The sequence below is a fragment of the Panthera tigris genome, chromosome E3, assembly GCF_018350195.1.
Source record: "Panthera tigris isolate Pti1 chromosome E3, P.tigris_Pti1_mat1.1, whole genome shotgun sequence".
NCBI classification, from domain to species: domain Eukaryota; kingdom Metazoa; phylum Chordata; class Mammalia; order Carnivora; family Felidae; genus Panthera; species Panthera tigris.
Genome location: NC_056675.1, coordinates 23,740,847 through 23,990,743, shown reverse-complemented (window position 1 = coordinate 23,990,743; position 249,897 = coordinate 23,740,847). Strand labels below are relative to the sequence as shown.

Sequence of the window (249,897 nt, the reverse complement as noted above, 5' to 3'; positions counted from 1 at the left end):
AGTATGTCCAGTTATTGTATAACCACCTTACAAAGGAGAGACTCCTCATGGTGCACAGCAGAGACGGCATGACCGCAGAGACGGCATGACCACAGAGAAGTTAAGGGTCTCAGGGCTCAGTGGGCAGTCATAGCCTGAAACACACTGACAAAGGGAAATGAGTTAAACACTGAATTCAAATAGGAAAGTAAACTTAAGGAATTTAGGAAAGAATTGTTAAAAACAAAAAAATCCGCTATAAGAATTAAAGATAGACCAACATGAAGGAAAATGGCATGAGCCTTACAACTGGTTGGAAAGACCCTCCCCCACTCATGCTCTGTCCCTCTCTATGTAAAAAATAAACATTAAAAATTAAAAAAAAAAGGGGGGGGTTGGCGTCTGGGTGGCTCAGTCAGTTGAGCATCCGATCAGGTCATGATCTCACGGTCTGAGTTCGAGCCCCGTGTCAGGCTCTGTGCTGACAGCTTGGAGCCTGCTTCGGATTCTGTGTCTCCCTTTCTGCCCCTCCCCTGCTCATGCTCTTGCTCTATCAAAAATAAACATTAAAAAAACTTTTTTTTAAACTGATTGGAAAGAAAATGACAGACCAATTATTAGAGAAGAACAGGTCCAGGAATTTCCATGGTTGAACTATTCTCACATCTTTATGACAAGCACAAGGGTTAAACTTAAGCATGTAACAAGCCTCCAAATCCAGAAGCAGTGGTTTAAAATTTGACAAAGAGAGGCGCCTGGGTGGCTCAGTCGCTTTAACATCTGACTAATGCTCAGGGCATGATCTCACGGTAAATTGGAGCCCCACGTTGGGCTCTGTGCTGACAGCCTGGAGCCTGCTTCAGATTCTCTCTGCCTCTCCCCTGCTTATGCTCTCTCACAGAAATAAACTTAAAAAAAAATAATAAAACCTGACAGAGCATGCTATGAATACAAATCTTAAGTAGTAGATTGCACTGGCATGTTAAAGAAAAAGCTACCCTGGGGTGCCTTGGTAGCTTAGTTGGTTGAGCGTCCGACTCGATGTCAGCTCAGGTCATGATCTTGCAGTTTGAGAGCTTGAGCCCCATGTCAGGCTGTGGGCTGATAGCATGGAGCCTGCTTAGAATTCGGTTTCCCTCTATCAAGATTACACACACACACACACACACACACACACACACACCCAGGGCGCCTCGGTGGCTCAGTCCATTAAGTGTCCGACTTTGGCTCAGGTCATATCTTGCAGTTTGTGAATTCGAGCCCCGCATTGGGCGCTCTGTGATAACAGCTCAGAGCCTGGAGCCTGCGTCAGAGTCTGTGTCTCCCCCTCTCTCTGCCCCTCCCATGCTCATGCTCTGTCTCTAATAAATGTTAAAAAAAAAATTTTTTTTAATACCCTAAGGTGCCTTGCAAAGAGGATACTGGGAATAACTACTGTCACAGACATGCAAGGGTGGTATCAGGGCATCAACACTGCAGCTCATACTATAAACAGGCCAAAAGGGAAGGAGGAACAATTCCTCTCAGGGATCAAGATCTATTTCATTCCAGATATAATAAGTTCTTAAAGTAAGAGTAGATGGATTCTCATTAGCCTCAAATAGTAAAAAGTTAACATCATGCTAAATCAAACATTGGACATGCACCTTAGGATTGAGATGTATGTTTACTCACCATAATTATTTCATATCCTGGGTACACTTCTTAGAGCAGTTAGACAAAGATTAAATTAAAAATTACACAAATTAGTTTCCTTTGTCTAGCAAAGAAGTTAGACAAAAATAAAGGAGCCAAGACATTTTTTTCCAACACATCAACAGAATCAACTAAAAGCTGCTCTCAATAAGCATTCAAAATAGCTGGAATCAATAGATTTCCTACATGCAACTATAGTCAGAAAATGTAACAGAAGATCTTACATTCAGGAGGTGAAACTTCTGAAATCTGTAAGACCTAAACTGTAAAAATATGAAAACTGAGAAACAAAGACCACTGGAATAAATGGGAAAGCATGAACCCATGTTCTGGATCAAAGTCTGTGTCAGTCTGTACTTAAGTAATTTTTCAGCCTAATTTCAATAACCATTTATCCCCAAGAACCAGACGAGCCAACTTTAAAGTTCTTATTGCAAAAATCATGCAAGAACAACAAAAAGAAACCAGCGAAATTCTGAGGGAGCAATGAGGGCAATACTCCCTTACCAGTCAGGAAAATATCAAGCTAGATAGTAATTAAAAACCGCCACAGGTGCACAAGAACCAGATCCTACAACAGAAATAGGTTCCAATGCATGTAGAGATTTAGTACTGATTCAGGTGATTTTAAGCGATGGGGAATAGATGAAGTTTAGGAAGATTCTGGAAAGATGGTGATGTGATGTAGCTATTTTTTAGAAGTTTATGTATTTATTTTTGAGAGAGACAGAGACAGCATTAGCAGGGGAGGGGCAGAGAGAGAGGGAGAGGGAGCATCCCAAGCAGGCTCCACGCCATCAGCACAGAGCCCAATGTGGGGCTCGATCCCATGAAACTGAGGTCATGACCTGAGCCAAAACCAAGAGTCAGACACTCATCCAACTGAGGCACCTAGGTGCCCCTGATGTATTTTAGAATCCCAGAGTCTAAAGGCTTGCAACTTCCAGGGAGAATAAGGACTGTCAATGGCACACAATTTTGGCAATTTTGGCTCTTAGCACAGTAGCTGCTGCTACTAGTAGTAATAGTAGTTGCTACTCCACCACGAGCCACATTCATGGAGAAGCTCACGGCAGCTTGTAGGAACCTGGCGGGCAAAAAGATCCTGTTCAAATGCCAGGAATCTGTGATCTGATTGCCGCTTCTACCAAAGGTGGGCAGCTGCTGTTGTACCTCCCCTCATGGTTGCAAGCCTCTACAGCTGGGGGTGAAGTGACTGCCAGGGGATTTTTAAAGGGCCGGAAGGCTCCCTGTCCCCCTCATTCTTCACTTTTTCCCCTTCGTGAGCCAGACATTAAACACTAGGATATTCAAAAAATGATTGTTTACATAGAGAAAATTAGAAAGTGACCATGCATGCCCAGGGAAAGGCTCACGAGAGACCTGAGAAGCCCTGAAGTTTACACCTCAGGCCGATCCTCAGCAGACACAGCCTGCAGCAATCTAAGGAACAGACACAATAACCAAGAAAACCAGCAAACCCTGGGAAAAAAGGGAGAATCTGATTCCCAGAGTTATTATTAGATTCAAGTGTCCAGTGTTCAAAAAACCACAAGGCATACAAAACCAGGAAAATACAGGGCGAAGGAAAAAATAAATCAACATAAATTGTCCCTGAAAGACCCAGTGGCAGGTACAGCAGACAAAGACTTTAAGACAACTGTGTTTTAAAGACATTCAAAAGAACTACAGGATGTAGAGAAAGTCAAGAAAATGTGTGAACAAAATGGAAATAATAAAAAGAGACCTAAAGAAAAAAAAATTGGGGCACAGAATTGCACAGAAAAACACAGTAATGGAAATGAAAATTTCATGAGAGGGATTCAAAGGCAGATTTGAGCAGGCGGAAGAAAGAATCAGCAAACTTGAAGATGATGGAAATTATCCAGTCTGAGAAACAGAAAGAAAGAAAAACTGAAGAAAAGTGAGCACAATCTAAGGGACCTGTGTGACACCATTAAAAAGACCAATATACACATTGTGGGAGTCCCAGGAGAGAGAAAGAAGTGGAGAATATATGAAGAAATAATGGCTGAAAACTTGTCAAACTTGATAAAAGGCATGTAGATAAACATTCAAGAAGCTCAATAAACTCCAAATAAGAAAAACTCAGACCCACGGAAACACATTATAATCAAGTTTTCAGAAGCCAAAGAGAATCCTGAAAGCCTCAGAAAAGCAAATTATCACATACAGGGGGTGAGGAGGGTTCCTCAATAAGATAATCAAAAGACTTCTCATTAGAACTTTGGAGGCCAGAAAACAGTGAGCCAATATATTCAAAGTGCTTCAACAACAGCAACAACGGTCAACCAAGAACCTTATATCCAGCAACACTGTCTTTCAAAAGTGAAGAAGTTACAATGTTCCTAGGTAACAAAAGCTGACAGTTCACGATCACTAGACATGTCCTGCAAGGTGAAACATGAAGAGACTAGACAATAGCTTGAAGCCATACTGAGAAACAAAGATTTCAATAAAAGTAAGTAAATATATGGACAACTATAAAAGCCAGTACAACTATAACAGTGTTTTGTAATAGTGTTTTTGTTTTCTACATGATTCAAGAGACTAATACATTTGGGGTGCCTGGCTGGCTTAGCCAGTAAAGCATGTGACTTGATCTTGGCGTTGTGAGTGCAGGCCCTACACTGGACATAGAGCTTAAGAGAGAGAGAGAGAGAGAGAGAGAGAGAGAGAGAGAGAGACACTAATACATTTAAAGAAAAACTATTTGTGTAAAGGTAGTATTACTGTAATTTTGATTTATAACTCCAAATTTTGTCTTCTATGTAACTTAAAAGATTAATGCATTAAAAAAAACACAGTAGAGTTTATGTTTTGGGGTACACAATAAAGAGGTAGCTTTGTGACATCAATAACCAAAAGCGATGGGGGTGGGGCTGTAAAGACAGATATTTTGGGGGGTTTTTTTGTTATTGAAGTTAAGCTGGTATAAATTCAAATTAGTGTTATAACTTTAGGATGTTAAATGTAATCCCTAAGCTAACCATGAAGAAAACAACTGTAGAATATACACAAAAGGAAATGAGAAAGGAATTTAAACATCTCATTACAATAAAAAAATAAACTAAACACAAAAGAAGACAGGAATTCAGGAAATGAAGGACAAAAAAGCTGTAAGGCATGTAGAAAACAGCACAATAAATTTCCTCCTTTTCAAAATTACTTTAAATGTAAATGGATTTAACTCCATTCAAAAGGCAGAGATCAGCAGAATAAATAAAACATGATCCAACACAGATGGACCTAGAGGGTATTATACAACTAGAGAAAGACAAATATCATGATTCCACTCATATATAGAATTTAAGAAACAAATGAACAAAGAAACAAACATATCAGACTCAAATACAGACAACAAATTAATGGTTGCCAGAGCAGAGTGTGGGGAGAGGATGGGTGAAATAGATAAAGGGGACTAAAAATACACTTATCTTGAGCAAAAAGTTATGGAATTGTTGAATCATCATATTGTACATCTGAAACTAATAACACTGTATGTTAATTATACATCAATTAAACCGCACACACGATTCAACTAGATGCTGTCTACAAGAGACTCACTTGAGTTCCAAAGACACAAACAGGTTGAAATTAGAAGGATCCAAAAAAAAAAAAAAAAAAAAAAAAAAGATATTCCAGGGAAATTGGGAGACTTGAATACCCCAATCACAATAACGGACAGGACAACCAGACAGAAGATAACTAAGGAAATATAGGATTCAACACAGTAAGCAAATCTAGCAGATGTATAAGCAACACTCTACACAACAGAATACACATTCTTCTCAAATGCCGATAGGGCATTTTCAAGGAGAGACCATAAGCCACAAATTAGTTTCAACAGATTTTAAAAGATATCATACAAAGTATCTTCCTTGATTACAACACGATGAATTTAAAAATCAGTAACAAAAAATTGGAAAAGTCACAAAATTGAGAAAATTAAACAACATTTTAAACCACCAATCAATCAGAGAGATCAAAGGGAAATTAGAAAATACTTAAGAGATGAATGAAAATGAAAGCACAATATGCCAAAACTTATGGAACACAGCCAAAGTGGTACTAAGGGGGAAATTTAGGGCTATAAATGCTCACATTAAAAAACAAGGTGGGGTTCCTGGGTGCCTAGTTAGTTGCGCATCCAACTCTTCCCAGTTCAGATCACGATCTCGCAGTTGTGGGGTCAAGCCCTGCATTGGGCTCTGCACTGGGCAAGGAGTCTGCTTGAGATTCTCCCTCTCCTTCGTCTCTACCCTTGCTTGTGTGTGCGCACGCGCTCTAAAACACAAACAAAACAGTAAGAAAAAGGGCATCTGCCTGGTTCAGTTGGTGGAGCATGCAACTCTTCATCTTGGGGTTGTAGGTTTGAGTCCCAAACTGGGTGAGCGATTACTTGAAAAAAATAAAGTCTTTGGGCCCCTGGGTGGTTCAGCTGGTTAAGCGTCTTTGTCTCAGGTCATGTCATCACAGTTCATGGGCTTGAGCCCTGCATTGGGGTCTGTGCTGACAGCTCAGAGCCTGGAGCCTGCTTTGGATTCTGGGTCTCCCTCTCTCTCTGTCTGCTCCCCCCATGCCCTGCTCATGCTCTCTGAAAAATAAACATTTGAAAAATAAAAAATAAAGTCTCAGGGCACCTGGGTGGCTTCGTCTGTTAAGCATCTGACTTAAGCTCAGGTCATGATTTTGGGGTGAGTCTGAGCCTTGAATCAGGCTCTGCACTGACAGTGTGGGGCCTGCTTGGGATTCTCTCTCCCCCTCTGTCCCTGTCCTGCTCACTCTCTCTCAAAATAAATAAACTTTTTAAAAGTCTTTAAAAAAAAAACAAACAAGAAAAATATTAAATCTACAACCTAATTTTACAACTAAAGAAACTATAAAAGGTACTAAACCCAAAGTGAATGGGTTGGAATGGAATAATAAAGATTGAGAGATCAATGAAATAGAGAATATAAAAACAATAGAGAAAAGTCAACGAAACCAAAAGTTGTTCTTTGAGAAGATCAAAAAACTGAAAAACCTTTAGCTAGATAGACTAAAAAAGAGGGAGAAGACTCAAATTATTAAAATCAGAAATGAAAGTGGAGATTCTACAGAAATAAAAAGGACTAGGGCGCCTGGGTGACTCAGTCCTTAAGCATCTGACTTCGGCTAAGGTCATGATTTCATGGTTCGTGAGTTTGAGTCTCACACTGGGTGATCCTGACCCTCACATCAGGTGAGCACAAGCCCTGCTTCGGCTAAACCCCGCTTCTGTCTCTTCTCTCCCTCCCTCTCTCTGCCCCTTGTGGGATTCTCTCTCTCTCTCTGCCCCTCACTCACTTGCACCCTCTCTCAAAAAAATAAAAAGGACTTTAAGAGAATTGTATGGTTACAGGCATTGAATAATATATAGAATTGTCCAATCAATATGTTTACACCACTATATTGGGGGACCTGGTTGGCTCAGTTGATGGAGTATGCAACTTTTGATCTTGGGGATGTGGGTTCAAGACCCACATTGGGTGTAGAGATTACTCAAAAAAATTTTTTTAAATAAAATTTTTAAAATAACTTAAAACCACTATAGACATTGCTGAGAGAGAGAGAGAACTATGAACAATTGTATGCCAACAAAGTAGATAACCTAGATGAAAAGGACAAATTCCTACAAACACAAAACCTACCAAGACTCAATCACAAAGAAAATCTGAATAGACCTATAAATACTAATGCATTGAATCAGTAATGAAAAAAAACTCTCCCAACACAGAACAGCCTGATGGCTTCACTGGTGAACAAAATACCAGCAAACAGAATTCAAGAGCACATTAAAACGATTATACATCCTGATCAACTGGGGTTTATTCTAGGAATGCAAGGAAAGATCAACATATAAAAATTGATCAACACAATATGCTACATTAACAGAATGATGGAAGAAAAAACTCACGATCATCTCAAATGATTCAGAGAAAGTATATGGCAAAATACACCTTTTCAGGATTAAAAATAAAAAAACCAAACACTCAACAAACTAGGAAGATAACTATAATATAAAAAAAGCCATATATGAAAAAACCACAATGGGTAGTTGGGTGGCTCAGTGGGTTAAGTGTCCAACTTCAGCTCAGGTCATGATCTCACGGTTCATGGATTCAAGCTCTGCATCAGGCTCTGTACTGACAGCTCAGAGTCTGGAGCCTGCTTCAGATTCTGTGTGTCCCACTCCTGTTCTGTCCTGTCTGCCCCTGCCCTGTTCGCTGTCTCTCAGAATAATAAACATTTAAAATTTTTAAAAATAAACAGTAAAAAATAAAAAGAAAAAGCCACAGTGAACCTCATACTCAATATTGAAAAACTGAAAGCATTTACTCAAAGATCAGGAACTAGGCAAGTATGCCTGCTTTAACCACTTCTAATTTAACAGTACTGAAAGTTCTAGCCAAAGCAATTAGGCAAGAAAAACAGAGAAGTCACTAGGATTGGAAAGGAAGAAGTAAAATTAGCTTTTTGCAGATGATATGATCTTATATGTAAAAAACTCTAAAGATTCCACAAAAACACTGTCTGAATAAATGAATTCAGCAAAGTAGCCAGATACAAAGTCAACACACAAAAATTAGTTGCATTTCTATACACTAACAATGAACAATCCAGAAAGGAAATTAAAAACCAATTCCATTTAAAATGGCATCAAGGTGGGGCACCGGGGTGGCTCAATTGGTTAAGTGTCTGATTCTTGGTTTCAGCTCAGGTAATGGTCTCACAGTGCATGGGTTTGAGCTCTGCATTGGGCTCTGTGCTGTCTGTCAGTGCAGAACATTCTTGGGATTCTTACTCTCCCTCTTTTTTAAAATGGATAAACTTAAAATAAGAATAAATTTAAAAAGATTAAACAGCATTGGGCTTACTGCTGTCAACAACTAGTCTGCTTCAGATCTCCCAAACCCCTTTTTCTCTACACCTCCCTCACTTGCACTCCAAAATAAACATAAAAACAAAAAAACAAAAAAACAAAAAAAACTATCCTAAAATTCATATGGAATCTCAAGGGATACTGAATAGCCAAAACAATCTCAAAAAAAAAAAAAAAGAAAAGAAAAAACTGGAGGACTCATACTTCCTGACTTCAACACTTACTACAAAGCTATAGTAATCAACAGTGGTACTAGCATAGAGAGACACATAGACCAACGGAATACAGAGAGCCCAGAAACAAACCCTCACATATATAGTCAAATGATTTTTGACAATGTTCCAAGACTGTTCAATGGGGAAAGGACAATCTACTTAGCAAATGGTGCTGGAAAACTAGATATCCACATGCTAAAGAATGATGCTGGACCCTTCAATAACACCATATTGCAAAAGCTTCTTAACATGAGGTTAGGCAGTGATCTCTTAGTATGACACTGGAGGTATAGGTAAAAAAAGGGAAAAACAAACTGAACTTCATGAAAATTTTTAAATGTTATGCATCAAAAGACAATGGACACCTAGCTAGCTTAGTGGGAACAGCATGTGACTCTTGATCTCAAGGTCGTGAGTTCAAACCCCATGTTGGTTGTAGAGATTACTAAAAAAATAGTAATAAACTTAAAAAAAAAAAAAAAGACACTATCAACAGAGTAAAAAGGCAACCCAAGAATGGGAGAAAATATTTCCAAATCATATGGTCTGTATATATATATATATATATATATATATATATATATGAACTCAAGAGAAAAAATATCTTCAAAAGTGGGCCAAGGAAGGGCCCCTGGGTGGCTCAGTCGGTTGAGCGGCCGACTTCGGCTCAGGTCATGATCTCGCGGTCCGTGAGTTCGAGCCCCGCGTCGGGCTCTGTGCTGACAGCTCGGAGCCTGGAGCCTGTTTCGGATTCTGTGTCTCCCTCTCTCTGACCCTCCCCCGTTCATGCTCTGTCTCTGTCTCAAAAATAAATAAACATTAAAAAAGATTAAAAAAAAAAAAAAAGTGGGCCAAGGATTTGAACATTTATCCAAAGAAAATCTCCAAACGGCCAAGTGCATCAAAAGTTGTATCGCTAATCCTTAGAGAAGTGCAAATCAAAAGTACAAGGTACCACCTCACACCCATCAGGATGGCTACTATCACAAAACCAGAAAGCACATTTTGGCGAGGACATGGAGAACCTGGAATCCCGGTGCACTGTGGTGGGAAAATCTGGTGCAGCCACTGTGGAAAACAGTATGAAGGCTCCTCAAAACATTAAAAAACAGCAATTCCACTTCCAGTTACAGACCCAAAAGAATTGAAAGCAGGATCTCAAAGAGATATCTGCACACACACGTTCATAGCAGCATTAATCACAATAGCTAAAACATGGGAGCAACCGAAAGTGTCCACTGATGTGGCATACACATACAGATAAAAAAATGTGGCATATACATACAGAACAGTATTCAGCCTTAAAAAGGAAATTTAATACGCTACAACATGGATGAAACTTTAGGTCATCATACTAAGTGAAGTAAGCCACTCACAAAAAGACAAATTCTGTAGGATTCCACTTACATGAGATACTTAAATCACAAAGGCAGAAAAGTATAATGGTAGTTGTCACGAACCAAGGAGAGAATGGGGAGTTATTATTAAATTGGCCTAGTTTCATGTTTAAAAATCAAAAGAGTTATGGGGATGAATTGTAGTGACAGTTGCATAAGAATGTGAACGTATTTAATACCACTTAACTATACACTTCAAAATGGTTAAGATAACTATTATATGTGTATTTTTTACAATTTAAAAAAAGAAAAATAAATGAAGTTCAGATGGATCAAACACCTGTCAAACACAAAAAGGAAAAGTATTACAAGATTAACATAACCACATAAAAATTTTGCTTGACAAAATGCCAATAACAAGGTAAAATTAAGACAAACAAAAGATTTGTGATTTCTAATTGCCAAGTGAATTTTCTAAATGCTAGAGCTCTTAAATAAGAAACACAGGCAAAAGACAACATAAATGGCTTAACAGCTCACAAAATATTCAACCTTAATAAGTGAAATTTAAACTACAAGGAAACCTCACTTTTCTTCCATTAGTTTGGCAAAGGTCAAAAAGTTTACTGGCACAAGTGTGAGCAACGAGGCATCCTCCTGTATTGGGGAGCAAGGTTCAGTAAACTTCTGCAAGATGGTAAGAGCAAAATGTCCTCTTTTACCTCACTCCTAATGATTTACCTTCTAGATTCAAAAACGTCCAAAGATACAGGGATTACTTAAATGAATTCTCATATATACATAGATAGGATATATATGTGATATGATGGGTGTATATGTGCATATGTACACATCAGTGCACCAGCCAGAGGCCAGTTTGTCGTGGGATTTCCCGAGGAGCTTAAACAAAACTGGATTGTAACACGGACACCAGCAGCCTTCTCGTTTCCTCGCTGTCCACATTGGTTAAACATACATATGGAGTTTATCTATGTCCATAGATGTAATACTACAGTACTATCATAAAGAATGTAAATGGTCAGATAAATGTTTCAAAGATACATGGTTCAGTGAAAACGGAAGCTACAGTGAAGGTTTATAGTATACTCTTTTGTTTAGAAATAGGGAGTGATATAAACATACATAACAACATGTGCACAGAACATTTTGGAAGAATATACAAGAAACTGGTAACTAGTTGATCCTGGGGAGAGGAGTTGGGAGGTCAGGACAACAAGATGACTTACTTCACAAACTGTGCTGTCTCAAAAGAGGATTTTACCCCTTTTTAAATAATCCAAAAGCAAAATTCAGATTCAGGGCTCACTTTAGTTTTTAAATATTGTAAGTCTTTCCTAGGATTGAATAATCAAATGTTTTGAGTCAAATGCTATTAATTCAGAACCAGGTCTGACATTTCTAAACTTGTGATTATATAAAGTATATACATTTGAAAATATTTCTCAATCATATAGTAATTCTAATGAAGACATTAACATAAGAATCCCAAAGAATAGGGAATAGAAATTTAAAAAATCATTATCAAATCTCCGAGATATCTGTTGGAAGAAAAAAATGGAACCGTTGGTTAGAACATTAAAATGGTTTCAGCTTAAAATAAGCAAGTGATCCATTTGTTCATTTTCACAGGTAGTTTTATTTGGTTTTTAGAAAAAATATATACAGTAAGTGGAACTTCAGTTCTCTTAAATAGTTTTAAATTAAAAGTATGCAAAGTGAGAGGATGAGAAGATTCCCAAAGAACAATACTGTTTAATAAAGTAGCAAATGGGAATTTCTGCAGCAAGTCAAAAACATTTATAGGAACGACAGGAACTGAACAAGGGCAGCCTGTAGCTGTCAGCTTAGCCAGCTTGGACAACACAGTGAGGGATTTGATCTTGCTTTTTTAGTCTGACTTTAAGAATGATTTACATATTTGCCTATGCTAACCACTATAGCTTTGAGTAAAAACATCTGAAGGTGGGGGTGGGGGCCCTCCAGGGCCTATGCTCATAAGCTAGCAAGATGGTAACAGCAAAGGTCAAACCAGAGCTTGCCTTTCAGTTTGGTATCAGTTGGATTTAGACATATTATGATTCCTTGTCAGTCACAGCTCAACTGGTAGCAGACGTAACCAAACTCAAGGCTTGGAGTATTTTTTAATGCCATTGATTTTGGGTTAGACCCTGCTTTCTCCTGGACATTCTTCTTAACGAGTTCACAGTATACAACAGTGTTTATGAAGCCATTTCAGGTTGGCAGCCATCTGACTCCTACACAGTTTTGAGAAGCGAGGAGGCAGTAGGAGTCGCCTTAGTTTTGTTTCAACTCTGCCCTTTTCCCCAGTATACTATACACTCTCTATATACTACATATATAGGGACTCCAGGCCTACTTCTCTAGGAACACACATCTATCCCTCCAATGGTTCTGGGGCTTTTCAAGGAATCACAACACAAATCAGTGCGCCAGCCAGAGGCCAGGTTGTCACGGGATTTCCTGAGGAGCTTAAACGGAACCGGGTTATAGAACTGACACCAGCAGCCACCTTCGTTCCCTGCTGTTGGCTGCTTAGTAAGCAAAACAGCGAGGCAAACGTCATGAGCCACGTGGCCATGGGGTTTACAGACAACGGTCGGAGTGGGAGACAGAGGTGAAAGGAAACGAGCCAATTAGTAGTAGAGCTGGAGGTTGAATTAGGAATGAGAGGAGAGAGATCGGTATTTTGTTCTCTGTTCATCTATTTCTTGCTTTGTTTTCTTGATGCAACTAAAGATCTCTTTAAAAAGCGCCTTGTATTCCGGAGGTGTTGTGGTGGTGGGGGAACTGACGGGCTCTGGGGTGACAGAGGCTGGTTCCCAGCCGCTGGGGCCCAGCTCAGGCTGGGCGTTGGTCCCCACCAGGTCTTTGGCGAGAGCTCTGGGGGTCTGCACAGCCTTGTGGGACAGGGAGTCCTCTCCCTGCTGGCACTTCTTCAGCAACTCCTCATACTTCACCTTCAGGGCGCTGTACTGAGTGTCCACCTCATGCAGAAGGGAGACGCCCCTCTGCTTCACAGCCCTGGCCCTCCGGATGCAGGTCTCCTCGTGGCCCCTCACGATGTCCCCCCCGGCCAAGCTGCTCAGCACCGTCTCACTGCTGCTGCGCTTAAGGGGCCTTCTGTGTGCTTCTGGCAAAGGCAGGAACAGCTCCTCCAGCAGGCTCTGGCTGTGTTCTCTGAAAGGGGTGAACAGAGAGTCCGGCACCAGCTTCTCGACGCCATTCACGAAAGGATGCTCCGACTGCAGCATCTGCCGCATCTCGGCCACCTCGGCCTCCAACTCCAGCGCCCGAGCGCGGTAGGCATCCGTGGCTCCCAGCTGCCGTTCCAGTTCACTGTTCTCCTTCAGCACAAGCCCATATTCCTCCTCCATCGTCACCCGCTTCTGCCGCTCCAGGCTCAGCTGGGCCTGCAGCATCGTCACTGTTTTCTTCAAGTGCTCATTTTCTTCCTCATCGGGGCTTTGCTGACTTTGTAAGGAAGTGATCTTCTCGGCAAACACATGATCATACACAAAGTGTCTAGGAGAAAAATGTTGAAAGAATATATTATGTAGGTTGACTGGGAATGAAAAGAGATTGATTTTTTTTTTCCAACTAAGTATTTTTCAGGAACTCTGATGGTTATCTTTTATTTATTTATTTATTTATTTATTTATTTATTTATTTATTTTGCCTATTCCGTACTAGGGCAGTGGCTAACACGAAATTATGTAAGGCTGGCAAATAAACACATGTAAGAAAACATAATTTTTGTGACTATTTTTTTTTTTAACCATTAAAAGTACTTCAGAACACCTATTCTCAAAGCCCAGCAGTATGATGGATACCTTTCAAGGAAATTAGAATGGCCCCGTGGTTCTCGACTTTGGCTGTGCATCGGAATCATCTGGATAGTTTTTTACCTGCACCTAGAGATTTTAATTTAGGCCTAAGGGCCTCATTGTCATTGCAGTTTGAAAAACTCCAAAGTGATTTGATGAAGGGTCAAGGTTGAAAACTACCAAAATGCAGAAGCTGGTCTCTCTCCTGCGTAGACTCCTGGGCAACTTGTAACTGGGTTTATCTTTGTGATGATTGTATCTGCCCCTCCTTGAGAGTGAAAGTGTGAGGGCAGGAGCAATGGTGTCTATTTTGCTCACCACTCATGTCTGGCAGAGCACCTGCCATACAATAGGTGCTCAAGAAATAAATAGTCCTTAAAGATTCAGTCTCTTAACTCTAAATTATAAAGGCATTTCTGTAGGCAAAAAACTTGTTTTATTGACATTTCAATTTTTTGCACCCTAATGTGAGGTACAGCCCCTAAATCTGTAGTCTATCACAAGTACTGCAACTTAATTTACATGAAGACTTAACACATGAAAAGCACTGAAGTGAGCACTCCCAAGACTTCCAAAAATAAGCTTTTGCAGAATTACCAAGACTCAAGAACTCTATCCATCGTATGTTTAAGTTAAGTGGTTTTGTTCAAACCACTGGTGGTCTAATAACCAAGTGGCATTTCTTAAAAGGGTACTTTTAATCTACTGGGATCCAGTATGTGTCCCTGACATGAGACGTCCCCCTGCTCATAAATGCCAAAGAAAGGCAGGCTCCTACTGGCGGAGGTCGTAGAGTTCCTTCAGACACGAGAATCTGGGTGCTGATTTCTCTTGGTCACACTTCTCCTGGCTCTTTCTTCCTTGGCCAGATGACTTCAACTCCTCCACTTGGCTCTGGAGGTGGTCAATGTTGGTTTGTAGGCATTCGATGGTTTCAGTCAGACTGTGAGGAACAGATAGAAGCCATTTGCTGCTGTCATATTAAATTAAGGGCATAAGCAGTGAGGAGAGATTAGTCGCCAGCCACTCAAACTGGGTTTTCTTAATTGGAAAGGACTTCTACTTAATCTCTATTCTCCGTAAAGAATTAAGTTAAACCATACCCCGTGTTGACCCAAACCCTCTATGTGCAAGTTCTATTCTAGTTTATACTAAATGACTTACCCTAGGGCTTCGTCAATGGATTCTAGAAAATTTACCTCAGAATCTTTTGCTGTGAGGCCTTGCTGTCCGCAACTAGCTTTTGATTGGTTTCTTCCAGTTCCCGTGCTGTTATATCTAATTGCTCATAAACTTTTGCATGTTGCTCATTCATCTGCCGTAGGAGCTCCACCTGCTTGGTCAGATACTGTAAGAGAAGATGATTGTGACCAGGTGACACACTAGGCAGATAAAGCACCTGCAGCGTCCCAACACCGATTCTCCGATTCGCTAACACCAACCGGGTAGCCTACAATTCAATTCTGATGCTACCTTCCTGTAGTGACCCCACAGGTTAGGAAGGACTCAGTCCCATGAAACTGCCCCACTTCAGACACCAGTTGCAAGGCTCAGAGACCACCTGTGCTTCTTTCTGACAAACTAGCTATAAATATGAGGGTTTCCATGACCTCCCCTCAGGTTCAGTAATTCACTACAACTCACAGAACTCAGGAAATCGCTGTATTTACACTGACTGCTTTAAAGGAGAACAACTCAGGAAGAGCACATGGGAGAGATGCATAGGGCAAAGTATGGGAGTGCAGAGTGGTGCTTCTACGCCCTCTTCAGACACATCGCCCTCCCAGCACATCGATGGGCTCTGGTTTCACGGTTTTCCTGAAGCTTCACTGCATAGGCATGATTGATTAAATCACTGGCATTGGCGACCGAACTCAATCTTCAGCCCCAGTCCCCTCCCCAGAGGGTGGGGGTTGGACTGATGGTTCTAACCCTCTAATAACATAGGTGTGTTCCTTCTGGCAACCAGTTCCCATCCTATCACTCAGGAAATTCCAAGGGTTTTAGAAGCTCTGTGCCAGGAACTGGAGATAAAGATCAAATCTATGATTTTTATTATGCCACAATACTACAGGTTCGTTTTATGAAAAAAACTTTAAATCCCAATTAAAGTACCTATCTAAGAGGAAATAAACATAGGCCATCCTTTATATGTTTACTTCCCCTAATGCTTACCAACATCCTATGTATCACATAAGGCTGATCTATGCTTACAAAGCACAATACATACATAAAATTAAGATTCAACACGAAAATCTATAGGGAGCCTGATAATCCCACAAGAGAAAAGTATGGAACACATGATCAATGTTTAAGCAAAAAGACCATGTATTTTTTCTCTCTTTAGAGAACGTTAGATGATTTTTTGCTTGGAAAAAAATCAAATTTTCTTCTCTAAATGAGCTATCCTGGACCAAAAAATAGGGAAAATAACACTGATTTAAGCAGAAAGAGATATTTAGCTTACTAGGATTCAAAGACTCTTGTTATTTTTAATGCTGTGAGAAAAGTTATCACCACAATCCTCCTCACTCATAAAAAAATTACCAGATTATTTATTCTGGTACAGCTAAGACTGCTTTCTTTTTTTTTTTTTTTTTTTTTTTTTAATTTTTTCAACGTTTTTTATTTATTTTTGGGACAGAGAGAGACAGAACAGAGCATGAACGGGGGAGGGTCAGAGAGAGAGGAGACACAGAATTGGAAACAGGCTCCAGGCTCCGAGCCATCAGCCCAGAGCCTGACGCGGGGCTCGAACTCACGGACCGCGAGATCGTGACCTGGCTGAAGTCGGACGCTTAACCGACTGCGCCACCCAGGCGCCCCTAAGACTGCTTTCTAAATGGACCTTAAAAACACTTTTCTTGGGCTTTTTATACAACTATACAGTTGATGCTTGAACACCACAGGGGTTTCGGGCATCGACCCCCAGACAGTTGAAAATCCGTGTATAACTTCTGACTTCTCCCAAACTTTAATAGCCTGTTGACAGAAGCCTTACTGACAACAGTTGATTAACACACATATTTTGTCTGTTATATATACTATCTACTATATTCTTACAATGAAGTTAGAGAAAATGTAAAGAAAATCATAAGAGAAAATACTTTTACAGTATTGTTCTGTATTTATAAAAAAAAAATTCTTGTGTAAATGGACCAATGCAGTTCAAACCTGTGTTGTCAAGGGTCAACTGTACAAATGTATTTGCAGAGCTAATAGATTTCCTTCAAAGAACATGCTCAACGATTTTCAATGGGCTCTTTAAATGACCATGTGGCAAAGTTGAGAAACAAAGCATAAATGACCTTTTTATTTTTTAATTTAATTGTTTATTTTTGAGAGAGTGTGCGCGAGAGCACGCAGAGGAGGGGCAGAGAGAGAGAGGGAGACACAGAATCTGAAGCAGGCTCCAGGCTCTCAGCTGTCAGCACAGGGCCTGAAATGGGGCTCGAACTCATGAACTGGGAGATCATGATCTGAGAGGAACGCAGATGCTTAACTGACTGAGCCACCCTGGTGCCCCTATGTGACCTTTTTATATCTAATTCTATAACTTGGTAGCAAGGTGTTGAGAAAACACTTAACTCTCCTAACTTCAACTTTCTCATCTGAAACTCTTGGGGCCAAAAATGTTTTAGAAAATTATTTAAATTTTAGAACAACATGGCACACACACCATACGCTTTATAGCATCCTCAGTGAGGTATGGGCAGCACCCTATAATTGAACATTAATATTTTAAACTTTTTTTAAAGTTTATTTACTTATTTTGAAAGACGGAGAGAGTGCAAATGGGGGAGGAGCAGAGAGAGGGGGAGGGAGAGAGAGAATCCCAAGCAGGCTCCTATGCAGGGCTAGAACTCCCAAACCACCATGACCTGAGCCACCTAGGCAGGCACCCCTTGAGCATTAATATTTCTGCATCAAAAAGTATGAATAAGGATCATAAAACAGCCTCACAGCAGTTTAGTTCAGAGTTTGCTGCCAAATGAATCTGCTGTAAACTTAAGAAAAAAATCTTATTTTACAGAGCCTTTTGGGTTTGGAATTGAAAATAAGGAACTGTGGATCGGTTACTAACCTATCTTGTAGGGCTTGAAGTATTAAATAAGGTAAGTGAGCACAGAGCAGTCCCTGTAAAAGCTTCTGTTTATTCTTCATTCCCTCCACCCCCACCAGCTTCTCCAGGAGTCGGCCCTTAACCCTGCCCTCTGGCTGGCAATGTCCTAGTAGGTCCCGTCAATGAAGGGAAGGTGTTCAATCTCTTAGGAACAAAGGTTTAGAACACAGGAATACATACAATAGCTAAAGAAATTTTGCAAGCCGCTTTTATATCAAGTAGAGGCCTTAAGTATTCTTTGGGAGGATTCACAACAACCTGAAAAAAAGGTAACACATAGACCAGACACTGAGTATTAATTTACAATAGGAGCGGTCTCTGCCCGGTGACTAGAATATTCACATCCTCTGTAGGACACATCTGCTTTATAATTTTTTCAATTCTCACAGAAATCTTGTGGTGGGCATTGGATGAGCGAAGAGCCTGGTGGGAGGCTGCCATAGCTAAAAGCATAGGCTCTGGGGTCAGAATTTGAAGTTACACTTTACCACTTCTAACCAGGTGACCTTTGGCAAGTAGCTTAATTCTTCTAAGGTGAGATTTCCTCATCACCTACCTCACAAGGGTTGCTCTAAGATTAAAAAGAATGTGAAGGGTTTGGCATGGTATCTGGCATATGGTACAACTGCTCGATAAAAGGTATTCTCATCTCTACCTACAGTTATCGTTTTCAAACTTTACATGTGTTAAGATTCATCTGGGGGATTAAACTATAGGAACCTGGGCCCCTTTCCCCTAAAATTTTGAGTCAGTGAGACTGGGGTAGAGCCAGCATTCTGCATTTTTAGCAAAAACCCCAGGTGATATTAGTAGGAGTGGTCCATGGATCACACTTACTAGAGGAATGTTGTTCTTTGACATGGAAAATCCTGGAGGTCTCCCCCTCCCCTAACCTAATGTCTCTTTCTCTTGGGTCCAGGAGGCATCAGCATTCACTTAGATCAACAGTGATTCTTAAGCTTACTGTTTACCACTTCCCTTCTTAGGACTTGGTTTAGTTGGAGCGCTCCACAAAGATGAAGCTGTATTAAACTGCTGCAGCAGCATTTTTTACCATACTTCCGGGAAATAATGTACGAGGTGTTTTCACCTTGAGTGCTGCTTCCTAAATTCTTAGTCCACCCAAGTACTGACTCTTTGCAGATGGCTAATTTTATCTACCTTTAAAAAGCTTTTATTATGGATAATTTCAAACATATAAATGCAGAAAAATGGTTTAATGAGGCTCCATCTATCCATCATCCACTTTCAACAGTTATCAGTCTTGTCACACCTCTACTTTTCTACTCTCATCTCCAATCATTTTAAGCAAATCCAAGACAGCCTTTTTTTTTTTTTTTTTTTTTTTAAGCTTATTTCTTTTGAGAAAAAGAGAGGGAGAGAGAATCCCAAGCAGGCTCTGCACTGTCAGCACAGAGCCTGACACTGGGCTCGATCCCACGAAACACGAGACCATGAACTGAGCTGCAATCCAGTCAGACGCTTATCCCACTGAGCCACACAGGCACCCCACACATCCAAGACATCTTAATTGAGGTATACAGATTCATGTATTTCTAAGAGAACCATTTTAACTACAATTTAACCATACCTAAATACCCCAATAATCCTTTACTATCAACTATTTATGTTTCAGTATTAATATTTTCCCAACTGTCTCTTAAATGGTTTTTCCAGTTTCACCGGGAAGCTACTGATTCTTCCTTATTTCACACATTTACCTTAAAAATGCAGAGTTGCCTTACTCTAAGCAAGCTCCCCCTTCCTTTAAGGATGTGTTTTTCCTGCTGGCTCCATCTAATCCAGCAGTTCTTAACATGGGGTCCTCACACAGAATTGAGAGGGTCTGTGAACTTGGATGAAAGAGAAGTTACGTGTTCATTTTCTCTAACTTCTAACTGAAATTTAGCATTCCCTTTGATTTTGAATGGAGGCAGCAAGCCATCAGTAGTATGACAGGGCACCTAGGACTTCATCACCAATAGAAATCACAGACATTTTCATATCATGTCAGAGAGGCTGCAGAAATCTTGATTCATTGGTAACACTCATCACTATTTGAAATTACAGTTTTTAGTCTGACATTAGATCCTAGTATTTTTTTTAATTTTTTTTTTTACATGTATTTATTTTTAAGAAACAGAGTGAGACAAAGAGTAGGGGAGGGGCAGAGAGAGAAGGAGACACAGAATCTGAAGCAGGCTCCAGGCTCTGAGCAAGCGGTCAGCACAGAGCCTAATGCGGGGCTCGAACCCACGAACTGTGAGATCATGACCTGAGCCAAAGTCGGACGCTCAACCGACTGAGCCACCCAGGCGCCCCTAGATCCTAGTATTTAATGTATTAATAAAGAAACTTATTACTACATCACACATTCATTTTTTCAATGTTTTGATAGGCATTTCAATCTAACAGATTCCCTTTGTAACTCTATGTATTTTAAGAGGATCATCACACAGACCTCACTAGACAGCCAAAGGGACCTATGCCATAAATTTTTTATTTTCTTCTGTTTTAGAGAGAGAGGTCAAGTGGGGGAGAGGGACAGAGGGAGAGAGAGAATCTTAAGCAGGCTCCATGCTCAGCATTGAGTATGGCACAAATTTAGGTCTCTGTTCAAACGTAACCTCTTCAGCAGCCTTTCCAAACCACCCCCTCGAAAGCAGCCCCCTTCCAAAGGCACCCTATTAATTTCCCTCAAAACAGTGTAATAATAAACACCCAAATTGCATAGTTGTTAGTGTCCAGTCTTTCTAACCCTCCTTGAAAAGGAAAGCCTCTTCTGTATACCTAGTTCATTCAGCACAATTCCTGACACACAGTAGGGACTAAAAATACATTGGCTAAATGTCAATTAATTTCTTTCTTTCTTTCTTTCTCTTCCTTCCTTTTCTCTTTCTTTCTTTCAAGTAGGCTCTACTCTTACTGTGGGGCTTGAACTCAAGACCCTGAGATCAATAGTCACATGCTCTACCAACTGAGCCAGCCAAGTGCCCCTAAACAGCAATTTCTAGACTTCTGGACAACAGCTTATTGTGCTCTCTACACAACTAGGGCCACTCAAATGTTGAGACACTTAACTGAAAGATTTTGAGAAGGGTCTTGGGTAAAGCCCTCTTGGGAAAAGGCCCTGTTAGCCACTAATTCTCTCCTCTCTAGCTCCATTTATAGATGTTTCTAATTTATTCCCATGGCAAGAATACCTTCCAGTAATCTGAAAGACCTTTATAATTCCTACCAGCTATTATGTGGGCCCCAAGCTGTTGACCCCTTTTAAAGATATAATGTTCAAATTAGAGTTGTGGTCAACATAAAGGAAACAAGTAAATACGCAAATAAGTACAAACAGGCTAGGGCGGTCCCCCTTTATCCACTGGGGATACACATTCAAAGACCCCCAGCAGATGCCTAAACCATGTTTAGTACTAAACCCTAAATATACGACCGTTTTTTCCCTATACATCCATGCATACCTATGATGAAGTTTAATTTAAATTTGGCATAGTGAGAAATTAACAGTAACTAATAATAAAATAGAAAAATTATAACTATATACTGTAATAGAAGTTATACGAATGTGGTCTCAAAATATCTCATAGTCGTGTACCACCTTCTCGTGATGATGGGAGGTGATAAAATGCCCACAAGAGGACGCAGGAGGTGTGACACAGCTGTTGGGCTAATAGTGACCTTCTGACCATCCATCAGGAAGAGGATCATCTGCTTCTGGACAGGGCCTAACCACAATAACTGAAACTACAGACAGTAAAACCACACACTGGGGGGTGCAGAAGACTAGCATGCTAAAAAAAAAAAAAAGCTACCATAAGTCCCCCTCATTTGATATATCAACCTGTAATAAAAACACAATGAGACCATTTACAAAGAGCTTGTGATGTTTTGGTCTTAGAGGATTTGGCTTTAAGAACAATCTAAAGAATGGCAGGGAGCTTGTTTTCACATGGTAGGAGTTTAATCTTATTATTATTAAATCAAAACTAATCAGAGAAGCCCTTTACTTCCCCCAAGAACCCTGTAACAGATTACCTAACAAAGAAGTCTGAACTAACTTGGTCAGCAACTTAAAAGAAAAATTAATAGATCTCTCAGCAAGTTCTCATATAGGGCTAGAGAATCCAGACTCCATTTATGTAGAGCATAACGCTTTATGCTTGGCCTCTCAAGTTTCAAATTAGTTTTATCAAATTTTTTCTCAATCTAGAAGGAAACAGGTTAGCTCATTTTCTAACCTTCATTTAAAGGCACAGGTATGCTACTAATGTTCTGGTTTTCTCCATCCAGAATCTTTGATACACAACCTCAAGTAAATTTGATGGGACTGCCAAGATCCCCATATTCAAGTGGCAAAAACTGCTCACGTACAAAAGTATCTGCCATATTAAACCGTGGAAAGGGAGACATTTAAGCAAAACATTGGGAGGGGAACATGAAAGTAGCAAAATCACAGGCAAAAATGTTCATTTTATAGGCAAAAGTATAAACATTTAAGTTCTGTGAGTTATCACATGCCTGTCTTGGAATTTACATAGAAGGTCACCTTGACTGTGAGTACAAGATTCAGGTTATGCACAAAAGCTATAAAACAGGTCACCTTACAACTGAGGCAACCCTTTAAAAAAGAAAGGCCAGCAGAATTATATTAACACCTATTTGCAATTGTAGCACCCCGACCTAGAATGCAGGGAAAGACCAACAACCCCAACTAAAAATGCATAAGGAATGGAATGGAAATTTGGCTTTTTTGGGATTATCCTTATACTAAGGATTACAGCCCAAATCCTCTGAATTTAGAATCAAAATGACCTTCTACAATACTGAAGAAAGATTTCTTATTACCTTTGAAAAACCTCTTTTCCCTGATTAAAATATTTTATTTCCCCTGTAGGAAATTTAAGTTGGAAAAAAAGGGCATGAATATGAAAATAAAAACCATTTATAATATAATCTATTAAAAGCTTGGCTTGTTTTTAAGATCAATTTTCCAGTAATTGAAAAGGATTTATTTTTTTTTTCTGAATTAAGATTCTTTCATTACTAAAATTCTTAAAACACGGATAAACTGTGCAACAATTTCTACATCCAAAATAAAAGCAAACACTTACATAATCTCATCCCCTCAGAACAAGTCTGTACCAATGTAGTACAAGCATTCTTATCACCAAGACACAGTGGAGCAAACCGGACCTGAGAAGTAATTCACATGCCTCAAGTCTCTAGCTATTTGCCATAGAATTGAGGGCTTAAACCTCAATCTTCTAAAGGCTGAAGCCAGAGCTCCTTCCATCTTCTTAAAAAAATCTCCAGAGGTGGAAACCCACAGCTTAGGAATCATCAGAAGTGGATTGCAAACTGTTTATCTGTCCTCTCTTAAGATACTGATTTCAACACGCGTTTATCGATGATCTATCATGGATAAACACAGCAACAGCAAAGGGAAACAAACAGGTGTGGGGAGGAGGGACTGAAACAAATCAGTCAATATAATATACAGAATATTGGTAAATGTAGTAAAGGAAGCATAAAATGCTTTAAAATTTCTAAGGAAGACATAACCTCTTGATGAAAGAAGGGATGCCTTGAAGGCCAGACCTTTGAGTGGGAGTGACAAGTCCTGTCACTGTTGGGAATCATGCAGATTTCCAAGCAGAGAGGCAACAAAACACAAGGCTGTAGGCTTGCTTACGTGTTTGTAGGAATCTTGAAGAGAATCCAATTGTGTCTGAGGGTGTCAGATCTCATTACTCTCTGAAGTACTCTCTCCTCCCCTCATCCAGGAGAGAAAAACTTACTGTGCAGATCAACACTGAATACAAGTGACACAGGCTGCAGGCATCTCTGAAGCCAATCATTACTTTCAATAGTTTAATATTTTTTCTTTTTTACAATTAATAACCATCTCTAAAAGAATACCGATCAATTTCTACTAGGATTATTTGAAACCCGCCGAGTATTTGAGAGCACATTTGTAGTTCTACTTTCAAAATACCCTTTGACAGTTTCTTAGTTGTCTATTTCTATAATGTCTATAATGAGTCCAGTTTGGGGGATTTTATCCTAGTATTATTACCAGTTCTGCAATATTGTTTATCCACTTTAAGTAGTTTGTACCAGTACTATTTTTATGGATTGTCTCATTTCAAATTTTTCTGGGGGTAGAGTAAAGGCTGACTTTCTGGTTTTCAATTACACCTTTTACTAACTTCAAAAAATGATCATGTATTACTTTTCTAATCAGGAAAACTCCCAATAAACATTCTGAAAAGTTAGCTTAAAACTTGTACAAGTGGGGGGCACCTGGGTGGCTCAGTTGGTTGAGCATCCGACTCTTGATTTCGGCTCAGGTCATGATCTCACGGTTCAGGGTTCTAGCCCCACGCTGGGCTCTGTGCTGACAGTGCAGAGCCTGCTTCGGGTTCTTTCTCTCCCTCTCTCTTTACCCCTCCCCTGCTTACTCTTTTCTGCTCTCTCTCAATAATAAAACAAACAAACTAAATAAATTTAAAAAATAAACAACAAACAAACTAAAAAATATTAAGAAAAAAAAGTGTCCAAGTGGGGGGCACCCAGGTAGCTCAGTTGTTTGAGCACCCAACTCTTGATTTTGGCATAGGTCATGATCTCATCGTTCATGAGATCGAGCCCCACAATGAGCATGGAGCTTGCTTAATATTCTCTCTCACTTTCTCCCTTCCTCTCCCTCAGCCCCTCTTCCCGGCTAACGGTCTCTAAAAAAAGAAAAAACAAAACGCTAAAAAATTAAAAAAACAAAAAACCTATACAAGCCGTAAAGTTCAAACAGGCTAATCTAGGCGTTAGAATGCCGGTTAGTGGCAGTGACAACTGGTAGAGCTGATAATGTTCTCATTTCTTATCTGGGTGTTGACTGTATTAATATGTTTACTTTATGAAAACTCATTGAACTATATATTTAGGATCTGTGTTTTCTGCATGTGTATTTCAATAAAAAGTTTACTTAAAAGAGAAAAAGAAACTGATAGAAGGTTTTAATTAAGGAAAGAGCCCTTATAAAGTTTAGGGGGTTCCTAAAGGTTACAACGATAAGAGGCACATAATTCCCTTTTAGTAGGGAATTAGGCTCTTTGGTTGCCCACTTACTTTTATAAGAACATCAAGCCTTCCTTGTTTTAGACTCTTGCAAGTCTATGTTGTGATTTGTAAGTCCGCACAGGAGCAGATGTGAACTGAGCAGGCAACAAGGCCAGTTTGTGGGGGTCCTCTCACTGCTAACTGGGCTTAACCAGCACTGCCATTTCATCCCATTTTGTCCCATCCCCATTGACTTTCATAAAGTGATTTACAAAAAGAAAGAAGAAAGCCAAGTGCAATGGCAGAGAAGTAATCTATGACAGTGTTGTTCTCAGCCAAAACACAGCTTTGGATAAAGAGTAAAATGTTGAAAGCTACAATTCTTGGATCTAAGAACCAGGGGACTGCATGCTCTATTATGGAAACAAGAGATTCATGAAAACATTTCTGGAATACTCCAGGCTAAATTTATTTGAATAGTTTATACATGTATTTAATTTCATATTTATTTAACCATTAAGATGTGAACTGAGTATGAGTAGTTCATTTCCATTATGCTTTGCAACATCTTATAGAAAACAATAGATGGTATAGAGTGTTACTTATAGATTTGGAGAATCTTAAAGATCTGTGGATTTTTTTTTTCAGAATGTTAACAATCCGTCTTAATATTCCTCAATACAACAGGGAAAAAAAGGTAGAAAATAAGTAACTTAGATCATAAAGCAATTGTGTTTGTGATCTCCTACAGTGGTAGCAAATAGGCATCATTCTCTTAGTATGCAAATAATACCCTTTTTTCATCTATACTTGGGAGATATTCTAAAATAAGTAGCAGTTATAGAATTCAGTTACAATGATTTACAGGTGCTTTTCATAGAAAACATCAATACAGTGTATTAAGAAAATGCTTCTACACAAATACTAATAGACATATCTCACAGTATATGATAGTCTTCATAGACTACTTCATAGACTACCCTAGGACATCTTCTGATGAGTTGTAAAGCAAAGTCTACAACACAAAGCAAGTACGAATTTCTTGAGCACGTACAACATTTGGCTAGTTTTAACAGTTTTAAAAAATTTATTCTGGTATTTCTGGAGGGCACCTGGGTGGCTCAGTCAATTAAGCACCCAACTCTTGGTTTTGGATCAGGTCATAATCTCACAGTTCATGGGATCAAGCCCTGAGTCAGATTCTGTGCTGTTAGATTCTCTCTGGGATTCTCTCTGTCTGTCCTTCCCCCACTCACATGCACATGCTCCCTCTCTTTCTCTCAAAATAAATAAACTTTCAAAAAAATGCCTGGTTTTTCTGCATTTTTAGGTTTCTGACAAACTGTACAGTAATTACATCTAATTTTGGGTATGGCATGTTCTACACTCTTCTGATACAGAAAAGCGCTAAAAGTGGCAGCTGGTGACTTTAATATCATTACAAGATACACCTTCCTAGAACGATAAAAGTGTATTTCCCACATAGCCAATCACATTATTGGCTATATTCATAAATCCTGATGAAGAGGCAGATCGACTGTATATACACATCTTAATTATGGCTACTACGTAAAAATAAGAATACTGAGATTATGAATTTGCCTTAGTTTTGATGGTAGATTTATTTGTATTAAAAAATTGAAGTTTGTGTAATTTTGATTGCTTAGAAGTCAAGGACTATATATAATTCTACTTCTTTGAGTTTCTAGAACCTGGTTCAGTATATAATTAGACTCAGTAAGTTCTGATCACGGTTGGTTTTTTTAGAATATTTACTTGTTTATTGAGAGAGAGAGCACACTTGTGAGCAAGTGTGCAAAAGTTGGGGAGGGGCGGGAGGGGGAGAATGAATCTCAAGCAGGGTCCTCGCTATCAGCACAGGGCCTGTGGTGGGGCTTGATCTCATGAACCTGTGAGATCATGACTGGAACTGAAATCAGAAGTCAGATACTTAACCAACTGAACTACCCAGGCGCCCGTGATCACTGTTCTAAGGTCTTTTACACTCACACTAGAGTGCTGGTTTTAATGTACCAATTTGAAGAGAAGGAATTGTAATTTAAGTGCAAAGCTTTTTTGGGTGGGCATACGGGGGGGGGGGGGTTGGAGCATGGAGAAAAGTATTCTAATCAGACAACTGTCAGGTTAATATCCAAAATTATCATCTTTACAGTCACATGGCTTACACATAACTGGGCTACTAGAGTGGGACCATTTATAAGACAGCACCTTGCATTTTTAAAGCCTTAATCTAGTATATTTCATTTTAGCTTGTTCAACTAAAGGAAAAAGTACTCTTTTAATTTTAAAAAATCTATTGGGGCGCCTGGGTGGCTCAGTCGGTTAAGCGTCTGACTTCAGCTCAGGTCACAATCTCGCGGTCCGTGAGTTCGAGCCCCGCGTCGGGCTCTGGGCTGATGGCTCGGAGCCTGTAGCCTGCTTCCGATTCTGTGTCTCCCTCTCTCTCTGTCCCTCCCCCGTTCATGCTCTGTCTCTCTCTGTCTCAAAAATAAATAAAACATTTAAAAAAAAAATTTTTTTAAAAATCTACTAAAAATGTAAATAAATTAAGGTCATAGCAGAGAGAAAGAAATATCTATTTTATGGTTAATTTTTTTAAGTAAACTCCACCCACAACATGGGGTTCAAACTTAAGACCCTGAAATCAAGAGTCACATGCTCTACTGACTGAACCAGTCAGGTGTCCCTGATTAATTCTTTGAATGGCACAAGAAGGTTGTTTTGTTTTGTTTTAAGTTTACTTATTTATTTTGAGAGAGAAAGAGAGATTGCAAGTGAGTGAGCACGAGCAGGGGAGGGGCAGAGAGAGAGGCAGAGAGAGAGAATCCCAAGCAGGCTCCACGCTGAGCACGGAGCTTGACTTAGGGCTGGGATCTTACAAAGGTCAGATCATGACCTTAGCCGAAATCAAGAGTCAGATGCTTAATTGACTAAGCCACCCAGGCACTCCTGAATGGCATAAGAAGTTTAAACATATTATGAAATCAGGTAATATGATTTAAAATTTTTTCCATCTAAACCCAAATTTAGGATGGAGTTTGGCAGTGGTTAGGAGAGGGGATGTAACCAAGGAGGGAGCCTCAACAATGTGGGTATTTTTACTTCAGCTGGGTGGTGGGTACACAGCTGTTAACTGTATTATTCTTATACCTCTTGGCATATCTGGAATATTGCATAATTCATTTTTTAAAAGAAAAAAGTAAAAAATGAAGTATAATATGGACAACTTTATTGTGCTTCACATACTGGTAAATACTGGACCATTTACTTCTAATACACTTCACCAAGGGTGAAGAGAGAAATTTCTTTCATCAGACTTCTATGTTGGGAAAGCATAAAGAAAATAGAAATCAACCTCCCCACCCTCTCCAATAGTTCTTTGAAAGTGCAGAACATGATTGGTACAGTAACAGCAATAAGCCATACCTCAAAGCGTAACTCTCTTAATGAGTAAATTACCTCAATTTCCTGTAACTGCTCCTGATTGGTTGTGTACATCTGCTGAAGAGAATCCTCCAACTCTGTGTTCCGATCCAGTAATGTCTTCCCAAGTTCAGCAGCAAGTTGGAGATCTAGCACAACAAGTCAACAAGCACAATAAAGCAAATGATCACACTTCAACCTTGTATATAACCCAGTGCTTAAAATAAGAATGAATCAAGGGGCACCTGGGTGGCTCAGGTCATGATCTCATGGTCTGGGAGTTTGGGCCCCACGTCGAGCTCTCCACTGACAGCTCAGAACCTCGAGTCTGTTTTGGATTTTGTGTCTCCCCCTCTATCTCTGCCCCTCCCCAACTTGTGCTCTCTCTTGCTCTCAAAAATAAATAAAACAGGGGCGCCTGGGTGGCTCAGTCGGTTAAGTGGCCGACTTCAGCTCAGGTCATGATCTCACGGTCTGTGAGTTCGAGCCCTGCATCGGGCTCTGTGCTGACAGCTCAGAGCCTGGAGCCTGTTTCAGATTCTGTGTCTCCCTCTCTCTGACCTACCCCCGTTCATGCTCTGTCTCTCTCTGTCTCAAAAATAAATAAACGTTAAAAAAAATTTTTTTTAATAAATAAAACATTAAAAAAAAATTTTTTTTAAGAATGAATCAGGACCTAACCCAACACAAAGTTTCAGTCAGATCCCAATGGAAGGAAAAATGGCACAGAGAGAAACCAGAGTTCTACTTAAAATTCAGTTGAACTGGGTTCCTCTACCCAGTAATGTATACTGTTATATACCTTACTTGTAAGATGGAGATGTATTTATTCATTCAGAAATGATCATTCATCACAGTGACCTCTAACATAATTATTTGCTCATGGACTGGACTTATTCATATCATCATTGTCTACTCTCTTCTAGAAGATCTTTATGCCAAAGTACAGGCAGATCTTTCCATAGTTTCTAGAGTTCCCATGAAATCTGGCTGTTGTGAATCTGTCAAAGTATGTATTACAGATCCTGAACTCCTAAGGAGACTAAAATTAAGTCAAAAAAGGGAAAAACTGGGGTGTCTCGGTGGCTCAGTCAGTTAAGCATTGGACACTTGATTTTGGCTCAGGTCATCATGGTCTCAAGGTTTGTGGATTTGAACCCTGCACTGTCACTGTGGAGCCTGCTTGGGATTCTCTCTCTCCCTCTGCCCCTCCCTCCCCCTCTCTCTCTCAAAATAAACTTAAAAAAAAAAAATCAGTAATAATACCTGCTCCAGGTCTCTCATTTTTTTCTACTTCTCTTCATGTCTTTCTCCAAGATGAGCACATCAGATAAGCAATACAGTGAGTTTTTAAGGTAATTACATGTCCATAGCTTATACTTTGACTTAACACAAACCATATTTCTATTTTAATTTTTTTAATGTTTTATTATTTATTTTAGAGAAAGAGCTAGAGAGACAGAGCATGAGTGGGGGAGGGGCAGAGAGAGAAGGAGACACAGAATCCAAAGCAGGCTCCAGACTTTGAACTGTCAGCACAGAGCCTGATGTGGGGCTCGAGCTTACGAACTGTGAGATCAAGACATGAGCGCAAGTCAGACACTTAACCAGCTGAGCCACCCGGGAGCCCTACCATATTTCTATTTTAAGCCTAATTTTCCAACTCTCTCTCTTCTTAGGCATATATGTACCTAAGAACAAGGTTTGTTTGTATTATACACAATACCCGAAACAAAAATTTAATGATACTAAAATGGACAATAGTTCTAATATAAGTAACTGAAACACCTATCTGCATAGTAACTTTCATGGGAGGTCCTTCAATATAGTGAGAAATGCACTGAACTGAGTACGAAGGTCTGAGGTCCAGTTCTGACTACCATTTACCAGGTTAACTCTTTCAATATAGTGACTTTAAAGGTCCCTACACTTAGTATTCTTGTGTAGAGAGATGATGGTCCTATCAGTGTAAGATTATAAAAACCAAATGAAATAATATATAAGGAAGTACTTCAGAAACTAAGCTGCATACAAAATCAAAGTATTATTAGTATGCATTGATTCACAAATTAATGTTTTTATTGCTAGGCACTATGCCAAGTTTTGGCTACAGAATGGTGAATAAGATGGATGAAGTTCCTGTTATCCTGACATTCCAAGAGATGAATGGGAAAAGTCAGACAGTAAATAAGTAAATAAATTTGCCAAATGTGATAAACACTTTTCATTCATACATGCATGCATACCCTCATTAATACCGGACGCTGTTCTGGACATTAGGAATAGAAGAATGAACTTAGCTAAAAAATTCCCTGCCCTCATGAAGCTTCTTTCTGTTGGGAGAAACAGCATGATAAAATATAAAACAGATAGAAGTGCTGGGGCGCCTGGGTGGCTCAGTCGGTTAAGCGTCCGACTTCGGCTCAGGTCATGATCTCGCGGTCCGTGAGTTCGAGCCCCGCGTCGGGCTCTGTGCTGACCGCTCAGAGCCTGGAGCCTGTTCCGGATTCTGTGTCTCCCTCTCTCTCTGACCCTCTCCCGTTCATGCTGTCTCTGTCTCAATAATAAATAAACGTTAAAAAAAGATTAAAAAAAAAGATAGCAGTAAGTGCTAAAGAGAAAAAATGTATCGAGTTAGGGGGATGTGAAGAATGTGGATGTGGGAGGCTGAAATTTATGAACACGCGACCAGGGTGACATTAGAATTAAGATGTGGGGGCACCTAGGCAGCTCAATCGGTTGAGTGTCCAACTTCGGCTCAGGTTTTGGAGTTAGAGCCCCGTATCGGGTTCTGTGCTGACAGCTGGGAGCCTGGAGCTGCTTCGGATCCTCTGTCCCCCCATCTCTCTGCCCCTCGCCCACTTGCACTTGCTCTTTCAAAATAACTATTAAAAAAACAAAAAGGACTCAGGTGTGAAGGAACTGAATAAATGACCCACCTAGATCAATCTAGAGGGCCACCATTCCACGTAGAGAGAAAACAAGTCCAAAGGCTCTGGGAGGAAGTGTAATTGGAGCTAATGAGGCTGACGCGAAGTGCACATAAGGGGCAAGAGGGTGACAAGTCAGAGGGGCTCCAAGGTTGCCGGGCCAGCTGGTATAGGACCACACGAAGAAGGTCAGGATTTTGGCTTTTACTCTGAGTAAAATGGAACCCAGTGAAGGCTTGTGACAGGATGAGTGGCTGCTGTGTGAACAGACTGAAGAGATAAAGAAGGAAGCAGGGTGACAGGAGGATACTGCAATCGTCTCGGTAAGAGACGGTGGTGGCTTGGACCACAGTGGAGGAGACGAAGACAGGGGTAGGAATCCAGATATGGTTTAAAGTGGAGCTAAAAAGATCTGTCAACCAACTGAATGTGATGTGTGAGAAAAAAAATAGATTTGGTGATAACGAATAAAGGATCTATTTTAGAAAGAGGTCACAAGAAAAGTCTGAGGGGATATTTTAGCTGAGGCTTGAAGAGTGAGGAGTAAGAAAGTGAGACAGGCACTTCAACAAGAAAGAAGCTGGCAGAGTCTGCAACCTGACAAGAAGCCAGTGTGATAGAAGCGGGAGAGGGAGAGCGGGAAGAGATGAAGCTGGACCGTAGGCAGAGCATACGAGAGCTTATAGCCCATGTAGAGACAGTTTAAATTTCACTCTAAGTATGATGGAAACTCACTTTACTTAATGTCAGAAAATATTATGAAAACAATATTCATGATGAAAACAGGGAACCTCACTACATATGCTTTTTAATTTTTAGGGGCACCTGGATAGCTCAGTCGGTTAAGCATCTGACTCAGGTCATGGATCTCATGGTCATGAGATCGAACCCCACGTTGGGGTCCGTGCTGGGTGTGGAGCCTGCTTGAGATTCTCTCTCACCCTGCCTCTGTCCCTCTGGTGCGCGCTCTCTCTCTACAAAACAAACAAAAACCTTTAAAAACTTGACTTTTAGAGGTTGACAAGTTTTTATGTTTAGTCATTACCATCGACATTAAAACTTAACCTAAAGTGGTAAAAGAAAAGCAATTAATTTTTGTTATGTGGTACTGTCCACTCGAGTGCATAATTAGTATTCTACTTGATTAGTTTTTCCTCATTAGGAAAAAACAAAGTAGCAAAACCTCCCAGACACCACTCCAGCTCATTTTAAAACATCTTACACCCATTTATAATAAAGTAGTATATATGTTGGCAGATAGGTGTTAAAATACATTTTCTCATGATTTAAATATTAAAAAGCCTATTAATGAACTTAAGACTTCAGATAACAAGTCCATGAAATAACATCTTCTATTCGTAAGGCACAGAACTTTACGAACAGCTCAAAGCACTTAAGAGATATTAATCTTTCTATCTTTTCAAGGTATTTAGCCCAGATTTTCAAATGAAACAACCTGAAGCACAAAGATGCTACCTGACTGACCAAATCTACATGGTGAGTCACCGCACAACAACTACTGTCAACAGCTTCTAACTTCGCTTACATCATACTCCACATCTTTATACTAGGAGGCCCACACACCTCTTTGTTTCGGGTGGAGAGTAAATTTCCCTCTATGAGGTACTTAATCTTTTCACTTGTTTTTATAGATGGTGATGAGAAGCCAGAGTTGAGCTACTTGGCTTTTACTGCCTGTTCTGTGAGTGAAATCACATACAACTCCAGGCAAGTTAATATCTTGTTTTCACTAAATGCAGAAGGAACTATGTACCGCTGGCAGAGGCTTTGTATTCATAGGGTGTGTAATGTGTGTACACAGCCCTCCCCCACCCACCCCCCACCAAGAAGCCACCATGCTTATCAAAGACAAAGCATATAAACATTACCTAGACATTACTTAAATCTCTCCTGGCCTGTTGTAAGGTGGAAATTCCTCACTGGGAAGGACCAGAGACTCATCAAAGGTGTTCTTAACTAGCGATCAAAACCTGAGCCAAAACCTCCTCCAGAATCAAGGCTAACTTGTGGCCATCTTCAACTACTTTCATTCACTTATGAAACTACCTGCTACTTAATACGCAGCCAGGAGCAGCTTTTCTCCTCCTGCTGCTGCAGAAGAAAGAGATGTCAAGCACAGCACGCTTCCAGTAAACAGCAAGCAGAAAATAATTTGAGACTTGCCCTTATCTCAATCCTTATTTCCAGTTAAACAAAGCCCCAACCTGGTTCGGTAACCTGAAGTCTCAATCTCCTAAATATTGCATAGATGTTTAGGATAGAATTCCGGCAAAAACAAGTCTCAACTACAAGTAAGTGTCTGCGAAGTCACACGGCATAATAGGATATTACTTCATCTGTTGGTTTAAAGACAAGGGTCTTTTTTTGGTCTTAAAAAAAATTCATTTCCTGTTGTGTAGCATCTGGCTTCCATAACCATAAGAAGCCAAAAGCTGGCAGGAAGCCCAAGAAGCATTTCTAAATAATTAGTGGGGGCAATGGGAGAATGTTCAATGTCCTTATATTTTAAAGTAAGACACAAAATGATACAATATCATTTTGAAGCTTCATGCACCTGATCATCTCTAGTTTACGATAAGGATTTTCATTAAGAGATGGTCTTTTCTAAATCCTATTGAACTTACTGAGCTGATCTAGGCAGCCACTAAAAATACCACACACTGGGGCACCTGGGTGGCTCAGTCGGTTGAATATCTGACATCAGCTCAGGTCATGAACTCATGGCTCACAGTTTCGAGCCCTGTGTCAGGCTCTGTGCTGACAGCTCAGAGCCTGGAGCCAGCTTCTGATTCTGTGTCTGCCTGCCTCTCTCTCCCTCTCTCTCTCTCTCTCTCTCTCTGCCCCTCACCTGCTGGTGCTCTGTCTCTGTCTCTGTCTCTCTCAAAAATAAATAAGACATCAAAAATAATAAATAAAAATACCACACATTTCCTGCAGGCTTGAGAATTACAACCTATCAGTATCTTCATATGTTTAATATTTTCACTAATCAATCTTTGTACATGATAACCATCTATTTTAACAGATAAACTGTAAGGTTTAAACCGGTACTCTACTCAGCCCTATGCCTTAAGCAAAACTACCTCTGGCAGCTGAGTGATTTTTTTTTTAAAGGCTCTTTCTTCCAAAATTCTGAAACCTTTAAATTCCACTGCTATTTTATTTTTAATTGACTTCAGTTTTTCATGAACCATGAGGACAACATATTCCCATGTTAGCTGAAGACTGCAGCAGTAATTCAACAACATTAAGGCTGAAAGCTTTTCCTATTACAAAATCAGATGCGTCATTGGGTGATGCTTCTGTGTAACTCCTGTTGCCAACGTTACTATAATTGGGAAAGCAAAAAAGCCTGAATATAAACATCAAGAAAAATGATGGTGCCAGTTTTAATGACCCTTCAACAATGATTCAGCAAATTAGTTGTGCACTTGGAAAACGTACTCATCATGAAAAGAAGCAGAAGTCTAAGGATTCCTTTAAACTAAGATTTCATTTGCTGATCCATATAGTAGAAACTTGAAGTGTTATTCTAAGCTTGCACAGCTCACCAAATGACAATTATAATAGCAGTTGGACTGAAAGAAAACTTAGTCTCTGAAGTCTTTCCACCTTGTTCTCAGGCACACATTTCAAAGCAAGCACCATCATTACCTGCACAGAAGGCTCCTGCTGTCCCAGAAAGGATCTTACCCATAGAGATCACTGTCAGTATTCTTACTGTGCCAACTCAGCTTGCTGACAAAAGACAGTCTCTTTATCAAAGTGTTCTGAAAAAGCAAAGGTTTTCTCCTTCTGCCTGCACAAGCTTTACATGTTTCTAACAAGGTATAAATGGTGGACCAGAGCCTTCTGAGATTAGAATTTTTCGGCAATTTTAATTTAAAAAAGAATGCCCCACCAAACTTTGATATGGTTGATCTACTTAAATAATACTTCTATTACTAAAGGAAACAAATGTGTAGTTTAATGACTTTGAGAACAGGATCTTAAAAAGTTGTTTTAGGAGATCTCTCCAAACAAGGCTTGCTCAGTAAAGTTAATAATGAGGATGTTGGGGCGCCTGGGTGACTCTGTCAGTTAAGCGTCTGACTTCAGCTCAGGTCACGATCTCACGGTCCGTGAGTTCGAGCCCCGCATCGGGCTCTGGGCCGATGGCTCAGAGCCTGGAGCCTGCTTCCGATTCTGTGTCTCCCTCTCTCTCTGCCTCTCCCCTGTTCATGCTCTGTCTCTCTCTGTCTCAAAAATAAATAAACGTTAAAAAAAAATTAAAAAAAATAAATAAATAATGAGGATGTTAAAAAAATAAACAAATGCCCGCACTTGATAAAAATCCCACTAGATGTGTTTATCGATCTGTTCAACAGGACAGACTTGCTCCCAAACTGTATTTAGCAGCAAATATCTACTAAGGGCCTACCATGCACCAGGCACTGTAGCTGGGCACACACCAGGAGGCAACATCTCCAGGCTTCTCTAGTAAACAGATTCCTACACTGTCAACTCCAAGGGTAGGATTTTATCTATCCTATCTTGTGGATAGGCACTGTGGCCCCAGTGCCTAGATGAATACCTGGCACAGAGTAGATAATAAATTTTTCAGAAATTAACACACTTAAAAATTCATTAGAAGTTTAGGTGTTCTTTAATATATAATTTTTAAAAACTGGGACAGGGGCTCCTGGGTGGCTCAGTCGGTTGGTTAAGTGTCCGACTTCGGCTCAGGTCATGATCTCAGTTGATGGGTTTGAGCCCCAGCTCTGTGTCAGCACAGAGCCTGGAGCCTGCTTCAGATTCTGTATCTCCCTCTCTGCCCCTCCTTTGCTCATGCTCGGTCTCTGTCTCTCAAAAATAAATAAAAATGTTAAAAAAAATTTTTTTAATGAAAACTGGGACAAAGCTATTCTTTCATTCACAGTGCAGACGTTATTCTTTTACAGGCCTATTCGGTAAGTTATGACTTTTGCAATTTCACACCTATTCCTACCCCCACACACTTGGTTATGACATACGGGGTTGTCAAAGTCCACTGTAATAACAGATGTGAAAGTCTTCTGAAAAGCAGAGAACAAATTCCAAATGCAAACTGACATTAAGGAGGTTTAGACCTGTGCTCATTAAGGTTTCATTAAACTTGAACATCTGATGACTTTGTTTTGGTTAGAGGTTAAAGAGTTCCACATGTAACCCCAACATGTTACATTTGCTTCCTGTAGATTTAAGTATTACAACTTAAATCTGCTCTTAACAACTTCCCACAGGGTGTAAAGTGTAGTGTGGACAAAAGCACCTGATGGAAGAGAGACATGAAAGCAGTTTGAGAGCCTCAGTTCACCAAATATTAAAACTGAGCCTCTATTTTGTGATCAGTGTTATGCTAGATTTTTTAATAAGGGCCTATACAGATCTATGCTTGCTAAATAAAAATATTTAGCTTCGATTATACAAACTGCTTAAGGTATTGTAGGGAAATGTTGCAATGGTGCAGTATTTGACTCATTAATCCTACAGAAAGTATCAAACTAGGCCATCAATCCTTATGGGGAATTCTGAAAACGGGTTTGTTAAAATGTAAGACAAATTTGCCTTGTGGATATTGGGAACATGATGGCAAATCATGCACTATAGCCACTGAATAGCTTGGACTATGTAAGTGAGCTTGTGAACCACTTTGGTTCAAGTGACTGTCCACGAAACACTTAAAAAAAAAAAGAAAAGAAAAAGAAAGAACAAAACCACCTCCCCTCTCAAAAGAGTTGCTTGTCATGTTTTCCTTTCTTGTTTTCCTTTTCTAAGTACAAGCTACTCAAGCCTACACCCTTCCCCACCTCCACCCCAAGTTCAATGATTAGCATGAACAAGTATCACCGCCATTTAATATTCAACTAAATGAGATGTTAATTTGCAGTGACGTTTTAGAGCTGAGAAAGTTGATTTGCACAGAATTGCAGAAACCGAAGATGCCTGGATAAAATTCCTAAGGAGTATTCGGTGTGCTGGTTAAAAAGTTTGCTCTGAAGTTCGGAGTGGAATCCTATCTCCCCCAGTAACAGTATCCATAGCTTGATGGGAAGACTAAATGGGCATCAGTGTTAAAAATCCACAAAAAGCGTTCCCCAATTGCAAATGCCCTCTATTAATATGCCAAAAAGGGTGGGGGCACTGTCTCCAAACTGAAGGCTGCTTTAACATTTTTCTTTGAGACATCTTCAGCAAGAAATCCGAGGCAGGCCCAGATCTGAAAGCCTGTATGCAACTAAAAAACTAGATGCCAACTAGGAGAAGTGGCAGAGGCAGAAGTGCCTCAAGTCATTTTCACTTGGCATCTGGTGTACGATGCATTAGCAAAAAAAAGTTTTTCAACCTTCTGACACCCAACTTAAGCTGTAAGCCGGTGATAAAGGAGAGATAAGGTCTGGGCAGTAGCTAGGACTCCTCGTTGTGAGTGTATGGGTTCAAAAATGCTTGCCCCCACGCTTGACTTGGGGGAGGTCACTTGGCGGTTTAGCTTCGCTTTCCTCATCTGGGAAATGGGGACAAGAGAAGCTGCTCTCCAAGTAAGGTGTCGGGCGAATGAAATGGGAGGGCCCGGCACCGTTCCCGCCCCCCAGCACTGCTACCCCCAACACCTGCAGCAGCTCCCACCGGGCGTGGGCCGGGGGTCCCCCTGGAGGTGCGGAGGCCGCGAGCCGGCAAGGGGCAACCGGAGCTTCCAGGTAACGCGAGGAGGATTCAACCGCTAACCGGGGAGGCGGTCCCAGCAGTGCCCGGCGCAGTTAGCACCCCACACGCAGGGACGGTGAGGGTCACTGCGCAGAAGCGGCCTCCCGGCGGGCTGGGCACCCTCCCGGTCCCCACGCCAGGTGAGCGCCGGGCATTCCCGCACCTGACGTCCGCCAGCCGCCCAGGGAAACCAACTTTTTAACGGTTTCGCACCCGGGAGCCTCCCCGTCCAGGCCGCCCGCCCGGGGAGCGACCGCGCCCTCACCTTGCTGGAGGTCCCGGTGGTCGTACCACGGCTCTTCCTCCTTCATCTCAAACTCCTCCACCAGGTTTTCCGCCAGCATCTCGGCCGGCTCCTCCGGGGGCAGCGGCCCCCGCCGCCGCCGTCCCGCCGCAGCCGCTGCCCCGGGCGCTCCGCCGGCCCCTCCGCCCTCAGCCAGAGCCGCCTTCGGGCGGGACACGCCGCCGCCCCGGCTCCGCGGCGCCGCCTGACCGGAGCCGTTCCCCGCCGCCGACGCGGGGCGGCCCGCAGCGCACGCCGCGGACCGGCTTCCCGACTCTACTCGTGCCGCCCAACTGCCCCAACGGCCGGCGCCCAGGCGCGAACGCCCGGGACGGAGCCCTGAGCCGGCTCCTCACGCCGCAGCCGGGCCCAACGTGGCACTTTGGCAGAACCCTCCCCGGCCGGGGCCACGATTCAAACCCCCGGCGGCTCCTCGGCCAATCGCGAGCGGGCCGCTGGCCGAGCGGCAGTGACGTCGTCCAATCCTGTCTCACCGTTGTCCCGCGGGTCGCCCGGTCTCGCGGGCAGGCAGCCAATGGCGACTCCGGAAGAAACAAAGAAGGCGGGGGAAAGGCGAAGGGGTGCGGCCGAGGACCCCGCCCTCCCTTCTGCTTAGGGTCGTGCCTGGGCCAGTGTTTCGGGTGCTGGTTGTGGAGGTGGCGACATCAGCGGCGCTTGTGGCGGGTGTCCAGGCGGTCAGTTAGCCAGTGGATAGGCTGCGTGGGCTTGAGAGGCGGGAGTCCGGCCTCAGAGCAGTGGGCGGTTGTCGTGGGGGCGCCCTTCGTGCAAGCGGAGGCGCGAAGGGTGCCGGGAGCCCGAGGTCCGCTGCCCGGCTGGCCCTTGTGGCCTTTTGACTCTCAGATTTGCTCTTCTTGATCTGGGGAAATTAAGGGTCGGTCGACAGCTGTTAGCTGTCTTCTCCTTGATTAGCTGAACTCTCACCTTCAACCCGCTGAGAGTTGTACTTAACTTCCCCTGAAACAGAGGGCCCCGGATCCACTTGAGTATCTGGGGCAGAAAAGGGGTGCGCTTGAAGGTATCTCCTTAAAAAAAAAAGTTACAAGCACTTTCGTATACGACTTTCAAAAGATTCATAGACCGCCAGTTAAGCACCCGGGGTCATGACATTGCACCTGGAGGGAAATGCAGCCCTAGCACCTGATGGCCAGCAAGGCAGTGAACTTCGTTCTCCACAGAGTTAAGTGACACTGTTGCTCCTGGGGTGCGGCTTTTACCAGCATCGTGCAGGCAAAACCCAGAAACTCCTACATAGGGCGACAGACCAGAAGGTCAATGTTCTCGACCCTGATGTAAAGGTAAAGATAACAACTGATAGAAGACAGCAGTGCTCTCTCTTATAGTAGAATGCCAACCAATAAATGCAGAAGGAATAATGGTGTTAGAAAGTAATAAAAGAGGAATGGTAAACTCACAAACCCTTCTCTTCTGAATCCAGATATACTAAAAGGCAAAATGTTACTGATTACTTTTATTGCTAGGTTAAAAAAAGAAGAAATTTAGGTTACCTGAAAGCCTTTACTGCCCTAATTGTCAAAATTCGGGTAGAGATAGAGCCCAGAGCCAAAAGAAAATAATTTAAAGCCAACTATCTTAATCTAAAAGTAAGTCACTACAAATAGAGCTCTTTGGAAAGAGATGATTGGATTTAGGATTTGCTGACTGTGGTTTGTGGAAGCTGAGGGCTAGAATCAGGCATCTGACCTTCAAGGGACTCATCTTCCATAGTCACTGATCCGCAAGATTGAAAGTGCTAGCTTTTTTCTCCATGTCAAATAACTCATTTGACTCCATATAAAATTGGACAGTGTATTGAAACGTTCTTTCACATTCTCCTTCAAAAACAAAAAACAAAGAGAAAGATATGGAGAATTAAAGTTACTGATAATTTAAAATGGCAAAAAAAACAAAACAAAAACCCCAAACCCACAACAGACTGTCTTTGGGATTAGTGGGTTCTTTCTAAGAAAACCTTTTGGGGAAACTTTTTTTTCCCCCTGGGAAATCTTGCACAAAAATTGCAATGAAAAAGAGATGTTAGCTTTCACTGTTTGAAGCCATGATTTGGAGGGGTCTCCATCATTCTCATACAGTCTACTTAGTCAAAACATAGAAGCAATCATGAACACCTCTTCAGTTGCATTAATATTACTTGGTTTAGTAGTAGGTTAGTGAATAACAACCCAGGTTGATTCTAAAAGGAGGGTTTTGGGTTTTCATTTAATTATTAATGGGTATATCATACACCCCCCTATTTTGCCACTTAAACTCTTCTGTATAAAACGTTTTGTGCTAAAGAAGAACCAGTGTCAGAAGTCTTTTGTCGCTGCTCAGAAAGATATAATATTCTTCTTTGTGTTTTGTTGCTATAGTAAAGTCAGGTAAGGAGAGTTTTTAGAGAGTAGTGTTGGCTTTAAAAAAAATTCTAAGTGATTTTCAGTTTGATACTTACTGAAACAAGTATTTACTATGATGAAAATAGTCTAAAGCAAAACATTGATAGTTCCTTTTGCAAATGAAAATAAGAGCGATTTTACTTCCTTCTGTCAGTATACATAAACAAAGAGGGCTCACTTCGGCAGCACGTAGACTAGAATTGGAACGATACAGAGATTACCATATAGAAACAAAGAGACGTTCAGGTTATAAGACTTTTTCATAATGTTATTAAAACCTTATATTCACACGTTTCAGACAGGATGGGTGCTTAACTCGAAATCTTTTTAAAAAATTTTAACTCAGCGAGTTTATGACCCTTTGCAAAATTCTCAGTTTATAAATACCCACCTTCTGACTTAATGATAGATCAGCGTAGAATGCGTGGCAGGCTTCTTGTTTCGGCATGCCTGAAATAAAACTAAGAAAAAGAAGAGTGCCTACATTTTGGTGGGCTAAATTTGTATCTTGGCTTTTGGTTCAACTGACTGCCTTGTTTTGGCCTTGAATCTTCATTCTCACTTAGGCCAAAAGTAACTCCCTAGAGTGGGGTCTTCACCAGTAGTTCCCAGTTTTTTCAAATCCGAAAATTGTGTTTAAAGCCAAAAATGTTGGCTGACCTCCGCGTAATAGTACTTGTACTTTTCAAGTGTTTGAGCACTGCATAATGACAACAACAAAAAAATTCAGGTGGAATCGTTATAGCAGAAACATTTAAAGAATACTAGTGCACATATGAGCAAAATATTCTTTATTCAGTCTATAGACAATGCTTGGTCTGCATATGGGTTTAATAACCCCTTAAAAATTTTTTTTTACATTCATTTATTTTTGAGAGACAGAGAGAGAGAGAGTGAGCACAAGTTGGGGAGGGGCAGAGAGACAGAAGGAGACACAGAATCCAAAGCAGGCTCCAGGCTCTGAGCTGTCAGCACAGAGCCTGACATGGGGCTCAAACCCACAAACCGTGAGATCATGACCTGAGCCGAAGTCAGACACCCAACCAACTGAGCCACCCAGGGGCTTCAATAACCCCTTTTAATTGTAGGCCCCTACTTCCCATAGAATCACAATCATTCTTGGATCTACCCAATGCAAAATGAAGCTCAGAGACTTAGATATTTTGGTCATTTGAACCCTGCTTCTAGCTTGCCCTCTCCTTCCCTAAGAGATTGGACAATATAGACTGCAGTGTCTGCTTAATTCCCGAGGATTATATAAGCAAATAACATCTCTTGAGTTATCTGAATATTTGTCTGTTTTGTGATTCAGTAAGATTGTGGAGACCTGGCCAAATATTCCAGTAAGAGAGGGATAAAACACAAAAATCATGGCATTGTCTTAAATTATAGTCAGGATTAAAAGATGGATCTGTACTTACCTCTTGCTTGGTTAACCTTTTCCTATTTTCCCGTTGGATAAATCAAGTCATTGAAAGGGTAAGACAATAGGCCAGATTTAAGAGGAGTATCTACATTAGAGCAAAGACCAGAATGTGTTCTTTTTTTTTTAATTTTTTTTTTTTACATTTATTTATTTTTGAGAGACAGAGTGAGACAAAGTGAGGGTGGGGGAGGGACAGAGAGAGAGGGAGACACAGAATCCGAAGCAGGTTCTAGGCTGTCAGCACAGAGCCCACGCGGGGCTTGAACCCACAAACCGTGAGATCATGACCTGAGCCGGAGTCAGACCCTCAACCGACTGAGCCACGCAGGCACCCCCGGAATGTGTTATTTCTATAGCCATCTTAGATATGTCCTTTGGGCCAAAGTTATATAGTCTGTCAGGAGAAGACCAAGCATAAATATTCCAATGCAAGTCTGTAACCACTGAATGGTCAGCTTTATATTAAGATGAAGGGTTCTATTCCTTCTGACTTTAGCTAAAGGATGTCACCTCATCATTCCTTTTCTGTTGCACTCTCCCAAGTAGGGAGGATAATAATGACATAAACACATCCCTCTGGCCTCCAATTAAGCATACCCAAACTCATGGATAAATCTCACTTGGATAACTTGGAAGAGTTCATAAAAATACATTCATTGGCATGAGCCTGGCTGGCTCAATTGGAGGAGCATGTGACTCTTGATCTTGGGGTCACAGGTTCAAGCCATATATATATATATATATATATATATATATATATATATATATGAATATATATTCATTCAATATATATTGTGCATATATGTATATATTGTACTGAATATATATTGTGTATATATATTGTACTCAGTATATATATTGTGTGTATATATATATATATATATTGAAGTAGAGTCACACTCTATGCAAATTAGGGTTCCTGTCAACTTCTCAAAAAAGGTTGAGTGAATGGATAAGAAAGTTAAGTGTTAAATCTGATGACATATGCACAGCTAGTGGTTTGGGATTCTTAATTAAAATTAAGCTAGTGTTCAGAGGAATTTTGCCACCCATCAGCTATTATATGCAAATAGTGGATTTTAACCATTATCCTTTTTTTTTTTTTTTTAACAAAAGGAGGAAGAATTCCTTTGCGTGGAAAATGACGCTTTTAAGTATCAAACCCATTGCTTGGGCATATGCTATGATAACATTAGGGATTGAAATGCTAAATTCTGTCTTCAGTTTCTACTATGTGAAGCTGTTTTTACATCTGTACAAGATTTCAGAAGTGGCTTTTTACCAAGCCCAGGTGAGATGGAGCCCTTATTATCTGTTCACCTAGGACAGTTTCTCTTTCCCCATAGTTATATGTTATTGTAATTTTCCAAAGAGCTAATTCTTCACACAGCTGGAAGAGTTTTTAAGAAAACGTTATCCATGTCCAAGATCCTCTGCTTGAGGGCAAAGAAATTATTAACAGATTGCCACTTAAAACCTTAAAGCTTTAGAGTTTAAAGGGTAAGCTTTGGTTATTTGGAAAATTCACTTATACGGGACAATTAGAATTATTATTAAGACATTCTGTCTTGAAAAGGTCCATGGTAATCACAAATTATGCTGTAACTCATTACCAATTATGTGGTCAGAGTGGATAAAGTTAATGGCCTTAAAAACCTTTATATTTTATAATGTTACTCCTTTATTACCAACAACAACATACTTGACTTAATTAGTATTTTTGGCATTTTGCAATGGCAAACATTGGTATTTTAACTTTTCCTAATGAAATTATGTAAAACTATGCCATGTTATATATACGAGCCATCATTCCCTGCTGAGGCATGGCCCTGAGTGCCTTATGGGGAAGCAGTCTAACATAATGATTGAAAGCACAGATTCTGGGGTCATCTGCCTTGGCTCAGCCCCTGGCTCTGTTGTTTATCAGGTAAGCAAATTGATTAACTTCTCTGGCCATCAGTTTCTTCATTGTAAAGTAGGGATAATAATAACAGTACCTGCTTCATAGGATTATTTTAAGGATTTAATGAATTAATTCATGTAAGTGTTTGTACAATGCCTAAATACAAAGTGAATGCACATTGGCTTTTGGAGTAGCATGAGCTGTTATTATTATTGATACTATAGGATATATGCCCCCTGCTGGTCCTGAAAGCAGTGAGGGTTTTGAGTGTGTGTGGTGGTGGTTTTGGTTTTTGTTTTTGTTTGTTTTGCTTTGTTTTTTTTTTGTTTTCTGTTTTTTATGGATAGTTTTGGTTACTTTACATTAAATAAAAATTCAGGAGTCATTTTCATCAGGATAAATCACACTAAAATAATCCCTGTGTTTGTTTGTTTGTTTTTTCTCCTAGATGATTTTAATGATCTGGAATGCTCTTAATGACCTGACTGGGTATTTTCACAACTCTCAGGCTGGCTGCTGTTCCGGTCGTCATAGTTCTGTGTTGTATGGTGCCCCTTTGTATTCGATAGCCTTCCTGCTTCCTTGGTTCCCTTGGAAATACTATCACGAAGGTGACTGGCTGAGTGGACTTCATCTGGTGGTATCGCTATGTGCTTTTGATAGCACGCTTACCTTTGTTCAGCAAGCCCAGTGTATGCTGTTTGCAGAGATTTTCACTAGACATGAAAGTCGGCTTCAGCTTATTAAAATCAACCAAGTGGCATCACTAGTAGGATCCACCAGCATCCTCTTTGGTGGCCTCATCTCTGATAACATGGAAATTTTCTTCAATTTTCAGGCCTTTGCTGTGCTCATTGCCATTCTTGCCACTGCCAGCCTTTACACTGGCATGTACCACATGAGTCACTTTGGACCGAAAAGAAGCCCCGAGGAAAACCTCTTCTCCGAAAGTGAACAGGATCTCCCCTGGACCTCCATCGTCTCATTGATGAGACAGCTCTTGACCCAGAAAAACTTTTGCCTTTTTCTGGTAATGAGTTTCTTCCAAGTCTTCCATTTAACTTTCTTCAAAAACTTCATGATGATCTTTGCAGATAATCTCATTCCCGAGGACGTTCTTCCTTCTTTCCTAAGGAGCATCATGTATGGGGCAGGCTTTATTTGCCCACAGGTATGTGATGATTCTTCCTTTATCTTCCTACGGGGATTAGAGGTCTCTCACCTGACTGAGGAAATTAAAAGCCTGATTATATCAGTAGTTTGACAAAATGATGCACATAAGAGACCCAAAGAGAATATAGTCAATGATACTGCAATAATGTATGGTGGCAGATGGTAGCTACTCTTGCACTGAGCATAGTATAACATACAGACTTGTCCAATCACCTGTAACTAGTGTAACATTGTGTGTCAAACGTACTTCAATAAAAAAGAGACCCAAAGATTCAGAGCCCCAGATATTATGTTTCAGTAGAAGCATAATGGAAATAAGAAGTGAAAGGAAAAAAGAAAAGCGAACCCAATGAGAGCTGAGTAACATGATAATTGAAACATCCTAGTTTTTGAATTTTGTTCTTCTGAACTTTCTCACTTAAACCTTAGCAGAGATATGGAGGGAAATAAAATGGCAGTTTTGCTTTACCGAGGCAGTTAACGTTACTGCAACCATTATAAGGAAGAAAGTTACTTGATCAAGAATTCTTGGGGCTCCTGGGTGGCTCAGTTGGTTCAGTGTCCGACTTTTGATTTTGGCTCTGGTCATAATCCCAGGATCATGGGATCAAGCCCCACGTGGAGCTCTGCGTTGGGCTCTGCGTTTTGCATGGAGTCTGCTTGCCATTCTCTCTCTCTCCCTCTGTCCCACCCACTCTCCAGCTCACACTGTCTCTCTCCCTCTCTAAAATAATTTTTTTTTATTTTAAAAAGAATTCTTGAAGCCAGGTTTCAAAACACTTGGCTAAAAGACTGAGTCCTAGAATTTCAAAGCATTATTAAAATTCCATGCTCATGACCATTACTGGAAAAGGTACGTCCTCCTTCAAAAAATAAACCAGCCTGCTGTTTGTTTGGTTTTTTTTTACAGCATTTAGAGAGTTGATGAATCATATTGTTTTCTTTCACCTAAATATGTCACCCCAAAATATGACTTAATGTAGCCTATGATTCCTATTTTCATAATTAAATAAGTAAAATTCATTATTTAGAGAATAAGTCATTCTAGATAGATGAGTTTTTACTGTTTACACGTTTATCTGGCTTCAAAAATATTTAAACCATGTTAGATAGAAATAGTTCTAAAATATTTTAAGTGTTGACATTCTTCTTTATGCAGACTTTACAGAATGCAATTTGTCTTTTCCACCATTAGCTCCAGGCCTTTGTCATAGTTTGGTTCCTGTATACATCATAATAATGGAAAGTCACATTGGGTGCTTACCATGTGCCATGAACTATGCCAAGCACCTTGTATACATTACCTCACAACCCCTTCAAAGGAAAGACTCTTCTTATCCTTACAGATGAGAAAAGGGATGTTCAGAGGCATCTGCTTTTAGAGTTGTGCATGTTTAGATTCTCTCTCTAAAATGTACTGTGTTTACATGGTTTACTTAGCAGAGTATACCAAATAGAGTATCATTTTTGGCTTATCAGAATAGTCCCTGGTACTGGGTATGTACATTGAAATGATGCTATTCCTTCAGGACAGTCTGACGTTTGTCTAACTGTTTGCTCCCATGTTCAATGACCTAGGATGGGGAGCTGTTTGGGTTCCTATCTCTGCTTTATCAGATTCTAAAATACATAAAATATTATATATATATATATATATATATATATATATATATATATATATCTTCCCACTTTTAATCATGTACTTGCCTATAGTATCTCCTCAAAGTAGAAAAAAGTTTGTTAAACTCTTATGTTAAAAATAAAAAGAGTTGGGGTACCTGGGTGGCTCAGCCGGTTAAATGTCCGACTTCAGCTCAGGTCACGATCTCGTGGTGCATGAGTTCAAGCCCCTCATCTGGCTCTGTGCTGCCTGACAGCTCAGAGCCTGGAGCCTGCTTCAGATTCTGTGTCTCCCTCTCTCTCTCTGTCCTTCCTCTGCTCGTGCTCTGCCTCTCTCTCTCAAAAATGAATAAATGTTAAAAAAAAATTTTTTTAATAAAAAAATAAAAAGAGTAGAGAGGTGCCTGGGTGGCTCAGCTGGTTAAGCGTCCCACTTTGGCTCAGGTCATGATCTCACAGCTTGTAGGTTCGAGCCCCAAGTCATGCTCTGTGCTGACAGATAGGAACCTAGAGCCTACTTCAGATTCTGTCTCCCCCCTCTCGCTCTGCCCCTCCCCAGCTTGTGCTCTGTCTTTCTCTCTCAAAAATAAATAAACATTAAAAAATAGAAAACAAACAAACAAATTTAAAGAGTAGATATGGGGTGCCTGGGTGGCTCAGTTGGTTGAGCATCTTACTCTTGATTTCAGCTCAAGTCATGATTCCCAGGTCATGGGATCAAGCCCGGTGTCAGGCTCTGTGCGGAGTGGAGCCTGCTTAAGATTTGTTCTCTCACTCTGCTCCTCTTCCCATCTCATGCTCTCTCTCTCTCTCTCTCTCCCTATCTCTCAAAATAAAAATAGGAGCGCCTGAGCGGCTCAGTCAGTTGAGTGTCCAGCTCTCGATTTAAGCTAGGGTCATGATCCCAGGGTCATGGGATTGAGCCCCGCATTGGGCTCTGCACTGAAGCCTGCTTTGGATTCTCTCTTTCTCTCTCTCTCTCTCCCCCTCTCCCTCCCTCTCGCCCTCTGTCCCCTCCCCTCCTTCTAAAATTAAAAAAAAAAAAGTTTAAAGATTGTTTTGACTATTCTGGGTACCTTGCAAATCCATATGAATTTTATTACTTTTTTTTCTAATTTTTATTTAAATTATGGTTAGTTAACATGTAGTGTAATATTGTTTTCAGGAGTAGAATTTAGTGATTTATCACTGATATATTAATATCCAGTGTTCACACAAGTGCCCTCCTTAATATCCATCACTCATTTAGCCTACCCCCCACCCTCCTCCCTCCATCAATTCTCAGTTCTCTATCATAAAGAGTCTCTTACAGTTTCTCTCTCTTTTTTCTCTTTTCCCCCCTTCCCCTGTGTTCATTTGTTTTGTTTCTTAAATTCCACATGAGTGAAATCATATGATAGTTGTCTTTCTCTGCCTTAGTTCACTTAGCATAATACACTCTGGCTCCATCCATGTCGTTGCAAATGGCAAGATTTCATTCCGTTTAATGGCTGACTAATATTCAATTACATATAGGTATACACACACACACACACACACACACATACATACACACCACATCTTCTTTATCCATTCATCAGTAAATGGGCATTTAGGCTCTTTCCATAGTTTGGCTATTGTTGGTAAATGCTGCTGTAAACATTGGGGTAGATGTACCCCTCTGAATCTGTATTTTTGTATCCTTTCGGTAAATACCGAGTAGTGCAATTGCTGAGTCGTAGGGTAGTTCTATCTTTAACTTTTTGAGGAATCTCCATACTGTTTTCCAGAGTGGCTGCAACAGTTTGCATTCCCACCAATAGTGTAAGAGGATTTTCCTTTCTCCACACTCTCACCAACACTTGTTGTTGCCTGAGTTGTTAATTTTAGCCATTCTGACAGGTGTGAGGTGGTATCTCATGAGGTTTTGATGTGCATTTCCCTGATGATGAGTGATGCTGAACATCTTTTCATGTGTCTGTTAGCTATCTGGATGTCTTCTTTAGAAAAGTGTCTCTTTGTGTTCTGCCCATTTCCTTAACAGGGTTGTTTTTTGGGTGTTGAATTTCATAAATTCCTTATATATTTTGGATAAATTATATATTTATCAGATATGTCGTTTGCAAATATCTTCTCCTGTTCCACAGGCTGCCTTTTAGCTTTTTTTTTTTTTTTTTTTATTGTTTCCTTCACTGTGCAGAAGCTTTTATCTTGATGAAGTCCCAATAGTTCATTTTTGCTTTTGTTTCCCTTGCCTCTGGTGACATGTCTAGTAAGAAGTTTCTCCAGCTGAGGTCAAAGAGGTTGCTGCCTGTTTTATCCTCTAGGATTTTGATGGTTTCTTGTCTCACATTTAGGTCTTTCATCCATTTTGAATTTATTTTTGTGTGTGGTATAAGAAAGTGGTAGAGTTTCATTCTGCATGTTGCTGTCCAGTTTTCCCAACACCATTTGTTGAAGAGACTGTCTTTTTTCCATTGGATATTCTTTTCTGCTTTGTGAAAGATTAGTTGATCATATAGTTGTGGGCCCTTATCTGGGTTCCATTGATCTATGTGTCTGTTTTTGTGCCAGTACCATACTTTCTTGATGACTACAGCTTTGTAATACAGCTTGGAGTCCTGCATCATGATGCCTCCAGCTTTCCTTTTCTCTTCAGGATTGCTTTGGCTATTCAGGGTCTTTTGGAGTCCATGTGAATGTTAGAATCAGCCTGTCAGTTTCTACAAAGAAGACAGATTGGATGCTGATAGAGATTGCACTGAATCTGTAGATCAGTTTGGGTAGTATTGCTATCTTAGCAATGTTAAATCTTCTGACACATAGAGTATTTTCCATCTATTTCAATCTTTTAAAATTTCTTTCAACAATGTTTTGTAGCTTTCAGAGGATGCATTTTCCCCTTCCTTGTTAAAGTTATTCCTAAATATTTAGATAGATTTTTAGTGAAGACTTGAGGGGCTCTTTCAGAACAAAGTACATGAGCTTTATTAAGTGCATGGATTTAGTGGCTTTATTCTGGTGATTCCCATAAATGTTTTTTGTTTCCTCTTAGCTCATAGACATGTTCTGGGTAGAGATTGGCAGGTGGTTGAATTCTGATGGAATGAAGGGCTACTATGCTTCTGAGAAAACCATAACAACTTTTTTCTTTATTTTTTTTTAACAAAAGTAATACATATTTGCTGTAAAGATTCATACACTATTGAAACATCCATGAATTTTTTGTATGCTGCTTTTTAACTTTAATAAGTTATGGAAATTTCCATGTCATATATAAATCTACTTTTTAAAAATAGCTGTGTTAGGGTAAATTACATCAGTGTTCTGTAATTGAACCACCAGATCATGACCTGAGCCAAAGTTGGACGCTCAACCAACTGAGCCACCCAGGTGCCCCGTGTGTTTTAACTTTTAAAAACACTGCTAAAATAGGGGCTCCTGGGTGGCTCAGTCAGTTAAGCATCTGACTCTTGATCTAAGCTCAGGTCTTGATCTCAGGGTTGTGAGTTCGAGCCCTGCATTGGGCTCTGCACTGGGCATGAAGCCTGCCTTAAAAAAAAATAATAATAATAAAATAAAAACACTGGGGTGCCTGGCTGGCTCAGTTAGAAGAGTGTGGGACTCTTGATCTCCACTTAAGTTTGAGCCCCATATTGGGTGTAGAGATCACTTAAATAAAACTTAAAAAAAAAAAACTTTCCAGAAAAAAAATGTTTAAAAAACATAAAAACACTGCTGAAGTGTTTTCCAGATTACATTCCCACCAGTAGTGTAAAAGTGTTCCAGTTGTTCAACATTCTTGCCGATGTTTATGATCAGTCTTTTTAGTTTTAGTCATACTAGTGTGTGTGTAATAGTATTTTATTATGGTTTTGATTTACATTTTCCTAATGACTACTAATGATATTATTAGTGCATCTTTTCATCTTTTCATGTGCCATCCATTTGGCTTTTTGGTGAATTCAGGTGGTTCAGATCTTTTGCCCATTTAAAAATTTTTTTTCAATGTTTATTTCTGAGAGAGAGAGAAAAAGACAACTCAGGTGAGGGACAGAGAGAGAGGGAGACAGAGCATCCAAAACAGGCTCCGCACTGACAGCAGCGAGCCCGACGCAGGGCTTCAACTCACGAACAGTGAAATCATGGCTTGAGCTGAAGTCAGACGCTTAACTGACTGGAGCCACCCAGGCACCCTGCCTATGTTTTAATCAAGCTGTTTGTTATCATATTACTGAATTATATGAGTTCTTTATATACTCTAGATACAAGTCTTTTGTTGGATGTCTGTTCAGCAAGTATTTTCTCCTAGTCTCTCTTGGCTATCAAAGTTTAAACTATTTATTGAAGTATAGCTGACACACAGTGTTACATTGGTTTCAGGTGTACAACGTAGTGATTGGACAAGTCTATTCTGTATGTTATGCTCTGCTCACCGCAAGTGTGGCTACCATCTGCCACGACACAATGCTATCACAGTACCATTGACTATATTCTCTATGCTGCACCTTTTATACCCATGACTTCTTCATCTTGGCTATTACATTTTAAGAGAACATGGTCAAAAGATTTCCACAATCTTTTTTCTCAAACCCTCAACACTAACATGAATTTCTGTTGATCTTAACAAAAAAAAATCATTAGAAAGTGGAAGCCCAAAATTGCTTTAAGTGCATTCCTAATTTCCAGACAAGTGACACTCACATAAATTATTGGAATAAAAAGAAAAAAAAATGATAGCTTATTTGTTATTTTTGGCTAAGTCACTTTAACTGTTGGGTATAGTCATGAAGGATAAACACCATGTTTTCATTTTCTCAGGCTGTCTTTTCAGAGGCCTTCTTTTGGAGGAGTTGTGTAAGTGAAAGGAGAAAAGCATGAACAAAGTGCTCATTCTAACAACTGTTTTTTTTTAAATATAAAATTTATTGTCAAATTGGTTTCCATACAACACCCGGCGCTCATCCCAACAGGTGCCCTCCTCAATACCCCTCACCCACCCTCCCCTCCCTCCCACCCCCCATCAACCCTCAGTTTATTCTCAGTTGTTTTTTTTTTTAACGTTTATTTATTTTTGAGACAGAGAGAGACAGAGCATGAACAGGGGAGGGTCAGAGAGAGAGGGAGACACAGAATCTGAAACAGGCTCCAGGCTCTGAGCTGTCAGCACAGAGCCCGACGCGGGGCCCTAACTCACAGACCGTGAGATCATGACCTGAGCCGAAGTCGGACGCTTAACCAACCAAGCCACCCAGGCGCCCCTATTCTCAGTTTTTAAGAGTCTTTCTGGTTTGACTCTCTCCCTCTCTCTTTTTTTTCCCCCTTCCTCTCCCCCATGGTCTTCAGTTAAGTTTCTCACGATACACATAAGAGTGAAAATATATGGTATCTGTCTTTCTCTGTATGACTTATTTCACTTAGCATAACACTCTCCAGTTCCATCTACATTGCTACAAAAGGCCGTATTTCATTCTTTCTCATTGCCAAGTAGTATTCCTTTCTAATAACTGTTTTAATAGGTCTGTGACAGGGTGTCTGGGTGGCTCAGTCAGTTGAGTGTTCGACTCGATTTTGGCTCAGGTCAGATTTCAGGGTCATGGGATTGAGCCCTGAGTCAGGCTCCACGCTGAGCGTGGATCCTGCTTAAGATTCTTTCTCTCTCTCCCTCTGCCCCTCTCCCCTGCTCGTGCTCTCTCTCTCTCTCTCTCTAAAATAGTAATTGTAATAATAATTATTATATTTATTATTAATAAATAATAACTATAATTATATTTATCATCATCATTACTATTATAACAACAACAACAACAACAACAACAACAACAGGTCTGAGATCTTCCACATCCCACTCCTATCAGAGAGGCAGGATAGTAAATGGGTTAAGTGCATAGAGTCTGCCAGAGGGGAGTCTCACTCCCCTCTTACTAGCTGTGTGAGCCTGGGCAAGTTACTCAACAGTTCTGTGTCTCAGTTTCCTCATCTGTAAAATTAGAATAAAAATAGTGCCTAACTAATAGAATAATTATGAGGATTAAATGAATCAAAATACACAAAGTACTTAAAATGGTTCCCGGCACAAACTAAACACTCTAGAAATGTTAGCTCTTATTATTAAGACTCCATGCAGCAAATATTTATTCAGTTTTCACCGTAAGCACACACTGACCTTATCTGTTTTGATTTGGGCTTCTTTGGCACAGGTTGCCAACATTCATGCTGAGATTCACTGTTCACAAACTCCTACTCAATAAACATGAATGGAGAGCCAAAATCCTCAGTTTGTGAACACTTTATTTTAATAAATGAAAAAGTGGTATCTTTCATCATTTTTATCATTGGCTCATATCTTTTTATATATTGGACATCATCATAATAACTAACAATTGAGTACCTTATATGTTGAGTGTGTGCTATAGATGAGAGAGTCAGAGACAGAACGAGAGACAGTGGGAGGTAGAGACACACAGAGAGAGTGTCAGTTGGATGAAATGCTCCTTAGGTAAAGTAACTTGTCCTTGGCCACACAACTGGCACAGTGGCACAGCTGGAATTCAAACCGAGGGACATCTGATTTCAAAATCTTGCACTTTCTACTCTGCCACATATTCCTTACGTTATCATTAATTTCTTGTATTTTATGTTTATGTGTTAGAGGGTGAGAACAAGAAGCTTCATTTCAATATGTAGAAATATTATTCAATATTGTTTATTGAAATTATCGAAATATTATTGAAATATTGAAATTATTGAATATTATCATTATGTGGAGAAATATAATGATATTATACTGCTGGGGTGTTCTATGTACTCACTCTTACAGAACTCTAAGAAATGCCATGGATCACATCAGTCCCTGAGCCATTGTTTTTAATATCCAGAAAAGGAGTTCTTGTTCCTTGAAAGTAGAGAAGTAAGCCAAAATGTTAGGGGAAAGAACCCTTTTGTTTATTACAGCACATTTGCATTCTATTTGCATCACTCAGAATTCTCTTGTAATTGTAATGTATGTACATTTAGTTAATGAAAACTTTTCAGGGCTAAACAATGTACTTTTTAATTGAAGACAAAGAGTATCTTCTAATCTTTGTTAATGTAATATGTATATTTAGCAAAAACTTTTCACTCTAGAACAATGAACTTCTTCACTGATAGCATGAAATGCACAGAAAAAATGTAAGTCTGAGCCCTCAACATGAATCTATTAGAATTATAAAATTTGTAAGATAAGACAGGAAACAAAATCCAAAGAAATGTGGATAGAATCATAAACTTGATTTTAGTATAAAAAGTACATTTCAGATATATTACAGTAAGAATAGTGAAATGTATAGTCACTTATTCAATAAATATTTGTTTTACCTACTGTGTGCTAGGTGAATTCTGGGCTTTAACCCTAAATTTTGTTTTAATTAATTAATTAATTTAATGTTTATTTAGTTTTGAGAGAGAGACAGAGACAGAGAGTGAACAGGGGAGGGGCAGAGAGAGAAGGAGACACAGAATCTGAAGCAGGCTCCAGGCTCTGAGCTGTTAGCACAGAGCCCAATATGGGGCTTGAACTCGTGAACTATGAGATCATGACCTGGACACTTAACCGACGGAGTCACCCAGGTGCCCCAACCCCAAATTTTGAAATCTGGATTTATAGTAGATTTTAATTGCACCTTTCACATCACCATAAAGCAATGCTGACTGTTTCTAAGCAATGGATTCTTTCATATGGTTGGTTTTGGTAAAATTTCTTCATAATAGTGTGAAAATAAAAATGTAGGAAACCATTTCCTGGTTTGTTCATTTTAAAGGAAATAATAGCTGTTTCTTTGTTATTATGGAATATTACTATCCTTAGTCAATTTTCAACGGATATACATGGGTCACAACATTTCTAGCCACAATAGACAGTATTACTTGTGTGTTTCAGCTGCTATTATAGTTCAGAAGCAAATGTGTTTTCTGCTGAGCACATTTATTTTGTCGCCAGCAAGAGCAAGCATAATTAATGGTGGTCCATCTTAATACGATGTCACTTTGTTTCCTTTTCAGTGCCTTGTACTTATCAGTCAGTCCTGGCTGAAGAAGTTTGGTTACTATAAAATTATCTTAATTTCTTTCTACCTAGAAGGAACAGCCTCCATTTTCATGTCACTTCTTGGACAGCAATACTATTACCTTTTGGCTCTTTATCTCACTATTATCATGTAAGTAAATCCAAATGCCAGTCCCAAAATTACACTAGGTCTTGCCATTCACACTTTCAAGCAGTGAAACATTTTTTATCTGAACTGTGTTGAATATTCATTTCTAGGCAATCATTGTACCTTTCTGGCAAACTGAATGTTCAGTTTCTTTTTTGGAGAGATTTCATACATTAGATTTTGTAGTAAAGTTATGTTCCTCTTTTTAACCTATTAAAGTGCATCATTTAGTAAATGTTGCTGCCAAATAAAGATTTGACCCCATGGGGCGCCTGGGTGGCTCAGTTGGTTAAGTGTCTAACTCTTGATTTTGGCTCAGGTCAGGATCTCTTGGTTGTGAGATTGAGCCTGCATTGGGCTCCTCAGTGGGTACGGAGCCTGCTTAGGATTCACTCTCCCTCTCCCTCTGCTCCTTCCCCGCTTGCTCTCTCCCTCTTTGCCTGTTGTTCTTTGCCTTTGTCCCCCATCTTGGAAAACAGCTCTACCATCTGTCTAGATGTCCAAGTCAGAGACTTTGTCTTTGTCTTCTCTTTCTTCTCTGTCACCTGTGTCCAATAGGCTACCAGTTATTAGTCCTGATATGTCCTGAATCCATCCCTTCTCTGCTTCCATTAGCTCAGGTCCTCATCATCTCTCACATGGAGTAGTATCTGGCCTCCCATATGGTTCCCTTGTCTCTAGTCTCCAGTCCTCCCAACACCTTCGTCCACATTGTTCCTACAGTAACATGTCATTCCTTAATGATCTTAAGTAGCTTCTTACTACTTTTAAGATTTATATCATAAAATGATGACATATGAGGTCATTTGTTATATAGTCTCTGCTTACTTCTTCATCCTCATATCACTCTTCTAGTTCTTCTGTACTCCACACCAAACAGGAATACTTTGTAGTGTAGGCACCTCATATCTAACATGTAGCATTCTGTGTCTGGAAAGCTCTTCACCATTTCTTGCCTGGCTCTTTCCTGGTGTTTCTTTTCTTTTTTTGTTTAAATGTATTTATTTTGAGAGAGAGAGAGAGAGAGAGAGAGAGAATGAATGAATGAATGAACGAACAGGGGAGGGTGAGAGAGAGGCAGAGAGAAAATCCCAAATCCCAAGCAGGCTCTGCGATGTCAGCATGGATATCAATGCGGGGCTCAGTTTCACGAACCGTGAAATCATGACCTGAGCCGAAATCAATAGTTGATCACTTAATCAACTAAGCCACCCACGTGCCCCATGATGATTTTCTTATTAACACTTTGTTTTCTCTAGCTTACTTTATATAATACATAGAATATACAAAATATATGTTAATCAACTGTTTATGCTATCAGTAAAGCTTCTGGTCAACAGTAGGCTATTAGTAGTTAAATTTGAGGGGAGGCATAAGGTATATGTGAATTTCCCACTGCCCGGGGGGTCAGCACCCCGAACCTCTGTGTTAATCAAGAGTCAACTGTACATTATTTCATTTTTCCTTCTTATAAACAAAATTTCAACTTTCATTTGATGTTTGGTTTTTTAAAAGAAAATCTGTGCCTCCTAGTTACATGTGTATTTTATATGTATATTTTAAAATCGTTTCTAGGGTAATTGTGCAAGCTTCTTTCTGTTTGTTTAACCTGCCACTAGCTGACATGGTGGATGCAGATTTACTGAAGTTCAATCGGCAGTAAGTACATTTATTCAAATATCAGCCGTAACAATATCACATGGAGGCAGGACCTGTAAGAGTCTGCCTTTTATATTTCCACTACAAATCATCTATCTAAGAAATGATCATAAGAGCATCACTGGGAATTAGAGAGCAGAACATAATAGGATATTCATAATTGTTTGCCCTGGGCAACTTTTCCCTGTTTCTGAAAGGGCATCATAATTTTTTATACAGCAGGTTCACACAGCCAATGCTATGACAGGATTAGATCTCCAAAACCAAAGTGAAATCTCAGATAGCTTTATGTTCTACGTATTGCAGTACGCCTTATTACACTGGATGTCGAAGGCAAAATGACCTTTTCTCTGTGACATTGCAAGAATTAAAATTAATGATTAAAAATCTTATCTTTTTTTTTTACTTGAAAAAATATAAGGGGCTGCTGATGAGAGGTTTTGTTCTTTGGTGTGGTTATAAGCTTTTTACATCAGCTATAATATTCACTTGATTGGTAAATGTTTTCTTATCTGTGCCCTATTTTACAGATTAGAGAGGAATACCCGTGTTATTTTAACACAGGTATATCCTTTTTTAAAATATTTATTTTGAGAGAGAGAGAGAGCATGTATGTGCATGTGTGCATATGTGCAAACGTGGGAGAGGTAGAGAAAGAGGGAGAGAGAGAATCCCAAGTAGGCTTCAGGCTCATTGCAGACCCCAATGCGGGGCTTGATCTCACAACCAAGAGATCACGACCTGAGCTGATCTCAAGAGTCTGATGCTTAACCAACTGAGCCACCCAGGTGCCCCACAGGTACATTCTTTATTAGCTCTGTAGAAACACTTAGACTACATGGCCTCTTTTTTTTTTTTTTTTTTTTTTAAATGAAATCTATACTGCGAAAAGCCTTGCCAATCAAACTGCTTGATGTCTTCTTTATATAATTCCTCTTCTGTTTCAGGGTTTTGTTGCTAGGTTATGTTTGAAGGATAAGCAAGATGGTGAGCTCCTTACAGTGCAGGACCGTTCTCCTTTTGTGTCTCTAGTGTCTAGAAAAGTGACTGGCTCAAACCACTCTTTTTAATTGAGTAATTTAAGGGGTGCCTGCGTGGCTCAGTTGGTTAAGTGTCTAACTTCGGTTCAGATCACGATCTCACAGTTTGAATTTGAGCCCCCAGTTGGGCTCTGTGCTGACAGCTCAGAGTTTGTTGCCTGGAGCCTCCTTTGGATTCTGTCTTCCTCTCTCTCTGCCCCTCCCCGACTCATGCTCTGTCTCTGTCTCTCTCTGTCTCTCAAAAATAAACATTAAAAAAGTGAATGAGTAATTTAAAAAGAAGAGGGGTGCCTGGCTGGCTCACTTGGTTGGGCATCTGACTTTGGCTCAGGTCATGATCTCACAGCTCATGAGTTTGAGCCCTGCGTCAGGCTCTGTGATGACAGCTCAGAGCCTGGAGCCTGCCTCGGATTCTGTGTCTCCCTCTCTCTCTCTCCCCTTCCTCCGCTCATGCTCTGTCTCTCTGTCTAAACATTTAAAAAAAATTTTTTTTTAAAGAAGAAACCTCAGTAAACATCTTACAACTCTCAAATTCTTTTTGAATGAAACTGGATACAAGTAAATAAAATGTCTCAAATAGAAAGGAAAAGGCACTAACATTTACCACATTCCAAGGTGTGCAAACATTATATGGCTTTTGCTCGTTCAGGTCTCACACCAGCCTTGTGTGGTAGATACTACTCACTCCATAAATATGTGTTGCTTGCCTGCTATTGTGTCAGGCACTGTGGTAAATACTGGAGATACGATATAGGAGGCCTTGTAACAGAGTCCCTCTAAAACATACTTTTCTCTTTTTTTTTTATTTTTAATTTTTTAAGTAATCTCTGTACCCAACGTGGGGCTCAGACTCACAACCCTGAGGTCAAGAGTCACATGTTCCACAGACTGAGCCTGCCAGGCTCTCCTAAAACATACTCTCTTATGCATATGGCATGCTGTATGCTCCTGACCAGTGGCTACCCTGGGGGATACCTGTGCTTCTCTGCTGGCATAAGTTGTATCCTTACCAGGAGTTAGTACTTTTTATTTCAGATCTGTTAATGTCAGCTGCAATGGTTATTTTAATGACAACATTTACAGGGCACCTGGGTGGCTCAGTTGGGCTCTGCACTGGCATGGAGCCCGGTTGGGATTCTGTCTCTCTCTCTACCCCTCCCCAACTCGTGCTGTCTCTGTCTCTCTCTAAATAAATAAACAAACTTAAAAAAAGTACTTAGGAACTGTAAGGGTGAGATGAAAGTTGTTTCTGTGAAAACTAAGTTGAATGCTTTATAAAGATCTGACAAAGGTAAGGTATAAAAAAATATTATCAGATCTGATGCAATGAGAACTATAAATGTTTTGGGGGAAATTCATAAAAGCCTAAAGCTATTGTGTACTCAGATTGCCTTATAAATAACTGTAGTTCTCTCTATAACTGACAGTAGAAACTGTAGATCATGTAATAAGGATACTGTCCTCGCGAGAATGATGGCATAGCACTTCCACCCGTGGGCCCATACTCAAAGGAAAAGCCCAAAGGAAAGATTGATGAACGAGTACATTTCACTTAAAACAGAATGGTTAATGTCTCTTCTTCTAAATAGGATTGTTTTGGGGGCACCTGGGTGGCTCAGTCAGTTGAGCGCCTGACTCTTGATTTTGGCTCACGTTATGGTCCCAGGGTCATGGTATCAAACCCCACATCAGGCTCCACACTGAGTGTGGAGTCTGCTTGGGATTCTCACTCTCCCTCTGCCCCTCTCCACTATGCACACGTGCTGTCTCTCTCTAAAAACTAAAAAAAGAAATAATAAAAAATAAATAAAAAGGATTGCTCTGCTCTAGCCAACTGTCCTCCGGGTCATGTCAGATAAGAACTTAATACAATGAGCCAAAATAGATGTAGCCTTCACCCTTTGTGGCAGTGACAGCCTAGTGGGGGAGACAGACAGCAACTGTATTATAGTATTATATCATACAATCAGAAGTACCCTCATTTTCAGGAAACTAAGACTCTTGAGGGGTCAGCTTGCCCAAGGTAATAAAACCAGCAGATTAAAGAACTAGAAGTGAAACCCAAGTTCTTCCTGTCAAATCAGACTTCCTCCAGTTCTCTGGCCTCATCTTTCTTCCCTGTCTTTTTTTCTTTCTCCTCCTCTCAATTTTCTTGCTTTTTCTTCTCTTTCTCCTTCTTGGAGAGGTTTCCACCGATAGTTGAAATATGACAAGATTTCACTTTATTCAGTCAATGCACTGGATTTTTAGGTTTATTTTATGTGACATAACTTAGTTATCAAAAATGATATGGCAGGATTCTCACTTAGAGCTCATTTGAGTAATCCTTAATGAAATCTGGGCTGAGAAACTTAGGTGTGAATCCCAGTTCTACTACTTACTAGCTGTGTGACTGTGGACAAGTTAATCTATTCTCCCATCTCTAAAACAGGAGTGACAATGTCTTTCTCATAGGATTGTTGTGGAGTTTACAGGTTTGCATTTTTTTTAAGTAGGGCCACGCCCAATGTGGGGCTTAAACTCAGGACTCTGAGCTCAAGAGTCACATGCTCTACCAACAGAGCCAGCCAGGTGCCGCTATGGTGGGATTTAAATGACTTACCACAGGGGCGCCTGGGTGTCTCAGTCAGTTAAATGTCCAACTCTTGATTCCAAATCAGGTCACGATCTCATGGTTCACAGGTTCAAACCCTGTGTCGGGCTCTGCACTGTCATGACAGTGCAGAGCCTGCTTGGGATTCTTTCTCTCTCCCTCTTTCTCTGCCCTCCCCAACTCGAGCTCGCTCTCTCTTTCAAAATAAATAAATAAACTTTAAAAATTAAGAAAAAATGACTTAACAGCACAGGGCACATATAGCTCTCATTATTGAGCATGTAAGAGTCTAGCTGTGTCTCCTCTTTGATCCATTTCTTCACTGAAAGAGTTTGGTTCTCTAAGTTTATAACCACTATGACTAAGAGGTTAATATTCTATAACTACTATATATTTCTATTGTCTAGTTACAGTCAAGGAGGACTTAACTGACAAAAAGTTCCTTGATTTCTGTGTGATACAGACCCATGCTATCTTTGTCTGTTTCAGGTCACCCCTTTCCTCAATGGTTTTTGGCATCAATGCTTTGTTTACCAAACCTGCTCAGTCTTTAGCTCCCATGATGATACTCTCTAAGCTAAAACAGTATGGATATGGAAACGCAGATAAAAGGTAGAGTAAAAATGCCTTTGAAATAATGTAAAGGAAATATTAAAGCAAACTCAGCCTTTTATATTGATTACTAGGCAATTATCTTGGACTTTGGATATTATTAGTTATTAATTCATAGATTTTGAGTAAGCTATAGTAAAGAGTATTAATATCAAAGGAATTTTCATAGGAGTATCTTTAAGGGTGTTCTTTATACTACAAATATCTATATAATCCACACTAAGCTACATATTGATTGCTTTTATCTAAGTCATTCATTCATTTATTATTTCATTGCACAAATGTTTCTGAGGGCCTCCCAGGCTTAAAGGTGCTGGGGTCTGGGCATCTGAGTGGCTCAGTCAGTTGAGTGTCCAACTCTTGATTTCTGCTCAGGTCATAATCCCATGGTTGTGGGATCGAGCCCTGCATTGGGCTCTGTGCTGAGCTTGGATCCTGCTTAAGATTCTCCCCTCCCCTCTCCTCTCCTCTCCATTCCTCTCCTCTCCTCCTCTCCCCCCGCCCTTGCCTGTCCCCCCCATCATAAACCACACACACACACACACACACACAAAACCAGGGTGCTGCAGATACAAGATGAATAAGGAGCCTCTAAGGAGCCCCACAGATTGTAAAACACTGTGATAAGGGCTCTACTGGAAGCATAAAATGGGGCACTGTGGTAATACAGATAAGAAATTCCTACTTTGTTTGGTCTGCCCGGGGCAGGGGGCACCTCAGAGAAAAGGGGGTTCCTGAGCTGAGTTTTGGATGCTAAGTTGGATTTCCCCTCCTGAACATTAAAGAACATCATTCCAGGCAGATAAAACAGCATGGCAAATGTCTGGAAGCATGAGAGAACTCTTAATAAGCTATGCATTTATTCACTCAACAAACGTCGTTGAGAGTCTACCATGTTCTAGGTTCTGTGATAGGGCAGCAAACAGCAGTGAACAAAACAACAGAAATCTCTTCCCTCCTAGAACTTAAGTTCTAAGTGGGAGGCAGGTAGACAAAAAATTAAATAAAATACTTATTATGTTAGTTGGCAATAAGTTCTTTGGTGAAAAATGAAAGAAGGGGAATGAGAAGAGTTGGGGAAAGCTGCATTTTTAATTAGTGTGATGGGGAAGGCCCCAGGAGGTGACATTTGAATAAATGCAGGGAGGTGGGAGGGCACCATGGCAGCTCTCTGGGGCAAGAGTGGTCCTGGCAGAAAACACAGCAAGTGCAGAAGAATGGAGAGGTACCATGCCTGGCTTTCTAGATCTCACAAGGAAGCTGGTGTGGCTGGAGCAGAGTAAGCGAGAGGAGGTCAGGTCTAGTAGGTCCTTAGAGCCCTGCTTTGTTACTTTGGTTTCACTATGACATTTCTGGTGGTGGTGAGGCAGTGGAGGATTGATTTATTTTTTATTTATTTGCTTTATTTTTTAGAGAAGTTTTAGGATCACAAGAAAATTGAACAGGAAGTACAGAGTTCCTGTATATTCTCTGCCCTCCACTAGGTACAGCCTTCCCTATATCAACAGAGTGTTACACTGGTTATAATCAACGAACCTACATAGATACATCATTATCACCCAAAGTCCATAGTTTACATTAGGGTTTGCTCTTGGTGTTGTACATTCTGTGGGTTTGGATGAACATGTAATGACATGTATCCACCATTACAGTATCATAAAGAATAGATTTGCTGCCCTAAAAATCCTCTGTGCTCTACCTTTTCATCCTACTCTCTCCCCTAAACCCAACAACCTGTGATCTTTTTACTGTCTCCATGATTTGCCTTTCTCAGAATGTCAGATAGTTGGAATCATATAGTATGTAGCCTTTTCAGATAGATTAAATTTTAGTAATATGCATTTAGGTTTCCTCCATGTCTTTTCATGGCTTAGCACTGATTCCATTGTCTGGATGTACACCTCATTTATCTATTCACTTACTGAAAGACATATTGGTTGCTTCCAAGTTTTGGCAATTATGAATAGAGCTGTTATAAACACCCATATGCAGTTTTTTGTGTGTATATAAGCTTTCAATTCCTTTGGGTAAATACCAAGTAGCACAATTGCTGAATTGTGTGATAAGAGTATGTTTAGTGTTGTAAGAAACAGCCAAACTGTTTTTGAAAGAGGCTGTACCATTTTGAATTCCCATCAGCAAAGAAATAAAGAGTTCTTGTTGCTCCACATCCTTATCAGCATTTGGTATTGTCAGTGTTTTGGACTTTAGCCATTTTAACAGGTGTGTATCTCATTTTAATTTGCAGTTTCCTAATGACTTATGATGCGGAACATGTTTTCATATCCTCATTTGCCATTTGCATGTCTTTGGTGAGGTGTCTGTTCAGGTCTTTTGCCCATTTTTTAATCAGGCTGTTCATTTTCTTATTATTGAATTTTAGGATTTCTTTTTTTTTTTTTTTTTTTTTTTACATTTATTTATTTTTGAGAGATACAGAGCACAAGTAGGGGAGGGGTAGAGAGAGAGAGAAAGAGACACAGAATCCGAAGCAGGCTCCAGGCTCCAAGCTGTCAGCACAGAGCCCGACATGGGGCTCAAACTCACGAACCGTGAGAGCATGACCTAGCTGAAGTTGGATGCTTAACCGACGGAGCCACCCAGGCGCCTCTAGTTTTAGTATTTCTTTGCATATTATGGATAACAATCCTTTATCAGATATGCCTTTTGCAAATATTTTCTCTCAGTCTGTGGCCTCCCTTCTCATTCTCTTGACAATGTCTTTGGCAGAGCAGAAGTTTTTAATTTTAATGAAGTCCAATTTATCAATTACTTCTTTCATAGGTTTTGCCTTTCATGTTGTATCTGAAAAGTCATCACTATACCCAAATCACCCAGATTTTCTCTTGTGTTATCTTCTAGGAATTGTATAGTTCTGCACTTTACATTTAGTTCTGTGATCTGTTGTGAGTTAATTTTTATAAAGGTGCAAGGTCTAGATTCGTTTTACACAGGTAGATATCCAGTTGTTCCAGCCATTTGTTGAAAAGACTACTTTTTTCTGTATTGTATTACCTTTGCACCTTTGTCAAAGATCAGTTGATTATATTTATGTGGATCTATTTCTGGCCTCTCTGTTGCATTGCATTGATCTATTTGTTACTTTGCCAATACCATACTATCTTGATTGTTGTAGCTTTATAGGAAGTCTTAATGTCAGGTTATGTTGGCCCACTGACTTATATGGAAAGGCTATTGCCTTTCCATATAAATTTTGGAATCAGTTTGTTGATAACCACAAAATAACCTTCTGGGATTTTGATTGGCATTGAGTTAAATCTATAGATCAAGTTAGGAAAAACTGACATTTTGACAATATTGAGTCTTCTTATCCATGAACATGGAATATTTTTCCATTTCTTTAGTTAATTTTCTATTTTTCACCAGATTTTTGTAGTTTTCTTCATAGAGATCTTTTACATATTTTGTTATATTTATACTTAAATTCTTCATTTTGTATTGTTTGTTTATTTCAGAGAGAGAGAGAGAGAGAGAGAGAGCACACATGTGAGTGTGAGCAGGGGAGAGGCAGAAGGAGAGAGGGAGAGAATCTTTTTATTTTTTAAAATGTTTTTATTTATTTTTGAGACAGAGAGAGACAGAGTATGAGCAGGGGAGGGGCAGAGAGAGAGGGAGACACAGAATCCGAAGCAGGCTCCAGGCTCTGAGCTGTCAGAGCCCGATGCAGGGCTCGAACTCACAGACCGCGAGATAGTGACATGAGCTGAAGTCAGACACCCAACTGACTGAGCCACCCAGGCGCCCCAAGGGGGAGAGAATCTTAAGCAGGCTTCATGTCTAGTATGGAGCCCGACGTGAGGCTTGATCTCACGAACCATGAGATTATAACCTAAGCTGAAATCAAGAGTCATGCACTTTACTGAACGACTCAGAGCCCCTAAAGTCTTTATGCTAATGTAAATGTAAATGCTAATGTAAATAGTGTTATGTTTTTATTTCCAATTTCCACTTGTTTACCACTGATACATAGGAAAGCCATTGACTTTTGTATATTAACCTTATATCCTGCAACCTGGCTATAATTGCTTATTAGTTCCAGGAAGTTTTTGTTGTTGATTCTTTTGGATTTTCTATTCTACATAGCCAAGGATTTTATTTTATTTTATTTTTGAAACATATTTTTTATTTTTTTATTAAAATATTTTTAATGTTTACTTATTATTTGAGAGAGAGAGAGAGAGAGAGAGCGCACGCCCGCACACGCACAAGTCAAGGAGGGGATGAGAGAAGGAAACATAGAATCTGAAGCAGACTTCAGGCTTCAAGCTGTTAGCACAGAGCCCAACGTGGGGCTCCAACTCACAAACTGTGACATCATGACCTGAGCCAAATTTGGAGGCTTAACTGACTGAGCCACCCAAGAGCCCCAAAACATATTTTTTAAAGTTTATTTATTTATTTTGAGAGAGAGAGACTGTGTGCACATGTGTGCATGTGTGCAAGTGAGGGAGGGGCAGACAGAGAGAGAGAGAGAAAATCCCAAGCAGACTTCATGCTGTCAGTGCAGAGCCTGATGTGGGGCTTGATCCCATCACCGCTGGATCATGCATGACCTGAGCCCAAATCAAGAGTTGGATGCTCAACTGACAGAGCCATCCAGGGACCCCCAAGGATTTTTTTTAATGTTTACTTATTTTTTTAAGAGAGAGAGAGAGAGAGAGAGAGCAAGCCAAGGAGGGTCAGAGAGAGAAGGAGAGAGAAATCCAAAGCAGGCTCTGCACTGTCAGTGCACAGCCCAAGGTGGAGCTGAAGTCACGAACTGTGAGATCATGACCTGAACCAAAACCAAGAGTCAGATGCTTAACTGACTGAGCCACCCAGGCATCCATAGGATTTATTTTTTAAAGTTTTTCTTATAGGGGCGTCTGGGTGCCTCAGTCAGTTGAATGTCCGACTTTGGCTCAGGACATGATCTCACGGTTCATGAGTTTAAACCCCACATTGGGCTCTGTGCTGACAGCTTGGAGCCTAGAGCCTGCTTCAGATTCTGTGTCTCCTTCTCTCTCTGCCCCTCCCCCACTCATGTTCTGCCTGTCTGTCTCTCTCTCTCTCAAAAATAAATAAACATTAAAAAAAAGTATTAAAGTTTTTCTTACACCCCCCCCCATTTTATTATGAACATTTTCATTTTCAAATATACAAAAAAAGTTGAAAAAGATGTATAGGGAAGATTCATATATTCACCAGCTAGATTCAACTATTTGTTTGTACCTATATTTGTTTTATCACGTATATTTTTTAAAAGTTTTATTTATTTATTTTGAGAGAAAGAGAGCAAGGGAGGGGCAGAGAGAGAGGGAGAGAGAATCCCAAGCAAGGCTTTGTGCTGCCAGCACAGAGCCTAACATGGAGCTCAATCCCCTGAACCATGAGATCCTGACCTAAGCTGAAATCAAGAATCGGCCACTCAACCGACTGAGCCACTCAGGTGCCCCCTCACAACTTTTTATTATGAAAAATTTCAAACGCACAAAAAAGTTAAAAAAAAAAAACATACAGAGAAAATCCATACACCCACTCCTTAGATTCAACAGTTGTTAACATTTTGTCGTATCAGCTTTATCTGTATCTATTGCATGTGTGTGTTTTGTTCTCTGACTATTTTAAGGTTTAGTTGAAGATAGTGGCACTTCGTACATCTTATAATTTATATATCTCTTCTAGTTTAGTATATATCTCTTAGAAATAAAAGCATTCTGACTGGAGAGTTTTGATCTGAGTAACAACCTAAACAGCATCCCTCTGGCTACTGTGTTGAAAATAGGTTGGATGGGGGAAAGGAGAAAGACATGGAAACCTGTATTCCGTAACATATGGTATGTCACGCTGATGGCAGCTGGAGGGAGGTGAGGCTGGAAAGGAAATCAGGGGCTGACTAAAGGATCTGTATGCTAGATTTAGATGTTCTTAATCTTATACTTCTGGGTTTCCCAAATATTATGACTTTTTTTGTCTTTTGTTGTATGATTACTCTCTGTACTATTATTTGCTAAATATTTTTCTTCAATTATGAACATAAAAAAATCTTACATGCCTTAAACAAATTAGACACAAAATAATTCATTTCATGGGTTTCATTCTTTGCTAACACAAAACACTTAACCATTAGAATAAAAAGAACAATTGTGTAACATCTGAAAATTGTCATATGTACTACCAGGAAAACAGATGCTGTCCTTTGAGAAAGACTGCTATAGATAAAGGAAATCATTGGAAGTTTTTAAGCTGGGACAGACATAATCTGAATTTTGTTGAGAAGATTCTGGCAGTTGTATAAAACAAGGATTCGAGAGGGACAAAAATGAAAACTTTGTTACTTGTTGCCTATTGTGTACCAAGTGCTTTGGATACAAAAGTAAATGAAACAGGTTGCTGCCACTAAGGAGCCTACAATCTAGTCAGGGAGACATGAGGATAATTTCAGGCCAGAGTGGTAGTTACTATAGTTAGAAGTATATACAAGATATAATGGTGACTAAAAGGTGGGTATGATCGACACTGCCTTGGAAACCAAGTCCAGGAAGGTAGCACAGAGGAAAAGCTGCTTCAGCTGGGTTTCAATGGAGGTGTTAATAGTGTAAACAGAGATTGGAGGTAGCGAGGGAAGAGTAATGGTACGTGCAAAGCACGGACGTGTAAAATGACAGGGTATTCGTTCAACAAACATTTACCAAACACTGTAAATCAGGTTCTATATAAGCCCTAAAGCACAAAAAGACGAAAGATGAAGCCCCCTCCCTGAATAAGCTCAACGTCAATTACAGTGAAAATCACAAGGCTACGTGTTAGGTATTATTGATTGATGTAAGTATGCTGTGTGAGTACACCTAGCTAAGCATGCAATTCAGACTGGGTAGCGAAGAAGCGATCTGTCAGATGAATTTTGACAATGTAAAAGGAGTCTGCAAGTACAGAGAGGCATGAGATCATGTGACACGGCTGGAGGACCCGCAAAGAGTTTAGAAAGGCTTGAGAAGTGTGGATTTGATCTTAAAAGGAATGAAATATTATTATTATTAAGCCAAGGAGTCATAATATCAGATTTGCTTTTGAAAACATCACCCTGAAGTGTACATAATGGTTCGAAGGGAGGTTAGCAGAATTGCAAAGAACAGTTTGAAGGCCAATGAACTGCTTTTATATGAGAAATGCTGGTGTGGGCCTGGACTAAAGCAATGTAACATGGAAGGCAAGGAAGAGATTGACATGAAAGGGATTGAGGAATTAGAATTGGGGCGCCTGGGTGGCTCAGTCGGTTAAGCAGCCGACTTCGGCTCAGGTCATGATCTCACGGTCAGTGAGTTCGAGCCCCACGTCGGGCTCTGTGCTGACAGCTCAGAGCCTGGAGCCTGCTTCGGATTCTGTGTCTCCCTCTCTCTGACCCTCCCCCGTTCATGCTCTGTCTCTCTCTGTCTCAAAAATAAATAAACGTTAAAAAAAAAAATAATAGAATCAACAGCACTTGGTGACACTTGTTATAGAGGCATGACTCACAACTGGGTGATTATGTGTTGAGAAATGAGTTGAGTATACACAGGAATTGAATGTGGACTGTTCTGGATGGCATTTCTTCTATAGAATTTGAAGGAACTCTCTCTTAATCTCTGCTTCTACATCTACTAAGTGAATGTTTTCCACCTGCACTGGGGAAGTTGCTTGAAATCCAGGTTAACATCAAAAGTCTCAAGCAATGTTGTGGAAGAAAACCATGGTGGTTGAAAGGGAAGAGGAACAGAATCTGGGGTAGAAAGAACTCAAAGTTCAGTTGTTGATAGATGTAAGAGCAATGCAGGAAGAAGGGGTGCATTTAACCTGTCTCTAAATTTTCCTTGAGAATAGAGGCCCTAAAGTAATGTTCCTCCACCTTGTTGAACATTAGAATCACTTCAGGCTTAAAAAAGTTCTAATGTCCAGGCCATACCCTAGACCTGTTAAATCGGAATCTCTGGGGGTGAGGTCCAGGCATCAGTTTATTTATTTATTTATTTATTTATTTATTTATTTATTAAATTTTAAAAAATGTTTATTTTTGAGAGAGAGACAGAGAGACAGAGTGCAAGCGGGGGAGGGACAGAGAGAGAGGGAGACACAGAATCCGAAGCAGGCTGCAGGCTCTGAGCTGTTAGCACAGAGCCCGAAATGGGGCTTGAACTCACCATCCATGAGATCATGACCTGAGCCGAAGTTGGACACTTAACTGACTGAGCCACCCAGGTGCCCCCATCAGTATTTTTTAAAGCTCACTAGCTTATTCTATTGGGCAGCCAATGTGGAGAACCTAGAGATTTACTTCCTTGGAAACAGAGGCTCTAGAGACTAATTCTTGTCGATTTGGGCATAGATACATTGACAATCAGACACGCTGGCAGCTAGTCTCATGGTCCAGTAAGCATTTTTAGAGATATAAACTTATTTAGGGCACTTAAAGATCATTTATCTTTGTGTGATAACTTAACATTTGGCATCTGGTGGCCTTACGCAGCTAATGCTAATCTGAAAGTGTCTGACTGAAGTCCAGAGGCCAACTGCACACTGAACAGGATATGGTTAGGTGATCAGAAAGTGCTTGGAGATTCACGTAGGATGAATTTAGCAAATGTCTATTTGAAATAAATTTCATGCTTGTAAGGGAGTTTTCTAATACCTGATTAATATTTTACTGTTACAATATGCAGAACTGTATGGTTCAAGGGTATTATTCTCGCCCCTGCCATTTTTGAAAGATGGTCTGTGATTTCTTGATATAGTTAGAGAAATGTTGGTTCTAAGGGGCATGTTATTTCATCAAGTTTGATAGATCTATTTTCTTCTTATTGACCTATGGATATACTACTCAGTAGCCTGTAAGTATAATGATCAGTTTATTGTTAATGGAGATTCATAAATGGGGTACTTGGGCAAGAAAACCAATGTGTAATATCTCCTAATTATAGGGTATAAGGTACTTCATGTGATAATATTAGAAACTGATTCTCTTATTTTATGCATGTAGCTTCTATTAAAAGTGCAACAAAGTCCACACTTTTCACAAAAAAGTGACAATGAAATTATAGTATATTATAGAAAACAACGGCTATTCCTTCTATTTGGCCAGTTAAGCATGCTTTGCATTCTTTTGTCTGCAAACATTTGTGGAGTATCTACTAGGTGTTAGCACTGAGCTGGGACCTGAGATACAGAGTTGTAAGGCATGATGCTTTCTGCCCTTGGGAACTCACATGGCATTAGTGCAGGAGGCAGACCAGAAGGTGTGGTACAACGAGTTAAGTCCAAGGTTGAGATAAGCCCAGAGTGCGAGAGGAACACCAGCTGGGCACTCGGCTGCTTATTACAGGACACAGAGCACAGCACTGACTCCGTGTGGTAGCACTGTCTTACAGCCCTGGCCCAATTCTTGCTGCTTGAGAAGACATTCTGGAATGGAAAGATGCATTTCCCCAGTAGTCCAAATCTGCCAGTTTATTTGTTGAGTTACACTGTCATCTGTGGATACTCTGCCAGAAACCAAAACAAAATCCATTACTTAAAAAATAGTCTTCTAGATCACTCTGCTACATAGCCATATGTTGAAAAATTGTTTTAAATTTATGTTTATTTGTTTTTGAGAGAGAGAGAGAGAGGGAGAGAGAGAGAGAGAGAGAGAGACAGAGTGCAAGTGGGGAAGGGGCAGAGACAGAGAGGGAGACACAGAACCTGAAGCAGGCTCCAGGTTGCTGACAGCACAGAAGCAGATGCAGGGCTTGAACTCAGGACCACAAGATCATGACCTGAGCTGCAGTCCGATAAATGACTGAGCCACCCAGGTGCCCCTAACCAAGTATGTTTTTAAATACTGTAAGTGCAGCTTTCCCTTTGCTTCTCTTTTGTCTGAAGGCCTCATAATACTTCAAAAATTACACTTACAATAAAAGTTTAGAAAGTGGTTTTTCTCTCAATGACATAGTAAACAATACTGTCTTAAACTCCAGCAAAGGAGCAGATCGGAAAATGAATTGCTTCAGAGTGAATAAAAAGTAACCTCAAGGCTTTGTCTTTTAAACAATGAAAATATTCTTAGTGTTTAATTTTTTGTAGCTAATCATTAAAATCAGTTTTAAAGCTGTTTTTGGAAAACAAGTGCTTTCTGTAGTGATTTACTACAGCAACAGCCTGGAAATTTCCAGGCAAGGACTCTCTTCTGCTTGTTTAATGAATTCTGTTTCACATTAGGACAAAATTGGTGGGTTTATTCAGTATTAAAGATTAGGTTACCTAGACTAGAAATGAGCTAGTCTTATGTATTATACTTGGTGCTGGTGGATTTTGTTCTTTCAAGCTGTCAATTCAATAAGCATGCTGTTGATTCTGAAATACTTATTGTAAATTCCTTGATTAATGTCTTTTTCTAAAGTTTTATTTATTCTGAGCGAGGGGAGGGGCAGAGAGAGAGGGAGAGAGACAGAATCCCAAGCAGGCCCTGCACTGTGAGTGTAGAGCCCGATGAGGGGCTTGAACTCATAAACCATGAGATCATGACCTGAGCCAAAGTTGGACGCTTAACTGACTGAGCCACCGAGGTGCCCCTTTTTGATTAATGTTTTTACATATTCTTGACCTAGTAAGTCATTGAAGCATAGTGCCTTGAATAGGAAACACAAACAACCATTTCTCTGAAAAGTGCATATAGCTTTCTATAACGATCCCTGGAAGAGCAAGAAACAGTAGTTAGGACACTCCATGTATTCAGAGCCTCAAACTGTAAGATAGGACTTCCCCTCCCATATCACTGGGAAGATAAGATTAAAAACGTATAGGGGCGCCTAGGTGGCTCAGTCGGTTGAGCGTCTGACTTCGGCTCGGGTCATGGTCTCACGGCTTGTGAGGTCAAGCCCCACGACAGGCTCTGTTTTGACAGCTCGGAGCCTGGAGCCTGCTTCTGCGTCTCCCTCCCTCTCTGCTCCTCCCCTGCTCACATGCTCTCTCTCAAAAATAAAGATTAAAAAAAAATTGTTTTTTAATGTATACAAAATAGGGGTGCCTGGGTGGCTCAGTTGGTTAAGTGTCCGACTTCAGCTCAGGTTGTGATCTCACGGTTTGTGGGTTTGAGCCCCACGTCAGGCTCTGTGCTGACAGCTCGGAGTCTGGAACCTGCTTCGATTCTGTGTCTCCCTCTCTCTCTGCCCCTTCCCCTGCTCACTCTCCATCTCTCTCTCTCTCTCTCTCTCTCTCTCTCTCTCCCTCTCCCCAAAAATAAACATTAAAAATTTTTAAAATGTATATAAAATATTATAGCTGCAAAGAAGTGTGTACATATAAGCATATACATTTGTTGAGATTGCTAGAATTTGGGATAATCACTTTTTAACAATGTTCCATGCTAAGTCCATTTGCCAAGTATCATGAACATGAGCACTTGTAACATTCTAAATGAAGAGCATTTGGCCCAAAAGATTATGATTTTAGCTAAATCAGTTTCCTAATGATGTGTCCGAAATGGGGCTGTAATGGGAGATTTTGTTGAGGAAACTCTATCCACAAGTTCACAGGACAATGATAATATATATCCTGTGTTTTACCACCACAGAATTATCAACGATTTTGATTTCTTTCCCACTGCCTGCTTCTTTTACTCTGTATATGAGTTATAATGTTGCCATTTGCAACAATATGGGTGGAACTCGAATGTATTATGCGAAGGGACATAAGTCAGTCAGAGAAAGACAAATATCATAGGATTGCATTCATATGTGGAATTTAAAAAACAAAGCAGATGAACATAGGGGAAGGGAATGAAAAATAAAATAAGATAAAAACAGAGAAGGATGCAAACCATAAAAGACTTAAATATAGTGAACAAACTGAGGGTTGCTGTACGAGAAGTGGGGGGATGGGCTAAATGGGTGATGGGTATTAAGGCACTTGTGATGAGCACGGGGTTTTATATGTAAGTGATGAATCACTGGATTCTAGTCCTGAAATAACACTACACTATATGTTAACTAACTTGAATTTAAGTTAAAAAAAAAAAAAAAAAGAGTTATGTTCCATTGCAAAGGGACCACCTGAGGACAAGATTATGTCCAAAAGAGGAGATAATCAACTTCAGGGTTTTTTTGTTTGTTTGCTTGTTTTTTGTTTCTTGTTTTTTTCCAATAAATATATACTGCTGATTTTTCCTAGTCTTTTTTTTTAATGTTTATTTATTTTTGAGAAAGAGAGAGGGTGGGGGCATGCATGCAAGCGGGGGGAGAAGCAGAGAGAGGGGACAGAGGATCTCAAGTGGGCTCTGCACTGACAGCACTGAACCCGAAGTGGGGCTCAAACTCATGAACTGTGAGATCATGATGTGAGCCGAAGTCAGATGCTCAACCAACTGAGCCACCCAGGTGCCCCTCTAGTTAGTCTTTATAGGTGGAAACATTAACAATAACCCCCGGTGCCTGGGGGCTCAGTCGGTTAAGCATCTGGCTCTTGGTTTCAGCTCAGGTCATGATCTCATGGTTCTTGAGTTCAAGCCCCACGTTGGGCTCTATGCTGACAGTGGAGAGCCTGCTTGGGATTCTCTATCTCTTCCTCTGTCCCTGCCCCTCCCTCTCTCTCTCAAAATAAAAAATAAACTTAAAAATAAAAACCCAAAAAACAATAGCCCCAACCTCTGGCAAAGAAGTGTAGAGATTTAGACCCTTACCATTCCACATTGGCAATGTGATCATATTAAGGTGTTAGTGTTCTTGACATTTGTTATAGGCCATTGCCTTTCATTCAGACCTTATGAATTCATTTCCACAGAAAGTGTATGACTTTATTCTTTAAAAATGTTTTCTTCTTCTAAACTCATATTATAAATTCCATTTTCTCCTGGAGAGATTTTTAGTTCAGATTGAGATAAGCCCAGCTCCAAGCTGTGGAACTCTGGGAAATTTTGGTTTTAATTTTTTAAAGTTTATTTATTTATTTTGAGAAAGAGAGCGAGCAGGGGAGGTGCAGAGAGAGAGAATTCCAAGCAAGCTCCATGCTGATAGCACGGAGCCCAATGAGGGCTTGAATTCATGAACCGTGGGATCATGACCTGAGCTGAAAGCAAGAGTTGGGTGCTTAATTGGCTGAGCCACCTAGGCACCCCGAACTTTGGGCAATTTAGTTAACCTAGGTAAGCCTTAGTATCTTCAGGGTTATTGTGAAAATTTGTAGCAGTGACAAGTGTCAAACAGGGCCAGGCACATATAAGCCTGCAATACATGAGATGCCATCATTATTCTTACAACGGTCTCATCAGGCTGACCCTAGAAAGGAGAAGTTCCCTTTCTAGAGGTAGCAAAGAGGGACTCAAAATTTGAGGGACTCAAATTTTCCCATCCCTAATTCAAAAGTATCTGTACTGGCACAAAACAATATTATTGTTTAGCAGGTGTAAGCTAAGACAAGAAAATGAAGAAAAAGACACCAAACAGCAATATTTTAGAATGTTATAACCCACAGGTGGGTACTTCTTTTGAAAGCAGAACATTATGAGAGCATATGAGGTGCAAAAATTTTTCCATAAGTAAGAGGTGCAATTGCTGTTATTATAAAGTAACATTAAAGATATTTTTTGCCTCCACTATAATATATATACATTTTGTTGATGGTAAGGATCGGTGTTGATTTACTCTATAGGGCAAGCACCTCAAACAGTAAGTGTGCAATAAATATTTATTAAGTGAACAAAACTATAAGCAAGGCTTAGGAATTATTTTTCTACCAGAGATTCATTCAAAAATGTAAAGGTTGGAATTGACATTCTGAAAGCATAAAAGCCTAACTGTCAATAGATCCAATCATATCCAGGTAGAGTGAACATAATGTGAAAGAGGAAAAGAAATTCTCTAAATCCTGGGCATCTTTTCCAGATTAGAATAACATTTTAAGAGAAAGAGAAGAAATCTTAAAAAAGGAGCAGAAAGACCAGAGAGACTTTTGAAGAGCATCAAATAATTCAATCAAGTGGTAGGGAAATGACCTTTGCTCTGGCCCCTGGAAACATTAACATGGTTGCAGCTTCAGTAATAACAATGTTCTTGCCTGCAAGAACTCGGTCTTAAACCACAACATGGTAGTTCTCAGCTTGCTTTACTCATCCTGTTCATCCCCCTGCCTTTCCTTGAACTTTCAGCCTAAGGCTCTCTCTCTGCAGTATTGTTGGCGTGCTCACAATTTGCCTCTGCAGATTACCACAGGTGTTCCCCATGCCCTCACTCACTATGAAAAAAAGAGAAAAAGACAGTTCTGTCCTGGAAAGCGAATATCTCCCAGAGGGAACCCTTGGAAGCTGGAATCCAATTTCTTGATGTTTCCGAAACTGGAATCTGTTATAACTAGAAAATGCCGGAAGATGATAGGCTCCTGCTGCTAACCAAACACTCAGATAAGACGCACAGAAAGAGCCTCGGCCAAGCAGAAACCAGTCTTTTCATAAAACACTGGGCTTCTGAGCACACATTGTAGTAATTCCGTGACTAGCAGCTCACGGTCATGGCTCTGTGGTTCTTTTCCCCTTTAAAGGTCTTGATTAGGCCAATTCCTTTCTTCTTTGTGTTTGAGAAATGTGCGATTGAGGCTGCTTCACACTGGAACTTGGGTTTCCATTACCTCTTTGGCATCTCGTACCCATTGTCGGTCCAGTTCTCTCATCTGGTCTTGTGGTTCCAATCAGTGAACCAAGGCGGTGAGAGAAGCATCATGCTTGTGTGCACCTACGTCTTGTTCAAAAGTACCAACCATGACTTTGTCTACCCATTCTTGAAATCTGTGCTCAGCTGTTTCAAACTTCCTGTGTCCTTGTTAGTAATAGCCAAATAGAAATCACTGAATCTTTCCCGATAATGGTTAGAGGTTGCCAATTTATGGTAATTTGGACATATGTGCCAATGGGAAAGGTACATCATTCAAGTCACTTTGGCTGTAAGTGACAGAAACCGAGTGCAGGCTAGCTTACATTAAAAAAAACTTGCCAGCTCCTGTAACTGAAGTCAGGCAGAGGTGGATCTGGGTAGCTGAACAGGTGATGATAGGAACCTGTTTCTCTGACTTTCCTTCTGTATTGAGTCCAGTCTTTTACCACATGGCTGCAAGATAACTCCAAGCTTACTTGGGCCCAACAACCTAAGATCCTAAAGGAAACACTTAACATTTGTCCCATTAGCCCAGCAGAAGTCCCCCAGTGGACCTTGAAAAGCTTTATGAGTCACATGCCCATCCCTGAGTCAGTAGTTGTAGCCTGAGGTTGGAGTTCTCAGACTAGGTCTGGGCATGTACTTGATCTTGGGGTTGGGAGTTGGGCAGTCAGATGGGGAAGGAAGAGCAGGGAGGATTTTTCTTAAAGGAAAGAATGCAGGGAAGATACAACACCACATGACCCCAAATGAGTTTTTTCCATAGATAGTTTGTGTGGAGCAGAAGTGACATCATGTATCAGTGGCACCCTTGGTGCCTCTGTTACTTCCAGAGGCTATAGTAGATACGTGTTGATGGCCCAGCCTGTGACCCAAGCCTCTGTGTTTGTCTCAGAGCCCAGAAACTAGCAGCACAAGAGCAATGGGTTTGGTAGGTCATTACCAATCACTTCTTGGACCAAGCAGGACCTGAGATGAAGGGTGGTCTTGTGGAGCACTGATCGGGAGGTGTGGCCATTCCTAACAAATGCAGTCCAGTCCAGAGCACCAAGGACATTCCCAGCTATGGCTTTTGGAGGAGGAGGTAGTGATAGTTGGAGGTTTTGCACATGATTCTAGGTGTAGGCCTTCTAGCTAATGCCTACTTACCCTTCAGATCTCAGCTCAAATACTGCTCCCCAGGGGAGCCTCCTCTGGACTCCACTTGCCAAGAGTAGGCCAGCCCCTCTGGCTATGTGCTGCCATCTAATACCTTGTATTTTTCCATCACAGCACTTAATGGAGTGATCTTTTAAATAATTTTTTTAATATTTATTTTTGAGAGAGAGAGAGGTGAAGCATGAGAGGGGAAGGGGCAGAGAGAGAAGGAGACACAGAATCCGAAGCAGGCTCCAGGCTCTGAGCTGTCAGCACAGAGCCCAACGCGGGGCTCGAACTCACGGACCTCGAGATCATGACCTGAGCCGAAGTTGGACGCTTAGCCGACTGAGCCACCCAGGCGCCCCCTTAATGCAGTGATCCTAGTCACCATATGTAAATCACTCTTATCTGTGATTGCTTGATTAAGATCTGGCTTCTGCACCAAGAGGTGAGCTCCTTGAGGGTGGCAACTCTGTCAGTTTTGCCTGCCATTGAATACCCAGTACTTGGTCCAGTGCCAACACATTTAATAATCACACAGTGCCTTTTTTTTTTTTTTTTTTTTTTAGGATGAATGAATGATACCTAGTTTCTGGGAATAGCAGCTGATTTTAGTATGAAAATGTAACAAACTGCCTCTTCTTCTTCCTAAACTATCAGATATTTTTGATCTTTTCTGTTAGTTCCTCACTTGGCTGAGGGGATGAGGTGATATTTTAGATAGCCTAGGTGACCAGAAAGAAGCTGAAGACTGGATAATCAGTCCCCAAATAATCAGGAGCCCTCTTTTAATGTATGTGACTTAAATGAAGGAAAAAAAAAAAAAAAGATCTACCAGGAGCATAATGAAGAACCACAGGGACCTGGGAGCTTAGTGTAAGTTCTTGGAAGAAAACCAGGACCTGCTACTCCTGAATATAACTATTAACTGTAGTTTCTTTTTGTAACCTCTAGTTGTGTTGAATGGAAGTAAGTTTAGTGATAAAAATGAATGCCAAATTCCCACCACTTTGTTTAAAACACGTTGGAGGGTAATTTCAAGACCGAAGCATCATGAGCATGTACGTGTGCCTCACCTCCACCCTCTGTCTTCCCATGTACTGTGAATGATCCTTCAAGATAAGCTGTATGACTTCCCATCAGACATTAGCATCACCCATTTACATGTCAGCCTCCTCTGGTATGGGCAACTGGAAGGTAGGGATTATTCAATTATTTGGGACAAAAATCCAGATTATTTGATAAAATTTCTATTACTTTTTGAAAGCAAAACTTTTCTGAAGGCTTTTGTTATATATCTTTGAATTAAGAAGAGATATCGCTAGAGAAGCTAATTATGTTTTAAATCTTTTTTTTTCCCTAGTACAATTTTCGATCTTCATGATGCTATGTTTAATTTGATTTGCCTGTTCCCCCTGGGCATTGCAGTAATTCAGATTCTGGTTTGGAGTCCATTCTCAATGAGGAACAAGACAGACTACACGGGCTCTTTAAGGCCAATGCTTGGCTAGCATGGGATTCAAACAAATCTTCAGTTGTTTATTCTTACAGAGATTACATTCTACCAGAAGGCAAAACTGTATTTTATAACCCCTAATTTGTTTAGAAAACAAAACAGATGAAACAAATACAACATGTTTTAGGGCGTTTTGACTACCATAATAAACTAATAAGAAAGTTAAATATGAGTTCAGGCCTCTCTGTTGGCTGTTTCCAAGTGGTCTTGTGGCCTGGTCGCAACTGTTATTCTTCACCCTTGAACTGCTATGTGATTTCCTTCAGTTTCCAGAGTCCGCCTGATTATGCATGCCACTTTCCTTCATTTTTATTTTATTATTATTTTTTTAAGTAGGCATCATGCCCAGCGTGGAGCCCAAGGCGGGGCTTTACCTCATGACCCTGAGATCAAGATCTGAGCTGAGATCAAGAGTTAGATGCTTAACTGACTGGGCTGCCCAGTCTCCCCCTACTTCCTTTTATTTTAAGCCTCATACTGATGCTTCAACAGATTATATCAGTGAAGACTTTTTTTTTTTTTTCCTTTTCATTAAGTAATGCTGCATCACCATCATCTGTAGATTACCCTGTGACTGATAGTGGTCACATTTGGTAGATTCCAGGGCCAATATAAGAGAACCCATATAACCCAGATTTATGTGGCTGGCTTGGTCATAGAACTTTTGGTTATGAAGGAATAGGAATTCAACTTCAGCTGTCTTAAATAAAGAGAGGTTCCTTGTAAGGATACAGTAGGGAAATTCATAGGCATTGCAGACAGGGAATAAAATAGAGTTGAATCATACAAGGACTGGAGTGAGAAAGACAGGGCCTGAGGTAGCTTTCTCTGCCTCTGACATCTTTATTTCATGGTTCTCTCTCTCTCAAACACACATACTCTCAACTGAGCACCAGACCTTTCAGATCAGTTGCTCATCTTCATCTAACTGACTCAGACTCTGTGTGCCTATTATATTCTCTCTCTCTCTTTTATTTATTATTTTTAATGTTTATTTGTGACAGAGAAAGAGATACAGAGCATGAGCAGGGAAGGGGCAGAGAGACAGGGAGACATAAGATCTGAAGCAGGCTCCAAGCCCCGAGCTGTCAGTGCACAGCCCGACACGGAGCTTGAACCCATGAACTGTGAGATCATGACCTGAGCCAAAGTCGGATGCTTAACCAACTGAGCCACCTAGGTGCCTCCCTCTCTCTCTCTCTCTTTTTAAAGTTTTATTTATTTATTTATTTATTTATTTATTTATTTATAAGTAATTTCTATGTCCAATGTGGGGCTCAAACTCACAACACTGAGATCAAGAGTTGCATACTCTTCTGACTGAGCCAGCCTGTTAGATTCTCCTACCCAAAATGGTCATTGCTCAGCATGACACATTGTTTACAGTGGTGAACTGAAAATACTTAACAACTGGCTCTCTGAAAAAAAAATGTATGCATATATATGCATATATAACTTTATTATATATTTTATTGATAAAAAGGATGTATAGCATATGACTTAAAAATAATAATAATACCTACTCTTTATTGTAAATTTCATACACCTATAATGTCAGTGTGACTTGTTATTTCTTAAAAATTCCACTCATAAGGTTTTATAATTCATAGCAATAATCATGAAATCAAGACTACGAATAAATGCTTGATTAGTATTCAATTCAACAAAGAAGTCACTTATGTCATAGGCCAAGGAGTATAGTTACAATCTAAATGTTACTTTACATTTTTGTTTATAATAACCAGTAAGAAACAATAAAGACATACTTCAGAACTTTACTCAGTCATTAATGATGTGAGTAACTTCTCTGATTAACTGAATGATAATTTTGAATACTGGAAAGAATATGTCCTCAATTCCCTGTGTTTTCACAGTGTCACAGATATAGAGATGACAGTTTGGAGTTTCAGCTGCATGGTTAACATTTTCTTTATTACTTTCTTAAGTCTAGACCAGAGGTTGGCACACTTCTTTTGGCCTATGAACCAAATCCAACATGTGGTCTCTTTTTATACTGAGATCTAAGAATAATTTTGTATTTTGAAAGGCTTGTCAAACAAATAATTGTTGTGTGACAGGAACTGTATGTGACTCAGAAGACAAAAATATTATCTGGCTCTTTATAGAAAAAGTTTGCCAACCCCTGGTCTAGACAATCAACAAAACAAAACAATACTATATACTGATTTCCATGGCATAAATACATCCACTATAGCTAATTTCAGGCTATAAATGTGATATTACTGAACACAGATTTAGGGGGAGAGATGATCAGTATCATGCCATTATAAAATTAAAAAACAAAACACATAATCGTAACACCATATGCACATATTGTATCACCATACAGATATGGCAGGTACTAATAACATTAAAAGCATAAATAACAGTAAAATGTGGCAACTAGAAAGTAATGTTTTGAGTACTTATCACTTTTGTTTTTAATATCATTTAATCATAAACTGAAGTATATTAATTTTTAACAATTTCTGTGTTTAAATTTTTTTCAATGTGTATTTATTTTTGAGAGAGAGACAGAGTGTGAGTAGGGGAGGGGCAGAGAGAGAGGGAGACACAGAATCCGAAGCAGGCTCAGGCTCTGACCTGTCAGCACAGAGCCCAACATGGGGCTCACACCAAGAACTGTGAGATCATGACCTGAGCCAAAGTCGGACACTTAACTGACCAAGCCACCAAAGCAACCCCTCCCCCCCCCGCTTTTTATTTATTTTTTTAACAATTGCTGTGTTTAAAACCCAGCCTGAGAAATTCCTGAAAAGTTGATAATGGCTTTTACCAGCCAGGATGAGCAGGCTCCAGCCTACCACGGGGTGTACATCATAACAGTACTCAATGGGTTGCCACTACTTGGTCTGTTGGTGGGTATGTTCAGTAAGAATTGGAAGCAGTGTAGGTAGAGTAGACCTGATTCATATTCTGAGTTCTCTGATCCAAGCCAGGGTGTTGCAGTAAGAGAATACAAAATGGTGTATTTCCTACATTTTTTTCATTTTGCTTTTCCTGAAATCAGCAAAGTTCTTTCCAAGCCTGGAGATAAGGACAACTAGGGATGGGGATATGACTGTATTACCTTTCAGAACGGTCTATGAATCATAAATCCACACTCAATCCTGAAGGGAGAGCTAAAGGTGGTAAAGAAGTTTGAACTTGCGCAAACTTTAATGTTTATTTTTGAGAGAGAGAGACACACACACAGAATCCAAAGCAGGTTCCAGGCTCTGAGCTGACAACACAGAGCCCAATGTGGAGCTCGAACCCATGAACCATGAGATCATGATCTGAGCTGAAGTCAAACACTCAACCGGCTGAGCCACCCAGGCACCCTAAACTTGTGCAAACTTTAATATGCAGAGTGTCCCATGAGGAAAGAGTCAGTGAACTTGAAGATATATCAGTAGAAATTACTCAAGCTGAAACACAAAGAGAGTGAGAATCAAAAAGAATAGAGCACCCAAGAGACTTGAGACAATATATAATAGTCAAATGTACATTTTAATGGAATCCTTCCCACCCCAAAAGAGAACAGAACAGGTTAGAAAAAATATTTGAAAAGACGATAGCCAAGAATTTTCAAAAAAATAATGAAAGACATCAAACCCAGAAGTTCAAGATCCAAGTAGCTCAGAGAACCAGGAAAATACCACGATAAATATTGAAAACCCCATCAAACATACAAAACAAAAAACACCTAGACACATCATATTCAAACTGATGAGAGCCAAAGATAAAGATAAACCACTGAAGGTAGCCCAAGATATAAGATACATTACATAGAGAGGAACAAAAATAAGATGAGCAGCACACTCTTCACCATAAATAATGGAAGACAGAAGGCAATGTAATGACATCTTTAAAATGTGAAAGAAAAAAATTGTCAACCTAAATTTTTATACACAATGCAAATATCTTTAAAAATTAAGTGAGGGTTGCCTGGGTGACTCAGTCAGTTAGGCTTCTGACTCGGTTTTGGCTCAGGTCATGATCTCACGGTTCGTGGGAGCCTGCATCAGGCTCTGCGTGGACAGCATTGAGCCTGCTTGGGATTCTGTCTCTCCTCTCTGCCCCCCAAAATAAATAACATTTTAAAAAGTAAGTGAAATAAAGACTTCAGACAAACAAAAGGCTGAAAGTTTCATTACCAGCAGATGTGCATTACATGAAGTGTTCAGGAAGTTACCAGATAGAAACTTGGGTCTAAACCAAGGAATAAACATCTCTAGAAATGGTTAAAATGGAGGTAAATACAAAAGACTTTTTTCTTATTTTGTAATCATTTTAAAATTTTTATTTATTTTTTTATTTTCAGAGAAAGAGAGTGTGAGAGAGGGGTGGAGGGAGAGAGAATCTCAAGCAGCCTCCATACTCAACACAGAGCCTGATGAACGGCTCAGTCCCACAACCCAGGGATCACAACCTGAGCCAAAATCAAGAGTTGGACACTCAACTGACTGAGCCACCCAGGTGCCCCTTATTTTTAATCACTTTATCATTTATTAAAATTTTTAAAATGTTTTATTTATTTTTGAGAGAGAGATAGAGCATAAGTGGGGAGGGGCAGAGAAAGAGGGAGACACAGAATCTGAAGCAGACTCCAGGCTCTGAACTGTCAGCACAGAATCCAATGTGGGGCTCAAAGCCAAGAAGCCTGCGATCATGACCTGAGCCAAAGTCAGACACTTAACTGACTGAGCCACCCAGGCTAAATCACTTTAAAAGGTGACTAAGGATCACTCATACATTGCTGGTGAAAATGTCAAGTGGTACCGCCACTCTATAAGACATTTGGCAGTTTCTTATAAAACTAAACATGCAATTATAATGCAACATAGCAATTGCGCTTTGGAGCATTTATCCCAGAGAAATGAAAATTTACATTTACACAATTCCTTCAACAGATTAATGGTTAAACAAACTGTGATACATAGAAACCATGGAATACTACTTAGCAATAAAAGTTAAACTACTGACACACACATCAACTTGGATGATTTTCCAGGGAATTATACTGAATGAAAAAACCCAATCACAGAAGGTTACATACCATATGATTCCATTTATGTAACATTCGTGGAAATGAAAAAATTTTAGAAATGGAGAGCAGATTAATGGTAGTCAGAGGTTTAAGATGGGAGTGGGAAGTGATAAGGATGATCATAGTTATCAAAGGGCAACACATGGGGTGCCTGGGTAGCTCAGTCAGTTAAGCATTTAACTCTTGATTTTGGCTTAGGTCATGATCTCACAGTTCGTGAGGTCAAGCCCTGTGTTGGGCTCTGTGCGGACAGTGGGGAGCCTGTTTGGGATTCTCTCTCCCTCTCTGTCTGCCTGTCCCCTGCTCATGCCCTCTCTCTCTCAAACTAAATAAACATTATAATAAATAAATAAAAGGGCAACACAAGCAATCCTTGTGGCAATGAAATTGTTCCGTATCTTGACTATGGTGTTGGACAGATGAACGTACATGTGATAAAACTGTATGGAACTGAACACACGCACACACACACAAGTAAAACTATCTAAAAGATTAGTGGAATGTTAACAGTGCCAAAATCCTCGTTGTGATATGCGCTATCTAATTTGTAAGATGTTACCATTAGGATAAACTGGGTAAAGATTACATGGGATAATTCTGCACTATTTCTTACTACAGCATGTGAATCCACAATTATCTCAATAAAATTTTCTTTTTTTTAATTTTAAAAAAAAAATTTTTTTTTCAACGTTTTTTATTTATTTTTGGGACAGAGAGAGACAGAGCATGAATGGGGGAGGGTCAGAGAGAGAGGGAGACACAGAATCGGAAACAGGCTCCAGGCTCCGAGCCATCAGCCCAGAGCCCGACGCGGGGCTCGAACTCACGGACCGCGAGATCGTGACCTGGCTGAAGTCGGACGCTTAACCGACTGCGCCACCCAGGCGCCCCTCAATAAAATTTTCAATAAAAGATAATTGACTATCTAAAGTAAAAAGAGCAGCACTGTATTTGGGAATTACAGTACATGCAAAAATAAAATATAGGACAACAATAATATAAAAGATTAGAGGGAACAATTTGTCATATATTGTTAAAAGGTTCTTACACCATATGGAAGAAGTATATTATTATTTTAAGGTAGGATGTGATTAATTTTAGATGTATATTATAAACTTTAGACCAACCATTAAATATATATATATTAAAAAAAATTTTTTTAATGTTTATTTACTTTTGAGAGAGAGAGAGACAGAGTACGAGTAGGGGAGGGGCAGAGAGAGAGGAAGACACGGAATCTGAAGCTCCAGGCTCTGAGCTGTCAGAACAGAGCCCAAGATGGGGCTTGAACTCACAGACTGCAAGATCATGACCTGAGCTGAAGTTGGATGCTCAACGAACTGAACTATCCAGGCGCCCCATAAATATATATATATTTAAACTGAGGCATGAATAATAAGCCTATAGTGGAAATAGCATAATAAAAATTAATCATCCTAAAAGCAGGCAGAAAAAGCGGAAAGAGGGCCAAGAATGGAACAGAGAAAACAACTGACTAGATGTTAATCAATATTACATTAAATACAAATGGTCGAAATATACCAATTAAAAAACAGAAATTATTGATTGGATTAAAAACAAAACAAGATCCAACTACATGATATATACCAAAAAATCCGCTTCCAATATGAAGACACAGGTATGTTTAAAGACGAAGGACCAAAAAATATAACATGTAAGCAGTAATCCAAGGAAAGTTGGAATGGCCATGTTAACATTTAAGTCAACTTCAAAAGAAGGAATATTACCAGGGATAAAGAGAGAGCTTACATAGTAATAAATGGATCAACTTACCAATAAAATGTAATAATCCTAAATATGTATGTACTTAATAATGGAGCTTCAAAATGCATGAAGCAAGTGGTGGCTCAGTTGGTTGAGCGTCCGACTTCAGCTCAGGTCATGATCTTGCAGTTTGTGATTTCAAGCCCCACACTGGGCTCTGTGCTGACAGCTGGGAGCCTGGAGCCTGCATTATATTCTGTGTCTCCCTCTCTCTCTGCCCCTCCCCTGTTTGTGCTCTGTCTCTGTCTCTCAAAAATGAATAAATGTAAAAAAAAAAAAATTAAATGCATGAAGCAAAAAACTAATAGAAGTGAATGGAGAAATAAACAAATCCATAATTTTATAATTTTTTAAATAATATTTTTAAAGTAAACTCTACCCCCAATATGGGGCTCAAATTCACAACTCTAAAAACAAGAGTTGCATGCTCTATCAATTGAGCCAGCCAGATGCCCCCAAAATCCACAATTTTAGGTGGGAATTCACTTCTTAGTAATCAATAGGGCATTTAGAAGGAAAATCAATAAAGATACAGAAGTGAACAATACCATCAAGAAACTTGACCTAGTTGTCATTTATAGAACAGCTTGCCCAACAACAGCAGAATACACGTTCTTTTCAAGTGCAAATGAAATATTTAGCAAGTTAGAACATCTGGGCAGTAAAAGAAGTAATGGGGTGCCTGGGTGGCTCAGCTGGTTAAGTGTCCGACTTCGGCTCAGGTCATGATCTCAAGGCTGAGTTCAAGCCCCTCGTCAGGCTCTGTGCTGACAGCTCAGAGCCTGGAGCCTGCTTCAGATTCTGTGTCTCTGTCTTTCTCTGCCCCTCCCCTATTCACACACTCTGTCTCTCTCTCTCAAAAATAAATAAACAATAAAAAAAATTAAAAAAGAAATAACACATATGAAAGAAGTCATATAAAGTATGTCTTCTGATTATAATGGTATATTCAATTAGAAACCAATAACCTACCTGGGAAATCCCCCCCAAATCTGGAAGTTAAAAACACACTTTTAAATAACTCATGGATTAAAGAAAAAGTCAGCAAGGAAACTGGAACATATTTTGAATTGAACAAAAATGAAAACATGATACAGTATATCAAAATTTGTGGAATGCAATGAGAGCAGTGCCTAGAAGGAAGTCTGTGGCATTAAATGAATATGTATATATATTATACATATGTGCCTATATATTATATATAAATAAAAGAAGGGTCTGAAATTAATAATCTATGTTTCCACCTTAGGAAACAAACAAACAAACAAACAAACAAAAAAGAGCAAATTAAACCCAAATCAGGCAGGAGGAAATAATAAACATCAGAAATCAATAAAATTGAAAACAGATGCCTGTTTGGCTATCACCAAAAAGATTAGAGATAAAAAATGCTGGTGAAGATGTGGAGAAAAGGGATCCCTGTGGACTCTTGATGGCAATGTGAACTGGTGCAACCACTGTGGAAAACAGCATGGAGGTTCCTCAAAAATTTGAAGATAGAACAACCACATGATTCAGCAATTCTACTTCTGGGACTACATCTGAAGGAAAAGAAAACACTATGTTGAGATATCTGTACCTCCATATTCACTGCAGTATTCTTTACAATAGCCAAGACAGGGAAAACAATCTAAATGTCCATAGACAGATGAATAGATAAAGTTTTGGTATATATACATGCAATGGAATTTAGCCATAAAAAGAAGGAAATCTTACCATTTGTGACAACACAGATGGATCTTGAGGGCATTATGCTAAGTGAACTAAAACAGGGAAAGAGAAATACTATATGCTCTCACTTATATGTGGAATCTAACAAACAAAAAACCAACGACCAAAAAAACAACAAAAAAACCCCAGAAACTCACAGAAAAACAAAACAAAACAAAATAAAACTCACAGAAAAAGAGAAGATTTGTGGTTTCCAGAGGCAGGGGTGGGAAAGGAGGAATTGGAGGAAGGTGGTCAAAAGGCACAACCTTCTAGTTATAAGTAGTTATAAATAAGTACTCAGGATGTAATGTACAACATGATGATTGTAGTTAACACTGCTGTAGGGTATATTTGAAAGCTGTTAAGAGTAAATCCTAAGAGTTCTTACACAAGGAAAAACACATTTTCTTTCTTTTTTTTCTTTTTGTATCTATATGAGGTGATGGATGTTAACTAATTGTGATGATCATTTCATAATATATGTAAGTCAAGTCGTTATGCTGTATACCTTAAACTTACACAATGCTGTATGTTGATTATATCTCAGTAAAACTGAAAGAAAAAGAGGGATGCCTGGGTGGCTCAGTCCATTAAGCGTCCAACTCTTGATTTCGGCTCAGGTCATGATCTCACAGTTCATGGGATCGAGTCCTTCGTGGGGCTCTGCGCTGATAGTGTGGAACCTGCTTGGGATTCTCTCTCTCCCTCTCACTCTGCCCCTCCCTCACTTGTGTTGTGCACGTACGCTCTCTCTCTCTCTCTCCCAAAATAAACTTAAACCAAAACTAAAAGAAAGAGGTATCTGCACTCCCATGATCGTTGCAGCATTAGTCACAATATCCAAGTATGGAAACAACCTAAGTGTTCGTTGATGGATGAATGGATAAAGATGTGATATAGATACAGAGATTATTCAGCCATAAAAAAGAAGGAAGTCTCATCATTTGCACCAACGTGGATGAACCTGGAGGACATTATGCTACGTGAAGTAAGCCAGAACAGAAAGACAAATACTGGTATGGTTTCACTTATAAATGGAAGCTGAAAACATTGAGCCAGAGAACAATGGTTGCCATGGCATGAGGGTGTGGAAGTAGAGAGATGTTGGTCCAAAGGCACAATATTTCAGTTATAATAAATTCTGGGAATCTAATGTAAAAAATGGTGACTATAGTTAATAACACTATATTATACACTTGAAATTTGCTAAGAGAGTAGCTCTTAAGTGTTCTCACCACATATGCACACAAAGGTACCTATGTGAGGTGATGGATGTGTTAATGAACTTAATTATTATAATTATTTCATAATTTATATGTATATTAAATCATCCAATTGTACACCTTTAAAAAATCATGTTGTACAATCTACATATACACAATTTTTACTTGTCAATGATACCTCATTAAGTCTGGGGAAAAAAAATTAACTCCTGATCTTTGAAAGACATTGTTAATAAATGAAAAGGTAAGCCACAGTCTGGGAGAAAATATTTGCAAAATCCATATTTGATAAAAGACTTGCATGTAGAGTATTTTAAAAAGACTCTCAACCAATTAAAAGATAAGAAACAACCCAATAAAAAAGGGGCAAATGTTTGAACAGACATTCCACCAAAGAAGAGCTACAGATGGAAAGTAAGTACATGAAAAGATCTTTAACATTATTGGTTATCAGGAAAAGGCAAATTAAAACCACAGTGAAGGAGTGGCTCAGTCAATTAAGTGAACAACTCTTGATTTCCGACCAGGTCATGATCTCACAGTTCATGAAATCAAGCCCTGTATCAGATTCTGTGCTGATAGCGTGGAGCTTGGGAGCTTGGGATTCTCTCTCTCTCCTTCTCTCTCTCTGCCCCTCCCCTGCTCATGTTCTCTCTCTCTCTCAAAATAAATAAATAAACATTAAAAGAAAAATAAAACCACAGTGAAATACCACTACATAACTATTGGACTGGCTAAAATAAAAACTGACAATACCATGTGCTGACAAGATTGTGGAGCACCTAGAACTCTCATACAGTCCTGGAAGAATTAAAATGGCACAGCTGCTTTAGAAATCAGTTTTGACAGCTTATTAAAAAAGTTAAATAGACATAGAATCTGACATAGAATCCAGAAATCCCATTGCTAGCTATTTGCTCAAGAGAACCAAAAACTGTGTTCACACAAAACATGTACACAGTTGTTTATGGCAGTTTAGTCATGATCACATACATAAAAAAAACTGGAAGTGACTCAAATGTCCTTCAGCTGGTTAACAGGGAAACAGATTGTGGTACATCCATATCATGGAATGACATATGTCAGTAAGAAGACAGATTTACTGATACATCAGCATGAATGAATGCCAAGTGCACAATGCTGAGTGGAAGAGAAGCCAGACTCAAAAGATTACCTAACTGTATGATTCCATTTAAATCATATTCTGGAAAGGGTAAAACTTTCAGGGGAGCAAACACATTAGTGGTTGGCAGAATCTAAGATGGGGAGAGAGGTTGACTACAAGGGACACACGGAATTTTTTTAAGGAATGGAAATAGTCTGTATTTTGATTGTGGGTATTGGTCACAACCCTTGTATGCATTTGTCAAAACTCAAACTGTATACTATACAGGGTGAATTACTGGACTTAAAAAATATTTATAGACCACAGAAATTGTCTTCATTTTATTCCTGGAAGATTGTTTTGAAGTGATTACACAAGTGACATTTGACTTGCTATTCAGAAAGTCAAATGGTTATCTCAACACTTTTAGGGTATCTCAACACTTTAAAAATAATTACCTCATTAACAATGTCATGACTATTGAATAGTGTTTTATTAACACTCTTTATTAAAGTACATATTGCTTCTGGGGCACCTGGGTGGCTCAGTGGCTGAAGCACCCGACTTTGGCTCAGGTCATGATCTCACAGTTTGTGAGTTCGAGCCCTGTGTCAGGCTCTCTGATGTCAGCCCAGAGCCTGCTTCAGATGCTCTGCCTCCCTCCTTCTCTGCCCAACCCCCACTAGCTTTCTTGCTCTCTCAAAAAAACAAATACACATTAAAAAAAAAGAACATAGCGCTTCTGCTAAGGACCTCTTCCCCGCCTTCTTCCTGTGAACCATATTAAAAATTTCTGATTTACAGCAAGATTCTGAATCAGTACACCTCGAATGACCCAGGAACCTGCAGTGTAACTAACACCACCTGGGATTCTGATGCTCCTGGGCTGAGGATGGCTAAAACACTAGGAGGCAGTAGAGCATTGTGTGAAGAATGTGGGTTCTGAAATCAGACCGCCTGCTTTAAAATCCTGCCTCAACCACTCATTGGCTGTGCAATAGAAGCTTTATGTGCCTTGGTTTCTTCCTCTGTAAAAAAAAAAAAAAAAGAAAGAAAGAAAGAAAGAAAGAAAGAAAGAAAGAAAGAAAGAAAGAAAGAAAGAAAGAAAGAAAAGAAAAGAAAAAAGAAAGAAGGAAAGAAAAGAAATAAATAACAATAGTATCAACCTTCTTAGATTGTACTGAGGATTAAAAGAGATGACACGGGAATGTAGGTGGCTTAGTTGGTTAAGCATCTGACTTGGGCTCAGTCACGATCTCATGGTCCATGAGTTCCACCCGTGTCAGGCTCTGTGCTGACAGCTCAGCTGGAGCTTGCTTCCAATTCTGTGTCGCCCTCTCTCTCACTGCCCCTTCCCCGCTTGCGCTCTCTCTCTCAAAAAATAAACTTAAAAAAAGAAAAAAGAGATGACACATGGGGATGCCTGGGTGGCTCAGTCAGTTAAGCGTCCTATCCTTGATTTTGGCTCAGGTCCTTTCATCATGATCTCACAGTGGTGAGATAGAGCCTCCCCCCACCTCCCACTGCAGGGCTCTGCGCTGAGCTAGAGTCCCGCCACCAGTCGTGCATTAAGCATAGAGCCTGCTTATGATTCATTCTCTCCCTCTCCTTCTGCCCCTCCGCAAGTTGGGTGTACATGCGTACGTGCTCTCTAAAAAAAAAAGAAAAAAATTAAAAAAAAAAAAAAAGAGATGACACACGTTAAGATACCTACCACAATGTCTGGCATCTATTGTGAGCCATTGTTGTTTTCAGTGGCCTGGGTGGTACTCTCACAATGCTCTTTTTCATAAAGAGTGAGGCTGTGGCCCAGATCTAGAATTTCATGCGGTAGAAATATGTTCATTTTTTGGGCGCCTGGGTGGCTCAGTTGGTTAAGCGGCCGACTTCGGCTCAGGTCATGATCTCACGGTCTGTGAGTTCGAGCCCCGCGTCGGGCTCTGTGCTGACAGCTCAGAGCCTGGAGCCTGTTTCGGATTCTGTGTCTCCCTCTCTCTGACCCTCCCCCGTTCATGCTCTGTCTCTCTCTGTCTCAAAAATAAACATTAAAAAATTAAAAAAAAAAAAAAAGAAATATGTTCATTTTCATTCCTACTTTTCCTAATGAGTGCCTCCTCCCAGGGGACTGGGCAAGCCTCACACTAAGTGGGAGAGTGACTGATATTGGGAGGAGGAAATGTAAGGATTTTGGTTTCAGATCATAAGAAGCTGACAATTTGTCAAGCACACAACTGTCAAGACGAAAGATGGCCCTACTTACAAACTTTGTCACAGGTATGTACGATTTGCTGTAAATTATTTCCTATTTTGTGGAGTGCTATGGGACTGAATTTGTGAGATTTCTTGTTAAAGTGTGTGGGAAAACAAAATTATACCACTTCTCTTGTGTACTATGTAAGTATAGGTACGTTTATATTATCACTTGGGGAAATATCCACAGAACCCATAATTCATGAAAGAAAGTAAGCAGGTGAAGGAACAGATCCCATAACTGGAAGTCTCTAATCCAGGTGCATATGCACAGGTGGTCTTTATTAATTACCATTTTTACAACAAAAGAATGAAGGTTATGTGATTTTACGAGGTCACATGGAAAATGTCGGGGATGTAACTAGAATTTGAGTTTCATGTCTCTTGGTGTGAGTGTTCACCCTGTTTTTGATGATAAAGATGAGAGTTGGATAAATGGAAATGGGGTTCAGGGATGAGGAATGTGGGGTGGGGCAAGAAAGACCTTGAAAGAGAACCACAGCATGCCTCAACAATCTGGGAATGTTCTCATCCCTATCAATTGCACTTTTCAGGCAAGTGAGGTCTGTCTGATATTTGTTGGGTGAAGCACATCCAACCATGTGGTGAGCATGGAATGAGGGATGTGGCCATTTAGAATGATGTTAATGGACGATGTCATGGAGCCTGGATAAAATGGATGCACCCATCACCATCCACACAGAGAGACACGTGCAGCATTGAGCAAAGTGAAGGATACTGTCTCCTGAGCTGATGATGGAGATCCACTACCAAATCAGACTACCTTTCCATTTCCCAAGGCTGACACAACTCCTCCCCACCTCTACCCCCAATGAGCTGTTTTTTTCTGTAGATATGTTATGATCTTCCTTCAGTCAATCTGCAATCAAGTCTTGGCTTGGGGACCTGACTATCTATCTATCTATCTATCTATCTATCTATCTATCTATCTATCTATGCATCTATCTATCTATGCTCCATATCCAGCTTGGGGCTCAACATGGGGCTTGAACTCACAAGCTCAGATCAAGACCTGAGCTGAGATCGAGTCAGATGCTTAACTGACTGAGCCACCCAGGCACCCCAACAGACCTGCCTTTTTTTTTTTAATTTTTTTAATGTTTATTCATTTTTGAGAGACAGAGACAGAGCACACGTGGGGGAGGGGCAGAGAAAGAGGGAGACAGAATCCGAAGCAGGCTCCAGGCTCTGAGCTATCAGCATAGAACCTGACACGGGGCTTGAACTCACGAATCGCGAGGTCATGACCTGAGCTGAAGTTGGACGCTTAACCAACTGAGCCACCCAGCAGCCCCAGACCTGCCTTTTTAAAAGGTGACTTTATGGGGCACCTGGGTGGCTCAGTCTGTTGAACGTCCAACTTCGGCTGAGGTCATGATCTCATACTTCGTGGGTTTGGAACCCATGTTGGGCTCTGTGCGGAGAGCTCAGAACCTGGAGCCTGCTTTGGATTCCGTATCTCCTTCTCTCTCTGCCTCTCCTTCACTCGTACTCTGTCTCTATGTCTCAAAAATAAAGAAACATTAAAAAAAAAAAAAGGTGACTTTACATTTCTTTTTTCTAATCCATTATACATACACAGCAATTTTATTTCTGTATTTCCAGAATTTATTTCAGGGCAATATTAATGATCAGCTGCATGGGGGGGGGGCTGGGTGGCTAAGTCATTAAGCATTTGACTTTAGCTCAGGCCATGATCTCAAAGTTTGTAAGTTCGAGTCCCACATCAGGTAAGCATGAGCCCCACTTAGGGTGAGTACAGCCCTGCTTTGAGTAAAACACGAGCCCAGGGTGAGCCGTGCTTCTCTCTTCCTCTCTCTCTCTCTTTCTGCCCTTCGTGGGATTCTCTCTCTCCGCCCCTCACTCACTTGCACCCTCTCTCTCTCAAAAAAAAAAAAAAAAAAAATCAACTGTATGTACTGCCTATCATGTCAAAATGATCTGACTTAATTTTTTCCCTAAAACATCTTTGGGGTGCCTGGCTGGCTCAGTTGGTAGAGTATGTAACTCTTGTTGATCTCTGGGTCATGAGTTCGAGCCCCACATGTGACACAGAGTTTGCTTAAAATTAAAAATTCTTGGGGCGCCTGGGTGGCGCAGTCGGTTAAGCGTCCGACTTCAGCCAGGTCACGATCTCGCGGTCTGTGAGTTCGAGCCCCGCGTCAGGCTCTGGGCTGATGGCTCGGAGCCTGGAGCCTGTTTCTGATTCTGTGTCTCTCTCTCTCTCTCTGCCCCTCCCCCGTTCATGCTCTGTCTCTCTCTGTCCCAAAAATAAATAAAAAACGTTGAAAAAAAAATTAAAAAAAATAATAATAAAATTAAAAATTCTTGGGGCGCCTGGGTGGCTCAGTCGGTTGAACGTCCGACTTCAGCTTAGGTCACGATCTCGCGGTCCGTGAGTTCGAGCCCCGCGTTGGGCTCTGGGCTGATGACTCAGAGCCTGGAGCCTGTTTCCGATTCTGTGTCTCCCTCTCTCTCTGCCCCTCCCCCGTTCATGCTCTGTCTCTCTGTCCCAAAAATAAATAAACGTTAAAAAAAAAATTTAAAAATTCTTTAAACTATATGTCAAAAATATAATGTATTCCTGATACTTGTGTCCAAATATAAATTCTAAATGAGGAAAAGAGCTAATAAATATTAAATGTTCTCAAATATGATTTACCCTGTATCATGTATACATATTCCTATGTATATGTTGCTGTTTATAGTATGACAATGGAGAAATTCCCATTCATTTATCAACCAGGACGTTAGAGACTCTAAAAATTAGTCCATTGTTCTATCAAAGTCTACAGGGATAACTTAAGGCTTTTTTACCTAAAGCCTCATTCCATTGAATCATTATGATAAGCATTGTAGATGTGGTGAAAATTATCTATAAATATGTCTCCTTATGAAAATAAAAACAGTGCATGTATAACCTAAGGCAATTTGTTTAAAATTATGTCTGTCTAAAAAACAGCACATTTGGCTCCAATGTCATTTATAGTTTTGGTTATAAAATGGACTTTTCCTGGAGGGAGAATAGCCTGTTCTATATTCACAAACTACACTTTAGTGAGGTCCTTGAGCAAAGCTGGCTTCTCCCACCCCACCCGCCAGAACTGGTGTGGGAGGCTGGAGGAAGAGGGTGGAATCTGAGCTCTGTTAGTGGAAGGAAAAGCTGATGGCCTTTAATGCCTGTCCCTGCCATATCTAAAACTTTACTCGAAAGACTTGAGGACAGAAAGCTAATGAACTTGAAATAAACTTTCTACTGTGGAATAGCTTAATAGCTGTTTGCAGTATTGACTCTCGATTTTAGGAAACTGTATGGAACAAAGGATGTTTGTTGGTAAGGGGAAACTATGAACTGAAGGAAAACAGCTGTGGGGGTTTCAAAATGCTGAGGTTTTGGATATTTAATAGTCAAATGCCTTTCTTCTGGGTTTAATGATTTGTAGGCACAACACATTTAAGGAAGATCCTAGGTTAAGTTGTAAAGCAAACTCACATTAGTTGTGGCCATTAAAAAAAAAAAAATCAATCACTGTTTTTACCAGAGAAGGGGGATAGTTTTGTCTGATTTTCAGGTTGCTTGACTGCTCAAGTATCCTCTTTCATAAACGTATTCTTCCTCATTCTCAGACCAGTATGTGGTTGTGCAAAAATAAAATAGTCATCGTCTTTCATGCCAGCAGAGATGTGGCTCTGTGCTATGTTATACAAACTCTTTAAGACCACTTATGTTTATGTATGCACATATATATTTTGTCTACTATGAAATATTTAGATTTTGTTTTAAAGCTTTCTCATTGTACCATGCAATTTTTTCATGTATTTCATATAAACCATAAGTTTGAGTGTTTTATAGTTTCAAAACAAGTATATGAAAACACAGTGGCATGAAGTGACATGGCACACTGGGTGGAGAGGAAGTGGCCATTCATAAGACCAAACCCACATACATGCAGGAGACAGCAATTATGAGGCCAAGGATAGGGATGTTTTGAAAATATACTTAAAACGAGATCAAAGATCTTTGGACCTTTGAAAATATCCCAGAAAGTGAATGAAAAACAACAGCCTTCTCTCTTTTTTCAGAGCTCTGACTCAGACCTCCTACTAGAAGGACACTGCAGAGTTGAAATATGTATTTTTAAATAATACACATATTCCTCTAAGTGAGTTAAACTATTATGTGCAGATTTTCTTGAAGGGTCCTAAAAGCAGTCATGTAGATGTACAACATAATTACATAGGTGGCCACCGTGAGTCTTCACATCCCAGAAGACTCCAAGAGCACCCCTATTTCTTTTCTCACAATTACTAGGTGCATCTATAATCTAGAGGAACTTGGGCAACTCGGAAGCTCTCAAGCTTAGCAAGGAGATGTCAAAACGAGGGCCATGATGCCACACTTCCTCATACTTCAGCTTTCCCTGAACACTCCATTCCCCACACCCCAGTCAAGTCAGATACCTCTGTTCTAAGTTCTAACAATATCCAATTCTCTTCTAGCACTCAGCCGTTTGTAATTATACATTGATTTTTGATTATTTGGGCAGGTCTGCCTCCCTACTAGACAGACAGCAAGCTGTATGAGGGTGAGGCACTGTGTTTCTATTCCACTTAGTTTAGAGCCTAGCGTGTGGCATGTATTCGATAAATGTTTATTGACCACATGAAAGTGCTATTTCTTTGTCTTTCTGCTGCTATTCCTGACATCAACTGAGACAGGTATGAGATTGCCATGGTGTGGGGTAGAGGGAAGCCGCAGGGTTCAGAAGGTTGTAAGCACGTGAAATGCCATGGTTGGTGTGGAGTTCTATATATCAGAGAGGGAAAGGCTTTCCTACTAAGACAGTCATCCTTCACAAGTAAATGACTTCTATGTGCTGCCTGATTTTGTAATTTTAGGTTTGAATGTTTTTTAGATTTGTGTTCTCTTTCCTCTTCTCATCTTTCCTCCCTTAGTCCCAAGTCTCAGGAAGGAGCCTGGGAATAAACACACTGAGGAGGAGCTCTCATCAAGGGCTCTAAGGGAATGTTTTATGGAGAGTAGCTTTGCAGAGATCACGGTTATGTTAGGACCGAACATCCTTATTATGATAATCTTGGTTGAGACTTTAAGATCATATGATTCTCGTAGGTGTATTATGAAGTAGGCAGTTCAGAATCATGGCCCTTAGTTTATGGATAAGGAAAAGGGGTCATCAGAAGAGGTTGAATTATCCATGTTATAATGAAAACAAGAGCAAATTAACATTTCTGGAGAGCTCCCTGCATCTTGAGGCACCTTTATATTTGGAATAGTCCTTTATATTTAGAATATATAGTCTTTTATATTTAGAATATATACTTTAATCATTACTACATCCCCATGAGATAGGTAACCATTATTATTATTCCCATTTCACAGATGAGGAAAGTGAGACCTACAGCAATCAAGTTATTTGCCTCAAAGTGCATTACCAAGAAGCTTAGAGCCAGGCTTCAAACCCAGCTGGTCTGTCTCAAACCAGTATGCTGATGAGTTAGCACTGGGAGATCTCCAAGAGTACATTGTGTTATTTGTACTTGCCTCCATAGGTGACTCCTGGTTTAATATTGCTACTTTATGTTGCCAATTTTTTTCTAACCTGTTTGCAGTTTCACCAGAACTTAGAATTTATCAAGCAGAGATCACAGTGATCACTGTGTATGACTGAAATTATATCAACCAAGTTCAGATAAAAAATGCCCTGTTTACTAATGAAAAAAAATGTTGGGGTGCCTGGGTGGCTCAGTCGGTTGAGCGTCTGACTCTTGATTTTGGCTCAGGTTGTGATCCCAGGGCTGTGGAATGGAGCCCTTAGTGGGGCTCTGTGCTGTGTGTGGATCCTGCTTAGGATTCCTCCCTCTCTCTCTCTGTCTCCCCCTCTCCCCTACTCACACTCTCATTCTCTCTCTAAAAAAATAAATAAAAATAAATTGTTGGATACATTTACTAATTTTATTTTTTGGAGGTGCTCATTGCTTAATTACCACAGGGCACATCTATACTGGGGAAAACTTGTACCATTCTCTGACACTCTACAAAATATTAAGTATAAAAAAGTCCACAAAAACGTGTGATTTTTGAGTGCTTTTTACACTCCTTAATCTCTTCAAGGAGAGGACAATGACCAACAGTGACTGGCACATTTTGTGCCTCTGCAGATCCAAGTCTCTCTTTTTCTTTTTTTTTAAAGCTTTTTTTTTTTTTTTTTTTTATGTTTGTTTATTTTGAGAGAGAGACAGGGAGAAAGGTAGAGTAGGCAAGGTGCAGAGAGAGAGAATCCTAAGCAGGCTCTGCACTGTCAGCAAAGAGCCTGATGCAGGGCTCCAACTCATAACCCATGAGATCATGACCTGAGCTGAAATCAGGGACCGGATGCTTAACCAACTGAGCTACCCAGGCGCCCGCAAAGCTCTCCATGGGTTCCCTTTACGTTAGATTTTGTCACTGAAAAGAGAACATGGATATGTTGTAATTTGTAGCTGATAAGAACAATTACACCAAAAGGTACCCTTGCTTAGAGTTCTAGAGAAGAAAGTGATCCAGACAAGATATGGGGCCTATGCACAGCACTATGACCCAAGTTCAATACCTGAGCTCCTAGTCAGGAGGGCAATGAGCAGAGGTCAATACAGAGGGTGTTATTTCTGTGTTTTTGGACTATTACTGACTGCATTTAAAAGCCACGTTAGAAGGGATATTGGCTGGTTTTCAGCTTCTTGTGTTATTCGTGCCTCTGCCCCTCTCCATTATGGATAACTGAGGTTTTTAATTGAGGTTTTAATATACAGTAGTGACATTCTAGTAGATGAAGGAAGGGGGCAGTCCCCGAGGGCAATCTGAACTTCTGCTTAGTATATTTACTCTTGCTGTTTTCCTTCCTCCTCATTTGTAATTCAGGAGGCTCTCTGAGAAGAGAGAGACAACGAAGAGGCTTCTTAGATGGATCGAAGGATCACAAGCTGGGATACCAGGTTCTATGAAAAGGTCTGCTATTGAATTTGCTCTACCTTTAGGCAAATCATTTGATCATGTTGTGCTTTGGTTTCTTCCTGTGTTTGCTAAGTGTAAATAACATGTATTTGACTATTTTGTGATTATTATAGACTATTTTAAATGTGTGGGTGATTTATTTTTCCAGGCCAGCTGCTCAGGTATAACATGAAAATCTGCTCCTTTGAGATGCTAGGCTTCCTGGCTGTCAACTGACCCCCAAATCCTTCAGAGTTCAGTAGGCATCTAGTTGCTTCTTGTTCATCTGACACATTTTGCAGTCTCTGTGCTGTGGCTCCTCAGGTTTACTCTATAGTTGGGGGGCATACCTTTTGTCTTTTTTGTTTTCAGAAATGAAATGTGTCACTTTATATATTCCTACTGCTTTCACCCTCCTCCCCACTCCACCTCTAAAAAGATGAAGGCTGCTTTATCTGACACTGATTGCATGAGACAGGAGGGACAAGTGACATAGTAAACAAACTGAGTTTACCTGGACTGGCTAATATGGTTCCCTTTTGATGACTTGGGCCAGGACCACTACAAGTTTGAACTAGATTTAGTAAGGTTCAGGTTCTTTGGCGTTTTAGCAGGAAGCAGTCAGGTAACATACTGAAAAGAGAGAACACAAAGTACCCTCCCCTTTCCCCTTTGTGTTTGTTATAGCCTACCTCACATTAGGCAACAAGATGCCCCTGTTCCCAAAAAGTCCCAAGCCAGGATTCTTAGAAGCTAATAAATAAGTTTGTGGGTAAAGTACGATTTTGTTCTTCATCAGTGGATCACCATACCACTGCTTCATAAATGGTAATCTCTTAAGTGCAATACTGGAGTTGACGGTAAGGCTTACTTCTTTTGAACTAAAATAAAATGTATTTACATTATTTCTAGTGCAGTTAAATTAAAAGCAGTTTCCAAACAAACCTGGAAAAGGTGTTGAAGCTAGAGAACCCATGAAATATATTACTCCTTAGTTGTAGCTTGGTGGTAGCAGCAGGAAGAACTTCAAACACAGGAACACGGTGTAACCCCTCGGTTCTGAAACGTTGCTAGGTCTCCTCGTGCTAGAAATGATCAAAGAAACATCCGGGTAAATATTGCTCCCGGAGCTTAGTTCGCTTTGAGTGCTGGGTCCAACTTCCATCTGTTAGTTCAAGGAAACAAGCAGCAAGGGCCTCGGATTTGGGGGGTCTTCGTTCTTGGGCAGGGTCATCAATACATCAACGTAATACTTGCAGGTGCCTGAGCTGCAGTGGCTTCCAACAAAGGCAGAGCTTTCACTGATATCTCTTAGAAACATATAGCCAGCAACTTGCCAGGCTTGGGGAACAGGACTGGGAAGAACCAAGGGCATGGTGATATCCTTTCTCCCTAGATTCCAGACCGCTTTGTAGCTCCTGCGGAGCAGGGTGGAGGCCCTTGGGGTGGGGGTCTGGCTCTTCGGCTCTAAATGTAAATAAGCCACGCAGCTGAGCCAGTGACAGTTAAGAACTGGCAGCGTCCGTTTCAGGCAAGGTGTTGGTCTGACAGTCTGGACGTACGAAAGGCAGGAGACTCCCTCTCCTCACCCTCGGGTCAATCTGCACAACCAGGTTAAGTCCTGCCGGGGTCGGGGTGGGGGGGTTGGGGGAAGGGAATGAGGCGCCCAGAGGCCACGACTAAGGCGAGGAAAGACCAGAAGTCCTAAGGACACCACCTTGGAGGGACCGGGAGGCTTCAGTAACTGCCTTCGGAAGTATCGCCCTTGCCCTATAAAACGAAAAATATCTCCGCCATTACATGAAGCCGCGGCCCAGATAGGAGGCGGGGACGCGCGCCTGGCGAATGCGCGCTCCCTTTGTCCCGCCTCCCGGCCGGCGGCTCTATCCGCGCGGGAGCGCGCTTCGGCAGCTCTTAAGTGCTCCGGGTGGAAACTGGCGCCGGCGGCGGTTGCGTTCCGCGGGCGGAAAGGAAGGGGGAGGTGGGAAGGCTGTGCGCCGCCCGCTCCTCCCCACCCCCCGCCTCGGCCCTGAAGGGGCTGGATGGGCAAGTTGGGCGCGATGGCTCGAGTCCGGGCGGCGGCGGCGGCGGCCGGAGGCGGCGGCGCCTCCTCCTCCTCGCCCCGGCGCCGGCGGTGATCCGAACGAGCGGCCGCGGCCCCCGATGAGACTGTTCGCGGGCTGGCTGTGCCTGAGCCTGGCGTCCGTGTGGCTGGCGCGGAGGATGTGGACGCTGCGGAGCCCGCTCACCCGCTCCCTGTACGTGAACATGACGAGCGGCCCCGGCGGGCCGGCGGCGGCCGCGGGCGGCAGGAAGGAGAACCACCAGGTACGCGGCCGGGGTCGGGCCCGGGCCCGGCGGGGGCGGGGGCGTGGCGGCCCGGCCTTCCCGCGCTCGGCCCGGCTATTGTGCGGGGCTTCGCGGCGAGAGGGCCTCCCGGGGCCCTCGCCCCGCCGCCTCGGCCCCGCGGAAAGTTTCCCCGACGTCGTCCCCGCCGGGCGCTGGCTCCGCGACCCTCGAGCGTTCGGCCCGGGCCCCGCGGCGCCTTTTGTTCCCGGGCGCGGGCGGACAACGGCCTCCCGTTCCTTCCCGGGCCCGGGTGTGGGCGCCCCGGCGCCCCGCATTGTTCCCGGGTGCCAGGCGGTGATTGCAGGCGCCGGGCGGCACGACGCAGGAACTTTGGGGCGAGCGCGTGGCCACGGGCATCCATCTGGCACCGGGGCCTGCGATGTAAACGACCAGACCAAACCCATCTCCCTCGACCGCCTTCATCACCCCCGGGGAATCAAAGCGAAAAGCAGGTCCTTCTTTTTGTCTGGTTGAATCTCTGAACGTACAAAGGGCCATAAAGAAATTTAACCGTGCATTGTGAGCCATTTAACCCTCTGGGCTTATTCGGGTGACATTTTCCCTCAGCAGTTAAATGTGTTTGACAGGTCCTCACACTCCCATCCTGCTGAACCTTCCTCTCCTACCAAAGAGAGATCTCCTTTTAACTTCGATGTTGGTAGTCGACCAGAAAGATGTGGTAAGAAGGAAGATGATGCAAGCTTTTCCTGGAAGGGTTTTTAAAACAGAATTAGGGAGGAGTGAATTCTTTTCAGAGTTGTGGATCGTGAACGACGCGATGTAACCGGTTAGGCAGTCTTTTCATTAGCTTAGTTTGGTGCCACTTACAGAAGTATGTGCAGGTCAACTGTGGAATTAAGAGTGATATTTCATTTTTGACCATAATATAGTTTGTGGTTAACCTTGCATTCATTGAAAAGAGGCTTTTAAACTCTGTCGGAGTGTTGGCTTATAATTGCTAGCATTTATAGTGCATTTTGCCTTTCAAGACAGCAGTAAGTGGTTATTCCCCATCTTATGACTTATCGTTTTCATAGATTTCTCATTTTCCTATGTTACATTTCTTGTTATGCCAGGCGTTCAGAGAGTTTAAATTCGGGTTGATTTCGTGTGTTTTAATGAAAGTAAAGAATTATCTAAGGACATAAAGCAATTCATTAAGGAAAGTAGCTTATAGTTTTTATTTAGTAATTACTGATTGTGGCCCATTTTCTATTTTTAAAGGAAGTCCTAAATTCCCATAAAATTTTTTTGTGATCCCAGAGCTATTTTGATTTGTTAGGTAGTCATGCCTATGATATTGTTAGGAGAGTACATAAAGTCAGTAGGTGATCTTCAGTTGTGAAACCACATTCTTTGCTATAAATTACTTACGTTAATCGTTCTTAGAGAAACAATTCTAAAGTACTGCAGTGATAATGTACAGTTACCAAATGTCACATATCCACGTGGAATACGGATAGTGGCATAAAACAATGAATTAGAAATGTCATTTTCAACAATTGGTAGAAGTAAGTTCCGGTTAGGACAAAAAGGAAGCTTATTTCCACTGATGTGGAATTTTGGTGGAGTCTCTTAGCTGTAGGTGTTTATGACACTTGTGATTACCTCTACTGTAACATTGGATATATTTTATTATATATACATATTTTGTATGTAATATATTTATATAATGCTTATAAAAGAATTGGTTATATTTTAAAAACTGAAAAACTGTTTACATAATTTGATTTTCGTGGAGTCTAAGTAGACTATAGCTGGAGATGTAGCCTCATAATAAGTACTTCCTAACAGGAGATACTTTCTAATTGTGTGCCTTTTAAAAACTGAATCATGGGGCGCCTGGGTGGCGCAGTCGGTTAAGCGTCCGACTTCAGCCAGGTCACGGTCTCGCGGTCTGTGAGTTCGAGCCCCGCGTCAGGCTCTGGCCTGATGGCTCGGAGCCTGGAGCCTGTTTCCAATTCTGTGTGTCTCCCTCTCTCTCTGCCCCTCCCCCGTTCATGCTCTGTCTCTCTCTGTCCCAAAAAAAAAAAAAAAAAAAACGTTGAATAAAAACTGAATCAGTTACTAATACTGGTTTCCGATACCCCATTTACTTTGTTACACTTCTGAGATGCTGAGTTATATGTGTACATGTGTGTGTTTTAACCAGTTGGACCAACAATTTGGCCACTAATTTCTCCAAAGTGAAGACTAATCTGGTACTTTCTGAATATTTAGGGGCAGATTGACTCTTTTCCTTAGAGTGATCAATCCAGTGATGCATTGACATATGAAAATATTGCCCGTGAATAAAGATTAAAATGAACAAAAGAAATGTGTGTATAGAGACCACGGTGAGATAAAGTTAAAGAGGAGACTCCTCTCTGCAGAGTGCCTGCACTGATTTGTTATCTTTATAATCCAGGATCCTAGGTTTGCCTTATGAACTTTCTTATTTGTAAAGTAACTTGACTCTAACATTCTTGTCCCCTTCACATTTATAGTTTTATACAGGGTTTTCTGGTGTTCATTTGCAGGTGTGGGTTCCATAGCAAGCCACATCTGGTTCTTTTGGGGTTGCGTGAAAGTGGGGTTATGGATTTTTTAAACATTTTTTTAATTAATGTTTTTTATTTATTTTTGAGAGAGAGACAGAGTGTGAGCGGGGGAAGGGCAGAGAGAGAGGGAGACACAGAATCTGAAGCAGGCTCCAGGCTCTGAGCTTACAGCACAGAGCACGACGCGGGGCTCGAACTCACAAACCGTGAGATCATGACCTGAGCTGAAGTCGATGCTCAACCGACTGAGCCACCCAGGTGCCCCAGTGGATTTAATTGAACCGTACTTAGCACAAGTTTTCTTTATGATGATTTTATTAAGAAATTATGGTGGAGGATTCTCTGGTTAAAAGAGAAATCTTGGGAAATGTTTATCATTAAAAATTGCTATTTAGTTATGATAGCCTGGAGATGAGTTGCAAGGCTCCTTTGCCCTAAAGTAGTTCTAAAACTGTAGTAGCAGCACCATTTTAATAACTTGGTTTGGTGTGCTAGCTTCAAAGCTGGGATTACTTTTCACTTTAAGCAAGGGAGAAGCAAGGAAGGGCTTCTCTTAGAGCTGGGATGTGGCTTGCAGGCCAAATTGGGCTCACTGACTTGTTTGTTACAGCCTATAAAGTAAGAATAGTTTTACGTTTTTAAATGGCTGCAAAAGCATGTAATATTTTATAATATGAGAAAATTTCTTATATGAAATTCAAATTTCAGCATCCACAAATAAGGTCTTGTTGGAACAGAGCCACCACATTCGTTTACTTACTGCCCATAGGGACCTCCACACTACAGCAGCAGTGGTTGGTACTGTGTGACCCACGAGCTGAACTATTTACTCTGTAGCCCCTTACAGAAAAAAAGAGTCTTCTCCAGAGAAAGTTTCCAGCTGCCTTCATCAGCAGCACATTTCTTAGTCACAGGTTGCATGGTGGATAGTTTGCCTCATTGGGAAGAAGTAGAGCCAGGCAATGAGAAACTAAATATGTCACTTTTCAACATTGGCAGGCTTGGAACTTAAAAAGAAGACAGCAACGACAAAAACTTTGCATCTAGTGTTTTTGTCTCATTGTACCTAGTACTTCAAGTTAATGCATCAATTATGGAGCTGTTGAAACTTGAAAGGACTCTTAGGCCTCACTAACTAGGTTCTTGATAATAATAGTCATTCAGTAGTTTCTGAACTGATGGAGTGCCAAAAGAATTGTTATGGAACTCCCTGGAACCCAGCCAGGACGGTTTCTGCAGGTGATGTACTGTAAGGATTCTTAAGAGCACAGGTAACCTTGAATATCTGGAATTAACAAGGTATAACTTAAAACTGCAAGGTTGTGTTATATCTGACTTATCTTTTCACCTTCTGTAAGCTCTGAACTGTGTTATGTTGCACGGGGTGATGGGGTATAAGACGGAATTGAAACAACTGGGGGTTTTTTCCAAATGAAAAAATACTTGGACATCACAGCCATAGGTCACAGGTTGTGCTAATGGACAGATTCGGTGTCCTGTCCCCTCACTCCCCATTTACTTTGCAGGGGCTGATCAAAGTCAGGCACAAGTTAACAATGCTCAAGGGCAGTCACCAGCTAGCCAGATGGACACTGATGGATTTGTATCCTCTTCTGAGCTGCCTTCCAGAATCTGGAGGCCTCTGCAGCTGAATACCAAAGAGATTTTGAAAGGAGTTTCTTTCCTTCCTTACAATTGTGTTGAAACCCTATCCAAATGTTTGCCTCTGGGTGCCTGGGTGGCTCAGTCATTTAAGTTTTGGACTTTGGCTCAGGTGGTGATCTCGCCGTCTGTGGGTTTGAGCCCTGTGTCCGGCTCTGTGCTGAAGGCTCAGAGCCTGGAGCCGGCTTTGGATTTTGTGTCTCCCTCTCTCTGTGCTGGCCCCGCCGCCTGCTCATGCTGTCTCTCTCTCAAAATAAAGACACATTGAAAAAACAACAAGTGTTTGCTTCAGTTTCACAGAATATCAGGATCTCTCTCTGCTGCTGAATACACTAGAAGGTGCTTGAGGGCACCCTGGTAATTGCCAGTAAAAGACCATTGCTTAGACCTTCTAAAGCATTGTTAAAATCTTAGGATTATAAAATTCTAACAGTGAGTGCATATTTTAAATGAAAATTGCCAATTATTTATTTATTAAATCAAAGCTGAAACAACTTAATCTAATCCATATGAATTGTTTCCCTCCATGGACTTGGGTGCCTTGTCACTGTACACATTGAAATCTCATATAAAGAGGTTGTTGGTTTAGGTTTGTGTCATCTGTGGAAGAAAAATGAATGGTTTGAATGTTGACTCTTATGCTGTGCTTCAATGCAAGGAAGTATCAATGATTGAATGTCTGGACTGATAGGATTCATTGCAGAACTTAGAATGTGATTTTTGAGTCCTTAGCTGCCAGGTCCAGGTCGTCAGGCTTAGTCTGACCACCCCCTGTAGTAGAAAAGATTCTGTGTTCATGGACCCCGTCAGTGGAGCCTTTCCAGTTGTTTTTAGTGGTGCTAAATGCCTCAGGTCTTTGGTTACTCATTCCTTTTGAGAATGGCTGGGTGCCCAGACCTACTGTGTGGTTTTTAGGCATTCTCTTGAACTTCAGTCTCTAACTGGCTTTTGTGGTCCTTGGACAGGAAGGGGAAGGAAATCAAGTTACTGTGTTTCTATTGTCTGCCAGACACTTTAATGATTCTCTCTAATCCTCATAACAACTCCCAGAGGTAGGTGGCGCACCCCCTTTTTTAATAGACAGATGAGCCTAAGAGCGATGACACTTGCTCAGGAGATACTTGGTAGGTGGCAGAGTTGGGTTTTGATCTCTGCTCTGTCTGGTTTCAAGGCCCAGGCTTTTCCCACCTTTTCATGATGCCACTCCTAGGAAGCCTTGTGTTGTATGAGGGCCTGTGAAAGTAGGCTGTCTCCTTAGTAGGAAACTGCCCCCACTTTAGCAGAGCTGTGTGGAGACATTGAATCCATGTAGCTGTATGCAAAAACACCAGTTGCAGTTTTGTAGTGTGTGAGTTAGACAACGTTGGGATAAGTGTCCCAAGTTCTGGCTTTCATCCAGTTTGTGAGTGCTTTGGTCAAGTTTAATGTTGGAAAAAAAATCGTACCTAGGGTGTCTTTTTTCCAACACCCACTATTTCTTTGACACTGGCTGGGTGTCCTACAATTCATTTCTGTTCTGACACAACCCGGAGTTAACATCTGTCCAGAGGCTTAAGGACTCCATCCTGCAAGACTGCCCTCCCTTCGGGTGCCAGCTGCAAGTTGGGGGTACATAGACTACCCCCCCATGTTTCTGCCCAATTTGTGTACAAATTCTGGGGTTCCCACAACCCTCCCTCAGGTTAGATAATTTGCTAGAATGGCTCCATTTAGGAAGACATTTTACTTGTTTACTCGTTTATTATAAAGGATACGATTCAGGGAAAGCCAAATGGAAGAGACGAATAGGGCAAGGTTTGGCCGGTAGAAGGTGGCACAGAGCTTCCATGCCCTCTCCAGGTGTTCAGCAACCTGGAAGTCCCTAGAGCCATGTTGTTTAGGGGCTTTATGAGGGTTTCATTACCTAGGCATGGTTGATTAAATCACTGACCTTTGGTGATAACTCAATCTCTTAACTCCTCTCCTTTGTCTAGAGGTTGGAGGTGGGGCTGAAAGTTCAAACCCCCCTCCCCCTATCACTATATTAGCATACAAAAGATACTCTTCATTTTTTTTTAATTTTTTTAATGTTTGTTTATTTTTGAGACAGAGGGAGACAGACCACGAGTGGGGGAGGGGCAGAGAGAGAGAGAGAGGGAGACACAGAATCTGAAACAACTCCAGGCTCTGAGCTGTCAGCACAGAGCCCAATGCGGGGCTCGAACCCATGAACCGTGAGGTCACGACCTGAGCCGAAGTCGGATGCTTAACCGACTGAGCCACCCAGGCGCCCCCAAAAGATACTCTTTAACACTTAGGGGATGCCCCAAGAGTCTTAGGGGCTCTGTGCCTGTATCTAGGGGATAAAGCACCAGTAGCGAAGGGGGTGAGGGAGAGAGAATCTTAAGCACGACACAGGGCTCTCATAGGGTTTAATCTCATGACCCTAAGATTGTGACCTGAGCCAAAATCAAGAGTAGGACGCCTAACTGACTGAGCCACCCAGGTGCCCCCTAAAATAACCTTTTTTTTTTTTAAGTTTATTTTGAGAGAGAAAGAGAGCACAAGTGGGGAAGGGGCAGAGAGAGGGAGAGACAGAATTGCAGGAGGCTCTGTGCTATCAGTGCAGAATCTGATGCCAGGGTCGAACTCCCGAACCATGAGATCATGACCTGAGCTAAGATGAAGTGTGGAACACTTAACCAACTGAGCCACCCAGGCGCCCAACCCCGAAAATAACTTTCTTTTTTCAAATGTTTATATTTGAGAGAGAGACAGAGACAGTGTGCGAGCAGGGGAGGGGCAAAGAATCAGACGGAGACAGAATCTGAAGCAGGCTCCAGGCTCCCAGCTGTCAGCACAGAGCCTCACGTGGGGCTTGAACTCGAGCTATGAGATCATGACCTGAGCTGAAGTCCGATGCTTAACTGACTAAGCCACCTGGGTGCCCCCCTAAAATAACTTTCTAACTCCTCTGTGTTCAAGTCCTCTGTATTTTGGAAGAAAAGATAATTATATAACACGTTTGACTATTGAACTAAAAAATAAATTCTGATAAGCTTTTAACTATATCCCTCTGTTTGATAAGCAAATATAATCTCATCAGAAAATTATATTTCTGCTTTGAAGGAATGACTGATCCACCAAGATTAATTATATAAAGATTAGGAGATGTTCATGGGACCTGACCTAATACCTTATATTTTGATTAGCGAATATTGTCACATATGCATTCACAACTCATGTCTACTTCATTTGGCTATTTGTCTGATTTTTAGTATAGCTACAGTCTTGTTGCAAGTAATTTACTGTATTTTTAGAAGTTCTGGGTAATTACCACATCCTACCTTGTACTCGGCATTAGTAGATGACTGCATGGTATAACTGGTTTGATTAGAATTCGTTATTTAAAAGATTTCCTTACCATCTTGGATTGGAGAAAGTTCAAGTGAGCTTTGAAGGAAGATGCTAAAATGACGTTTTTCCCGGCACTGGTCTCCAGCTGAGGAGGCCAGCCCACAGTGGGCTTGGCACACAGTCCTTCCAATGCGAACGTTTAATGAGCATGATGCTTTGTTCTTGCCTGCGCACCTTGGTCTCTGTAGTCTTTGAGGAGCACACATTCAAAGAACTCACCTGCTTGAAAGTGCATGGGAGCCTGCAGATAGGCCACCCAGTGCTGTGAGCTCATTACAGCTTTTCATTTAAGCTGGGTTGTCTGGAGAGAGGAACTCCAGTGGGGTGGCAGGGGCTCCTGCATTGATTTTTCTATCAGCATCTCATCTTAAGGGCAAGGGGACTGCTTATTTAAGGCTTGAAGTTCTTGACCAAGATCGTAATCCCATTATTTGATTCCCTTGGTTTCTGATTTTTTTTTCTCTCCTCTGGAGTGTAAGTCCATCTTTAGTTTTTCCCTAGACCACTGTTAAGCTGGGATAATTAGGAAACACTAATGAAATTTTCTGGGTAGGCCCATTTAGGGGTTCTCAAGCAGTGGTGATTTTGTCCCCCGGGGACATTTGGCAATGTCTGGGACATTTTGGGTGGTCCTGATGGGAGGAGAGTGGGGAGCGCTCCTGGCATCTGATGGGTAGAGGCTTGGGATGCTGCTAAACATCTTCTAATACATCAGACACATCTGATAACAAATTATGATTATCTGGCCCCAAATGTCAGTAATGCTGAGGTTGAGAAACCCTGTAATTTAGTTGCTATCTAGATCAGATTATCTTTTCTCTAAACACACCCCCGTCCAGTTTAGTTGGACAGAATGGTCCTGCTTTCTTTTCTGAAAATAAATCTCAGACACACTGGGTAGACCGAGAAGAAACTTCTTTGAAAGAAACCTTTATAAAACAGCATGCACCTAGAATAGGAACCTCAATCAGCTGGAAGTGCTCAGAAACCCCAGGCTTCCCATTTGTCCAGAAGTTGTGGGGTGGTAAATGAAATGTGAATGTACTTGGCCAAGGGCCTGAAACAAAGTAGGTGTTTTAGTCAGTGTCATCCTTCCTTGCTTGCTTGTGGTGTTGCAATTTTGTGGTGAGTGGGTAGGTTTGACCACTGTTTGCAGAAGTGAGTTTAAGCAAGACCTTTCAGGGGTGCCTGGCTGGCTCAGTCAGGGGAGCATATGACTCTTGATCTCGGGATCATGAGTTCGAGCCCCACGTTGGATATAGAGTTTACAATAAATAAATAAATAAATAAATAAATAAATAAATAAATAAAGTATAATAATAAAATAAAAAAGAAAAGTAAGACCTTTCAAAAACCTTGGAGTTTCAGAAATTGACAGAAACCCAGTGACAGCTATCTCTGTGGTTATCCTTATATTCATTCCCTCCAGGATTTTGTTAGAAACTCCAAATTCTATGTTAGGCTGCCTGTGACTTTATTTATTTTTATTTTTTAAACATTAATTTTTTTTTTTTTTTTTTTTTTTTTTTGAGAGAGAGAGAGCGAGCATGGGAGGGGCAGAGGGGATAGAAAGAGAGAATCCTAAACAGGCTCCATGCTCAACACTCAGCCTGGAGCCTGATGTGGGGATCGATCCCAAGACCCTGGAATCATGACCTGAACCAAAATCAAGAGTCGGCAACTCAACTAACTGAGCCACCCAGATGCCCCAAGGCTGCCTGTGATTTTAACAGTAGTTCATTTGACAAACATTTATTGTTCACTGTATCCGTATTAGGCACTGAAGTCCGTCATTGTCCCTCACTTTATGAAATCTCTTTCTCTCTGGGAAGATATACACTGAACATATAATTATGTACAGTTATTAGTTCAGTGTTCATAAATGTTACCAAGGAGACATATGAGATGTAGGAGAGAGGTATTCGGATGGGGGGAACCCAGCCTAGTCTGCAAATTCAAGGCAAACATACTTGAAGAAATATTTTAGTATTAGGTCGAATTGACCAGGTAAAGAGAGAGTGGTTTGGGGTGATGGAAATGTAGGGGATGGAGCAAACACCATGTGAGATATCCAGAGGAAAGGAGCCTTCCAGAAAAAGAGAGGGGTGCAGTGTTATGACATAGTGAATGGCCAGGTGTTATGGGTGGGCAGGCAGTGTCATGAGGTGACTGTGGACGCAGACTGGACAAATCATGTAGGACCTGGTAAGCCATATTGAACATTTTGGATATTAGCTTCAGACTTCTGTGTAGCACGGTCGTGATGTGATCAGATTTGCATTTAAAATTTTCAGTTTTTAGAGAGGCTTGTTTGGCCACTTAAATTTTCAAACCACTTTTAATTACAGTGCTATCCACATTTAGATATGTAAATATATGTTAAAAATAACCTTTATTGAGATATGTATAGTTCACATACCATAAAATTCATCCTTTTTAAGTGTATAGTTCAATGTTTTTTAGTACAATATATTTACACAGTTGTGCAACCACCATCACTCTCTAGTTTTAGAACGTTTTCATCACTCCAGAAAGAAACTGCGTATCCATTGGTAGACACTCCCCACTGCCCCCTGCCCCCAAACCCTTGGCAACTGGTCTACTTTCTGTCTCTGAACCTGCCTATTCTGGACACTTTATGTAAGTGAACATATCATTTGTGGCCACTTGTGACTGGCTTCTTTCCCTTAGCATAATGTTTTCACAGTTCATCCACGTTGTCACCTGAATCAGGACTTCACTGCTTTTTATGGTTGAATAATCCATATTCTGTTGTATAGATCAGTCATATCTTGTTTATCCATCAGTTGATGGACGTTTGGGTTTGTTTCCACTTTTTGATGATTCTGAATAATGCTGTGGAGTTGGCATTTGTATCATGCAAATGGTCAGGAGGAGCATGGGTTTCAACTTTTATATTTATTTATTTTTAATTAATTTATTTTGAGAGAGAGAGAGAGAATGCGTGTGCCCGTGAGCTGGGGAGGGGCAGAGAGAGAGGGAGAGAACCCTAAGCAGGCTTGCACTGAAATCTAGAGTCAGACACTCAACCCCCTGGGCCCCCCAGGCACCCCCAACCTTTATCTTAAGAATTTTTTCTTTAATATTTATTTTTAAGAGAGAGATGCACGCTCAAACACACACACACACACACACACACACACACACACACACACACACACACACACAGTGTGAGCAGGGGAGGGGCAGAGAGAGGGAGACACAGAATGTGAAGCAGGCTCCAGGCTCTGAGCTGTCAGCACAGAGCCTGATGCAGGGCTTGAATTCATGAACTGCGAGATCATGACCTGAGCTAAAGTTGGACGACTGAGCCACCCAGGCTTTCCACCCCCCTCTTATACAAATTTTTGTAATGTTCCAACCTTTGTCTTTAAAGAGAAGGGCTTTACTCCTTCTCATTCCATAGCACATTCTGTTCAGTAAGCAGTTTCTTTTCTGAAGCACTTGTATAGCTGTAAAGGTTCAACCACATGTGTCAGTGAATTGAGAGAAATGCTGTTAAGAACTGGAGTTTTCCTCTTGGCACTTGAAAGCAATATTTGCAGTTAATGATGCCAAGTCTTACTTCGTTCTAGAAGTCAGAGTTCATTGTTGTTCTAGTTGTCCATTTACAAGTGGATGCCAAGGAATTCTTAGCTCCTCTGTTTCACTTGAATGACTTCTTGTCTGCACTAATAGAATGTACCTGATTGCCTATTACTAAGGTGATGGCTTTCATCTTTATTAGTCATTTCAGAAAATAAAAAATAAGTAAAAGTCAGAGTAGCCTCAGTATCACAGAGTTCAGAATGTGTACCAGGAGGTTGTGAGTATAATAAAAAATGGTTTATGACTTCTACTGGGGCATAACTTCAGGCACAGTGAATATTAAGAATTAATGATTAAGCAAGAACATTTTCAGACCAAGGAAGAAAGTATAGGCAGTAAATATAAGAAGCTTATCATGTAGAGTGGAAAAAGTGAAAATAGTTATCAAGTCCAAGCAGTTTTGGTAACAGTGTTTAAATGGTAAATGAACACAGGGGCTCCTGGGTGGCTCAGTCATTGAGCATCTGACTCTTGATTGTGACTTGGGTCGTGATCTCACCGTTAGGTTCGTGAGATGGAGCCCTGCGCTGGGCTTTGTGCTGACAGAGCAGGAGCCTGCTTGGGATTCTCTCTTTCCCTCTTTCTCTGCCCCTCCACTGCTTGGGCAGATGCGCGTGCTCTCTCTCAAGATAAATAAATAAACCTCAAAAAAAAAAAGTAAATTAACAAATCAGTCAACAGATGGGAAATTTGGTATCTAGTTTGGATATAGGGTTTGTAAAAAAAAAGATTAGTTAATCTTTAAATTTTTAATGTGCCTGTTTGCTTGCTTGTATTGGATTGTAACTGGTTCCTTTCAATGCTAGTGTCAGGAATGTTACCCAAGATTTGTTTTAACATTTAGCAAGCTTAGGATGACTGTAAAATTGGCCCACCAATTGCGTAAGCAGTTACAGGATGCCTGTTGATAAATGGTCATATTTGTCAGGGGGAAGCAAATTACTTTTTTTTTTTTAATTGTTTTAAATGTTTATTTATTTGTGAGAGAGAGACAGAGTGTGAGTGGGGGAGGAGCAGAGAGAGGGGGAGACACAGAATCCAAAGCAGGCTCCAGGCTCTGAGCTGTCAGCACAGAGCCTGACGCGGGACTCAAACTCACGAACTGTGAGATCATGACCTGAGCCAAAGTCAGACGCTTACCGACTGAGCCACCCAGGCGCCCCGGAAGCAAATTACTTTTGACGAAGGCTCTCTTTATTGGGAAAGATTGATTGTTTTTTTAGCAGATAATGGATTAATAATAACTGGTCAACCCTACAGTTTCATCATTGTAATTAATGGGCTTACTCTTATTTATCAGGCCATGTTAGAGGAATCTCGTTGCTATTATAGGATTCTTCTGTGTGTCTGGTACTGCATTGAGGATTTGCCTGCATTACCTTATTTAATCCTCTCAATACCCTACTAGGATAGATAGATACCAGTGACCTCTCTAGTCTACAGATGAATGAACAGAGGCCCAGAGATTAAGTGACTTGTCCAAGCTTACACACGAATGGCAGAGCCAGGACTTGATCATGGAACACACTCTAAAGCTGACATACCCTATGATTGACTTCCCTCCCTTCCCTGGTACACTAACTCTAAACGGAAAACATTTATTAATAGAAGGTTAAATTTCATCCACAGTTGAAGCTCCTGAATTTTGTTCTGAAAAGTACGTTCATGTTAGAGCCTGTTCCCAGAAGTCTCGTTCTCAGCATGTTATTACCTTGTCTTCTCATCGATTACAATGTGACCTTAAGTAACTTCTTGATCCTTCTCAAGCACATATTGCCCCCGGGTCTGTGAGAATGTTCTATGACCTGGTAAAGTGCACCTCAATAATTCTAAAGGCCTCTATATAGCCTACAAGAAGAAAGGCAGCTTTATCTGGTCACTGGAGTGGTAATTTCTGCTGCCTTACTCTGCCATTGATTTGTTTGCTGGTTTTGAATTAAACCATTGCGTTATGTGACTGTTTCCTTATCTAAAAACAAGGTTAATAATGCTAGTTACTGCCTTCTGATGTTGATTATCAGTGAAGGAGAGGCCAACTGAGCCTTCCTAGATCTCAGGGTCCTGGGGATATAGTGACTGAAATATTGGGAGGGGAGTCAGAATACAAGGACTGTGGCCTGGCTCTGTCACCTACTAAACTGCATGACTCAGAAACTTCTTCCCCCTGCGCCCCCTACATTATGAGAATTAGATGAGAAATTATGTATGTGGAAGTATTTTACACTTTATAGGTCATCTGAGTGTAAGAGATGATGATTATCCTCCCAGTGCCATGAGATTATACCATTTAGAAATACTGGATTTGATTTAGTCTTCTGGCTTCTGTTTTTGGACTTCTTAGATGACACTTAAGTTGTGTGTTTTCACTTGTTCTTCTTTTTTTTAGTGGTACGTGTGCAACAGAGAGAAATTATGCGAATCACTCCAGGCTGTCTTTGTTCAGAGCTATCTTGATCAAGGAACACAGATCTTCCTAAACAACAGTATTGAGAAATCTGGCTGGCTATTTATCCAATTATATCACTCTTTTGTGTCATCTGTTTTTAGCCTGTTTATGTCTAGAACATCTATCAATGGGTAAGTGAGTCTTGTGTATTTTTTCTTTCTCCTTAGGTTTAAAAAAAGAAAATGAAAGAGAAAAGCTATTTTGTTAAAGGTATTGATCACCTCAGCTACAATACTTGTGCTAGTCAGAATCCTTGGCAGTGGGTGGGTCCAGTGTCTTAGCCTTCTGCAGTTGTGCCTTTTATATTCATCATAACTTGAGGCATCTGGGTGGCTCCGTTGGTTAAGCGTCTGACATCGGCTGAGGTCATGATCTAATTGTTTGTGGTTCAAGCCCCGCATCGGACTCTGTGCTGACAGCTCAGAACCTGGAGCCTGCTTCGGATTCTGTGTCTCCTCTCTCTGCCCCACCCCACTCATGTTCTGTCTCTGTCTCTCTCTCAAAAATAAATAAACATAAAAAAACTTAAGAAAGTAGATTCACCATAACTTGATAAATAGCCTCATTAGTCTGTATTTCTACGGTGGGAGTTACTTGGAGCAGTGCTTCCCAGCTTCGATGTGCACAAGAAACAACCCGGAGATCTGGTGAAAACGCAGATTGTGAATCAGTAGGTCATGGACCTAGGATTCTGCATTTTTTAAAAAAATTTTTTTAACATTTATTTATTTTTGAGACAGAGAGAGTCAGAGCATGAATGGGGGAGGGTCAGAGAGAGAGGGAGACACAGAATCTGAAACAGGCTCCAGGCTCTGAGCTGTCAGCACAGAGCCCGATGCGGGGCTCGAACTCACGGACCGTGAGATCATGACCTGAGCTGAAGTTGGACACTTAACTGACTGAGCCACCCAGGTGCCCCAAGGATTCTGCATTTTTAATAAGCTCCCAAGTGATGCCCATGATGCTGCTAGTCCCCTACTGTAGAGAGTAGCAAGAACTAAGCCCTTAACATGTGGTGAAGAGTAAAATCTTTGCTTTAGCACACTTCCCAGGAACAAGTTTTTTTTTTTTTTCTTTTGAGAGGGGGGGATTTAATCAACCCAGCAATGTGTGATGGCTTATTTCGAGTGAAGGCCCAACATCTGTTCTTAACATAATGTCTAGGCGCACCAGAATTTTGTAAACTTGCTGTGGAATGCCCATCTCTAGTGTGGTTCTCTCATGTAAATCCATGGAGAAAGCTTTAGGAGTACAGATTTTTTTCAGTCTTTTCTTGGCCAAATTTTCAAAAATCCCCAAGGCCCAAGAATCTAGAATGCCAAGGAGAAAATCAGTAGAGTTTAGTGTTTACAAAGCCTTATTGGACTGCTTAAAGCCACTGGTTGGGCCCACTTTTTTTTCCCCCCTTGAGGTTTCAAGCCAGCTTCTCCTGACTGTCTGGATCCCTGGTCTATCATCTGGTCCTTAAATGTTTTTAGGCACCATGAGCCATTTCTCAAGATTTCTTTCTTGATTTTCTTCATTGTTTATATGAAACTGCCTTAGGTTTGCTTCAGCAGGCCGTTGTTATTTTTGTCTTGGTAGTTGAGTTTATACAACTTGGTCTGACGTTTTGTTTCTAAAATTGACTACACTGAATTTCTGTTCTGTACCATTTTATTTATTTTGGAAAGCAGGCAAGTCATTGTAGCAGTGATTCTTATCCTTTATGAGGTCCTTTACCTTTTGAAAATGATGAAAGGTAGGGATCTTCTCTTCAAATAGTATTTTCATTCAAAATTTCACATACAGTTTTGGGAGATTTCAAACTCTGAACCACCTCCCCCCTTCATCCCCCACCCCTACCCCCAACCTCTGCCCCATGGGACCCTGGTTAAAATTCCTTGATTTGGAATTTCACGGTTTGGTCAAAGAGAGGCAATGCAATTAATAAATTCCTTTGGATTCCCTTATCTGCAGCTCTTCTGTTTTTTGTTTGGTTTTGTTTAACTCTCACCTCCCACTCTCTCAAAACATGTCCTGTGTCTTATTCTCACCGGAAAGCTTAGTTTTGAGCCTGCTGGTACTTTCCATCCATGGTAGATTATTACCATGAATTGCTGTGTCTTAAATAACTACAGGCATCCCTCATTGCACTTCACAGATAATTGCCTTTTTTTTTTTTTTTTAATTGGAACTTTGTGGTAACCCTGTGTCATGCACGTCTATCAGTGCCATTTTTTCCAGTAGCATTTGCTCACTTTGGATCTGTGTGTCATATTTTGGTAATTCTCCCAGTATTCAAACTTTTTCATTACTGTATTCTGGTGATCTCTGATTAGTGGTTACGACTCGCTGAAAACTCACTTGATGGTTAGCTGTTTTTTCACAATAAAGTATATTTTAACTAAGGTATGTACATTGTTTTTTTAGATATAATGCTGTTGCATACTTTATAGGCCATGGTGTAATGTAAACAACATTTACGTGCACTGGGAAACCAAAAAATTCATTTGGCCTGCTTGTGATACTTGCTTTATCGTGGTGGTCTGGAACTGGACCTGTGGTATCTCTGAGGCACCCTGCACTGTGGTGCCTTGTTGGACTAAGAAGATACTTACCAGACCTCCTTTATGTTAGAAAGGGAAAGGCTAAATAAGGAGAGACCTGATAGCTGTTTTCAGAGTCTATATTATAAGGAAGATACCTGTAAGGAGACACACCTCCTCTATAGATTCTAAATCTAGAGAGAACTTAGATTGTGGCCAGAGAACCTAGGATGGTTAATAAACACAAACCCCCCCACCGCCCATGGACATCACTACCTTTAGAAATTAAAGACAAATTAGAGAGCCATACCTGATGTTTGCTGGAAACCTTGTATTGAGCGAGGTCAGTGTCTTGGTATTTTCAGTGGGATAATTCTTTATCGTGTGGGACTGACCCACTTCTATCTGGAAGTCTAGCGTTTCTGGCCTGGTTCACTAACCAGCGGCACTCCCGGGTCATGGGGATGACCCCAGACTCTCCCACCTACTCGGAGTGCCCCCTAGAGGGTGGAGTTGGTCCTGGTTGAGAAACACTGGGCTTGGTGATTTTTTAAAAAATTTTTATTTATTTTTATTTTTTACACTTTTAATCTTTTTTTGGAGCCTCTGTTGCTCATGATCTTTGGGGATAGACAGTGCTTCCGTCTCTGATGCCTTTAAATGTAGACAAGTCAGATGACCTCTAGCTCTAGAGTTTTATGATTATAATGTCAGGAGTCCTTACGTCCCAAGAAGGTGGCTAGGAGAAGCATGGTATTTTATAACGGGGAAAGTTTGAGCCAAAAAACTGTTTTGCAACTTTTGATCCTATGGCAAGTCAACACCAACACTGCATCCCCCCACACCGTGCTGCCTGTACCCTCTTCCTGCTCTGACGGTGGCTCCTGTGTGAAGTTTTGTAAAGCTCTTTCAGTAAGTTCAGTCTCTTTTCTCATATTTGCTTTCTGTAGCCTATTTTTCCACCAGAAGATTAAAAAATAATGGTCTTGGAGGAGGTAACACTTTCTCAGTAAGCAGTTTGAGGGATAGCATCATGTTTAGCAATCTGATGTCTGTGCCCCCCCACCTTCCCTAGTTTTTTAGCATTCTGTGGGGCAGAAGGTTTACTGTAAAGACATTATTAGATCTGCTTAAACTCTCCTAAGGCCTTAATGGGAAAAGTGGAGAGAGAGGGAGCCTGTTATATGAACTCTGCAATTTTAATTCTTTCCTAAAACTGGTCTTGCCAGGAGCACCAGGTTGCACACATCTTTCCAGTCACTGTGTGACATACTGTACCATATGCTTATTTCCAGAAAGTAGCAGTACAAACCAGATTTCCCTGCCATTTCCCAGACTGGTGCTTTTCATTAAAAAAAATTTTTTTTTAATGTTTATTTATTTTTGAGAGAGAAAGAGATAGCGCAGGTGGGGGAGGGCCAGACAGAGAGGAGGACAGGGGATCTGAAGTGGCTCTGTGTTGACGTCAGAGAGCCCGCTATGGGGTTTGAATTCATGAACCATGAAATCATGACCTGAGCTGAAGTCGGACGCTTAACCAACTGAGCCACCCAGGTGCCCCCAGAGCGGTGCCTTTCAAACTGTGTTCCAGGGTCTGAAGGAAGTGCCCCAGGAGCTGCTGAGGGGGGAAGGCCCAGAAGTGGCCGCTTCTCCCAGGCTTTCCGCCTTCTTTCTGCAGCGGCTCGCTATTTATGGTTCTGCGCCATCTCTGAGCTCCGCTTCATTTCAGGAAAGGGACCTGGAGAATCCCTGCCCTGGAGAGAGTAGGATTTGAGAGCTAGAAAACCGAGGCTGAGCAGGGAGTGCATTCTGTTCCCCACCGTGATGCTTCCTTGAGACTTGGTTTGAGCCACAGCCTCTGTCTGTTCAGAGAGGTCTCTCTGATCTCCATTTAACTCCTCTCAAGCTTTTTTTTTTTTAAAGGCGTTACTGTGGTTTTGAATGTTTTTCAGGATCTTTAGAAATAATAAGACCCAGATGATCATGTAATATATAAACTGATGGAAGTATGAATCTACTTTTTTGGTCTAAATTAACTGATATTGCAGGGACCAGTTTTTTCTCTAGTGTCTCTTAAAAATCTATGATAATGAAGTTATTTTTTTTCTCACGCATTGTTTAGTTTAATAACAGCTTTTTTTTCCTATTTGATTTTTCTGCTTAGTATTATTGGCTAGTGCTGTAATCGGATTCTGTTGGGCTGTCATCTTTTTTAACTGATAAGTACGTTTTCTGTTACTCTATCTCCTTCTCTCCTTCCGAGTTTGACATAAATTCTTCACATTAACCTTTTAATCTCTTACTCATTCTTCTTTCCTTCCCTTCGTGTCTCATCCTGTTTCCTTTCTACCTTTTACTCCTCTCCTTTGCCGACTCTTTATGGGGTGTTATCTGTAAACTCAGCGCCAAATGGTATCTGGAGGTATTTTCTTATTTTACTAACTTTGCTTTTAATCCTGTAAATCATATAAAAAGTAGTATATAATTTAACCGTATAATCACATAAGATAAATATTTTGTAAGTTCAGGAGGCTATTGGTGCTGAGTTACTGCAGTCACTCTGAATGTATGTGGGGGTGCTTAATTTGCATAGACTCTTCTATTTTTGTCTTTTTTTTCTTCCAGGTTGCTAGGAAGAGGCTCAATGTTTGTGTTTTCACCAGATCAGTTTCAGAGACTGCTAAAAATTAATCCAGACTGGAAAACCCATAGACTTCTTGATTTAGGTGCTGGAGATGGAGAAGTCACAAAAATCATGAGCCCTCATTTTGAAGAGATTTATGCCACTGAGCTGTCTGAAACTATGATATGGCAGCTTCAGAAGAAGAAATACAGGTATAATTTTTAGACATGGTTTGGGGTATATTTCTTGGTTTCGGATGTATTTCTTCTTGAGAGTATATTATTTAAAGGATGTGAATCAGAAACAATTTTCCATGATTAGAATTTTTTAAAAACTTTCCATATTACAGTTAAGTAGAAATTTAGAAAGAAATCATCTTTCCTCATCAGTATGTTTCTGGACTAGAGGAGTTGGCACTGTGGAAGAAGGGTAGGTGAGGAATAACTTGGAAAAGAGGAATCAGATGTAGAAACTTTTTTGGGGCACCTGGGTGGGCTCAGTTGGTTGAGCCACTGTCTCTTGATTTCAGCTCAGGTCATGGTCTCACAGTGGTGAGATTAGGCCTCACATCAGGCTCTGTGCTGGGTGTGGAGCCTGCCTGAGTTCATCTCTCTCCCTCTCGCTCTGCCCCTCCCCCTCTTACTTGCTCAAAAAAAAAAAAAAAAAAAGGTGTAGACACTTTTCCTGTTTGGAATCTGGCTTTTGTTTGTTTGTTTGTTTTGTTTGAGAGACAGAGTGTGAGCACCTGAGAAACAGGGAGAGAAAATCCTAAGCAGGCTCCATGCCCAGTGAGTAGCCAGGTTCAATCTGACAACGGTGACATCATGACCTGAGCTGAAATCAGGAGTCGGGAGACTACTGACTGAACCACCCAGGCACCCCTGGAATCTGGCATTCTTCTTCTTTTTTTTAATGTTTATTTATTTTTGAGAGAGAGACAGAGCATGAGCGGGGGAGGGGCAGAGAGAGAGGGAGACACAGAATCCGGAGCAGGTTTCAGGCTCTGAGCTGTCAGCACAGAGCCTGACGCAGGGCTCGAACCCACAAACTGTGAGATCATGACCTGAGCCGAAGTCGGATGCTTAACTGACTGATCCACCCAGGCGCCCCTGGAATCTGACATTCTTAAAGTTTGTTTTTTGGTTTTTGTGTTTTTTTTTTTAAATTAAAAAAATTATTGTGGTCAACTACATAACACAGAATTAACCCTTTTAATCATTTTTAAGAAGACAGTGATATTAAATACATCTACATTGTGTAACCATCACCACTGTCCTTCTCTAGAATCTTTCTGTTGTCCCCACTGAAACTCTGTAATTAAACACTAATTTTCCACTCCTCCCCCCTACCACCCTGGCCCCTGGCAACCATCATCCTACTTCATGTCTCTAGGAATTTGACCCTTCTAGGAACATGAAATAGGAGGAATTATGCATTAATTGTCTTCTCGTGAATGGCTTATTTCACTAAACATGTCTTCAGGGTTTATCCTTGTGGCATGTATCAAAATCACCTTCCTTTAGAAGGCTGAATAATATTCCATTGTATGGATGTACCACACTTGGCTCATTCATTCGTCAGTGGACACTTGGGTTGCCCTCATCTTTTAGCTATTGTGAATAATGCTATTGTGAACGCGAGTGTACAAATAACTGTTTGAGTCGTTGCTTTTGCTTCTGGGTATATACTCAGAAGTGGAATTGCTGGATTATAATGTAGGACCCTGTTTAATTTTTTTAGGCATTGTCATACCATTGTCCACAGCAGCTGCCCCGTTTTACATCCTGGCAGCAGTATACAAGGGCTACAGTTTCTCTGCATCTTCGCGAGTACTTGTTATTTACTTATTTTTTTGGTAATAGCCATCCTAATGGGTATGAACTGTCAAATCTTGGTTTTAAGACCATCTTCTGCTCGAGAGACTTAGAAAGAGGGCTGTTTTTTATTCAGTATGGATTCTATTGAATAGGAGAAGAAGGTGCTGGGTACAGAATGGGCCTGCCTCCTCCTCTGATATTTTGGAAGCCAGGCTTAGCCTTAGGAAGAAGGAAAAAGGAATTATGAACTCACTTTTGTATCCACCTAAGTTTCTGCTTCTACAGACAGCATTAGAGTAGCTCTTGGAGCATGACTTGATTGAACATTGGCAAAACATGGACATTTTAAGCGTGGAGAAGAGAAGACCAAGTAGGAAGGGGGTGGAAGGGAAGATTACGATCAAATGTAATGGAGTTTTATATGGAAAGAGAGGAGTAAGCATAGTTTCTGGTATAATCATGCACAGCTAGGTTTCAGAAGTTGAGGTAGAGTTAAGGGACACACACCTTCCTAACAGCTCAAGTATTCAAGTCCTTGCCCCTCTCAGTGTTTAAATAGCTATTAGGGATGCTATCATAGGAGACTTCTGTCTGTGTGAGGTTCAACTGTGTGATTTGTAAGATCCCCTTTAGCACTAGCAGTCTGTCTCAGATTAGATCCTGGAGGGCCTGTGTAGTGATAACTGAATTCTTCTCTTTTTTCTTTTTTCTCTCCTCTTTTCTCCTCTTTTCTCCTTTTTTCTCCTTTTTTCTCTTCTCCCTTCCCTTCCCTTCCCTTCCCTTCCCTTCCCTTCCCTTCCCTTCCCTTCCCTTCCCTTCCCTTCCCTTCCCTCTTCTCTCTTCTCTCTTCTCTCTTCTCTCTTCTCTCTTCTCTTCTCTTCTCTTCTCTTCTCTTCTCTTCTCTTCTCTTCTCTTCTTTTCCTTCTTTCTGAGAGAATCTTAGGCAGGCTCCATGCCTAGCACAGAGTCCAACGTGGGACTTGATCCCACAAACTAGGAGATGATGACCTCCACCAAAACCAAGAGTCGGACACTCAACCGATTGAGCCACCCAGGTGCCCCATGAATTAATTTCTAATTAAAGAAATACTTCAGTATTTTTGGGTGGGTCAGTTGGTTAAGCATCTGACTCTTGGTTTCAGTGCAGGTCATGATCTCCTGGTTTGTGGGATGGAGTCCCACATTGGGCTCTGTGATGACAGTGCAGAGCCTGCTTGGGATTCTCTCCCTCCCTTTCTCTCTGCCTCTCTCTCTCTCTCTCTCTCTCTCTCTCTCTCTCAAAAGAAATAAATAAACTTAAAAGAAATTAACTCATTATTTGAAAACTTCATGCCAAAGTGCTAATCTGACACTCTCCTCCCATGTAAAAAAAAATGTGTTCAAAAGTAGATATGGGGAGGAAGGTGTTTGAAATGTTTTCATTCTCCTCCTATTCACCCCTGCTCCTTCCCTTGCTTGCTTGCCTGCCATTGAAGCCCTTCTTAAGACTAAATGCCTAAATGGAATTATCAGTGAAATTTAGATATCTGAATTAATAATTCATTGTATCTAGAGCTTACATGCTTTGTAACCTACTAGTAAACTTACTACCCTATGAAAAATACTTAATTTTTTTCCCCTAATACGTAGCACATATGCCAAAATCTGCAGTTTGACCTAAATAGGGAATTCATACTGGTTGATATTCTGTCCACAATATTATTAGTATTAAATAAGAACATACTCACAAAAATGGTGTTTTTCAGCACAGTCTGAGATTTTTTTTAATATGAAATTTATTGTCAAATTGGTTTCCATACAACACCCAGTGCTCATCCCAACAGGTGCCCTCCTCAATACCCATCACCCACTTTTCCCTCCCTCCCACCCCCCATCAACCCTCAGTTTATTCTCAGTTTTTGAGAGTCTCTTATGGTTGGGCTCCTTCACTCTCTGTAACTTTTTTTTCCCCTTCCCCTCCCCCATGGTCTTCTGTTAAGTTTCTCAGGATCCACATAAGAGTGAAAACATATGGTATCTGTCTCTCTCTGTATGACTCATTTCACTTAGCATAACACTCTCCAGTTCATCCATGTTCCTACAAAAGGCCATATTTCATTCTTTCCCATTGCCATGTAGTCTTCCATTGTGTATATAAACCACAATTTCTTTATCCACTCATCAGTTGATGAACATTTAGGCTCTTTCCATAATTTGGCTATTGTTGAAAGTGCTGCCATGAACATTGGGGAACAAGTGCCCCTGTGTATCAGCACTCCTGTATCCCTTGGGTAAATTCCTAGCAGTGCTGTTGCTGGGTCATAGGGTAGCTAGTTTTTTTGAGGAACCTCCACACTGTTTTCCAGAGTGGCTGCACCAGTTTGCATTCCCACCAACAGTGCAGAGGGTTCCTGTTTCTCCATATCCTCTCCAGCATCTACAGTCTCCTGATTTGTTCATTTTAGGCATTCTGATGGCACAATCTGAGATTTTAATGAGGAAGTAATATCTTAGGTTGGTGTTTGTCCAACCTGCTGGCAGGGCAGACTTTTAGCTTAATACCTCGTTTTCTTGGCTTGGGAGCTAACTATTTTTTGTTTCTCTTCAATATCTGAGTTCATGAAAAACACACAGAAAATGGTTGAGTTCTTTTTCTGTGTTGCCAAGGTATCCTTATTTATGCCAAAAAATCCAGTTGTAAAATTTAAGGATCTGGCTTTGATTTCTAAAACAAAACAGCAATTTTTTTGTACTGTTGGTGTTTTGCTTTTTATTTAGGATTTACCAACATGCCGATTGCTTTGTCACTTCTGTAAGGAAAATATGTTTTAAATCCTCCCGGAAGATAAACTATTACTTAACTTGTTTTCTTGAAAATAATAATTCCAGGGTTAGAAATACTGTTTTGGAAAAGCCACAGGCACAGGAAAGGATTATACAGTTAATTTTTGATTAGGTGTACTAATGAACAATTCCACAATTCAGGGGACAATAATTTTTTAAAAAAGATTCTGTGGCAGGAAAAAATTTTGGCAGCATGTTTTCCTTCCTCAGTCTGCTTCACCAAAAGTTAGTGTTAAAATTAGTTGGTATGAATGGTAGTTAGATGGTAGAGGAAATAAGGGTGTGGGAAGATGCTGAGCTGTAAAGGGTGTGGGTTTAGAATTAAATCTGCATAGACCTTTCACACATGCGTAATCAAAAAGGAATCTTATCGGGGCACCTGGGTGGCTCAGTCGGTTAAGTGGCCGACTTCGGCTCAGAGCCTGGAGCCTGTTTCAGATTCTGTGTCTCTCTGTCTCTCTGACCCTCCCCTGTTCATGCTCTGTCTCTGTCTCAAAAATAAATAAACGTTTAAAAAAAAATTTAAAAAAACAAAAAGGAATCGTATGTACATGTTAACACCAGAGAACAGAGATTCTCAGTGTAAGTTTGAAAGCTGCTTGACTTGAATCCTATCTGTAGGTTTGGGATCTTTCTTGAAAAGAAATTATTATAGTTTAAGAATTCTATTTCTCTGGGTGCCTGGGTGGCTCAGTTGGTTAAGTATCTGACTTCAGCGCAGGTCGTGATCTCATGATTCGTGAGTTCAAGCACCATGTTGGGGTCTGTGTTGGCAGCTCGGAACCTAGAGCCTGCTTCAAGTACTGTCTCTCTCTCTCTCTCTCTCTCTCTCTCTCTCTCTCTCTGCCCTTCCCCTGTTCGTACTCTGTCTGTCTCTCCATCTCTCAAAAATAAACATAAAATTAAAAAATTTTCTATTTCTCATGTTAACATCCTTTATTTTATTATTTTATTTTATTTTTTTAACGTTTATTTATTTTTGAGACAGGGAGAGACAAAGCATGAACGGGGGAGGGTCAGAGAGAGAGGGAGACACAGAATCTGAAACAGGCTCCAGGCTCTGAGCTGTCAGCACAGAGCCCGAGGCGGGGCTCGAACCCACGGAGTGCGAGATCGTGACCTGAGCCGAAGTCGGACGCTTAACTGACTGAGCCACCCAGGCACCCCAACATCCTTTATTTTCTTAAAAAAATTTTTTTAATGTTTATTTTTGAGAAGGTGGGGAGAGATTGAGAGAGACACGGAGCACAAGTAGGGGAGGGGCAGAGAGAGAGGGAGACCAGGTGCCCCTTTATTTTCTTTTTTTAATGAAAAGATGTTGGAGACTGAAGTGCAGACTGCTCTTCACTCACAACCCACCACCCGGAAAGCATCAATTCACGGACTGGTTGTCAGGCTCTTTCTCCCCTTAGCTGGGGAGAGTGGGTTGCTTGGCCTGAATAGCCCATTAGGAGTTTCCAAGTTGCAATTTTTTCTCTGCCAGTAACTTACAGTGTGATTTGGACAAGTGACTTCTTCCATTGTTCTCATAAATGGAGGAAATCTTAACCATGGGTCTCGATTCCTGGGCTAATAATACACAGTTCGATTGGGGCCAGTACATTTGTCTTCATCGGTGGAACTGAGTTTACAAGTGAAAAGTCACCATACAAAGATGAAGAAGGGCTTCTAAATGTGTAGCTGTAACTGTCCCTTATTAAAGCCATAATTTTTTATTGGAGCATGTTTTTCTTTCAAAATCTGCAAGTAATTCAGAGATGGATTTGGTGAGATTATTCTATATTAAAACATGTTGATAAAAGTTTGGCTTCTGCTTCCTTATAGATGGGCCTAAGACTTTTTTTGTTGTTTTGTTTTTTTAAATCAAGTGTATCATTTGGTTTTTTTGTTTGTTTGTTTTTTACAATTTATGAATTTAAATAGGCTGTTTGAGGCATTAATATCTAAAATAGTCCTTTTCTCAATTGTTCATTTTGGTTTTTAAAATGAGAATTGATAGTATTTAAAAAATTTTTTTTAATGTTTATTTTTGAGAGAGAGAGAGAGACAGACAGACAGAGTGCAAGCTGGGGAGGGGCAAAGAGGGAGACACAGAATCTGTAGCAGGTTCCAGGCTCTGAGCTGTCAGCCCAGAGCCCGATGCAGGGCTTGAAACCACAAACTGTGAGAGCATGACCTGAGCCGAAGCCCAGTGCTCAACTGACTGAACCACCCAGGCGCCCTGGAATTGATAGGATTTTTATCCCCAAAGTAGGACCTTTATAGTTTGAATGAACTAAATCCAGTTTCTAAAATAATCATTGCACAATAAAGTGATTTTGGAGCCCTAATGCCCTACTTATTTCAAGCAACAAAGGATTCTGACTAGTCCCTTGAAGTTGGTTAGAGCATTGTTTTGGAGGAGGGTTTAGTTATTACAAAAAACCTAGACTGAAAACAAGATGCAGCTGAGTGGTTTGTGCTCCTTTATTCTATTTGAAAATGCTCTCAAATATCACTATGCTAATGAGTTTTTTAAAACAGCCCTCATTATACTTTCAGAATTTTCTAAGTTAACTCTACTGTATCTACTCAGCATTATCAAAGACTTGTTTACCAAAGATCCTTTTTCCTGCTCCCTTTTCTTCCCTGCCTCTATCATAACATGCCCCATCTGCCACATTCTGATTGTTACAACCAAGCAGGAGTGAGTAATTTACAGAATTGCCTTAATGGTGTGGCTGACAAAGACTCTTGATAAGAGAACTCTTCCTGTGGATAAAACATTGTAAAGGACTTAGAAATGTTCTGAGAGAGGGATGGTAGGAGAGAGAGAGGGAGGGCTGAGAGTAGTGTGTTAACTGTGCTCTTCATTTACGCTTTTAATAGGATGCCCCATGCTTCGTCGTTTCTATATAGTTATTCAGATAGGAGATTCTAGAGTATGAATAATACCTGTCTCCTGGAAACAGAGATGTGTGCTCAAAGGCCATAGGTTGTCAGTGGAAATTACCATTTTAAGAAGATACCCAGCCATAAGAATACCCCCAGCCATTCTTAAAAATAGAGGGGACTCCAGGAATATAAACCATGAATATGTGATGTATTTTATGATTACATTACAATGAAGTAAAAGTCGGATTTTTTTTGGTTCATTTTATGTTCAGGAATTTGATGCCCTAGTTGTATAACCATTTTTAGCGCCTTGTAACTCATTCTTACTAAACATATATTTTGTTCTTATAAAGGAAGTATATGTTTTTAGATTTGGAAATGGGTGAAATGCTAAATTTACAGAAATAGAGTTGCTGCTTTTCTTTGCCTGGCCATCTTATTATTGCAAATATAAATTATAAATGAAAGATCTTGCGTTTACTTTGATTTAGAAGACAAAGTTAGAGCCTGTGAGGCATCCCAATTATTTTCAAAGATGTCTTTAAGGGCGTTTATATCAATAAAGTTCTTTCTGATGTTTTTAGAGTGCTTGGTATAAATGAATGGCAGAATACAGGGTTCCAGTATGATGTCATCAGCTGCTTGAATTTGCTGGACCGCTGTGATCAGCCCCTGACTTTGTTAAAAGATATCAGAAGCGTCTTGGAGCCCACTAGAGGCAGGGTTATCCTTGCCCTGGTTTTACCCTTTCATCCCTATGTGGAAAACGGTAAGTGTGGTCAAGTCATTTCCTACCCAACATAGATGTCTTTTGGTATTTGTGATTCTGTTTTCTTAGAAATAGCCTGGAATTTAAAGGAATATGGTTAACCCATGCACAACATCACCTTGGTTAATGTTCATATTAATGTGGATTTTGTAGAACCTGGTGTCCCCTTTGCAGTGGTAATAGTGAGTACCCAGCTGGGTCTGCTTGCGTGGAATTGAAAACCTAAAATGTGGCCATATTTTCTGTTCTGAAATGGAGCCTCAGCCATTTGTTTATCAGCTTAGAAGCTGAGCCAAGAAATAAGTGATGCCTTTTAATGTACCTGGATATACTTGTCGAGTGCCACAGCTGTTTTGTATTTTACATCTCTTGTTCCAGACTCGAAAAATGGTAAATGCAGTTACCTGTTTTACCCTCGTGAAGACCATTTGTGTTCCAGCATGTGTCATTTCTTTGTATGACATTGGGTTTTTGGTTGCAGAGTCTTGCTCTTCCACAATCCCGAGTGAAGAATGTATTAAAAGAAATGGTTTGATTTCGTATTACTTCATATTTACTGTGATCTGGTAGTAGCCACATTAACTCATGGTTTTAGCTCACGTGGTTTGCATTTCAGGTCTTGTTGGAAGTTATGATTTTAAGCCTCTCCTTTGCATTTTCATTAGTTAATAATGTGCAGTAATACAAAAACTATTTATTAAGTAATACATGGTAATATTTGAAAATCTTTAGTTTTTCCATTTTACTGCCTGGTTCAGCCTTGGGTTCAAAAACTCTAAGAGCCTGCAGACATTTTTAAGACCTGCATTAATATTTCATAAGCTTCATAGTTCTCAAATATCCGTGAAAATCTGTCTTAAGGAATAATATTCATGTTTGCTTATAACCATGGATTTGACTTGCTCCTTTATTTCTTCTTGTCCTTATTTTTAGCCCCTCAGGTCTTAGTCCCTTCAGATTAAATGCTTGTTTTAACATTTCCAAATGATTTTAGATGTTTGTTGATGATGGGGAAAATGCAGAATTCTTTAGACATAGGAGGGTGGGAAGGAGTGCAGATAGACCAGATCAAACAATTCTTGTTGGTGAATCACCTGGTCGTGGTAAAGAAAAAATTGCTTTCAGTGTGAGTGCCCATATAGCATGTATGCATGTGTAAGTTTGTGTGTGTGTGTGTGTGTGTGTGTGTGTGTGTGTGTGTGTGTACGTGCAGTACAGTGAGGATCCTAGGAAATGTCCTTGGTAATTCAGCAACCTGACTTGTCAGTGCTGTTCCCTGTGTAATTAAGCCTTAGCTCCATCTCTGCATTGCAATCACTAGTCATCAGATTATAAGGCCCTGGTTTCCTGTGTCCTGTTGGGCAACCACATGACAGAATTTTAGTGCTATTTCCTGGCATAGCAGGAGGTGGAAGAGCAGGGGAAGAAACATTAATCTAACCATGAATTTTATTTCCTTGTGTTTCTCACACTAAAAATTGAGAGGAAATCCAACTGCACAAGAGAGCAGTCCCCAGTAAGGCCTGAAAACAAGCTCCCTGGTTGTGGACGTGCACTTGCCTACTAAGTCCCGGGAATCTGGAATCTGGCACATGACGTGTAGCAAACCTGAGTACAAGAAGCTTTTTTGCTGTGGGTGGCCTTTATTGACCTATCCATTTTGCATATTGCTCCACGGCACTCCGTTATTGCTTCCTTTCTTTAAGTCACTAATTAGATCCTGATGATTTCCATGTGACACAATGTGAGGACTGTGAGCTGCAAAGTGACCTTGTTGTGTGTGTGAGTTCGTGAATACTGGGCTGTTTTAAGGAAATAGGAGTGTGCTTTGCATACTTGGCCCAATTTATATTTCAACAAAAAGCAATGGTAGATGAAATTATTTTTTGCACTTTTTTGATTTGTCTTTAAGTCCTGTCACTGCAATTTTGTTTCTTAGGTTAATTTGGAAAAAATGTAAACTGCATCTTTCTAATTTCAATTTCCATTTATTTGGTTTCCTGACCCAGTTTTGGTTATGGGGTCATTAAATCTATGTGAGAATTGTTCTAAGCATCAAATAAGGGAAGAGTAGATAAAAAGACAATTATATTGCAAAAATGAAAATTAAGTGGCATGCTTAATTTTTTAAAAAGTATAATTTTATAAAAAAATAAGTCATGGTAAAAAGAGTTCAAGCAGCCAGTTCCACAATCTTGCTCAGGTCTCTCGAATATTCTTTTAAAGATCATCTATGTAAATATAACTGCACATGAAAAAAATGATTATATTATTAAACCCCACTGTAAATACTTTTGTTGCCTTTTTCCACTTAAGTGTATCTAGGAAATTGTTCCTTATCGGCACATATGTACCTGCATCATGGTCTGGATATAAACAATGGTATGTTGGAGTCAGTTTTACTGGCTCATGAGAGCAGATTGTTACATTGTGAATTTAGTGAACTGGTTTTTAAACATGGCTGTTATTGAAAGTGACCAGAGTGGTCAATGGGAGCACTAAGGTCTTGGAAATTGGCAAATACTATGATAGCCTCTCCTTTCTCCAAGCTGGCTGGTAAACATTTACCAGCACATCACTGGGTGTAGAACTTTCCTTGAGGAGGCCCCTTTTGATGTACTTTTAGGGACCAGCAGTTTGCTTTATAAATAATAGTGAAATGAACACTCATAGGCAGGTCTTTTCACATGTGTAAGTATGTATCAGAATGCTTTCTGCTTTAAGAAACAGAAGGAGCAACCCAAATTGCTTTTAAAAAATAAGAGTTTATTTTAGAAAAGCAGTTCCATGGTTGCATGGTTGTGTTAATTCTGTGATACAGCTGCTCTATTGAAATTGAGAGGTTGCTTTCTTTTCTTCATCTTCAGTGTGGTGATAGTCCCCTCAGAATTGCAAAGTGTCAGGGGCACCTGGGTGGCTCAGTCGATTAAGCGTCAGACTTCGGCTCAGGTCATGATCTCACGGTCCGTGAGTTCGAGCCCCGCGTCGGGCTCTGTGCTGACAGCTCGGAGCCTGGAACCTGCTTTGGATTCTGTGTCTCCCTCTCTCTCTGCCCCTCCCGTGTTCATGCTCTCTCTCTCTCTCTGTCTGTCTCAAAAATAAATAAACATTAAAAAAAAATTGCAAAGTGGCAGATACAGTGCCAAGTGTCCTGTGTAGGCATGACAAAGTCTTGAAAAGAGAGGATCCCCACACATCTTTTTTTTTTTTTTTAAGTGAGGGAAACCTTCCCCAGAAATCTTCCCATCACTTTAGGGCCCGTTGGCAAGGATGGGGCACATGTTCCTGCTCAGCCAGCAACTGGTCAGGGGCATAGAACAGTCATGATGCACTCTCTCGGTCTGGAAGGGAGTCGTCTGCCCTCAGCATATTTACATTGTTGGGTAAGCTTGCAAAGAAGGTGGAAGGGAATTGGTGTTGACTGCTCTTATGCCACAAAATATCTTCATTCATTTAGAAAGTGTTTACTGAGTGCCTAGATGCTGGAGATACAGTACTTAGAAAGCATGTAAATATCCTTGCGCTCATGGAGCTTGCCTTCTAGTGAGGAAGACAGGAAGCAAATGGCATGCTGTTGGTGATAAATGTTAGGGAGAAAATAATAAAAGCAAGAACGGGGCATCTGGAATTGGGGGTTGGGTTTGGGTGCTATAATTTTAAAGAGGATACTCAGGGAAAGGCCTTACTGAGAGGGTGACATAGAAAAAAAAAAACTAAAGGAAGTCAGGTGTAAGGTTTTCTGTACAGTCCATTTCTAGGAGTGAAACTGCTTGTGAAAGAGTTGTCCTGATAGCTAGCCTGCAATCCTAACCCATTTATTGAATAGTCCTCTTTTCCCCAGTGCTTTGAAACTCGACCTTTATAATAGACCGAAGTCCCCTATGGATTTGGTTCTATTAAGATGTTTCCTTCCGTGTATGCCAGTACCCAACTATTTTAATTACTGTAGCTTATCATACATTAAAAAAAAATATTTATTTATTTATTTAGAGAGAGAGCGCACATGTATGAGCAAGCATGAGCGGGGGACGGGCAGAGAGAGAGGGAGAGAGAGAGAATCCCAAACGGGCTCCGCACTTACAGCTAGGAGCCTGACAAGGGGCTCAATTCCACGAACCGAAAGATCATGACCTGAGCAGAAATCAAGAGTTGGATGCTTAACTGACTGAGCCACCCAGGGGGCCCAAGCTTATCCTACACTTTAATGTCATAGCATTAGCCCCCTTTCATGAGTTCCTTTGCAGATTTTTCTTGGCTTATTTATTTAACAGATCAACTTCAGCACTAGTTGGTCTAGTTTAAATTTTATGGATTGATTTAGGGAATATTGAGTCTTCCTAGCTAGTAGTAGGATGTGTCTCATTTAAAAAAATTTTTTTAATGTTTATTTACTTTTGAGACAGAGACAGAGTCTGGGTTGGGGAGGGGCAGAGAGAGAAGAAGATACAGAATCCGAAGCCGGCTCCAGGCTCTGAGCTGTCAGCACAGAGCCTGACGCAGGGCTTGAACTTACGGACCACGAGATCATGACCTGAGCCCAAGTTGGACGCCCAACCAACTGAGCCACCCAGGCACCCTGAATTCTTTAATTTCCTTAGTAACATAAGTTTTTCTTCATAAACGTCCTGCACAGTTTTTGTTAGATTTATTCTAATGGTGTGTTTGTGTGTGTGATATTGTTAAATAGAAATTTTCCTTCTATCATTATTGTAACTCTTAAATTTTTTCCCAGCTTTTTGGGAAATTGACAAATAAAAATTGGATGTTTTTAGTATATGTGCTGCCGAAGCGAGCACAAAAATTGGATGTTTTTAAGGTGTACAGCATGATAATTTAATATACCTGTATGTTGTGAAGTTATTGCTACAAATCAATTAATACATCCATCACCTCACATAGCCTTTGTGTGTGTGTCGTAACACTGAAATGATCAATTCTTTCAGCAAACTTAAGGTGTACAGTGTAGTATTATTAACTATAGTTACCATGCTATACATTAGATCCCCAGAGCTTACTCATAACTGGAAGTTGGTGACCGTTGACCAATATCTCCCCATTTTCCCCACCCTCCAGCCCCAGGCAACCATTGTTCTAGTCTCTGGTTCTTCAAGTTTGACTTGTTTCGATTCCACATAGAAGTGAGATCAGAGATCATGCAGTATTTGCCTTTCTGTGTCTGGCTTGTTTCACTTACCATAATGCCCTCCAGTTTCATCCATGTTGTTGCAGAGGGCTCTTCCATCATATTTTAGAGTGAATGGTAGGTGTACGTAACATAAGCAATTGAATTTTTGTGTATGTGCTAATTTTTTAATCGGTTTAGATTGTTGAATTATTTTAGTGTTTCCAGTAGCTTCTCTACTGATTCTCTTGCGTTTCCTTGATGCATCTACAAATGATTTTGCTACTTCCTTTTCATTTTTAGACTTTCTCCCCCACTCAGTGAATTGGTAGTTAATTCCAGAAAATGTTTTTTAAAATGGTGGGCGTTTTTGTCTTGTTTTTTACTTTAATGAGAATATTTCTGCTTTACATGTGATGCTGTCTTTTGGCTTGAGATTGCTGTTGATTGATTTGAAATATATATTCTTTTAAATCTTGTTTTGTTAAGAGCTTAAAAGTCAGGAATTGCTGTTGAATTTTGTTACCTGTATATTCATCATCTGTGGAGATAGTCATTCTGTTTTTTCTCCTTTGACTTGTTAAATTAATAGTACTTGTATAATACATATCCACCCTTGCATTTCTGGGCTTAGATGGGATGGTCTTGTAATGCATCACTGGGTTGTACCTACAAAAATTTTAAATAAAAATATTATATCTATCTGATATTTTATTTATTTGGAAAATGTTATCTTTGTCATGTTTTGGTATCAGTGTTCTGCTGACTTTGTAAAAAGTTATTGGGAAGTTTTTTCTTCTGTGCTCTGGCACAGTTTAAATTGCATGTGGCTCTCTGTTCTTGCAAAGTTTGGTAGAATTCTCCTGTGAAAGCAGTTAGGCCTGTGCCTTTGGAGAAGTAGCCTTTGGCAACTTTCTCACTTTCTTTTAGGGTCATTGTTCTGGTTAAATTTGACATTTTTAGTCTTACAGCTCCCAAAAGTCTAAATAGAAATAAGCAAGACTGATAGGACTGTTCCACAGAAAAAGCCTGGGCTTTGAGGACTGGCCCTGTTTGAAACACGGGCCTCTCATTAAGGTTAGTGTTTCATCTGTGAGGGCGGGGCTAACGCTTGCGTTGGGGTTTGTTGTGAGTATTAAATAATCTCATTTATGGGATAGGGCCCCACCGCATCTGTGTCAATGTTGATATTTTATACATGTTAGACTTCTTTCATCCCATTCTGTTCTGTTACTTCATTTTTGTCTGTGGCTTTATTGATCCTATTTGTTCAGCAGGCCTTTAGGGTGCAATGTTCATCAGTGTCCTTCAGACCTACTTGAGATCTCTCCCTTTTAAAATAATAATCACAGTTTGATACATTGTAATATTTATTCATTTAACTGCACCCAGGCTTGAACTCACGACTCTGAGATCGAGAGTCTCATGCTCTTCTTTTCGACTAAGCCAGCCAGGCGCCCTTGATGTCCTCATTGTAACTTTGTCTCAGAGTGTGCATTCTTCATCGCCTCATGTGACTTGACTCCACAGAGACTTAACTATATGCCTGTTAGCCAGGGTCTCCAGTTCACCCAGGTTTTATGTAGTAGAGAAAAAGAAATTACTTATTCTGAAAATCCTGCTGACATCTTTTGGTATGTAGTTTAAGTGCTCTTGTCTAGAGGGTAGTGTGTAGACACTAGAAGCACGTCTTTGTTGTTTCCCTCTTGTTGGGATTTCTTTCAGTATTATTCTTCTTTCACTGCCATGGGAAACTCAAAGCTGAACAGAAAGCTGTAGCTTAATTTTTTCCAGTGAAAAGCCTGGATGCTCAGCTAGTAGGAAAATTAATATTGCCAGGGATTCAACAAACACTGCTTATGGAGAGGGGTGAGGATCGATAGCCAGGGAGTGAAGTGTGCTTCATATCTCAGTTGACGGGCTGAAAAAATATTTTTCTATAGAAACAGCGTTCAGTTGTTTTCACATAAAGGTGTTGGAGAGCCTAGTTTTTACCAGGCAACGAACACTAGGAAGTGGAAATACAAAGATAATGTAAAACTTGCTTCTGGTCTTAAGATACTTGAAGAATCATACAGAAGATAAATGTAAGCAGACAATGGCAGGATAATCTGATAAGAAATGTGACAGAGTACTCTGGGTTTAGAGAAGGAAAGACCCATTAAGAGCTAGGGGAGGCTATGGTAGGTTTCATGTAGGAGGTGACATTTGAGCTGTGTTTGTATCTTGGAAGTATTTTACCAGGCAGAGAGAACAGCACATGCAAAAGCAGGAGAGTGTGAGCAAGGTGGGATTAGGGAAGGACAAGGTCAGTGTGATCCAAGGGTGGCATGAAAGAAAGGCCTTTGACTATATAATAGTGTAGCACCGGGGCGCCTGGGTGGCTCAGTCGGTTAAGCGTCCGACTTTGGCTCAGGTCACGATCTCACTGTCCGTGGGTTCGAGCCCCGTGTCAGGCTCTGTGCTGACTGCTCAGAGCCTGGAGCCTGTTTCAGATTCTGTGTCTCCCTCTCTCTCTGACCCTCCCCCGTTCATGCTCTGTCTCCCTCTGTCTCAAAAATAAATAAATGTTAAAAAAAAAAAAAATTAAAAAAAAAATAGTGTAGCACCTAACAGCTGTTGTTGGTTAGATGGGTGAATAAAAGGATGATATTAATATATACATCATTCATTGTGATGTATGACCTGAGGGAATGTAACTACTTTTCCAAAGGAGAACGTATTCTGAATTTGAGCTTCAACAACAATCTTGGAGACACAGCCCTTGCTTGTGTTGGGTAAGGCTCCTTCTAAATCAAATACTGATGTAGCTCAGGGATTTTGTCTTCTCATTAAGTTACACAAAGAACAGATTTTCAGCCCTGGGAGTACCAAAATGTAAGGACTCCCAGAAAGGACAAGTAAATTCTCTAATCCACCTCTTTCTATTCACCTAGATAATGCTTACCTTTTTTTGCCATGTAGCTTAGAAATTCATTTATTTCATCCAGGTCAGTGGTCTCAAAGTGGGGCTATACACCCAGGAGAACACAAGACTGTTTATTTTGGGTTATAGGAAGAAAATATTAACATGTCTATTAATAGGACTTTTATGCCATTTTAATTTCTACTTTTGTGTATAAGTTACACATATATGCACACATACATGTACACACTATACCCAATACACAAGTATACAACATAGGCATTCACACGTACATATACAAACACACAAAAAGAGTTTATGTGTTCCTGCTCGCTTTCCATTTTTTCCTGGCACATGTGATTACATATGTTGGAGACCACTGATTGAAGCCATCATTGCAAAACATTTTCAAAGCGTTCTTAAAATATTTTATTTATTTATTTTTAATTTATTCTTGAGACAGAGCGTGCACGTATGTGAGCAGGGGAGGGGCAGAGAGAGAGGGTGAAAGAGAGAATCCCAAGTAGGCTCTGTACTGTCACCATGGAGCCCAATGCTGGGCTCGAATTCACAAACCATGAGATCATGATCTGAGCCAAAATCAAGAATCGTACCAACTGAGGTACCCAAGTGCTTTTAAAATAGTTTAAAATTCTGTCTGGGTTTTAAAAATAGAATACACTTCACTTAATACCACTTTAAAAGAAACACTTTAATGAAATAAAAACAGATCATAATCCATTTTTAATAACAGATGTACACATGTGGGTACTTAAAATAGATTTCTACAATGAGGTAGCTTTCAAAGAACCATCCATAGCATGTTTTCTCAGTGAGATGGTAATGATTCCATAAATATCTTTGCTGTACCCAACCCCTTATCGAATCTTTCCCTCCTAAATCAGTTAAAAATCAGTATTGCCTTGCCCACTGCTTCCCTGGTGCTGTTACTTGGTACAACACTGACACCTAGGGTTGGTTGTGGCTTATTTGTTCTGAGGTTCTGAGGTTTTCTGTCTAACCTTCTGCGTTGGATCTTCTATATTTTAGCTCATTTTCTTACTCTGTTCTCTACCAGAAGAAATAATACTTGCTCCAAGGTACTTTTCAAGATGGCTTTTCTTTCTTTTTTTTTTTTTTAAGATGGTTTCTCTAATTACGATTTTGACATCTCGCTTCCATCTTCTTCCCTCCCTCCCAGCTTAGTCTTAATTGGCCCATCACTATCACACTCACAAAGACAGTTCTTCCACTCAGGACAGAGGGATGTAGTGTGACCTCTAATCTTTAGGGTAACGGTCATCACGCATCTCGTATGTTGAATGAAACAAATACAGGATATGTGTTATGAAAATGGAAGTTTTTAAAATGTTAGACTTGGGGCGCCTGGGTGGCTCAGTCGGTTAAGCGTCCGACTTCAGCTCAGGTCACAATCTCGCGGTCTGTGGGTTCAAGCCCCGTGTCAGGCTCTGTGCTGACAGCTCAGAGCCTGGAGCCTGCTTCCGATTCTGTGTCTCCCTCTCTCTCTGCCCCTCCCCCGTTCATGCTCTGTCTCTCTCTGTCTCAAAAATAAATAAACGTTAAAAAAAAAAATTAAAAAAAAAATGTTAGACTACTCAATTCTCCTGGCAAATTAGGAAAGTATTTTTCAGTTGTATTTTGTAGGGTTTTAGTTTTGGTAATTACTGCTAGTGATAATTTTCTTGTACTGTGGCATTCTTCCTTCTAGGTAATTATCTTTTCCATTTACCTATGATTGTTTTTGTAAAGCCCTGTGTGTCCATTAACACTGCCACGGCTTCTGGATTTGGATTTTCAGTGACTTCATTGAAAATTAAAACATTTCTGTGGCTTTTCATGTTAGAAAGTGCTCTTCTTTATTCATAAGTGTTGCCTTTCTCCTGCAATAGTAAATAATAAGCCATAATTATGATTATATAACCAATGATGCCCCACTGCAAGCAACACAAACTACTATGCCCTCTTGCATTCTGTGTCCCAAGTACCCTCCAGTAATCTTAAAGGTCCAGTTACTAGTGTCCCTGTATTTAGAGTAAGATTTGGGAACTGAAAATCAAATTTCTTTTCTTTTTAAGCAGTTTTCATTCTTTATTATATTTTGTTAAGTGTATTAAGATTCCATTCATTGCGGGGTGCCTGGGTGGCGCAGTCAGTTAAGCGTCCGACTTCAGCCAGGTCACGATCTCGCGGTCCGTGAGTTCGAGCCCCGCGTCAGGCTCTGGGCTGATGGCTCGGAGCCTGGAGCCTGTTTCCGATTCTGTGTCTCCCTCTCTCTCTGCCCCTCCCCCGTTCATGCTCTGTCTCTCTCTGTCCCAAAAATAAATAAAAAACGTTGAAAAAAAATTAAAAAAAAAAAAAGATTCCATTCATTGCATTTTTATTGTCAATGTTGTTGTTGAAGTAACAGGGTTATTTGGCCTGTAGTGTTTTCCAGTCTGGGCTACACTGATGTTCTTCTGTGCTCTGTTGAAAATTAATTTTCTTGTTCACATGCTTTTGTGAGAGCCCTGGCTTACAATACTCACTTCTAGACTTGTCTTCAGGACACTTATCTTTCCCTGTTTGCAGAAAAAGATGCTCCAGCCTCAGCAAGAAAAGAGTGAACAGGCATTTATAATTATTCAGAGTGGTGTCTTAGGTAATTAGACCATCTCTATTTTATTTTATTTTATTTTATTTTATTTTATTTTATTTTATTTATTTTATTTTTGCTTAATGTTTATTTATTGTTGAGAGAGAGAGAGAGACAGAGTGGGAGTTGGGGAGGGGCAGAGAGAGAGGGAGGCACAGAATCTGAAGCAGGCTTCATGCTCCGAGCTCTCAACACAGAGCCCAATGCGGAGCTTGAACTCATGAACCGTGAGATTGTGACCTCAGCTGAAGTCAGATGCTTAACTGACTGAGCCCCCACAGGTGCCCCTAATGAGACCATTTCTTGATGTATTTGTATACACACTGAAGTATGAAATGACTACTTGGACTGTATTCTCTCCTGGATGAAAATCCTTTTTAAAAGTTTGGATAAAAAAAAAAAAAAACACCTGGTATCAGGCTCTTAATTTGCCCTCTTGGTTCCTGTTTAGGAGGAAAAATCCTTAGTAGTGTATACGTTCATTATTTTGTCTACATTTTAATTGAAATCTGAGCAGCCTGACTGTGCATTGTGGAAACTGAGTATGTGCTCTGCTAGCACTCAAACAGCATCTTGTTTGAAAAACCTGTTATATGGGACTTTAAAGGGACACTGTTGGATGTATTATAGATAACATAAATGCTTGTTCTTGCCACTCCAATCCTTTAGACTGAAGAAATACTTAATTTTTACTTTCATTAGCTCATCTTTAAAAAAATTTTTTTTAATGTTTATTTATTTTTGAGACAGAGGCAGAGCATGAGCGGGGAGGGGCGGAGAGAGAGGGAGACACAGAATTCCAGGCAGGCTCCAGGCTCTGAGCTGTCAGCACAGAGCCTGACACGGGGCTTGAAGTCGTCAACCGCGAGATCGTGACCTGAGCCGAAGTCGGACACTTACCGACTGAGCCACCCAGGCGCCGCTAGCTCATCTTTTCTAATGTGAACTTATTTCTGCCTTACTAGTAGTGTTTTCTGTATAATTTGACCCAAGTTCCAAATGTTTGGAACTTATTGCCCAGTACTGCATGCAAGATATCGTACAAAGGGTCTTGGAATCCACAAAAGCATCCTTGTCTGAATCGAAAACACTGCCTGTATCCACTGTGTTTCTGAAAGATTCCATGTTACTAAGATGCCAGCCTGGTCTGTATTTAATACTGTGGCAAATGTCCTTTGTTATGTATTTATCAAAACATGTTCTCTATAAACATGCATCATATGTGAAAGTCCCTTTCAGACTCCTACTCTATAGGAAAACATGATTATTGACAGCTCGTTGGCAGCTTAGCTCTTTTAGCCAAACAGATATATATGCTTTATATCTGCATTACATCTTTGTGATATTTTACACTTATAGATTGTTGTCTTGTTTCCACGTGTCTCTTATTATATAGTTCTTGAGCAATTTCCTGAAAAATACGCCAAGCACTCTTCTATAAACACAAATGAGGAAAAAAATGCCTGTCTCTCTTAGGACTAGAAGTGATTATTATTGTACATCCTCTGAACTTTTTCTTTCGTTATTGCCTCCAGTCTGAGGAAATAACCCTCCACCCCCAGCACGTCTGTACTTCCCATTAACTTTTGTATTCTGAGTATGTGAGGTAGGGTTTGTGGTTGAGAATAATCTAATTTAAATCCTAGTTTACCACTTGAGATTATCCTCGAGTTTCTCAGTAATAAGAAGTGGTATCTAGTGTGGGGTCACATGGCTGGCTCAGTTGGTTAAGTGATTGACTTCAGCTCAGGTTGTGATCTCGCTGTGGGTGAATTCGAGCCCCACGTCGGGCTCTGTGCTCACAGCTCAGAGCCTGGAGCCTGCTTTGGATTCTGTGTCTCCCTCACATTCTGCCCCTCCTCTGCTCATGCTGTGTCTCTCCCTCTCTCTCAAAGATAAACAAACATTAAAAAAAGAAATTAAAAAAAGAAAGAAGTGGTATCTGGGGTGCCTGGGTGGCTCAGTCAGTTAAACGTCCAACTTCGGCTCAGGTCATTATCTCACACTTGGTGAGTTCAAGCCCCATATCAGTGCAAAGTCTTCTTTGGATCCTCTCTCTGTCCCCTCTCAAAAATAAATGAAAATATTTTAAAAAAAGAAAAGAAATGGTATCTGTGGTTGAAAGTTACCGTGATGTTCTCTGTATTTAATTATTGTGGGTTTGAAATAGTTACAACCAACCACCATTTTAAAGGTATTTGACAAGCATTGGTCTGTACCTTTTGTGAGTCTTCTGTTTCTTTGTTTCTTAGAGAGTTAGATTTTGACTGTCAAGAGGAAAAGGAAAGTCTTATCAGACACTTTATGCACTCAAAACAGTTGTGGCAGATATCTCATACCGTATTAAGATTGAACTAACTTAATATTTAAATGATATACAGTAAGAGTTAACTTCTACAAAGCATTTCTGAGATGCTTTTATTATACTAATAACTCAAACTGATGTTGATTATAGGATTTGTAGTAATCCTAATATAACACATATGTACCCCCTCTTATATGACTAGCCAGCCTCCTCAAAACCTTCAGGCCTTTTAAAAGTATTTTAAGGCAGCTTCTTTGTTAACCCCTTTTTGCTCTTAAAGGCTATTCTTAGGCTTTTTTAAGATAAGTGTAATGCTCCCCAGCAGAAAGATAGCATATAAGATAGTTATAAAGAAGGATCTCTTATTCCCATATTACTGGTTGTAAAGAGGAAACATTGTAAGTTGTGTACTCCAGTTAATAATAACTTCAGTGATGAAAATTTACACTTCTATAGACTACTCCTGCAGGTGGTGTTTCCTGCAGATGTACAGGAGGATGTTAATTAATTAGGTAAGCTAATTCTGAGCCTCACGTGTGGAGAGGTGAAAATTATTTCCTTATGATAATATTCAAGGCTACAGGGACATCTAGAGCAAGGAAATTTGACTTACTTTGGAGAGGACCACGAAGATCCCGAGAACAACAGTCATGTAGATAGAGAGCAGTGATAGAACAGCTATCAGGAGAATGTGGAGTCCCTTCATTTCTTTGTTAATTACAGAAACAAAGAACTAGAGTCACTATTGAAACATACTATTGCAAACACACATATAAAGTACAACGGGAGCTACAAGTGTTAGAGATAAGACATGAACTTGCTCTGACCGTGTAAAAATTTATTCAGGGTCTCTTAATTCAAAAGATACTCAGGTATATTTAATTAAAACCAGTTCATCAGTTCTTCAAATGTGTTATACCAAAACTGTTTCTCATTTTGAAAACTAAAAAAAAAAATTAAATTCAATTAATTACTTGTCATAATGCTAAGAATATAGCATTTTATATAACCCATTATGTGCAGTTAGGTAAACATTTCAGGACAGTTCAAGAGCATTTAACATTTCTTTTGGTAGAAATGATGTACGAGTGTCACCAACAGTCTGTTCATGGAGTTAAGATATTTTGCTATGCAGTTGTTAATGCTGACGTTTATAACCTTGAACTGTTTAGTATACATAACGGAATAGCATAGTCTGCGAAAGGACCTGATAAGGCCATACACTGAGGATCTTAGGGCTTACTACATCCTTAAAAGACACATTGTTATATGTGCCCCTTCTTTCTAATAAAGTTTGGAAGTAGAATTATTGAATTCATTTTCACAATCTCATTTTCTCTCTCCTTGCAAGTATCTCATGCTCTAGGTAGAGAGAGAGTAACCTGCCATGTCTTCAATTACCTGATTTTTGAAGCACAAAATACAATTAGATTTGTAACTTATCTGAATAACCTGCACTTTTTAACTAAATATGCCATAGGTGCTCATCCTGTGAACTCGGTTTGTATAACGTACATTTTTGTTGTGAAACTAACAAATTAAGCATATCTGTAAAATTTCAAAAAAATGTTTCAAGGGCTAAATTAGGAGCTTGGTAGAAAAGGCAGGAAATTGCCAGGTCTCTCTTAGCAATATTTTCATTTCTTAGCAATACTTTCATTTCTTCCTAGAGAAGAATCTCTTTTCACATGAGCTTGCAGTTTTGAGACCCTCTATCTCTTTACAAACTGTTTTTAGTTTTGGCTAACATTTTTAATAGAAGACTAATGCAGTGAGATATACTGCACACACACAAATCTCAAACTTGTGTATTTGTTTTAATATCTGTAGCTGACATTTATTGAGTACTTGCTATAAGCCAAGCAACATTGAAAGTGCTTTGTGTTTGTTAACTCATTTATAATTTATCTTATAGGTGAGAATAAACTAAGGTTAAATGACAATGGAGATACCAAAAGCCCATTAGAACACCAATTAAAAGCAGGGATTATAATACAGGATGATCTCAGGGTGTCCCTAAAGTCCTATTTTGAAACCATAAGGCTTGTTGATTTTGAGTTAGTATTTTAGTGATCTCAGTGATCACACCAGAGTCCTTTTTAAGGGAAGAGATCAAAAAAGGTCAAGGATTTATTTCCCTTCTCTGGGTGAAACTTTTTTCCTGAAATTACTTAATATCTTAATTTGTAAGATATAGCTAGGTTCAGTATCCTCACTTGAAAAAGGAAATGGTCATAGGTTTTTAGCAAATCTCAAGAAGCCAGAGTCACACTGATCCCTTTCTGTTCTTCTGTCCTACAGAACGGGTAAGGTCGGAGGTCTCCCCATGGCTCTCCTCAAATTTGTGTTTATTCTCCATATTGCATATTTTTCCCCGGTCCAATTTATTGGTCACTTATGCTTTGTTCTAGATGGCGCAGCGCCAGCCCAGTTCCTGAACAAGCTGTTTGCTAATCACCCCGAGTTTCCCTTTGGTAGATCACGCCCTTCACTGGTTAGTGTACCGAGTTAGCACATTTATCTCTTACTCTCCACATATAAGCAATTTCATGCATTTAAAGAGCCAAACAAAGCCTCAGCTGACTGACCTCTCACCACCAGCATGGTCCCTTCTCCGGTCCGCTTGGCTCCTGGTTCCTTTGAAAGGGGAAGGACAATTCCACAGATGTAGATGGCACTGTCGTTGAGAGTCACCCTGTTCACAGTAAGGGAAACCTGATTTTGTGTCAGGGCTTCCTTCACTGTGAACTTGCCCGCATCGCTGGTGCATCCATCCAAGCAGAGGTTCTCCGGCTGGTGAGCTCCATAGCGAAACCACAGGCTTCTTGGTTGCTCTACGGGGCACCCCACATGGGAGTAGGAACACTGAATGGTTATGGCTTCTTGGGTGTGGTCCACTTCGAGATACTGTGGTTGAGAGACCGAGACTATACATTCACAAGCAGCACCTGTGGGCAGAAGCAGATGAGCCATATTTAGTGGGCTTCTGGCTTCCCTTTGCCTGTGCTTTTTTATTTAACTGACATTTTGGGGCTAGGGAACCCCAAACAGATTCCTTTCTTTCCCTGTTCTCAGCACAAGTAAGACTGTATTAATAAAACCCTGGTGGACCTCACTTTTCCTGACTCCCCACATTTCCTGACCTTCACCTGCTGGTTTGCTGTGACATCTGATTACTTGAGGACAGAGAGGTGCCAGTGAAATCAGCGTTGCGGGCTGAGGTGGCTGCAGATCCAGAGTCCAGAAATTGGGGTCCCGTGTTTACTCCTAGTGTGGTTACAAGCTTTCCTTTGATCTCTCAGAGCCTGTTTCCTTATCTGTACCCCTGGCCTCACAGTGTTGTAGTCACTGTGGTGATGGGTATCAAAGCCCCTCAATGCAGGTGTCACTGCTGATGACTGGGCACAGGACACAGGAGCACGAGGGATTTTTTTTTTTTTTTCCTTGTGGGGGTTGGCATTGCTAAGAATTCATGGCACTTCACAATTGTTCCTTTGTAAAGCCTGGTTGTCCCTACGGAAAACATAAAAGACAATGGTGCACACCTGCCGAAATACATCCCTGGCTTAGCCTACAGGGTATTCGGTTACTGAGCGGAGGCCTAATGAGCTAGCCTGGCCACAGCTAAGCAGACATGATTTCTTCCTGGCACTGATGCCCTGCTTTGTAGTCCCCGGTAGCTTCTATCTTGTTCAGTGAACAGTGTCGTAATAAAGAGCACAGACTTGAGTTTGGATCCTAGCTCTGTGATGTGTAGCAGCGTGAGGATGGTATATGCGGCTCGTGGAGTTAGTATGAAGTCTAAGTGAGACCATTGATGCATAAGGAATGTTTCCTTGGCTAAGCCTTAACAAGCACTTAATGAAAGGAGGCTATTTCTGCTGCCACTGTTCTCACCACTTCAGTTCCCATGGCGTTAGATGCCCATTTTAGAGATAACTGTGGGCATTTCAGCAGGTGTCAGCAGGGCTAGGACCAGACACACACCCAGTCTACTGCTCTCTGCCATGCGCTTTGGCGAAGTTACGCTGGCTGGGTCCCCACCTTGGCCTTCTGATCTCAGGCCCGTGAGGTGGAAAACCACTCTGGTGTTTATAAATGGGAAGATCTGCCTGAACGCCTTTTGGGGTAAGGGAGGGCCTACATAAAACAGTATTGGTTGAAACAAATTGGAATTCATGCAGGTTTTTAGCCTGACTTTAACCAGTTCTTTAACCTAACTGGTTATGTGTTCCAGATGATCTTATTTGTCTGAGTTTGTCCTTTCCTGCTGTAAATGAAATAGAAAAGTAATCCAAGTGGTCTGATGGCTTGAATTTCAGACAGGCTTTTTGTTTTGTTTTGTTTTCTTTTGTTTTGTTTTTTAACTTAACAATTTTCCTATACCTTTAATCCAGAAGAGGAATTAAAATTTGAATCTTGGCATTTGTGATGCAAATATATTCTCACCACGTTTTAATTTCAGTATATGTACAGTTTGAGGTGAGCTGGGAGCGTAGGCCGAATGAGAGGGGAAGGTCACCTGGAGAAGCAGCAGGCTTCTCACTGGTCTTCAGCTAAGGGATTGGATTCACTCCTATGTCTGGTAAATGAACCTCACGTCTCCTATTCAGAGGCGCCCCCTAGAAGTACAAACACTTCGCAAGGTATAATCATCAATATGTACTGGGGATTTGACTTGGAGCTGGACCCGCCATGATGTAACAGTTTGAAGTCCTTTCAGGTAGCATTTTAAAAGGGAAGCTGAGGGGCGCCTGGGTGGCTCAGTCGGTTGGGTGTCCGACTTCGGCTCAGGTCACGATCTCGCGGTCCGTGAGTTCGAGCCCCGCGTCCGGCTCTGGGCTGATGGCTCAGAGCCTGGAGCCTGCTTCTGATTCTGTGTCTCCCTCTCTCTGCCCCTCCCCCGTTCATGCTCTGTTTCTCTCTGTCTCAAAAATAAATAAACGTTAAAAAAAAAAATTTTTTTTTTAAAAATAAAAATAAAAAAAAAAAATAAAAGGGAAGCTGACTTTTAAACATTTTGGAGAACTAAGTCCCCAGGGAAAAAGAAATATTTGCAACTTTGGCGTTGTGTATCTCCAGTGATTTCCGACTTCTACACCGTTAGTCTGAGAGCCGAGAGCGGTCAGCGGTTTCCTCTGTGAGCGCCTGACTGGTGAGGAAACTGCCGTCCCTCCCCTGCACCAGTTAAGCAACATCTTTGCAAAAGAGAGAAGTTTGGATAACGGGTCACAGCAAGCCTGGTCCTATGAAGCTCTCTTTAAGAATTCTCGTGTTCCATAGGATTCTGTCTGTCTCTCTCTGTCTCTCTCTCAACTCAGGACCCGCTGAAAAGGTTGAAAGTTTATCTTCTTGGTGGAGGGAATAAAAAAAGATCAGTTTACTGTGATCCAAGCTGGAAAATAAATAGAAAACTGATTTTCGACACTAATTATGGAGAATTTCAAGCTTAGGCAGAAGTGGCAGGCTAGCACACACCCCTGCTGTTCTTTGTCCCAAAGTTTTCCGTCTCTCCCCTGACCTGGTCCTTTGCTCCTACGTGATTTTAGGTAAATCTTAGTTATCCTCTCTTCACATCTGTCAGAGGATATCTTTAAAAGATAGGATTCTTGTTTAAAATAACACTAATGAAGGGGAGCCTGGGTGGCTCAGTTGGTTACACGTCTGACTTCGGCTCAGGTCATGATCTCACAGTTTGTGAGTTCGAGCCCCACGTCGGGCTCTGTGCTGTCGGTTCAGAGCCTGGAGCCTGCTTCGGATTCTGTGTCTCCTTCTCTCTCTGCCCCTCCCCCGCTCACTCTGTCTCTCAAAAAATGAATAAATGTTAAAAAAAATTCTTTTAAAAAACACTAATGAAAATAGTTTATGAAAGCCATACATATGGATTAGGGGAAAAAATCAGAATATTATTGAAATCACCCATAGTCCTTTTGCCCAAAATAACCACTGTTAACATTTTGATCTATTTCTTTACAGATGAGAAAAAAATTAATTTTAAGAGCTTTGCCACCTTCCCTGTCCTATGACCCAGACTTTGTGAGCAACTGAGATTATTAGCTTTATCACAACTCTGATAAGATAGATTATTAAAGCCACTTTCTCTTTCCTAGACAAAAACCAGTATAGGCAGAATTTTAAAAATAGATATAAGATGGTTATGCTGTATGGAAGGAGCCATGACAGCTTTTTTTTTTTTTTTTTTTTTTTTTAAATGACAAGTACTTTTTAATTTGCACCAGTTTGGCTTTTCAGAAACATTGTTCTTTGAAAATATTCAGCACATATTGTTTAGTGCCTCTCATGTGCAGTGAGAGTTTGCCTGTATGGAAACTACATTGTTGATGACCATATGCAATTAAAAAAAATTTTTTAATGTTTATTTTTTTAATATTTTTTAATGTTTATTAATTTTGAGAAAGTGAGAGAGAGAGCACACGCAAGCCGGGGAGGGGCAGAGAGAGAGGGAGACACAGAATCTAAAGCAGGCTTCCAGGCTCCGAGCTGTCAGCACAGAGGCCCCAGCGGGGCTCAAACCCAGAAACCATGAGATCATGACCTGAGCCAAAGTTGGACACCTAATTGACTAGCCACCCAGGCGCCCCGCAGCACATTCGATTTTAAGAACATTTTCAGTCTTTTGTTTTTTGAGGTGCTCTTCCCTAAGGCAGCAAAGGGAATTTTTGAGGTTAATCTGAAACTTTTTCTCAGCTGTTCTTTTATTAACCTGTTTCTCTTGGGGGGAAAAGACCATCTCCATAGTATTAGACATTTAAAAATTAATCCGTAGGGGCTTAAACTATAAATGCATTAGGTGAGAAGTAGCGATTGATTAAATAAAATGGAGGAGGAAAGAAAAGACCTTACCAACATAAAAGAGAATCAGATTGATTTCCAGGCCGAGGACGGTCTTGCCTCTCTTCACAGTCTCCATTTCGTTGTGTGTGAGCGTGTGGTGGTGGGGAGTGTGTGTTTGAAGAGAGTTGGCTTTTTTTTTCCTGTCTCTTTAGAAAGGAAGAACTAAAGAGAGGAACTCTTACTAAAGAACCACAATTGGGAACTTTTTGAAATTGTGTAAAGACTGTTTGTAACCCAGTTTCACCATCGAAAGTTGAGATTTTAGCCTAGAGCACATTTCTGAATGTTTATGTGATAAATTTTTTCTTAGATTTTACAAATCCTCATAGGTGTTAGGTGTTTTGAGTGGGGTTTTGGTTTACATGTAGTGTGTATTCCCAGGAAAGAGCGTTGACAGGTAATTCGTGCTTTAAACTTCCAGAGTAGTTCAGTCACTGGCCCTGGGGCAACTGCTGTGTGCTCAGTGCTAGGCCAGTAACTGCTGGCAAGCTGGAAGAAGCAGAGGAAGTGTCTTCATACAGAGACCAGCGAAAAATTAGTGAACAATGAGAACTATGTTGTGTGATGGGAACTAGTTGTACCTTAGTTTTGTTTAACTAACCCCTTTGTGCTTTGTTGTTGGAATAAAACGTGGGCCCTGTGTTCGGCTCCCTCTTCCCCCACCTCCTGCCCCATGGAGGCCTCATCGGTCAGGTTTTCCCTTGGAAGCAGCAGAAACTGACTCTGGCTGATGTAAGTGAAAGGGAATTTATTGAAAGGATTCAGCGGGGGGCTCACATAGTCACTGGGAAGACTGGAGAATTGTGTGAGGTCTACAGCCAAGCAATAGACACCATGGCATGGACCACACTCTGTTGTTCACGCCACTTGATGCTGCCCTAGCTGCTGGGTCTCATGGCCACTGCTGTCCCCGCCCCGCCCCCCCCTCCGCCCCCCCCCCCCCCCAGAAGGAGCCTGAGTCCCGCTTTCCTCGGTCACTAGCTCTTCATTTCATGTCTCAGGTGAGTGTGTCTGAGCTTAGGTCATGTGCCAGTGCCTTAGCTGTAGGGAACAGTGGGGAAAGCTGCTTCCCCAGGCTTTGCCTCCTGTAAGACTCTAGGAAGAGGGTCCAGGTGCTGGGCCACCAAGAAGAGTGAAAAATCTTTCCACTCTAGTATTTGTACTCTAGGCACAAATCTTGGTCTTATATTTTCTCACAGAAAGTTATTCTCTATCTGAATTTAGTAATACTTTTAATATGTGTGCATTTTTGAGACCTCACAATACCTTAAAGCACCCCAGAAATTACATATACCATTACCTGTGTGGGTCTGTGTGTCTGTAGTCACTGCTTGGTGTGTGAACTTGAAGACCTGAAGACCTTACCCAGCCCCCTCCCTCGCCCCCATTCAGGCATCTTAAATGACTGTACAGACTTCAGCCACTATTCCAAGAAATGCTAGGTTGACTCCCCTTTCTAGTGTTCTACATTCTCTGGTCTTGGAGCTTAACTTTTATAAAATTGTTATGAAAAGTTAAGAGGGTGGATCAACTTCGTTAAAAAACACACTGATGATCTTTGTAAATTAAACGCCTTCGTTGGTCTGTTTGCAGCCTGATAAACCTTTCTGGTCAATGCATTTCATACATATATTAGATCAGGAGTGTATTTTCTTGCATTTATCCCAATCTTTCCTTTACATTTTATGGGTAACTCTCTGCTTCCATATTCCAGTACTTAAGGAGCAGTTTTCCAAGACCCATTAACTATTACAACCCAGTTGGTCTAAGGAGGCTAATACCTAAATCTGTCAGGGAAGGTAAATGTATGCGCTTTCGATCGAGATAAACCCGGAATTACATTTCTGCTCTCACCCTCAGTAACCTGGTTCCAAACTTCATCTTTTTGTCCTCATGCCTCAGGAGGAATCCTTCATCGAAGCACCAGTTGTTTGGCACATGCCAAGTCCTTGGCCAATACCGTTCTTCCTCCCTTCTCTCTTTAAATAACTTGTTTGTTCAAGAATTTAACTTAATGTTTCTATTTGTTTTAGTAGGTGGCAAGTGGGAGAAGCCATCAGAAATTTTAGAAATCAAGGGACAGAACTGGGAAGAACAAGTGAATAGTCTGCCTGAAGTTTTCAGAAAAGCTGGTTTTGTTATTGAAGCTTTCACCAGACTACCGTACCTGTGCGAAGGCGACATGTACAACGACTACTACGTTCTGGATGATGCTGTCTTTGTTCTCAAACCAGTATAAACACGCGGAGGCCCAAGTCTTCAGAGCCCAACCCAAGAATGTACACTTCAGAAGAGGGTCTGCGTTGGCGATTCTGTAAAGGGAGGACCTCTGGGGACTGCCATTCTAAATATCATGTAGGAATTTAAAAAGCCAAAATACTAATTATTTCTTTGTAGTGTGTAAAAGGAATGTTTTTAAAAAACAAAAACCCAACTCTTTGAGGATTTTTATCAACTCTTTACTCAGTAATACAGGCCACACTCCAATTATGGAAGATATTTTTTATACTTAATTGCAGTAGGGACTCATTCTCAGTCAAAGCAATAGTCATGGCTTCACATGGAACCAATAAATATGGATTGTTTTTAATAAAATGAAGACTGGCAATAAAGCTGTCCGTTCGATTGCAAATATTTGGTTATAAGGTATAGCCACTGATACTCTTTCATGTTTAGAAATTCTTTCTGTCATTATTCAAAAAATGTTTTTAATCATGCTAATAAACTTTTTTGGAGATGACTCTGGCATTCTGTTTGAATTAATGTAAGGCTCCCCTGGGATCTTCTGTTGTTTTGGCTTCAGTGGTGCCCAAATAGTAGCATTGTGTGCAAGGTGTGGTTGACTTGCCATAAAGAAAGCCTTCTGACTGGGACTGGGTGGGACTGGGTGGGGGCCTGCGAGGATTATTGCAAATTGTGGTGAACCCTGAGGCAGTCTAACCCTCAAACAACCTCATTCAGGTCACATACTTCAGGGATCACCCCCCACGCCCATGTCCTATTGCTTTGGCAAAGCAAAACACTGGCTTCTGTCTCTGTGATAACTTCCACCCTATACTCAGAATTGTATTTTCCTAGACAATCTCAGGCTCTCAGAATTGAAACATTCACTCGTCTGCTGACAAAATGCAGTCTACCTAAAAATGTTTTAATTCAACTTCTCACTCCACACGTGTATACCTCTTTCCCAGAATCTGGTTCTTCCTAAAATGCTTTCCTGACTTTATTTGCCAAGAATATGGGTTGATGAAGAAAGACCATGTCAGACTCATACATTCTAGAATCCGTGAGTGCCTCCAACCATATACCCACAAATGTTGCAATAGAGGAACTCATTAGCAAGATCAATAACCATTGTGCATATTCCAAAGAGAGCAGAGCACTTAACCCGGAATCTAAAATCTCAGTAATAACAGAGACGTGGATTTGAGATTGTGGTTATTAACAATATGTTATTCTCATGACTTTGTTCCTTTTTTTGTCAGCCAGGTGTTTCATTAAATATTCTCATTTATATGCTCATAGAAGTCATCAAGTCAACACATTTACTGCAACACCTGGGTATAAAGGAGAATTAAAGCCTTGGGAAGAATTACTTTATTCTTCATTAAGAACAGCATTCCCACATCCTCACACCAGCATCTGTCACTGTTACCGTGTTGTCATAAGAAGAATTGGGTTATGTGACTTATGCAGAATTTTTATTGGTGCATTCTAGTGCTTTTTTCTGTGGAATTCAAATAAGTGAAGTGCAAATACTTAGCACCCTAGATTATAAAAATAGAGGAAATGAGTGAACTTAATGTAGTTATTACATAGTTGAGTTTTGTTTCTTTAGAAATTGTCATAATCTTGCTGTTTAGACTGTCAAGCAAGAGTGCAAGAGTGATGGATATTCAAAGAGGCAGGTTGCTGCAAAGTTTTATAATTTGGAAATCAAGAATTAATTTGATAGTCTATTTAAAAAAAAAACAACCTCTCTTTATCCAAAAGAAAGCAGGGCAAGCACATTCATTTATGCATTGCACGGATACAAATCGTTTCTCAAAATCTGAGGTTCTCTGAAGACCAGCATATTAAAAGTTCCGTTTTATGATGAAAATTTAAATAAGCAAATCCAATCACATTTGTGAACCTGATCTTGAAAGTCTTGCTGGCGTGTGACCACTCCACTAGGTGGCAGTATTGCTTACTGAGTATCCATGGCTTTCCTCCCCGCCCCCCCCCACCCATGGAATCCTGTTTTTTCCCCAAAGTGCAATAAAGCTGCCTTCTTTTCTGCACCATTCCTTGTGTAAGTGCTTCGTATCAAGTTTAAGATTGTGCTAGAGAAATTAAGAAGAGACGTATTTGTGGTCAAAGCAAGTTAACCTATTGACCTGGAAGGTCATGGGGAAAGTTAAGGCAAGCTGCACCTGTGATTCCCAGCTCCTTGTAGCTGCAGTGTAAACCCCTTGAGTGTTCAGGCTGCTGATTACAGAGGAGGGAAGGAGAGAAGATACAATACCCTCAGCCATTGCTCCCTTGTGCAGAGAAGTTAACGATGATAGTATATTTTACCCTTCTGTATGTCTTCCCGGTTTTTAGAGAGTTGACCTTCAACAGAAAAGAAGCTGGGCTGGAAAATAAAGTAAAACTTAGTTGGTTCACGTCCTCTTGCTGATTAAAGCTTTGTTTTCACTTAGATCTGAACACAGTGTTTAAATGGACTCATACTGAAGTTATTTGCATCAGTTGCTTGCCACTACTTGGTTACTGATAGACATGTTTCAGGATCCTTTTTTCTAACAACTACAGCACGTACTCAACGTGGACCTCCAGTGACTGAAGGTGATCTACCACATTTGTGCAGATAGCTGAGTACCGTCCAAATAAGCTTCTAGCCGGCACATCCATGTTCCGGTTGGAAAACGGAGCACTGAGTCAGGGCCGGTCTGGTCTGACTCGTACCGCCTGGGCACCCACTGAGCACATACTGGGGCTTCCGGTTGACTTGAAACCAGATGCTCACAAACTTACAACCAACTTATCAAAGATACCCCATCATGAACTGGCAGAAGAAGTTCATACTGTAACCACGCTAAGAAACATTTGTAATCTAAGTGGAAATACACACCCAGAATCGTTAAGGAAATATTGCTGCAATATAGAATTCGACAGCCTGCCTTTTTGCAGTTAGTGGATGATGAGACAATAGTTAGGCAACAGGGAACAGCACAATAAAAATTAAAATTTTATATCTACTGTAGCTATGTATAGGCATTCATATTTCACTGCTTCCTTTATCGATTCTAATATACGTGTTGTCTTTGTCTTCTATGTATGAATTAATTTGAAGTTTTTCGAGTTGTCACTTTTTTTTTTTTTTAAACATTTATTTATTTTTGAGACAGAGAGAGAGCATGAACAGGGGAGGGTCAGAGAAAGAGGGAGACACAGAATCTGAAACAGGCTCCAGGCTCTGAGCTGTCAGCACAGAGCCCGACACGGGGCTCAAACCCACAGACCGCGAGATCGTGACCTGAGCCGAAGTCGGACGCTTAACCGACTGAGCCACCCAGGTGCCCCTCGAGTTGTCACCTTAAAAAAACTTATTAAAAATTTTTTTTTAACATTTATTTATTTTTGGGAGGCAGAGACAGAGCATGAGTGGGGAAGAGACAGAGGGAGGGAGACACAGAATCCAAAGCAGGCTCCAGAATGTGAGCTGTCAGCACAGAGCCCGACGCTGGGCTTGAACCCACAAACTGCAAGATCACAACTTGAGCCAAAGTCGGACACTTAACTGACTGAGCCACCCAGGCGCTCCTAAAAAATTTATTTTTAAATAAATTTTCTATATTGGTATAATGTTGGATTTAGAGAAATTTTGCAGAGATAGTACAAAGAGTTCCTGTACACCTTTAACTTAATTTCCCTAATGTTAACTTTTTTTTAATGTTTATGTACTTTTTTTTTTATTTTTTTTAACGTTTATTTATTTTTGAGACAGAGAGAGAGCATGAACAGGGGAGGGTCAGAGAGAGAGGGAGACACAGAATCCGAAATAGGCTCCAGGCTCTGAACTGTCAGCACAGATCCCGACACAGGGCTCGAACTCACGGACCGCGAGATCATGACCTCGCCGAAGTCAGCTGCTTAACTGACTGAGCCACCCAGGCGCCCCAATGTTTATTTACTTTTGAGAGACAGAGACAGAGACAGGGACAGAGACAGAGTAGGAGCGGGGGAGGGGCAGAGAGAGAGGGAGACACAGAATCGAAGCAGGTTCCAGGCTCCGAGCGGTCAGCACAGAGCCCAATGTGGGGCTCAAACCTACAAACTGAGATCATGACCTGAGCTGAAGTCTGACACGTAACCAACTGAGCCATCCAGGCACCCACCTAATATTAACATTTTATGTAGCTATGGCATGTTTGCCAACACTAAGAAATTAGCATTGGCATATTAACTAAACTACAGAGCATTGGGATTTTGCCCGTTTTCCCACTAATGAACCTTTTCTGTTTTAGGAGCCAGTTCAGAATACCGTATCCCATTTAGTTGCTTACTTTAAAAATTATTAGTGTTCCCTGACAACAGTACCATTATTTCTCTTCCAATTTTTTTTAAAGTTTATTTATTTGAGGGGGGAGGACAGAGAGAGAAGAGAGAGAGAAGCCTAAGCAGGCTCTGTGCTGACGGCTGTCTCACAGCACAGAGCCTTCTGACAGCCGTCAGCACAGAGCCCAATATGGGGCTCAAACCTACGAACTGAGATCATGACCTGAGCCGAAGTTGGACACTTAACCAACTGAGCCACCCAGGCGCCCCTCTCTTCCAATTTTTTAAGATGTAGTAAAATACACATAACAACATTTACCTCCTTAATCATCTTTAGGTGTATAGTGGTATTTAGTACATTCATGCAGTGCAACCATCACCACCGTCTGTCTTTAGAACTCTTCATTTCATAAAACTGAAACTCTGTACCCATTACTTCCCATTTCCCCTTCCTCTAGCCCCTGACAACCACCATTTTGCTTTCTATGAATTTGACTATTCTAGGTTCCTCATGTGAGTGGAATTATACAGTATTTGTCCTGGCAGAGAGAGAGGGAGACACAGAATCCAAAGCAGGCTCCAGGCTCTGAGCTGTCAGCACAAAGCAGGATGAGGGGTTTGAACCCACGAACCGTGAGATCGTGACCTGAACCGAAGTAGGATGCTCAACTGACTGAGCCACCCAGGCGCCCCTGTTTTTCTTGATAGTAGTCATCCTAATGGATGTGAGGTGTTATCTCCTGGTTTTGATTTGGATTCCCTAATGATTTGTTTTTATAGCACAACTGGTATGGCATTGGGTTTCATTTACTAGTAATTGGTGCTTTGTGGCTTGCTATTTATATTGATATCACTGAATTGGAATCTGTGCTGATACCAAAGTACTTCTTTTTAGCTAGGAAATTGCATACTTTTGGAGAATTAGGAGAGTATTATTACATAACTAGAACTTAAGATTTCCCTCTGGATTTTAGAGTCAATATGCTGTATTCTCATGAATTAAATAGTGCATTGTTGTTACAAGGCCATTTAAAAATCGTTTTCAATATTGTATATGTAAAAATGAAAAGATTCCCACCCCTCCCCCACACACAAATAAATGACCATGTAAAATTGGAATGTCTTATACACCTGCACTTCTTAAGTCCTAGAAAATAATTAAGAACAGATACAATACCCAGATGCTGTTTTCTTATATCCTGTTTAGGAGTCAATGCAGAATATGTATTTTTTTAATGTTTATGTATTTTTGAGAAAGAGAGAGAGAGAGAATGAGCAGGGGAGGGGCAGAGAGAGAGGGAGACACAGAATCCAAAGTAGGCTCCAGGCTCTGAGCTGTCAGCACAGACGTGGGGCTCGAACTCACAAACCACGAGATCATGACCTGAGCTGAAGTCAGACACTTACCTAACTACTGAGCCACCCAGGTGCCCCCAGAATGTTGGTTTTAAATGTCCTTGAACCCTCAAAAATTGTCAAATGGTATTAGAGTTGAGGTAGTTGAGAATATACTGCAATCTTTTTTATACTCAGCAGAACAAAACAGTTTTTCCTACACTTGATTTTGCCACCTTTTTCCTTTTTTTTCTTTTTTTTTTTTTAACTGTCAGCTGTACACGCAACATGAAGCTTGAACTCACAACCCCAAGATCAAGAGCCACATGCTCTATAGACTGAGCCGGCCAGGCACCCCTGCCACCTTGTTTTTATTATTTATAAGGTGGCTGTGACTGATCATAAAGCCTTTGCTGCTTTTTGTATTATAAGTGACATGTTTGTTACCAAAAAAATAAATCTACGGAAGGCGAAATGAAGAAAACAAACTATCAATCTACAAACCTGAGAGAACAGTATTAACATTTTGGTATGTGCTCTCCTGGACTTTTTTTCTATGCCGTGTATACCCACACATATACACGTTTATAAGCTTTTAACGTTAGAAAATGTAAAAATGAAATGTAAAAATGTAAAAATTTTATCCTTGCAGGATGAGTTATGTGAAACTCACAGATACCTATTTTCTAAATCAAAAGTTGACAAAGGATGGAAGAGATTTCCCACCATTTAAGGCTTGAGAGTAAGCTTCTTGGTTAAAGGACTAAACCAAGGGATAAAAGGATTTTTTTGACAACGCTGAACACTAGTATTATATCGATATCAACCAGAGAGCAACAGAACAGTACAGGTGGCCATTTCTGAAGAGAAGGTCTAATTTTGCTCTGACAAAATAATGTCAGCATTAGGCATTTTAGCTATTTAAAAATGTTCATGTATTGAGATGTGTTTCATTAAAGTTGAACGATTGCCAGAAAATCTCTAGAGTTCACAATTATATTTTCACTAGAAAAGATGTAAAACAGTTCTGCAGAATCCCACCATGCAAACCCAAGACTTCAGTGTACTTCCTCCCAGTTTTAATAAAAGTGCATGCACATGGTAATTAATATTTGGCTGTTTTTAATTATAAAATCATTTCCTTGAATTACTATTACATGGTCTTTGTTAATGCCCCTTTAAAAATGTTTTTAACATTTACTTTTTTGGAGAGACAGAGCGCGCGAGCAGGGAAAGGGGCAGAGAGAGGGAGACACAGAATCCGAAGCAGGCTCCAGACGCTGAGCTGTCAGCACAGAGCCCTACACAGAGCTGGAACCCACAAACCCTGCGATCATGACCTGAGCCGAAGTCAGGTGCTTAACCGACTGAGCCACCCAGGTGCCCCATGGGATTTAAAAAAAAATTTTTTTTTAATTAAAAAAAAAATTTTTTTTTTAACGTTTATTTATTTTTGAGACAGAGAGGGACAGAGCATGAACAGGGGAGGGGCAGAGAGAGAGGGAGACACAGAATCCGAAGCGGGCTCCAGGCTCTGAGCTGTCAGCACAGAGCCCGATGCGGGGCTCGAACTCACGGACCGCGAGATCGTGACCTGAGCCAAAGTCCGCAGCTTAACCGACTGAGCCACCCAGGCGCCCCCCCCAAAAAATTTTTTTTAATGTTTATTTATTTTTGAGAGAGTGAGAGAGACAGAGTGTGTGTGAGCAGGGGAGGGGCAAAGAGAGAGGGAGACACCAAATCCGAGCCTGCTCCAGGCTCTGAGCCATCCACACAAGTCCCCACATGGGGCTTGAACCCACTAACCAGGAGATCATGCCCTGAGCCAAAGTCAGATGCTTAACTGACTGAGCCACCCAGGCGCCCCCAAAAGATAAGGACTTTTAAGAGAACCACATTACAATGCTCACAACTAAAAAATGTAGCCTTTACGTATCCAGTGATCACGTTGTTCCGACAGTCTTATAATTTGTTAACAGTCTGTTTGCATCTGGATCCGAATAAAGTCCCTACGTTGCAATTGGTGGCTCTATCTTTAACTTTTCAACCTCCCTCCCTGGCTGCAATCTCAGAGAGGAGCGGGGCAGAGTGCATTTCGTCCGTCCTCAGGCGGCACACCGGAGTCTGGAGAGAAAGCCCCAGGCGCCGGCTGTGACCCCGCGGCTGCGGGGTTTCCACTCTCCCCTGCGGGAGTGGAGGTCGAGCCCGGCAGATTGGCACCGCCCCCACCGCTCGTCCCCGCCCCTGGTGAGCCCTGTGGCCACGCCCCTCGCCCCTCACGCGCGAGTCACAGCGGTGGAGCCGGCACCGCAGGTGAGGCGCGCTTGGCGGGCCGGGGCGCAGGGGTCGTGCGCGGGCCGGGGGCGCGCCACGGGGCCTCCCCAGGGAAGAGGCAGAAAAGGTGCATGGGGCTGGGGTGGGTTGCAGCCGTGGGGGCCTCGAGAAAGGAGAGCGAGCCAAGGGCAGACACAGAGCCTTTAAGGGCTCTTGATGGGGTGTGTGTGTGTGTCTGTGTGTGTAAACTTCCAGGAAAGGGATTCAAACCCACTTAGTAATAAGAACAGCAATGATGGAAACGTTTGTAATAATGACAGCAGCTGCAAAAATAATAGCACTAATAATAATAGCCATTATTCACTGAGTGTTTATATGTGCCAGTGCTGGCTCAGTTCTTTACCTATTTTCTATACAAGGCTATTCTTTTTTTTTTTTTTTTTAAATTTTACTTTTTTTAAATTGACATCCAAATTAGTTAGTATATAGTGCAACAATGATTTCAGGAGTAGATTCCTTAGTGCCCCTTACCCATTTAGCCCATCCCCCCTCCCACAACCCCTCCAGCAACCCTCAGTTTGTTCTCCATACTTATGAGTCTCTTCTGTTTTGTACTTCTCCCTGTTTTTATATTATTTTTGTTTCCCTTCCCTTATGTTCATCTGTTTTGTCTCTTAAAGTCCTCATATGAGTGAAATCATATGATTTTTGTCTTTGACTAAGTTCGCTTAGCATAATACCCTCCAGTTCCATCCACGTAGTTGCAAATGGCAAGATTTCATTCTTTTGGATTGCTGAGTAATACTCCATTGTGTGTGTGTGTGTGTGTGTGTGTGTGTATATACATCTTCTTTATCCATTCATCCATCGATGGACATTTGGGCTCTTTCCATACTTTGGGTATTGTTGATAGTGCTGCTATAAACATTGGGGTGCATGTGTCTCTTCGAAACAGCACACTTGTATCCTATACAAGGCAATTCTTTACATATTTCCCATATTTTACCTCTTGGCTGTTGTGAGCAAGAAATGGGAAAATGCACCCAAAGCAAATAGCACCTACACCGACACTGCTTGGTATCAATTGATGAACTTTGCAAATGCTAACACAGCCTTCCTGAGGGAGGTACTGCTTTGAATCAATTGATGAACTTTGCAAATGCTAACAACAGCCTTCCTGAGGGAGGTACTTTCGCCATCCCCATTGTATAGAGGAGGAAATGCAAGCCTGGAGAGGTTAAGGAGTATGTTCAAGAGCACAAATTGGGTGGTTCAAATTAAAGTGGAGCTCCTATCCTTGAGATGGCACTGGCCACCTGGAGTTTTAGGTTCCAGGTGCTGAGCAGAGAGGCTGGGGGGGCGGGCAGAGCTGGTCAGTGCTTGGGATCTGGGCTCTGGGTTTGGGCAGCCACCCTTCCACTCAGTAGCTGTGTGACCTTGGGCCGGTGGTTTGACTTCTTGTAACCAGTTTCCTTCTCTGAGAAGCAGAGATAATGGTAATATTTGCCTCAAAGGTTCTGCAAGGATTCAGTGAGACCGGGTATTTAGAGGGACGCGTACTTAGTTCTCTCTCATTCGGTAGTTGCTGGGATTATGACTAGCCAGGCAGCCCAGCATTGGGACTCCCTCTCTGTTATCTGCTTGTTGTGTGACCTCGTGTTTCCATGAACTCATCTGTGAAACCCAGGAAAGTAAACCTTCGGTGCGATGGAGAGAGTAAGTGGAGGGGAGGGTCTGGCGTGATGCTGGCACATGGTAGGTGCTCAGTGAGACTTTTCTTCCTCTCCTTTTATCTCAGAATCCCAAACCTTCCATTTTGTCCCCCTGAAACTAAAAGAGGAAGGGGAAGGTCTGTCCAGAGTCTTCCCCTCAAAGGCAGAGCTGGGGCAAGAGCTCAGGCCTCCATGCCTCTAGTCCAGAAAGTAAGCCCTCTTTTGACTTGTGTGCCTGCTGTGAGCCTGGCCATTCTAACACCAAATCCAGTTCAATCAGCCTGTTATTCTACAAGCCAGACAAGTCCGCCCACTTTGCATTAATAGTAATGAAAATTGTACCGTGATTTTTTTTCTCGGTGGAAAATCTCCAAGTTAGTATCTGTATGGTCCATATATATGCACCCATGATGCAGACCTTACATCGGGCTGCTTTGCAGACAGTAAAACTCCATATAATTGTGAATTGTTGGTTTGTGTTTGGGATGGGATGTGCCAAAATTGGGGGAAATTCCCAGCATTTCAGCAAGTTTCATAGAGGATGAAATGTTTCTCATCTGTAGGGTGACCAACTAACTTATCCTGCTTTGCCTGCTACTTATCCTGTTTTTTTTTTATTATTTATCTTTTTTGGGGTCGGGGGGAGTGCAAGCGGGGGAGGAGCAGAGAGAAGGGGACAGAGGATCCCAAGGAGGCTCTGTGCTAACAGGCTGACCCCAGAAAGCACGATCTGGGGCTTGAACTCAGAACCACAGGATCATGACCTGAGCCAAAGTTGGATGTTCAACCGACTGAGCCACCCAGGCGCCCCACAACTTTTCCTGTTTTAAAGCTGAACTGTGTGTCCTAGGAAACCCCTCAGTCCAGGGAAACTAGGATGGTTGGTCTCCCTGTTCATCTAAATTCTCCCTCGTGGTTTCTCCGGAAACTGTGTTCCTTTCTGGTTTGTGGTTATTGTTGCTGTTTTCACAGGTTCCACCAAGGCGGCCCTAGCCTGCCTGATTTCCACCAGTCTGCAGGTGGCTGGGCAGTGGTGGGACGGGGTCGGGGTGGGTGGGGAAGGGGAGGGGCCCTTGGAGAAAGCAATCAACTCCCAAATCATTATTGCTCTGCACACTCCATTCAATCCTTTTGGCCAGCCTCCTGAAAGAGAATGGCCCAAAGAGCTTTTAATTAAAACCAAATCCCGTACTGGTGATGCTCTGGGGTTTCCTTGGAACGAAGACATTATGTGCAGCAGAAAGCAGGGCATCTGTTTCAGTAATCATATACCTCTCCGTAGAGTTAATAGGGAGATGCTGGCAATAAGCACAAGAAGGCTCATTGTCTGGGAAACTGGAGAATTGTGAATGAGGCCAGTGCCCCAGGGCAGCTGACCAAAAGGGAAGGGAGAAAAAAGGGCCAAAGTTTCCCCAAAGCCCAAAAGACCCAAACCCAGTAAGAGTTATTATGAGAGTTGAATGTACCAGCCTTGGGGGTGGGATTGGTGGGGCAGAACAGGTCTACAAAGTGCTTTGCGATCCTCTTCCCTCCAAACCTGTTGGCAGTTTGCGCCTTCTGGTGTTTGTAGGTTTCAAAAGTTTCAGTTTGTTTTTGCCCTGGGCAGTAAAATGAGCATAATTGTTTGCAGAGCTGGTTGTGGAAGTGCCCTTGGGGGTTAAAGAATCTGTTTGCTCAAGAAAGCTAGATAATACCAGGGAAATCTGTATGAAAGAATGCTGGGGGGGCCTATAAAATAATCTTAAGAAACCGTGGGTGTGCATTATGGGGGTTCCCTTCAAGTTCCTGTTAGTACCCCCAAGAGGATGGTGTCCTGTAATTGGGGTGTGGGTTGCCTGAGAGTGAGATGAAGCAAAACACAGCTCCCAGTTTTTATCTGATGTGACCTATAAATTTTGAGTGGTCCTCCCTCCTCCTTCCACTTGACCTGAAAGACCCGCCTGTTTTCCTGGTGGTGCCCACCCTATCAGCCCATCCTATCAGCTTCCTTCCCCTTTCCCCCTCATCTGTCCACCCTCTTTTTTTTTTTTTTTTTTTAAATTAATTATTTATTTATTTAAGAGAGACAGAGAGCTCCAGAGGGACGGGAAGAGTGAGAATCCCAAGCAGGCTCCACATGGATCAGAGTAGAGCCTGATGTGGGGCTGGAACTCACAAACCATGCCCTGAGCTGAAACCAAGAGTCAGAGGCTTAGGTGACTGAGCCACCCAGGCGCCCTGCTCTCCACCTTCTTTCACTAAAATCACACAGTCTCCTCTGTTGCTTTCTCTTTTAAAAATCATTTACATGGGGGGTGCCTGGGTGGCTCAGTCGGTTGAGTGTCCGACTTCGGCTGAGGTCGTGATCTCACAGTCTGTGAGTTCGAGCCCTGCGTCAGGCTCTGCCGACAGCTCAGAGCCTGGAGCCTGTTTCGGATTCTGTGTCTCCCTCTCTCTCTGACCCTCCCCCATTCATGCTCTGCCTCTCTCGGTCTCAAAAAAGTAAATAAAGGTTAAAAAAAAATTAAAAAAAATCGTTTACATGGAAAATTTCAAACACCTACAAAAGGAGACATAAGAATTTAACGAACCTCATGTACTCATCACTCAGCTTCAGTTGGCAACTCATAACCACCTCCCACCTACTTCCTCCCCTATTATTTTCAAGCCATCTCCAACACCACATTTCTTCTGTAAATATGTAAGTGTGTAGCTCTGAAAGTGGGCTTGGCAGACTTTTCAGCATAGGAACAGAGGATAAATATTTTCGGCTTTGTAGATCGCACAGTCTCTGTGGCAGTGTGCAAGCGGCCGTAGACAATACAGAAATGAACGGGCATGGCCCTGTTCCAATAAAACTTTACTTATGGACGCTAGCATTTCAATTTCACACATGAAATTGTCGTGGGTCAAGAAATATTGCTCTTTTTTTTTTTAGTTTTTGTTTTACATTTTATTTATTTTTGAGAGAGAGAGAGAGAGAGAGCGCGAGAGAGCGCACAAGTGGGGGAGGGGCAGAGAGAGAGGGAGACACAGAATCCGAAGGAGGCTCCAGGCTCCGAGCTGTCAGCACAGAGCGTGATGTGGGGCTTGAACCCACAAACCATGAGATCATGACCTGAGCCGAAGTCAATTGCTTAATTGACTGAGCTACCCAGGCGCCCCTCGTTTGTTTTTTTTAAACACTATTTAAAGATACAAACACCAGGGGCGCCTGGGTGGCTCAGTAGGTTAAGTGTCCAACTTCAGCTTGGGTCATGATCTCACAGTTTGTGAGTTTGAGGCCCACATAGGGGCTCTCTGCTGTCCGCATAGAGCCTGCTTCACATCCTCTGCCCCCCCCCCCCGCCTCTCCCCCTCTTGCTCTCTCTCTGTGTCTCAAAAATAAATAAACATTTAAAAAATATATATATATAAGCCACTTTTAGCTTGTGAGCCACGCAAAACCAGGCAGCTTGTTTGAATTGGGGTGTGGTTTGGTGACCCCTTGTTGGAGAGGATCATTCCAGAGATGACATGACTGTCGGTGGACCTGTGAGCTGGTGCCAGGTGATCGGAGGCCCCGCATCCCCTGCCCGCTCCTTGGAGTGTCCTCTGTGGCCCCCTTTCCTGCACTAGGAGCCATTTCAAGGAAGCCGACTCCAGGCAGCCGCCTGCAACACTTCGAGGGCCCAGCGTGTTTGTGTTTGTATAAGGGGGAACCTCAGTTTTCACTCCTGAGTAGGGAAACCCAGTTCTCCACCTCCTGCTTTGTTCTTTTTCTTGTGAGTCTTTGAAACCCAGTGTCTCCTTTACCACCCGCACAAAGCACGAGACACGAACACTTCTGACGCTTCTGGTCACCAAAGATGCGGACGTTTTCCTTACACCACGCGATTCCGTAACGCCAGCTGGGTGTCCTGCAGTTTAACTCCGTTCTGACACCATCCACCTGGAGGTACAGTCCTATCCCACAGGTTAAAGGCTCAGTCCCAAAAGACTGGTCCCCTCCTGTTCCACTTCAATACCAGCTGCACGTAGTAGGTCTCCAGGTTACCTACAACTTCTGTGTGATGTGGCTACATTGCCAGGTGAACTGGGGAGACCCCGGGCCCCTGGGATGTCAACCCAGCCAGACCTGGGTCTAGTCTTGTCGGGACGCCTGGGTGGCTCCGGTTGGTTAAGCATCCGACCCTTGATTTTGGCTCAGGTCGTGATCTCATTGTTCCTGAGATGGAGCCCCAGGTAGGGCTTCATTCTAACAGCTCAGAGCCTGCTTGGGATTCTCTCTCTCTCTGTCCCTCCCCCACTTTTGCATGCACGCACTTTCTCGAAATGAACAAATAAGCTTAGAAAAAAAGAGGTTCTTGTTCTTGTCATGAGAATGAATTCAGGGACACGCAGCACGGCAGATGAGCAACACAAGCAGGAAAGTTTATTAAGGCGAAAGCACACTCGTGAGAAATGAGAGCTGGGAAGCTCAGAGAGCAGTACGGCTGGCGGGTTGGGTTTCTATCTTCAATTGGCAGTTGCTAATTTGTGGTGGGGGAGGGGACATATTCCTTTCTTGGGGTGGGAAGCAGGGTTTCCCGCTTTTTCTTCCTAATTTGGCCAGGGTTTCCTGTCATGGCTTCTGCCATCTTGGGTCTGTCTGGTTGGATCCGGTTTCTTGTGGAGTGCTGCCTGGACAGGGCTCTGACCTTCCCCATGGCTGGCCAGGACTTCCTCGTTGCTGGCCTCCAGGCGTCCTGTCCCAACCTAACTAACCCTGTTCGAACGGCTACAAATTGGAGGTTCCCACAGCTGCTTCCTCAGGTTTGGTCAATTTGCTAGAGCAGCTCACAGAACTCAGGGAAACAACTGACTTTCACCAGTTTATGGAAAGATCAGACAAAGGATGCAGGTAAACAGCTAGATGAAGAGATACGTAGGACAGGGTCTGGGAGGGTCCCAAGAGCAAGAGCTTCTGTCCCTGTGGAGTTGGGATGTGTCACCCTCCTGGTGTGGATGTGTTCATCCACCTGAAAGCTTCCAGACCCTCTACTGTTGAGATCTTATGGAGGCTTCCTCACATAGGCACCATCAATTATTAAGTCCCTTTTCAGCCCTTCTCTCTTCTCTGGAGGATGGGGGTGGGGCTAGAAAATTCCAAGCTTCTAATCATGGCTTGGTTTTTTTTTCTGGTGACCAGTTCCCGGCCAGGAGCCAACCAGGAGCCCACCCAAAGGTGCCTCAATGGAACAAAAGATGCTACTATTACTTTTTCCACTTAGGAATTTACCAAGGTTTTAGGAGCTCTGTGCCAGGAACGCAGGGCAGAGACTGATATTTTTTTTTTTATAATCTCAGTTTCCCTTCTCTTAGGATCTCAGCCTTGTTGTTGGCCAATGTCTGAAAACCTTTGCTTCATTATTTTGATTGGTTTTCGAATTATTTAAGGCAGGAGGGTTTATCTACTGCCAATTACTTTCACCTGGAAGCAAAAGTCCCGACTTCCTACTTATTGGTGAATGATTTTCCACTGAATGGTATCTGTTGAAAGTTTCACCTGTGCTTGGACATTTGGGTTGCTTCCAGATTTTGGCTATTATGAATGAAACTGTACAAGTATTCGTGTAGACATAAGTTTTCATTTCTCTTGGGTAGATACCTAGCAGTGGAATTCCTGGATCAGAGTATTGCATGTTTAACTTTATGAGACACTGCTGAACGATTTTCCAAAGTGGCTGTGTTAGCAGTGCATGAGTTCTGGTTGCTCCATCATCATCGACACTTGGTATTGTCAGTCTTTTAAACTTTTAGCCATTCTAGTGTATGGAGTGGTATCTTTAAAGAGATATTTTATTTTTTTAATGTTTATTTTTGAGAGAGAGAGAGAGGGAGGGAGACAGAGTTCAAGCAGGGGAGGGGCAGAGAGAGAGGGAGACACAGAATCTGAGGCAGGCTCCAGGCTCTGGGCTGTCAACACAGAGCCAGGTGCGGGGCTCAAACTCACGAACCGAGAGTTCGTGACCCAGGCTGAAGTCCGTCGCTTAACCAACTGAGCCACCTAGGAGCCCCTAAGATTTTGTTTTTAAGCAATCTCTGCATCCAGTATGGGGCTTGAACTCACAACCCCGAGATCAGGAGTCTCATGCTCTATTGACTGATCCAGCCAGGCGCCCCTATGTAGTGGTATCTAATTGTGAATGTAATTTACGTATTTCTGATAACTAATGATGCTGATCATCTTTTATGGGTTTACTGGCCTTTTGTTGTTGTTGTTGTTGTTTAAAATGAAGTTTAGGTTTGTATCTTTTCTTCCCTCTGGCTTATCTTCTAGTTACTGAATTGTAAGAGTTCTTCTTTATAGTCTAGTTATAACAGAGCCCACTCCTCTGCTGGGTTGAGGAGAAAGGAGCAGGTATAAGAATATAAACAGGCCACTGTTGTCATCAAGGAGAGAGATGATCATGTCTTCAACGAGCATAGGGGTTTAGATGGAACAAGGTACATGGAATTTAAATTTTATTTTTATTTATTTTAGTTTATTTGTTTATTTTGAGAGAGTGTGAGTGAGGGAGGGGCAGAGAGAGAGAGAGAGAGAGAGAGGGAGAGAATCCCAAGCAGGCTCCTTGCTGCCAGCGTGGAGTCTACGCTGGGCTCAAACCCATGAAGTACAAGATCCTGACCTGAGCCAAAATCAAGAGTCAGATGCCCAACTGACTGAGCCACCCAGGCACCCCTAAAATTAGTTAATTAATTAATATTATTACTATTATTTTAATTTTTTTTGAGATTGGGGAGGGACGGAGAGAGAGGGGGATAGAGGATCCAAAGTGGGCTCTGCATTGACAGCAGAGAGCCTGATGGGGGGCTTGAGCTCACGAACTGAACTCACAAACTTTGAGATCATGACCTGAGCTGAAGTCGCACACTCAACCTACTGAGCCACCCAGGCGGCCCCTGACTAAAATTTGTTAAAAAGAGCCTCAAGAGATTCTGGATCTATTTGTTTTTCCCTTTTGTCTTCTGAACATTCTTAATTATATTTAAAAAATACAAACCTGAATTACCTCTGTGCTTGCATTAACTACAGGAGGATGTCCCGGGAACCTAGGACATACATTCTTTTCCTGTTCCTTTTTCTGAGCCATGGAATGGCAAGTCATAGAGTTCCAGATTCCAGGCAGGGTAAGTCCTGAGGGAGGAACAATCTGTCATAGTTTCCACACATTTTAGGGAATGTAGTGGGGGTAGATCAATGTAGGTACATGATACTGTGAAGTGTTTTGGGAAGTGTGCATATGTGTGTGTGTCCATCCACATATATATGTAGGATTTTCAGGTTTATTCTAAAAGGGTTTTTCTTTTTTTAAAGTTTATTTATATTTTATTTTGAGAGAGAGAGAGAGAGAGAGCAAGCAGGGGAGGGTCAGGGAAAGAGGGAGACAGAATCCCAAACAGGCTCTGCACTAATAGCTCAGAGCCTGATGCAGGGCTCGAACTCATGAACCATGAGATCATGACCTAAGCTGAAGTCAAGAGTCCGATGCTTAACTGACTGAGCCACCCAGGCTCCCCTAAAAGGGTTTATCAAACCAGAGTTTTCTCACACTGGGCATATATTGGCACAGGTAAAATTAAAATTCACTAAAATTTTCCTTCATGAGTGACTCTTTTTTGGGAGGGGGGCTCTTTTCCTAACCCATGTTTATATTTCTGAAGATTATACCATTCAGTTCTAGTTATACCTCCAATGGCTTTCTTACAGATTTGTATCCCCTGTTGCAAAAAATGGCGGTGAGTATCCCGTTTTCTTTGAATCAAACTCTCCTTTACTGGAACTGCCAACTTTGGGTGTTGTACTTGACATTATTTCTTTGCCTTTTAGGAAGAAATAATAGATGGAAGGTATCTGAATGGTAATGTCTATACTCTGTCCCCACTTTGCTGCTTCTAAAAATTTCAGACAGAATGTGCCTGTGATCTCTCTGGAATGATTCTTTTAAAGTTGTCTTTTCATTTTATTCCCATGTAGCCTTACTGGATCTCATACAGTTTCAAAGGTAACCCACCCTAGAGGGGAGGGGAAGGGATGGAATAGATACTTCATAAAAATTCTTAAATGGAAGTCTCTTAATTGTAAAAAGTAATACCTACATACTTATTACAAAAAACATAGCAACCAGTGCACAGGTGTTTGAAAGTAGATATGTTTGCTTCACAAACTTTTATTCCTCTCTGCTCTGGCACGAGTGCTAACCTTTATTGAGGGTTTACTATGTGGCAACAACATTGTTAGTGCTTTGTGCATAGAAACATGTCCAATCCTCACAAGCACCCCCAGGGAGGGTCCTGTTGTTTCTCATTGGACAGAGCAGTGAAAGGGAGGCACAGGAAGGGTGAATCAAGGTCACGTAGCTGGGCAGTGTGGTGGAGCTGAGTTGTACATCCAGCAGTGGGGCTCCAGGATGCATTGCCCTGTCATGTTTTATACTGCATGTGGGCTGGTGTTAGATACTGAGGGTGTGGGACAGGGCACTAGAGAGTGTTGTGCAAAGACAAATATTAGCAGATAATTCTAATATGATGAGTACTGTGAAGGAGAAGAAATGGGGCTTGGGAGCCCATGACAGGAGCACTCAATTATGTTAAAGAGAAGGAGTGCCCATAAACACTCTTCTTCCTAATGTAGCTTTAACTTTAATTGATAGTTTTGGATATATTCTCTCAGGCTAAAATCTATCTATCTATCTATCTATCTATCTATCTATCTATCTATCTTTGTATTCACTTATTCATTCATCTACTTATTTAATAACAAAAATTTACCACTTGTTTAAGGCAGAAGGATTTATCTGCTGCCCATGACTCCATTACAGCCGGAAGCTGAAGTCCAGCTCATTCCTTTTCTATGGTTGGGTGACACTCCATTGAATGAATGTACCATAACATTTCTAAATTTTTTTTAACGTTTATTTATTTTTGAGATAAAGAGACAGAGCATGAGTGAGAGAGGGGGAGAGGGAGAGGAAGAGAGAGAGAGAGAGAGAGAGACAGACACACAGAATTAGAAGGAGGCTCCGGGCCCTGAGCTGTTAGCACAGAGCCCAACATGGGGCTCAAACCCACGAGCGGTGAGATCATCACCCGAGCTGAAGTTGGACGCCCAACTGACTAAGCCACACAGGCGCCCCTGGACGTACCATAACATTTAACAAATGTTAAAACATTTATGTAACCTTTTACTCGTTGTTGGACATTTGAGTCATTTCCAATTTTTGGATGTTACGAACAAAATTATGCATTTTCTATGTGTTGGGTACTGTTTTAAGCACTTAAGATGTGTGAACAAGTAGAATCCTCACAATTTTTATCTATATTGCATAGAAAGGGAAACCGAGGCAAAGGAAAATTCAGTAAACTGCCTAGGACCACACAATTAAGTGACAGAGCCAGGATTCTAGTCCCAGTTTTGAGCTCACACTCTTAAATTCCAACCTCTCATGGTATACACTGTTTCTGTTCTTTAGGCTTTATATAGTAAGGACTTCTTTCCAAGTGAGTTTGGAGTGTAGATAACACACGTGGAATGTTATGGGAATTAGAATATTGCACATAGCTCAGAAATTGATAATTGTCTTTGAGAGAATGGGATCCAGGAGGATTCTTAGAATTGGAAACTCCCCACCAGTGTGCCAGGTTAACAAATCTCCTACCTCCTTCAAACACAAAGTTCCTAGCATTCCTGGCCCATTCCCCACATCCTCTCTTAACTCTGGTCCCCTGGCCTCTTGGCAAGTAGGGAAACTGCTCATCAGGGGAACCTATCATTGTGACCTTCTCCTGCCTGTCTTCAAATGAAGCTCCCATGGGTGGACGGCGGACCTGTCCCACAGAGTCCTGGCGTATCTGAATTCACGGAATGTTGCCTTCACCATCCCCAGCCTGCAGGTGCGTACCTGAGACTCATCCCTATCATATATTCACCTCTCAGTGCTCAGTCAGGAGTTGTAAACTCAAGGGCCTGGTAAGATGGAGAAGTGGGCTAGGTGTGGAGATAGTCTTCACTTCTGCAAAGAAACATGTTCTGGCCAGTTGTTTTGGAACTTTTGTGTTTTTCCACCCTTCCACCTTTGATGGAGACTTGGCGTATTAGGGTGTAGGGCGGACCTACTGTAACAAAGAGATCCCAGATTCTAGCAGCGTGAACAGTTTTGTTTGTTTCTTTTTTTTATTTAATTTTTTAAAAGTAATCTCAGCACTCTGGTAGCGCAATCAGTTAGCACGCGGTACTTATAAAAGTAATCTCTACGTGCAACACGGGACTTGAACTCATGACCCTGAACTCAGGAGTTGCATGCTCTACGGAGCCAGTCAGGCACCCCCAATTTAGTTTCTTTCTATCTCGTGTTATAATTCAGAGCTAGGTGGGAGATCCAGAGAGGAGAGGAAGCTCTATTTCAGAAGACCATCCAGGGGCCCAGGTTCCTTTTGTCTTGTTGCTTTGTTATCCTCTAGGGAGTTGTTGCCCACATGACTGAAACATCACATCCATTCTCCGACCTAGGAGGTGGGGTGGTGGGAAAGAGGAAGTGAAGGGCAAGCATCTTCTCTTTCAAGGACATGAGCTGCAAGTTGCACACTTTGTGCTGCTCACATTCTGTAGGGCTCACAGTCCACAGTCATGTGTTACTGCAGAGAAGTAAGAAGAGAGGCCTTTCTGAGAAGCCATGTAGTCAGCTAAAACTTGTGGGATTCTGTTGCTAAATGGAATTACAGGAGACTGGATCTTTGGGCATAATTATCAGTCTCTTGATCGTGGGTCCAAGAAATATTTTTCTTCCCTTTTAACTCTATTGTAAGAGAAACAGAAGCACAGGTATGTTAATAGATGGTAATGATATTTGTAGAGCAGTAGGGCATGGTGGGGACTGTGGCAAACTGGACAGCATACCTCATCAGCATGAGCATCAGCCCAGTGTGGTATGTCATATCTTTGCCATTATACTGTGAATAGCACAGAAAATTGAGAAAATATTCTTTTGGTATTCAAAAACTATTTGATTTAGGAAAGAAGTTTGGTCATTGATGAATGAAGTCCTGATGTCTTTATTGTTTCACTTTTTATTTATTTAACTTTTTTAATGTTTATTTTTGAGAGAGAGACAGAGCACTAGTGGGGGAGGGGCAGAGAGAGAGGGAGACACAGAATCAGAAGCAGGCTCCAGGCTCTAAGCTGTCAGCACAGAGCCCTATGCGGGGCTCAGACTCACGAACCGTGAGATCATGACCTGAGCTGAAGTCAGACGCTTACCCAACTGAGCCACCCAGGTACACCTTATTTACTTTATAATGAAATGAAAATATCAACCAACATTCACAATGAGAACTACATTCAGAGAGCTGGTTGCTAACTAGTTACCAGGACACCCATTAGCTGGAGGTGGCTGTTGACTTCATGGCATTTGTTTTATTCTGTTCATCAGTCTGTGGCAACCTGAAGGGAATTAATGCCTGCCCCTTTTCTGGCTAGTAGTAAGTTTTCTCATGAGGGGTGTGTGTGTGTATGTGTGTGTGTGTGTGTGTGTGTGTGTGTGTGTGTGTGTGTATACATGTATATATAGTTATATATACATACAGTTACATATATACATATACAGTTATATATACATATATATGTACAGTTTATTTATTTTGAGAGAGTGTGCACACACATGCAGGAGAGGGGCAGAGAGAGAGCAAGAAAGAGAATCCTAAGTAGGCTCCACACTGCCTGCACAGAGCCCTATTCAGGGCTTGAACACAAGAACCGTGAGATCATGACCTGAGCCGAAATCAAGAGTTTGGATGCTCAACCAACTGAGCCACCCAGATGCCCCAAGATGTGTATATTTTAACCTGACCAGTAGATATATTCTCTCTCTTGCTATGTATAAATTTATTTATTCATTCAACATCTACTTATCTAGCCTCTATTCTCTTCCAGGCATAGTTGTAGACATTGGAGACGCAGGAGAACAAGGCAGTCACATTACTATCGACATGGGCCTTTCATTCTGGAGGGACAGTCATAGAGTAAATAATTATTCAACTCATTCAGGATAGGGAATAATGGGTGGCACAAATTGACCACTTACTGTGTGCTAGCCAATATTGAAAATGCTTTACACACACTAATTTAATCCTCATAACAAACCTACATAGTAAGTCTCTATTGTCTCTGTTTTTCAGCTGACAAAATTGAGGTCCCAAAGTACTGTTGCTCATTTAACAAATAAAAATACAGTGTTCCTGGGGTGCCTGGCTGGCTCAGTTGGTGGCACATGCAACTCTTGAGTTTGGGGTTGTGAGTACAATTCCCATGTTGGGTGTAGAGATTACTTTTAAAAAATACAGTATTCCCTATTAAATTTGATTTGCAGATGAACAGTGATTTTTTTTTTTTTTAGTATATGTCTGTCCCATGCAATATTTGGGACATACTTGGGCTCAAAAATTATTCACTATTTAACTCCAATTCAAATTTAACTGGGCATTCTGTATTTTATCTACCAATGCTAGGTAAGTAACTTGTCCAAGGCCACACAGCTGGTTGGTGGCAAAGTGGGGATGTGCACATGGGTTGTCTGGTTTTAGAGTCCACCTTTTGCCAATGACATCACAGTATGCTGCCCTTGTAGAGCACCTTTGTTTAAGGGAGATTTAGAAAATAATTCCCCAGACGGCAGAGTAATCTCTTTTAGGAAAGGCTGCAGACCTCTGCTTCTCACTTTAGAAAGGATACCAAGGGGGAGTTTGTACATGCTGCCTGAATTTTGCTTTTTCTCTGATAGCTTGCAGCGTGGGAGAGGGTTTGAGCGGTGCCAGTCTGGGGGTGGTAAACTTCCTGGACAGAGGCCAGCGGCTCTGGACTTGAAACCTCAAGCACCTATAGGAACCAGGCAGGGCATGGGGAGATCGGCTGGCTGGGTGGGTGGTGAGCAGGAGTGTAATTACAGGGAGCAGCTGGCTCTTGGCTTGCTGATTATCACCAGGAAGAGGATGCATGCCTAGCGTTGCCAAATCTTTGTGTTTTCCAAGAGAAGTTGGAAGTCTGGATTTTTGTGGGGAATCCCTGGACTTCAAAATGTTGGCAGCTAATGAAAAATTTTGGAGCCAGCCAATCCAAACATGGCTGCAAGCTGCCAGCTTGTGCTCTCTGCAGGGAAGTAGGTGGCCTGGCTGGGCTGCTGGCCGTGGTGCTGACCAGGTGCTCCTGTCCCATCCTCACTGTATCTCTCAACACTCCCTATCAAGGCAGCCATGGAAAACCACCTGGAGCAGCGTCTGTACCAGCCCCAGAAGCTGCTGGAGGACCTGAAGGAAACAGATGCTCAGCAGTTCCGCACCGCCATGAAATGCCTCTTGGAAGACAAGAAGGACCGCCTGGTGAGGCATTCTGGGCACCCCGGGAGTAGGGGAAGTCCAGGGCCAGTTGACATTTGTTGAGTTGAATCCAACTGAGCCTCACTCAGACCTTGGCCCTTCTTTATGCCTTCCTTCCACCTTCTCCCTTCGCAACCCCTCCAGGAGCTTGGAGACCTTGGTTTTCTCACTTCCTTTCTCCAAAGTTCAAGTGAAGAGCCTTATAGCTTGTACTTTTATAGGTACTAAGAAATGAGTGGTACTGAGGAGCTTCAATTTATTTGGCCTGATAAACACCCATGAATAATTACTCTGAATCAGTGGACACTGGGTTCAGAGACGAAGGACTACCTCTGCCCTGAAGGAATTCACAGTCTGGGAGAGGGGGCAGGAGACAAAAAACAGAAATAGACACATTTCCAAAAAAACAAAGTTGGTGATCTAAGAGCATCACAAAGTAAGACCTATGAGACCCAGGAAATCTTGGGACACAGGTGAGGTTTTGAGTTTTCCTTATCAGAGACCATTTAGTGCACAACAGTGTTTCCCAAAAGGAGTTGACCCATGTAAACATTTTAATAGTCACATTTTATTTTATAGTGTCTGTTATTAAAATAGAATGGATGCATCATCATTCTATTGAGTGAGTTTGGGAGAGATGTGATGTTTCCTTTTTTGAAATGCATTTAAGTTTAAAAAAAAGTCCGTTTAAAAAAATCCTATGAGGTAAATAATAGTAAAGGCAGCACAAAGATGGCAAAAATGAGGATGGTGGTCTATGAAAATGATACATATTTTCAATATTTATTTGTTTACTTATTTTTTTAAGTTTATTTATTTTGAAAGAGAGAGAGCGTGTGCGCTGGCGGGGAGGGGGGTTGGGGTGGGGTGGGGTGCAGAGAGAGAGAGAGAGAGAGAGAGAGAGAGAAAATCCCAAGCAGACTCTGCACTGTCAGTGTGGAGCCTGACACAGGGCTTGAGCTCACAAACCAGGAGATCATGACCTGAGTCGAAATCAAGAGCCAGCTGCTTAACCAACTGAGCCACCCAGGTGCCCCCTAAGCTGCACTCTTACTCACTGTACTGTTTTAGCCCCAGACAGTAAATTACCAAAGTTAAAGAAACATTTGATCATGGTTAGAAGTATGGGCTTCAATGCAGATACACCTGTTACAGAACCTAGCTCTGGTGTAATTTGGGCAGGTTGCTTATTCTATCTTTTATTTTCATCCCCTGCAATATTGGGATAATAATAGCATGTAACATTTGTTGAGTGTTCACTAGGTGCCAGCCAGTCTACACTCATTATCTTCTTTAATTCTTATGCAAACCTAAGAGATAGGCACTGGTTTTATCTCCATTTTACAGAGAGGGAAACTGAGACTTTAAAAAGGTAAGTGACTTGCTTGGGGACCCACAGATAATAAGGGGACGACCTGGGATTTGAACCTAGGAATGTCTGGCCTTCGGATCTATGGGGCTTAACCTGTAGGACTGTCATGAGAATTACATGAAAAGAGACATGTTTGCTTCATGCCTGGTATGGTGCCTAGTATGTGGTCATTGCTCAATAAATGGTGGTTATTATGTTTGCAGGGTGTGCTGGCTGAAAGACTGAGTGCCAATCAAATTGGGACCAAGCTCTGTCAGCATTCCTGGGTTCTGTGGTTCAGAAGAGCCATCCATCCATCCATCCATCCATCCATCCATCCATCCATCCCAATATGCTTTCTCAATGTCTTCTGGGTACCAGGCATTCCACTAGGCACATGGCTTGGGCCTCGAGGACTTTCCTGGCTCAATCCCAGCTGCACACTGCAGTCAGGTGCCTGGGCTCCACCACAGACCAGTTAAATCACTCGGTATGGTGGTGCTGGGATCACTCCCCCAGTGATTCTCATGTGCAGCCAGGGTTGAGAACCATTGTTGTGGAGGAAAGATAGGCCCATAAGCATCTTTAATGCATCATAGAGTTGGGCTCAAGGTGATTTGACCAAAGTAGAAGGGCATTCAGGAAGACTTCACCAAGAAGGTGGTGACAATTGAGCTTACCCTTGAGGGATGAGCTGGATTTCGCTAGGGGAAGGAGGTGGGGAGAGAATTCCAGCTCGAGCAATTGCCTGAGGTGTGAGTCACATGGCATATCTGGAAAGTGAGAAGTTGCCTAGCGTGGGTGAAGCAAGTGAAGGCTTCAACTTTGTTCTGTAGGAGAAGTTCTAGAAGGTTTGACATAGCAGCGTGGTGTTAAACAGTGGTCTTGAAGTTCCCCACTGTTAAGTGTGGTCCCTCTCAGGGCTTCCAAATCCAGAGGCTGCTCTCAAGACAACCCTAGCTTCTTTCTTTACTTTAGGAGCTGGAGGATGTCGTTATTGACTTGGGAGAGATTCGGAAACAAGCCTTGCAGAGCCCTGGCGTGAACCGCAGCCTATTTCTCATCACACTGGAGAGGTGTTTCCAGGTGCTGAACTCCCTGGAGTGTGTGGAGATCCTGGGCAGGGTACTGAAGGGCTCCTCAGGCAGCTTTCTCCAGCCAGACATCCCAGGGAAGCTCCCCCGGCACCTGCAAGAGGATGCTTTCAAGAACCTGTGAGTGCTTCTCCCAGCCCTTGAACCCCACTTCCCATTCCTCAGAGGTGATGCATGGCAGAGGGGAGAAGGCAGGGGGAACGGGTTAACATCTGTGGAGTTTAGAGATGGATGATTAAAACAGTGCCTCCCAAATGTTAGTCATTCTGGTACCATCCTCACAACTTTTGCCCTATGTGTACACCACTTGTACTATTTTTTTTTGCTTATTTGTTTTTGAGAGAGAGAGAGATGGGGAGAGAAAGAGAAAATGGGGGAGAGGCAGAGAGAGAGAGGGAGACAGAGGATCCAAAGCAGGCTCTGTGCTGACCGCAGAGAGCCTGATGCGGGGCTTGAGCTCACAAACCATGAGATCATGACCTGGGCCCAAGTTGGATGCTCAACTGACTGAGCCACCCAGGCACCCCCTCCACCCACTGGCACTGTTCTTCATGTTTTTTCTTTATAGCGACTCATTCTTTTTAATTAACATTTATTTAAAAAGTAACTTTGATATCATTACTATAAGATCAAGTCTTATTTGGACCAAATGGGACTGCTGCATATGACAACAAGGAAGTCGTTGTTGACTGGGGCCACGAGGAGATGTGTGGTGGGGAGGGGACCAGGCTATAGTGGTTAAAGGTGATGAAGACACTTCACACCCAGCAGAGTGTCTATAATCAAAATGTTAGATAAATATTTGCAAATGATATATCTGAGAAAAGATTAGTATCCAAAATATATTAAAAACTTATAAAACTCAATACCCCCAAACCAAAAGATTCAACTAAAAATGGGCAGAAGAGGGGCTCCTGGGTGGCTCAGTTGATTAAGCGTCCAACTCTTGGTTTCGGCTCGGGTCATGATCTTAAGGTTTCATGGGTTCAAGCCCCCTGTCAGGCGCTTCGCTGGCGGCATGGAGCTTGCTTGGGATTCTCTCTCTCTCCCTCTCTCTCTCTGCCCCTCCCCGACTTGCGCTGTCTCAGTCTCTCTCAAATAAACTTAAAAGAAATAGCAGAAGACATGAATAGACATTTTTTCAAAGAAGACATACAGATGGCCAAAATACTGACACATGAAAACATGCTCGACATCACTTATCATCAGGGAAATACAAATCAAAACCATAATGAGCTATCACCTCACACCTGTCAGAGTGGCTGAAATCGACAACACACGAAACACTAAGTGTTGGTGAGGATGCAGAGAAAGAGGAACCCTCTTGCACTGTTGGTGGGAATACAAACTGATATAGCCAGTCTGGAAAATGGTATGGAGGTTCTTCAAAAAGTTAAAACTAGAACTACCCTATGATCCAACAATTGCACTGCTAAGTATTTACCCAAAGAATACAAAAATACTAATTCAAAGGGATATGTGCACCTGATGTTTATATTTATAGCAGCATTATCTATAATAGGCAAATTATGGAAACAGCCGGTGTCCATCAATTGATGAATGAATAAAGAAAATGTGTGGTATATGTATCTCTCTCTCTCTCTCTATCTATCTATAATGGAATATTACTCAGCCATAAAAAAGAATGAAATCTTGCCATTTTCTTTTTTTAAGTATATTTATCTATTTTGAGAGAGAGAGAGAGAATCCAAAGCAGGGCTTGATCTCATGATCTGTGAGATTGTTACCTGAGCCCAAATCAAGAGTCAGATGCTCAACTGACTGAGCCACCAAGGTGCCCTGAAATCTTACCATTTTCAGTGGTGTGGATGGAGCTAGAGAGTATTATGCTGAGTGAAATAAGTTAGTCAAATAAGGCAAATACCATACGATTTCACTCATGTGGAATTTAAGAAATAAAACAAATGAGCGAAGGGAAAAAAAAGAAAGAGAGGCAAACCAAGAAACAGACTCTTAAATATAGAGAACACACATAGTTACCAGAGGGCAGGTGAGTGGGTACGGGTTAAATAGATGATAGGAATTAAGGAGAGCACTTGTGATGAGCACTAGGTGCTGTATGGAAGTGTTGAATCACTATATTGTAACCTTGAAACTAATATTACACTGTATGTTAGCTAACTGGAATTTAAATACCCGCCCCCACCTCTGCCGAATGTCAGATACTAACCAGCGTTGGTGAGGATGTGGAGAAATCAGCACCCTCATACACTGTTGGTCAGAGCATGAAATTGTGTAGCCTCTTTGGACAACAGTCTGGCAGTTCCTAGAAAGGCCAATCACAGAGTTGCCATGTAACCCAGCAATTCCACTCCTGGGTTATCTACCCAAGAGAGATGAAAATGTCTGTCCATACAAAAACTAGTACATGAATGCTTACAATAGCATTATTCATAATAGACAAAAGATGGACACAACTCAGAGGTCCGTCAACTGATGAAGAGATAAACAAAATGGGGTGGGATACGGGCAATGGAATAGTATTTGGCAGTAAAAAGAACGGAGTGTCAACACATGATCCAACACGCACGGACCTTGGAAACATCACACAAAGTGAAAGAAGCCAGACACAAAGATAGCGTATTACATGCTTCCACGTGTCTGAAATGCCCACAACAGGCAAACTTTGGAGACAGAAAGTAAATTGTGGTTTCTAGGATTTGAGGTGACTGACTAATGGTTGGGAGGTGATAGCCTAAGGATATAGGGTTTCTTTTTGAGATGCTTAAAATGTTCCAAAATTGACCGTGGTGACAGTTGCACAGTTTGGGAACAACGCCATTGAACTTTACATTTTCAGTCGGTGAATTGTATGGTGTATGAAGTGTATCTCCATAAAACTGTTAGAAAAGAAGAAGAGGAGGAGGAGGAGGAGGAGGGGGAAGAAGAAGGGGAAGAAGAAGTAGCAATAGCAGGAGCAGTAACAGTGGTATCAGTATAGTAGTCGTAGAGTAGTGACCAAGAGTTGAGGAAGTGGAGAGCCCTCTTTGGAAGGAAGGCGTTTAGTTGTGAAGGAGAAAGAGAAATGCAAAAATAGCCGAACGCAGCAAGGGAATGAGAAGGCTTGTTAACACAAGACAGACAGTTTTGGGGACACTTGCTCCTTTGACCCATCTCAAGGCCTCCACATGTTTGTTCCTTAGCTGACGTCCACATTTGTCATTTAGATCTGCGGTGTTCAGAGATCTCTACGACCAAACCTCGGCTCATTCCCAGAGAGCTCTCTACACCTGGATGACTGGGATTTTGCAGACATCCTCCAATGCTACTGGTGAGCCCGGGCTTTGAGGTGGGATCACTTGTCAGGGGGAGCCCATCCTCAAAAGTGGTGCTTCCTCTCTGAAGATAGATTGATTTCATTGTCATGTATGATTTTTCCTCACCCTTCCCAGCTTCCAAAAAGGGTTTGATGTGACTTTTGGAATAAAACACATACCCCATTTCATCAATTCACTTTTCACATGCTGAAGGGGTGTCCTGGTTTGCAGGTGGAACAGAAATAATGACCATATCTTAGCTTCGAAGAGAACCTTTACAGTAGAGTCACGAGTTCAAAATCTGTATCATAAATCTGTATTAAAGTGGGACATGATAAATTTTTAAAAGGAAATCTAAGCAATAAAGCACAGAAATTTAGTGCCGAGTTTCCTGGGAACCAAAGCAGAAATAGGTCAAGATTCATTTATTTTACAGATGTGTATTAGAGGAGTCAAATTCGTGGAGATGGAACGTGGAATGGTGGTTGCCAGGGGCTGGGGTGGGAGGGAGGAATAATGAGTCGTTGTTTCATGGGGACAGAGTTTCGGTTTTGTGAAATGAAAAAATTCTGGAAATAGGTGGTGTCGATGGCTGCCAGCAAAGTGAATGCACTTAATGCCACTGAACCATACACTTAAAAATGGTGAAGTTAGTAAATTTTAGGTTATGTTTATTTTACTACAATTGAAAAAAAAAAAGGCAAAAAGGATGGTTATATAGGTTAGTAATGCAGACAGAAACTCATGGCTTCAATTTGCTGAGTATTTTTAAAAAATTTTTTTAATGTTTATTTATATTTGACAGAGAGAGAGAGACAGAGCATGAGTGGGGGAGGGGCAGAGAGAGAGGGAGACACAGAATCTGAAGCAGGTTCCGGGCTCCGAGCTGTCAGCACAGAGCCCGACGCGGGGCTGGAACTCACGGACTGTGAGATCATGACCTGAGCCGAAGTCGGACGTTCAACCTACTGAGCCACCCAGGTGCCCCTCTCAAAATAAATTTTTAACAAACTTTTAAAAATATTCAGCAAATTGGGGCACCTGGGTGGTTCAGTCGGTTGAGCGTCCGACTTCGGCTCAGGTCATGATCTCACAGTCGGTGAGTTCGAGCCCCGCGTCGGGCTCTGTGCTGACAGCTCGGAGCCCGGAGCCTGCTTCAGATTCTGTGTCTCCATCTCTCTCTGAACCTCCTCCGTTCATGCTCTCTCTCTCTGTCTCAAAAATCAATAAAGGTTAAAAAAAATGTTTTTTTAATTTATTTTGAGAGAGAGAGAGAGAGAGAGAGATGAGTTGCATAGGGACAGAGAGAGAGGAGAGAGCAAGAATCCCAGTGCAGAGCCCAACGTGGGGCTCCATCCCATGAACTGTGAGATCATGACCTAAGCTGAAACTAAGAGTTGGAGGCTTAACCAACTGAGCCACGCAGGTGCCCAATTTAACGGAAGTAATGTAAACAAAATAAACTTTTTAAACACTTACCAAATTGTATTATGTGTCAGCCACTGGAGATACAAGAGGAAAATAAGACAAAGTCTCTGCTCTCATAGAGCTCTTGTTTTATTGGGGGAGAATAGGTGGAGAAAAGTTTTAAACCAGCAAATTAAAAAGAGAGAGAGAAAGAGAGGAGAGAGAGAGAGAGAGAGAGAGAACTCAGGTACCAGTAGCTGCTATGAAGAAAATAAAATGGATAAATGCTATAGAGAGGCTGAGTGTTTTCGACCAGAACAGGGCTTGGCAAACGTTTTCTTTAAAGGGTCAGAGTAAATATTTTAGGGTTTGTGGGCCTGTAGTCTGGCTGAATTATTCAACTCTGATGTTCTGGTGCTAAAGCAAACATTGACAACAGATGAGCAGGAGTGGCTGTGTCCCAGCAAAGCCTTATTTATGGACACTGAAATTGGAATTTCAAAATTGTCACGTGTCACAAAATATTCTTCTTCTTTTGATTTTACTTCCAACTGTTTTAAAGTGTAGAAACCAAGCTTGCAGCCTTTATAAGAGCAAGTGATGGGCCAGATTTGACCTGTGGGCTGTAGTTTGCCAGCCTCTGAACTAAGAAATCAGAGTTGACATCTGAATTGAGACCAAAATGAGACATGGAATCAGTCAGGTGAGGCACTGGAGGAAGGGCATGGCAGGCAGGGGAACCAGCAAATACAGAGGCCCTGAGCCAGGAATGAGCTTTGCGATTTGGAGAAACGTAAAGGAAGCCTGTGGGGTTGGAGTGTGCTGAGGGCCAATCAATCCTTTTCCTGGAATTAAGCTCTGAGATTTGTATATAAGGAGCATTCAACAACAGAATAATCAATGTCTTCAGTGCGTAGCAGAATTCCCTCTGCCTGATGCATAATTACGGCCTCTAAATCTCACACTGTGTAACCCTAAGACAGCCACTCAACTCTAGACTTCCAGAATCCTTATTGCCAAAATTTAATTAGGGACAGACTTTCTTCTAAAATTCCTCGACGTTATGTTTCATTATTATACTAAAGTGAATTAAAACAAATTCTGTTTAGACTTTAAGCTTTTTATTTTTCATGAAGTTCCTTGAGGTACCTGGAAATACTTTGAGTGTTAAAAATACTCAGAGTATTTGAGGGGGCACCTGGGTGGCTCAGTCGGTTAAGTGTCTGACTCTTGGTTTTGGCTCAGGTCATGGTCTCATGGTGCATGAGTTCGGGCCCTACATCAGGCTCTGTGCTGACAGTGCAGAGCCTGCTTGGGATTCTCTCTCTCTACCCGTCCCCTGCTAGCTTTCTCTCTCTCTCAAAATAAATAAATAAACGTAAAAAAAAAAAAAAAAGTCTGCCTTTAAAAAAAGAAAATCCAATCTTGGAGATCCTTGGACTTCAGAAATACAGTTTATGCTTTATAATTAATTTAAAATTAACAACTCACCTTGGTTCTTGATGAATTTAGTGGTTCCCCCCTCTCCCAAACTCTCTAGTCTTCTGGGACCACCCTTCTAATAACCAATTCAGATGTCCAGAGTCTTTATCTCATCTAGGGAATCCTGGGGTGTTTACCTGTGCTCACCCCAACAGCTCTGATTCCTGGGTTGGGGAGACACCCTGTTCTTGTGACCCAGCCCAAGCAGCGGCCGACTTCACCATCTCATCTGGGCATGTGAGTCATTGCCCATGGCTTTTTGCAACAGCTCTTGGTAATGGATTCACTGTGCCTTGAAAATGCTCCCCTGCTTCTTCCATTTCTCCGAAGTGCCACCAAAACAATGTTGTTGTGTGTAAAAGTCTTTTACTGGAGGATTAGAGGTAATGGGGGCCGATTCTAGCTTAGTGAAACTTGAAGTCCAGATAGATCCTGAACATGATTGTTCTTGAAGTCCCACTGACATCCCACTGATGAGCAATTTCAAATGGCTGAACAGAGTGACAGAGGGAGTCTTCTGGGATTTCAGAGGGAGAAATTACTGATGACTGAGGAGACAAGACAAGGCGTTAAGAAAGAGGAAATGTTTGAGGTCATTTTTGAAGGTAGGATTTCAGAGCGGAAGAGTTAGGGCAGAGGCATTCTGGCTGATAAGAAGGGTGCACGTGAGAGAAGATTTGGAGAATGTTTGGGGTGCATATAAGGAAGGAGAAGTAGTTGGTTTGGCTCAAGTACAGGAACCTGGTGCTAATCAGTATGGCTGAATAATGATTGTTACCGGTAGTAAGAAAAGAGAGTCAAATATATTTCAAGTTGTGAGACTATTTAGTAACTAAGTGAACTGAAAGAAAAGCTTATTTTGTGACCTTAACTATTAAAAAATAACCTGCATTTTTAATAAGTTCCCAGGTGATGCTGGTGCTGTTGGTCTGGGGACCACACTGCTGACTTACAAACAAAGCCTCAGATGGCTGGCATCTGTGATTTGCCTGTGTGTAGCATAGCATCTCATAGGTAGGAGGCGCTCCATGAATGGTTATTGAATGAATTAATGAACACAGGAAGGAGGTCCTGACATCAAAGATACTTTTGACTATCACATACCAGTGCAAAAGCTTTTATTTGTTTATTTATTTACTGATTTATTTATCATATTTCTCCATTTATTTATTTTTTACAGATGACTCTGTTTCATGGGTCAGTGCAGAAAACTTATGGATTTTGGGCAGATATATGGTTCACCTATCATTTGAAGAAATTACGAAAATTAGTCCTGTAGAAGTAAGTTGGAAAAGTACATTTACATGTCCCCATCACCAAGCCATCTGGGGAAAGGTGTATTCTAAACCTGTCATGTTTAGCCAGCTAGTCCAGGTGCCCTGGAAGATTGGGTGCCCACCTCAGCCAATATATCTTGAGCCTCTAAAGAAAACTCTCATGTGGTTGGTCGTCAGATTGTGTTTAGTGTAGAAGGGCCAAGAAAAGAATTGCAGACAACCAAGATAGCTCTGATATGAACAAACATGGTATAAAGAAAATGTTGGCTGTGAACCAAAAGTCATTTTAGGGTATTTAAAGGCCAAGGATGATAGCGACAGAGTTTCCAGTTCTTGGAAGCATGAACTTGAATCAAATGAAACATAGATTACTAGCAACTTGTATTTATAGCTAATTCTACTGATTGCTACTTCAGCATGAGCAATGATTGGATTTTAAGTATAGACTTTACAGTTGAGAAATATGTAAGTTCTAAGGTTACTTAACTCACTGGTCAGCCTGTCTCTGTCTTCCTGATGTTAACCCAATGACACTAAAACCCCTGGGCATCATGATTCTGGAAAGCAGTCTCCAAAACACGCTGCCAACAGGGAGGCATTCATAAAGACTTTGGGGCTTGCCTCCAGTTTTTATCTTGTGTGCCTTGACTTTCTTCTGGCCAGTGAGAGAAGTGTTTGTATCAGATGGCTGGCTTGTTCAAGGGCCAACTGACCCAACGATGTCTGGTTATTATGAAACTGGAGGCAGAGCCAGGTTTTTCTTTTCAAAAATTTTTGAAAAATTTTTTAACTGCAGTATGGTTGACATATGTAGGTTCCTCTTTTTACCTAGGAGGCTAAGAATATTTCACATAAATTTATATTTATTTATTTACTTATTTATTTATTATTTTTGAGGGAGAGACACAGAGTGTGAGCAGGGAGGGGCAGAGAGAGAGGGAGACACAGAATCTGAAGCAGGCTCCAGTCTTGGAGCTGTCAGCACGGAGCCCGACGTGGGGCTCAAACCCACGAACTGTGAGATCATGACTGGAGCTGAAATCGGACGCTCAACCAACTGAGCCACCCAGGTGCCCCTAACTTTCAATTTATAATCCTCAGTTATAAAATGGATCAAACCTCACTTTTACTCTCCCAATATTGAGTGAATTTCCAGAAGTTAGATAGAGATTAAATTTTTATGGAAGCTGGGGCCCTGGGGAGGAATTTCTAAGATCAAGAGGCCATTTGCAACTTTTCTTCATCATCTAAAAGTGTAGAGAAGAGAGGCAAAGCCACAGAGGACCAGCATGAAGGGGGAATTTATCTGGAGAAAGAGTAGACTCCTCAAGGGAGAGACAACTTTATAAGCACAGAGTAGCAGTGCATAGAAAGATAAGACTTCAGCTTGACACCCTTGGACACATAGGCAGAAAATGAACAAGAACAGAAAGAATCTGAATGGTATACGTAATAAAGTTGAATCTATTTATCTATATCTTTCTATATATTTGTATCTTACCATGGGAACACACACTCTTTTTCATCACCTGAGGCCCATTTATAAACTCATCTACTTAAAAAAAACCTGATTCCCCAAAGTGAAACATTTGTGGACCACATTCTCTGACCTCCATATAACAAATCTACAAATAAGGGTGCAAATATTAGCTTTCAAAGAGTTCAACTGCTCCGATATTAAAATATAATACTTTCCTAAATAGCATTTGGGTTGAAGAGGAAACCAAAGCAGTTGTTACAGACTGTTGAGAAATCAATGACCACAGGAACTGGGCATCTCGGAATCTCTGAGATGGGGTGCAGTGCGGACCGCAAGGGTGGGGCTGTTTGGGGTCACGTCAACCCCTTTCCTGTCCTTGTCTACCAGATTGGGCTGTTTATCAGCTATGACAATGCCACCAAGCAGCTGGACACAGTTTATGACATCACCCCTGACCTGGCCCAGGCGTTTCTGGAGAGGATCAGCTCCTCCAGCTTTGACATGAGGAATACCTCCACCATCCACAGGCAAGGGGTGGGGGCTCTGGGTCCTCGCAGCTCTTTCCCAAGATGTGATCTAGGCACCAGCTTCCTCTGAGCAGCAGAAGACCCTGGGAGGGAAGGGGGGTGGCTGGTCTATCTCTTTATATAGCCCCATGTCTTTGTGTATGTGACGGGAGGCGTTTCCCCAAAGAAACACCCTTTGAAAGGGTTGGGAGGTGGGGTGAGGTAGAACAAATGCTTTCTGAGCATCTCCTGTGCCAGGCGTTTAATGCAACCTTATCAAGTGCTAAGATTCCAGCTGTGGGCATAGAAATAGAATATTTTAAATACTCAGTACTTGGTCTATTCCAAGGTAAACGTGTGGTTTCCATTAGGGTGGGTAAAGTATTAGAAATAGCTTTTGGCTCCCCATATTTGTGAACCTCTTGTTATCCAGCTTCTCGGGTGGGGAGTCCACAGATGATGTCGGCTCTGGAATTTAGTGATTGTAACATGATCCTCCAGGAATGCTTTCCAGCAGAAGCAGGCCTGGAGCTATGTACTTGGCGACCCCAGAAAGGGTTTGAATATTAGCCGGAGGGAGCATGCAGTGGGGAGTGCTGTTCAACCATCTCTCCATCTCTCAGGGACACATGTCACAGTGCTTCCCCTGACATCACTGTATTATGTTAAATTTTATCAGAGTCGCTTATAGGGAATGTTCTTATATGAAACTATTACACCTTCTTCCCCCATCCTTACTAATTTTTACCCATCAGCTTGGGTCCCGTTTTTAGGGGTACACAAAAATAGCTTACTGGTTAAGAACATGGGACCTGGAGCCAGACTTCCTGGGTTTAATTCTGGCTCTGCCACTTACGAGTTGCGTGATTTGGGCTGTGTCACTTTACCTCTCTGTGCCTCCACTTCCCCATCTGTAAAATGGGAGATAATAACCTGCCTCCCTTTTCAAGGTCCTTGTAAGGCTTATGCACACCTGACACATAGTAAGTGCTCAGGACAGTAGTTCTTCAGCCTTCCCTTCCCTTGAGTCTTCTTTTCTCATCCGACACATTTTCAAATCCTTCCTGACCCGGTTGCTCTTCTGTGGTCATGTCTGAGCATGACGCTGTCTTTCTAAGAGGGTGGATCCAGGTTGAGCATAGTCAACCAGGTGGTCCAGCCATGCTGAATTGAATAGATTTCATACTAACTCTAAGAGCATCCATTAATGAATCAGTGCCTGGTGTCTACCGGGAAGGATGCTAATCAATTGGTATGGCTCTTCCCATTGAACTCTCACAGTACTCCTGATGCCTACATTCATCATATTTATCGTGCTGTGCTGTGATGAACACAGCCAACCTCCCTTTTATTAAAGGCTCAGAGAGACAGGTCCACCCTATACAGTAGTGCACCGTGTGCACTGTTCAACTGTGCAGCAGCCTTGCGGAGAAGTTAAGTAATTTGTTGGATCAAACATTCCATACAGCTGCGCTTCAAACTCTTGTTGGCCTAAATCTATGCTCTTAACCACAAAATACAGTACCCCCAGCTAGACCAGGGTTCACATCCCACTTCTGCCCTTACATTGTTTTGCTTCCTTTTTCTTTCCTTTCTGGCGGTGTAGGTCATAAACCATCTTGGAAATACATCTGCCTCAGAGAATCCCTCAGGGTGGACAAACCCTTAATCTCCATGTGGAAAATGGGGAGTTTTCTGTGGCTAACTCAGGACCACACGTTCCTTGTGCCCCTTACTGCCTCGGGAAGAGAGAGCATAGGTGGATGGGTCTCGATTTAAGTCCTGGGGCCACGTCCAGTCTTGGGCCAGTCACTTGACCATGCTGTCTGTCTGCCCTTCTGTGAAATGGGGCTCAGAGCATCTGCCTTGTAGGGTTGCTGTGATGGGGTAATCCGGGTACAGGGTTCAGCACAGTCCCTGGCATGTGATAGCTGCTCTGACCGTGACTCTTGGCTCTATGTGGGAGGGGGCTGTGGTTGTGACCCCCAGCTCTGAGCCCCCTGCCAGCACCCTTATCTTCCCACACAGGCTGGGGCTGCTGGTCTGTTTCTACCACGACCTGGATTTGCTGGACGCCGCGGTGGCTCAAGTCCTCCTTCACCAGATGATCAAGTGCAGCCATCTGAGGGGCTTCCAGGCTGGGGTTCAGAAGGTGCGGATGGGGCACAGGGCCCTGGGGAAATGGCCGGAGAGTTGGGGAGCACAGTCCTGCCTGGCCTTTGAGAGAAAATATGTGGGGTTAATTGGGATCTGGGTTCACCCACAGCAGATGGCATCCCATCCCAAATCCTGGGATGAGCTTCAACAGTATCGGGGAAAATCCGGAATAGATCAGAATTCAGAGTGGCCACCTCGAGCTTAACTGTGCATAAGGATCGCCTGGGGATCCTAAATGTGGCTTGTGATTCAGTGGGTCTGAGTGGAGCCCTAAGTGGAGGGAGACTGCACATCTAACAAGCTTCAGCTGGTCCGGTGACCGTGCTAGGAACAGCAAGGAGATAAAAGCAAGGTTCTCAAACCTGGCTCTGCATTAGCACTCGGCCAGCTCCGTTCCTGGAGATTCTCCAGGTACTGGTCAGAGGTGTGGCCTGGGAATGGTATGTTTTAAAAGTTCCTCACATGGTTCTAGTGCAGCCTTGGTTGAGATGCCCAGATTAGGTGTATTTGTTGAGTTCCTAGACCAAAGCTCTGCACAAACTGACACAGGCTGTTTCTCATGTACTCTCTCCCTCCATCTCTCCTTTCTTCCCTTAAAGTCTCAATTCTGCCCTGCTTCTCTCACTTTTTTGGCCCTTCTCATTTTTTTTTTTTAATGGAAAAGATGACGTGAGAACAACATTAAAGAAAAGGTTGATAGAACCATCAATAATTTCACAGCAGCTTTTCACATGTAACTATAAAATCCCCGATCCCATTTGACATTTGACAATAGTCATCATTATCTTGATCAGAGCATATTTTTTAAAATTAATTAATTAATTAGTTTTTTTAATCTTTATTTTTGAGAGAGAGAGAGACACACACACACACACACACACACACACACACACACACACACACACAGAGTGCGAGTGGGGGAGGGGCAGAGACAGAGGGAATCAGAATCTGAAATAGGCTTCAGGCTCTGAGCTGTCAGCACAAAGCCCCATGCGGGGCTGGAACTCATGAACCGCGAGATCATGACCTGAGCTGAAGTCAGACACTTAACTGACTGAGCCACCCAGGTGCCCCTTTAATTTATTTTTTTAATGCTTATTTATTTTTGAGAGAGAGAGAGAGAAGAGAGAATGAGCGGGGAGGGGCAGAGACAGAGGGAGATACAGAATCTGAAGCAGGCTCCAGGCTCTGAGCTGTCAGCACAGAGCCCGCCGTGGGGCTCGAACTCACGAGCCGTGAGATCATGACCTGAGCTGAACTCAGACGCTTAACCGACTGAAACACCCAGGTGCCTCACATATTTTTATTTCGAAGGAAAAGAATCCCTCCCAAGCAAGCTCAAAGCAAACATAAAAGAAATGTATTTTAAGGCCACAGGTTGCATGTGTAGCCATGGCTGCAAAACAAGAAAGTCCGAGCAGATGAGGATAGCAGTGTTCCTTCTGGGATCACCTAGCTCAGTACTTCTGAAACCAGAGCGTGCATCAGAGTCACCTGCAGGACTTGTTAAAATAAGGTTGCTGGGCTTCTTGCCCAGAGTCTCTGGTTCAGGAGGGCGGGAGTAGGGCCTAAGAATCTGCATTTCTAACAAGCATCCAGGGACACCGCTCGTCGAGGACCACAGGGCTTTGAGAATCACTGCCCTACCACATGCCTCCGTCTTAACAGACTGGGAAGCTGAGTCCTGAGGAAGGACAGCTGCGGAATTTGGAGAACCCGGGGGCTGTGACAGCTGTTTCTTTCACTTAGCTCTGCTGCCCCCAAGTGGCCATTTCAGTATTGCCTGGTGCACTTGTCTGTGATGAATATATTCCTACAACTTCAGGTGTTAAAACAGGAACGGTTCTTTTTTTTTGGTACAGAGCTCATGTTACAATAGATAATTTTATCACCTTTACTGGAAGCAGTTACTGTATCACTAAACAGGTATATTATAATAAAATAATTGTTAAGGATATGCCAGAAATGTGAAAACATGTATAAAAACAGTTTTCAGTAAAAAGCATAGAACGTTGCACTTCCATTCATATTACAACTGTGTGAAAACTACATGCTGTAGTTTACTTATAATGCATATATTTATAAAGGCGTCAGAAATCTTAGACACATACATGCCTCATTACTTTAATTAATCAGTTATTTTTATGAGGTAGGATTTTTAGGAGACTTTTACTTTCTTGTTACTGTTGAGAATTATTTTTACGTGGATTGCATATTATGAAAAACACCGTGGATATTTCATGAAAGAAAAACAGACGTGTATGGATGCAGGGTTCAAGGTCACAGAAAGAAAATAGATGCTATGAGAGTGTGGTGGAATTATGGATAAAGTGAACAAAATTTCCTTCTGCCATGTGTTAAGTTTGATTTAATAGCAAATTAATATTTAAATGAAGCACAAAGTGAATTTGCGGCATGTTAAGGTCAAGGCTAGAGGAGGTGGTGTTCTCAGTGGGCGACTCATTGTCTGGCCAGGGCTTGACGACAGGGTGGAGGGGGTGGGAAGGCAGGGTGGTGGTGGTGTTGTGACAACCCCAGGGTGTAGGCAGAGGGAGCCACTGCCCTGCTTGTTATCGAGCCTCATTTCAGCCTGCTTCCCTTCTAGCTCAAAGCCAACCTCCTGGACATTGCCACGGAGAACCAGACCCTCAATGAGACTCTGGGCTCTTTGTCGGATGCGGTTGTGGCCTTGACCCACAGTCAGCTGGAATCCCTCTCCCCTGAGGCTGTGCATGGCGCCATCTCAACTCTCAACCAGGTCTCAGGCTGGGCCAAGAGCCAGGTCATCATCTTGTCTGCCAAATACTTGGCCCATGAGAAGGTCAGTTGGAGCTTTGAACTCTTTTTTTAATGCTCTGAGACCCAAGGGCCAGTGATACACAGGGAGGGTGGCCAATCAGTAAGAAAATAGTACCGAAGGGGACTTGCTCTGCCATTTACTAGCTGTGGGACACTGGACGATTGGCTTAAATTCTCTTTGCCTCAGTTTCCCTGTTTGTAAGATGGGGATAACAGTAGCACTTCTGCAGCAGGATGGCTGTAAGGATTCTGAGTCAGTACACAGGAAGGGGTTGGAACATGTGACCTTGAGTATGAGCTCAGGGAGTAGTAGTAGCTACTGTTGTGCTGTTTGCAAAGCGTGGGATCCATCCCAGGATTTCCTTGCTTGTTGTTGAGGCTGCGAACACATCCCTCATCTTGAGATGAGAGATAATGCTATTTTATTCATCTTGGGCTGCAGGGAGGGAATTGTCCTCAGAGGAGATTTTGCTTGGGGGGGGACAGGATCCTTTAGTCACGCTCTAGATGCTTCTGGGGTGGGAAATGAGTCTTTTTCCTGGGGAAGCCGTCTCTCTGCCCTGCGCTTGGTAGAAGGGGCTCCAGAGACCTGAGCCCCTAAACATTTTGGTGTCCTGCTTTTTCTGTCTCATAGCCATGTCCCAGGATGCAACTAGTTCATGAGGATTGGATCGGGACCAGTTCCAAAATGACAACAATTATAAATATTCATTAAGTACTTACTGTGTGCCAGGTTCGGGTCTAAGTGAGTTAGTTGTTCAGTGTTTCCAACAACTCTGTGAAGTCAGGAGTGTGTTATAACCTTCATTTTCCATATCATTCATGAGAGGCACAGAATGTATAAGGGAATTGCCAAGGTCACATAAAGGGACACAGGAGGTCTGGCTTCAGAGTCCATTTGCTTAACTCCCATGCTAACTACCTCCAGCATGGCACCATGACCGTTGTCCGCCCATTGTTACTTTCTGACTCAAGGCCAAGGATAGCCCATTCTTCTTGTGCCCTCTAGCCTCATGGCATCTTTAGTTTGACATCTTTGCAGCCCTTCTCTGTTTTGACTAGGGCCACCTGAGTCTATCTGGACAGTTCTCTGTGAATGTGATTTTAGGGAGCTGAGGGAGACTGTCTTGTTCCTCCCAACCCTGGACAAAGTGGCTTGTCTTTTTCCTAGTGTCCCTCTCTTCCTACAGAGAGGTCAGGCCACTTACGAAGAAGCCAAGAGCTCGAAAGGTCTTGCTTTCCTTGAGGATAGTAGAGACTATCCATTCTACAGAGCATAACAGGGAAACCATTCAACTGGCTTTTTTGTAGACCTAAGGAATGAGTGTCCCTGTTTGTATGGAAAACCATCTGGCATCTTTACTCTAAAGGAGGGAGAAAAAACAAGCATAGTTTCTGATGGGGCAGACAGCTACAATCGTATTTGTCATAAAATATCAGGCCCAGATCCTGAAACATTTCTTTTTTTTTTAATTTTTTAAATGTTTATTTATTTTTTGAGAGAGAGTAGGGGGAGGGGCAGAGAGAGAGGGAGACACAGAATCCAAAGCAGGCTCCAGGCTCTGAGCTGTCAGCACAGAGCCCAACGCGGGGCTCGAACCCACGGACCGTAAGATCATGACCTGAGCTGAAGTCAGACACTTAACCTACTGAGCCACCAGGCGCCCCCCCAAAACATTTCTTTATTTCAACTCAGAGCTTCTGCATGGAGATAGACGAACATGGGGCTTTGCTATGTCAGGTGACGTAATGAGAAAAATGGGTACAAGTGAGTGGGTCTGGGTAAACTGATAGCCCCACGACCCAAGCTCAAGGGGCACCTGCTGGTCAGTTCTTGCCAATTGTTGCCAACATGGACCCAGTATTGCTTGGCATTCAGATTTTTTAAAAAATCAGACTCAAACCTGGATTTTAATGAAAATTTACCCAATTAAAAAAATTGTTTTAAGTTTATTTATTTATTTTGAGAGAGAGAAAGAGAGAGAGGAGAGAGAGGGGTGGGAAGGGGCAGAGAGAGAGAGAGAAAGAAACCTAAGTGGCTCCACACTGTCAGTGGAGAGCCCAACTTGGGGCTCCAACTCATGAACCGAGGGATATGATCTGAGCCGAAATCAAGAGCTGAATGCTTAACCAACTGAGCCACCCAGGTGCCTCCAAATTTCCTCAGTTTAAAAAAAAAAAAATTTAATGTTTATTTGTTTTTGAGAGAGAGAGAGAGTGAGACAGAGTGTGAGCAGGGGAGGGGCTGAGAGAGAGAGGGGGACACAGAATCTGAAGCGGGCTCCAGACTCCGAGCTGTCAGAGCCTGATGCAGGGCTTGAACTCACGAACCATGAGATCATGACCTGAGCCCGAAGTCGGGTGCTTAACCGACTGAGCCACCCAGGTGCCCCAGTTTCCTCAGTTTTTAAGTGTTGTCAGCCAGTTCAAATTAAACACACACACAAAAGCCTATTGCCTGCCCAGCTGTGGTGCACAGATCATCACTTTCTGATATTTGTACTGTGGCCTCGGACAGCAGGGTACTTCCCCCGGCAGAGCACTTGCCTTCTGTGTTGTGTTTTGATACCACCTCTCTTTTCTGATAGAAGGAAGGAAGGAAGGTCTGGGAGGGCAGCATGTGTCTGTTCACCATGGTGCCCCGGTACCCATCCCAGATACCCAACATGCAGAGGGGCAAGTGTTGGCCAGGTGAGAAACCAGAACAGAACCTCACGCTCCTCGCGGCCCGTCTTGCCAGGTGCTGTCTTTCTACAATGTCAGCCAGATGGGCGTGCTGCTGGCTGGGGTTGGCACCCAGGCCTTCTACAGCATGGATCGCAGGGACCTCTTGCAGGTCCTTAGAAGCACGATCTCCCTGCATGTGTCCGACTTGTCACCTGCCCAGCAGCAAGGCGTCCTCAGCAAGGTGAGAGAAAGACATCTCGTCCTCAGCCGTGTGGCTCACAGAGTATGTGGTTTTGGGGTGTTGTGAGTGGGCTATGACTTTGGGCTGTTGACTCAGGGCTGGGGTTAGCTCAGCCTTTGGCGAGGGAGCATTCTGAACCTAGATGATGCCGTCTCCTGGTGCCCACCTATCCTCCTTTCCAGAAGGAGCTCTTTGGGTCACACTATATTTCTTCCCAGACCCTGGTGCTTTCCTTCACCAGTTGACTCCGGAAGACTTTAGTTACATTAGGGTTCTTGATATAATAATTTTTGAAAGTTTTTCAAGTCTAAAAATGAATCCTGAAGGTCCCAGAGTGCTTCTGAAAGCTCCTTCCATAATCCGAAGTCACACCTATATTCTCACTTGGCAGTGGGTCTTTGGGTATCCTGTTCTTTTTTTTAATTTTTTTTTTTTTAACGTTTATTTTATTTTTGACACAGAGAGAGACAGAGCATGAACGGGGGAGGGTCAGAGAGAGGGAGACACAGAACTGAAACAGGCTCCAGGCTCTGAGCTGTCAGCACAGAGCCCGACGCGGGGCTTGAACTCACAGACCGCGAGATCATGACCTGAGCCGAAGTCGGCCGCTTAACCGACTGAGCCACCCAGGCGCCCCTGGGTATCCTGTTCTATCAGACCTGCTATGTCCAGTTACAAAATCTGTTAGGAGACCAAACTTAAGGAGTTTGGCTTAAAATATCAACACCTTGCCGAGAGCAATAGCACGTTTGGTTAAAATTGTATGCGTTCCTGAATAAGACAGACTTGTGCTTGAATCTTTGAATCTTACTTATCAACTTTCAACCAATTATTTATGAAGCCTCAGTTTTCTTACCTGCAAAATGGGGTAAGGGAAATCCCCCACCTCACAGGGTTGCTGAGCAGATAATGCTGAATCTTATGGCCTGTGAATCACTGACACAGTCCCTGGGCCTTGTGCAAAGTTCAGTGCACCTTCTACGAGGTGGTCATTCGTTTATTCTCACTCTTGGCAGATGATCGAAGCAGGAGACACTGTCTCAGGCATTGTGGAAATACAGGGGGCTTTCTTTAAAGAAGTATCTCTCTTCAATTTACGGAGGGAACCCGGATTTAACACAACAGTCCTAAAGGAAAAGGAACTTCGGAGGAGTCAGGTATGACCACTAAGGATTCTGACACCAATTTGGATGTGTGTGTATGTGTGTGTGTTGGGGGTTGGAGGCTCCCACACCAACAAGGAATTCTCCAACATAGCGGAGAATCGTGGGTGTTCCACAATTCAACTCCATTCTGACACTGTATACTGGCGATAGCATCAGATCCCACAGGGTAAGGGTTCAGTCCTGCAATACTATACCCCTGCCCCTCAACTGCAAGTGCCAGTCACCAGGTCTTGGCTGTCCCCTGTGCTTCTGACCTCCCAGTTGTAGATTGAAGGTTCCAATGACCCTGCTGCCCCCACCTTAGTTTGATTAATTTGGTAGAGTGGCTCACAGAATTCAAACATGTTACTTACTAGCTCATCGGCTTATTATAAAAGGATATAACCCAGGAACAGCCAGATTGAAGAGATGCATCGGACAAGGTATATGGGGGAAAGGGTACAGGGCTTCCACGCCCTCTCCGGATGTGCCACCCTCTCAACACCTACACATGTTCACCAACTGAAAGCTCTCTGAACCTGGTGCTTTTGGATTTTTATGGAGGCATTATTATGTAAGCATGGTTGATTAAAACATTGGCCATTGATGATTGGTTCAACATCTAGCCCTTCTCCCCTCCCTGCAGGTTGGGGGTGGGACTGAAAGTTCCAACCCTCCAATCCTGTGTTTGGTTCTTTCTGCAACATCCCTCCTTCCTCAGGTGTTTTCCTGAAGTCGTCATTCACATAACAAAAGACACCTTGATGGCTCTCCTCACTTAGGAAATTCCTAGGGTTTTAAGCTAAATGCAGTAGGGGTCCCTGAGTGGCTCAGTTGGTTAAGCATCCAGCTTTGGCTCAGGTCGTGATTTCATGGTTCATGGGTTTGAGCCCTGCATTGTTGGTCTCTGTGCTGACAGCTCAGCCTGCTTCAGATTCTTTATCTCCCTCTCTCTGCCCCTCCTCTGCTCGCAGTGGGAGCATTTCTCAAAAATAAAAATAAAATTAAAAAAAATTAAAAACCAAAACAAAACTAAATACAGTAGAACCTTGGGTTGTGAGTAACTTGTTCTGTGAGGGTCCTGCAAGATGAGCAAACATTTCTAATAAATTTTAACTTGGTAAAAGAGCAATGTCTTATAATACAAGTAGCACATGACGCTGAACGTCACATGATCACAACTGAGCCAGTGGTTCTTGAAATTCGCTTTGATATACAAGTGCTTTGGATTACAACCATGTTTCTGGAACAAATTATGCTCGCAAACTAAGACTTTACTGTACATATTTTTTATTAGTAATAAGATGCCCAGATCACTCCTGAATTTTTGAGTCTGCCTTGTGGGAAAGTTCTGTTTAAGGTTAATTTGGTAAAAGAAATTTATTTCCGTGTAATTAAACTCAGGAGGCAAAACAGTGTAGTGTTAAGAAATTGGACAAGACCTGAGTGTGTATTTGGGTGTGGCTATCAGTTAATTTTGGGGTGCTTCTTCTCACTCGGCCTCAGTTTTCTCATGTGTGAAATGGGGATGATTTCATGAGAATCAGTGATGCAAGATGTATCTTTATACCACTGGGCACATGGCAGTGCACTCTAACTATTAGCGGTTATCACACGTATTATTAAGGGCTGCTGGTGCTGAGGCTGCTTGGGGAGGACTGTGCTTTGGAGGCTGAAGCCTCTGCGAGCTCTCTGGACTTTCATTCAATCAACTCTGCATTTTATCCACTCATCGAAAGTTGATGCCAGGAGCTGTTCACGTTGCTGGGGATGCAGCCGTGAACAAAGTAGACAAAACGGCCTGCCGTCCCAGAATTTCCATCCTGTGAAGGAGGGAGACAGACGAGATAAAAGATTAGTGGGTAAAACCCAAGCTGTGCTAGATGATGATGCGTGCTAAGGAGAACCTAAATCAAAATGGGAAAGGGTAGACAGTGGGCTCTTTTTGACGGGGGTAGCTGGAGACGACCTCCCTGTGCTCAGAGAGGTTATGGGAGGGGCTGATCTTCAGAACCCCTAGGGACACCGTGAGGACTGCCTTCTACTGTGGGTGACATGAGGAGCTGTTGGGAGGGTTTGAGAAGGGTTGTGCTCTGACTTTCGTTTGCATCGAATCCCACAGCTGCTGCACGGGGACTGAATTGAGAGCAAGAGTGGAAGCAAGGGGACCAGTCAGGAGGCTATTGTGTATTCCAGATAAGACAAGTGGCTTGGACTAGGTGGTGGCAACGCGGGTGGTAACCAGTGGTCGCATTCTGGACGCATTCTCAAAGGGCTGGGGGCGTCTCTCTCCACCTGTGTATGTTCTCTCCATGTCGTGGGCTGAACGGTGCCCCCGCCAAATATACGTCCACCCAAAACGTGTGCGTGGGAATGTGGCCTTATTTGGGAAGAAGAGTTTTTGCAGATTTAACTAAGGATCTCAAGATGAGACCAGTCTCAGTTATCTGAGCAGGCCCTAAATCCAGTGACAAGAGCCCTTATGAGAGGTGACAACCCGGATGGTAGAGAGATGCAGACAAAAGGGATCGGATGTGCGTACAGAAGGCCATGTGAAGACGAAGGCAGAAACCCGAGTGATGTAGCCATAAGCCGGAACCGCTTGGAGCCACCAGAAGCTAGAAGAGGGGAGGAAGGATTCTCCCCTACAGCCTTTGGCGGGAGCTCCTCTCTGCTGACTCCTTGATTTCTGACTTCTGGCTTCCAGAACTCTGAACGAATGATTTCTATTGTTTTCAGCCACCAAGTTCGTGGTAATTTGTTACTGCAGCCCTAGGAACTGCATGCATTCCCATGCAGGGTGGCCGGCCTTCTGTGGGTGGTTTGGGACTCCCAGGGGAGAGATCCATGAGAAGCTGTGTCACCTTGGTGACCTCGCCTTGGGGAAGTCACATAGCATCACTTTTGCTTTGCTCTATCTGTGGAGGCAGTCACCCAGCCCCGCCCCCAGCTTCATGCAGAGAGGACAAAGATTCCACCTTTTGGTGGGATAGTGGTTCTGGAAGGTTCTAGAAGAGCATAATTTGTGGCCACTTTGGAAAACACATCCTGCCACAGATGTCTTCCAGCCATTTTTTCTCAGCAACCGCGTTGATGGAGTGGCCGTTTCCTGTGATGGGGAAGACTGTGGGAGGGTCCCAGAACTTGATTCTGCCTGAGGAGATAACTGGGGCTACACACAGAGCTTCAGGAACTTACCTCCCTAGCTGTTCCTTTCTCCTGGGCCTGGCTGCCCCGTCACAGATGCCTCTACCTAATGCTGGCTCACAATTTATTCTGTTTGGGGAATTACATTCAAAGTTCCAGAGTCTATAAAATAGATGAATGTCATACTTGATCGCATCTGCAAGTTAGGTGTTCTGTAAAATTACGTTCCTTAAAACAAACGGCTCCCCTGCCTGCTAGATATTGTTCTTCTAGAGTGCCCATCTGGGAGGGTTGGAGGGGAGTGAGTGCTGCAAGCAGGAGTTACTTTATTCATGGTACTTTCTAGACTGTCCTGGTCTATTCATCTGTCTCTTCCACTTTTACTTCCTGGGAGCTAGCAGGTGGGCGTGGAAAAGGGGCTACGGAGGGTGCTCACCTGGTCAGCGGCTTCATAAAGTGTAGAAAGTAAAGTTCCAGCCTGCCGTCTGATGGCTTTGCCCCTCATTCCAGTCCTAGAGCATAGGGAATCCCCGGGGTGTGGGAGCGTGGGTTCTGCAATTACTCTGACCCCAGTTCACATCCCAGCTCTACCACCTGGCAATTGTGTGGGCCTGGGTAATAACATAGCCTGTTAAGCCTAAGCCTTCCCCATCTGCAAAATGGGATCATTGTGTGTCTTCCTCCAAGGGCCTCATGGTACCAGGCACACACTGCTCAGCAGTGAGTAAGTGACCGCTCCATCCATGCTGGCAACCGTTCTCTTCCCTCAGGCCTTGTTCCTGTTTGAGCTTCTGTCAAAGACAACCAGAAGGCCTGAGGAGCTGCTGAGGTAGGCGGGTGTACTTGGTCTGGGGGCTGACAGGCCCTCTGGAGCCTGATTTCTCAGGAGGGAAAGTTGGCTGTCTGCAGCCTGTGTCCCATCAGACCTGCCTTCTCTAGTCCTTTCCTCTCCCTCCCGAACCCCTTCCTTTTTTTTCCTTGAGAGAGGGAGAAAGTGCACATGTGCAAGCATGCACACGAGCAGGGGAGGGGCAGAGGGAGAGGGAGAGGGAGAGGGAGAGAGAGAGAGAGAGAGAGAGAGAGAGAGAGAGAGAGAGAGAGAATCCCAAGCAGGCTCCATACTCAACGCAGAGACTGACTTGGGCTTGATCCCACAATCCTGGGATCATGACCTGAGCCAAAATCAAGAGTCACATTCTTAACTGACTGAGCCACTCAGGCACCCCAGCCCCACGCCCTCTTTTCCCGGGTCCCTTGTTTTGTTTTCCAGCACAGGGCAGCTGGTCAAAGGCGTGACGTGCTCGCACATTGATGCCATGAATGCGGACTCCTTTCTGGCCCATTTCCACTATTTTGAGAACAACCTCTCCCTGCTCTCACCGTATCAGGTACCATCGTAGCACATTCATGCCTCTCGTTCTCTCTCCTTGCCCCAGTCGTGGGCCTTGATGGACTGTGGTGGCTTAAGATATTTGTGCCAAGATATATATTCCCATGCAGGTGATGACGTGGGGCCAAATACTGAGCCAGGTTTTTCTCCAGTTTCTCTTTTAAAAGCTCCAGATAACCCATCTCTACAGCCAGAGCTTCAACAGATGGGTTATTCCATACTCAGATCTGAACCTGAAAATCCAGTGATAGGGTATACCATTTCTCATATTCCTAATTATGTCCTCCTGAGACTGAAGGTCGTTCCCTCCTTCCCAGCCTTTCCAGGGGTAACCTGGAATAGGAACAATACTCCAAGGAGAGTACTTTCCTTCTTCATTTAATACTTCATTTTCCAAATGGCTAGGGAGGCTCGTTAACTCTTTGGGGAGACCAGAGGCAGACACTGACTTTTTAGTGGATCTAAGCAAGTAAAGATAGGCCATGGGAACAGCATTTGGACTTGGAAATGTAAACCATCGGTGATACAGGGTCCAGAGAGGGTGAGCGGGCAGATGTACAAGGCATCTTCCCAACTCAGGCCCGAGTGTTGCAGATCTGAATGAAAAGTTTCCAGCCAACGAATTCTCTTCCCGAGAGCCAGGAAGTAAGAGTAAAGCTTGGTGTATAATCCTTTGAGGTCATTGGAGGACTATGCAAAAATTTCACAAAGCTCTGCCATTCCATTGGATTGTCCATTGTGTCAGTGGTTCCCAAATGTGAGCATCAGCATTACCTGGAAGGCTGGAGTTGTTTGATGGGTATAAAGTTTCAGTGTTGCTAGATGAATAAGTTCTAGAAATCTGCTGTGCAGCGCTGTGCCTGTAATTAACAATATGATATTGTGCACTTCAGAATTTGTTAAGAGGGTAGCTCTCACATTAAGTGCTCTTACCACAAAAACAGAAACAAAGAGACACAAGGAAACTGGGAGGTGTTGGATGTGTCTGTTACCTTGATTGTCATAATGGCATCATGGTGTTTGCATGTGTCCAAACTCATCACAGTGTACCTGTTAAATACGTGCAGGTCTTTGCATATTAGTATTCCTCAGTAAAGCTGTTAAAAACACACAGAATAAAAAAAGAAAAGCCAACGCAGATTACAGAGCCTCACTGGCAGTTTCCCTTCCCTTACAGTAAGCCTGGGGTGAAGCCTCCTAATTGACATTTCCAGAAGTTCCCTGGTGAGAACTATTGACCCAGGCAGGGAGGAAAGCAAATTATTTCTGGAACCTGGACCCCGGCATGGTTGTGTCCTTTATACTCATCACACCGATCCAATGGATGGAGGTCAGACCCACTTTGAGGAAGACCTACACGTTCAAAGAGGAAGAATTGTCCCGACAAAGCTCCTGACCTAGAATCCTCCCATTCCCAGGACGTTCAAATACCAGTTACTTAGAAAATTTGCCTTTATTGTTTACATTTTTGCTGAAAATACATAATTATCGTAAAAAAAAAAGACAATATAGAGAGAGCAAATTTTCCCCCCATTTCCCCTGGAGCAGTGATTCTCAGAGCACCGTTTGGCCAAGTCTGGAGACACTTCGGGTTGTTACTCCTGGGGGAGATGCCACCGGCATCCATTGAGTAGAGGCCAGGGATGCTGCTTCCTAACTACAATGCAGCCCCACACACAAGGACTCTCCAACCCAAAATGGCAAAGGATCTAAGCCTGAGAGTCCCTGCTCTTAAGGTAACCACAAGGAAAAGTTTGTTATCAACTTTGAGAGGTTTTTTTTTTTTTTGGTGTGTATAAAACATATGTACGTGTAATTAAAAAAAACGAACCACAAATGAGTTCATACTATATACACTGTTCTGTTTCGCTCTGTAACACGGGTGTATGTATATAAAATAGGACCTGGCCATCATTCCGGTGTTCACAGATACAAGTCTACCTTATTGAAACAAAATAGTTGCACAGCATTCGGTTATGTGGATATACCACAGTTTATGTCACCAATCCCAAACCCAGAGACAGTCAAGTTGTATCTCCGTTAAAAGGTAAACAGAGGAGTATTAAAAATTTTAAGAGTTAACTTGAGCAAAAAATCGATTAGAATCAGGCAGCACCAAACAGGAAGTGGTTTGGAGCGCTCTGGAAAGACTTATAGAGAGAAAGGTGCAGACGCAGAGAAAGGAAATTATTTGACTGGCTGTCGCTTAAAGCCCAGTTGGCTCTTTGTGATGGTTGTCGTCAGTGCTTTGATTTCATAACCTCGAGGCATTTACAGGCTTAGATTTTGGTGTGCTCACTGAGGGCACCGTGTCATTAGGGCCACATTAGTCTAATGGCCTCCTTCTTTTTATTTTTTTTATTTTTTAATTTTTTTTATTTTTAACGTTTTTTATTTATTTTTGGGACAGAGAGAGACAGAGCATGAACGGGGGAGGGGCAGAGAGAGAGGGAGACACAGAATCGGAAACAGGCTCCAGGCTCCGAGCCATCAGCCCAGAGCCTGACGCGGGGCTCGAACTCACAGACCGCGAGATTGTGACCTGGCTGAAGTCGGACGCTTAACCGACTGCGCCACCCAGGCGCCCCTACCTCCTTCTTTTTCAAAAAAAATTTTTTTTTAATGTTTATTTATTCTTGAGAGAGACAGAGACAGAATGCGAGTGGGTTAGGGGCAGAGAGAGAGGGAGACACAGAAACCGAAATAGGCTCCAGGCTCTGAGCTGTCAGCACAGAGCCCAACGCAGGGCTCGAACATGCAAGCCACGAGATCTTGACCTGACCGAAGTCGGCCGCTCAACCGACTGAGCCACCCAGGTGCCCCTAATGGCCTCCTTCTTTAATTAATCTAATATCTTACTTCCTTGCAGTTATAAGCAAAACAGGGGAGCATTCTCAGACTTAAATTTTTGTATTCCCTTTGTGATTACCTCAGTTTTCTCATCCATAAACTGGGCACAGTAGCAGTACCTACATCGTAGGGTGTTTTATTAAATAGAAAGTAAGTGTATACAGAGCACTTAGCACAGTGCCTGGCCCACAGAAAGCACAGTCTGTGTTTGCTCTTATTACTACAGGACTAAATTCCTAGAACTGCTTTAATCTTTCAGGTTAATTGTTTGGCGTGGAAGTACTGGGAGGTCTCCAGATCCTCTCTGCCGCCCTTCCTCTTGGCTGCCCTCCCGTAAGTGAACATTGGCTCCCCTCTCTGGCCCAAGAGTGAGATTGGTGGGAGCCATCCAAGTCATCTACCCCCGGGTTTTTGTGAGGAACCAGAGACAGAGTGGAGAGTGTCTTCCACGGTTAAGCCCTTGCAAATCAGGATTTAAATTCTGAGTCCCACGTAAACGTTTCAGACAGACACTCTTACTTTTTTTCGGTTATTTAAAAACCAAAGCCAAAGCAACCCAAGCCTGAGTGAATGTCCTTGACACAGGTCCCATCTGGGCTGGCCTCTCAGCTGTGCCAGGCTCCAAAGTGATCAGGGCTGATGTAAGTCATGGGGATTTCTCCTGGTATGTGTGGGCATTCAGACGTGGGAGGGCGCAGCCCTGCTTTTCATAGTCTGGACGCTCTTTCCTCTTCTCTTTATTTCCCTCTTCCTTCTCTTGCTGTTAATTGCCCTCATTTCTTCAAAAAATATTTACTGAGTGCTTACTGTGTCCTCAAAGATAATTTATTTTCCCCCGTACAAGAGCTTACAATCTTGGGGAGGGGGAATAGACAAGCATGAAGTCAATTATAATGTCAAGTTGCTCTTTGGTTGAAAGTGATAAAGCCTTAGCTCAAACTGGCTTAGACAGTAAAAGGCAGTTTTGGTTCCAGGTAACTGGAAAGTCCAGGGATAGACGTCAGGCATGGCTGGATCCAGGGTCTCAGTGGTCATCTATCTGTCTTTTAACCCAGCTTTCCTCTGTAGGCTTCTCTGTTAGACGACTTCTTTCTCTGTGGTTGTGTCTGGCCGATTCAAGGTTATATCTTCCTGGTTAAAAGACTTTTTCCCCTCATCCTTCTCAATAAGTTTTGAGTCTGACTGAGATTAGGGGAGATGGGTAACTTTGACTGGCTTAGTTTGGTATCACATCCCCGGAGCCAAGAGTGAAGCGGGGTCCACTCCAAACCACAAGGTTTTCGAGTGAAGCGGGTGGTTCTCTAAGAGAGCCAGGTGCTGCCACCATGGGAAGGAGTGAAAGGCACAGGGCACGGAGGGGGACTTGTCTCCTTCCGACTGGAGAGTCGGAGGAGACTAAAGTAAAGCTCAGAGAAGGAGCTGGCGTTTTGGAGTTCGAGATGGACACTCCAGGCAGGGGCACGAGGGATGTTTGGTTCAGTGAACACTCTGGGGAATGCATGGTGTGTGTCTGCAGAGTAGCTGGGAGAGAGAAGGCCAGAGAGGTAAGGGACAGTCCAATCAGGGAGGGCCTCTGTGACACCTTGAGGTATTCCTCCTGTATTCCTGGCACGATCCTCAGGTTTATGTTTCAGAGAGATGGTTACCTCTGTCCATGCAGTGGATGGACAGGGGGCCTGGCTGGAAGGAGGGAGACAGTGAAAGCTTGTTTCTACAGCCTGGCCCTTGGCATGGCTGTTTCTTTCCACTCATCCACATCCCAGCTTAAATACCTCTGTCTTAGAACGGGCCCCCCAGCTGTCCCTACCATCATTCTCCACTGCAGAACCATTTTCATTTATCACTGGCTGAAATGGCCTGTTTTATTCACTGGTTTCTGTTGTCTTTACCCTACTAGGATGAAATCCTGAGAGCGAGCACCTGCCCCTCATGTCGTGTTCATGCCCAGTACAGTGCCTGGCAGGCAGCAGAGATTTGCTGAATGAATGAAGAGATAAATAAAACCCCAGTACTGTGAATGGAGAGGGGAGAACAGATTTGAGTAATACTAAGTTGGTAGCAATGACAGATTTGGGGTTAAAGGGAAAAAGACATCTGGGATGGCATAGAGGAAGAAGAACCTGTAGAATTTGGTTTTGGAACAGTCTAGTGGTCATGATGAGTAGGCCGTATGGGTCTAGAGCAGTCTTTCTCAACCTTTGTTTCATTATTGCCTCCCTAAAGGGAACAATTTAATTTCTCTGGAATGAGAGAATTTATCAGGAATAAGATTTTGTTGAATAGAGTTGAGCTTTAGTGGCTCACAAATCATTGTAATAGCTAAGATTTTTTTTTCACTCCCTCTCTCTACCTGAACCGGTTTTTCCCCCTTGGGGGCCATATTGCCTCTGTTAAGAATACATGGTCAAGAGTTTGGGGGATTCTACCCCGGAGATGCCAGAACTGGGTGTCATTTCTCTTACTTTCTCTGCTCTCTCCTTGTCTTTCTTACTTTCTATTTTATTCTCTCTTCTTTGTCTCTTCTACTTTTTCTCTTTCTTTCCCTTCATCTCCCCTCAGCCAGTCCATCAGTCAACATATGTTTATGGAGACCCCATTCCCTGATCATTGCTACTGGGGCATAGAAGAGAAGCATGATGGAAGTTTGCTTCCTGCCTATAAAAGAGGAGCATGATGGGAGTTTGCTTCCCGCTCATAGGAGAGGGGCATGGTGGGAAGAGGAGCATGATGGGTGGGAGGCTTGCTACCTGCCAAGAGGAGCCACATCACTGGGGAGAACAAACGTTTAAAGAATGGTCCTGGGATAAGCTCTTGGGCATGTGAAGGCTGATTTCAGGGGCAAATGCAGAACAGCCACTGTTCCCTCCTCTCTCATTCTTCTGTCTCTTTCCAGGGCTCACTACCTGGCTTCTGTCCCAGCTTCCCAGTGTGTGCCCTTTCTGATCAGCCTGGGGAAGAGTCGGTTGGACTCCTTGGTTTTAGATACCCACAAGAAGAATTCAGTCCTTAGGAAGGTACAGCAGTGCCTGGTAAGGAAACTCTTCCTGGTTGGCACTTTCCCTGGGGTTCCTTCCCCTCTGGGTATGTTGGCCATCCTGGGGAGCCCTCAGGGAATCTGGCTGGGATCTTGAGCTTGTGGTGATGGCCAGAAGTCTGACTTGTGGGTCTCAAAGCTGGTCCTGGAGCCCTGGGTGGGACAGTGTTGGCCATTGGTTTTGAGGACTGTCATCCTGGGACTTGAATGATGGGAGGCTGGTGTGGGGACTAGAAAGATCACAGTACACAGAGTCCGGGATCTAGACTGGCCTCTGGCAGTGATTGTTTGTGTGGCTTCCAGCAAGCCACTTCCTCTCTCTGAGCCTCAGTCTTCTCATCCCTAAGATGGGTGCAAGAGCACTTCCTGCACAAAGTTATTAAGGGCATGAAATAGGCAATATATTGTTCAGTGCCAAGGCCCAAAGGGCGGACTGTCTGAGTGTAAATCCCAGCCTTGCCACTGGCTGGCAGTTTGTCTTTAAAAAAGTGAATAATACAGGGGCACCTGGGTGTCTCAGTCGGTTAAGCATCCGACTTTGGCTCAGGTCATGATCTTGCCATTTGTGAGTTCGAGCCCCACGTCGGGTTCTGTGCTGACAGCTCAGAGCCTGGAGTCTGCTTTGGATTCTGTGTCTCCCTCTCTCTGCTCCTCCCCTGCTTGCACTTTGTCTCTCAAAAATGAATAAATGTTAAAAAAAATTTTAAAAAGTGGGTGATATTAGTACTTATCCCTTACAGTTACTTTGAAGATGGAGATTAAGACCTGGCATGTGTTAAGCACTCAAATGTTACCTACTTTGGTCATTTGGGGAAAGAGCCTTAGAGGCTTTCTAGTCCCATCCACAGTTTGAGGTGCTGTTTTTATTATTGTTGTAGTATCAGAATGGTTGTTGAACTCTGGGGTAACCTCCTGGCAGTGGCACCAGTGACGACGTCAGCCCTCATTTATGGACTGTCCACTATGTGCCGAGTCTTCTGCCCTCATCGGCCCCTTGGTGGGGCCTTCTAGCTCCCGAGGCCTGCATCCCTGGGGTAAAATCCGACCCTGTGCTGTTATTACTAGTCCATGGTGGGGCGGGTGATTCAGATCCTGGAACCTTGACGAGGTTTGGGGTCGGGATGGGTTGTTGAGGGGTCACGGTCTTGAACCCTGCTGGATCTTCCCATCAGCTCCACTTGTCGGTTTCAGAACAACTCCATTGCCGACGAGTTCATGGTAGACATCGTGGGGGACCTGCTGTGCCACTTGCCGGCAGCTACCATCTACCACGGGGTCTCCCCCCGGGCCTGGGCCACGGCCCTGCACAGACTCCGAGACTGCCCGCACCTCAGCCCGGAGCAGAAGGCTGCAGTGAGGCTCAGGCTCCTGGAACAGCAGGGGTGAGGAGGGGCTGGGGCTTGCTTTGGGGTGGGGTGCAGGCTTTGGGGCACCGAGCCCTGGTGCTCCTGCCCTTAAAACAGAGAGAGTCTTGGGGTCCCTGGGTGGCTCAGTCGGTTAAGCCTCTGACTTCGGCTCAGGTCATGATCTCATGGCTTGTGGGTTCGAACCCCACGTCGGGCTCTGTGCTGACAGCTCAGAGCCTAGAGCCTGCTTCGGATTCTGTGTCTCCCTCTCTCTCTGCCCCTCCCCAGCTCACACTCTGTCTCTGTCTCTCTCTCTCTCTCTCTCTCTCTCTCAAAAATAAGTAAACATTAAAAAAATTTAAAAATACCCCGAAAAACCCAGAGAGAGTCTCTAGTTTAGGGCAAGGTTAGATGCTTATGTTTATTCTAGAAGGGTCTAGCTTACATTTATTCTAGAAATGTGACTTTTTTTTTGGCCTCAGATGCCCTGTAAAATGACAGTAACAGTGGCCGCTCATGTGGTTGTCACCAATACATCTTGGCTTATGTAAAGTTTTTGGAACGATGGCACTTTACAATTGCAGGGAGGTGGCATTATTGTTCTTGTGAAATAACAACGGCAGTAATAATAATGCAACGAATTGAACTACTGTCAGCTCAGTGGGGGAGCTCTCTGGGGGAACACAGAACTGTTGTCTCTCATGTAGAGTCTTCTGAAGTTAGGGCAGATATTTGAGTAGGGCCTAACCATCAGTCAGCGGTTAAGCAGCAAATGTTTGTGGAGTAATTACCACGTCCCAGGCACTGTCCTTTTTTTTTTTTTTTTTAATTTTTTTTTTCAATGTTTTTTATTTATTTTTGGGACAGAGAGAGACAAAGCATGAACAGGGGAGGGGCAGAGAGAGAGGGAGACACAGAATCGGAAACAGGCTCCAGGCTCCGAGCCGACAGCCCAGAGCCTGACGCGGGGCTCGAACTCACGGACCGCGAGATCGTGACCTGGCTGAAGTCGGACGCTTAACCGACTGCGCCACCGAGGCGCCCCCCAGGCACTGTCCTTTTATATACAGTTTAAGATCATGGACTCGGAAGGCCGATTCCTTGGGTTAAAATTTTGTTTGTATCATTTATTGTGTGTGTGACCTGGGAAAACCTACTTAATCTCTTTGCATTTTAATTTCCTTTCTTTTAACATTTTTTTTAAAGTTTATTTTTATTTATTTTGAGGGAGAGATAAAGAGCAAGCAGGGGAGGGGCAGAGAGAGAAGGAGACAGAATCCCAAGCAGGCTCTGTGCTGTCAGCTCAGAGCCTGATGCAGGGGCTCAAACTCACAAACCGTGAGATCATGACTTGAGCTGAAGTCAAGAGTCGGATGCTTAACCGACTGAGCCACCCAGGCACCCCATGCACTTTAATTTCTACACCTGTAGGACGGGGACAGTAGTGGAAGAAGAAGGGGAGGAAGGAAAGGTTGTGATATAAATGACAGAAACTCAACAATTCAATTCAGGCTAACAAAAGGGAATTTACTGAGTTCAGAAATAGAATGTAACTAAAAACTGCAGGGGTATACTTCACACATGACTGGATCTAGAGGCTCAAGCGATGTTGTCGGGAATATGCTCCTCCCATCCCTCAGCCCTGTGTTCCTTGGTGTGGCCTTTATTTTCTGCACTTGGTAACAAGAACCGCTTCCAATGTCCTCTTTACTGCTGGGGATACCAGAAGAAAGAGAGTCTAGTTCCAACAAAATCCCCAAGGGTGGCTCGGTGTCCTGCATGTGATATCCTGCATCACGTGCCTGTTTTCTTGGTCGGGGAAGTGGGACTTGTCCACGTATGAAATCTGTTCCTGCAAGAAAAGATTGCTGGGAGGGGCACCTGGGTGCCTCAGTTGGTTGAGTGTCTGACTTCAGCTCAGGTTATGATCTCACAGTTTGTGGGTTTGAGCCCCACGTCAGGCTCTGTGCTGACAGCTCAGAGCCTGGAGCCTGCTTCAGAGTCTGTGTCTCCCTCTGTCTCTGCCCCTCCCCCACTCGCGCTCTGTGTCTCTGTCTCAAAAATAATAGACATTAAAACACGTTTTTTAAAAATTAAAAAAAAAAAAAAGAAAAGGATGCTGCGAGCCAGGGACAACAGCATGGCTTTTCAGTTCACTGCTTATCATCTCTTCGTAGACTCCCCGGGAACTGGACAGCTGAGACTACGAAGGACTTGGGACCCTTTCTAGTACTTTTCTCAGGAGATGAATTAAGCTCTATTGCCACAAAGGTACTTCTGTGGGGTTTACTGCCCCTTTGCTTTCTGGAACCTATCCTCCCTGCTTCACAGGGCTCAGATGTTTCCAGCTCCACTCCAGGATGTCTGAGGTTTGGGGAAAGGGAGTGAGGCAACAGCGAATCCAACTCTGGGCTTTTCACATGGCCCTTCAGACAGATGTGCACAGACGGGAGCTGTTAGCTACCACTCTGCTATCCATGAGCTTCCCACATGCATGCCTATTCAAGGGCTTACACCTTCCAGTGCCATAGGCACATGCACACTTCTGTCCAGTGTGTATAATCACGTGCACAAACACATTTAATCCAGAACCAGAACCTCATGGGGCATTGCCTTTGGGCACACGCTTTGCTTGGAGCAACTCTCCAAAATTAGACGGTCTAGACTAAGAGTCATGCCAGATAAGCATAAATGCCTCATTTTTTGCTACATAATGAAGCCATACAATCTCACTGGCATACAGCAATAAGCATTAATTTCTTGCTGACTGGTCTGTGGGTCACCAGGACAATTCTGCTTCTGGGGCCCAGGCTCCCTGGGGCTCGTTCTTCTCACCACGAAGGTCTGAAACTCCAGAAAAGGGAGCACCAAAGTGCAGTTTTTCTAAAGCCTACACGGGGAAATGGCACACTGTCACTTTCCATTGGTCAAAGCAAGTCACATGACTGAGCCCAACCTCAAGGCAGGGATAGGAAGTAGTCTCCTTCATGCACAAGTGGAAGGTGGGGAGGGAGCGAATGTTTCCTGGACAAGACTCAGATGGACTGCAAGGCACGTCCATGTGCTCTCATCCCTGTACATGCACCTGCAAGATGTACATTGTCACCTGTGCTCAGAAGGACCTGAACGTGGTATATCACCCAGGTTCACACATATGCACAGCACACATTCCAGTGTCCATGCATGGTAAAATCATCTTCTGGTGTGTCCAAACATATAGTCATAAGCAGCAGATATATACATACATATATATATATGTATATATATATATAATATATATAATATATATACACACACACACACAGAGACATATACATATATATATATATGATATATGTGATATACTTACATATTATATACTTATTTTCTAAAGATCAACTTTTGAAATGGAAAAAGTTTTGTCTCCAGATGGTTACATCTCAAAAACACAGTGTAAGGTAGGGTGAAAAAAAGGCTAGTTGCAAAAGAATATGTATAGTAGGATACTAAGTAAATTAGCAGATACTAGTTAAATTTTGTTTTCACTGTGAAAATGCTTTAATGGTGGTTTTTTTCCCACCGTGGAAATAGTTACATTAATTTTAAGTGCATGCAAAACAGTTCTACATGTAAGACAAGTTTAGGAGTGCATGAGAATGGTTAGTGCTCAATTCAGGGTGATGGTTCGTTCCTTCTCTGGAAGGAAGGAGACCACAGAGTGAGGCAAGGACTCATCAATTATATTTGTGATGTTTAATTTTTAAGCTAGGTTGTGGGTACATGGGTGTTGTGTTGTATAATTCTCTCTACTTTTTTTTTAATGACTGAAATGTTTAATAAAACAAGTAGTACATGCTCCTGGTTAAGAAATTTCAACTGTACCAGAAGCTACAAGATGACAGGATGTCTCCCTCCCACTCCCTAGCCTGCCTCCCCAAAGACAATTGCTTTTCCTAGATTCTTCTGCATCCTTCCAGAAAAACCCTCCTTCTGCTTATATGTGTTCTTCCTTTAAAAAACGCAAAATGGAAAATACCATTCACTCTACTGTGCATTTTGCTTTTTAACAGTTAACCATGTCTCTTGTGAGTTGGCATGTGACCTTAGCTGCCCATGAGAATCACTGGAGAGATTCTAAAAGGACACATACATGGCCTCCACCCCAGGCCAATTGTCTTAGAATCTCTGGAGTGGGGCCTGAGTATATGTAGATTTCCCAGGTGATTGTCACCTACAGCCAAGATGGAACTACTGGCTTAGAATGTGACTCAAATTCTGAAGGTTAGAACAGAAAGAGGAACTCTCGAAACCTGAGGTGCATTCTCTTTGGACCGAGTGGGACACAGTGATGCACAGCTGTGTGAGTGAGTTTGACGAATGCTCTGGGCTCATGAGCCCACGTCTACCAGTGAGATCCTGAGTCTTGACAAATTACATTGGTTCTAGATTAGAAATGTCACCTTCTCCAGGGTACCTCTGGAAGCCGCTTCATTGCTGGTTTCCACCCAGAATCAGACATAACCCTCTTTTCCTCTTTTTTGATGATAAATAGAAAGTTTAGTAAAAATTTAAAAACAGTACCAGATCAAAATGGAGTAGGCTCACCTACATTTTTAACAGGAATTATCAGGTTGCTCCAGTAATGATGCACCATTTAACAGTCCCATAGAAAAATAAATGTGTGTATTTACTGCATTTGTTCAGCATTAAGTAATAGCACTTTACCTTTTTTTTTTTTTTTTTTTTTAGGTAATATCACTTTATTTTATTTTTGGCAGTCTGATAGGTAAAAAACAATATATACTCGTGTTATTGAACATTTATTGGATGCTATTGAGGTTAAGTATTATTTTATATGATTCTTCGTAGAGAACAGATTAGTTGAGCTAGGAGATAAATTTATATAAGAAGCTGCTATAAAAGAAAAACAACCCCGGAGGGAGTAAGTAGTATCACAGTTTAAGTCTGTGTTTAATGTGCTTTAATTATTATTCATTCCTCCTCCTTCCTCTTCTTCCCCCCACACAGTTTCCTGATATCCTTCAACAAACAGCTTCCAAGATGGCCGGGACTTTGCTCCCCAAAGAATTCCTCTGGGCTGTCTTTGAATCTGTCCGGAACAGCAGTGAGAGGAGCCTCAGCTCTGACCCCAGCCCTGGTGAGTGTTTCTGGGGTGTCTGAGCTGGAGCTATGGCAGCGATGTTTGGGCTGAGTCCCTGGCATGAAGAGGCCTCCTCGTCCAGGGGGCTGGTTGAAACGTTTGCAAGGCAGTGGCATGACAAAAAGCCATAGACCAAAGAACTACACCTTTGGAAAAGTGATTTGGAATCATGTCTTCCACTCCTTCCCCAGGCCAGTGGGTTAAATGGTGAACGCATGCAACACCCATTTCAAAAAGATTGACCTAAAGGGTTTAAATGGCTGAGTGACTGGGCATTGCAGTGCTGGGGCCAGGCTGGCCGGTGTGAACCTTGGATCTGCTGCTTACTGGCTGTGTGCCTTTGGGTAAGCCCTTTAACCTCTCTGTGCCTCAGTGTTCATCGTCTGTAAGATGGGGACAATGAAGGTCTCTACCTCATTAGGTTATTATGAGAGGTAATGGATTTGAACCTGTAAACGTGTTCACAACATTGCCTGGCATGTAGGAAGTGCTCAGTAAGTGTGAGATACTTTTATGACTTTTGTGCACCCACGAAGCACAGACTTGTGCCAGGCAGGAGGAGGCAAGGTTAATCAGACCCAATCATAATTGTAATAATAATCATTGGCAGCCAGTGCTCGCTTGCTTTCCTGCAACAAATAATTACTGAGCGCCGGCTCTGTGAACACAACAGACAAAAATCCCTGTCCTGGCAGAGCTTACTTTCAAGGGACCTGGGGGGGAGGGCAGGTGCCAGACAGTATAAATCACACACACAGTAAGTAAAAGACGTAGTAGATGGTGTGATGATGACTGCCAAGAAGGAAGATAAAGCAAGGGAAGGAAGGGCGTCGGGGGGTGTGGGGTGGGGGATTATAATTTGAACAAAGATTTCAGATTCTGTGTCTCCCTCTCTCTCTGCCCCTCCCCTGTTCATGCTCTGTCTCTCTCTGTCTCAAAAATAAATAAACGTTAAAAAAAATTAAAAAAAAAGTAATAATTTGAAAAAAGAACGGTGGATGCGGGTTTCACTGAGAAGGTGACATTTCAGTAGATTCAGGGAGTGTGGGCGTGGACCGTGTGGACATGTAGTGTTGGACTCCTACGGGCAAATAGAAGTGTGACAGGAACGAGAAGGGATGGAAAATGAGAGGCCAGTGTGGCTGGAGCACACGAGAGGCAAGGCCACGTAGGGCCGTATAAAGAAAGTCCTAAGGACTTTGTCTTTGTCCTTGGGTTGGGGTGTCATGGGGGAATTGAGCAAAGAAGTGTCACAATCTGACGTAGGTTTACCTCGGGTGGTCCTCTCTCCGTGCCCTATCTCATCTCACCTCTGTACTATGATGTGGGTGCTGTGCTTGCTCCCATTTTCTTGACATGGGAAACTGAGGTTTAGAGGGGATTAAGAGACTTGGCCAAAGTCACTGAGTGAGTAATGGCAGCTCTTGGGTTCGTACCCAGAGCCGGTGGTGAGCTCCATTAGCTCCTCCTGCCCTCACGACCTAGCAGTGCCCTTGTCAGATGGCAATGCTCCTACTCTGTGCATGTGGGTGTGCGGAGGTAAGACATGTCACATGCTGGGGAGGAGCCTCTGTCACCAGCACACCATTGGGATTTTCTTTAGTGGTTCTGGGTATTAATTACTGCCTCGCTTATAGTAATTAATGGATTAGCAGACTTACAACTTGGTTTCATTTTAGTTAATTTATATGTATGTGTTGATTCATTCAACAAATATTTGCCAAACACCTACTATGTGCCGGGCCTGGAATACAGCAGTGATAATACCAAGTTCCTGCTGCACTATTTAACCATTCTGTTCCTCTCTAATTCTGTATCACTGGATCCTGTTTTCCTGGGAAAGTGGGGTGGAGTGGGGGAGTCTAGGAAGGAGGTGTCTTTTGTGATAAAGATGCTTGAGGACCACACGTGGTGCCCTTGATCTGGTCTGATTTCCCCTCCTGACCAGAGTCCAGTGAGTTGCCATTGGTAAGGGAATGGCCAGAGAGCTTGGGAATGCCCTGGCCCAGGTGGTGCTGGTGAGTCTGCGAGCCTCAGGGATAGACAGCTGGTAAGACAGGAAAGCCAGGATTGCTCTCAAGATAAGGAGCCCTGGTGGCTCTGGGTGGCTCAGTCGGCTGGGTGTCCCACTCGGTTGGGTGTCCCACTCTGGATTTCAGCTCGGGTCACGGTCTCACAGTTCATGGCTTTGAGCCCCTCATTGGACTTGCTGCTGGTAGTGTGGAGCCTGCTTCAGATTCTCTCTCTCTTGCTCCGTCCCTCTCCACCTCACTGTGTTTCTCAAAGTAAATGAATAAACTTAAAAAAAAAAAAGAGAGAGAGAGAGAGAGATGGTATCCTTAAAAAAAAAAAAAAAAAAAAAAAAGACAAGGAGCGTTCGGTTTTCTCCCAGGTTGGGCATATCTGGGAGAAACATTTCGTTTGCGTGTTGATGATGTGAGCTCATTTGACCAGGTGAGGTTCAACTTATTCCGAGACTGAAATGGACGGGTTTCTCCTGTTGCGAAGAAAACACAACAGGTCCATTTCTCCTCTCCCTGAGGCAGTGGGAAGGCCATAGCCTCCACGATGATTTTCATGGACGACACATCATTCATCCTCCCTTCCCACACCAAGAACTGAATGCTCCTTCCTCGTAATTCTGGGAGCTTTAACTCTGGGTTGCAAACTCAAATGTATGCAGGGGGGCTGCGGGTACATAGCTAATAAAGATAGCTAACACGTATTGAGCACTTACTGTATACCTGGCATTGTTCTAAGTGCCTCAGATGTAATAATACATTTAGCCTTCACAGAAGTTCCATGAGGTAATTTTATCCTCATTTTATTGACGAGGGAACTGAGGCAGACTGGGGTTATATAGTTTTGGATTTGAATCTGAAGCCAGAACTGCTCACCACCGGCTCCTACTGTCCTCCAGGCAATTTGGAGCCCCAATGAAACGTTGCAGAGCTCCTACGGTGTGCATGTGGTGTGCAAAAAGTTGGCATTTCCGCAATTTCATTACCAGGTAATTAGCAAGAAGTGCCAGAAGTGGGATTCAGGCTGCTCCATGCGTCGACGCTAAGCTGCCTCTCGTGCATAAATCCAACTGGAGAAGGTTACTCGTTTCAATAAAGAAACAGACTAACGTGCCTGAAGCCCTCTTTCTTCTGTTCCTCCCCATTCTTCAGGTTGCCATGGAGTCGTGGCTCCTTCCTCCGGTGACATCTTCACGCTGGCTGAAGCCAATGCCTGCTGGGCCCCCGAGGACCTGCTCTGCATGGAGGAGCACACGTTCATCAGGAACGTGGAACTTCTGGGGGCTGTCGGGGGTTTCGAGCAACCTCAGCTGATGACCCTGAAGGAGAAGGCAGTGCAGGTAAAGCCCGCGTCAGGGCGGGAGCTTTCAACAGAGAGAAAACCCCAGAAGGACGGTCCCGGCATTTCTGTGGGCAGAGCCCACCCCAGGGGGTTTTCACTTGGTGGTACCGTGTTGCAGTTTCTCCGGATGAACCCAGTGCCGTAGGCGTGCTCTTCGCATCTGACAAATTTCTAGTTCCTCTCCCTTAGGGCTGTGGCAGAGAACAGACGTGTGTCTTGGCATCTAATGGATGTTCAGGAAAAAGTTCTGTGGATGTTCTGGTGCCTCTGACTGAGACGGTTTCCAGGAACTGTGCCTTTTCTTTCTCCACATGGAGGACCTCAGTTGCTGCTTACAGCAGGTTTTCTCAGAGGCTGTTGCGATTTTGTCGGAAAACATAGCAGAAAAAAGTGAAAAGAAGACTAGAAGTCATTTTTCATCTTTATAAAAGGGTCCCTTTGGGGCGCCTGGGTGGCGCAGTCGGTTAAGCGTCCGACTTCAGCCAGGTCACGATCTCGCGGTCCGTGAGTTCGAGCCCCGCGTCGGGCTCTGGACTGATGGCTCAGAGCCTGGAGCCTGTTTCCGATTCTGTGTCTCCCTCTCTCTCTCTGCCCCTCCCCCGTTCATGCTCTGTCTCTCTCTGTCCCAAAAATAAATAAAAAACGTTGAAAAAAAAAATTATATAAAAGGGTCCCTTTGAGTGGCTCATTTCAGCCATTAGGATAGTTGTGGAATAGCTAGTTACCCTTGTGGGGTTAAGGCATTAAATTTCTTAAAATTATATTTATAACTCTTTTTTATATAGATGACCCAAGTTTATTGTAGAAAGGTGGGAAAATAATAAAAAAGAAAATCGGTCATAATCTTCTACCTAGAGATAAGCACTGTTAACATTTTGGTATATTCCCCTGAAGCTCCCCAGACTTCTGTATATGTGTATAAAATATATTTATATATTTCATGCGTGTATTTCATGTATACTTACACATATATGTTTCAAAAAATAGTATCATGCTCACCCACTATTCAATAACTTGCTGTCCACACCCAACAGTATAAACGCATATTTTTCTTTATCAGAAATATAAATTTATATCAGCATTTTAAATAGCTATATAATATTTCATTTTATGGCTGGTCCTTTTTTTTCCTGGTCCTTATTTATTTAGCAAATTGGTAGACTTTTAGGTTGCTTATATTTTTTTAATGCCTCAAAGTACGTATTTGTACATATTTCTTTGGATACTTGTCTCATTATTTACTTAGGATAAATTCCTAAGGTGGAATTTTGGGGTCAAAGAGTGTAAATGTTTGAAAAGCTATTGATACATATGACCAAATTCCTCTCCAAAGAGTACGTACCAATTATATTCTCAGCATCCACAAATGAGGGTATCCTTTATCCCATATCTCTTCAACACCATAAATGATCATTCTGTTTATTCCTTGTCAATATGATCAGCTAACATGGTATTCTTTGATTGTTGTTAATGTACAATTTAAAAAGTTATGACTAAGACTGAACTTTTTTCCATGTTTCTTCTTTTGTGAATTTCGTATTCATGTCTTTTTTTTTTCGAAAATCAGTAAAACTTTGCTTCTGTTCTTTCACCATTAACAGAAAACTAGGGAAAGCAAAAATGTTTGTGTTTACAAGATAAATGGCCTCTTTACCCAGAAAACATCAAACCCTCAAATTACAACAGGGAAGATAAGAGCACCCTCCCCCACTTCCCCTGAGCTGTCTTTGTCATCTTAGACAAAGCCTTAGTCCACTGGCCAGGGACCCTAGATGTGGCCAATTCAAGACGAGGGCCAAGAAATCAGACCAGTCCTTTCCTGTGATACAAAGTTGTTCTGTTCATGTCTTTTGCATATATATATTTAAGTAAAAACAAGTGTAGTCATACATTTCTTGTTGATTTTTAAGAGAATTTTATATATTAAAGAGATTTACCCTGTGTCTGTTTAAAATACTATTGGTAATGGTCAGTCTAATCTGGATTTTTTTTTTTTTTGGCTTGAAGTTTTGGGACATGCCTTCTTACTGGAAAGAGTACCATATTGTCTCCCTGGGGCGCATTGCTCTGGCTCTTGATGAGAGTGAGCTGGGGCAGCTGGATCTCAGCTCCATTGACACTGTGGCTTCGCTCAGCCAGCAGACAGAATGGACCCCAGGACAGGTAGGTAGATGTTGCTGGATCTTTTAAATATCCCATTTGGGTCTTAATTTTCTGTATATTTTCCTTTATATCTTGAACATACAGTATTTATAATAACTGTTTTAAAATCTTTGCTGCCGGGGTACCTAGGTGGCTGGGTCAGTTAAGCGTCTGACTTCAGCTCAGGTATGATCTCACGGTTTATGGGTTTGAGCCCCATGTCGGGCTCTGTGCTGACAGCTCAGAGCCTAAAGCCTGCTTCGGATTCTGTGTCTCCCTCTTTCTCTGTGTCTCCCTTGTTCTCTCTCTCTCTCCCTCTCTCTGGAAAATAAAGAAACATTAAAAAAAATTAGGGGCGCCAGTGTGGGTCAGTTAGTTGGGCATCTGACTTTGGCTCGGGTCATGATCTCATGGTCTGTGAGTTCGAGCCCCATGTTGGGCTCTGTGCTGACAGCTCAGAGACTGGAGCCTGCTTCGGATTCGGTGTCTCCCTCTCTCTCTGCCCCTCCCCTGCTCACACTCTGTCTTTGTCAAAAATAAATAAATGTTAAAAAAAAATTTTTTTTAAATAAAAAAAATTTTTAAATCTTTGCTGCTAAATTTCCATCATCAGTCATTTCTGAGTTTGTTTCTATGGGCTAATTTTTCTCCTAGTTATGGGTCATGTATGGGTCATGGCTAGTAATTTTGACTGACTGATGGGCATTGTGAATCTTATCTTTTTGAGTGCTTGATTTAGTTATACTCCTTTGAAGAGTATTTGGCTTTGTTCTGACATACATTTAAATTACTTTCAAATCAGTTTGGTCCTTCTGAGGCTTCTTTTTGAGTGTAATTAGGGTGAGTCCAGAGTGACCTTAATTCTATAGTTAATTTGTCCCCATTACTCAGACATGATTCTTCTGGGGACTCTGTCTAATGCTGTATATATTTCAAGACCTTTCTGCTCTGGCTGGTGGGAATGTGTGTTCTCTTTCTAACTCCATACAAGCTCTGAGAATTGTTCAGCCTGCTGCTTTCTGATGCCTCTTCCTGGTATTTATGTGGATTTCACTTCTGGCCTGTGTAGATAGGTCAGTACTGAGCCAGACCGGAGAAGACCTCTCTCTCTTCTGTGAAGTTTCTCTTCTGGTATTCTGTCTCTCTCTCTGAACTTTCTTATTTTCCAGTACTTTCCCCCACAAATTACTGGTGCCCTGGCCTCCCTGACCTTGGATCTCTGTATTTCCAACTCAGATGGACCACTGGGGTTTTGGGGTCCCTTCCCTGCTCCCTGGACTGCAAGCTGCTTCTGGGCCATAAGCAAGGGTGATTTTCAGACTCTTCTTATTTATTTTCCCTCTTTCAGGATTATAGTCCTATGTTCTCCATTGTTCAGTGTCTGAATACAATTGTTTCTGTATTTTGTTCAGTGTTCTCATTGTTTACGGTGGGAGGGTGATTCCTGTGTCACTTAATCCTTCATGGTTTAAAGAAGAACTCCCCAGAATTTAATTACTTCAACTGGGAGGGAAGTTAACCCACTGGATTGCTAGAAAGGGGAGTCTTAGCTGCTTCGTGGTATCTTCATTCTCAGGCAGGCCTCCCTCAGTGGTCATTTTCAACACCAGGTTTATATATTATCTACTTAGTAACCCCATAAAAAGAGTGCCTCTTTTGCATTAATTTTTTTTTACATTTTTTTAATGTTTATTTTTGAGAGAGAGAGAGAGAGAGACAGAGCACGAGTGGGGGAGGGGCAGAGAGAGAGGGAGACACAGAATCTGAAGCAGGTTCCAGCTCTGAGTTGTCAGCACAGAGCCCTACATGGGGCTCAAACCCATGGACTGAGACATCGTGACCTGAGCCAAAGTTGGACACCTAACCGACTGAGCCGCCCAGGCGCCCCTTTTCGCACTAATTTTTGAAAAAATTGCAGCATGGGCTGTGATTGCCCACTGCAAACCATCACTGTAGTCAGGAGTAGAGCAAGTTGGGTGGCCAGGCATGTGTCAGGGAGCGGAGTCCCATCTCAACATGACCCTGTGAACTGACAGTGGGGAATGGGAATGTGGGGGCTGCCTAAAGGCCCCCAAAGACATCTATGCCCCAATCCCTGGAACCTTGGAAGATGTTCCCTTATATGGCAAAAGAGATTTTTCAGAGATGATTAATTTAAGGATTTTGAGGTGGGAAGATTCTCCCGATGAGCCCGATGTAATCACAAGGGTCCTTATGAGAAGGAGGCAGGAGGCCACAGATACACAAGGACACAGAGAAAGATTCGAAGGCCCCAGGCTGCTGGTTCTGAAGAGGGAGGGTGCAGCTACAGGCACCCTGTGGAAGCTAGAAAAGGCAAGGAAATAACATTCTCTCGAGTTTCCAGGAGGAACACACCCCTGCCGACCCATTTTAGGACTTAGGGCCTCCAGAAATGTAAGAGAATACATTTGTGTTGTGTGAAACCACTGACTCTGTGGCAGTTTGTTACAGCAGCAAGAGGAAACAAATACAGGGGGGTTCACCAAAGGAAAAGCATGGTGTTCTCAAACACGGGGCGGGGACGGGTGCTGGGCAGGCAAAACCACTGCATGTCCCCCAGTTGTGTGAGCTTTTTGGAATCAGGATTGCCACGTCCAATACTCTGAGTGGCACCATTCCAACAGAACCCAGCGTGAGTTGTATCACCCGCACTCCAGAGCTGGGCAGCGTGGAGGCCGTGGCTGGGAGGGTTACACAAGTCAATACATGGGAAACATTTTGAATAATGCCTGGCACATAGTGTTCAGTAAAAAGTACTTATGTATTTATTTTGAGAGAGAGTGAACGTGAACAAGGGAGGGGCAGAGAGACGGGGAGAGAGAGAATGCCAAGCAGGCTCTGCACGGTCATGAGGCTCGAACCCCGGAACTGTGAGATCATGACTTGAGCCAAAATCAAGAGTCGGACACTTAACCGACTAAGCCACCCAGGCGGCCCAGAAAGTAATTGTTTTCATTGTCATGGCCATCATCATCATCATCATCATCACCACACTTCCTCTCTCTGGAAGTTTAAAAGTTGCCTCAAAAAAAGAAAAGAAAAAAATAAGTTGCCTCATTTCCAAGATGGTCTAAACCAAGCAATTGGAGGTTCCTTCTATCCTGACATTCCATAATGACTGGTTTTGACTGGTTTGGGAAGTGCCACCTCAGCCTTCAGATATTAAAATCCTTCTATTTACAGTCCTGGAGAAAACAAATATATATCCAACTTAGAAACTAGAGTATCTCTTTCCCTTTGCACCAGTTTTAATTCCCATGGATGCCAGTGAGATTTATCAATATGTTTGAAGAGGATATGAAAACCTAACATTTGCATAGATCATTTGCAGTCAGTCCCTCAACTTTCGCTCCCAATCAAACCCTTAAATGCATGTTTCTAGATTAATAGACAGACCTGGCGGAACTACATTAACGGAGTTCAGTTTAAAAACCAATATAAGGGGGGGAGGAAACTATTAGAGAAGCCAGAGGGATGAACAGGGAGATTGAAATCCTAGAGCTATTCATTTTTCAGAGGGTTAATATTGCCTCAAAGTGTTAGTATTAATTGTCTGGGAATCATTACAGATACACTGGTCCAGTCATTCAAGTAAATATATTTTGGCTTATCACCTCGCAAGCTGAGCTTGCGTTTTCCGGGTTCCAGTGGTGAGGACAATTTAATACCGCGTCCTCAAAGTAATTTTATTTGAATTGTATTTTTGCGCTTTCATTTTAAAATGGGCACGCCTGATAGGTGAGGAGCATACATCGTTACGAGTCATCTAGTGAAACCTGATTTGGGAAGCCTTGATAGGAAACGTTCAAAAGCTACCTTGAATCTCTATGTTCTCATCATACCCAGACATCTTCACAGGCTACGAGTACAGGCTCTGGAGTCAGACTGTGAGCTTTGTAATCACTGAGGGAAGTTTCGTGGAGAACCTGATCAGTCTGATTTGCAGGAACATGGGAAATCTTCCTGAAGCCAGTCCGTGTGAAGGCAGCAATCCGATGCCATTTCTTTTGTGTTTTTTTTGACATTTTTAAATGCTTTTTTTTTTTATTTGTATTTGAGAGAGAGAGAGACAGAGTGCAAGCAGGGGAGAGGGCAGAGAGAGAAGGAGACACAGAATCCGAAGCCGGCTCCAGGCTCTGAGCTCTCAGCATAGAGCCCGACGTGGGGCTCAAACTCACAGACCGTGAGATCATGACCGGAGCTGAAGTTGGACGCTTAACCGACTGAGCCACCAGGCGCCCCAATCCAATGCCATTTCAAAGGGGGTACCTATTGCCTACAACTTCTGTAGATCACTCACTCAGATATTCATTCATTCATTTAAAAAGTACTTACTGAACCAAACTGTGTGCCAGGCGTTGTACCAAGCAGTAGGGATTCAATAGCTAGCTGGATATTCTGTGCGTCTTGGGATTCTACGGTGGCACAGACAAAAAAGTGAGCACAGTGACAAATGTTTTGAAATTGTGATAATTGATGGGGCACCTGGGTGGCTCAGTTAGTTAAGCGTCTGACTTTGGTCCTAATCTCCTGGTTCATGGGTTTGAGCCCCATGTCGGGCTCAGCACTGATAGCTCAGAGCCTGGAGCCTGCTTCGGATTCTGTGTCTCCCTTTCTTTCTGCCCCTTCCCTGCTTGTGTACTCTCTCTCTCTCTCTCTCTCTCAAAAATAAAATAAACATTAAAATAATAAAATGACGATAATTGATGACAGAAAATGAGCAAGGTGCTCATAGAAATAGTCAAGGAAGGAGGCTATTTAAGATAGGTGAATCAGGGGAAGAGGTAGCATGTAAGCAGACCTGAGTAGGGGTGCCTGGGTGGTTCAATGGGTTAAGCGTCCAACTCTTGATTTCAGCTCACGTCATGATCTTGGGGTTTGTGGGTTTCAGCCCTGTGCTGAACACAGAGCTTGCTTGGGATTCTCTCTCTCCCTCTCTCTCTGCCCCTTCTCAGCTCGCGTTTTCTCTGTCTCTCTCAGAATAAATAAAGTAAATAAACAGACCTGAGGAATGGGGAGGCAGCAGACATGAAAAGTAGAAACCCAGTGCAACATTTCACAGTCTTTGTCAACACTTTCTCTTAACACTGTAATGATTCTTATTGTGTGATAAGGATGAACTAACTATTCTTATTGTGTGATAGGGATGAATTAAAAAGGGATGGCGGGGGTGTCTGGATAGCTCAGTTGGTTAAGTGTCCAACTCATGATCTCAGCTCAGGTCTTGATCTCAGGGTCGTGAGTTCAAGCTCTACATTGGGCTCCAGGCTGGGTGTGAAGTCTACTTTAAAAAGAAGTAAAAGTAAAGGAGATGGGAAGACTCACTATATCCGTGTGACCTTCACTCCCATTCAGATGTTTGTCCTTGGATGTCTCCTCCCTTTCTTTGCCTTGTGAGCTCTTGTCCTCTTGTAATCTTTTGCACCTGCCTGTATAAGCACTGAGGGATCCAGACTTTATTATACAGAGAATCTCCAAAGGCTTGACTTGAATCCTTCCTCAGGTCTGACATAAGTAGATCAAATGAATCAGGGTTCATTTAGTTCCAAGTGGCAGAAAAAACAACCCAAAGTGGCTTGACCAAGCAAAGGAATTTATTGGCTCCCTTAACTGAAAAGTTCAAGTAAAGAGTTCAGTTTTGGCTGGATTCTGAGTCTTCAACACTATTGTAAAGAATCTGTCTCTCACCATCTTTTGACCCTACTTTCCTTTGCGTTGGCTTCAGTCAGAGGCAGGTTCTTTCCATGCAGTGAATTCTAGCAGGTTCAGGTGTTTATCCTTCCAAGGTCAGTCCAGAGAAAGACTGTCTTATTCCTCTATTTCAATTAGGACATCCCTAATTATTCCAGCTAACGTCCTGGTTGGTTTTGACTGGATCACATGCCCAGTCTAGAACAAATCATGGCAGCCAAGCTGAGGGAAAACTTGACTAGTCGGGACTGGGCCATAGCATCACTTCTGGAACTCAGCAGGCAGTTACTCCAGCTGAACCACATGAAGTAAGAGTGTGGGAGGGGTGGCTCTCCAGGGAAAGTCGTGCACAATGAATGGCTACTGTGGAAGAATTTCAGGGAACCCTACACATCCACACCAACCCCCTTGAATCAAAGCTCACTGAAGAGATTCCTCTGTGATTTTCTACACCAAAGCATTTGATATACTACTCTCTGGAATTGAAGAGAGAAGGACAAACCTACTTCTGTAGGACTTTAGAGAAAGAAAAATTCACTGTGGCCAAGATAGTCAGGGAAGACTTCATGAAGAAAGTGACATTTGACTTGAACCACTGCCCCTCCGCCCCCCCACCGTCCCGCCCAAATAAAACGCTGGTTGGATTATAACAGTTGGGGATGCAGGAAGTACATTTCAGATGGAGGGAATGATTTGAGCAAAGGCAAAGGAGCAGAATATTACAAGGTTTGTGAGACAGTGCTGGAAACAGATGCTGGAAAAGTTTGGATTCTGACGCAGGAGAACTTATGTGAGCAAACTATCTGAAGGTCATGAGTGACTGAGGAAAATAAGCCAGCAGACACAGACACAGGCACAGGACACAGTTCCTTTCATGTTGGTGAAGGATACAAGAGTTTCACTGCCAGAAGGTACCTCCCTGGATCAGGGGACACACTCAATGGAAGCAGCACCTTAGGGACACGAACATGGAGGCGGTGGCTAGGATGCTTCGGAATGGGAGTGTGTCCAGAGGAGTACGGGTGGGGGATTGGTCCAGAGGCTACTGATCTAGCTCTGTTATTCCCTCCTAGTCTCTGGATGGTTCATCTTTATTCTTCCTTATTTTTTATAGGCTAAATCCATTCTGCAAGGATTCCTGGAGGATTCAGGCTATCGTATCCAGGATCTGAAGAGTTTCCACTTAGTAGGACTTGGTACAACCTTGTGTGCTATGAACATCACTGAAGTCTCACTTATAAAAATCTCAGAATTCAGGTAACCAAACGAGTTGTGTGTACAATGGCAAATGATTGACCAGCTCATTCATCCAGCAACATGTTCTCCTCTTCGTGATGCTTTGCCACCTTTCTGGGCTAAGATAAGGATTGGAGTCAGCTGGATCCTTTCTGGATGCTGAGCCTACCTACCTTCTTCTTTTTTTTTTTTTTTTTAATGTTGTTATTTATTTGAGAGAGAGCAAGCATGGGAAGGGCAGAGAGAGAGAGGGAGAGAGAATCCCAAGCAGGCCCCATGCTGTCAGCTCAGAGCCTGACGCAGGGCTTGATCCCACGAACCATGAGATCATGACCTGAGCCGAAACCAAGAGTCAGATGCTTATTAACTGAGCTGTTCAGGCCCCGAGCCTGCCTACTTTCTGCACACCAGTTGTGTCTGAAGAGTCTCCCAGGCTCACACTATATTCTTCCCTCTTAATTAGGGTGGTGGTGGCCAGAATCGGAACCCTGCTCTGCAGCACCCATGTCTTGGCCGAGTTTAAGAGGAAGGCAGAAGTTGTATTTGGGGATCCCGCCAAGTGGTCCGGCCCTGTCTTGCAGGAGCTCGGGACCATTGCAGGTAAGAGGTACCTTGAGCATGCCTTCTCTCCCTTTCCAACCTTTGTCCTGGGGACAAAAACAAATAATAATAATAATAATAATAGAATCCTTGGCTGTGTGTAGTGAACATCTCTAAGGTTACAGTGGAACCTAGATTCATGACTTGAAGGTACAGAGGGTGGGGTCTACAAATCTCCCCTTGGTGATTCCTGTGCTCACTAAAGCGGTTTAGGATGTGATTTAATTGGCTCCTAACTAGTTTCATACACAATCTGAAATTGCGTAAAGTTCCTTCTGGGCATACATTTCCTTGTAGGAGACCAATCAGGGCTGCTATGACCCACTTTTTTTTTTTTTTTTTTTTTTGAGTTGATTAAGGAACTTGATTCTCCAGTGTAATTTTCAGGGCCTTTGGTAAGGAATGCGGCTTGCCTAGAACAGACAGATCTGTACATTAGGCAGCACCATTAATAAAACAAGTAGAGTTCTGATGGCTGGATCTAAACCCTCGTGATTCCTTTTCCTCCTCAGCTGGATTAACTAAGGAAGAGCTCCAAATGCTGGACAAGGATTTGATGCCGTATTTCCAGCCATCAGCAATCAAATGCCTTCCTGATGAGATATTCAAAGTAGGTACCCAGTTCTTCAAGGAGAATAGGAGCTTGACCCCATTTCAAATCACATAGGGGAACAGATGGCAGGCCTCGGATTCTAGAGGCTTGCAACCAGCCTTCTCGGAAAGGGCCAGGGGGGAGCTGTATGCCAACAATGAATGGGTCACATTCTGGGTTAAAAATTTTTTTTTCTTAAAACTTTAATTTATGTTTTAATTGTACTTATTTTTATGGTCGTCTTCCCTTCATAGCAGGTGGTATTGATTTTCTATTTATGATGGTAGGACAGGTTCATATTTCTTTATCCAGAACCCTTGGGGACAGATATATTTCAGAGTTCAGAATTTTCCAGATTATAAAAAGATCACTCTGTGAATCTACAGTATGTAACTTAACACCCCCAGCAGTGTCTGGGGAAGCACCTTACGCATTAATATTTCTGTGAAGTAATCAATGACGTCACATTAATTGGAATAAATAGAGACTCTAAATGACCTTCAGTCAATTCAGGTTTTGCAGGCAAAGAAGTTTGTCTTAAACTTTGGAAAACACTTTCAGCTTTGAGACGTTTCTGGATTTCAGAATTGCCAATGAGGGATTGTAGACCTATATAACATTTCCTAATTATTTTTATTTTTTAAATTATTTATTTATTTTTTAAAATGGTTATTTACTTATTTTTTAGAGAGACAGAGGTCGCAAGCTGGGGAGGGGCAGAGAGAGAGGGAGACAGCGAATCCCAAGCAGGCTCTGCATTGTCAGCACAGAGCCCGATACGGGGCTTGAACTTACAAACTGTGAGATCATGACCTGAACCACAATCAAGAATTGGATGCTTAACTAGCTGAGTTCCCAAGGTGCCCCATAACATTTCCCTTTTTTTTCTTTTTTTTTTTAATTTTCTTTTTTCTTTTTTAAAATTTACCTCCAAATTAGCATAGAGTGCAACAATGATTTCAGGAGTAGATTCCTTAGTGGCCCCTTACCCACTTAGCCCATCCCCCCTCCCACAACCCGTCCTGTAACCCTCAGTTTATTCTCCATATTTATGAGTCTCTTCTGTTTTGTCCCCCTCCCTGTTTTTATAGTATTTTTGTTTCCCTTCCCTTATATTCATCTGTTTTGTCTCTTAAAGTCCTCATATGAGTGAAGTCATAGGATTTTTGTCTTTCTCTAATTTCACTTAGCATAATACCCTCCAGTTCCATCCACGTAGTTGCAAATGGCAAGATTTCATTCTTTTTGATTGCCAAGTAATACTCCGTTGTATATATATATACCACGTCTTCTTTATCCATTCATCCATGGATGGACATTTGGGCTCTCTCCATACTTTGGCTATTGTTGATAGTCCTGCTGTAAACATGGGGGGGTGCATGTGTCCCTTTGAAACAGCACATCTGTATCCCTTGGATAAATGCCTAGTAGTGCAATTGCTGGGTCATAGGGTAGTTCTATTTTTAAAGTTTTGAGGAACCTCCATACTGTTTTCCAGAGTGGCTGCACCACATAACATTTCCCTTTTAAATGAATTTAAGTAAAAATATTTTAGTTGGTTTAAGGAAAAGTGGTAAGAAAACATCAAAGGAGTATGTTAGCTAACGTGACAATAAATTATTAAGGGAAAAAAAAAGAAAACCTCGAAGGACAGGTGACGATGCAATGGAAAAAAATTGACAGGGTGGCATTGGGTCAACTGTAGTGGGGTAGTCAGTGAGGGGTCCCTGCTTCGTGTCCCCGTACAAGACTAGTGTTTGGTGGGGACGGTGTGCTCTGATGAGGAGTGGCCCTGGTACTCTTGCTTGCTGGGTAACTTGGAAATACATTCTGTCCACCACAACCGTGTAAGACACACAAACGAGGCCGGACAGACTCCCGCGACGCCACATCACTGGTTCATTTCAAGACAGACGGCAGACCTCGAATGACTTCAGAAGACAGGACAGATGCCAGCACAGACAGTTCCCCCAGCTGTTTCTGAGAGATAAATCGTAGTCCTTGAGGCTACAGAGCTTCCCCTCTGGGGGGCTCTGCATGGGATAGGCAGCTTGGTTCTGGATGGTGCACACTGCTGAGCACTTTCTCCTGGTCTTGTTTGGGATGCACTTTGTGGTTGCTTCCTTGTTTGGGTATTTATTTCAGAAATCCCTACTGACCACCCCCCTGTGGTGGGCTCCGGGAGAGATGCCCCTGGGGTGTAACCCAGTGCATGCTGGGCCTCAGAAGGTAACATGAAAGAGTGCAGTGGCCTGGGTAGAGTCCCAGGTGAACTGTGTAAACTTAGCCCTCTCTAAACGGGGAAGCTGCGTCTCGTCTCTGGCACCTCAACGCAGTGTGACAATCTGGGATCACTATTACCGGATCTCCCTTTTTTAAAATTTTATTTTACAGATTCCAGAAGTCTCCATTTTCATGTGAAACCTCCTGATAATTAAATGTTGGCAACCACTTTTAAATTTATTTTTTTTTTTTTAAACAGAGTCCAGTAGGCCTAGAGATTCAGCCTGGCCTCTGGGCTGCAAGCCAGCCCCATCGGAAAGATAGATAATTTTTATAGTACAGACTCCATTAATGGTAGATGTAAGGTGTAAGCCAGAAGAGTACCTGTGTTGGGTGTGTCTGTGTGTCTGAGGGAGGAGGTGATGCTGACCTTGTTCGGCAGGTCAGCTAGGTCGGAGGGAGGAACGGTGTGGCACACGGAAGGGCAGGGCAAAGGTGCTGCCTCTCCTGAGGGCTACAAATACGGACGCTCATTCTCCTGCAGTGAAGAGTCCTGGGGGGAGGCAGCTGCGGAGGTGGGCTTGGCCCAGAGTGTGAAGTCCCCATTGCCCCATTCGGGAGCCGGAACTGTGTCCTGAAAGCGGGGGGCAGGGAAGGGTTCCAAGCAGGGGAACAACGCGATTCCAGGGAAGCATCTCCTTAGGGAATAAGAAGAGGGTGAAGGAAAGAAGAGGGGCGGGTGAGGGGGCATAACCCCTTTCCCAGAGTCTTTGGGGTGCTTAGAAAATAAGCAACATAACTTTAAAAGCCCCTCTACAAATTCAGAATCCTGCCATCCCATCTCATTCCAGACCCACTGAAACTAGCCACCAAGTCCTCTGAGCTAGAAGCGACTTCCGAAAACATCTTCGTCAGGGTCCTCAAAGACCCTAGTGTCCTTGGCAGAATTTCCCACTTCCAGTGCCCATGGCAGACGTCACTTTCCTCCACTGAGCCCTCACAGGACCCACCCGCATGGCGTGCAGGCAGTCATCAGAATCCACACAGGAGACGAGTTCTCTGTGCCATTCCACATCTAGTCTAGAGCCCAGAGAGGCTGTGAAACTTGCCTAAGGTCACACAGCAAGCATATGGCAGACATAGATACTAGCCATATGATACTGGCTGGGACACAGATTCAGATCTTTAGCCTTTAGGCTTGTGTTTTCTTCTCTAAATCAGTGTTTCTCAGGTGGGAGACCTGGAGCCTGGAGAAGGAGGTACCTTGCGCTGAATTAAACAACATTAAGTCACACAGTGAGAAAATCATGACTGTCTTTTCAACTCTCTGTTAATGCTGATTACTTCAAGGAGGAAGTCTCAGTTTGGAGCTAAAACGTCTTTAACACCTCTATAACGCTTAAAGCCTCCTTTTTATTACATTTTAAGAGACCTTGGTTCAGAAATTGTTGGCCAACAACTCTAGCTAGAATTCAGGAAGGTTGTTTCATTTCTTTTGGCCTATTGTTAATGGTTACCGATGGCAAGTCACTCTGGTCTTCCATTTTTGGAAATTTCCACTTAAAATTTTCCATTTTATTTTATTATTTATTTTTAATTTTTTTAAAAAATATTTATTTATTTTTGAGAGACAGAGTGAGACAAAGTGAGACTGAGGGAGGGGCAGAGAGAGAGGGAGACACAGGATTGGGAACAGGCTCCAGGCTCTGAGCTGTCAGGCTCTGCGGGGCTCGAACCCACAGACTGTGAGATCATGACCTGAGCCGAAGTCGGACGCTCAACCTACTGAGCCACCCAGGCGCCCCAAAATTTTCCATTTTAAAAATAAACTTATTCTAGCAGTGAAAGAGTGAGGAGATTTTAGGGAAAGATCCTCAAGAGGAGTAGAAAGGGTACACGGGTGTGGCAAAGTTGTGCGCGGCCCTGGGCGGGTGACCGAGGTTTGGGAAACCCGCGGAGGGGACCCACTGAGGGCGCTGTCCCTTCCCCCCCCCCCCCCCCCCATTCCGCTGCAGGAGCTGTCCGCGGAGCAGATAGCCTCCTTGGGTCCCGAGAACGCAGCGGCGGTGACCCCAGCCCAGCGCAGGCAGCTCAGCGTGTTGCAGCTGCAGAGCCTCCAGCGGGCGCTAGATGGCGCCAAGACTCGCTCCTGGCTGGACACGCCCCCGAGCGCCAGCCCCACCCGGACCGTCTCCTCCGCTTCTACTCTAGGTGAGGGGGACACTCTCCCTGGTCCTCCTTAGCCTTGTTCCCTGTTCTTGGGCGGGGACGTTCCTAAGATTAAAAGTGGGGTCTCACATAGTCTTCCGAGACTCTGCATTCGGAGAAAAATCTAAAGTCCGTAGCAAGCGTCTGTAAATGACCCTCAACTCTGCCTATACTTAGAAGTCACCTGGGGGAACTTAAAAAATTAAAAGAAATAATTTTTAAGTTTATTTATTTAGAGAGAGAGGGAGAGAGAGAGAATGAGAATGAGAATCCCAGTCCCAAGCAGGCTCCACACTGCCAGCCCAGACCGGAGCCAAAAGCAGGAGTTGGGACTCTTAACCTACTGAGCCACCCCAGGTGCCCTGGGGGAACTTTTAAAACAGCCAGTTTCTGGGACCCCATCCAGAACTCGTTGAATCAGAATCTCTCGAGTGTAAATGCATTTCGCCGGTTCCTTTGCATCCTACCTCCTTCTCACTGAGCACTATTAATTAATAAATTCAACCAGTATATATTGGGCACCTACTATGCATCAAGCCTGCAGCAGGGGCTGGGCATATGGGGGTGAGCAAGACAGGTGAGGCTGTCTTGTAAATGAACAAGATGATTTCACATCCAGGAAGACCAGGGAGGGAAGGAGGCAGAGGGAGGTGGTGGTGACTAGGGCTCAGCTAGGATAAGGGGGTCAGGGATGTGTGGCTTTCCTTGCCTTTCTTTTCTCTTCTCTTCCCTCCCCCTCAGTCTGTCACTTCTTTGTGGCCCCTCCTATCTTTAGTGAGCACCATCTCTGGACAAAGCATGGTGTTGGACTCTGGGGAGATAGCAGAGAGCAAGCCAGATGTGTTCTCCATGCTCACTGAGCTATCAGTTGAGCCTGGGGTTGAGGGAGGGCCTACGTAGCCAGGCGACCATGAGGCAGTATGACAGGTGCTGTGATGGGGAACACAGGCACTGAGGGAACACATGGGTGAAGCGGCTGATGTGGGCTTGGGGGGATCGGGGAGTGCCCACGGCAACCTCCCAAAGATGGTAATGTCTAAACTGGAGCCCAAGCTGGGGAGAATATAGACTCAGCCCCATGGACAGTGTCCCGGGTAGAGGGAGCAGCGTCAGCAAATACCCAGGGAGCGAGGAGAACTTGGTGCTCAAAACCTCCACTCTGCCTTTTCCTGACCTGAATGTCTCCCTCCGTCTGCCCCAGCCTTCCCTTGGCGGGGGGATGGAGAACTGGGGGAATTCCCAATTTCTGCAGCCACAAGTGGCCACAGACGGCACTCACAAACAGGAGCCATGACCTTTGATATACTACTATTATTTTAAAAACTTTTCATTGAAATAGAATATGCATACATTTAAAAATTACTTTTAAATAGCGTGTCTTGTGTGTTTTATATAATACACACAAGAGTTAGTACACAGGGTTCAAAACAGGTAAGGTCTGACAAGGAAGGAATACAGTGAAATGTCTCCCTCTGTCTGTCTCCTGTCCCATCATCACCTTCCCGTCCCCAGAGGCAAGTGATGTTACCAGCTTCTTGTGTATCTGCCCAGAGATAGTCAGCCTGTGCATACCCATAGATTATCTCTGCACTTTTATAAAGGGTAGTTGTACCCTTTGTTGTGTATCTGTGCATAGGAGCCCGGCAATGGTTGGTTTTCTAGTTGCATCATAACTGCATTTAACCAGATCTCTACAGACGGATAGTTCAGTGTTTTCTTTAAAAAAAAAAAACAACAAAAAACAAAAAACAACTTACAAACAAGGCTGCAGGGAATAACCTTTTATCCTTTGCATCTGTTCAAGTATATCTCCAGGATAAAGTCTTCAAAGTGGTATTGCTAGGTCAGAGGGTATGTACATTTGTAATTTTGACGGATGTTGCAAAATCCCCTGTAGAGAGGCAGGACTAGTTTTTCCTTGAACCAACAGTGTCGGAAAGTGGTGTCCCTGTGGGACCTTAGATGCCCTACTCCTTTCATTCATCCCACAGGCCCTTCCTGAGGGGAAGACCCTTACTCTCTTGTTTCTTAAACTCGCTTCATTGTCAGGACCACCTGGGAGGGATCCTTAAAATACAGATTCCTGGGCCTCGTGTCAGACTTGCTCAATCACAATCTCCGGGGGGGGGGGGGGGGAGGAACCTGGGATTTTCATTTTTAACCATCTCCCCAGGTGACTCTTAGGATTAAGGCAGCTCTGGTACCAGCTGATTCACATAATGACATTGAATTCTCACTTCGCGGGCCCTGCATTCGGGTCATGATTCCCACGTAAGAGAAAAGAGCAAACAAACCACATTCCGGGGGGAATCACGTGAATGGGCCAGAGGGAGACTAAGGGAACTGGGCATGATGCATCTGCCCACTACCACCCCTCCTCCCCCCGCGGGTTGCTGAGGCCTCCTGTGCATCCCTGTTTCCTTTTAGGAGCCCCCAGCGCCTGGGGTCTTTGGCTCTGCTGTCCTTTGCTGGTTCTTATGGCCGAGACCGTGTGGTGAGCAGCGTGTGTGCATCGCCCTTCAGTGCCCAAGCAGCCGGCCCAGGGTGTGTGGAAACAGAGGCACTTCAGACTGTGAGACCCCCTACCCCAATCCACAGCCTCCCCTGGGGCGGGGAGACCCCAGGGCCTTGAAATTTCAAAGGCACCAAAAGGAAGAATAATTGTTAAAAATGATTTTAAAAGTTCTCCAGCTGGCTTGTGTCCTCAGCAGAGAGACGTTCTCTGCCCCGTTTCAGCCTCTCTTGCTTTCCAGCTTGGAGACAGAGAAGCTGTGGGTGGGAAGGGTGTTTTCTGTCAAGGGCATGAGGACCTGACGCCCGAGTTCCTGGCATCTCTCTCTGAAAAGAGGGCAGTAACTTGTGTGTAAGGAGTGGCGGGTGCTGGCAGTGGTACCATTTTACCCAGGGCTTGATCTGGCTTCTTCTCTGGCTTAATGTCTCTTCCTCGGAGCTATAGGCTACATTGGATTTCTCCTTCTTAGGTATTTCGCAGAGCTGAAATAAATGAATCCCTCAACAGAAGCCAATATTCCTGCCTGATTGCTGGGACTAATTGATGTTTTGGTGGGCATTCCATTGCCTGGAAATTAAAACATTTAACATGGCTCAACGTTAAATCAATTTTTAAATACATTTTCCAGATGCCTTCCATTTCTTTGGGAGTCAGCTGAATGAATGGCTGTGGAGTTACCCGTTAAGCTTTTAAAACAGTCCTTTTTTGACGAAGGTGGTGGCTCTTCCGGTTTTAAGTTGCCCTGGGCTTTGGGGATGGGTTGAAATAAAAAGGAAATACATAGTGCAAGTCAATCACCCATGTGATTATAGCACAGCAGGGCAAAGTCAGCCCACTGGCCCAATCCTTTTGGAGGCTGGGATGGAGTTACTTCTGCAAATTTGCAGGATGCTCTTGGCCTCGGGCTCAGGAAAGGGCAACGGCAGTGTGGTTTGCCACCTCCCAGGTGTTATGCCGTCTCAAAAATAGCAATCAGAGTCATTTCTCATGACATCCCTTAGGGAGCAAGTTAGACATCCTGGGCACTTCTCTTCTGCCACCAGCACGCCCTGCGTTCTCTTCCTGGTCACGCATCCACAGTAGATGTCTCATCTGGAGATAGGAAGAAAAGCCTGCCTGAGTTTCCAAATATCTCTGGTGTTCCATAAGAGGTGGGTGGATTTTAAAAAGCAGCATGGGTAGGTGTTGTAGAGACTGGTGTATTTTCAGATGTCACATGCAGTTATGATAGAAAATTAAAAGGCTGGCATATGGAAGGTGTGGCCCTGCAGGTGTTGTTTAGGGTCTGATTTGGTTCTTCTCTCATCCTGGCGGGGAAGTGGCAGCTCATGTTCCTTCTCAATCACAGATCATCAATCTTGTTACCAACAGCACCAGCCCCCGGTTTAGCGGGGCCAGACTGGCTGATCTGAGAGGGGCGTTGCGTGAGAATGGGTCTGTGCAGGTTCCGGTTGGGTCCAAGCAGGCTTGGATCCAGCTCAGGACCCACTTTCCTTTGGCCTTGGATTTTCCTGGGGAACAGCAATTAAAACAACTTTCCTTTGAATCAGGCGTCACGCTGCCAATGTCGTGGGGCTTTTGTGTCTCACCTTCCCTTCTGATCATTTGGTTTTGATTGACTTCCTGGACCCTGCCTGCCATGTTGGATGGCGACAGTGACTCCTGGAGGGCCAGCTCTGCATCAGGCACTGCTGAAGGGGCTTTGCCTATATCATTAGCTCACTTGGTTGTCATCACAACTCTGCCACGTGGGTGCAGTTGTGATTCCCATTTTCAGATGAGGGGACTGAGCCCAAGAGGTTAAAGAACTGTGGTCTAAGGCCCCTCAGGTAGGAAGGATTTTTGGATCTTGACTTTTTACCTCTCACGGTGCTGCCTCCTGGATGAGTATCTTTTAACTTCTCCAATAAGTTAGATCAGAGAGAGATTCTGTAACTCCCTTCACCTCCTCCTCTGGCGGGAGGCCAGCTTGCCTCACAGCGCTTATAATTGGTGATTGCCTCAGGCAGAAAGACAAATCCAGCTTATGCCCCGCAGGACCCCTGGGGTCTCAGGTTGAGATGCGCAGTCCTTTGCGCGCAGGGAAGCAGCGGGTCACACTGATAGGTGTTGCTCCTGTTCACCTTTCAGTGTCAACCCGGCCCTTGCATTCCCAGCCTCCGTCTTCTACAACTGGCCCCCCAGGTGGCTGCAGGGATCATGGTCACTAGCACACAGGTCGCGGTGCCATGGCCCTGATTGGTTGGCACCTGCTCCATATAGGTTGTCAGATATCTGAATATCACCCCCAGCTGGATCCTTTGGCGGAACCCCCACCTTCAGGCCCCCTCCAGATGCTGAGCGTAGCTTGTGGGGGCTGGAAGTGTTCCTGCAACTTCAATGAGACCTAGAAATACATTATTCTCTCTAGTCCTGGTGCCCAGGGAGTCACCACAGTTGCTGGAGATGGGATGCATTACCAAGAAGAGGTGGCTGTGTCTTGGTGTGTGTGTGTGTGTGTGTGTGTGTGTGTCCCTGGCTTTACTAAAGGAATGCTGAGAGTGACAACACAGTAAAGAACTTAGTATTAAATATTCAATATTCCTTTGTCCGTAAGTCTGTTGCCCATTCTTACCTTTAAAAACATCTATATTGTTCCCAAGGAAAACATATTTATGTAATAAAAAAAATAAAATTAAACACTGCAGAATTACCAGGTCGTAGAGTGAACAGGTGCGACATCTACAAAGTATGTCTTGGGGTGAGTACCCTCTCTATAAATCTATCCCAGCCGTCCAGTGATTCCTGGGATTTTCAGCCACCATAGGAGATTCATTTTATACTTCTCTGCCTTTACTGCTTATTGTTACTGATTATTTCAGAAAGGGGTATGGGCTTGTCTGACCTATGGGGAGAGATCTGCATAGGTGTTGCCCACAGGTGAAGACCTTACTGGCCTTCACCTCCATCCTGGCCTTTGATGACTCAGACTGGACATATGCTGATGAAATCTGGAGGGAGGGGCTGTCCTTAGGAGAAGACTGAGGAATTGCTTTCAGTCTCTGAAATCCTCTGGAACATTCCCATGTGTGTGGTGGACTAGATGACCATCCCCAACTCCTTTGGTTACTTCCTTTATTAGGCTTATACATCCATGTATCTCAACACCGCTGACTTTGGGCTTTGGTTGTTGGAACATGAGCAGAAATGATAGATTCCACAGCAGTAGTCTTACATGTGCTCACATGATTTGGCCTGACCTGTTGGTAGTCGCTTCTCCACGTGAGGCGATGTGTAGATGAGGAGACATAGGGAACAGACATGAACACATCCTGCAGCTTACAGCCAAGCTGAGATCAGCAGAACCCAGCAGAGCCACAGCCAACCTGAATACTCAGGAGCAAGAAATAAATACTTGTTATGGGAAGCCATTGAGACTTTGGGGTTATTTGTCACTGCAGCCAAAGCTGACTTATACACCGTGTCTTCAGCATGCCCTCCTTTGCACAGTGCTTGTCCCATGCTGTGGATTGGAAGATGATACACTTTACCCCGAGTCACACTGACTGAAAAGGAAATGGATGATTCCAGAAGAGTTCAGTTACTAAACTGTGGTAGACAGAATTCTAAGGTGGCGCTAAGCTCCTTGGTGTGCACCTGTGTAATCTCTTCCCCCTGAGTCCAGGCAGAATCTGTGGGTGTGATGGAGTGCCACTCCTATGACTTTAGTCTTAGACTATTAGCTTTTACTAATTTTTTGACTTAATAAAAAGGTGGTGCCTATTATTGGGGTGCCTAGGTGGCTCAGTTCCGACTTCAGCTCAGGTCATGATTTTGTGGTTCATGAGTTTAAGCCCTGCATTGGGCTCTGTGCTGACAGCTCAGAGCCCGGAGCCTGCTTTGGATTCTTTCCCCCCTCCCCCCCACCTCTGCCCCTCCCAACTCATGCTCTGTCTCTGGCTCTCTCCTCTCTCAAAAACAAATAAGCAGTGGGGCACCTGGGTGGCTCAGTTGGTTAAGCATCCAACTTTGGCTCAGGTCATGATCTCACGGTCTCATGAGTTCAAGCCCCACATCAGCCTCTGTGCACCGACCGCATGGAGCCTGCTTGGGATTCTCTCTCTCTCTGCCCCTTCCCCACTCACACTCTCTCTGTCTCTCTCAAAATAAATAAATAATTTAAAATTAAAAATAAGTAAATAAACACTAAAAAAAAGGCAGATCGTCCGAGTGAGTCATACTTAACTAGCTGTACCATTCAAAGGAGCTAGCCCTTCCTGAAGTCAGAGGTATTCAGTGTGAGAGAGCCTATGGAGGGGACCACGTGGCAAGGACCTAGCGTGGACCTTGGAAGCTTAGAGGTCCCTGGCTGACCGCCAGCAAGAGAATGGGGAGACCTCATCATACAATCATAAGGAACTAAAGTTTGAAAGCAGCCTGCAATCTTAGAAGGGGACCCAAGCCTCATATGGGACCCCAGCCCCAGCATGCTCTCAACCAGGTGAGACCCTGAGCAGAGAATCCAGCCGAGCCACGCTTCGACTTGTGACCTCCTGAACTGAATACACAGAATAAGGGGAAATGAGTGCAGGGTAAGCAAATGCCAGCCATGTACAAGGAGCTGAGAAACAGGCAGCCATCTCTGGCTGAAACAGTCTAGCTCTGGAATGTAAGCTTAGCCCGGAAACCTAACATTGCTGTGGGTGGGCATCCTATTCCTTTTCAGTTCTCCCTCAGGGATCTTTTACTTCTTGTGAAGATGGAGGCCTGGTATGTTTATTTATCTTTAGCACTTGCCATTTATAATGACTCAGCATTAATTCCTCCTTCCCCACAAGACTGAATTTCGTTTGGGGAAGCATTCCTCTGGGACTGTCACTCGTGGATTAGGTGAGATGAATCCCACCTTCAGCTCCAGGGTGGGCTCTGATTCTCTTTTTTTTTTTTTTTTTTTTTTTTTAAAGCATTTCATGATTTTTTTTTTTTTTAATTTTTTTTTTTTAACGTTTATTTATTTTTGGGACAGAGAGAGACAGAGCATGAACAGGGGAGGGGCAGAGAGAGAGGGAGACACAGAATCGGAAGCAGGCTCCAGGCTCTGAGCCATCAGCCCAGAGCCCGACGCGGGGCTCGAACTCACGGACCGCGAGATCGTGACCTGAGCTGAAGTCGGATGCTTAACCGACTGAGCCACCCAGGCGCCCCTGATTCTCTTAAATCAATCAGCATATCACATTCCTTAAACCATAGGGATTGATTCAGGGATGGGCCAGTGACAGCCAGGACGTGGATTTTTTAAAAAAATTTTTTCTTAATGTTTATTTATTTGTGAGAAGAGAGAGAGCATGAGTGGGGGAGGAGAGAGAAAGAGGGAGACACAGAATCAAACAGGCTCCAGGCTCTGAGCTGTCAGCACAGAGCCCGACGCGGGGCTCGAACCCACGGACCGCGAGATCATGACCTGAGCTGAAGTTGGATGCATCCGAAGTCGGACATGCGCCGGATTTTTTTTTTTTTTTTAACATTTACTTACTTTGAGAGAGAAAGAGAGCGGGCACACTGGTACACGTGAGCAGGGGAGGGGCAAAGAGAGGGGGAGAGAGAGAATTCCAAGCAGACTGTGTGCTGTCAGTGCAGAACCTTATGTGGGGCTCAAACTCAGGAGCCCTGAGATCATGACCTGAGCCAAAATCAAGAGTTGGACACTTAACTGACTAAGCCACCCGGGCACCCCCAGACCATGGATTTTTATTCAACTATTGGAGGGGAAAAGGAGAGAGATGGACAGAAAGACAGAGAGGCAGAGATAAGAGACAGGAAGCGAGGGAGAAAGATTTGCTTTCCTTCTGGACATGAACTGTCCAGCCATCTTGAAATTGTAGGAAGAGAAGCTGTCAAGAAATGGAACTAAGAAATGGTGTGAGAAGGGGCACCTGGTTGGCTCAGTTGGTTAAGCGTCTGACTTCGGCTCAGGTCATGATCTCATGGTTGGTGAGTTTGTGTGCTGACAGCCTAGAGCCTGCTTCAAATTATGTGTCTCCCTTTCTCTCTCTGCCCCTCCGCTCCTTGTGTACTCTCTCTCAAAAATAAATAACATTTAAAAAAAAAGGTGTGAGCAAAACCAGGTTCTGGTAAAAGCTTTTAGAGCCTGGATCAAATCATGCCTGTAGATCTGCCCCTGGTCCATTCAGTTATGTGAACAAATTTAGGTTGGATTTTATGATAACCTTCAGCTGGTTAGAATGGCTTCTCTTCCCTGCTTGTCTTAATTTTTGGACATCTGAATATTGTTTTTTATTGTAGGTGCAACTGATCACACAGCGCTATTTTCTCTGTAACAAGTAGAGTGTGGAGATTCTGGCTTCACAGGGCCCCAGAGAGCACCAAGCTTTACCCTGAATTGAGCTCAGATGCACCTGAGCACCTGATAGGTTACAGGGACCCTGTTTTTGAAAACTGTCTTTACACAGATGACAAAATAGCACAATAATATTTAAGGCTTTTTCCTTGAGCCCTGGTCTTGTTCTGGAAGTGACTCTCAACGGGGGGTGAGAGGTTTGCTTCTCTGGCCCTCCAGGGGCCTTCTTTGTTTGGGAATTTGGCCTCAGGGAGACTGAGTCATATCCAACTGACTCCAGGTACCCAAGCCTGCTTGTCCAACTGGGCCTATGCCTCCTGTCCCCCGAGGGCAGCCAGTACGGGCTCCTGCTTTTCTTCCTCCTGATTTAGCGTCGTGCAGGGCAAGAATTCTGGAGTGTGGGGAGGGACCTGTAGTCCCCTTGTATAGTCTGGTGTTGCTCACACAGCAACGTGCTCTTTCCAAGTCTCATTTTCTAAGTGGCACCCAGAATTGCCTTCTCACATGACTTCTTGTGAAGGCCCTTCTGATCTCTGTACAGATGCAGGGGGCTTTTCTCTTTGTTGGTGTCTAGTCCATGACCGTTCCCATATTCAAACACCCACACTGGTCTTGTCAATTACTTAGCTATAGAAATGAAAGAACAGAAGCTTGAAGATGATATACAATGATGCTGAACCCCAATACTGATCCCTGTAAACATGCTTTTAAGGTTCTGGCATCCCAGTTCTCCCCAAGGCCTGACACTCTTGTGACCAGCTAATCCAGGCTCAGGTTTCTGACTCACGGAAACTGTGAGGTAATAAACATGGTCACTTTAAGCCACTGCATTTTGGGGTAACATGTTACGCAGCAATAGATAGCTGATACAGCAGTCTAGACTTCACTGATGATTCCAGTGGGGGGATCAAAGTGGGATTGGCATTGCACGCCTCACAACAAATCACTAACCTATCCAGCAGGCATTCCTGTACATCCTCAGGTCTTGCAGTGGTCAGGAGAGGGATCCTGTCTCTGGCTCTTTCTTTTTTCTTTTAATTTTTTACATGTTTATTCATTTTTTGATAGAGTGAGTGGGGGAGGGCCAGAGACAGTGGGAGACACAGAATCCATAGCAAGCTCCAGGCTCTGAACTGACAGCACAGAGCCCGACGTGGGGCTTGAACTCATGGACCATGAGATCATGACCTGAGCTGAAGTCGGATGCTTAACTGACTGAGCCACCCGGGTGCCCCGATTGCTCCTGTTCTTTCTTGATTTCCCTCTTCAATTTTGTGATGCCCAGTCTCATTGGCTCTTATCTTCCTCTGGGGTTTCGATTCTTTTTCTGTCCATTTTGCAAAGAATTCTAGCTCTTTCTGACTTCCACCCCCAAACTTGTTGACAAACTTGTCCAGATGCCCCCCAGAATAAGGTCTTCTCTGTTATCACAGACCAACTTTCTCAGGGAGCTGTGCTATTTTTGGACATACAAAATATTGATTACATAAGTCTCTCAGCTTCTTATATATATTGCTATTCAATAGCTGAAAGCTATCGAAAAATGCATGCAAACAAAATTTTAATGTAACCAAGAAAATGCCCTTATGACATTGTTCGAATCAAGTTACCATGTCACATATGAAGGAGTATATTCTGTTGGAGAAAAGCTTTTTAAACCCTGTGCTTTTTGACATTTCAACTAGTACATTAGACAAGAAGGCTGCTACAGAAACATCATTAGCAAAATTGTTGGAAAAAATGGGCTAGCAAAGAATTGAACACCTATCCATTGAACTTGATGAAATAATTTTAGAGGCTGAGGCCATGAAATCTTTATAGCGAAACTGTAGAGACACTGGAAAGGTCTCATTTTGCAGATTTTGATTTGGTTGGTTCATGCAGGCAAACCCTGGGAGAGCTAAGATTTTGTTAAATTCTAACACATACCCAGCAAGAAAGATAATCGTAGGTGTTTACATCAAGGTGTTATATCTGTAATCCAATAAGTCGGCAAAAATGCAGTGAAGTAAGTGTAGTGATGGTTTAAAAAAGAAAAAGAAGCAGGGGAAGCTTCAGAAGCAGGTTATATAAAAACACATCAGAAAGTGGCCATTTTTGACATGTTTACCCAAGCGTGAGCTGCCAACCACTCTCACCTGGATCCCTGCAAGAACTCCTTGCCGTTCTCCTTGTCTCAGATGCACCATTCTATTCTATTTTCAACACAGCAATCGGAACAAGCCTTTACAAAGGTAAGTCAGAGTATTATTTATGATAGTCAAAAGGTGGAAACAACCCACATGCCCATCAACTGAAGAATGGATGAACAAATGGGGTACATCCATATGATGAAATGAAATACTGGCACCTGTTACAACATGGATGAATCTTGAAAACGCTACGTTGAATGAATGAAAGGAACCAGTCACGAAAGACCACCTAGTGTACGAATCCATTCATATGAAATGTTTAGAACCCACAGAGACAGAAAGTAAATTAGTGACTACCAGGATTTGGGGGGGGGGGAGGACAGAATGGGGAGTGACTATTAATGGGTACAGAGTTTCTTTTTGGGCTGATGGAAATGCACTAACCTTGATCATGGTGATGGTTGCACAACTCTTAATACACTAAAAACATTGACTTACATACTTTAAATGGGTAAGTTCTATGGGGTGCGAATTGTATTTCAGTGATGGCCATTACAAAAGAAGGCATGTATGGAAAAACTTGAATTTTGTAGAGTTGCCAGATTAGCCAGGCACTATCCAGTTTTGAGTAAGAATAAATTTAGTTTACTGATACTGAGGTTCTTTGGGGTTCATCTGTGATGCAACATTTTATTTATCCATGAAATAGCATTATGCACTTTATAAAATAATCTGTCGAGGGTTGAGTATTCCAGGAAGCATCTGTACTTTAATTTCTTGGTAAAATTAAGAATCAGAAATAATGGGTCTTGTACTTGAATTTATGGAAATGGAATAAGGGTGAAGCGGGGCACCTGGGTGGCTCAGTTGGTTGAGCTCTTGATTTTGGCTCAGGTCATGATCTCAACAGTTCATGAGTTTGAGTCCTGTATCAGTCTCTGTGCTGATGGCTCAGAGCCTGCTTGGGATTCTCTCTCTCTCCCTCTCTCTCTCTCTCTCTCTCTCTCTGCCCCTCCCTCGCTTGTTCTCTCTCCCTTTCTCTCTCTCTCTCTCTCTCTCTCTCTCTCTCTCTCTCTCTCAATCTCTCTCTCGAAATAAATAAACTTTAAGAAAAGGGCGCCTGGGTGGCTCAGTCGTTTAGGCGTCTGACTTTGGCTCAAGTCATGATCTCATGGCTAGTGAGTTTGAGTCCTGCATCGGGTTCTGTGCTGATAATTCAGAGCCTGGAGCCTGCTTTGGATTCTGTCTCCGCCTTTCTCTCTCCCTCTCCCGCTTGCGTAATGTCTCTCTCTCTCTCTGTCTCTCTGTCTCTCTCAAATATAAATAAACATTAAAAATAAATGGAAAAAAAAAAAAAGAGTGAAGCCTGGGGATAAGAGTAGGGAAGGGCTGGAGCTGAGAGCTGAGGAATTCTGTGGACAAAAGCCTGGTTCTACCTACAAGTCATATGTAGATCATCTTAAGGATACAGCCCACAGGTGGGTGATGTCTAGGGCCACAACTGGCACTTATAGTTTTTTTTAGGTGGCTTACAAAGAAGTGCCACTTCCATAAAAAGTGCTTTCTCAGAGTGGTGGGGGAGGGCAAATTACCAAAAAGCATTCCTTGCTTTGTCTAAAGGCCTTTGGACCCAGCCAGATGGCTTAGCTAGTGATTAGAGGGAGGACTGCATTTGTCCCTACTCATCGCCTTGGCCAAGTGCCTTTGTGCAGTGCACACACAGCCCAACTGTCCTTGGAGGCCCTGAGGATACCTGCTATCCCTCCTCATTACAAAATTCAGCAACTCAGCTGAAAGAAGAATTTTAAAATTTAAATGAAGTAAGGTAAATTTGTATATGAATTCTAAGGAATGCCATCCAGGGGAAAGAGGTTATATGTCACTAGTAATAGCTACCTGAATTAGGGTGTAGATGCTTTACCTGAGGTTTGCTTCTCTGGCGACCTGGTTCCTTCCTCAGAGAAAGAGAAAGAATTAAATTGTTTAACTGATTGAATGGGGGCTTGTATGACATTTCAGCAGAATGCGAATGCATGTGTGGATAGTTTAAGGCTGATTTGGAAATTAACATTTGAATATATGTAAGAGGGGCCTACTTGGTTTGAAATAGTCTCTTTTTTTCTTTTTGGTTTACTGGTAACTATGAGTTGATTTATCTCTAAATAGTTCAAAGCCTTTTCTGTTTTAGCTCTCAGAATAATGTTTTTTTTTTTTTTTCTTTTCAAAGATGTAATATTTCTGCTACCAGAACAGAAAGATAAGGATGAGAACCTTCAGGGCTCTTTGAAGACAAAATGGTATTCTGAATTGGACATTCATTAGAGCAAGGGGATACATCTCTAAATCTGGGTTTCATGATTTTAGGTTTGTTGAATGGATTTCTTTGCTTAAAACTTCAGGTGCAAGCACGATAATTTTGAAGAGCAGAGAGATGGACAAATGCTATTTGATTTGTATGTCTTTTCAAAGGCATAAAAAAGTTTGTCTCAGGTTTGGTGATGCTTTTTTTTTTCCCACACTTTTTTTTTTTTTAATTTTTTTTTTTAACGTTTATTTATTTTTGAGACAGAGAGAGACAGAGCATGAACAGGGGAGGAGCAGAGAGAGAGGGAGACACAGAATCGGAAGCAGGCTCCAGGCTCTGAGCCATCAGCCCAGAGCCCGACGCGAGGCTCGAACTCAGGTACCGCGAGATCGCGAGATCGTGACCTGAGCTGAAGTCGGACGCTTAACCGACTGAGCCACCCAGGCGCCCCTTTTCCACACTTTTGGATGAAGGTGGCTGTGATTATTCCTCTCCCTCCACACTTGCGAAAAATGGGGTCATTTTTCACTTATAAATTCTTCAGTCTCAGAGGAGGAGGGGCGGAGTTTTTCTAGAAGGGCTAGAAATGAAGGTGGAGGGGGGCCTGGGTGACTCAGTGGGCTAAGTGTATGACTTTGGCTCAGGTCATGATCTCACGGCTCGTGAGTTAGAGCTCTGTGTCAGGCTCTGTGCTGACGTCTTCAGCCTGGAGCTTGCTTCGGATTCTGCGTTTCTTCAGTCTCTCTGCCCCTCCCCCACTTGTGCTCTCTTTCTCTCTTTCTCAAAAAAAAAAAAAACAAAAAAAAAAAAAAAAAAAAAAAAACCACTAAGAAAAAAGAAGTATCCAGTCAGTGTTAGCCACTGTGGTTATTGTTAGTATGGTACACAAGCTGATTGGGCATATTTGGGGACATTTGTGCCAGGGCTTATGGGTGGATAAATATGTGGTTGACCTTTTGGCCCACTGAACTTTTCAGGATTTAGGCTAAGGAAGGTGGGGAGGGCCCAAGGGCTGGATGGCTTGGTGGAACCAAGGTAGGGGGATAACCTTGTCACAAGAGCTGGGGAGCGTCACTACCACTCGGGATTCTGGGGTAACGGTCTGGAAACTCAGACTCTATCAATGGAGGTATTTTTGTAGTGTTGTGTCTACCTGACTTTTCACATGACTTGCATTCTGCTTCTGCAGCTTTGATGACTTGTGAAGCATTTTGTTCTTCCTTAAAGCACGTAGAAGTACAATCATAGAGCGTTTCAAAACTGATTGCCATAATTAACTTTTGAGTTGCATTTGATTTTAAAAATTATAACGTCTTATTTTGAAATAGCGTAAGATGAACAACACTTACACAGATTTTCTCTATACCCATCACCCATCTTCCCTCAGTGATATTTACATAACCGTATTACACTGTTAAAACCAGGAGATTGATGTTGGCATGATATTCCAATTGATTTTTAAAGCTTCATTTACTTATTAAATCCTTAATTGATTTAGTTGGGATGTTATCCGGAAGCAGCTACCACAAACTTTGGAATTCCTAGCCCAAGAAGTTGCAGTTAGTTTCTAGGAGAACAGCTAGCCGCTTATACTTTAGAAATTTCCACGATGACGTCACCTTGTTGGGGGGACACAACCTGAGTTTCCCTATCATGGCTTTTCTTTCTTGAGAACCAGGCGTATGGGTGACGAGCACATCCACAAGATCTTGTTGGAGGGCATTTGCTTCTTCATCTGTTGGAGAAAATGCTTTAGCAACCATGTTGGAGACCAGGGAAACCATATCTAGCTGACTCTGTTGCCCTGCAAAATAATAAAAGCTGAGGGACTGTACCTAAGGGACCCGCGGTAGTGGAAGAGACCCCAGCATTGCAGAAGAAATTGCCGTGGACCTGAAAGTTGATGGCTGGGAGAATTCACGGACTGAGAAGGGGTAACCTCTGTTTTGCTCAAAAGGAAGAGAGAGGAAATTTAGATGGAGGTGAGTGGATGAGCAAAGAGAGGACAATATCTGGTCCACCTGAAGAATAGCAGTATTACCAAAGGACGAAAGATGAAGATACGGGGCAAAAAGGGGGTAATCATAGGAGGGCCATTTCGAGCATTGCCCATTGACGCTTTCCATGCATTGACCCTTTCAATCGGCATAACGACCTGAAAAGGTAAGTAGCAAGGAGCAGTGTTCCTGTTTCATAGAGGAGGAAATTGGGGCTTGCATATGTTGGAGATGGTCAGTGAAGACTGGGTTTCTAAAAGGGAGTGTGGTTAGCTGTCCTGCTGACATTCTTTTCTTTTTTTTTTTTTTTAATTTTTAAAAATTTATCTTGAGAGAGAGACAGAGACAGCACAAGCAGGGGATGTGGAGAGAGAGAAGGAGAGAGAGAATCCGAAGCAGGCTCTCTGCACTGTCAGTGCAGGGCCCAATGTGGGGCTCGAGCCCGCGAACCCCAAGAACACGACCTGAGCCAAAATCAAGAGTTGGATGCTTAACCTACTCAGTCACCCAGGTGCCCCTGTTCTACTGACATTCTTGACATTCTCCCTCTCTTCCTGTGCTCTGAACCAGCCACACTCTTTCCAAATGTTGTCTGTTCTACCTTCAAAACAGGTCCCTAATTCATCTACTTCTTTCCATCCCCTTGTCTTCACTGTAGGTCACCATCATGTCTCAACTGTACCCCCTCACTTCCTCTTTGCCGCCCACCTCGTCTGTCCTTTCAACAAAAGCCAGAAGAACCTCAAACAAACACATGTCCACTAAAGTGAGTCCTTCCCTTACAACTTTCAAAGGCTTCCTTAAAAGTCACCATTGTGGTCCACATCCCCCACACAGTCTGGTCTCTGCCATCCTCCCCGGTAGTATCTTCTTCACCCTCCTCAGTCATTGTATCCCCGCCATGTTGACCTTCCTTCAGTTCTTTGACTACATCCTCTCTTTCATTCCCAAGGGTCTTCACTTGTGTTGTTTCCTCTGCTTAAAACACTTTTCCTTCCACTTCGCACCTGTGAGATTACTTATCTGTTGTGGACTGAATGTGTCCACCACCCCCAAAATCCACATGTTAAAACCCTACCCTCCAATGTGATGGTATTAGGAGGAGGAGGTGGGGCCTTTGGGAGGTGGCTAGAATTAGATGAGGTCATGAAGACGGGGCTTGCCTCCTCTCCGGCTTTTTGCCATGTGAGGACACGAGAAGTTGGCCATGTCTAACCCGGAAGAAGATCCTCCTCAGAACACGACCATGCTGGCACCCTGATCTTGGACTTCCAATTTCCAGAACTATGAGAAATAAATTTCTGTTGTTTATAAGCCACCCGGTGTCTGGTGTTCTGTTACAGCAGCTCAAACAGACCAAGACAAGGTCTTGCCTTAAATGTCCCTTCTCTACTGCTCCAAATTAAAGTAGGTCTCCTATATTCATTTAGAGTAGCATACTTTTCTTCAGAACACTTTTCACAATATATAATTACATGTTTGATGATTTATCTAGCATCTGTATCTCCTATTAAGTCATAAGCTCCGTGTTGTCAGGGACTTGTTCTTATGGCTCACCACTGTGTTTCCAGGGCCCTGCACAGTGCCTAACATGCAGATAGGCACTCAATAAATATTTGCTGAATGAATGGGTGAATGAGTGAATGAATGAATGAAAAAAATATATATATACATACATACACCTATTAAGGTTGCTGACAATTCTGACTTTTTGGATTTTAGTATTCGTTTTCATTTACTTTTTTTTCCCCCAATATTTATTTTTGAGAGACAGAGACAGAGCATGAGCAGGGGAGGGGCAGAGAGAGAGGGAGACACAGAATCCGAAACGGGCTCCAGGCTCTGAGCTGTCAGCACAGAGCCCGACGCGGGGCCCGAACTCACAGACCACGAGATCGTGACCTGAGCCGAAGTCGGAGCCCCAACAGACTGAGCCATCCAGGCGCCCCTCATTTACTTTCTTAAAGAGCAGTAAGCTTACAGTTGTACCTCAGCTAAAAGGTTTAAAAATCTGAAGCAAAAGCTTGAAATCAGGGACATGTGCCACCTAATGATTGGATCCCATAGAACCCAAAGTCCTTTAGCTATGAAATGGCATTGCCTCTGAGTTTGCCACAGTGAACTTGACCACGAAGACGCTGCATGAACTGCCAGCCACAAGTAGCAATTGAGTAGTGTGAGCAGTGGTGCCAATCTTAAAAGCGTGAGATATTCTTAGATGCTTATTTTTGTAATTGGTTTTATTACGGAGTTGCTAAAATGGGCCCAACCATATGTCTCTCCATCAAGAAAAATCTGAGCCCTGATTGCATGCAACAAGACACTCGCAGAGGCATTGGAAAGCCCCTTGTGTGACTTTAGAGGCAAAGCACTAGTGTTTTTCTGCAACGCAAAAGAAAAGCCTTGGCTTGGAGCAATGCCTGAGAAGTACAATCAAGCAAACAGATAAAAAATTGTTTGTCTCTTCATTCAAGGTCAGTTCAGAATCACCGTGAAAGATGCATGTAATAATAGAAAACCTGGTGGAGCCTGGAGCTGTAGAAATGGCTGAAATTATTTTGGGTCAAAAAGAGGCAGCCAAGTTGAAAAAGGTGCCCTTTTTGAGTGACACCATCAAACGGGTTCAAAAGACGTGCTGGAGCGATTGGTGGAGAGACCCAGAGGCAACCAGTCCTTTGCGTTTTGATGAAAGGGGAAACGTCAGTGACTTGGCCATTTTACCATCTTTAAAATAATGAAGTCTGCGAAGGCATGCTAATTTGCTCAATGTTGCATGATACAGCAGCTGGTGAAGGAATTTTCAGTAAGATACAATTTTCCTCCTTTTCTAGCACGTATCGATGTTCACCACGTGGTTCCAGAAATTTACTGTGTCTGTGTTCCTCAAGTACTCTGACCCTGAGAGGGAAAGGAACCTGGTATGTGCTGTCCATGCACCTTGACGGTGGCTGAATTTTCTGAAATTGAAAGACCAATATGATAGTGTCTGGTTAATAGTAATCTGGCGGGGAATTTTTCATTGATTTCTCCTGACGGCAAGTAATTCATTCATCAGAACAATTAACATCTTTGATGATGGTTCATTTCAGAGAGGGTGTAATGACATGCATGTGGTAAAAATTTAAGCAGTACCAAGAGCATTCAGTGAAAATTAGGTCTCTCTCCTCAGTGCCAGCCACAGAACCAGTCTTTCACGGCTCCTTCCGGAGATTTTCCATGCCTTTCTGTGCATACATGCACATAGGTGCATTTCCTTTTTTATTAACACGATGGTAGCGCATTGTGTCCTTTCTTTAAAAAATTGACATGAATTTCACATAACAAAATTAACCATTTTAAAATGTACAATTCCATGGCGTTCAGTCCATAGACATTGTTGGGCAACCATCGCCTGTACTTGGTTCCAAAACACTGTGCTCTCTTTTGCACTTGATTTATATATTTTTCACTTAACCTATATCCTGGAGACTGTTCCCAGGCAAGTAATATAGATTTATCTCTTTATTGTATGGGTGACTCTTATGTCAGACCCAGGAATGAGTTGTTTAGACTCTCCTTGTAAAAGGGCTCACTGCCTCGCTGAGGACTGGGAAGCTGGCAGCTTGTCCAGGGTTCCCCCTCAGCTGTTGAGTTGGGGTCACGGTCTTCTCCAGGCAGCCCGCAGCCCAAGGCTGGGCAAACGGTGGTGGTACTGATGATACCAAGGTGAGCCTGGCTATTTCCCTAACAGGCGATCTTTGCTTCCCTCTGGGAGGTGGGGAGACTTTGTTAGCCCTGAACTTGTTCCAGTGGCAGCCCTCCCCACCCAATTTTATTTCCTCTCCTTTTCCTTCATAGCTGTAACTCCCCCATGTACATCCTGCACTCTGTCTCGACATCTGCTTCTCGGAGACCCCACGCCACACATACCCACATCCCGCATCTCCCAGATCCGGTCTTCTGCTGATTGACAGGGTGTCTCCAGTCTTGCTTTTGCAAGTCGTGCTGGATGCAAATCTTTGCACACCTGTCTTTCCATGCAGATGCCAGAGTATCTGGAGAGCGAATTTCCAGAGGTCAGTGGCGGCTCAATTTAAATTTTGCGTTTAATCTTTTGATACACATCATCTGATCACCTTCTTCTCCTGTGAGGCTGTACCAGTTTACAGGGAGGAGAGTCCCATCAGGCAGGGAGGAGAGAATTGTTTTTCACACTCTTGTCAACAGAGCGATCACATTTAAAAAGTTTGCAATTGTATAGGCGAAAGTGTTATGTCGTCTAGTTTTTATTTGCTTTTCTTTTTATTATGAGTGAGGTCGAACGTATCTCCACCTACCTAAAAATGATAGCAAGCAGATGAAAACATTGTTTCCTATTAAAGTAAGTGGAGCGTTGGGGCACCTGGCTGGCTCAGTCGGTAGAACATGTGACTATTGATCTCTGGGTTGTGAGTTCGAGCCCCATGTTGGATGTAGAGATTACTAAAAAATAAATAAGTAAACTTAGAAAAATAAGTGGAGTCTAAACAATCTGCATTGGAATTTGAAAGTAAAATATAATACTTTAAAGAAATCCCCTGCTTGTGGAATGCTGCTTTATGCTAAATCCAGTCATCTTTGGCTACAAATTCTCTTTCCTAGTAGTTAAGGGAACTCTGACAGGAGTGTGAGAAGTTCTGCATGTTGGTATAGGGAGATTTTCTTACAATTCAGGAGAGCAGGTGTCCATCTGTATATGGGATTTTCAGAATACTGGATCTGTTTAGGTTAAGACATTAAGTACGTTTTAATTTAAAATGTATAATGAGTTAAAGAATTTTGTTGTGTGACTTGTCATGAGTTGGAGTTTAGAATATTTTTGTTCCTACCATTCATTAAACCTCCAGCCTCAGCATCATAAAGTGAAATGCTAGCAATGGTTATGCACCCTGCTTTCTTGAATGAGTCTTAGCAGGACCCAGGATAGTGAAAGTTAAGCTCTCATTTCTTTTTTTAAATTAAAAAAAATTTTTTAATGTTTATTTATTTCTTGAGAGACAGAGACAGAGTGAGCAGGGGAGGGGCAGAGAGAGACAGAGACACAGAATCCCAAGCTGGCTCCAGACTCTGAGTTGTCAGCACAGAGCCCGACACGGGGCTCGAACCCACAAACTGTGAGATCATGACCTGAGCCGAAGTCAGACGCTTAATCGACTGGGCCACCCAGGCGCCTCAAGCCCTCGTTGCTAATGTAAAAGCTGTGAGAGAGAAGGACCCCTGGGAATTTATTCTGCCTGATGACAGGAGCTAGGTGGGAGAATGTGAAGGAACTTTGTAAGATTCTGAACTCTGCTCACAGACCAAAGCCGGTGGAGTTGATGTTCTCCATCCATTTTCCTGTCCTGATTCCCCAAGAACAGAAGACTTGGTGAAGTGTGTTGGTTAGACTATAGGCTGGCTGCTATAACAAAGAAGCCCTAAGCTACAATGTCTCAGACACATGATAAAATCTTCTTTCTTTCCCGTGTTCCCATCCGGGTTAATCCAAGCCTGGGTAAGACAGCTTGGTTCCATGAACTCATCCAGAGTCTTGGGTTCCTTCTGTCTTAT

General features: G+C 42.4%; 5 protein-coding genes and 1 long non-coding RNA gene across 17 annotated transcripts; 3 read left to right on the top strand and 3 right to left on the bottom strand.

Moving 5' to 3' along the window:
* Nucleotides 1-11,784: 11,784 nt before the first annotated feature.
* Nucleotides 11,785-38,752, bottom strand: CDR2 (cerebellar degeneration related protein 2). Its single transcript, XM_007084165.2, has 5 exons — nucleotides 38,592-38,752; nucleotides 28,689-28,801; nucleotides 15,217-15,365; nucleotides 14,796-14,960; nucleotides 11,785-13,715 (listed from the first exon to the last, which is right to left on the bottom strand). The coding sequence occupies exons 1-5, from the start codon at nucleotides 38,668-38,670 to the stop codon at nucleotides 12,851-12,853; spliced, it is 1,371 nt and encodes a 456-aa protein (XP_007084227.2). The 5' UTR covers nucleotides 38,671-38,752; the 3' UTR covers nucleotides 11,785-12,850.
* Nucleotides 38,317-78,697, top strand: LOC102959488 (transmembrane protein 180). 4 transcript variants are annotated; one of them, XM_042972033.1, is made up of 8 exons: nucleotides 39,238-39,304; nucleotides 39,806-39,925; nucleotides 43,566-43,740; nucleotides 44,801-45,523; nucleotides 55,168-55,322; nucleotides 56,895-56,978; nucleotides 61,101-61,223; nucleotides 78,378-78,697. In XM_042972033.1, exons 3-8 carry the CDS (start codon nucleotides 43,591-43,593, stop codon nucleotides 78,523-78,525), a joined length of 1,383 nt encoding a protein of 460 aa, XP_042827967.1. In that variant the 5' UTR covers nucleotides 39,238-39,304; nucleotides 39,806-39,925; nucleotides 43,566-43,590; the 3' UTR covers nucleotides 78,526-78,697. The 4 variants fall into 4 exon arrangements, with proteins under 4 accessions (XP_042827968.1, XP_042827965.1, XP_042827966.1 ...); XM_042972034.1 differs by lacking the exons at nucleotides 39,238-39,304; nucleotides 39,806-39,925 and adding an exon at nucleotides 38,317-38,466; XM_042972031.1 differs by lacking the exon at nucleotides 39,806-39,925 and having other exon boundaries at nucleotides 38,760-39,304.
* LOC122234687 lies at nucleotides 70,087-100,681 on the bottom strand. Its single transcript, XR_006212595.1, has 3 exons — nucleotides 100,389-100,681; nucleotides 99,617-99,756; nucleotides 70,087-70,738 (listed from the first exon to the last, which is right to left on the bottom strand). It is a non-coding gene; the product is annotated as an uncharacterized LOC122234687 (long non-coding RNA).
* Nucleotides 98,598-150,687, top strand: METTL9 (methyltransferase like 9). Of its 3 annotated transcripts, none has more exons than XM_007084100.3 (5): nucleotides 98,598-98,686; nucleotides 114,614-114,804; nucleotides 119,827-120,036; nucleotides 127,923-128,107; nucleotides 149,981-150,687. In XM_007084100.3, the coding sequence occupies exons 1-5, from the start codon at nucleotides 98,642-98,644 to the stop codon at nucleotides 150,184-150,186; spliced, it is 837 nt and encodes a 278-aa protein (XP_007084162.1). In that variant the 5' UTR covers nucleotides 98,598-98,641; the 3' UTR covers nucleotides 150,187-150,687. The 3 variants fall into 3 exon arrangements, with proteins under 3 accessions (XP_007084162.1, XP_042827971.1, XP_042827969.1); XM_042972037.1 differs by lacking the exon at nucleotides 98,598-98,686 and adding an exon at nucleotides 100,729-100,999 and having other exon boundaries at nucleotides 149,984-150,687; XM_042972035.1 differs by lacking the exon at nucleotides 98,598-98,686 and adding an exon at nucleotides 100,729-100,999.
* On the bottom strand, nucleotides 139,925-148,037 carry IGSF6 (immunoglobulin superfamily member 6). The gene is made up of 5 exons (XM_015538353.2): nucleotides 147,957-148,037; nucleotides 143,681-144,040; nucleotides 141,706-141,800; nucleotides 141,007-141,054; nucleotides 139,925-140,222 (listed from the first exon to the last, which is right to left on the bottom strand). Exons 1-5 carry the CDS (start codon nucleotides 148,021-148,023, stop codon nucleotides 140,106-140,108), a joined length of 687 nt encoding a protein of 228 aa, XP_015393839.2. The 5' UTR covers nucleotides 148,024-148,037; the 3' UTR covers nucleotides 139,925-140,105.
* Nucleotides 150,688-158,106: 7,419 nt separating the features above from the next.
* Nucleotides 158,107-232,163, top strand: OTOA (otoancorin). 7 transcript variants are annotated; one of them, XM_042972225.1, is made up of 30 exons: nucleotides 158,107-158,138; nucleotides 166,848-166,942; nucleotides 167,523-167,551; nucleotides 167,643-167,673; nucleotides 167,790-167,817; nucleotides 169,618-169,705; nucleotides 173,051-173,182; nucleotides 175,509-175,744; nucleotides 178,813-178,916; nucleotides 182,972-183,072; nucleotides 184,936-185,075; nucleotides 187,083-187,206; nucleotides 189,817-190,032; nucleotides 192,751-192,918; nucleotides 193,935-194,075; nucleotides 197,981-198,039; nucleotides 198,481-198,598; nucleotides 201,710-201,783; nucleotides 204,344-204,479; nucleotides 205,676-205,866; nucleotides 208,008-208,101; nucleotides 210,838-210,967; nucleotides 214,144-214,331; nucleotides 216,341-216,496; nucleotides 223,302-223,444; nucleotides 223,887-224,023; nucleotides 224,536-224,633; nucleotides 228,854-229,049; nucleotides 231,474-231,590; nucleotides 232,028-232,163. In XM_042972225.1, exons 2-29 carry the CDS (start codon nucleotides 166,852-166,854, stop codon nucleotides 231,542-231,544), a joined length of 3,420 nt encoding a protein of 1,139 aa, XP_042828159.1. In that variant the 5' UTR covers nucleotides 158,107-158,138; nucleotides 166,848-166,851; the 3' UTR covers nucleotides 231,545-231,590; nucleotides 232,028-232,163. The 7 variants fall into 7 exon arrangements, 6 of the variants coding, with proteins under 6 accessions (XP_042828159.1, XP_042828153.1, XP_042828155.1 ...); XM_042972222.1 differs by lacking the exon at nucleotides 158,107-158,138 and having other exon boundaries at nucleotides 166,928-166,942; nucleotides 169,557-169,705; nucleotides 173,055-173,182; XR_006212643.1 differs by lacking the exons at nucleotides 167,643-167,673; nucleotides 167,790-167,817 and having other exon boundaries at nucleotides 173,055-173,182; nucleotides 231,474-231,618.
* The last annotated feature ends 17,734 nt before the right edge of the window (nucleotides 232,164-249,897 follow it).

Bases quoted from the DNA above. Each gene is read 5' to 3' on its own strand.
- CDR2 (XM_007084165.2), bottom strand. From the start codon at position 38,670: ATGCTGGCGGAAAACCTGGTGGAGGAGTTTGAGATGAAGGAGGAAGAG. The intron at 28,802-38,591 runs GTGAGGGCGCGG...TTGTTGTGCTAG, and splicing joins CCACCGGGACCTCCAGCAAG to ATCTCCAACTTGCTGCTGAA. The intron at 14,961-15,216 runs GTAAATTTTCTA...TGTTCCTCACAG, and splicing joins TCACAGCAAAAGATTCTGAG to TCTGACTGAAACCATCGAAT.
- LOC102959488 (XM_042972034.1), top strand. From the start codon at position 43,591: ATGACGCTTTTAAGTATCAAACCCATTGCTTGGGCATATGCTATGATA. The intron at 45,524-55,167 runs GTATGTGATGAT...TTTCCTTTTCAG, and splicing joins CAGGCTTTATTTGCCCACAG to TGCCTTGTACTTATCAGTCA. The intron at 61,224-78,377 runs GTAGAGTAAAAA...TTTTTTCCCTAG, and splicing joins TATGGAAACGCAGATAAAAG to TACAATTTTCGATCTTCATG.
- METTL9 (XM_042972035.1), top strand. From the start codon at position 100,835: ATGAGACTGTTCGCGGGCTGGCTGTGCCTGAGCCTGGCGTCCGTGTGG. The intron at 120,037-127,922 runs GTATAATTTTTA...TGATGTTTTTAG, and splicing joins CTTCAGAAGAAGAAATACAG to AGTGCTTGGTATAAATGAAT. The intron at 128,108-149,980 runs GTAAGTGTGGTC...TATTTGTTTTAG, and splicing joins TCATCCCTATGTGGAAAACG to TAGGTGGCAAGTGGGAGAAG.
- IGSF6 (XM_015538353.2), bottom strand. From the start codon at position 148,023: ATGGAGACTGTGAAGAGAGGCAAGACCGTCCTCGGCCTGGAAATCAAT. The intron at 141,801-143,680 runs GTCAGTCAGCTG...TAATTAACAAAG, and splicing joins GACCATGCTGGTGGTGAGAG to AAATGAAGGGACTCCACATT. The intron at 140,223-141,006 runs GTACAGACCAAT...TTGTGTTTATAG, and splicing joins AAACAGAAGACTCACAAAAG to AAGAGTGCTTGGCGTATTTT.
- OTOA (XM_042972225.1), top strand. From the start codon at position 166,852: ATGTCCCGGGAACCTAGGACATACATTCTTTTCCTGTTCCTTTTTCTG. The intron at 173,183-175,508 runs GTGAGGCATTCT...TCTTTACTTTAG, and splicing joins AAGACAAGAAGGACCGCCTG to GAGCTGGAGGATGTCGTTAT. The intron at 205,867-208,007 runs GTGAGGAGGGGC...ATCTCTTCGTAG, and splicing joins AGGCTCCTGGAACAGCAGGG to ACTCCCCGGGAACTGGACAG.